The following is a 288,358-nucleotide window of genomic DNA, read 5'->3' as shown; positions in this document are numbered from 1 at the left end:
CTCCCAATCTCTGCCCCCCCCGGCCCTGCAGGGAACAGTGATTTGATTTAGTGATTTAGTGATGCAAATCATTGTCCTGAATTGATCTGGCCAAATCTGATTTGGAGATTCAACTGCTGCTCAATTGGCCAAATCTCAGAATCAAACAGGCCCCGTCCCCTGCCCACTCTCCCAGCCCTGTCAATGGCTGCCCTGCCTGGCCCCAGTGTCCCACCACTTAAAAAAAAAAAAAAGGACTACACTCACTGGTTCCTTCCAGGTGTGTGGGGGGGGGCGGGGATGATCCCTGCAGCCCCCACTGCCCTGCACTGGGCCACCGACAGCCGCTGCAGTAACTGGTGAGTGTGAGGCTTTTTTTTTTCAATGCCAGGATGCTGGGGCCAGGTGAGGCAACCGTTGTGGTCCGGGAACATTCCCCCAGCCACAGCTGACTGTTAGGGCTGTGCCTGTCACACCAGCCTCTAGGCAGCTGGCGCACCACAGTTATGTCCATGCTGGAGCAGGGGGCAAGTGGGAGGGGACTGTCCTGGGTTGGATGCAGCTCAAGAAAACTCCTCCCCACAGTAAGGGAGCCTGACCTTGTTACATGGACCAAATTAAGAGGCAGGGGAATGCCCAAATTAAGACACCAGAAAATGACCAGAATTAAGATATGTGCATGTGACAGGCTTGTTGGAACAAAGGAATATGCTGACAGGACAGAATGTGGACAGTATGACAACCATAGGGAAACCAGTCAATGATATCCAGAGATGATGAGTCATCCAGAGGAGAAAGAATACAAAAGGAGGGATTTCAGAGCAGCAAAGAGTCCCTGAGGAAGGCACACCACCAAGCCATATTACCAACCCCATGAGGGGTGGGTGCCTTGGCCCTTGACCTCCAGGTTGCTGACATTTGACATTCAAGAAACGACCACAGGGTGAAGCTCACATACTGACCAGATGTACCTTCCCCCTGTGACAGCCATAGGATTGGTAGATATAGAACCAGGGGAGTTATTTTGTTTGCCTTGTCTGCATTATTCTTATCCGCTATCACTGTATATCAATAAAATTTGCCTACTATTGAGTGGAAGAAGTCATGGTCAGTCCAAGGGTTTATCTGCCCAAAACAATGTAGCTGAGTTATAAATCCAGTGCAAACACTCTGTTCACCCACCCCAAGTTACACTAATATATTTATCCATAGAACAAGTACAGCACATGAAATATCAGTATTAAGTTCCAACTTACCTGGTATCACTATGTTTCAGATGGTTCTGGAGCAACCAGAAGAAAAGGGTCTGATTGCAACATTCAGGACTGAATAAGAATGATATAAAGGGTGATTGGTATTTTACCTTAAAAATGGACAGAAGATAATTTAAAGAAAAATTCATTATAATTTCAAACACAGCTACAATGAAGACATAGTTCCACTATTTACTAATAATTTATATAGATTTAATTTGAACTTTGGTAAAAGAGCTTAATCAATAAAAACATTAAAAAGAACATGCATCAGCATCAAGGCCATCTATTCAAAAACAGGCAGTGAGAGCCCTAGTATAATTTGGGGGATAGTGTTCCTTTAAGAGCAGGAAATTTTAGTAATGTTGTCCATAGGTGGAATTGTTGAGCATCATCTGACTGGGAGAGTTCAGTTGATTAGCCAAGACTATATAGGAAGCAGCCTATGAGTTAAGGGAGAAATACGTATGGAAGCAGGTGGGAGAGCTGGTATACTGGAGCCGGGAAGGGGTTTGTGAATTGCCTAGAGACAGGATGGGAAAACACTGTAGGAAGAAGAGCACTGCCAAAAGGAAATATTCTAGCCAGGGAAGAGTGAAGGAGTGTTTGAAAGAAGTTGACACAATTAGATATGGTTCCAGACTTGGACTTCTGGTGTGGGAAGGAGGAAATCACACACACCCCTCATCCCTGTCTCTCTCTCACACCAACAAGACACATGGGCTGCTGAGCCTTGTAGGGGATTATAATAAAAGCTCTTGCTCCATGACGGTGATAACACCGTGCACCTTTGAGGCTATACAGTAACAAAGGAAGAAGTGTGTTTTCTAAGGAAGGCAGGATAAATTGTTTGTTTGCATTATAATTATTTTCTTAGTATTGGAAAAGGGAAGCTTTTATGACTTTGGTGGAGGCTTATGTCATGCTGGTGATCCAACAGAGCTAGAACAGAGGCTGGAGGATGAGAAAGGAAGAGCTTGAGACAGGAAGCCAAGACAAGTACCAAGGAAACCTTTTCAATTAAGTAAGATTATTTTACAAGGTTTATTTAAAGAAAATTATAATGCTCAACCCTGTAAAGCAAAGCCATCGATTTAAATAATCAAAATGTGGTGTGTGAATTTAACAGGCCCAATCCCTACACAGAGTTCTCTGACTCGGGAGGGTGGAATTAGGTCACATGGCCATAACTTTGACTCGGCTTTGCCCCAGTTCAGCTCCTCAAGGCCATGTGTAATTGCTCCTTTTCCTTGTGCAAACTGCCCAACGCGGAGATAATGTATATTCTCTAACCCAGTTTTATAAGAGACACAGGCAAGAGTATTACAACTACATGCTACATAAAAGGTAGCTCGCTGACCATTGCTAATATCTGCAGTTATCTGAGCCAAGCTTGCAAGCTTCAGAAGGCATCTGTACCCCAGAGGTGATAGTCATCCACCCTGGTGATGTTCAGAAAGTGTCTCAATGCCCATCTTGCTTGGGATCATCTGATCCCAGAAGTCTTTCCTGCCCTAGTGCAGGGGGGCTGGACCCGATGATCTGTCAGGTCCCTTTCAGCCCCTAACAACTATGAAACTCCATACTATATCTGATGCCAGGAGAATCAAAGTTTGCTGGGGTATCCTTGAAGGACCCAATTTGTTTTTCCTTAAGGGAGTATGTCTTCTGGAATACTTTTTACCATTCCTTTAGTAACTGGGGTATTAGGGCATTTAGTCTAGTGCTCAATTTTTTAATCCATATGCTAATAAAAGGGTGCTAAATCCCTCACTAGATCTGCTGAGGTTTAACCCTCGTCCTGTGAAAGAGGTTTTGAAATGTTCTTTCTTGTGTAGGCTTGCCCATTTAGCTTCTAGCTACTGGCTTACTGATTTCCATTTTCAAAATCTGGCCTTTATGTACTGATGATCATAATTCTCTCTTATTCTAATCAGCTGGATGATCCATTTCAAACTTTCTAATGCAGAAGAATTCACTTCAACTGAGAATATTTTCAAATCAGTTTTCAGCCTGGGGTTTTCATATAATTTCTGTCCTCTGTTCACACAGTCTGTTTTCCTTTTTGTAGATTATAAGCACGGATGACTTTCCTGCTTTTTTTTAGATGAGCCTGTTTTGTTTCCTTCTGAAGTTCTTTTTAAACAACTCTGTAGGTTTTTCCTTTGTGATGTCTTTGAAATGTCTTATTTTATTCCTAAAAGTGGAAACTTTTAAGAATGATTTTTATAGTCTGTGTAATTATTCCTCCTGTATCATTCACCTGAGATGATGCAACTGAAACAAAAATTAAGGCAAAAAATTAAGGTAGTTTCCACTTTCAGAACACAAATGTCTGAAATCACACAGGAACATCACCAGCACCCAACCTCTCAATGCCACACCCAAGGAGACACAACTACAAATGTGGAATAAGAGCCTGAAAAAAAGTACCTGACAGTGAAAAAAAGGACATTCTAGTAACTGAGTCCTTGCCACCAGGGACTGATGAGCCATGGCAAAGGTGACAATGTCTTAACCACCTATGCACTGGAGGACCCTTCAAGGCACTAATGAAGAAGTGAAGCTATACCTTTGGTTCAACCACCTGTGACTGGCACAGAGCCTCAAACTATGCAACACCTGCTGTAGTGCCTGATCTTGCAAAGCACAATAAACAAGCACAAGCATGTATAACAAAATGACCAAATGTGGTGTAGGGACACAAGATGAAGAAGATGCAACTGAGACAAAAATTAAAGCACTGACCACTTTCAGTCCTTGCTAATTTGTATGGGATTTGGAGGCCAGTAGCAATTCAGGATCAGATAGTTGTAAAATACCACCCCTTCTCCCTCTATTGCACATATACAAAATGTGTAGCAAAGGTTTCTGTTAATGATGGTTACCATTAATGTAAGTACCTGGAGTAGTGGCATAGATGTAGTAAGTAAACTTTAAAATGTTCCCTTGCAGTAGTGTAACTGAGCAAAGGTGCCTGGAATAGCAGCTCCTTTGTAGGGAGAATGCCAAAATAATTGCAGCTCAAATGGTAGCTGATTGCGCAGCTGTAATCAGCACTGAGGTGGCTGGCGCTGCCTCCAGGGGTCCTGTGACTGTTTCAGATGTCAAGCTGCCAGATGACCCTCTATTGCTTTGGTAGTGCACAGGTTCCAATTTATAAAGCCCTTTCTTAGTAATCTTACTAGCTTCCTAAACACCTACAGTGCCTATACACAAGCCAGGAGGCTGTTCCAACCTGCTGTAATTACACTGCATAGGAGCAGACTCAATTAATCGAGTCTGCTGGAGCATGATAATTACCATGCCCTGGCCAGCCTCTGTGTCTCATGTATCAGTGTCCCCGTGCTTTAAAATGGCAGGGGTGGAACTTTAACTAAAGCTCAATCGATGAGCTTTAGATAAAGCACACCTACTGCCATTTTGAAGATTGGGGATGCTGATAAACAAGACACTCCAGGCGCTTTAATTAGAACATCTCTTGGAGCCACTCTAATTAAAGTGCCCTCCCCCCACTCCTGGAGCACGTGTAAAAACACCCCTAGCATTGGCAATGTGTAAGGGGTGCACGTGGATGCATGTGCACTCCCTGAGATTGGCCGTGCCCCCCTGAGAGAAGCAGGCTGCTTCAGCAGGAGGGAAGGGCACACCAGGCTCACAACCAGCCCAGCGCAGCAGGCAGGTAGATAAGGTTTCTTTCTTTAGTTTCTGGGCAAGGAGAAGGGGGAGATCAAGACCCCAAGTGGAGCACATGCTCCTCACCCCAGTCTTTGCACGGGGCAAGGGTGGGCTGCAGCTGCAAGGCAAGCTGGGCTCTGCCTGCTCCACACCTGGGAGGTGTGGGGCTGGGGTCAGACCAGGGCCGGTGCGGGGAGGCAGATGGGGCCCCACACCCCTTCCCTTGCAGACTTTTGTGTGGGGGGGGAATGTACACGTGCACACCCAGCCCTCCCCCCCAAATTTTCTCCCTCACCCCTGGCCCCCCAGTCAGCAATCAGCCACTGGGGACAACTTCTCCCCTGGTTAGCAATCAGCCACTGATGCCCCTCCAGTATTAGGTGGTACCAGTTGCCCATGACTCCTAGATATCATTAAAGAGAAAGAACAATCCTCATTTAAATGCTGAACATGAAGTTGAATCCTTATGCCTACATGTACAAAATATGCTTGGTAACTACCTTAACGGGAACAACATCTTCATATCCTTAATTTTCTAAAAATCACACCATTCTGTTGATAACACTGCTGAGGCATTGAAGTGTTTTAATCTATTCTATGTCTATTGTTCTCACTACAGGAGAACTACAGGAACCAGATCAGGGTATTCATTATCTTCAGTGGAATTGTGGAGGAACTTCAACTGATACAAAATATCAGCCTCAGTGGTCTAATTTAAATACAAAACATTAATAAATACAGTATGTACTCTTCATGGTTTCTTAACCTGAGTTGTCAACCATTTTTTATTAAGGGTAAAAAATATTTTGGGTATATTTTACAATAAAAATGTATATCCAAATAATTTAAGGGCTACAGTATCTTTTGCAGATTTAGATAATAAAATCATGTTCTCTATATTAAATATTTAATTACTGGATAATTGGATTGATGAAACCATAGTAGAAGCTGTAAGATAGACAGGATATTGGCTTTCTTGCCTCTTTACATGGATTTGAACTTTAAAGCTACAGTCACCACCTTTGCTGTCACCACCAGAACAGCATAGTGGGAAACATTGGTTATGAATTTGATTAGAGTATCCTTGGTATGTAATATTTAGTGAACCTCCTGACCTTAACAACTGGTAAATTTATAAGAGGAAAGTATCTTTTATATACAACAAAGTGAGATCAGCTGACATTTAATACCCTAAACATCAAGACTATAATTCAGAATGTGCTCACATGTAAATATTGATCTATCCATAGAAAGGCTATCGGCTTTTTCTGAAGAACTTGCTACAGCCACCTTGTTTCTTTCATAGAATTTCTCTTTGGCTAGTTCGTAAAATTAATTGACTTCTGTGTGGGTTCCTGCAGGGCAGCATATAAATTGAATGAATTAATGAATAAAACTTGTTCGCTGAAGTAAAAATGCACAAAATAATTGTGTGTGCTAGAAAACATGTGCCCAGACCTTGCAAATCCATGCTAATAACACTTAATGCTAATTCAATATTTATAGCCAAGTGTGTTTGAAAAACTAGATATCATCATGAATACAATGCTTAACTTAAGCCAGTCTAGAACAAGGTAGACCTGAAAGGGAAATTAGTCTCCATGTGTCTGTTAAACTATTTGACCTGGATCCTGTCATCATCTATACCAATCTACACACATCTTGTAGATGTTATATGCCTCTACTACCATAGTTACCCAAATCCCAGATGACTCTGAATTTAAGACAACCCTCCCATAATTAGATTCTGCACATAGAAAATATATATTTTTTAATAATTTTCCATTTATCAAATCTAATTATTGGAGAGTCATCTTATATTTGTCCTCCCTACCCCCACCCATCACTGCAGCAGGGCAAGAAGTGGTAAGAAGTGGTAGAGAGGCAGGGGTTGTGGGGAGTAGGCGGTACAGGAGGCAGTAAGGGATTCAAGTGGTCTGACTCCTGCCCCTTGCCCCTGCTGCCTATCCCAACACTTGCCCCCACTGCTGCTACCTGCCCCTAATCTGTGTCTGTCCCCCAGCACAATACCTACATCTGCTGGCACCTGACCCCACTCCTGTCTGATTATGCTGGTGCCTGCCCACCCCCTTGCTTGTACTCCTTCCCCACCATGATTTACTCTCCAGGTCTGCCCCAGCTCCAGCCCAGGGCATGAAACAGCCATGCAGCACCTGTTGCAATGGAGGCAGCTACAGCCCAGCCCCAGAGCCAAAACCAGAATCAGAACCGCAGCACCTGCCTGCCCTCCTCACCACCTTGTACTCAACTCCAAGACTGTCCCCCACCCCCACCTCATGTTATATGGAGCAAATATTGTCATCTTGGATTCAAGTAAATACTGTATGTAGAGCAATGCTAAAACATGGGGAGTGGGAGTATTTTTCTTCCTTCTTTGCAGGCTCTATAATACTTTTGGACAGATTACATATACATAAAATCGGACAGCATTAAAAATGGGGGAGTGACTCTGATTTGGCTCAGTTCCTGGACTCTCGCTTTTCTCACCCCTTGGATCAGTTTGCTCATTCCCAGGCCCTGCTTACCAGGACTCTTGGTTCTGGTAACTCAGTGCATCTTCCTGAACTCTGACTCAGTCTGTGCTTGGACTCTGCCTCTACATTGCCCAATGTATCTAGTAATTTAGTCCTTCATTCCTGCCCACAGATGTGGTTTGGTTCCTGGCCTTCTTGAGTGGCCTAACCACCAGGTCAGGTCAGGCCATCTATGTCCCAGTGCCTTGATTACAGAGTCAGACAGATGCATTTTTCTCACACCACAGACCAAAATTCATACTATCCCTTGAGTGTCTGCATATCCTGGTCATATAGAGGAGAGCACGCCAATTAAAACTGGGTTTTTTTGTTAATCAATTCATTGAAATGAGGGGCAAAGAAAGCAGACAAACTTACAATGAAACAGAATTGGGCAGAAAGCAGTGAAGAGACTAAAAGTTAATAGTCTACTATTAAAATTGTCAGATCTGGGATGCAAAGAGCCCTTTGCAGTTAACGGAGAGCTCAAAGACTACTCTTTAGTACCTGATCTCTAACTCCATTTGTAATGTATTATCCTAAAGTGCTCAATCTCAAAAACCATTCAAAAAGCAAACACTTCAGGAGTTTTCACTGCTAGTATATGTAGTCCAAGAAATTGGGTCAGTGTACTTTTTATTTTCTTTCCATTCTACTCACTCAATAGGATGCTGGCAAAGCTTCAAGCATGCTGGGTCCCATTCCTGACTTTATAGAAATTTTAAAAAATAACACCAACAAAAAAATGGACTGTAGATAGCTCAACTGACATAGCCACAGGCATATTAACCACAGACCTAGCTGGACTGTAGATTTTGTTGTTTTATAGTTCACACTGCCAACCAAGTCAATTGGTTGTTGCAATTAGTGCTTGTGCTACATGGTGAAAAAAAAATTACAAAGATGGAACAGCAGAAACACTGGCTGGTGTTATGAATTCACACAGAGCTCTAGTACAGTTATAATCTGCCATTGCCTAGATCAACTAATCATTCCTTGATACTTATTTCATCTTATTTGGTATGCCTAACAGATTTAAGCCACTAAAATTAGCAGAAGGGAAATCTCCGTGAAATGGATTAGCTCATGAAAGGTATCTCTGCAAAATGCATCTGGGTGTATCTGCAGGAAGGCTTTTTTATATGTTATAAAATGGGTCTGATGGTTCTTGAAATACTATAGTTTTAGTTCTCTGAAGATTTTTCAACGTTAGCTGCTCCCACAGTTGTCTTGGTGTGATCATAAAATCATATATTCTTTGATGGAAGAGGAAAAATTATGTACCTATTCATGATATAATGATTACATACATAGAGGGGGTTGGAAAATAAAGAACAAATTCACTTTATTATATTACTGCCAAATTAAAACAAATGCACCTTTGCATCCATACTACTTCAGAGCAATCTAGTAGTATTATATCTTTTTAAATCTTCCTTCTCTCCTAAATGAGCCTTATATTTTCCAAATATGGAAAAAGATGGTCAAGATGATGTCAGATTTAAGAGTATGTATAAATTGGTGACTGTCAAAGCTCAAAAGATTTAAAGGTTTGATTAGGCTACTTTCCAAAGAACTCAGATGCTCTGGTCTGTGCGTAACATAGCCTGAAATGCTACAGCCCAAGTTTCTGGAGTATAGAAGTTGTCTCTAAGGCTACCACAAGCACTGATCAACCTGGAATGGGAATATCTGGCTGAGTTGGAAGAGTGACCATCCCCAAATTTTGCTTCCCTTTCCTGCAGAGCAAAACACCAGAAAGTAAGCTGTAACTTTGTATACAAGGCATAATATTTCCAGATTTCTCTTAGTTATTTTGGGACCAGGTAAAAGAAATGCACCATGTAATTGAACCCTAAGTTGTTAAGTTTCTCAGTACCCTCTAAATCAGTGCTTCCCAAACTTTTCCTCAGCATCACCCCATTTATGGCCCCATTCCCTCAGCATGACCTCATTCCCTCACCATTGCTCCTCACTCCCAACCCCCTATTTCTTCCAAGGAGAAAAGAAAGTTGTATTTTTAATAGTGAAAAGAAAAGGAATCAGTTTTACAATCCGATCATCCTTTTAACAGCAATGAACCATAATCTTCACAAAAGGAACCAAAATAAAACCTACTGTGACACATAACAAATGGAAACAAAAGTGCAGAAGAGAGAAAACTTATGAGTGACAGCTAAACATAGTCTTATTCTAAAGTATAGACTCTTCCTTATCATAATACTACCTGAGAATCATTGTGTTCATGTAAAGCTGATCATAGAGCACCTGATAACTGCTACTGAATGGATCCTTACAACCTCCCAAAGATTCAAAATTGTAATTATCCATATTATACAGATCAGGAGATGAGGTATAAAGAGATTCCAAGAATTTCATCAAATAATATCTCACTCCAGGATTCAAACTGTTGATTTTCTTTACTCTGGATTACTCCCAGAGTAAAGATCTGCTCAGTGCAAATAAAGGTATCAATCACTGCCTAAATGATTACTCTAAGGTCACAAAATGTTTGAAAAAGCTTGGAATAAAACATAGATCTCCTGAGTCCCTGAGTTCTTTTATCAGTAAAGAATTACAATCAAGGCCTCAATGGCTGTAATCAAACAGAGGTGATTATAGTGAGGACAGAATACATGGAAAAGTAACAGAAAATTGGATAGGACTTAGGACAAGTAACAGATAAAGAGGTGTCATTGAATAAAACCTGTAGATAGAATTCCTGACCTATTTATGCCAATTTGATTAAGAAGGTCAGAAGTAACTAACAGAGCAGGAAGAAGATAGCTAACAGCTGATTATGGAAGGGCAACTGTCAACACTCATGTGCTTCTCAAGTGGGACATGGGCAGTAGGAGGGTGCTCTATTTTTAAAACACGGAGGGGGGTTGATTTTTTTCAGCTCTATCAAATAAGTGATCCCACCATCCTAGCTTGTGAAAGCGTTCACATTTGGAAGCAGGCCTGAGTGTTGAAAAAGAGCGTTTGGGAGCTTTCATCTCAGAATCTACTGCGTAAGGATCACAATACGAAGAGTGACACTGCTGGCATCACCCCAAATAAAGAATTCAATCTGCTAGAACCAAGTGACTTAGCCCAGGGTTTTCATGAAAAATGAACTGTTGTTCACTCCTAGCCACAGTAGTTCCTAGAATCCAGGGCTAAGGTCAAAGAAGGGGCAAAAAAAGAAAGCTAATACTCACAGGCTGACTGCACAACGGTTGACTTTGGAATTAATAGTGGTTTGAGGTTTTACTGAGTTACCAGAACCCATAGCCTTTATGAGCACAAACACTACCATTACAATGGAGAAAAGAAAAAAGCAAGTGAGCCATATTTACTGAACAGTTTACGAGGAATTTTACTGTATTTATCATCATCAGACAGAAATCTCCAAATCCATTCATTGTACAAAGTAGTAGGAAACTGCAGTTCATGCAGCTGTATCCAGAAAAAAATGAGGTTACTGAAGTCAAGCCATAAGTAAAACTTCAAGTTGCAAATTCCTCCATGTTTAACATTTGTTGAATAGTGCAATGTTCAAAACAGGGTTATCAATAAAGAAATCAACACAAAACCACAGAGTGGGCATGTCTACATGTGCCCCTATGGCGCCTGGTTACTGCACCATCATTTAGTACTTCTTTTTGGAAGTACTTAATGAGGGCAGAGTAACAGCCCATACTGCATTGTGCCAGTGGTGCACAGTTATTTTTAGCTGCTATGTCATCCTAGCAATGCGCTATGGTGAGGGAGCGTGTTGCTATGGCAATGTAGCTGCAGCGCCACAGTTTGTTCCCGCCAATGCTGTCACCATAGCATGTTACTATGGCAATGTAGTATCTCATGTAGACATGCCCAGTGTGATCTAAATATTAATTCTTAGCTGGAGTATGTCACAAATCATTTTAATTCTAAATGAATATAAAAATAATCACACTCAATTTTACATTTTCACAAAATTCAAAAATGCTACAAGGGATCAAAATGTTCAAGAGAAGCAGCTCCTCACATAGTGGGGGCATCTACGAGTGCAATTAATGCCCAGGATAGCAGAACATTGAGCCAGGGAGGAGCAGCCCTGGCTGGCAGGAGGCTCCTGGGGTCAGCCTGCCAGCTCCGACCTGGCTCAACATGCTGCGGGGAGGCTGGCTGAGGCATGAGGGTGCTCCATTGTGAGGCTAGCTGGCAGGTAGCCCCCACACTGAAGCACCCTTGTGCCCCAGCATATGTTGCTGCAAAGTAAGAAAACTCCACTCTAGGATAATACTTGTATTTAACCTATGGCAGAGTTAATAAGTTTATTCCATCCTAATAGCACAGCACATGTAGACGCTGAGACATTTACTGCGGAGATCTATTAGGCAATTTGGCAGTAAGCATCTCGTGTAGACGTGCCCACTATCAATTACACCTATAACTAAGAACTTCCATAAATAGTTATTCATAGGTCTTTTAAAATAGTCTTTTAGTAGTTAAGTGAAGTTATTTCTATTATATTTCTTGCTTTCTATGGGATAGAACTGTGTAAAATCTTGCAATGAATCTGAAAACACTCCAGTTTTTCCTCATTTTGAGCTTGCTGAGCTTCCATGCAAGCATGTTTTTTTGCAATATGTATCCCATTCATGTACATTTCAGCAGTAATAGGCACAATTTATTTCCCCCTGCCAGTGTGCCTCATTGTAGAGATCTGAATACAGGTTTTATGGTGTGTTTTTGAGTTGCAGCATGAACTAGCAAAAATCAGTCATATGACTGACTCTAGACCCCGATCCTACAAACAGGCTTCTACTTAATATTCTAGCATGTGAGTTCATCTACTGACTTCAGTGGTATTATTAGCAACTATAAAATTAAGCAGGGACATGAATATTTGTGCAATCAGGATTATAGTCTATTTAGGCTAGCACACCTTAGTTACAGAAATATTATGGAAATTATATTGCATTCTCAGCTGATTTCCAACCAGGCAGTTCTGAAGAATTCAAGATTGTGCTACTCAAAGCAGTAGCTATAATTCCTTTGTAACTAGATAATGTCATGCAGAAGGCAGGGTGCAGATGCACTTTATAGACTCATTGAATCAGACATGTGTAAGCAGCCCTGCCTTCTGCATGACTTCAGACTAACACAGCTAACTACCTCTCTCTTCTCAGAGACACTGTCGTGGGGATGTAAGCAATACTAGAGATGATGCAGATACCCTGGGGCCATATCCATATCTTTCATATCCATATCTTGATAGTACTTCTAGATAATGACAACAGTAGGTTGATGACATCATAGAAAAGAGGAGGGGCCTGTGTAGGAAAATACTGACCTTTAGGATGAGTACCTGAACATTTAAATATTCTTAACTCATCTCTCTTGCTGTTCTCTTAACTAGCTATTACCACTCAAGAAAAGGACCTTGAAATCATTGTAGGTAGTTCTTTAAAGGCATTGGCTCAATGTGCAGCAGTGACCCAAAAAGCAAATAAAATATTAGGTATCATTAAGAAGGGAACTGAAAACAAATCATTATGCTTCTGTATAAATCCACAGAATGCCAACACCTTGAATAGCGTGTGCAGTTCTGGTCTCTACATCTTCAAAAAGAGGTAGGGGAATTAGAAAACATACAGAGAAGGGCAACAAAAGTGATCAAGGATATGAAGCAGGAACTACACTAGGAGAACCTAAAAAGGCTAGGATTCTTCATTTTGGAAAGCAGATGACTGAAGATAGGAGATACCCATGCAAGAGGGGTCTATAAAATCACAAAAGGTATGGACAGCGTGAATATGGAACTGCTATTCACCAAGTCCCAGAATAACAGAATAAGGGAGCACTCACTGAAATCAGTAGAAGGCAGGTTTAAAACAACCAAGAGGAAGTACTTTTTAATGCACCACACAGTTGACTTGTGGAATTCATTGTGACAGTAGGCTACAGAAGCAGGTGGTATAATTAGGTTCAAAAAGGGATTAAGCAAGCAAGTACATGGACAACAGATCGATTGGGAGCTGTTAAATAGAATAATCAGGAAAATATCCTCCAACATCCCTAAATCAATGATGGTTAATTCCATGGAGGTGTGAGTAGGAAAGGACCACTTTAGACATGTCCCACTCATATACTCTCCTTGGAAAGCATCTACTATTTGACACCATCAGAGAAAGGATCCTGGGTTAAATGGACCATTGGTCTGACCTAGTGTGGCACTTCTTATGTTCTTATGTCTTCTCACTACAGCTATACCAAACCTCAAATTAATATCATTGGAAGCAGACTCTTATTCTACATTTGTAAAGTAACCTGTTAAGTATCCTATTCTGTGCTATTTGTAAAGTAGCACAGAATAGGAACATATAGCACAAGATGGTGACTGCTCATAGATGAATTCTATTTATTATATAGTCTTTGACACTACATTTCAAGGACTTTTATAGGCTAGGAGTATCAAATTGGCATATACATTTAATAGAGCATTTTATAAATGTAACAATATGTTTCTCACTTAAAGCCAAAGAAATCAGGGCATCTAGACATATGGCCTCAAAGCTAATTTAATTTGACCTTTTTGCACATATACCTTAAAATACAGCATAGGGTCTGTCATTATATGATCTCATGGGGTAGTGAGATTTACTATTTTGCAATGATTTACTTTACAAATGTAGATTAGCTATGGGGAGGAATAAAAAAATGGCAGTCTTTTTTGTCACAGGAATATCTACTTTTGAGGGTTGAAAATAGAAAAAAGCCAAATCTAAAAGAGATACTCTTCAACAGTTAAGCCTAAATTTGTGGTAAATACCAAGCAGGGGTATTCAATGGTTATCCAATGTATCTATATCATTTTTTTTCTTTAAAACATATACTTTTTGGTTCATTAACCCGTAAACAAGCTGACAGTGGTGTTAGCAGGTGTTATTAATTACATTTTACATGCTAGATCACAGCCTGTATTTTTTTTTGATTGGTCCAGTTTCAGCTCCTTTTTTCTCAGAGGCATCATGAATGAGTCGTTGCTGCTGTACAAGAAGAAAGCATTTTGCTGCTTTGCTGAAGCTAAAGTTGCATTTCACGTAGCTAAAAGCCTTGCCCACTCTTTCTGAATCATAAATCACAACCCCCCCAATTACATAGCATGCAGTTTCTTTATGAATAGGGTTTAATCCTCCCTGAAAGGTCCATAACTATTTTATTCATCAAACCTTTTTTCATCAATTATAACTGCTTAGAAGAGATACTGCATGTGCTTTTACTTTTACTTTCAGTTCAAAATTACTTTGGGAAAAGTTAAAAATGTCACAAATTCATTTCTAATGACCCCACAGCATTATATCAGAAAAGGCACAGTAACTCATGGCAGTAAAAGACCCTGCAACATATCTCCTCAGGAATAAGACACTAAAAGAAATATGAGAATAGTAGTTTACATTTACAACACCCCCAAATTTGGCTGAAGATACAAGAGCTTCAGGTATCATCCTGTACTTGCCAAGTTGCCGCTAAGTTTTAGGACACATTTTTTCTTTTTCTTTTTTTTAATGTATGAGACTAACCTCAATATTAGAAGACTGCCTATAGTTTGTCATATCCTACACAGAGAACCTGAACTATTTCCTACTGAACTCTGGATATGAAGAAGGGAAACAAGGTGAAAAAGGTATTAGGTGAAACTTGAAAATGGCAGCCTTCCACTTTTTCACAATATCAACTGCAGGCATTGGGCCTTCAGAATAAGAAAAATGATTAACAATTATAGTTATTTCATTGAATGGCATCAGTTCTAGTCCAATTTTGGCTTGCAGTGCATTTTCTGCTAGTAATACCTAATAATCTTGGCATGAAGGAACTGACTAAAATACAGCTTCCCAAATTCAGTAATGTGCATGTTTATAGATTACATCTCCCATTGGGTTTCATAGCCCACTGAAATGCATGCTAAAAGCAAATGCAGAGTATGGGCCAAATCCTCAAGTTCTAATTTAAGTTCCTCTCAGGAATTACTCAGGCACACCATGAAACAAAGTCAATGGCCCAGATGCTAATGTGCCTATTAGATATCTGTGTCTGTGAAGCCATCTAGCCAAAAAATACACCTCTTGCCTCAGGACAGCAATCCTATTCTACAGAGTTCTCCACTTCTCTCAGTGGGCATCTTAAGATAGACTTGGCCTTTGCAAGTTCACTACCTTGTGGAGACACACAGCTCTATCATTCTGGTAATGGCTTTATACATCACCAGGGCATGCAAGGAATTGCTTGCAGAGAGGATGAGGAATGGTTGTCTCTGTGTGTGTTCTGGGTCTGTACATCATTTCAGATCGCTATTTCACCCTAGGAAAATGTTTACCTGAATGTAGAAAGATGCCTTTTGCCTTGCAGCCTAGTGGTTGTGCCACCTGTTACAAAGAGTAGGAGGTTTTTAATGCTATCTCCAATTTCCTAGGAGACTGTCTTGATTAGGCCTTTCCCTTTAAATATTCACTGTATAAAATACATTAAATTGCATAAAATGCATTATAAAAAGGAAGAGAAAAAGCTAGGGCTGCTTCCCGGAAGTGTATCTTTCCTTCTGGATACAAGCAGGCTCTGTCTTCCTTGCCTACCTGTTAGCCCTATGATTGTCATATTCCTTTCCACACTGAGTTAAGAGGAACAGAAGGTGCTCTTAGCTTTGGCTATCCCAAGTTAGGGAACTTCCCTCGGGAGCAGGAAATGTGGATTTCAAAACCCTCTGGCTGAGTAGGGCTTACGGCATAGGTCTCCCACTTTTGAAGCAAGTGCCCTAACCACTATGCGCTTTGGCAAAAGGTGGTTGGGTTTTCTTCCTTCTCACTTTTCTTGAGTTAGATATCTTAGGGCTAAGATGAAGATGCATCACAAAAGTATCTTGTGCACAAGTCAACTGTGTGGTGCATTAAAAAGTACTTCCTCTTGGTTGTAAATTAGAGCACTTCCACCAGGGGCTTTTTGAACATCTTAGAAGCAGCATAGGATTTTGGCCAATAATTCCGGCATTCTTTTACACAATTCAGAAATTCAGCCACATTTGGGGGGGCACTAGCAATCAACCAGAGTCTGGCACTGTATGCAATACTTTGGAAAGTGAATATCAGTGACAGACAATGAAACCCCAATTGCCATAAAACATAACAAGAGAAGTGCTATACTATCCAACCAGAGAATACAAATTTTCTAAAAAGATTTCATCGGAAGAATCCCTTAAAAGCAATCTGCATGGCACTTAGTTTATCTGCCTAGAATAAAGAACTGAATTAGGCACCCTTGTATCAGAGACAGGTAGATTTTTTAAGCCGTCCAGGATTTGAAACTGTGGTTTCAGGGAATCCAGTTATTCCTCATGTCATTCACATATGGAACCACTGACGCCCTCCAGAATTTGATTCAGATCCTTTCTCTTTTTTACAGAATTATTGGAACTGTCCCAAGAGTGAGGAAATGGTATTTGCTAAAGAACACGTCTCATTAAAATATACAGCACTGTTACTACTTCCTTAGATACATTTGCTGCTTTTTCAGTAAAGGCAGACTCGATCTACTACTGGGAAAAAGCCTCTATTGCCAATTCTGTGGTAGAAGAATTGCATTCTAATTTTGAAAAAATCCTTTTCTATTGATCTGTCTTTATCACATAATACTTCACCGGTTTGTATTAAATAGCAGAGATACATTTCCATCCCTATGAAGGGAATTAAATGCCCAGTTCTTATTATTGTTAATAGTAATGTACCTAAAGCCCTGTGTGCCTTTCTGAAAACATACCGGCTTAATTGCCTAATGTGCTGTCATGACGAAGCAGATTATAATGCTTTATATTTTTGCATGTGTAAATATGCTATCAAAGCGGCAGTTGCAGCACAAAGAGCAGATTTGTCCATTTGTGTATTTTCAAAACAGGACAGTATAAGGACCTTGTTTCAGCAGCTCTTGACTGTTGTGTTACAAAATTGTAAAAACTGAAGTATTTTAACATATGGATTTGAATGTCAGGAGATGGTTATGCTTTGCTATTAAGACTCTTCCAAATAAACTAAATCGCCAATATGATCAATTTCAAATGCATATACATTTTACTTATGGATTTAGTTATCCTCACACTGATACTGAAAAGTGAACAAAAGACATGACTAGAATAGCAATATCACATTAACCCTTTAGAATATTTTCTGCCAGGGAATTAAAAGCAAATCTTACATTCCTTCAAAAATTTCCATTTCAGGAATTAAGAAAAAATAAGAGGGCTACCCATCAGTGAGAGAATGAATCCATTAAAAAAATTCCAGAAATATTAACTGACTTTAAAAACAAATTCATGAAATTTATAGCTCTGTTTCTGTATTTTTTCCTCAGATTGAAAAACTAATATACATCTTTATTTTTCTTTTCTATATAAAATGGCTACAAGTGACGAAAGCATAAGAAGTAAATTTTGGGCATGACTTGACTGACTGAAAACTTCACTGTGGCCACAGTCTATCATCCTGTTCATACTAAGTAGCAGTTAGTTCCACAAGTAGAATCATTGACTAAGTACAGATGTTCAAAAAGCCCCTGGTGGAAGTGCTCTAATTTATCATGCTTTACTCAAATTGCTCTATGTTAGAACAGGAGCCAACCAAAGAAATATTTGCTTTTTGGTGGAGGGGGGGAGGGGGGGTTGCAGCCCACCCACACTGGTGGCTGGGAGCACTCCTGCACACCTCCCAGGAAGCTGTGAAACTGGACCCTCTCCTCAACCCCAGCCCCTTGCCAGTTGGTTACTGTCAGCAGTGGCTGGGGAGGGGAAGGGGGCATGAACAGCTGGTGCCTCGTGAGACTGGGGGGGCTGCATTTGTAGTCAGTATTGAGCAGTGAGCAGCGACATTCCACAGATGCAAGTGGTGGTGTCAGTGGTGGTGAGCGGCAAGCAACGACCAACCACAGACACTAGTGGTGGTGTCAGTGGCCGGGGGGGTGGCAAGTGGGGAATGCCTGCAGATGCCAGCGGCAGCGGCGACCAATTTCAGGTGGGGCATGTGCTCCCCCATGCCCCCCTATGCATTGCCTATGGAATGGGGAAACAGAGACCCCCACCTTGAAGGCTTCCCCACAACTTGTTGGCTAGGGACTTGGGGGGGTGGGCCGGGTCCATGCAGCGGGGACTTCCTTCTTCCCCCACAGCCTCTTGATAGCTACAGCTAGCAACTACAGTGCAGCACTGCCTGGCCAGGACTGTTGCAGGGGCATAGACCACAGAGCCCTTCTTCTATAGCCCTCTCTCCTCCCCCCACCACCCATCCCCCATCACCCAAGCAGCAGTAAGCTGCTGCCTGGCCAGGGTGGCTGCTAGGAGAGAGACCCTAGACTCCTTCCCCTACAACACCCCACTCTCTCCCCCCTGGGCTGTGGTGTATCATGGGGCCGGGGCAGCTGGAGGGACAGAAACAGTTTCTCCCACCCTGCTCTCACTGCTAGGCTGCATGGGGGGTTGGGATCAGAGGCTGTTACTGACTCAAGTCAATGACAACCAGGGGAATGGTGCCAACCCAGTGCTTGGGCAGTGCAAACAAGCTCTGCCTATGGCTGGAGTGCAGCCCTGCACAACGCCACCTGGAATGGCAGAGATTGCACTCTAAGTTAACCCTCAGTGGGATCTGGCACAGACATTCAATAAAGCACTCTAACAGAAAGGGCACTTATATACATGATGGAGCACATGTTGAAGCAGACTGAACTGAGTCTGCTGCAAGTCCACTGAAGCGTGTTAATTAGCGCACTCCAGCAGCCTCCACGTCATGTGTATTCAGTGTCCCCATATTTCAAAATGTGTGCAGGGGTGCTTTAACTAAGACTTATTGAATGAGCTTTAGTTAAAGTGCCCCCACAGCCATTTTGAAGTGCAGGGTGCTCAATATATGTGACACTGTGGGCACTTTAATTAGAGTGGCTCTTAGAGCCACTCTACTTAAAGCGCGCCCCCTGCCACACCAGAGAACATTTATAGACACCCAAAGCACTTTAAGTTAGTACACATCCATCCAGTGTTAACTCAGAGAAGGATCTACCATTTTTAAAGTACTTTATGTGCCATGTTCTGTTACAGCTGCAAAGCACTTCCTACATGCTTAAAGCACATTAACTGTAACATCTGAAGCTTCTTCACTTGCACGAGCAACCTTATCATTGCAAAACTTCCTCATTTGCATTGACAAACTCTGTTTGACTCAAGAAGTCAACAAGAGGTAAGGCACTGTTGGATCTAGTACTGGCCAAAAGGAGTGATCTAGTCAGGGACCTGAGGATCGAAGGGAAGCTTGGTGACAGTGATCATGAGTTGATTACTCATCCATCTCTATCCATCACAAAGCTCATAAATCAGTCAGCAATGCAGAAATCTTGGACTGTAGGAATCTTGAGTTTCACAAGATCATGAGGTTGTTTTTTGAGCCCCTGAGAGACCATGATCTGGCAGGGAGGGAAGTCCACAATGTGTGGTCACTCCTTAAGGACGTGATCCTAAAAGAACAAAGGAAGTCCATTCTGGCCCATAGGGCTGGGAAACCCCTATGGCTCAATAGGGAACTCATGGACCTCCTGAATCTGAAAAGAAAAGCTTATAAGGGATAGAAGTTGTGAACTACCACTAAGAAGGATTATGCAGCACTGGCCTGCACCTGTGGGGAGCAGACCAGAAAAGCCAAGTTTGAAACCAAACTCAAGATGGCTATGGGAATCAAGGACAATAAAAAGTCCTTCTTCAAATATGTTGGAAGTTGAAAAAAAAATGAGGACAACATCAGACCCTTGCTGAACCAAATGGGGCAGCTAACAACTGACAGCCAAGTGAAAGCTAATGTCTTCAATGATTCTTTGAGTCAGTTTTCCACCAGCCCAAGGGGATCACCCTGCCTAACAGGATGCATGACTACCAAGGTAAGGGTGATCATATGCCTATAATTGGTGAAGATCTTATGGGGGAGCAGCTTGAGAGGCTAGACATCCACAAGTCAGCAGGCCCGGATTGAATGCACCCAAAAGTGCTAAAAGAGTTGGTTGACATCATAGCATGACCAATGGCAAGGGTATTTGAGAACTCGTGGCACTCAGGAGAGGTTCCTGAAGACTCGAAGAGGGCCAATGTGGTGCTTATCTTCAAGAAAGGAAGGAAGAGCCTATAAGTATGCCAATCAGCTTGACCTCAATCCCTAGAAAGATCTTGGAAAAAATCATTGAAGAAACCATCGACACCAGACTAACGGAAGGCAATATTCTGAGAGATAGCCAACATGGCTTCATTGTGAGTAGGTCTTGCTTAACCAACCTCATTTCCTTCTATGACCAAGTGACACATCACCTGGGCAAAGAAGAAGAGGTTGATGTCATATATTTAGATTTCAAAAAAGCCTTTGACTTGGTGTCCCATGATGTCCTCATGGTAAAATTAGGGAATTGTGACCTCAACAACCTTACAGTCTGATGGCTGGGGAAAAGGCTCCATGGCTGGACCCAGACAGTAATAGTCAATAGAACCAAATCAACATGGCACATGATGACCACTGGTGCCCCCCAGGGCTCAGTACTCAGACCAGTACTCTTTAATATATTCATAAATTATCATGATTCAGATATCGGAAGCAGACTGGCTAAGTTCAGAAATGACACCAAATTATGGAGAAGTGCAGTCACGCTAGAGGATAGGCTGGCAATTCAAGCAGACCTGGACAGCCTCACATGCTGACCTGATGACATTCAACATGGAGAAATGGAAGGTGCTCCATCTTGGGAGAAAAAACCCATATCATACTTATAGGCTCAGCAGTACACTCACTAGCACCATGACTGAAAGAGACTTGGGGGTCACGATTGACCACAAAATTAACATGAGCCCACTAATGCGATGCTGTAGCCAGCAAAGCAAATAATACTCTGGCTTGCTATGGCGTCTCTAGCAGACACTGTGAGTACCACACCGCCCCCTTGGTCGGGGTCCCCCAACTCACCTGCCACGACTTGTTGTCACTTGAAGAAAGGAGGGGTTCAGTGGTGTTCTTCCCAAGTGAACTGACCATGGGGGTACTCAGAGCAGTGCCACAGTGTTCCTCAGGGCTCCGCCTCCTCTACACCCTGTCCACTTGCCAACCACTCTGGTGTTCTGCTTGTGGTTCCACCATTCCCAGCAAGCCCCCGCTTAAAGGGGTCTGGTGTCAGCTTCAGTGCTGGTCAGTTGCCTGTATGTTAAGGCACCTGGAGCCTCAGACTCTGATCCCAGAGGGCTGAGCTCCCATTCTCTGGCATCCTTCTCCTACCAAGGGGAAGGGATGGTCCTGTGAGCTTTGAAATTAAGGTGGCTGGGCAAAGACTGTCTTCAGCCTGAAGCAAGATGCTGCTTCCCCCGCTTTGAATGCGGGGCAGTGCCTGCAATGCTGCTATTGCCAGCCTTCAGAGTGACTGCCTACCTGGTGAGCTCCCCACTTGCTCTCTCCTTCTACCCCCCAACAGTTTCTGGCAGGGTTTTTTAATTTTCCATGGTGGTGGTATCAGCTGCTGCAATTAGCCAGGTGCCACCCCACCTGGGAAGCAGCTGTTTGAAGAGCCAGCATAACGCCGGCTCTCACAGCTCTGGTTCCGGCTGCATCTCTGGCTCCACTCCTGGCGGTAAGTTTACTGAGGCACAGGGAGGCCTGCTTGATCACCCCAGGGATGCCTGGGGATGCCCCCAGAAACTTTAGTGCCTGTGAGGGCTTCTCGCTGCCACACTTGCATCTACCAATGCATCTCAAGCAAGACCCAAGAAGTCTTCCTCCCATTTTAGTTGGCCTTGGTGAGGCCACAGCTGGAGAATTGCATCAATTCTGGGCTCCACACTTTAGAAAGGACATGGAGAAGCTTGAGAGAGTCCAGAAGAGAGCCACCTGCTTGATTAGATGCATAGCAAGATGTAGAGGGGGCACAGGCAGGCATGTGCTCTCCCTGAGATTGGCCACCGTCAAAGCCACCACCAGCTTCTATGGGCAGCTGCCTTTCCCCCCATCACTGCCGATGCAGCCATCAATGGTTGCAGGTGATCCTCACTTGCTGCTCCCTGTCACTGACAGCACAGATGGCAGCTGCAGGCAGTCCCGCTTGCTACCCACCACTCACCACCCCCTGCCCTCTCATCCCTGACACTTCTGTGGCTGCCTGCAGGCAGTCCCTGCTCAGTCCACCCTCACCACTGACATCACCACGGCAGCCTGTAGGCGGGCCCCACTTACCACAGCCACGCTCCTATCACCAAGACTGCTGCCACCACTGCGGGTGGCTGCCATGACACCCGAGACTGAGGAAGCATGCATCATTCATAATTAGAGGTCATAAGAGCATGCCTTATGAGGAGAGGCTTAGAGACATGGGGCTTTTCAGCCTGGAGAAGTGAAGGCTTGGGGGTGACTTGGTGACAGCCTATAAGTATATAAGGGGTGTGTATCAGGAACTGGGAGAACACCTGTTCACCAGGGCACCCCAAGGGAAGACAAGGTCTAATGGTCACAAACTGCTGGAAGACCATTTTAGGCTGAATATAAGGAAAAACTTCTTTATCATTCGAATCTCCAGAGTCTGGAATAGACTCTCCCCATAAGTACTGCAGGCACCTATTTTGGATACCTTTAAGAAATGCTTTGGTGCTTATGTTGCTGGGGTGATCTGACCCCAGCTGACTTTCTGCTCCTTGGGCAGGGGGCTGGACCTAATGATCTCACGAGGTCCCTTCCAGCCCTAATGTCTATGATATCTATGAAATCTGTACCTAGCCATTGACTTTAATGGTACTAAACAACAACATCAGAATCTAGCTCTCTATGGTAAAACAATACTAAAAACTTTATACCTTTAAAATATATTTTTTGGGCAGACATAATTAAATATATGCTTGAAAATGATCTTGGTTGAATACCATAGGGCATGTGTCTATTTTAGAATCTTAAGTGTATTACTGCCTACAAATAGAATAACTTTTATATGAAAATGCCAACTTTTTTGCAGGACAGAAATCATTTTGTTTCCTCTAAGAAGCAAGTAGTTGTGTTCTCTGTAAAATCAAATGGTTGAAGATCTTTGCTTTTGCAAGATAATAAAGACATTTAAAATGAGTTTCTCAAAGAAGCTGTCAGTGAAATTAGTTTAGTGCTGATTAATTTGTCTGTATTATCTCTGTAAAATCCTAGCACCTCTTACAGGAAAAAGGGAAAGACACATTTTTTAAAAGTAAATGAAACTTTCTTTCTACTGAAACAAAGAGTATTTTCTGCCAGAAGAACCAACAAACATGGTGAGGAATAGGTGTTTAATAGAAGGATTGCACAGTGTGACACAACCTATCATTGTGTTGGGAGAGCTGATTTCTCAAACAGTTATTTTGAAATAATTTTATATCTTGAAAAAAAAGCAACTGTCTCTCACTTTTGGGAAGCTGTTTTTCACAAGCACCCCTCCCTCCCAATATGTCTCATCCCTTGAGGAGAGCTGTCTCTAGCTGTTCTTTGTAGGAAAGATAGTTCCTAGTTGCATTCTTTTCTGATTATCCCTCATGACTCTTCAGTCTTCAAAAGGGGAGCTAGTACTGTCATTCTGAGCATATTATATATATATATTCTTAAATTATGTAGACGGAAAGCCATCATTAGCTGCTTCACAAAGCCACTGCTGCAGAGGACTCAAGTGGCTTACTTCACTTCATATTTATCTTGTTTGGTTGGGCTTTTTTTCCCCCTCAGATGGGGCAATATTGTACTGAAGTATAAACCGCTTTACTCTATGATATCCCTATAAGTGAGATCTCCTCATTAGCAACAGCAAGAGGCAGTCAGTCAAAGTTTTCCCAAATGCTTCTTAGCATCGGTTAAGTCGTATAATATTAATACCACAGATGTCTGCTGTATGTCTTTGGGATTTTTGTAAAGAGAAAATGTTATTAAAAGAGATAGTGTGGCTTTTCCTGTATTTGTTCTGATACCATTCGTTAAATAAGAAGAAGTTCTTAGAGTCTTGTCAATCAAATATCTGTATCCAGAATCACATGTCCAAAGTACCACGTGAAGTTCCAGTGACTAAAAATGGGAATCGGATGGCTCCCTAGATTTGTACTGGTATATGGAGCCTTTCAAAATCATTAGTTCTAAACCAGCTCTGGCTGGCATGGAGCAAAAGTGGTGCAGTTGCCTTTTATGAAATCAGCTGGCACTCTCACTCCAGTGTCCACAGCAGAAAAAATCCTATCTCTGTTGGCACTAATTAGTTGGCCATAATTGAGGGCTAATATCCAGAAAGATCCACGGGCCTTATTGATTTATTGTATTCTGTCCGGCAACTACCCAGTTCATTGAAAGTACAGTTTGGAATAAAAATGGAGAATGAGAGCTGGAAAAGTGCAGGACCAGGAAATCCAGCCCTCCATAAAGAAGCAAGAATCCTACCACATGTGCAGAAGACAGCTAATTCATACTACATAGCAAAAAGTCTACATCCTGTAGGGCTCAAAATAATCAACAAAATAGAGCTGTCCAACAGGTGTAAGCAGGAATAGTTTTATTGGGCCTGGGCATCTATAGATCAAATTCTCATTTCATGATCAAGTGATTGTGAAGATAAGGAACTTTTATATAGCAACTTCTAAGGCCTTATCTATAGTTACTTCCCTTGAAAACAGCAGCTGCCACCACCAATTACACTAGCATACATGCTCCTGGTAGCTTCGTGCAGTTACTGAAAGGGCCACAGAAACTGGCAGTGTGTGCAGAAGTATCTCCACACACTTTCTTTTGGTTGCCAGGGGAAAAGTTGAAGCTTTAGTCCACTAGGCAGAGGTGGAGTAACTCTGCCTTGAGAAAGGAGGGTGCTGCCACTGCAGAGCTTTGCGTATGTACACTAATATTTTTCTTGCTAGTTTTGCCTGTAAAACCTGTCATGTAGACCATATTGATGAGTTGGCCTTCATAAGCTGATTGTTTCATGGGTGTCAGAGACATCACATTCTAAAGCACTACATTCACTCTTTAACAATATGGAGTTAGATAAGCAAGTTGATTTGCAAGCTCTGCCACAAAGATTTTGTTTTACAAGGTATACCGAAAAGGGTGAAAATCTCAACACAATTAGATTAGCAAAACACAAATGGGTGAAAAGTAGAAGAGTCTCTCCACTACCTTTACAAATCAGATCTACAAAGGAATTTTATATGCTCAGGGGCAATTCTAGCTATGCAACTCTGGGTGACTGAAAACCATGACTAATAAAAATTAGACTGGCCTAAAATTAATCATATGCACTAGGAATGATTTTATTCATCCAGATGAGTTGCTAAAATGCCTCCAGAGGGCTGGTTTAGCAGAAGATATCCCTTCTAGCTCAGGGACCAGTATTCTGCATAGGTAAATTAATAATATAATACAGTATAACCTCATAAATCCAGCATCCTTGGGACCTAGCACCTGCCGGAAACATGAAAATTCTGTATTTTTTAAACAGCATGCAGCCGCTACTTCAGGACTGGCCACCCCTTCCCTCCCCTTTCTCCCTCCCCCTTCCCCTCCTCCCCCCCTGCTCTGCAACCATCCACCACTACCTCCTTCCCCCAGATGCAGAGGGGGAAGCTTGCATGCAGTGGCTGCCACCACCATCCACCACCCCATGGTGCCGCTCCATGTGTGGACGCTGCTTTGGGACCAGCCGCCGTTACTCCCCGATGTACTGTATTTTTAAAAAAGTGCTGGATTTTTGAGAATTCCAGAATTTTGAAATATGGATTTATGAGGTTATACTGTACATTTGCTGGTCTTTTTTGGTGTTTGGAATGAAGGAAAAGGAATTGGGACCGTGGTAATTAATTGCTATATCTTCTCTTTCCCACCAAATTTAATACAACTAAAGTAGCTGTAGGTGTTTGGCTAGAATAGCCTGGAGATGCAGTAAACAAGGTACAATTCCAGGGTCACTTTCCTTCCTCCCGCCTCTCCACCCACGTTCTAAATACCTCTTACAGTAAGCACCCATGGGGCTTCCTATGGTCCCTTACATCTCCATAATGTTTTTTGCACATTAAGTGGGCATGGACCAGGACAGCAAGAGGGCTATACTATAACAAAATGAAAATAGTGTGACACTTCTCCCTTCGTTAATCATTGCAATAAGGTGCTTTGGTTTTGGGGCAATGCTAACAGTGGTGCATTTCAATTATATTTACTGTGTTAATTAAACTTCATTCAGACTCTTCGCATATATGGCATGTTGGTTCTTAGGTTTGGACCTGATACCAGACCAAAAGCAGCTGCTAACTATTTGCATTAGCAGAGCAGCAGAAGTTGAGAAATTCTCAGATGTTGTATTGACACAGGAGAATGTGTGCCACCCAACTACTGATATGTCAGAGGTGGGCTGAGGCTTAGAATGGACATGGATGGAACACCTCTCACTCTGGCAGTTCCTAGTGAGTAAAATCATCCCATTCCTACTGTTGTAACGTAGAGCAGGCCATAAGCCATGATCATTGAAAGGAAAAATGGCTTACATAACTTCTATACCCACTGAATCCAGCATCAAACATAGATTTCATAGATTTCATAGACATTAGGGCTGGAAGGGACCTCGGGAGATCATCGAGTCCAGCCCCCTGCCCAAAGGGCAGGAAGTCAGCTGGGGTCATAGGATCCCAGCAAGATAAGCATCCAATTTACTCTTGAAGGTCTTCAATGTAGGTGCTTGAACCACCTCCGCTGGCAGACTGTTCCAGACCTTGGGGGCTCAGACAGTAAAGAAATTCTTCCTTATGTCCAGCCTGAAATGGTCTTGCAGGAGTTTGTGACCGTTCGACCTCGTCATCCCTTGGGGCACTCTGGTGAACATATGTTCCCCCAGATCCTGGTGGTCACCCCTGATAAACTTATAGGTGGCCATCAGATCACCCCTGAGCCTACGCTTTTGCAGGTTAAAGAGTCCCATGGCTCTCAGCCTGTCATCATAAGATCTGTTTTCCTGACCTCTGATCATGCGCGTGGCTCTCCTCTGGACTCTCTCAAGCTTCTCCACATCCTTTTTGAATTGTGGAGCCCAAAACTGGACGCAGTACTCCAGCTGCGGCCTCACCAAGGCTGAGTACAAGGGGAGAATGATGTCACGGGATTTGCTCGAGAAGCTTTTGTAGCTTTTCATTCAATTCAGTGAGGCTTTATTGGTACAAGCTACACAAGTCTAACCAAAATGAGAAAAAACAACCCAGCTCCTTCAGCTACCTCTGAGTCAGATAAGACCAAGACAATTTAACTAGACATAGAGAACCTGCCCTGCCATATATTTCTATAACAATTCTTCTTTAAAAGGCGTTATTCATTCATTGGCAAAAATCCAAAAGTCCTGCTATATGTAGTCAATAAAGTTATAGCAAGAATGGATATGACCCATTGGGCAAAGTTTTAAACTTGGCAAGGATTTCAAGTGTCATGTGGCAAGTGCAGCATTGCTTATCTTTTCATCCGCTATTAAACAACTACAGAAATTACCAGCTTGCAAGAATATATTAGTGATTTCCTCACCAAAAAAAACTCTGTTGACCCAGAAAGCTTACATGTCTTGTACCCATTGGTCACTCAGCTGCTCCACTGAGCTAATGAGTAAAACCAGGAAAATGTCACAGTCATCTTAGGCTTGTGTCACCAAATTGAGATTGCTGCTATTAATAGGCAAAAATATGCATCTAGTTTCTTTTATCTGCCAGGACTGCTAGTTCTGATGCTGCTGCTGAAGAACTTTCATAGCATCTTACAGACTAAAACATCATGACCTTCCTAACCACTTTCTGAACTCTTTCAGTTCAAAACCTCCCATAACATTGATATCAACTCAGTACCCCTATGGCAGACACAAGTAATCCTTTTATTCTGTCTATACTGGAGCTCAAACAGAGGTCAGAAGCCAAAATTATGGCTTCAACTGCATGAGTTTATTGCACAGTTTGGCTGTGTTGCACAATGGCTGTTGATTGTGCTAAAACATGTTTATAAATACCATTTTAACATAGACTGACTGCATACATGCAAGATACAGGCAGGGTCTCTATTATTAGAACTCTGATTTACAGTAAATGGAAAGAATTTAGTCCTCTATTACATGTAACTCCATGAAGCTACCTATCCTGTATAAATTCACTCACTCATATCTTTTACAAACTTTGTCAGAGCTACTCTGTTGAAAGGTCTTCTTTTAAGGAGTATGCAAAGAAAAGAAAAAGAGATACATGAAGGAGTTTTTTAGGGGGAGAGAAAGAGCTTCCGTTTTAGAAATAAATATTACATTGTTGGGATGCATCTTCAATTAATTTCTCCAAAATAGAACTTGTCTTCTTTAAAAACATTTATAGTTTGCTTTGCCACATCTTTTGAACCACCTATTGCTGAAAAAGCCTAGAGTTTATTTGTTAATTATGTCTGAATGATACTTTTATTTTCCTAAGTCACAAACCAAAGTAAAAAACATTAATCCGAATGCAAGTCACATGAAAGCAGAATTCACATTGCATTCAGTAATTATGTTTTGTTTAATGATATTTCTGCACATATCAAAATATAGCCATGATCAGTATTATCCACCTTACCTTTATATAGGAATAGCTGGCTAAAGTATTATGTCCCAAGACATGTGACCATAAACATATTTGCAACAATGTCTTTAAAATATCACCCTCATCATCTTTAAAGATGCCCCAGCACTGTTCCACTACCTTAGCACTTTGTTCTTAACTTAATCCAGGCTGTAATTTATATATTCTTAATATTTTACCCTAATGTTCTAGCCAAGTCTAACTTAATCATATTGTAAAAACAAAATAGAAAATATATACAGAACATGACTTAAAAAACGATTCAGGATACCTATTTTTTTTGGTGACCAACAAAAACTGCTTAAAAGAGCTTGATTTTTCAGAGAGTAGCTACCATCTCCGATATGAACTGAATGATCAGCTCTCATTCAAACTGGGCCCTCAAAAATGGAAACACCTCAAACCCCTGGTCATTCTATAGAATCCTAGTGTGTCTAATGTATGTATACAATGATGTTCTCATTCTATGATATGCACCTCTTAAAATATTGAGTCAACATTGTGTAAATTAGTACTGTTCTTTTATTAGTGATAAGACTTTAAAATATGTGAAATTATAAGGGCCAGATCCCTGGGTGATTTAATTTAACATAGCTCAGTTAACATCAATGTAACTATACCAGTTTATGCCAGACGAGGATCTGGGCTTAAGTTTCTATTTTCAGCTCTGTTTTGCTTATGTAAGTGCAACAGTTCATTTGGAACATATGGAAGGTGCGTGGGTTTTTTTCCTGCTCATATAACTCAAACTGCTAGATTAATTTTGCTAAAACTTTTTAAAATAATTTCAGTTTGAGCCTGATATCATTTGCGACTGGCCGGTGTCCAGTCTGTCCAATGCAAATTATGTTATAGAAAAAAACTGGCAATGTTAATATGTAGTAATGTGGAAGTCGTACCACGCAACACTAAACCTGCCTGGGAATAGGGTTATTTCCATTTTGATGGTAATGGGACATTCTTTCCCAAGAGATACTGAAGAGAAATACAATAATGGGTTTTTATGTGAACACCTGGAGGTCCATCTTACACAGTGGAACTGGACCAGAAATTATTTGATTAAATGCAAATCACTACTGTTGTAAACAATGCAACTGCAACAACAAAAAAAGAACCCCAAATCTAACATCAAACAATTGGAGAAAATTGATTTTGTCTAAAGGATGTGTAAAGGATTCCAGAATGCACAAGTTAGGGCATAAAGCTCTTACAAAGGGGATCTGAAAGGGTAAATTTTACAGTAGAGACACTTGTTTTACAGTGAGGATAATTTGCATTTGAATAACAGGAAGAAAAGAGTTATAGTATATATAACTGGGTTTGGACTCTAAGAGCAGGTACAAACATTCTCAAGATCTGATCTAGATCATGCAGCTTACTTTAAGCCACATGATCATAGACTGGGTCCCAGTTGTGCAGATATTCATCAGTGCCATGAGCCACACTGGCAATAAGAGCTAAGTAAGCTGGGGTAAGGGGAGGGGTGGGTGTGACTAAGGGGCCTGGCAGGTCCAAGGGGGGGGGGGCGCGGGGGTTGTCCATCTATATATGGGGATCTGGGGTGAAGCTAAAAATAGCCCAGTTGAGGTAAGGGAGAGGGGCGGGGTGGGGAGGAAAAACATAGCCCTGAGGCTGGGACAAGCAGATTGACTTTCCTAACCCCAGGGCTGCACTCCAAACATGAACAGATGTTCATTAAATCATGCTAACCTGTTCCCAATCTAACTTTGTGTACCTCCTCAGGTGAACTAAAATAGACTGGACTGGCCATTTTTTGCCCAGTCCAATCTCCCTGAATGTCTGCACGGATCAGCACTTAGATTGACCTAACCCTAGTTACACCTATGACAGCAGAGCCCCTCCACTTCTGATGAAAGAGAAGTGTATAGATTGAGTGAATCATGACAAAAAAAGAGATGCATTACATTTTACAGTCTTTGTTCATGTGCGATACATACTAATGTCCAGAGAGAAGCAAAAATGTTTGGACAGACAACGTGGTAGGAGTTTGGGCGTTTCAGCTCCTTCCCCACCCAAGAGGATTTTAATGTGGATTTCTTTTTTGATCTTTCTTAAATACACTTTACTCTTAAACCAAAATATTGAGATCTGAGTTCCCAGATTTAGGCATCTGTTTATTCCCAAAGTTTGAGGGGAAGTGCACTTGAATTTCCCACCAATAACAGTAAGCAAATCACTCTATTTTTCAAAATTAGAATACTAATTTAGATCCTTAACTTTAAATATGAACTATGTTTTAAAATGTTGGGTTCTGTGCCCAGCTTGAATGCTTTTGCACTAATTTACTTAGCTGGATCAAATGTGCCTCTGAAGTAATTTGGTCTACTGTGGTTATACTCTGCTTAACTTTTATTTAGTGATTTCTGTTTTACCTTTGTTTTCTACCCAAATAAACGGTGATTTATTGACAAGAACTGGAATTGGATGTGAAGGCTTCTGTATGTTGCTTGCTGGTAGGTTGCTTGCTGGCTGGGAGCAAAATAAGTTACCTTCCTTTTTCTCCTTTTCCACCCTTCCAAGCCTTTCTCATGTTTACAACCACTCTTATTATGGCATAGGGGATTATCGTTATCCTGACGAGAGTCAGAGAAACAGCAAAGCAGACATTCTAACAGGCTGGAAAGATAATTTGGGAGGGGCTTGGATCCAATTTCTCTTTTATGGATCCTTCTCAGCCCCTTCCTGGGCTCTCACCAGCTGTTCTGTTCAAATGTTATTTTGAAGCAGCTCAAAATTCAGCGATCTTCTTTCTACCGTGAATCCTGGGACATTAGATTCATGGACAATAGCAAGCCAGATGCAAATGTATTTTGAGTTGGTTTCAGATTTGGCCAGAAGTCTGAACCAGCTCCTCCTTTATCCTTGATTTCTCATTTCCAGTTTTAGACTCTAGGTGTTTTACAAGTCTGACCTTTATCTGGAAATTTGACATGTTACCATAAATTCAGATATATAATCACTAGGAAATTAAGAAAGCAGAAAAATTCTTGTCTTACTATTATTTCCTTGAAACTGACCTGTTTATAAATTAAGATTAATTCACTATTTTTTTCAACTTTCCCCTTAGAGACACTAAACTAAAGCACTAAGATGTACTACAGATCACAGCCTGGGAAGAAAAATTCTTGTGAGAAAAATCCACTGATTTAGGGTTCATCTCCCAATATGTTTCCCATATATATTATTATATTTAATGTATCATAATACACACTTTTGCTTAAAACAGATCTGTAAACCCTATGATTCTTTATGTATAAAAAACTACGGAGAAATCACAAAAGTATTAAATGAACTGGTGACAATAATCAGTATAGTTCACACTCAGGCCCACCTCTTTCACCACATAACTCTATGCCCTACCAGCCATAGGCTCAAATAATAGAAAAGCCAATTATTAGAGACATCTTGCATCAAAAAAATAATAAAACGATCATGTGGTCAGCTTGCAGAGGAGAAGAAATATCAATGGGGAAAACCCTACCGTTTACTCTCAGGAATTCTGCCATCAAGGAGTATCCATTAAGAGCTAACGAGACTGGGGAGAAAACCCAATGTATGGTCATGTTTTTAGGCCTGTTTTGATCAGGTATTACTGTGTGGATAAGGCCATACAAAATAGTAGCACCAAAAGACACATGATTTACCTCTCTCCATCTTAACAGAATATCAGCTCTGAAGGCCAGTCATGACCACCCGAATACCAATATTATTAGTTTTCAATGCTGTTAGACAGCTTTTGAGTTTTAGCTGGTTCAGTGGAATTCTTCTGTAAACTCCAGCAATTAAATATAATACTGCATATGCAGAGGTTTACTATCCAAATAGCCCTACATCCTACTGCGTATTGGTAGTATGTGTGTAAATATGTATTGTACTAGAGTACTTCAGTGCTGGAATACATGTTCATGTTGTTGCAGATAAAAAGTGCCGAACCACAGAGTTTGCAAGGTTTTTTTTAAAGATGATAGTAATAACCCAAAAAGTCAAGATGAGGATTTAACATCTGTAGATTATCCTACGTATGTCTTAAAATTTAGTCATAGGGCCTTCATCCCTCTACAAACAAATTTCTGACTAGTGATGCAGCTAGGAGAATGCTATTTCCGGACCAAATTCCCTTTGAAAATAATTTTGCTTAGCTGCTAGTAGCAGAATTTTGTAGATGTACACTGTAATATGCATATATGTCATTCTTTTTTGACATTAATATTTGTTTTTAAATCTTAGGTTCTTTTCAGATTCAACATTAGTAATCCTAAAATACATCTGGCATTATGGAGGACAGTTGCTAACTCAAAGCTCAGAAATATAACAGTTGTTTAAGTAGTATTATCACATCTTACGGAAAGAAAAACTCTTCCCTTTTTAAAACTAGGCATTTCGTAGCCATCTGAGACTCAGTGGGTTAGTGGTGTGGTCATTTTTTGGCATCTTTTGAATGATGAGTAGTTTGTGAGGAGGGGGATTTGAATGATTACTCAAATCACTTCCATAAATTCAGATTTCATGCTTTTCCTCCATGTGACAGCTTGCATAATACTGAAACATAAAATTTCACGAATCAGGTCCTATGAGTAACAAGCAAGTATTAATCCTTCATTTTTCATGAGAAATTGCTTCAGTCCTCAGTTTTAAGAGGAAAAGCACAAAGCTTTCCAATTCAGTTCCTTAGGCTGAGGCTTTTTGCTCTGTGATATCAGCAAATAGTTTCCTAGCATGTCTGAGTGAAAAAACTCTTCATTCACCATGTCATTATGGAAAAAACTGTAGCAAATCCTATTGATGCTAAACTTAGAAAGGGTTAGCAGAAAAGTGGCACTTTTAGCATGTCTCTTCATTCTTGTCAGATGAAAAAACAAAGGCACTAAAAATGGTGGAGGGTCCAAGATCAGATTGCTGACCTTGGCAATTCCCTCTGGTCAATCCAATATAGCAATTAGGTTTTGTTGTTCCAAGGGTCATGATCCTGCTGTCTCCTAATCATGGAGCTCTCTTTGCAATTGGGAAAGGGAGAGTGCTGTGTTCAGGCAGGATGCCAGCTGGAGTTGGGTAAAGAAAGTGCAATTGTTTCTGTGTAAGCAATAACAGACTCCAGGATATGCACTTGTCAGCCACCCTATTACCCAGCTCGGAGGGGTGTGACATTCAAATAAAATTTTCAGACATTCATACAACTATAACTACAATAACATAGTTATACAGGTTCAAATCCCTAATGCTGATCTAAGTCTATGTAGAAGTAAAGAAAAGAAGGATGTAGTTATCTGTGTTATTTGGAAGGCAAGTAGAAGGCATAGTAGTTTTGCACCTTGTAGACTAACCAAAGTAGATGGCTCTTGGGCTTGCCAGGAGCTGTAGTCTGTAGGGTTGGGCAATGGAGCCACAGGGCAGGGGCAACACAGTGGCCAGACTTGGCTTCCTGGCAGCCCCCACACCCCCCAGGAGCAGGTGTGCGCCCTGCTGCTGCCACCACCAGACCTGGCCCCACTGCCCAGATATTCAGGACCTATCCACCCCTTACCCATCTCTGGGGGTGCCAAATGGAGGAGTTGGTGGGTAGGGTCTTCATGGAGACCGTCCTAGGACCTCTGTGGGCTGGGCCATATGCTACTCCCTGCCTGCATGCAGCCCCATCCCATCCATCTGGCTGAGCACACCCTGCTTGTGAGGGTCCTGAGCCAGTCTCCATGGAGACCCTGCCGGCCAGCCTACCCACCCGCTGCCCCTGGAAGTGGGTGCAGGGCAAATGGGCTGGAACTGGATGGGATCAGTTGATTTGCCCCACTGTACCAGGTCAGGTCTTCACGCCTTCTACACCAGGCTAGGTCAGCACCTGCCATCTCCCCCAGCCTGCAACAGTTCACCCAAACTTCTTAACTCACCATCCAGCCCAAATAATTGCCTATCCCTGGTATAGTCATTAGTCTAGTGCCCTCTCCCTTTCCCCACACTTAACACTACCACCTCTATTCCAGTTTATCTGAAGCTGCAACAGATCACATCCCACAGCAGATAGTAGTGTAGAGACACAAACTGTAACCACAGGAATTTCAGAGCCAGAGATATAGTTTCAGGTAATATGGTATCCATCTTATCTGTTACTTCAGATCAAAGCCATTCGACTAGAATGTTCCCCTGTGCCTGGATCAAATTTTTACAAAATACATTTTTAGAATACTTTCTATGAGAAAAATCATTAGCTGCTTGTACTTATGATGGATTTTAAGACACAACTTCTTGAAGTTGGGTGGAGTTTTCCCTTACCATTTGGTGACTATGTAAACCTCAGAAACAACAACCATTAGATGACTTGTAGCTAAAATATAGCTTGAACAGAGTACATTCTGTTGTTGTAACTGATTTAAGCAAACATCAGCAGTAATTACCTAGTGAGCAAAGTGATAATGGGTTGTATTTTTATGCTGCCATATTCCATAGTTGAAAGAACAGAAAAGATTCAGTGTTGTTTCAGTGACTTACTCCGACAATGTAATATAGCATGAATGAAAAAGGTTGTTACCAAGGAGATAATTGTACTTGAAAAGTGAAGTACATCAATTTGCCAGTTTTCAGCCGCAGTTTTTCTCATGCTGTAGCTGTGAATTGCAGTCAACCAACTTTATTGTATCAAATTTGTGTCTTCAACTCATTTTTGTGCAGCTGGTTTACAGTTTAATATTTTGGTTCCACGCAGATTTTTGCCAAGGCTTAAATTTTATATTTATATATTCATAATCATTTTTTTAAATAACTAAATTAGTTGGAACATCAGTGAACTAGAATAGGTTTCATAGATTTCATAGACATTAGGGCTGGAAGGGACCTCGGGAGATCATCGAGTCCAGCCCCCTGCCCAAAGGGCAGGAAGTCAGCTGGGGTCATAGGATCCCAGCAAGATAAGCATCCAATTTACTCTTGAAGGTCTTCAATGTAGGTGCTTGAACCACCTCCGCTGGCAGACTGTTCCAGACCTTGGGGGCTCAGACAGTAAAGAAATTCTTCCTTATGTCCAGCCTGAAACGGTCTTGCAGGAGTTTGTGACCGTTCGACCTCGTCATCCCTTGGGGCGCTCTGGTGAACAGACGTTCCCCCAGATCCTGGTGGTCACCCCTGATAAACTTATAGGTGGCCATCAGATCACCCCTGAGCCTACGCTTTTCCAGCCTAAAGAGTCCCATGGCTCTCAGCCTGTCATCGTAAGATCTGTTTTCCTGACCTCTGATCATGTGCGTGGCTCTCCTCTGGACTCTCTCAAGCTTCTCCACATCCTTTTTGAATTGTGGAGCCCAAAACTGGACGCAGTACTCCAGCTGCGGCCTCACCAAGGCCGAGTACAAGGGGAGAACGACGTCCCGGGATTTGCTCGAGAAGCATCTATGGATGCACGCCAGCATTTTGGTCGCTTTACTAGCCACAGCATCGCATTGCAGGCTCATGTTCATCTTGTGGTCAATGATGACCCCCAAGTCTTTTTCTTCTGTAGTGCTAACCAACGTAGCACTGCCGAGCCTATAAGGGTGCTGCAGGTTTTTCCTCCCAAGGTGGAGAACCTTGCATTTATCCGTGTTAAACACCATCAGGTTCTCGTCTGCCCATTTGCTGAGCTTGTCCAGGTCAGCCTGGATCACCCGCCTATCTTCTGGCGTGGATGCTTTGCCCCAAAGTTTGGTGTCATCGGCGAACTTGGCCAGTCCACTCCTGACTCCAATGTCCACATCATTAATGAAGATGTTGAACAGTATGGGTCCCAGGACAGAGCCTTGAGGGACCCCACTGGTTACAGGGCACCACGATGAGTGACTGCCATCAATCACAACCCTCTGGGTCCGACCACGAAGCCAATTTCCCAGCCAGCGGATCGTGGTGGAGCCAAGGCCACAACTGGGCAGTTTGGCCAAGAGGTGATCATGGGATACCAGATCAAAAGCTTTTTTGAAGTCAAGATATATGACATCAATCTCTTCTCCCTTGTCCAGGTGATAGGTCACCTGGTCATAGAAGGAAATGAGATTGGTCAAACAAGACCTACCCGCAACAAACCCGTGCTGGCTGTCCCTTAGAATGTTAGCTTGGGCCAGTCCCTCAAGGATGGCCTCCTTAATAAACTTTTCTAAGATCTTCCCCAGGATAGAAGTCAGGCTAATGGACCTGTAGTTAGCTGGATCCACTCTCCTCCCTTTCTTGAAGATCGGCACCACATTGGCCTTCTTCCAGTCTTCGGGCACTACACCAGAGCGCCAGGAGTTTTCAAAGATCCGTGCCAGGGGCTGGGCTATGACGCTCGCCAGCTCCTTGAGTACCCTGGGGTGCAGGTTGTCAGGGCCAGCTGACTTGAAGGTATCCAGCTTCTCAAGGTGTTCCTTCACGAGGTCAGCATTGATGGAGGGTAGGGGATTCCCCTCACCCAGATTTCCCTGTCCCATAGCAGGCATGGGCATCCCATGTGACGGATGAAAGACTGACGCAAAGTACCTATTTAATAGGTTGGCTTTTTCCTGGGCGTCAGTTGTCAGTTGCCCCATCTGGTTTAGCAGGGGTCCAACATTGCCCTTGCTTTTCCTCTGGCTCCCCACATACCTGAAAAAGAACTTTTTGTTGTCCTTGATGCCTGAAGCTTAAGGTTAAGGACATGGGCTAAGTACAGACAGTCAAAAAGCATGAGGATGAATTGATTCAGTCTTTGCAGGTTAGTCTAAACTGCAGAGATTAAACTGAGAAACAACTGGACATACATTTACTTTTGTTTCAGGAAATGCAGCCACATGCCAGCAGGGGCTCAAGCCAAAAGCCAGGGGGCACTACAGCATGGCTTTCTGGCACGTAGCCAGCACAGGCTGCATGCTTGCTTCTTCTTCCTGCTGCCCCCAAGGTCCCTGGGATTTGCAGTCCAGACTCACAACAACTGGGCTGTCCAGTGTTGCTCATCACTTCCTCTTCCTGCTTCCAGGTGCCTCTGGGATTTGTAGTCCCTAGCTGCAGTCAAGTAGTAAGTTTCAGTAAATTTTCAGCAGGGAAGCTCCGTACTCCGGGGAAGGTGGGTTTAACCCCACCTCCCTGATCCCAAACCCAAACCAGCTTTTGTTTGGGGGTAGTCCCTGCCTCCCCCCACAACCCTTCTCTGCTGGAGCAGACAGCCCAGTCCAGCCTAGGGCTGGAAAGCATACTGGGATGCTGAGGGACTGTGATTTTAACTTGAACAAGGAAGGGGTCTGGGACAGAAGTTTCATAAACCTGTTTGACCCAAATCAGTTAAATCTACATTCAACCAGGTTGATCTTAAACCAGTTTCAGCCATTTTGAAACTGGTTTATGTGCACTGTTTTGTTACAGATTTAAACCAGTTTCTGTGACTGAAACTGGTTTATGTATAACTTCTGTCCTTAGCCATGGTGAACAGGATAAGGACAACCTCAGCTATCACCAACCTGAAAGTTCAAAGAGTCTGTGGAATCCCAGTTCTACTTAGTCATGCCTCCTATCTGAAAGTCATCTTAAGGTCTTTTGTAGATTTCTCTAGCTAGGCTTCATCATGGTATTTGCTTTCAATCCTGTTGGCTCCTTTTAGATTTCTTTGACAGTAACTTTTATTATATTATCTATAGATAAAATCTCTTTTCTTTCTTTCAAAAAGAGTTTCAGAACAACAAACTAGCAAGCCAAACACATCCCACAAAGTGTAACAATTTGTTTAAAGAACAGCAAATGATTAAGGCTTCTTCTTGTTAGCCTACATCGAAGCATAAAATTTAGGTATACCTGACAAAAAATGTTAGTCTGCAGTTAATGCTCAATGTAGGGCAGCTCACAATTGGGAAAAATGTCCCCATTTGTCTTACTGTCTGGTTTGCTTGCAGATTTACGTGTGAAAGCATGGCAATGAAAATTCCATCAGTTTTTGAACTACATGATTAACTAGTTCTATAAAGAGTATCTTATGCTTCAGTGCCTTCCAGTATTTCAAAATTAATTAATCCCAAAGTTTGTTTACAAATATAGCATAGTCGTTGTAAAAAAAGATTACTAGAGATTTGTTTCTGATCACTTTTTCACCCACTTTCACAAGCAGTATGTTGCTAAACTGCAATGTTTGAGCTATAATTTAGTTGTCCTTAATCTCCTCATATCCTTCTCACTGGTCCAGAGTTTCTCCTCAAACTGCCTAGTATCTTGCCAGGTCTTTGAAGTGCAGTGCTTTTTTCCTAAAATTCTCCTGACAGATTTCCAGATGCAAAACTGAAGGGAAATATGTCAATTTCACTTTGAGGAGAGAGAATGAGATCTATACCTTTCTAGAAGGAAGCGTCTATTGCCATTTCAGGAAAATAAAGGTAGACATTTCTTCTTTTGATTGTTGCACATCCATTTTTCCACTTGCAATTTCATTCAGTAAAGCTTGTAAATAGGAGTCAAGTTATAGGACCGTATTCGGTACGCCCCCAGTATGAATGCAGTTGGATAGGTGATAATAAGCTCAACAGTTGTTATCACTTACTGATGAAAAGGCATTAAATTGTGGTCTGCATCTAGGATGCACTCTTTCCTTGAGGAAGAAAACTATAGAAATTCATGCAAACTTTAGTTTCAACATTAGCATGCCAAGTACTGTGATGGTGCAGAGATTTTTTACAGACAGAAATGTAGTATACTCCCATCCAAATGAAATGAAAGAAATAGTTTACTATAATACCTCAAATGTTGTACTCTTTCCCTGGTGGTTTCTCCCTTTCTCACTTTCATCCTTCCTAATCACTTGGTTTACAATCTCAGATGTAAGTAAGGCTTTATGGCTAAGTTTCTTTAAAAAGTAGCCTATATAGAAAAAATCAGGGAAAATTAGCTTCATAGAAACAGTTTCATGGGAAGGAAACCCCCATGAAATGTGTTTAGTCCAAAATGGCAATGGAAACAAAATTCAAGAGCTCACACAAAACAGAATTTGAGAACTTGGATTCAGGTAAAATCAAATGTTCCAATTATCAAGGATCATGTTTGTGGCAGCCCAGCAGGAAAAATAATGCTAAAGGGCAACCAGCATAGATTCATAGCAGGTAGATCCTTCCTGACTAACCTTGTTTCTTTTTAAGACCAGGTCATAAAATGCTTAAATGCAGGAATCAAGATAGTTGTCATCTACTTGGATTTTAAGAAGGCCTTCAATCCAGTATATCATCCTATTCTCATAAACAAACTGAGCAGCTGTGACATAGATGATTACACAGTCAGGTGGGTGGCAGATTGGTTTGGGGTTGCACCCAGAGAGTGGTAGTGGACGGGTTGGTATTGACCTAGAAACATGTGGGCAGTGGGGTCCCCCAAGCCTCAGTCCTTGGACCTGTACTATTTAATGTCTTCAGCAGTGACTTGGATGAGGGCATGGAGAGCACTCCGTCCAAATTCACGGAAGACACAAAATTATGGGGTAAAGTTAGCACACTAGTGGGAAGGTATCAAATCTAGGCAGACCCGGACAGGTTGGAAAAGTGGGCAGAAAAAAACAGGATGCAGTTCAACAAAGACAAGTGCAAAGTGCTGCATCTAGGGAGAAGGAAACACCAACATATAGGCTAGGAGATGACCTTCTCAGCTGCACAGCAACAGAAAGGGAATTTGGAGTCATAGTTGACTCCAAGATGAATATGAGTCATCAGTGTGATGAAGTAATCAGTAGAGCTAACCACGCTCTATCATGCATTAGCAGGTGCATCACGAACAGGTCCAGGGAGGTGATATTTCCCTTCTATGCGGCATTGGTCAGGCTGCAGTTGGAGTACTGCATCCAGTTCTGGGCACTGCACTTCAAGAGGGATGTGAATAACCTTGAGAGGGTCCAGAGGAGGGCCTCTTGTAGGGTTAGGGGCATGTAGGTAAGGCCATACAAAGAGAGATTGGAGGACTTGCAAGAGAAGGCTAAGAAGGGATCTTGTAACCATTTACAAATTCATCGGGGGGAGGGGGGCAGAAAGGGGACACCCCCTAGATGTCCCCCCTCCCCCCGAATAACCAGGAGGAATGGCCACAAACTGACAGAGAGCACATTTAGGTTGGACATCAGGAAGAACTTCTTTATAGTAAGGGTTGCCAGAATCTGGAACGGGCTTCCAAGGGAAGTGATGCTTTCCCCTATCTTGGGGGTCTTTAACAGGAGACTGGACAAGCACCTGGCTGGGGTAGCATGACCCAGCACTCTTTCCTTGTCCAGGGCAGGGGGTTGGACTCAATGATCTATTGAGGTTCCTTTCGACCCTAACAACTATGAAACTATGATTAAATCAAAATGTTTTATTCTGAATGTTGGCAAGAGTTTTAGTATAATATAATAGAATGTAAAGTGAAATAAATATCAAACTGAAGGGATTTGGATATGAAATTTCAAAATGTCTTGTTCTGGTAACCAGTGCTGACCTTGTCAAAATGTTTCAATTTAAATCTTGTTAAGAAATAAAATGTTGTCTTAACACATTCGTACAGAACCTTGAGACAAAAATAGAACTTTCCAATGGAAAAAAATATTTTGTTAGGAAAAGCTCAGCCAGCTTTCTATTAGACTAATACAGTCTGCCAAGGAGAGTCTAGGAGCTTGCCTACCTCTTCCCTTTTTTAAAAGATATGGTACCATTTCCATTGTTTGCAAAAGCACTTTGAAATTTGACAGGAGAAAGACATAATCTAGAAAAGCATCTTGTCACCTGAATGGAGTTTCAGGGGACTTAGTTGAGTTATAAACTGTTTAAAAACTCACCACTTCCTTTTTATTGTCAACATTTCTCAGGAAAATTTGGTGTGCCAATTGAAATAATGAAACACAAATATTATAAAGAGCTAGGCCCATTTTGCTACCAAAGCTGCAGCACGTGCTGTGTGGGAAAAAGCCTGTGATCTGCCTGCCAGGGTAACTGACAGAGTAGTGGTTGGAGAAGGGTGGAAGCCCAACCCCCAACCACATCTTCCCCATTTTAGGAAAACAATGAGAGAGAAGAGTTTCCCACAGAGTGGGGACACTGCTGGGCCAAGCAAATACTAGAGGATGGCGGGAGAAGACCTAAGAAGAGTATATAAGGGCTGATAATGATAGAGAAGTGTCAAACAAGAGAGGGCAGGTGTAAGTTCCCTTCAAAATCTGGCTCTGCAAGAATCATGTATTCCCATTGCTTTTGTTTATCTTTTCTTCTTCTAGACTTGAATAATTTTCATGATTTTATTCTTCTTTTCCTTTTTTTTTATACCCCACTTTTTTTTGTGGTTCTCCTAAACATGTTAATATACCTTTTTCTTCATATAGCACTGTTCTTTAAGTTTTGGGAGGGGGTTAACTGTTCGGTGAACAACTTCTGTAAAAGGTCTACAGATAGAGAGAGGTAGTTAGCCATGTTATTCTGAAGTTAGGCAGAAAGCAGAGTGATGCTTTTTATACACTAACTGAATCAGAAATGTGTCTTGATTATTGAGTATGAGACAACTGACTTAATTATCCAGTACCTCTGATTATCTGCTATTTCTGCCAGGTCCATTGAAGGGGATCAAAGTTTTCATCTGATTTCCTCTGGCCCCTATACTTTCAGCAGCTACCTCTTTTTCTGCTGAGCCCACTATTCCCTCTATTTTTCATATACATCACTCCCAGATTGGTAGCGATACTCTGTTGTTTAATCTTCCTCCCTTAGCTCATCTCTCAACTGATCTCTCTATACTAGAAAAAATCATAATGCTAAGGACTCCTAACATGCTTGTAAAATTCTTCACATCCATACACCAAAGTGCTCTAAATGGTTTGTATTCCTGCCAAAAACCACTTGGATTATTCTTGTTTTTAGCAAGATTAAATTTGGTTTAAAGCCAGTGTAGACAACACCAAAATAGTTCAGACAGCACAATCTTTCTATTACTGTTCTGCAGTGCATCAGTGTGTTTGTGACAACTCCCATAAGACATTGTTTGTGGAAGCTTATGTAGGGAAGGACTCCTCAGAGTGATTTACAACTAAAATATTTTAGAGCAGGGATGTCAAAAATGGTCTGCAGGCCAGATACAGCCCATGGAGCCCTATGATACAACCTGTGAGTCTTGGATGGCGCTTAGGCTGGACCCAACACTATGGATGCAGAAAGCAGTATAGGAGGTCAGTTCTAGATGCACACTGCATGAGACGCTTGTGCTGGGCCTGCACACTAGCTCTGGTGCCAGTCTGGACAAGCCCTGTGTGCTGGCTCTAATGTGTGCAGATGGCCTGGAGCCTGATCTAGACTGGCCCCAGATCCATCATGTGGGACCATTCCAGCAAAGCACCCCATGCAGCATATGTCCCATGCACCACAGGCAGACTGAGCCCTGGAATGGGACTGATGCATGCTGCATATAGTGTGTGGAGCTGGAACAGCCTTATGCACTGCATGGGACATCCCACTGGACCAACCCTGAGCGCTAACTCTGAAGCACAGACCAGCCCAGTGACCCACATCCAGCCCAGGGAGCCAGATGAGTTTACTACCTGTGTTTTAAATCAGTGCTACAGGGAACATGGGGGAAAATTGCAGTGGTTCAGAACACAAATCAGCCCAATTAGTGAGAATTATTTGCAGTGTAATAACATCAGTTCAATAATAATCAGCTCATTTATCTAGGCCAGCCATTCCCAGACTTTCTGTGCTAATGGACCACTGCTGGCCCTCAAAATTTCTCATAGACCACTATACCCCTTATACTCAAACTTTTAACTGAACACATTATAAAGAGCCTGGAAAATCCAGTTTTACAGACAAACAGTTTGGGAACCACAGTTTTAATTCCCTGTGAAGAAAACAAGCAAGGCAAAAGACACCTGTGGCAGAATACTGTAGCCTTGCTTATGCTCTCTGCTTCTCCTCTTCTCCCCACCATTACCTGCAGAGCATTGCATCTACTTCCCGCTGTCAGGATCCATGGAAGTAGGAAGCAAATGGAATATTAATTTTAAAATATAAGCAAAGATCTGTGCTACGAAGTGTGATTGAAAATATAACTGGAGAGACCAATGGATCGCACTTGTTGTTTAAATAATGAGGTTAGGGCTGAAAATTACAAAAGGAGATTGTTCAAAATGTTCATCATTATAGGTTGTTATTAAAGTTTAGAAAAATAAGAGAGAAGGTCTGTCTGGTCCTTTCCTTTGTCATGTCCTTGTGACAAACTATGTAGCAGAATTCACAGATGTGTTGGAATTTGACAGGGCGGCATAGTGAGTGCTTCTGCTATGGCCTTGAATTCTCAACCTCCGGGCTTCCAGCGGCACACTACCTGATTGGAGTACTTTGTCTGGTGCCCTGTCCCTTAAATTTGACAACCTTTATACTTGAAATACTATCCAAGCCGTTGTCATTTTCACAAAACAGGATTGTATATTTCTAGCCAGGCTTACCTGGCATCTCTGCCTCTGGGAAAAGATATTGTCACCTCTTTGAAAACTAGGATATAGTAGACATGCCAAATGGGTTTTTCCCTCCAACACTGCTGAGCAGTGCCTGCTGAGGTGGCAAGACAGCCATTAGGCCAAAAATGTATTCCTCAAGGAAAAGTTTAGTGAAAAACGCTTGGAGCATTCATCCCGCTTTTCTGTCCCTGTTCCCCAATGCCTATGCTTATATAAATTCCTTTTCCTCGGACACAGTCCCATGACTATACACATTTTTGTCCCCTCTGGGCAGCACTAAGCCCTGGAGCTCTCTGTGGGCAAGATGGCAGTAAGCACCTGTGAAGGGAACTCCTTTGAGTGTATTCCCCACTCACTTCCAAGCTTTCAGCACCCACCCTGAAATTCCCTTCAACGCTATTCCGAGCATTTGCAAGAATAGCCTGGTAAGGCACTAAGCACTGTATGTTGGGAATACGGGGCCACATGGGACTCAGTCCTGGAAATGAGAGTAAGACCAAACCTAAAATATTGACTGTGCTGCTTCTTGATAAAATACTGCTGGGGTCCTGTATCCAATGGGAAAGAACCCCCGCAAAAACTAGGGTGAGAAAATGGAACTATGATTGGAACAGATTTCTAAATAATATTCACTGAGCACCTTCCTTCTTAAATCACTCTCTTCATTAGAGCTAGGTGAGCTAATATCCAGGCATAACCCCTCTGTCTGTTGCGTGTGCTAATTGCATTGGAGTCTAAGTTCCAGGCAGGAACATCATTTTTAATGTATTTTTACTATAAAATGCCATTTATCTCAAATAAATAATAAAAAAACTAAAGCATTTACCCTAGAATGGGACAACTTGAAAACTTAAAGAAGATACAGTTAGCTTTTGAATAAGACTTTTACTTTCTACAATGGTCATAATGCTTTTATAATGTAAAATGAGAATAAAACAATCAGGAGATACAGTTTTGTTGTGAGCTTGCTAATAAGGTTGGCACTGCTGGAACTGATTTCTGAACAAAACAATATGAAACCACCACTCCTGAAAGACTGGCGGTGTAACCTTCTGAGTGCCTGTTGATTTGCCATTGTATGTGGTCATTGTTCATTGTGCCTTTCTGTCATGCTTCATACCCAGTCCATGTCCACATCTTGCTACTTTGTTCTCCACGGTCTCTCCGAGGTATGACCTTTTCTGTTTGCTCAGAAGGCAAAATATCTCATCTAGGCTCTCTTCTTTTAAGGTCTACTCTCTGTTCTCAACTAACACCCATATTGTCTTCCTTTCAACTGTTTAGGAAGTTACTATTAAAATTACATTTTCTGCCTATTGATTTAGCCATGTATCTTCTTTACTGCAATTATTACATACATCTGATCATCCCTACATATCCAGTTTTGTTTCTTAATGCATTGCTGCCTTTTCCTCTCCACTGATACCTTCAGCATCCCATTCATCCAATTCTCCCGTAATCATCTCCATGCTCTTTCCCATACTGCTCCAAATACTGATCCTCAAAGCAAGTAGATGCTATTCATTGAGATCCCTCATTAAGACTCTCTTCTTCTTCCATATATATAGAAAGAAGCACTGTGTGCTTGATAATGTCTATCAGTGGACTAACTACTACCAAACAAACCTGGTTTCTTGCATGTTCATTGAACCATCATGGCCAAAACACTACAGGCACATCTATATACATTTAGGGGCAGATTCTATTCTACCTGTTGGGTATCTAAGTAGACTTATGCACCCTGTTCAAGTCCCTGAAAATCCATTCATGCATCTACTTTTGTAATACATCATCATCTGACCCTTGAGAATGAGCCACAGAAAATCAGCAAAAGGGAGGACCCTCACCTTTTGGAGTAACAGTTTTTAAGGGACTCAAGCATGGTGGAACAGAATTGCAGTTAGGCACCTAAGTCTATTTACATACCTAATTGTCAAAATACAACCTGGCTCTTAGTCAACTAAAAACATTTCTCTACTCTGAATAAAATGTTAAAGTAAACAAAGTATAATAATCTCATCATGGTATGCACTAGCATTTACAGAACAACCATGCATGCTCAACAATTCTGCCTACTGGCTTGTTACTCCTTGATTACAACTTGTCTAATATTAGGCTGTAGACTCTCTAAAAGAAAGCTATCTTCTTTCTTTTTACTGAGAAGCACCATGTGTATCTTTGGCTGTCACACAATGATTATTAAATTTCACTAGTGTTAAGGCTATTTTTTGTCTTGCAGCTCTGGAAAGAGTTTGTTCTAATTTCAGAAAAAGAACCAAGAAGTAGGTTAGTGAACTTAACTGCAGTCAGGTACTGCACAAGGGCTGGTAAGGCTCAACCGAACAAGTAGTGAGAGGCATAAGTTGTTGATCTTTTCTATATATTTGGGGTCCAAAACCTTTTATGAAGACTACAACTAAGTAAGAGCTAGACTTGGTTGAATCTCCTTGAATCATTTCTTATCCTGTACACCAGTAGATTTACAAAATAGGATGTGATGTGTATAGGACAACTGGTAGTTAGAATAAACTTGCAATTCATGTTGTATTGTCAATAACAGCAATTATTGTATACTAAAAAGGGAAAAATTCAGGAGGATTGATTTGATTAAGTGAATATAAGGGGCCAGAATCTTTTATCTGTCTGAAACTGGCTAAATCTTTTCATCTAGAGTAGACAGAATACAACCAGCATCTACACTACCTGTCATCAGTCTTTGGTGTGGATGTATGGGTGGAATGAGAAGAGGGAAAAAACAGGGTGTACTATCTTCCAGCATTCCCTGAATGATAGATAACAGGCTGCAGGGCTTTAATAAACCAACATATAAGCTGCAAATCAGAGAGATGCAGTGTTTCCCTTGCGTCCCACTGGAGGCCACACTTACTGCACTTAATAGAAACTGGGCACAACACAAAATTTAGCCTAAATTTTTATATAAGAATTTACATTTACCATCATCGTGTAATCATGTTGTCTTAAATAACAGTACTGTACTTTCTAAAATTCAAAATAGAAATTCAGAATTAAAGCTGAAAACTCACCTTGTCATTGTGACAGGTTTTGTGAGTCTGGCACCCTGGTATCTGACGTCCTCTGGATTTGACCCATCTGCTGGCTCTCTCCAGCCACACCCCCAGCCTCATTCCTGCCATGCCTTTGATGTTCCTGTTTGTCTGTCTGTGAGGGAGTCCCGGGGGCCAGGAGTAGCACCCATGTTTCCGTCAGCTGCTGAGTCTATCCTTGCCACCCTCAAGCCTGGGTCTGGGTTTCCCTTGGTGTGATTTCCCTTTAAAGAAGCACTCCATCAGGCCTCTAAGCACCTGACAAGGTTTCAGCTATCCTGGCCTTTGCCCCTTTGCCCTCCTTTTTCTCTTGCTGAGCCCTCAGCCCTCGTCCAGTATATGAGACCTCAGCTGTCAGGTCTCAGCCTTCTCCACTAGTGTTTATTTTCAACCTCTGATAGCAGCTTGTGCCCCCACCCATGGCCTTCTCTTCCAATGTAGCCACAATTTGGTCCTCCAGTTTTAAACTTAAACATAGCAGAATGGGGTCATAGGAGGGGCAAGCTGAAGTGCTCTGTGTCAAGATACAAGGGGACCATGGGGAGAAGGATCTAACGGTGGGGGTCTACTACAGACCCCCCAACCAAGGGGAGGAGCTGGATCAGGAATTTTCGGGCCAGCTTGCAGAGGCACTTAAGGCAAGGGGTGTAGTTGGCATGGGTGATTTAAATTACCTGGACATCTGCTGGGAGGAACAGTCAGCCAGTTCGGACCATTCCAGGAGGTTCCTGGCTGAGATACAGGACCCCCACTTAATTCAGGAGGTGCACAGTCCTACCAGAGGAAATGTCCTGTTGGACCTGGTCCTGGTCCTGGTCCTGGCCACAGGCAACGACCTGGTAAAGGGCCTCCAGGTTCTTGACCACCTGGGTGATAGCGATCATCACTTGCTGGAATTCACCATGCAGCGCATGTTCTCAAGGGGCTGCAGCAAGGCGGTAGCCCTAGCCTTCAAGAGCGCCAACTTCAATGAGTTGGGGAGATTAGTGGGAGAGGCGCTGGGGTTCTTGAGAGCAGGGGAACTCAGTGCAGAAGATGAGTGGTTATTCCTTAAGGAGACAATACTCAGAGCCCAAGGGGTGACCATCCCAACAAGAAGCATGGGGGGCAAGAGTGCCCGAAACCCCCCTGGCTCACCAAGGGCATCCAGGAATGCCTGATTGCCAAAAAGGCGGCATACAACTGGTGGAAGGAGGGTGCTATCTCCAAAGAGGAATATATCTTCTCTGCTCGGGCCTGTAGTGGGGCTGTCAGGAAAGCTAAGGCTGACATACAGCTAGGACTAGCATCCGAGATCAAAGATAAAAAAAGTCCTTTTTCAAATATATAGGGAAGATGAAGAAAGCACTGGGAAATATGGGGCCCCTGCAAGATTCTCTGGGCAGTGTGGCAGTTGTGCCAGAGGAGAAAGCAGACCTCTTTAACCAATTCTTCACCTCCGTTTTCTTGTGCAGGGACCTGGACTTCCCCACTGTGATGCAAGATGGACTTGAGGGGAACACCTCCAGACCTCAGGTTGGGGAGCACTGGGTTAGAGAGCTTGTAGAGGGACTGGATGTGTTCAAATCAGCGGATCCAGATGCTCTCCACCCCAGGGTCTTGAGGGAGCTAGCAGGGGTTATTGCAGGGCCCTTGGCACGGCTTTACAAGCGCTCGTGGTGCTCGGGCCAGGTGCCAGATGATTGGAAGACAGCCAACATGGTCCCCATCTTTAAAAAAGGGAGGAGGGAGGACCCGGGCAACTATAGGGCCGTCAGTCTTACCTCAATCCTAGGGAAGCTCTTTGAAAAGATCACGAAGGAGCACATCTGCGATAGGCCAGCTTCAGGGATGATGCTCAAGGGCAACAAGCATGGTTTCATTAGGGGCAGGTCATTTCAGACCAACCTGATTGTCTTTTGTGATCAGGTCACAAAAGCATTGGATGCAGGTGTCACCGTGGACATAGTCTTTCTGGACTTCAGCAAGGCCTTTGACACCATCTCCCACCCCATCCTCATTAAAAAACTAGGCGACTGTGGCATTGATGCCTACACAGTCAGATGGATTGCAGATTGGCTGAAGGGTCGTACTCAGAAGGTGGTGGTGAACGGGTCATATTCGACCTCGGGAGAAGTGGGCAGTGGAGTCCTTGGCCCCGCGCTGTTCAATTTCTTTATCAGCGATTTGGACGACGGGATGAAAAGCACCCTGTTTAAATTTGCTGATGATACCAAAATTTGGGGTAAGGTGAGCACGCTAGTAGGTAGGGAAAGACTTCAGCAAGACCTGGATAGGTTACAGGGGTGGGCTAACAAAAACAGGATGTGTTTCAATACTGACAAGTGCAGGGTGCTGCACTTGGGCAGTAGTAACCAGCAGCACACTTATAAGATGGGAAACTCCCTTCTTGAGAGCACGGAGGCAGAAAGGGATCTTGGAGTCATTATTGACTCCGAGATGAACCTGGGCTGACAATGCAAGGTCACGGTTGGCAGGGCTAACCGGACCTTGTCATGCATCCACAGGTGCATCTCAAGTAGGGCCAAGGAGGTGATCCTCCCCCTCTACGTGACACCGGTCAGGCCACAACTGGAGTACTGTGTCCAGTTCTGTGCTCCCCACTTCAGGAGGTATGTGGTCAACATTGAGGGGGTCCAGAGGAGGGCCACCCACATGATTCGGGGACAACAGGGCAGACCCTACAATGAGAGACTGCGGGACCTGAACCTGTTCAGCTTTCACAAGAGAAGGCTGAGGGGGGACCTGGTGACCGTCTATAAACTCACTAGCGGGGACCAGGAGGGTTTGGGAGAGACCTTGTTTCCCCTAGCGCCCCCTGGCATAACAAGGAATAATGGCCACAAGTTGTTGGAAAGTAGGTTTAGATTAGACAGCCATAAGAACTACTTCACAGTCAGGGCAGCTGGGATCTGGAACCAACTTCCAAGGGAAGTGATGCTGGCTCCTACCCTGGAGGTCTTTAAGAAGAGTCTTGAAGCCTACCTGGCTGGAGTCATTTGAGCCTAGTTTTTCTCCTGCCCAGGCAGGGGGTCACACTTGAAGATTACAAGGTCCCTTCCGACCCTACTTCTATGATTCTATGATAGGTAGAAGCAAAACTGCTTTCACACTAAAATGCTTCCCCAGCCTGAGTCTGTGTCACCCCAATGGGAACGAGTGCACATATAACAAAAATAACTCAGCCCCAGTGCCTGGTGACACTGAGTTTCCTGTCCACCCCCTTTGGTCTGGCAGTCCTCCACCCTGGCAGACCAGAGACCATGCCACACCTCAGCTGTGGCTTGTAGCCATGCTGCCCTGGGTCTCCTGACCCAACACTTCCCTGCCAGGCCTGGCAAACATAGTCCTGATTGGCCTTCTCTGCATGTGGGGCAAACAGACATTTTTTTAAAGCTCTCTACTCCTACCAGTTCCTCCATGGCATGTTCCAAAACATTGCCCACTTCAACCTCTTGTCTCTAGTCTCTAGAAAAGATAATGAAGAATGTGAATGGATACATTGTTAGTTATCTTCTGGTGTTTTAGACATCAAATAGTTAGGAAATAGCATTAATTGCAATTGCTGCTGACCTTTTAGCAATAGATAGGGATGGCATATCTCTGACTTCCAAATTTTTTACTTGCAAGGTTCTATATTTTGGGGCTCTTAGCAAAGATGAAAAAATCCTTTTAGAATTATTCTTCCAGAATCTCAGAGGCTGATGTCACACAAATGTTTCTGGTGAATCAGTGCATTTGGTGATAAGTAGGACTCACTTATTGCATCTGTTTAGGTGATTTTCTCTTTTTCATTTCTCTGCCAGTTTCTCTATTCTCACTTCCATTCTGATTCTTCTTGGTGTCTTTAATTTTTGTTTTTTTGTCTCCAACTTTTTGTCCAATGTTTCTCCCTTACACAGGCGTATTCTTGATACCACTCTCCCACTGACAGTCTCCTGTTTCTTTTTTATTCAAGTGGTCCTGCTGAGGCAAATGTGATTTCAACAATTTCAACATTCATGGATCCTTCAAGTTCCAACATGCATTCTCTCTTCTCATTAAAAGGAGATCACCTAAATCATTCTGCTTGATTTTGGAATAGCTCAGAGTGGATAATAACACCATTACATGTGAAGTTCTGTATTTTACATATCCTTGATAATATACAAACTAAGTTTAGACCACCTGGAACTACCTAGGAAAAAAAAAATACATAAATGGTTCATGATCACAACTACCATAAGTCTGTAGTTTCTTGCTGATGTGGGTTTAAATGAAGTTAATGTTGAGTGCGGTGTTTTTATTGCATTGGGGGAATGGTTTTCTTAGGATAAGGGTTTGCAGTTAACATTCTATAAGGGATGAGGCTCCATTAGTATTTCTATCATGTCAGGGGAACTGTTAAAATTTAACTTTGGTCAGGAAAAATGACACCATAAAAATGACATCTATCATGTTCCACATTTATTTTCCCTCTGTGACTTCCAGATTAAATTTGGTCAGTTTACAAATCAAATGGAAACTTTATTTAACTGCTTTTTGCCTTAACAGCCTCTACTGCAAATTCAGTGTTAGTCCAAAGAACTCAAACTAGGTTCTTTTTATTTCACACATCATGTACTATCCATGGGACTCCCAGCCACTGGGTCCACATGCAGCTGGGACCACGAGACCTCACAGCTGATGGGGCTCTGGATCCTGGCTGTGCCTCACATCAATTGCAGTAGTCCTGATGCTGGGTCTCTTGATCCCCACTGTATGTGAGGTTATATATAGCTACATATACCATATTTACTCAAATCCAATAGGAGGTATTTTTTTCTCCAGTCATCATTGGCAGGGGGTGGGGGCAGGGGAAGCCTTGTTCTGGATTCAAGTACCAGCCCAGGGCAGGCAGTAGGTCAGCTCTACTTTTGGCTCTGGGTAGGGAGTAGGGAGGCAACCACAGGCACAGAGGGGGCCAGGGGTGAGGGGACTGGCTGCAGCGGGGAGAGTGGAGGCCAGGCACAAGTACAGGGGTACGGTGGTATACACAATTAAGGCTTCCAACCAATCTGAACTCTGCCCTGCCAAGGAATCAACAATAACCCTAAGAGTATGATTAAGACATTTATTTGTAGTTTGAGTTTAGGAAACTGATTTCTAGAGAAACATTAGTATTTGCATCTTCTTTATGATGCTATTCCTACCAAAGCAGTTTTTCTTCCCTATCCTTTCCCTTTGTTTCTTGCAACTCCCTACATTCCTCTATACATATTCATAGTTACACTATATTCCCTCCCTCCTCCACTCCCCAAATGCCTTCAGAGCTATGTTCAGTGCCAAGTGCAAAACTTCAGAACTCCTTGTTCAGAGATGATGCCTTTTATTAGACCAAGTAAGATGTCCTACACACCTAAACTTCTGCTATTGTCTGTGTTCACATCCACCTAAATCCTGACAGCTTAGAGCTATAGAGTGACTACCCCGCACCTAATACCTATACCAAATTGGTGACTACCCCGCACCTATACCTACATCTCATTTTAGGGCCTGATCTACTATATATATATATGTTCAAACCCTGTTTTATTTCACACAAGACCACAGTGGTGCTGCACTCCTCCTTTGCGTCAAATACCTCACAAGATCTAGGTCTAGGTTCAGATTCCTTCCTGACTGAAATTATGATATGGATGTAGCCATCAGACTGGACTTGTTTTTTGCATAAGTCTAATAAGACCTACAATGCAACTCAAGTTTGAAGATGATGGTTTTAGTATTCAATTAACATAAATTGCTGGCTTACACTGAAAGGAACTGGCCAATTCTGTACCACCTTATTTTCATTCAGAAATACTGGATGAAAATGCTTTCGTCTATTAGTATTATTAGTTTATCTACTTAAAAGATATTTGTCTAGCACATTATTTGTATGAAAAGTAATTATTCATACAACTTATCCTGCCCCATTGAACTCCAATGGTAAAATCACACTGAATTTAAAAGTTTGGGATCACGCTTCAAGAATGGCTTTAGGTTTCCTCCTACATTCTTGCTATTTGAGAAACTTAACCTGTTTCCTACCTCTTTCTAACTCCCAGAAGCAGTCAAGCACACATCCCTCTGGAGCGAGCTTCACTAGCTAGATGAAATAGTATGATGAGCTGCTGTAAGTGCTACTTGATCTAATCCTCTTGACCTAAGGCTGAGACCGTGTTTTTGCAGTGGAGTTGCCACTAGCTCAATAAAGCATGCTGTAGTAACACAATCTGCTTCTCCCAGACCAGAGATGGCAATAACTGGGCTACATGGAACTTACCAAATGCTTGAAAAGAAAGATGATGGTGTATGTAAGGGGTGAATGCATTTTAACTCATGTCTCTGATACCCCAGGAAAGTGCCCTAAGAACAAATTTATAGGATAAGCTGAAATAAAAGTAGCCTCTATCCCTCCTGCTAAAGTTGTGCCACTCTGCAGGAAAGTAAAGCAAAGTAATAGTCATGAGGCCAAAGAGAAACAAGAAGGGGCCTGGCTGACTGTAGCTCACGGACAAGGCCACTCAGCTACAAAGGAGGGAGCTCTGGATCCCAACAGCCATGGGGCATGGCTGTGATCTCCCAGGCTTGGGGGTGCATGGAGTCCCGCAGGGCCGCGATATGGCAACTGCTGTGATCTCCCAGCCACAGGGAGCTACATGTATCCCCAGGCCTGGGAGATTGCAGTTGCTGCATCTCCCAGCAACAGGGGTACATGGGGTGCTCCTGAAGCTGGGAAACCGTCAGCTGAAGGGGCTCCCAAATGCAGGAGCTTACTTCTTGCTGGTGCAGGGGAAGCCTGGGATCTCATCCTCCCTGCAGTGGCAATAATGTGAATTTCATCCTACAAAAGGGTCTAAAGTGCAGCTTGGCCTGTAACTATGACAGCATATTTGGATTTTCTATACCAAATAAATGATATCGCGTGGAGAGGATTGTGCCTTGCCCAGTAAGTCCAGAAAATTCAGTCACGCTATTTTATGCTTTTGGGGATTTCATCTGATATGCAGGATTTGACAATGTAGAATGTCAAGATATTAACACTTAAACAATGTAATAAGATGTAATGTTAATATCTCAGATTGTGCATACTTTATTTCACAATTTAAATGCATAAAGTTCTTCTAGAGTATCTTAACTAAATAAATAATATAGTAAATGTTATATATAATGTGTAACTTTTCAAAGGCTACTAACCACATACATGGGCAACAAAGGGAAAAAAATCCCAAAACCATTGTACATGCTTATTAAATCTTCAAAAACAAATAAATCTGGATTTTTTTCCCCCTCAAAGTAATAATGTGCCTTCAGAATCACTTTTTAAAAACTGCTTTTGTGAGTGGAAGGGAGTATGAAATACAAGTAAAGCAGACCCCCCACTGAGTGTTTTTGAAACAGAATGTATTTTATTCCAAATTGTGCCATGCTGCTGAATGGTCTGTGTTCTCACCAGGAGAAGATGAAATGATGGGGAAGTAGAAGAGTAGCACCACTGAAGCGAATAAAAGAATATCTTTAAACCTGAACTTCATGCACTTACTCATATTGGAGGTCACTGTTTTATTCACCCTTTCAACTCTTTAAGCGGGAAGGAATTTTTTGATTGTAGCTCTATAAAATGCGACGGTTTCATTATATGATTTTTTTAGAGGAGGCTATGAAGATAATTTTAGCAAGTGTTGAATAGCACATAAATGGATAGATAAAACAGAGATGCATATGCACAACAGAAATCACAGCAAAATACTTACTAAAATGATGGTGATAAAGAAAACTTTAAACAAATAAGTTATTTTATGCTCTATTGCCATTCAGTGAAAATATTACAGAATCATCTGGCAGAAATGTAAAATGTAAATGTACCACCAGGCAAGGAAAATCTCTAGATCCATCATTAGTCACTGAGAAAATGACCTTACTGCTGCTGCATTTTAATCATAATTCCTGAACCTACAGAGCAAACAGTACTTCAGGTTAATATATGTGTGTCACTCTACTAAACTACAAGGAAACAGAGAGGATTTTGGTAGCACCCAAGGGGCAGAGGGACACCGTTTACTTTTTAAGATCTTTTAGGGTACTTAATAGTATTCCTGTCCACCTCTATAGATTCTTGTAGGTAAAGCCAGAGTATCTGGTAATTAAAGATATCAGAAGCCACCCAGAGAACCTGGAATGTGATTTTGTTGTCCACAGATTAGAAGCTGAAGGCTTTATTAGTGCTGCTTAAACAATGGCAGCTCTTAGAAGGTATCCTCCTCATCAGAAGTGGTGACAATTCCTGTTAGCAGGTATCTCAGCTATTTCCAATTTTCTTTACTAACTAGGCAAGGGAAGAGTCAGAATTGCAAGTGTTGGCCCCTGATTGCTCTCAGTCCTCTCTCTACTATTTTTCTATGGTAAGTCAGATTCTTAGGAGAACATTGTGGATTTGACCCAATGCTTGGCTTGTTGTTAGTGATTGCTTGTTGATACCATTCTGAGCAATTGGATAATTCCTAACAACACCCGGGTCTGTGGTTCAGAGGTGGCAATCTACAGTTACTATCTGGAAAAGTTCTATACTTTTACAGCCTACACAACACACACATTCCTCGCATCCAAACTGATTCTTGGTCCATGTCCAAACCCTACCATGTTTTCTACATCACTGCTTGGGTTTTTCCCCTTCCCACTTCTTTCTGTCTTAGATCATTAAAAACCCATGACGACATGTGGAAGTTGTAGGGTGAGAGAGAATGATTTAGTTGAGTAGCTGTAATGATTTACTAGTTCTACTATTTCTTGGTCTCTTTATAGGTCAGAAGTTTTTATAAATGGGTTTTGGAATCTGGACAGGTTTAGAGCTTTCACTGGTGATTGATGAAGGTGAACGTCACTTGTTCTACCATTGCAGATGTTCTTTTCTTCCATGCGAGGAGGAACTGGGTGGGAGTTCTAACTGTAAGAAGAACAAAAGCCTAGATCATATAAATTGTTTGTAGATGAAGCTACAAATCCTAAATGCACTTGTATGGGGCAAAAGAAAGAGAAATTAAATATGATCCACTGTTTATATATATCTATGTAAAAGAAAGAGCTACGTTTTTCACATTCCCAAAGCATAGACTTTAAGGACAATGCCAAAAATCATGAGAGAGTTGGCAATACTGATGAACTTGCAGCCATCACCAGATTTTAAAAAGTTTTAAAACAATAGGATAATTAATGGAAATAATGGTAGAAGGGAATGGCACACAATTGTAGCAAAGCGTTTCAAGTTTCTATATGAAAGTTCTGCACTTATTTAAATATAACTACAGGGAAAAGAAAAATGCTTTTAAAAAGGGTCCTAGTTGTCATTTAAAAAAAATAAAACCTTTGGCAGTTTCAAGCTGTCTATTTTTGTAAAACTTTTGCAGAGTGTTCAAACAATAGTTGCAATATAGGTACTTATCAGTAAGGTAGCAGTGTGTCAATGTTTATTAAGTTTAAAGTATTATGAAATACCTTATTACTAAGAATCCGTTCTAATTCCTGTCCTTTTCTCATTCCAGAAAAAAGGGGTTTTTTGTTTTTAAATTTAAGGATGCCAAAAAAAAACCTTCTTAACTCACAAAGTCCCATTTTCTTTGTTAGATTAATGAGCCCATTAAGAGAAGGCACTTGCATGTAGCAGCTGTCTTACCAATAGGCCTGAGCTTTCTTCCTTCAGGTCTAGACAAGATAGAGACTACAGAACTTCTGAAGAGATTCATGTTCAGTACTAAGAATCAAAAGGTAAATGCAGGGCAAAGGTTAATTTTTGTTTTATATCTTTACAGTGGCTAAACATAATGAGGTCCTCAACTCAAAGGGAATTATTTAGATAATAACCAAAACAGGTATTTAGTAATAAGATTCAGTGGAGAGTTTGTTAATTCCATATGGGCTTATTTTCTTTATTTGAAAATTCTCAGTGGGTAAATAGTTATGGTCTTTTCTACTTCTGTGAAATAGTACCAGTTAAAACCAAGTAGTGGGAGGGGGGAAGGTTTGTTTTATCAAATGCAGAAATAGTTTGTGTTTAAATGTACTAAAATGTTACTGGGTAGTGCATGTTTGACTTGATTGTTCAACATGCTGCATAGGGAAAGAAGATGAGGGAGGTAACTATATGAGGAAGAAAGAACAGGAAAATTGGAGTGGGTAGAAATAAGTGCACAGAATACAAGAACCATCATCTTCTTTTAATTAGAACAATATCACCACTAACTATATTGCACCTGAGGACCCCAATCAGGCTCAGGACTCTATTGTGGTAAATTCTGTACAAACCAATAGTACAAGATAGCCCTTTCTCTGAAAAAAAGCCTAGTTAAAAGTGACCTTAGATCACAAGAGGACTTCAGCAAACCTGCCTTTTTTCCCTTCATGGGTAGTGCTAGAAAAATCTCTTAGGGGCATACATGAAGTAAAACCAGAAGTTGCATTAAAGCTTGTAGCTCTATTTCATGACCTAAGAGGCTAGGTTTAGGGCTGGAGGCCTGAAAAAGAAGATCTATAAAGCAGAGAAGGGTAGATGATTAAGGAAGTGAGGAAATAATGCTCTGTCTGCCTTGATATTCAAAATCTATAATATGAGAGAGAGGTGGTTGTCTATTGAACTGATCATATTCTTAAATGGTAAAAAAAAATCCTTATTTCCATATTTTAACTCTTCTTAACTAAAGGGATTTATTTTGCTATTTAGTGTTGAAATCCCAGCAGTGTATCATTTATTAATAATCATTGCCTGGTTGGGCAAGATGATCTCCTGAAAAGTCCTGGCAGGCAATTTGAAGATAGTTTTGGCAATGTATGTAATAGCCAAACTCTGAAAATATTTCAGCTGTGTTTTCATGTTACAAGATTATATGATCTGTTTTTAAAAATATAGAACTTACTATAATGATGACCAGGTAATGTAATACGCAGAGGGTTTTTCCTCTCTAAATACAATTCAGTGGGGTATGGTGGAACATAACTAATGCATAGAGTTCACAAATGTGCTGAAACCAAAGAAAGGCATAGCTGTGGAACAGTTTTAAAAAAAGAATGAGGGAAAAACATAAAATTAAGGATAAAATAAACAGTAATTAGTCAATGAGCCTATTTCTATTTCAGACTTGGAAAAAAATCAAACAACTTCCTTGTCGTTTTCCCAATATTACCACAAAAGATAAAAGGGGAGGCTTATATATCATGAAAAGGAGAGGCTTATATATCATGTTGCCATTAAAATATAGCAGGAAGAAGGGTTGGAGGGAAAAACAAAGGAATCATGTTGAGTGGGGAATAGTTTCTGCAGCCACAAACAGTGGTTCATTTTGACTGATTATACTAATAATGAAAAGTATTTTCATTATTAGTAAAATCTTAGTGGATCATTATAGATCAATGTTTCATGTGCATTTATTACATCCCCTTTGTGCAGGTATATAATATATCAATCATGGTTCTGTTGCTGTTGATCCACTGCATGTCTGTACCTCTGTTCTGAGAAAACACCTTTTCAAAGCATATTTTATTCATTTATATAATAATTAAAAGAGTTTAGAATTGTGTGAAATTAACAGCACCATAGCAAGGGCAGTACTGTGTGCCCTCACACTGCCCTTGGTGCTAACTTGGGGAGGACAGTAAAAAGTGGCTGCTGCCCACAGCCATGCAATCACAATTGTGATTGCAGTGTCAACTAGAAATCATAACTGTCCCTGTGTATTGGACACCCAGCAACATCCTATGCTCCTAGAAATTAATATTTTAATATTACTATTAAAATGTTCATATAATATAGAGTATAAAAATGCTAGGTGACTTTTTTTTCCCCCTCAAAGAAACAAAGAGGAGAAATATTGCATTGGCTTTGAATGATGATAATCACTACAAACATACCAACTTCCCAAAAGATCTTTTGATAATGTTTACTGAGTGAACATAGCACCAGCCTCTCTTGGGGCCTGATTAAACTGAAGGAATTATTAAAGTGGGGAGTTATTTCATTGGCTTCAGTGGCTATTGGATTAAGTCATGGTGCAAAACCCTGGTGTTTATCTTTTATTTCCAGTGGAGGGAGACTTTAAACATGAAGCAATTGCCCGTGTTTTCAAGAAAGATAAATTATCTATTTTCTTAGTTCAGTCAGGTTCTGGAAGCTTGCCACTTCAACTTTCTGGGCCTTTACAACATGCTTCATGATATTCAAATAACATCTTATTATTTGAGAGGTAAAGTACATTATCACTGATTAAAACTGAAACTTCCATTATACAAAGGTCAGATAATTTGGAATTGCTTTGCATAGCACCCTTAACTCTGCTCCAGTGTGTGTATTCCAAATGAATCACAGTGCAAAACATCATGATCTTGTGAAAAAGTATAAAAAACCAACAGACTAATAGGGGAGACCTCACTTTACAGAAAATCCTCTGTGGCTTTAAGAACACTGTTTATTTTTACAATTGAAGTAATAAAATTGTTTAACTGCTCCTTGTCCATCTTGTTTGACAGGCAAAGCAAACACAGCTTTCAAAAAAAAATCAACTCAGGGAAAATATGGGCCCACCGTACAAGATGCCTGTGAATTGCAATAAAATCAGTGGGAATCGTGCATCAAAACTCCAGAGAACTCTCTTAAAATGTACCCTGTAGCATTTCAGCTGTCAGTTTTAAAAGTAACTCTTCTGTTTGTTAAGTCTCCAAAGTCACTGGGATGCCTGCTGCCTTAATATTCCCAATGTTTTCCATAAAACCAAACTTCTTATTTTCTTTAAAGACAACAATAATCATGTCAGTGCCTTTGGACATAATGTCCAAGACTGAGCATGTTTTTAAAATTAATCTCATTATTCTATGTCAGACATCTCTTCTCTTTTATCAGTTGAAAAAATAGCCTCCTGTAGAGAATCAAATCTTTTATTTATCATTTCAGTGTTGGCTACAATTAAATTTGTTATTTTAAAGAAGTTATCCTCTCACTAAAGAGACATAAAGAAAAAAAAGGCTTCAGTTAAAAGGACACATACTGTCAACATTATTAGTCTTTGAAAGTTCCCTTATATTGTACGTTTTATCTCAAGGACTACAATACATAAATTATATAAGCATGTGGATATATGTATTGAATAATAATGTTAAAACTTATTGTATCTTCCCCTGGCAAATTGACATTATATTGGCTATCACCAACACAAAAAAGTGTATGTGCAGATTATAGCTTAGTGTGAAAAAAAGTTTTTGAACAAAAAATGTAACAGCCATACCTAAAAGTTTACTAAGCTTGACTTGTTCCGTAATGCAGTGTTCATATTCTTATTCAACAGACACACAGAATTTAGCAAACTACACCGATAGGCTCTTCCAGAATTTTAGGATTCTGTAGGAGTAGATCCTGCAGTGAAACTTGCTTTATCTGCATAAATTCTAAATATTGTTGCTCTGGGGTCTATCAAAGTATAGCATGGAAGACATAAGGACCTAATACCCACCCAGTCCCACATCAGCGTAGGCTAGGTTACTAATAGCTATATGGTACCTAAAAAGATGTGATGCAAAACTTGTTTGTATATCAGTGGACACTAGATCAGTCCCTGTTAGGGATAACCTACAGTTTAATCAATCCCTAAACATATGAACTGCTTTATTTATGTTAGACTTTAATATTATGTTAGCTACCACATTAGAACATCATATTCATTATGCTAGTTGAAACAAACCCTTCTTCGGGTGTGAATTTATAAGCTCATGTTTGAAAATTCTGACTTTATTTGCTTGGCTATCAGTGTCTGATTTTCCCATTCATGGAAACAGTAGTGTAACTAAGAGGAGAGGGTGGGGGCAGTGAACAGGCTGCTGGCACCTGGCTGCAGGAGATGCCCTCATGTGCCAGTGCTGCCCAAGGCACAAGTAGAACTACACAGTTATTCTTCTGCCTCCTATATTGGAATGTAGTGTGCATGTGTGTGTGTGTGTGTGTGTTTCCTTCTCTCCTCTCCCCCTTCCATAGCAGAAAATTACTGGGTAGGGATAAAATGAATAAAAAGGCAAAAACAACAAAAATCAGATGTAAGCCCCAATACAGAGAAGCACTGAAACATACACTTTTAGTATGAGAGTAGCTCAAATGCAAACACCGGTACTATTCAAGTGATTAAACTTAAAGACACTAAAAGGTTTAGCTTGGTCATTTGTAGCTTGTTTTCACTTAAAGCCTGTTTTGCTCAATAGAAAGTGGGTGGAAAAAATGTTTCCGCTCTTTTCCTGTAGAACAACATTAAAACTAGTCCTTGTAAGTATGGTTGTAATTAGGTCTGGACTTTAAGTTGTTTTGTTTTTTTTTTGTGGGGGGGTGGGGTTGGGGAGGGCGGGGGTTCCCCCTGACTAAGCATGCTGTGTCACAAAAAAAATCCCAAAACTTATTAATAAAGAAGCAGAACACCTTATTATTGTGAATTTGCTTTATATTTCAATTCTGGATCTAGATGAATCAGTGTCTGTGGAGACAGCCCTGTGGTAACACTATTATTTTTCCGTTTCCTCTTAGCTTGAAACAAACAAAACGTTTCATAGATATCTTATTCAACATGTGGGTGTCCCCCCCGCCCCAGCATGATACAAACAGAATTAGCATTGTCCTTCAGTTGATATTGGCAGAGTTAAACTTTTACTCAAATTTTACAAAGCATTCTTAATATGCTTTGGTATGATACTCTATTTGTCATAATTTCACATAGCAAGACTGCTTGAATGTTGACACACAATTTTACCTGATGGGATTTTGTATTGTAAGAATATTTATGAGGTTTAAATCAGGCTGAGGCTGAGTGTTGCACAAATGTTAATAAGGTGTATTAAGGTTAGTTTCAATATTTAATTCTGTTATTTTCATGTGTTTGTGGGTTTGTCAATGTCTTAAATAGTATAAAGAAAGTGTTAGGTGGGGTTTGGGAGAGGAAGGCTCATGATACTCAAACATACATATTTGGACTAGACTGTCCTTGGCACAGCTCTGGGTAAAGGGTTAAGTAATATGACCTGAAGCTTTCTGCCATACCTTTCTTAGTTAGGCCATGTCTACATGCAGATATTGCACCCAGTGAATTTGTTGTATGTTCGGTAATTTAATTATAATGTGTCCATTAGATTATGTTATGCTGATTTGATGTGGTGCCCTTGTCTTGCAGAGGCAGATTCAGGATTTGGCAAAGAGGGTACAGGAGCAGCCACCATGAGTGTGAACAGACAGCACCATAGGAGCCTCTGGAGACTTTTTTAATGCCCAAATCAGGTAAGAATCCCCTCGCTTCGCCTCCATGTTCAGAGGTATGTCTTCTCCTCCCTTCTCCCTTCCTCCCCACCCCTAGCTACTGCATGTGGAAACTTCAAAGCCCCTCAGGCCTGCTTCAGGTGGGCTGGGCTCAGTTGGGAACAATGACAACAGAAATAGCAGAGATTAGAAGGGAGTGGGACCCCCTTCCCATCATCTCTACTTCTGCCAGCATTCCCAGCTGAGCTTATCCCCGTGCACCCTAGCTGGAGTGAACAGGAGAGTGCTTTGAAGCTTCTGCATGCAGTAGCAAAGAGGGGAAGTGGCAGGGGGGGGCATGCCTCTGAGCAGAAGGGGAAGGAGGGGGATTCTTACATGCTTTGGGCATTTTAAGAAAGTCCCCAGAATTTTAAGAAAGTCCCCAGAAGCTTCTGTGGTATGATCCAATCCAAAGCAGGTGGTACAGCTGTGACACTGTACCCCGCTCTGGATCCACCCCTGTTCTTTTGCATCCATACAGGTAAGTGCTACTTCAAATTTCCTACCCAGAATGCTAGGGTGGTTATCCCAGAGCTGTAATTAGATGCCTGAGTGCTCTAGGTAGCAGTGGTACATGTAGCAACATCAGGGGCTGTGAATGACTATCCAGGGGTTGTGAGCAGCTGTGATGGCAGTAATACAGCGGGTGCATCTACATGTGAAATGAGTGTGGGTGAATAAACTCTGGCACAGTTCATGCTGGAGTTTATTGCTCCAGTGAGCAGCATTTATATGTGTGCCCAGAACCGTGTGTTAAGCCAGGACAGTGCAGCCCTGGCTGGCAGAGACCCGGAGGGTCATCCTGGCAGCCCAGACCTGCTCTGACCTGGCTCATCGTGCTGCAGAGGGGCAGTTGGCACACAGCAGGCACCCCTGCGCTGAAACATCCTTGTGCCCCAGCCAGCCCCAGCTGCCTTGTGCATTGTGGCAGAGTAAAAAACTGTGTACTATCTTACAGCGGAGTTAATTAGTTTACTTCTACCTAATAGCGCCCTATATGTAGATGGTGATGCAATACTGCACAGCTAATTAATCAGCTTGGCAGTAAAGTGCACATGTAGAAGCACCCAGCTTCTGCTCTTTTTGCACCACCCCCAAGGTCAGTGTCTGTGCCTGGTAGCCTGGTCATCTCCTCTCACTCCCGTAATTATGCTACTGAGTTATCCCGTGGTTTAGTGTCCTGTGGCCCACCTCTATACCCTGTTTTGTTTCTTATAGTACATTCTGTGATGTCTAATGGAAACTACCTGACTTTTAGAACTGGGGGGAAGGGAGGTCCAGACTTATAAATTTTCATGATTCTTCTTTTGGGGGCCATACATTTTGTCAGTGCCACCTTTTGGAAGGTTTCAGGCTGCATGGAAGACACGACCATGGAAGATATTAGTACAAACAGGATGATGTGCATGTACTTTCAATCATGTAGGCATATGGATTTGGTTCTGTAATCTAATGTGTCTTTTGAAATCCGGTGATCTGGCTAATGGAGGAAAAACAGCGGCAGCAACAGGATTAAATTAAGCAGTTATTTCTGCAGAATGTTTATCTGGTGTAGTTTTTCACTTCTGGGCTTAGCCAACTATCACTGGCTTAGTAGTGATGCATATATGAGATGACCAGCAGTGGGGACAGAACTTCCAGATGAGTACGGTCACTTTCCTCGAAATTTGTGTAAATTTTTCATGAATTTCGAATGAGTAGAAGGCTAATAGCAAGTTGCCCTTGATATGAAGAAGCATAATCATCTACAATTTTGCCACCCCTGCTAAACAGTTGGATGAATCAACTCTCTGGGCTGTCATAATGGAGATTTGGAATGTTATGAAAAGGGTGCTTTGTCATAAAGCTTAACAATATGGAGAAGGTTATTGTAGTGTAATGGTGGTGTTGTAGCTGTGATGGTCCAGAAATTATGCAAGAGGCAAAGATTTCTTAGGTTGATAATTATCTTTTATTGGACCAACTATGAAGGTTAGAGTTAGAAGGTCATTGATAGTCTTGCATGGACAAGGTTTCCAAACTGCTATTAACAAGACATATGTGACTATTTTTTGCTGCCCACACTGAACCAAATCTTTGTTTTCTTATCAAACACTGGATGTTAATAGAGAGATAGAAACTGAATTCCTGAAAGCATTGTCCATCTCCTGACAAATTAATTGTTGTGAAAGAGCTGTAATGAGGTTGATTAATATGGTGGTCCCAGTATGGTGCATTCTTATTTTTTTGCAGAAGATTGACGAGTTGTACTTGACCTTTCTAATAAAAGAGACTCAATTACATTGCCTCTGCATCATGTCCCTTCCTAGGGCCAAGTGCTGCATTTTGATCCTGTGAGAATGCTCTAGAAAACCGGCTCCTTCCCAACTGTGCCTTCATGGCCCTTTTGTTGGGAGAAATTCAATAACCTCTCTGGCTGCTTCCTCCTTCCCCCTCCCCCTCCCTCCTATTATTCAGAGGTTTGTTAGCTTCTCTGCGGGTGATAATTTCCCTGTTCATGCATGCTGTCATGTTACAGCAAAAGCACAAATACTTATCGCTCCCCTCCTTGTAATCTTAGTGCCAACAAAGATAAAACATTTCTTTTCCCGCAATTTTAGAACACCATTTTCGTCTTTTCCTGCTCTAGGAAAATGTTTTCCAAATAACTTCCCCCAAGATATGCCCCTTGTAACAAAGGCAGGATGTTAGCTGTCTCTTGCTGGCTTCTGATGTGTGGGTGAATTGAAGGGGTAGCCTTCTGCAGACGCGTAGTTGCATGCTGTAGCCCTGATGCTGTTCTTACAAGGAAAGGACCTTTTGAGGACTCCTTTCAGGGTACACAATGGTTTGGTTAAAAAAGATAGTAGGCAAACCAGAAAGATGGCATTGCTATTGGTTATGAAAATGATGTCCCTTCTAGCTGGTGCATGAACATAAAGGAAAAAGTGGCCCTACCTTCACTGCCTATGTGCTACCTTCAAGGCTCCTGTCAAAAGAGCCCCACTCATTTCCTTCCACTCCAGGCTCCAAACTGTGGACTGAAATCTGTTTCCGAAGATTTCAAAACTGGTGGTAGCAGGCATTCTCAGTGTCCTCACTGCTATATTTCTGGGTATGAAATTTATAAAACAGGTGGAAATAGCTTAGATTTTGGTGGTGGCCTTAATAGCAACATATAGTTTACACATATCCACTACCTCACAGGCCAGTCAGTCCCAAGAGAGTGATTTTTCCTTTCAATATGTGTACCAAAATAGAGAAGTATCTTTGCCTTACGTTCTCTTTTATTATATCTACAGATCAGCATAAAATCACTGCAATATTAATGCAATTCTGCAGTAACTTCCAAAGGCAAGTACCTTATAATGTCTTTAAATCTTTATGTATTTTTAAAGGTCTCTGTAGCCTAATTCTAGCCATTTATGTCCTGAAATTCCAACTTTACTAAAAACTGAATGCACTAATGCAGGCATGGGTGCCACAAGTAACACAAGTAGCCTCTCTCTGTGTGGCATGTGGCAGACTGAGGAGGGACCAGGCAGCACAGTGGTATATAGGGCACGGCACAGAAAGTGAAAAATCAGATCAAGCACGTAGCACAGGGCATAGAGCAGAAAGCAAAGCAACGGTTTGGGTAGGGGGAAAATTAAGAGAATGGTACTCGGAGAAAATGTGAGGCTAATTTGTGGCACATCTGCAAAAAAATATCCCAGGCTCTAAAGAAACTGTGAGCCAATACATCTTTTCTGATGGGTTTTCTTTTTCTGTATCTGTTACAACAAATAAAGTAAAAATTCACTTCCACAGCTGGCAACAAAGGCTAAAAATATATTTATAAGCTTTTTAAGAGACTCTGGCATGAAATATTTGAGCAGAGGCTGATCACTTAAGTCTGATTTATTTAGTCTCTTCAAGTGCATGCATATACTAAGTTGACTTAAAGTGACTATGTCAATTTAAGTCATGTCAGAACATACAGATGTACATCTCCTTGACATGGTGGCAACCATCTTGTGAGGTAAGTCAACTTAACTAATGCTACTTTAGGTTATATAACTCAGAGGTGTATTATCTTGCGCCATACTTAAGTTGGCTCTGCTCCACATGCATGTGTAAGCTCTGACAGTTAAGTCAACTTAAAAAAGTTAAGATGGCTTAACTGTCAGAAAGTTAATACATGTGTATGAAATTCTATGTCAGACTTCTTGGCTTTGAGTGATTACTGAACAAAGTAAGAAAGTACCCTTAGAAAAACAATGGAGTAGCTAAAAGTCTTAACATAACTGAAGCACTCTGGAATAGAAAGGGGCAATAGAATGCAGTTTACACAGTATTTCATCTCCACCTGCGAGCAATGGGTGACAGTATTAAATAAGACAGAAGATAGCCTTATTTCTGACAGTAACTGGTTCTGAAGCATTTAATGTTTTTTAATGCTGTGGTGTTAACTCAGGCAAAGGAGGTTAACTGTAAAATTGTATTATCACAAAAATGTGAGTACAGTGCTCTGTGTTAAAATGAAACATACATGAGATGATTTTTAAACTTAAATTTCAAGAAAGGTGGAAAGTAAATGTCTATTAAGCTTCAGATTAGTCAGAATCTTTGAATTTTAAGGACTGACTACCTAAGAGAGCAGGTTGGGATCTGAGACAAAATGCGATCACTAAGGGCCTCTTTATAAGTGCTCTAGGGTATGTGTCTGTGCGTGGGGGTGGGGGTGGGGACACTTTAATTACAGGGGGTCTTGGAGCTGCTCTGATTAAAACACCCACAGCATCATGTGTATTCAGCATCCCATGTTTGGCAATAGGAGTTGGGGTACTTTAAAGCCCATTCAAGAAGCTGTAGTTAAAGTGCCCCCATTGCCATTTTGAAGTGTAGGGACACTGAATACATGTGACATGGAGTTTGCTGGAGCATGCGCTCCAGCAGACTTGATTAATTGAGCCTGCTCCAATGTTTGCTAATTAGCATGCATCAGAACAGACATCCAGCACCTGTATAGGTGCCATAAGATTATTGGATAATCCAAACTAGCCCTTTAGAGGAAATAAGCTCACTGCAAAGTGGAGCTACCCTGGTCTGAAGAGAATTACTGAAACCTAACATGCCAAATAATTTGTTTTTAAAAAACTTGTGTGTAGTCAAAAAAAACCCACACTTTAAAGAAATCTAATTAATATAACATTGTACTATTTCCAAATAGTCAAAGCTTCAGACATCACTGCTTGCCATAATAAATCACAACCTATAATGTCCCTCACATAAATTCAGCTGTGCTGTCTGGTATATAAGAGGGACAAAGATGAGTGTAGCAAACGTTGTCTTTTCCTGCCAACTCACTCCCCACTTATAAGCAGTATATAATTGTACAAGATAGAATTATCTATGTGCATTGAAACTGGAGGTCCCTAGCAGCTCTTGGGGAAAGTGTGAGATGAGGGGGTTCTTACTCTACTCTGTTTGGATCTGAAGTTCAAGTCATTCTAGTCTTCGTATGTATTTTTACTAAATATCTTTTGCAGATAAGTCCTAGAGTGAGTTATCTTGAATCCTTGGTAAATGGGGCATACGTAAATGTTATGCTTTTAAATGTTGCCAGATGCAGAGTTGTACATTTAGGAGCAAAAATGTAGGTATGTAGGCATAGTTATAGCATGGGCAAGACTGTCCCAGAAAGCAGTGATTCTGAACTTAAATTTAGAAGTCTTTGTGGATAATTAGCTGAAGATATTTGCAATGCAAAGCTGTGGCTAAGGGCTAACATGTTCCTCAAGTAAAAATAGGAAACTATTGAGAAGGAATTAGAAAGTTACATTGCCTCTGTACTTGGCAATACTTCTGAAAGTGCGTCCAGACTGAAAAATTGGGGACAGTTCAGATAAGTCAGAAAAATAACAAAAAGATTAGGAAAAAGCACCTCCTGTTTATGTAAGATTCAAGAAGCACAATCCGTTTAGCCTGACAAAGAAAAGATTAGGAGACACTTGATCACAATTTTTAACCATCAACCTGGGAAACAGACATTTGAGGATAGAGGGCTCCTTCACTTGGACAAAAGCATAACAAGATTCAGGGGCTGGGAGTTGATGCTAAAAATAAGGTTTAAACTTTTAAAGAGGGTAACTGTCCATTCAGAACAATTTAGCAAGGGTTGTGGTGGATCCTCTATTACCGGCAGTATGTTCTAATTCAGAAAACAATGGCTGGGATGTACGGAAATCCTGTGACCTACTTGTGTATTCAAGGAGTCAGTTTAAAAGATCACAATATAGATCATCAGGTCAAAATGGACTAATCTATGAAGCACACCATCTTCAATATAATAACTGCAATGTAATTTATAAGCGCTGGTAAACAATGTCTCAAAACAACCCCAATTAAAGTATCTGAACCACGGTTACTACCATCATTTTTTTTCTGAAGACACTTCTCTTGACACAGAGTATGCTATACTGCAGTGTAGCATAGATGTTCTCAAGCTAGCTTTAAATTAGCTACTTTGGGTTTTATGACAATTGTACAATGAAAAACCAGTGTGACCTGAAACCTGCCCTAGAGACAGGGTAAATATTTGGGCAGTTAGTCCATGCTGGATTCCATACTACATCTGCTATGGCATGCCAACAAGCTAGTTTAAGCTAGCTCAGATAGCATCTGACTGAGATCTAAATATATCATTAGTTCAAAGTAGCATACAGGATTTGGTTGAATATGTGAGTGCAGTTGACTTGTAAAGTAACAATGACCACATACTTAACCAAAGTCAATATTCTGGAATGAAGCGTTCACTTAAAAATGTACTAATTTTTAACCATAAGAGTAACTGATGAGAATTGTGGTGGATTCTCTGTCGCTCTAAATCAAGCTTTGATGCCTGGCCTAGCTAGCTCTAGTGTAGTCACAAGTTGTTGTTCTTGATGAAAAAATAACGCAGTGAAACTCTCTGGCTTGAATTAAGTTGAGGTCAGGCAAGATGATCACAGTGATCCCTTATGGACTTAAAATATATGATTATTGGAAAACCTATCAATGTAATGCTTCAAAAATGGAATTTCTTTTTCAAATATGAAAGCTAATTAGAGATCATCTTAAATTAAAAGTTAAGGCCTTAAAATTCTTTGAATCATTTCAGAAGCTAGTTAAGCATGTCACATCGGAGTTGGAGAACTTAATCATGCTCTTAGAGAGCAAATAAAAAGGCAAGAAGCCACCAAGATTTTTAGCAGTGAAAGCTTAAACTTGGGCATCTAAAAAGCCAACCTCAAAAGAAGCAGACTGATTTTATTATTTATTTATTTATTCCCAAAAGTGCTCAGCACCCAGCAGCTCCCACTAATCCCAACATTAGGTAAGACTTCACAGTTTGGGTGCTGTGCACTTTTGCCAAGTGCTGTGCTCTTTTGCCCTATGGTACCATTGCTACTGCACCATCATTTAGTACTTCCCTTTGGAAGTATTAAATGACGTCACAGTAACAGCCTGTACTGTAGCGTTCTGGCAGCGCGTGGTTATTTTTAGATGATACGTCGCTGTAGCAATGTGCTATAACAAGGGAGTGTGTTGCTATGGCAAAATCATGTCACATGTAGATGCCCCCAGTTTGATAGAATAATAGTCTGAGCTATAGTTATATCCCTATTTGGGTGCATAGGCAGTTTACAATCTACCTTTGTGTTGCCTAGTTTTTTGTGGGAAATCTATATATGTATATATAGAGAGGATGAAAGCTTAGGGATTCAGGTTTCCATGTATGTGGTGTAACACAGGAAAGTATTCTTCCTTCCTAAATAATGTTTACAAACTTTATGAAATGCAGATTTCTGACTCAATTGTGTAAATACACACAGCATTTAGGAGTATTTTAAAACCTGTGTTTATTTGCAGAACAGCGAAAAAAAAGTCTCCAAAATGTCATTTTGGAGAACAAAGCCATTTTGAAGTTCTACAAGCATAAAAAGCAGTCAAAACCAAGAAATGCTTTTCTTAATCATCAAACAGAGTTTTCTGAAAGTGTGTAAAGTATAGCTACAGTGAAAATTTCTCGGTACATCCAATTTTTAACCTGGAGTGAATTCATACGGCCTAATTGTAAGCCTTTGAATAAGAGCACACTATAATTAACCTAGTTGTCAATAAAGGCAATTTTCAGGATCAAGACTCTTCAGCATACTACAATTCTAAATGCTTTAAACTTCTACCACTGCAAGAACAAACCTTTTATATAAAAACTTTTAAATCTGCAATTCTGGGAACTTTGCCTATGATCTAGAACTTATGTCTGGTAGCTGTTTTCTTCCTCTGAAATGTAAACAGGCTATCAATTATAATATAATTCTAGAAGGCTCTGTACTCTTTATCTCCAAGTTTCTTCCATATAAAACAAAATCCATTACTAAAAGATGATACCTGTAAAGTAAAATTATTGACAGTAGCTTTTTTTTACCTGAAGGACCGTATATGTTTCTGTCATTTTGTGACTGAGAAATATTGAAGCAATACAAATTTATTTTCAGAATTGCATCTAAAAGAACTACTGGTTTAGTCTTTCCCCTTTGCTTACTTGTCTGTATTCAAGTCAGGCTAGTTCCTCCTCTGTGCTGTCCGTGCACTTCTAGGGGAAGCACCTGCTGTCATTTCTGGTACGTGCAAACGGAGAAGTTGGTAACCAGTATGGACAATTGCTGGGAAATTTCTGGTCAGCCTCTGTAGTCCTGTGTTGAAGCATGCTCACTTGTTTTATAAGAATGGCTTGCATGAAGCAGGCCTGGCACATAGGAGTTGCTCATTACAGGCAGTATATTCAGAAAATGTAGTTGCCAATCACTAACTAATGCCACAATGAAGCATCAGGGTTACAGTTTTCAGATTTCTAACATGGTCAAATTTGGATCAAAGACAAGAATCATAGGAAAACAGGGCTGGAAAAGACCATTTAGTCCAGCTTCCTGCTCCAGGCAAGGATCTGGTATGCTTTGCAGACACCCCTGATACCTGCCTTTTTTGTTAACAGAGGGAGACCCTGGTACATGCCTATCTCGAATGCGCCAGGTAGAAGTTTCTCTTTCGTCTCCTCCAAACCCTTCTGCTGAAGTTCTGGCTGCCCTTCTCCCCACACCTATTCTTTTATGCACTCCCTGCCTGTGGCCCCACTAAGCCTTGTGACCTCCTGGTCAACCTCCTCCTGGCTCCAGCCAAGCTGGCCATCTGCAAGACCAGGAAGGTGGTCCCCTGCTCAGTCCCCGCTCCTGCTTCCCTTGTTTTGGACCTTGTAAACCTCACTCCCATTCCTGTTTTCTTTTTTGTCCCAAAAAATCTGTTGTTGTGTTCTTAGTGGCCTCCTGTTTTAAGGGGAGCTTATAGTTCTACATGGTGGGCCTAGGCCCACATTCCCCAGGTGCAACAAACAGACCTGCTCAAGGCAGGATCCTCTCTGACTCAACTATCCCAGGTAAGTGTCTGTCTAACCTAGTCTTGAAAATTTCCAGGTATAGAGATCCCACTACTTCTTTCAGTAGCATGCTCCAACACAGGACTACAGAGGCTGAACAGAAATTTAACTACCATCCTAGGCAGAAAAACTTCCGAATCACCAGACTAAATTTAGTCTGCTGCAGCTTGAAGCCATTGCTGCTAATCCTGTCTCCTAGAGCAGATGTATCAAAGATATGGCCCATAGACTGGATCCATGCCATGGTGCTGCCCCTGGGTCTTCAACTGGAGCTGCATACCACGTAGTATGTCCTGGATTGGCCTGTGTAGGGCCAGGGCTGGCATGCTGCATACAGTGCATGGTGCTGGGCCCAGCTAACATGGACAATCCAGACTGTAGACCTGCCCCACAGCCCCATGGGACCTGATGAGTTAGATACCCCTGCCTTAGAACCATAGGACAAGTCTACATCCATGCTCATTATAATGGGCCTGTCTGAAGACTCGTATCATATCTCCCCTCAGTCTTCTCTTCTCCAAGCTAAAGCTAAGTAATCCTAGTTGTTTTAGCCACTCTGAGTCATATTTCCCAGGTGTCTAACTCATGCTTTCCACAGGGCTCTTTCAAATCATTTCACATATTTCTTGAAAATGTAGGGGCCCAAAACTGGGCCTGGTGCTCCAAGTTGAGGCCAGCATTGAATACAGTGGAAGAACCATTTCCCTAGATTTGAAAGTAACACTGTTGTTAATACAAAATGGTAATAGTTGGGGTGCACACTTCAAATCCTTCTACACTTCAAACTTTGTCAAGGGTGCATACTTCATATCCTTTCTCCAGTACACCAGGGCCCTGGAAATTTTCAATGAAATCATGGCAAGAAATTTTTTTTCATGTTTTCCAAAATACATCTTCCCTTAATTTTGATTTCCCTTGGAAATCACTAGCTTTGTTCATAGATTCACAGACATCAGGGCTGGAAGGGACCTCGGGAGATCATCGAGTCCAGCTCCCCGCCCAAAGGGCAGGAAGTCAGCTGGGGTCATAGGATCCCAGCAAGATAAGCATCCAATTTGTTTTTGAAGGTCTTCAATGTAGGTGTTTGAACCACCTCCGATGGCAGGCTGTTCCAGACCTTGGGGGCTCAGACAGTAAAGAAATTCTTCCTTATGTCCAGCCTGAAATGGTCTTGCAGTAGCTTATGACAGTTCGACCTCGTCATCCCTTGGGGCACTCTGGTAAACAAACCCAGATCCTGGTGGTCATCCCTGATAAACTTATAGGTGGCCATCAGATCACCCCTGAGCCTGTGCTTTTCCAGGCTAAAGAGTCCCATGGCTCTCAGCCTGTCGTCATAAGGTCTGTTTTCCTGACCTCTGATCATGTACGTGGCTCTTCTCTGGACTCTCTCAAGCTTCTCCACATCCTTTTTGAATTGTGGAGCCCAAAACTGGATGCAGTACTCCAGCTGCGGCCTCACCAAGGCCAAATACAACAGGAGAATGACGTCCCGGGATTTGCTCGAGAAGCATCTATGGATGCAAGCCAGCGTTTTAGTCGCTTTACTAGCCGCAGCATCGCATTGCAGGCTCATGTTCATCTTGTGTTCAATGATGACCCCCAAGTCTTTCTTCTGTAGTGCTAGCCAGTGCAGCAGTGCTGAGCGTATAAGCATGCTGCAGGTTTTTCCTCCCAAGGTGGAGAACCTTGCATTTTTTGGTGTTAAACATCATCAGGTTCTCATCTGCCCAGTTTCTGAGCCTGTTAAAGTCAGCCTGGATCACCCTGCTGTTCTCAGTTGTGGGTGCTTTGCCCCAAAGTTTGGTGTCATCGGTGAACTTGGCCAGTCCGCTTCTGACTCCAATGTCCACATCATTAATGAAGATGTTGAACAATATGGGTCCAAGGACAGAGCCTTGGGGGATCCTACTGATCACAGGACACCATGATGAGTGATGTCATGGGGAGAGACAGAGGGGTAGACCCCGAGGAGCCAGGGGGGAACCCTGGGGCCAGGAACCCACCAAGGAAAGCAAAAGTAAAAGAAAAGAAACAAAAAACTTCTTACCTGCAGCAGGATCCACGGCAAAGCTGAAAATGGAGGCAGGACCCGAGCAGCTCGTTAGCCGCGTCTTTGTACAGCTACGGCCAGCGGATAACGCCAGCGGCAGGAGCCGGCCAGTGGATATAAAAGAAGCCGCTGGCGAGGAAGCAGGGGAGAGACCCTCAGGGACCTTAGCAGGGAGGATTCTCCCAGAGCCCCTATGTAGGGGAAAAGGATGGCAAGCTGCCTCTCCTAACACGGGTGAGCTCAGCAAAGCCCACCGTGGGAACAGCACTGCCGGCAGCAGCACAGAGAGCAAGGAAGCTGTTGGCATTCGCTCAGACTGAGGACCCGGCTCTGAGGACCGGGAAGAGCGGAAGGACCATGGCACTAGGGGCTACTACCGAGGAGCCGGAGGGAACAGCTGCCACCAAGATGCCAGACCAGGTGGGATCATCATGGGCTCCAGAGGGCTTGAGGAGGCGCCCCAGGTGGGGGACGAAGGGCATAAACAGTGCAAGGGGGCTGCAGAAGACGAGCCCCAGTGGCATAGAGCCCTCCCGATGAGGGATGTGGGGGAGGTACGTGGAGAAGGGCCACCGTGGGTCCAGCGAGCGCACAGGCAAGACAAAGAGTGAGGAGGAGAGCGCTGAAGCCTGCAGCCTAGCCCGGACCCAGTTTAGGGCTAACTAGGGATCTCGGGCATCTAAGGCCTGGCGTTGGTGGGCAGGCTGTTAGTGTAGATGGCAAGAGGGCAGAGGGCCCCCCCCACCCCCTTTTTGCATATCTTCATATTTTTTGTTGTTGTTAACTTCTCTTTTGTTTCCCACTTTTGAAGGGCTGGTGGTGCAAGGCATCTAAAGCCTAAGTGTTGTTTAGGCCTAGAAGGAGTTACTATCCCATGGGAGGCAAGGCAGTGGTTAGGCACTGTGGGCTGAGGTAGGGTTAGGCCCCGCAGGCTGATATCCGTTCCAGCAAGCATATGCAGAGCCCCAACAGTTGGCGAAACCAGCCAAAGAACATAGTGAACCCGTCAAGGCAGGGTGTAAGGGCGAGGTAGAGGGGAGGTGGAGCTTCACAGAAGACCACCATACAGTTGTCCCATAATCAAGAGACCCCAACAGTCAGACACCCACCACTAGAACAAGATCCAAAGTCGTGGTAGGCGAGATTGGGGAGAGACTACTCAGGAGAGAGACATCCACTTGGCGGGACAGCAGGGATGGACAGACGAATACCCCCGAACATCCAGGGCTGTGCAGCACATGACCGGATGTTCGAGACCAGACGGGCACAGTGACTTCCATCAATTACTACCCTCTGGGTCCAACCACGGAGTCAATTTTCCAGCCAGTGGATCGTGGTGGACCCAATTGGCCAGTTTCACCAAGAGGTGATCATAGGATACCAGATGGAAGGCTTTTTTGAAGTCAAGATATATGATATCAATCTCTTCTCCCTTGTCCAGGTGATAGGTCACCTGGTCGTAGAAGAAAATGAGGTTGTTGAAGTATTGCAAAATAATTCAGCCTTATAACCAGCTTAGAGAATGTCAACCTTATCAGTGAAAGTAGGGTAATACTATAAGTAACTGAAAACAGGATATGATAATAGAAAGTAAAACAACGTTAACTAGTAGCATCATTGCCAATTTTGCTTTTAGGAAAAGCAGCAACCAACATAGAAGCTGTCTTTTATAGCCATTCTAATTAAAGTGTTGCATTTTGTTTACCTTAAGCAATCAGCACTAAAAATCTCCACTGAAAATGAAGGTTTTTTCCAGCTAGAAAAACATGTATTGATCCTAAATGCTGTTACATATATAGTCTACTTCAAAAGTACAGTTTTGTATCCTGTTGTTTACTTTTTATTAGCTTGAAGTCAAGATTGGATATTATCAGATCAATGATTCTACACTGAAACTTCTAGAAATCTTCAGAACAGCCAACAAATAACCTGACTGTATAAAAAAAGTGGGGGGAATGGAATGGGATGTTGAAGAAGGGGAGTGAGACGCTAGACTGTGAGAGTGTGATGGGGGGAGGTGCAAGACTGAGATCACAAAACAGTTAAATGCAAATGATCAATTGGCAAAAGAATATTTTGCTATTTTCCAAACAAGTGTTTTGCCAGCAAATGGAAAAAAGCAGATTCACAGCCTGAAATTAGAACCTTTTGAGAATTTAAAATTTTTCCTACTGATGTACTGGATAACCAAATAGTCCCGTTGAACGGTGATACTTTCTTTATAGTTTATGACACACCAGATGGCATTGTTGCAGAGAGCTTTCTGAATTCATTTTTTAAAATTTACAAACATTTTTTTTGTCTCACAAGAAATGTTTGTTCGATTAGTTCTCCTCTGATATGAGCTTTTGAACAGAGAAGCTGCAGCATCAAGGGAGTTTGCTTTCTGCCTTGCTCTCTGATGGAAATTCTTCAGGCAGCATTGTTTAGAAACTGACAGTATCATCCCTGAGATTCCTGGTATGTTGTTTGACCATCTCTGTTCTAGGGCTGGTATATTTGTCTAAAGTATGGTTTTGTATCCTGTTGTTTACTTTTATTAACTTGAAATCAAGATTGCATATTCCCAGATCAATGATCCTGCACTACTGTTAGATTTGGCAACATTGATTTTTCTTTTTTGTTGTTTTCCCCCTTCTGCTGGTTGGCTGACTTGAGATGCACCAGCAGGCTCTGCTTTTCTGCTAAGGGGTCACAACATCACCAGAATGAGATACTGGTATAAGAAGAACAGACAATAGTCCTTTCCCAATATCTAATACTCTGTCTAATATGAAGATGTGAACCATAACAAGGAGTTGCAAACACAGGCTGGAGAGTACAAAAGTCTCTCAGGCAGCTTTCTCCCACCCTAACCAGATTAATATGTTCTGTCCCCGTTTTGTTTTTAAATAAGAAATCTGAGTAGGGCATGCTACTGATTTGCTGCACTTTCAGCACCCACTACTCCCCTCCCGCCCCATCTTCTCATAAATAGAAGAGATATGTGCACACTTTGTGTGTTTGGGGGGGTGGGAGCAGAGAGAGACAAAGTATGGATATACAATTCACAAGGACAGCTGAGAGGTGCCAGTGGGCGCTGCAGTCTACCTGACTCCTTAGTCTAACAGATTAAAAAACTCTACCTAGTGAAGATTACTAAATTCCCAACGTTCTTTCTCTTCCCTGCTGCATTTTTTTTTCCACAGGAGATGATGCTTGGGCAACAATTCTTATATTACATTCTGAAAAAAACAGCCAAATCAAAAAAGAGATCTATAAAGGGTCACTTTTCATGGTTGTGAAAAAACAGCAGTATTAACACTTATATTTTAATTAGACTGAACTCGGAAATTCTTGCAAATATCTCACAACTTTGTGGTGTTTTAATTTCTTCCCCAATGGATGCTATAATATCCATCTTCTTCCTCCTTGGCCATATTCTATTTCATGGTTCTTTATTCCTATTATAGGATAACCCACAGTGCCATAGCAAGGGGGGGCAAGTGGGGCAACCGCCCTGGGTGCTGAAGTGAAGGGGTGCCAACAGCTGCTGCCCAGCTGGGGTGGGGCACAGGATTGAGCGGTGAGCAGCTCATTTAGGAGGGGGTGGGGGGCAGCTCCCACTCCTGTGAGTACTCCCAGGCAAGCATGCGGTGGAGGAGTGGTGAGTGGCCTCCCAGCTCTGTGCGCAAGGCAAGGGTGGGCTGCTGGTATGGGCTTTGTCCTGGGCACTAAACTTTGCCACAGTACTCATAAGCCATGTAAACTTAATTAGTGACCATAGCTGTCTGGCCTACTCTAATCTCAGTGAAGAGCTACTGCTAAAATCTTTGTTTAGTGCTAAAGCTCAATAAAAGGGTTATATGCCTTCCAAGAAAGGGCAGGTGAAGAGTTAGGGAAATCTACTCTTTTAGTTAGGTAAATGCAAGTGATTTCTTGTAACCGATGAAGCAACAGTAAGATTTAGTCAACAAAAGCACACTAGATACTATTTTCATGGTTTTTTATTTGTTCGGGGGGAGGGTTATACTTAAAATGGAATGTGGCCTTATTTCTGCACACATTTATAAACATGGGTAATATGAAGGCAAATACTTTTATTGAATTTAGAACTATATTATTGGTTAAAGAAGTTTTGTGAATTTGCAGGATTGGACCCAAAACAGACAGCAAGAGATTCAATTCACATGTGAAACAAGGACAGCAGTAGTAAGAGGGCAGTGGGAAGGAGGGGTGCCTTGCAAGTGGAATGTAATGGTATCTTCAGCCACGAAAAGCATTTTTCAAAATTCCTGCAGCAAAATCAATCCAAAATTAAAATGATCACTTTGCTTAAACATTTACGAATTCCAGGGATAAAAGTCAACTTGGACATGTTTTTAATGGAATCCAAAGAGGCTTACTCCTTTAGAGGCAGGAAAATCGTCAAAACTCTCTCCAAACTTCAATCACGTAATCTTAACAGGGATTTTACTGAAGCCCTTGAGTTTTCTTAGCTATAACATATTTCTGTTTCCATTTACAGGTACAGGAGAACCTTTTGAACTCTTGGTCAACCAGTTTGGTCTAGACCAGATGTTGCCACTGTCTTCTAGCTATCGCATGTTCTACATGAAAAAGGTCAGTGGTCTTACTCCAGGTCCTATATCCATTTAACAAAAAACCAGGATGAAAAAGAACTCGCTGGTACTTTATTTCAGTTTTATCAAGAACAGTTGTGTTTTAGTAGCTCTTTTCTTGATAGAGGTGTCTACTCCAGATTATTGCTGAGGTAGATAGAGTGGTACAGGAAAACTTACTCTACTGTTGCCAATTCTGTGATGAAACAAGAGGACCAACTCTTTCAGGACTGGATATACAACAATATAAGACTGGAGAGACTATTTTATGTTACTGAGTCTTGTCCCACACTACTGCAGGTAACCATGTTCTATACTTTTATATGCATCTTTAGGTAATTTAGTACCTTTCTTATGTGTAACATTAACTTTCTAAAATAGCAAGAATAAAAGGTGAGCATGAGCAGTTATAGATGGTTGATTTGGAAAAATATGTTTGTATTGCCCTGTATGCCTCCTAATGGTAGTTTTACACTAGGGGGGAAAAGAGCCACAATCTGTTCTTGGTTAAAATCATGATGTAAATTTGACAGTAGCTCATTGAAGGCTAGAAGATTCAGTAGGAAGGTGTTGGGAAAGCAATTTTTATGTTAGTGTTACTATTTCTGTTAAGTAATTTAATGGAAGCAGCAGCACCATGAAAAGTGTCAGCCAGAGCTTAGATCTGGTAACCTTCCAGACAAGCTTTATAGCCTCTCTTTTCTAGACCTGAAGGGAAATGGACTGGCTCAGGGGCTGAGCCTAATTAGCTTCTGGGTAATAACTTGCATTGGACATTAAAAGAAAATTATACTGTATTTATGCATCTAGATTTCTTGGTATAGTCTGTCTTGCATTTTATAAAGCACATAGAGCTTTGGATGAAGGAAAGCAGACCGTTTCAGCATAATAAAAGAATTAAACACGTGTTAACAATCGTATCGATTTACAAGGTAAATATCTCTTGGCACTTGTAGGTTTAGGTTTATCCCGTCTGCATTCTTTAAAACGCATCAACTTCACACAGGGGTTGGGGTGAAAACGACTGTTTGAATTTACTGGATGAACAGAACATGTGAATTCAAGTGAAAATTAAAGGAGGCTTATCCTCCCCCCGACCTTCTGCAGCAGTGCAGTTGTAGCTTAGTGCCCAGAAATTCACTACCACCGCCCCCCTTCACTCATAGCTCCCCCAACTGTGCTCCTGGCCGCTGGCATAAATATGGAGCGAGGGCCAGCAGCAACCTTTTCAGCTGTACAGTTTTGCAACCCATGGGGGGTGGTTCTTCTTTTGTGACAGAAAGATGCTTTAAGGCTCCCCTGGGCTTGTGGCAGGGAGTGGGGGGGGAGATAACTCCCTTTTCGCCAAGTAACCGAGCACCCTTCTTGCAAAGGCGCAGCGGCAGAGCCTGGCCGAGCGGGCACGGCCCTTGGCACCGGGGGGCGCCCCGGGGTCCCGGGCAAGGGCTGCAGGGAGCGGCCGAGGCGGAGCGGGGAGCAGCAGCCGCCGCCTGGTCGCGGCCGTCCGTGCAATCAGCGCTGCACTAAGTAGGTGGATTCCTCCCCTCCCTGCGCCTCGCAGCCCCGCATCCCGCATGCTCGCCTCTCAACCAGCAACAGCAACAACAACAACACCAAACCCAGCCGGAGCCCGGCGTGTCTTCTTTTCTGCCCCCCGCCCCCCTTTGCAAATTCAAGTGTAAAACGAGACGTTGGCAAAAATCAACAATGCACCATTTTAAATCGGCAAACGCCGATGCCTGCGTGCGGGGTGGGGGGATGCCCACGCGCGTCCCCTCCCGCTGTCCCGGGCTGGGCGGGCGGACAACTTTGCTCTGTGACCTGCGTGGGGGGCGGGGGCACGGGGACCCTTCTCGCCAACCCTGAAAATGCCGCCTTATCCCCCCGCTCCTCGGCCCGCTCCGTCGTGCGGAGCAGCAGCAGCAGCGGGCCCCCCCCGCAGAGGCAATGGCGAGGCCCGGCTCCCTCCCCGCAGGTGGCTCCGCACACGATGCACCAGCGCGGGGCTCCGCTTGCAATGCCCGCGGTTGTGGCGGGGTTTGTCCCGCAGCACCAAAGCCCTGCACCCCACCCAGCTCCCCTCGGGCTGCAGCACAGCGCCCGGCCTGGCCCGCGGGTGGGCGGCTGCGTGGCCGGGCCGGGCCGGGCCGGGCCGGGCAGTGCGGGGCAGCCCGGCCATTGGCCGCGCGGCAGGAGGGAGGGGCGAGGGCGGGGCTGCGCAGAGCCGCGCACACACTCTCACACACGCACACGCAGTCAGGGCTGCTCGGCATTGTTGTCGCCGCGCTCCGTGCAAGGCGGGGAGGCGGCGGCGGAGGAGGGAGAGGAAAGGAGGAGGAGGAGGAGGAGGAGGAGGAGGCACCGGCCGCCAGCATGCAGCAGGGCTGGGGGCGCCGCGCCGGCACCTGGGCGGCTCCTTGCTGAGAGGAGCTGCCTGTCCCCGCGCAGCCCGGCGCCGGCTTCGCCTTTTGTCCGCGCAGAGCCGAGCCCGAGCCCGAGCCCGATCCGGCCGCGGGACCCGGGGGGCTTCCGCCGAGCGCAGCCCGGGACTCGCGCCGCCCTCCCGCCTCCATGTGCCGGCTCCTGCCGCCGCCGCCGCTGCTGCTGCTGCTCGCGGCCCTGCAGCAGGTAGGCAGGGGGACGGGGACGGGGGCTGCGGCTCTTTGTTCCCCGGCTCGCGGCAGGGGGAGCAGGTGCACGGGCAGCTCGTGTCCCGCCGCGGCCGGCGCAGGGCAGGGCAGGGCTGCGGAGTTGATCGCTTGGTGCCCCCCCCCCCCCCAGGAGCCGCTTGGTGCCCCCCTAAAGGGGCCGCTGCGTGGGGCGGGGTAGGACGGGCGGGCATCTCGCCGCGCGGGTCCCTGCTCGGGCTGGGGCAGGCGGTGATGCTGGCCTCCCGGGCTCCTGCAGGGCTGGTGCGGCAGCGGGAGCAGCAGAAGCAGAGTCACTGTCCATGGTGCAGAGCCTGGCTCCCATCTCCCCTCCCTGCTTGTGGCTTTGGCTGCCCACCCCTCCCTCCGGCTTCCCCTCTCTCCCCCTGCCCAGTCCCCGGCAGTTGTGTGTCCCCTCCCCGCCAGGGTTTGCTGGCCACAGCGGGCAAATGAGGTGCTGAAACATTGATCCCTAACAGCTGGGGGATTTTCTCTCTGGCTTAAGAGGAGCTGGGCTCATCTGCTCCCTGCGACTGGACAACAGTGCTCCTCCTCTGGCAAACCTGCCGCCCTCTGTGGAAACTTGTTTTCCTGTATGTCACTTCAAAACGCCGGGTTTTTTTCTGGGCTGGTGGGCAAGGGTTGTAGCAGGGGGGATTTTCTTAACTTGGCCCATCCCCACCTGCTGTTTCTTGAGGCGAGTCTTTGTGTGGCACTGGAGCAGACTTGCTTCCCTTTCTGCTTCTGCACCCAACAGCTTTAAAGCGGGGGTCTGTGTTATTCCACCATCTCTTTGCCCAGGGCTGGCTTTAAATGAAAGCCCAAACTCTATATGAATGAAGGACAGGAACTAGCGTTAATGCCTTTTTGTGTAGCCGTCCTTGTTAGTGGCACATTCTGATTGGGGAATCCAATTTCTCTCATGTTTGAGGATCAGTTGAATCAGGTTAGGATGCATTTTTGCTAGTGTCACAAAATTGGAGCTTTAGTATGAAATCAGTTTGATAAACCTGTGCCTGTATGCCAGCCTTTCATTTTTAACCGTGCTCTTCTTGTCATGTGCTGTGCTAACAAAACCTTACAAGTTAGATGCCTTATTAACTTTTTTTTTTCTATTATTGGATTTGATGTTCTTGGTTAAGAGAAGTTAATTTCTAAGAGAGAAGTCTGAAATGCTCAAGACTCACATTTACTCTTAACTTGCTTATTTTGCCATTACAAAACCTTGTCACAAAGACTACATGCATTATTTCTGCAAGTTATTGATGACTTCTTCCTTGGCGGGGTAGTGAAGCAGTTGTGATGGACTTGCTCAAAAAATAATCAGAACTGGGTAGGTGTTCACCCTCTTAGAGGTTTGGTTTATGATCGGAAAAGTGGGATTTGGGATAGAGTTTAAACTTATTTTTTCAGCCTTTGAGATTAGAAACTGGCCCTTTGTCTTTCCTGATTAATTGTTCTATAAGCTCTGTCAGTGGGTCTGGTTGTTATGCAAAAGCCTCACAGGAGACGAAAAAAGAATGAGGATAAAAGGGAGGTGGGGGGTGGAGTGCACCCTTGCTTTACTGTCAGAAACCTGAATTATTATTTTTTTCTGCTGAAATTGGTGATAAGCACAAGAGTAAAGTAGAAATTGAGAAATTTAAGGAATAACCAAGTGCACAGAATTCAAGCAATAAAGCAAGAGCAGTGCTGTTGACAAGACTGAAGCTAGTATTCAAATGTTCATGGGGAGAAATATAGCAATTTTATGTTCAGGAAACAGTAGGGTTTTTTTAATATGTTAAAGCTTATTATGACTGTGGCAATGACATGTGACCATCATGGTGATAGACATGGTAGAAATGAGGAGATAAGTAATAATGGGCTAAAGTTCCACTAAGGTCCAGGTCACCGGTTTGAATTCAGCTTTAGATGACGGAGAATGAAAGTTATTACTGCCTGAAGACTCTGTTGGTCTTGTTCCTAGTAAATTTATTCTTGAAAAACGGCTACAATAAGTAGCATTCCTATTAGCAGCCTCAGTAAAGAACCCAGTGATTGAATTCCTTTTGGATGGATCTACCCTGCTACGCCTACTTGTGGATTCTGTAGGTCAGTATTAACCAGGCACATGGTTGAGGTGGTGTTAAGCATACCCCAGCTTTTGGGTTTTTTGTTGTGAAGGTCTTCAGGCACCAGTACTTTGGTTTTATGGTACATATAAAACATGCTGCATTGAAAATAAATTGAATGTGATTGTGTAATCAAAGAAATCAGTTTTGAGGGCAGGTGTAACTTCAGTAATTACTATTCTTTTTTTTATTATTATTATTATTTAAGCTGGCGGTACGTGAATTGAATGGACTTGGTGGAACATAAGCTCAGAAACAGAATATGTAGGTGGACTTCCAAAATTTCTAGACTGGCTGATTACTTCATTATTAGTAACATATACATTTTAAATGTTATGTAGAAAACTGTTTGCCTGCTAGGAGCTCATTTAAAGATTTTATTTTCTGCAGCAGTTAGTGATGCTTCTAAAACCTATAATGCAACCTATACTTCTTGTTTAGTCTAGGTGACGGTGACATCATCAACCTCAATTCTGGTTTTGTAGATAAAAAAGAAAATGTTTTCTTTTTGAAATATTGCTCTTAGATGGCAAATTGGCAGAAAAAAATAAAGGCATATTTTTGCATGATAATTTAGAATCTTTAAAACTTTTTGTGTGTAGTTCTAGAAAACTATTATGTCAGATTTGGATCTGAAGTTGGCTCTTTACAGTTGAAATAATTGGGCTCATCAGAAATAGGGAAACCACTGTACCTCAGGACCCTCTTTTGTTTTGGTTTACTGTTACGATGATGTGGCTGTACTAGCAGTATATGTGCAGGAAGCTACAGATTTGCTTCTGTAGCTTATTTCTATATTTTCAATCTGCTAAAAACTTGATGTTGTTTATTAAGCCTCCTACTACCACTCCTACACACATGCAACTCAGCACGTTGCTATTTTAAAATAGAGCGAATAAACACAATTCAGTTTACAATGTCATCATAAAATAGAGGGCAAAGTAGAATTATATAAAATATGTACAAGAACCTAGTAAAGTGACCTCTTTTATGACTGCAATTAATTTTAAAATGGGGTGCATATCTCAAAGTGTAGTGCTCTCAGTTTTTTTCTCCTGCTCCCACTCAGATTGGTGGCAAACTCAGTAACATCACTGGGAGTCCCATTAGGCCCCATCTTAACACAGTTGATTTTTCAGAGCAAGTCAAACTTACAAAGCTTTTAAGTCATTAAAAAGCATATACAAATTGAAATGTAATTACCATAGAAATGTACAGTATAGTTGCAAGAGTAGCTTGGGGAAGTCGGGAGTAAAGTTATTTTTACCTGACAGACGATCATGCAGAAGTGACTCATGCTCCCTCTCTTTTCCTTATCTTGTGATTTCTATGCTCATTCCTAAGTATCTCATGTGGTAGCTATGAAAAAAAATTCAGTTTGTATATACAGAGAGGAGTGTGGTAGAATATCTACCTATTATGGTATTCTTGGAGAAATTACAAGTTTAAACTTGCCTACCAGTTTTGCTATTAATCTGCCAGTTAGCTTTTAAGGTACAGCATTGAAGGCTTGTATAAATGTTGCTGGAAACTTCTTATTTGTCTCATTTTTCATTATTTTTTTTTTTATGAGAAATGTAGAATGAATATCATTTTACTTTTGTTTCCATTCTCCTTTCGTATGCTGAACATTAAAGCATAGCTTGATAGAATACTTAAGATCCCAGTCTAGAAAAGGCTTATGTACATTTAACTCTGCCTATGAGTAGTTCCAGTGGGACTACTTCACATGTATAAAATTAAGACCGTGCATAATAAGTGTTTGTAGGACTGAGACCTCAAAGTGGTACTGTTAAATGACATTACTTCCAAAGCACTGCATATCGCTTGTTTCCTGTAAGGATAACTGGTCAGTCCAGATTTCATCCTTAGAATAATTTACTTTCCTCTTGTTTGTTTCCTTTTGGAGGAAATGTATTAAATGAGTGTACATATGTGATGGAAAAATAATTTTTTTAAAACAAAAGTATTTAATAAAAACAGTATTATAGGTGTCTCTGGAACTAATTATATTATTTTTAAGCACGCAGGGGATGCAGTGAAGATAGGCATTTTATTGGTCTGTGCAAGCACAAGCAAAACCATAGTCTTTTCCATAAAGCTGTTACAATCTCAGGTATCTCCAGGGTGAGCATATTTTAATTTAGGAGGAAAAAAACCTTGTCTTTCTACACATGGATAATCTTTCCAGATTCATTGGTACTAGTGCATAAGCTGTCATTCCAAGAAGACAAATGGCAGATGCAGGACAGTATGAGTGGAAGGGATACTTTGTTGTAAAAACTGTTATAATGATAATGGCTCTCTCCACCTGCTTCTCCATCTAGCCCCCCATTAATTGGCTGATTTAATATTGGAATATGTAGAACTGAGTCTCGAGGGACTGTTTGGAGGGAAAGGATAGTATCCTTACACATTGATGCACATCACCTCAAGGAGAGCTTATATTTGAACGCAACCAGGTACAGAAAAAAAATGGTGTGTTGTGGTCTGATTTATTTCATTTTGCACCTTCTGTATTTCTTCGTAAGAAAAAGTTGTGCCAATGATGCTTGATCTATATGATTAATAATTTGTTCTGATTCTGCATGTCTGACTGTGGATCATGGAAGTATATGTCCTGAATGAGAAGAGCAGTAGTCTTTTTATTGTTAAATGATTTATGGTGAAAGGTGTGGGCGCTGCAGTTTTCAAAATGGCAGGTATATCATTGCCAAATCTTTTAAGTATTTGTTTAACTTGTTTTGGTCAAATTTACTAAATATCGCCTGAAACAATAACGCTCCTAAAAAAGGATCGGTATGCTTTTCTCTAGACATTCCTTGTGTATTTTTAAAAATATGTTTATAAACAGCCTACTCTGGGGACTCCCTGTTTCACAATATTTATCATACAACAATAACCTCTCACCTGAAGAAATATTAAGATTTTATAATCTCCCAGTAGAGTCGCCACAGTCTTTCGTAGCTAGAAAAAACATATAGGCCTTATGTCCTGAAGGTCAATGAACAAGAAATCTTTCACTTTTATGTTAGCAGCTCTTCTTGTGATTAGGGGCATTATTCATAAGTAATCTGTACTAAATCGAATTTTAAAGTTTTATTTTTCTTGATAAAGAAATTTGGAAGCACAGTTCAACTTAATGGCTTCGGTTTTATGTTCTTTTTAGGAGCATAAAGGGAGCCTCAAATTTATTCCAAAATATTGTGATTTTTGGGTCGGGTTGTTTGTTTGTTTTTTATATTTTTACACATGCATATCAGGATCTTCATTGTCTTTGGCACCTTAGCATTGCTGGAGCATCATATGTTTCAGAAGGTTCATCATGCCCAGCTCTCCCATTTGTAGGAAAGAAGAGCTGCAACTTGGGTTACAGCCTCATGTTACATCAGATGCTTCAAGAAGACCAAAGGTGATCTAAAGAACTGAGGCCTTGATGTTGCTCATTTAAGAAAAGAAGGGGAAATAGTGTTTTGGGGTCAGGATAACTTGGGAAGCAGTGGCTAACGGCTAAAGAATATTTAAGAAAAGCTTAATTTTTGGTTTAAGAACTGACTTGTGTTTTGAAATACCTGGCTTAATGAAGCAGAACACTGGCTTAAAGTTGAGGAAATGTTAATCAAAACCAAGTTGGGGAGGATTTACGTGTGGCTAACTGAATGACTTCTGACAAGCTGTTCTGGACCTGAGTTTGGAAACCCCCAGCTTACAAAGCCAGAATTTGAACATGAATAATATTTATTTCACTAGTCTTAAGCTAGCTGTGGAAGTTATGTTTTCACTTCACTTTCTTTGCTGGAACGCTTTTGCAGCATAGTTTATTGTGCTAGGCGCTGTACAGATCCAGAACAAAAGGTAGTCTTTACTCCAAAGATTTTACAGTGAAACCAGAAACTGTAGCGGGTTGTCCTATTGAGTGAAATCTTGATTAATCTATTAACATTAGTAGGACGGCTTCCTTTCTTTGATGAACTGCCTATCTACTGTAGGTTGAAGTACATGCAAAAATTTTGGTAGGATTGGTACCTAGGTTTAATGTGATGTCTAGCCATGGTTGAAAATTTAATATGTGAGGTGCTAAGGAGAAAGGGTTGAAATATCCAGTTGTGTATATCATGGTTGTAGTGTTTCTTAATTCTAAACATTTGTTACTGTTTTCATGAACAAGTTTGACTATTTCAGTTTTAAAATCATTTGGGAATTGGATGTAAATATCCCTGCTTCCATACCCCACACAGAAATGATCGCCAAAACTGGAAAATATCCCTCGTATTGTGGGTAACATGGACACTGACTCTCTGGGTACTCCAGGGCTCAAGCACCCACTGGAAAAAATTAGCAGACGCTCTGCTCCCATGAGCCATGGCCATGTGCTTTCAAATGTTAAAAAGCAAAACAAAAGAAAACAAAACCATGCTTTACTGGAAAAAGCAGAGCATTACTTCAGCCTGGCTCTGCAGTGTCTGTAAAGATCAGGTGCTTCAGCAGGGCTTTTTGGCACTTTTAGGGAAAGCTGATTCAGTCTGCTATTAGATAAAAGCACCAAAACCCCCCCTGCTAAAACGCCCAATCTTTACAGATGCTGCTATGCTGGGTTGCCAGTTCTGGGCACGCACAAGGCTCAGCAAGGAATGCACTGAGTTCAAAGTAAAGTTGCCAGGTTTGGGGTTTTTTTGTTTTGTTGTTTTTTTACGTCTGCAGGCACCGACTGACAAAAACCAAAATGGTGCCTATGATGGGTATCGCTTTCATGTAAATGTCAATCACTTAAACTTATTTCACATCTTTTTTAATCATATGAATATCTATTTTTACCTGTTTATGGCATATTAGTGTTGCTATTTTAATAATAGTGACTTTATTTGAAGTTAATCAACACTAATAAAACCACCAAATGAGATTTTCTCAATAACAAGAAAAATTAAGGGTATATAGTACTGCATATGACTACTTGCCTGTTTCAGTTTGCTGCAATAGCATGACAACAGATATAACAAGGCCTCGCACTGCTCTCATTGAAATCCATAGCAAAATTTCCTGTGTGGCAGATTTACTTTTTGAGGGTCCAGTCTTGCTAACATGATGTGCTGAGTGAAATGCTCCTATAGTTTTGATTCCTCCTCCCAAGAAAACATTCCTGTGCAGTATTATGGACCTAAAGGCAGCAACATTGCATAATGCTTGGAAACTAAGAAGTGGGACTAATTAGAAAGCAATTATAAATAGTTAAATTATTGCCTTTTTATTATTACTAACTTGCACAAATTGCATGAGTGAACTTAAGTCTTAATGGTCTGTAAATTGAAATCCTTAATACAATTGTTTTGGGGACAATTCATAAACTAGAATCCTTTTAAAAAAGGGTATCAAATTGGGGTCTAGACGTATATCTTTAGAGGTAAGTGTTTAGGATATCAACTTCAAAGGAAATAATTATACAGGAAAAAATCTAGACAGAGAGCTAATGCATCAGTAGTTCAGGAAAATGGGTTTTGTAAACTGCTTGATCCCCTGGTGTCAGTGTATCAAATGTGGTAGTTGAATTCACATTAGCTTTGATAACATCCCTTTAATTTACATCATTGTGCTTCATGATTGCAGTTTGCCACTTCATACCCAATCTCAGTCCTGCAATACCTAACTCATTGGGCCTGATCTGCTGCTGCCATGAACCATGTATAGTTGTTAACACTTGTAAATGGTAGCATTTTGCATAGTTTTCCCAGTTGTGGATGACTAAGTAAGGTGCAAGGGAGCAGAAAAAACAGGCCTGTTTTGCTTAAATATTGCTAGATTTTCATCTGCTTTGGCAAAGTTTGTCAGACTGCTAGAGGCAGTTTTCACACTGCCTCCTTTCTTTCTGATAATAGCTCTGTAACTTCTATTAATACATTTGCAAAGGTAATTTTTTCAGTAGTCTTTTCTTGTAGATGAGTATACAACTAATTTAATGCCATGCTTAAAATGTGCTAGTCGCAGGAATACCCTGTAGGTTACAGCTATATATGCCCTATAGTTTTCCTTTTTTCTCCCTTATGCCCGAGTCAGGAAATTGAGAAAGGCCTGGGGGATGCTTTTCAATATCAGACAGCTTTATATTTCTACTTGAGATAATTTTGTTTATAGTTACAACATTTTAAATATGGCCACAATATTCAGAATGCCTCAACTGAACCTGATACAGCCCGCATCTTGCTATATATAGTTTTAAGGTACACTTATTTTATTTAGAGTGCCTAACATAGGATTTTTATGTAATATTAAAATTGGAATTCTGTCTTTCTTTTGGGTTTTATTTTTAAATAATCTTTATAATAGCCTGTTTTTGGGAAAAGACTACTGTCTTTTGTTTCTGGATTTAACCAAGGGGTTGCAAATAAAGGAACAAAGAAGTTTCTTTATTCATGGTCTGAAGTCTTTGTTTGAGGAGACATTGTTTCAGTTTATAAGAGTTGTTTAGTGCACATAGATTGTTGGAAAGGCTGAAGGATTCCCAGGCACATAAGCATAGGCTTGTTAAAACCCAGTTATCTACTCAGCTGTCCATCCTGGATTTGTTTGTTTCAAGGATACGATGAAAGGCTAGTTATCATGTTTGCTTTGAGGTTACTTCTTACAGTAGTTTAAACATTTTTTTTAATAACAGAATAAGCTATAACATGATTTGAGGTATAAAGCTGAGGAAGGAGACAGATGGGATCATAATTATTTTAGATTTACCCGATCTTCCAAGTTTTTAAAGAAACTAAATGTCATTGTTACTTATAAATCTTAACACATACTTGACTGTCCTTTCAGTGCAGCTCCCTCTGTTTCCAGTCTCCTATTACATATTTCTTTGTCTTCCACTTTTTGTTTTTAAGCCTATTTTTTTTCTATGAAATGCAAGATCATTTAAGTAATTGTACTTAGCTGAGGTGCCCTTTATGTTGCAATTAAATCCAGTCCACAGTAGAAAGTTAATTGGAGGCAAACACACTTGACAACTAGAAGCCCTCTTACAGGTGCTTCCCCTAATGAAAGGTTCTATCTCATAAATGGATAGTAGACTAATTAAAAAACCGTATTGGAGTATGCTGACAGGTGTACTGTTTTGGTACAGCTCTTGAAATGAACTGGGATTAAGTAGATGTCGGCTCAGTTGAGCACTTAAACAACTTTCTCAGTAAGTGGTAAAATGTACTGGAAGTTGAAATGTTAACACAGGTATACTCCAATGAAAAGGAGACCATGGTAAACATACTTCCCCGTTCAGAGAAAGGGCCTCCAACATGCTAATATGCGTGGGTATGGTTAGAGTCCTATAAAACCTTCTGAGTGAAGTCAGTATCTTATTCTTCTGTGGTTGCAGACATGGCTTCTTTCATTTTACGTGCACATACATATAACAAAGTGACCAGTAGGATCTAGACTCACAAAAGGACTTGGGCATTGGAACACTAAATATCACAATGCCTCTCTTTTCAGGTGCTTGACTTTGGTCTTCATGAGAATTTAGGTTTCTAATCCCATTGAAATTACTGGAATTAGATGATTTAATATTTTGAGGATTTGGGATCCCTAGATTAGCTGCTGATGGGATCCCTAGATCTGGTTATAGATGAAGGTAAATTGCTTGTATGATGCATGGGGCAGTGGCTGGGCAGGAGGTGTTGGGTATTTCAGAATTTGGTTATTTCAGTGATTCATAGTGGCCAACTTCTGATCCGCAAGATGTCTAGAGTAGCCGTGAGGAAGTGCAGAAGGCACAACTGTTTTGCATTTCACTTTTTTTGAGGGTTTACACACCTAACTGAGCTGCAAAGAAGTGGCTACAACAGTTGGGATTCACAGCCCCACTCCCTTCTTGAGTTAAGAACCTAAGTTTCTTTCACCAACTGAGGAGGGATCATTCCTTCCCCTGCCTATGTATTTCTCAGTAGTTAATACTTTCCCAGGAAGTGGGAGACATGGGTTCCTGTGCCTGAGTGGGGTTTGCATTCCTCTGGCCCAAATTGCAGCTGAATGCCCTAATCTCTAGGCTTTTCTGTGATATGGGGCATTTCCCCATTTTGTTTCGAAATTGTGCCACCTTATCTGATGACTGTTTAATGTTAAATATATGAGCAGCCTTGGGTCTGCAGAGCAAACTCTTGCCCCATCTCCCTTCTTATTCCTTGAGCTAGAGCAGGGGTAGCTAAGCTGTGGCATGCGGGTAGCATTTGTGTGGCACTTGTCCTATCAAAGAAGGGTCAAGCAACACAGCAGAAGATCAGAAAGGAAGTACAATGCAGAGCAGCAAATGGGGTAGGGAGCACAGATCGGGAAGGAGAAAGCACTGCAGCAGATCAGGCAGGGGAAGAAACTGGGAGTGGCACTCAGGGAAGGAACAGGACTAGTTTGTGGCACACATGCTGATAAGGTTGACTCCCACTGGGCTAGCATTATGCTTTTTCTTTTTTTTTTAATTTTGTTTGTTTTGGTCCCCCCTGTGGCCCAAGGAATCCCAAATTCTACTTTTGAAAAATGGTCGTCTGGCTTCAGCAGGAGGGGTGGAACTTGTTTTTCTCAGTTTGGAAGAGTCTATTGCTTGATGTTCTCTCTTAAGAAGTGGGAAATGTGTGTTTGAGCACCCTCAAGCAAAGGAAAGAAATTAAACCTGAGCCTCTCCATGGGTGAGTAGTTTAACTGCGGGGGTTGTGAGGAGAGGGGGCTCCTCCTTTCTTTTTCAGCTATCCTTTTGTGGTTGTAGTGGATGCATTTTTGTAGTATGCTTGTTTTAGTAGCTGAACTGAATCTACTCAGTGTGCTTACTTGACTAGACCCCTAAAGGGAGAAAAGGAGAGAAGCTCCTAATTTTAAGGATCCCTATTTGAGTTGACTGTGAGAGATGAATCCAAATACTAAGCCTTCCTAGGATGGATTAAGTTTTGGGCATGTGCATAAGCAGAAATGTACTGTCAAAAATGTAGGTGTCTAAAGTTAGCACAAGAGAATTGTGCTCTTGGTGTTAGGTGGAAGGTATATGTTCAAATGCTTGTGTGGATCTGGGCCTAAGAGTTTACAGAAAGTGTGAAAGCTTTCAGCTACACATGTTTAGTTTGTTCCATGTAAACTTGAGTAGTGCTTTTTGTATCACTAAAATAAAAAAAAAAAACCCAGCCAAATGAAAGCTTATGCTAGATGGAATGCTTTGTGGTGTCTGATGACTGTGCCACAAGTTAACTTTTAAAACTTGCTTGAAATCAAAGGAGACACCTATAGAATGTTTAGGAAATGAGGTGGTTTCCAGTGTTCATTTTAAATGACCGTACTTTCAAAAAAGTGCAATTCTGCTTAATTTGGGGGCAAGAATGTTGTTTATATTTCAAAGAGTAAACTTCTCTGATTCGGTTGCTAACCTGTTGCTTTACACCACTTTAATAAGAAGCTACTAGTTTAACATTTCTTCCACATAAGATGGTGTTGGAAGTATTTGGCTTAGTGTAATACCTGTTTCAGTTATTATACATAGGTTCTATTGTAAAAATGTTGCTTTTTCTATATATAAAAACATATATATTTACCCATTGAGCTAATGCAGACTTGTAGAAAAGTACCCACAGCCCAATACACTCATCAGTGGTTGCATCTTTCTTCTCAAATATATTTATCAAGTGTATTTATCTATGGAAAAAGTTTGTGATCAGTTTTATGCAAGACTTATTTCCAGCGGAAGGAATATTTTTTGTTCCCTCTCCGATTTGTCTTTGCAGTCAACGACTGTTTTATGAAATGTTCAGTTGTTAGAAGAATCAAGATGTGTATTATTTAGATCTTACTAGACAAGTGGGATTTGTTCCTTCCATGTCAGTTATCAAAAAGATTAACCCTTTGCGCTCTGAGTTCTCATTGTAGCCATTTAGAAACAAAGAGGTTGTTTGTATACGAAAGTGGCAAAATGGGGGTGTATGCCAAGTGGAATGTTTCTCCCCTGAATGGGTTTGCAAATATTACATAAATTTTGTCTTGCATTTCAGGCACCAATAAAAGCAACTTGTGAAGGCATCTTATGTAAGACTGGATTTTCTGAAGATGTTTACAATGCAGTCATATCAAGGAGTGTACGCGAAGGACAGTCTCTTCTCAATGGTATTTATAAAAAGATGTTCCTGGTGTTTCATTTCTTGGGGGTTGGTTTGTTTGTTTTTAATTTATTATGTTTTCTAGCACTGGTCTGGAGTGTGTGTTTTTTAAATGCTTTTTCTTTCATCTGTGTTGAATAATAGTTTGTTTCTTTGTTTATGCAAAATACTGCTGTGGGACTTCAAGGAAAATTTGTTGACTTTAAAAAACATGTAACCCTCCCACTGGCAAGAACTTGAAAATACTTGAGTTCTAGCAAATCTTCCCTTGAATCTCCCTCCCATGTGCTTCTCGGCATAGAATTCATGTTTGGCTGCGTTTCTTAATATATTATCTCTCAATAATTGCTTTATTAACATGTCACCAGCCTGTATTGAGCAGTCAGTGGGGAGTATGGAAAAAGATTACTTTATTTTCCACTTGGTGACCTATGTAAAGACTGCAGTTATACCTGTTGCTTAATGTTCAGGATGACACTGAAGACTTTTCCCTACTATTCCATGAGGCATGCAGTGTTCTCAATTTGGGTCAGAAAAGGTGCAGAAAAAGCCGAGCTGTGGACTCGCACTGTGTGCACTAATCAATGCAATTTGCAGTTGTGTGGATTTAAGGGGAGCATGATGTATCCCTTTAAGAGATGTAGTAGTGTGCATGTTCTTCCTGAGCACTGGGACATGTGGAAGGCACTCTCCTGGGTAGTGTGGCTCTGCTTTGCCCTAGTGCATATCGATGCCAAAATGGCAGGGTGCCCAGATTGAATCTAACAAAGTCCAGATCGAACAGTGAACTCTGAAAAACACGGATGCAGAGTTCTTCATCTACATGCAGAATCCAACTGAAGCCATTTGGGCTCTACATAAGCACAGGGATCCTCAGGATTGGAGACTCAATATCAAGTTCTTTGTGTTTCTCTTCCAGCTTGCTTTTTCTTTTTAGCATTCAAGCCAGTGTATTTGCTGAGACATTATTAGTATGCAGAATTACTCCCAAATAGATGCATTTTAGTGGAGTTGTAATTATCCCTAGAAATCTAATATTTAAGAAATGTGTTAATTTTGCTCTTTTTAAGTGAGTATCAAAGAAATTGCTTTCCAGCTAATTTTAGAAGTGGTGGAGCTGACCAAGAAAATTGGTTTCAGGCAGTTTCACATACATCTTAAATTAGGACTAATTTAATTTCATTCTTTGTTTCTCTTCCATATCAATATGGCTATGCAGATCAAACCATTTAAATAAAGAGACCTTTTAAATTAAGCTGCAAAACAAATGGATTCTTGGGACCAAAAGCTTTAGTTTTGATTTAACATACTGTATGTAATTATCTCCTTTTAATTTATATTTTTACAAACTTACTTTTAACACCACAAAGCATCATGGATACTTGAATGAAGAACTGATCACCTTTAGAGTATTAGAACTTGAGTTGTTATTCTTCTGTTTCACTTCAAGCAAGTATATGCTGTTCATTACAGATTTATGTATTGATTTATTAAAAAGTAGAAGCTTAGAAATTATTGAAATAATTGAAAAAATGTTTTGGTACTAGTCTGGCAATTGGCTAGCAGTAAGAAGGTTTTGTGTTTTGTCTTTTTTTGCTTTTCATTCTCCTTCTCTTCCTATGCATGAATTAATGTTTTACAGTAGTACCCAGAAACTCCAGAAATAGAAACTATGAAGTCTGCTCTGCCTGCGTCATTCTCATCCTGTGCTAGTCAGTCTCCATGGATAGACTTTTTTCCTTTTAACATTTCCAGCCAGGTTTTTGCTCTTTATGATGATATTTTTAATGACTTTGAAGTGAATACCTGTTTACTAAGACTTGAAGTTAGGTACCCAAGTAATTTTTGTGTAGGTCATCTGATTATAGTGACTCTATCATTACCCTAAACTGGTCTTGATCAGTAGTTCTCTGTTAGTTTGAACTCAGACAGTAGGCAGGATAGAGTTGTACCTTGCAAACTGACTAAATTGGAAATGCATAAGCTTTCATAAGGAATAGTGTGCTTTGTCAGATGCTAGGAATGGACTGTCTACATAGTATCATAGTCATAGGACTTTCCTACTCATTAGCTGTCCCCATAATATTTCATTACTTTTTAACTGAATATAATATGTGAAGTAATATAGCTGATCTTCTCTTGAAAGATATTACAAATACAATATACAGTAATATTATTGTAGCCATGATGGTTGTTGAATCATCTGTATACTTGGGAGAGATTTCCATTTCAGTTATTAATTTTTTGCTCCCAAGCCAGTCTTCTAAAGGTTTTGTGCAGGTTTCCCTGAAGGACAAGGAATGTGAGGTTAGAGATGGAACACCTTTTCTGTAGAAAGTATTCTTCCACTAGGAGATGGTTTTTTTCCTGTCCTTTACCATTTTTCTGCAAGAGTCATTCTGGAGCATAGCTTACTAGGTTAGTTTCCATGAGGCTACTGGTACACAAAATGAGACATAATACATTTGGTGATAAGCACTGTAGGATGTATATATTCTGATAGTTTTGCTGTATGGAGTTTTGTTTGAAGTGATGGTGGAAGTATGTTGCCCGGCTTGGCATTTGCTGTTTGGGCAGGTTCCTATTCTGGTTGGTGCTTGTTGATTAGCATAGAGTTTGCTTCTGATGGGTTTGGCTATGTTGAGGGTTATATGAAAACTATGGGGTGTTGAGGGTTGTGAATATTTCCTTCAAGTTGTGATTCCTGTCAAGTATATTTAGTTATTGTGCAATGATCTTCCTTATAGGTTGCTGTGTGGTGTCATGCGACAACCAGGAGTGTGAGGTATTATATGTTTGTAAAAAAAATATTTGGGTGGCTTGTTCAAAGAGATGGTCTGTTTCTCTGGTAGAGTGTCTTTGTTCAGTAAAGTAAGGTAGGGCTGGAATAATGGTGTAGCTATGGTAGTCTAGAGAACATGTGAGCAACAAGAGGGGTTTTTTTTTAAATATTTTCTATTGGGATAACTATATAGTAGGGGGTAGAGGTACACTAATACATTGGTCTGATATTGGATTGGCACCTGATATAAAGAAAATTGTCTGGATCAGAAATCAGCCTGATGGGCCAATAATTTCGCCAATAAATGTCCCGTGATTTCAGCTTGAAGAGCTGTCCAGTTGGTAAGTCTGGTGCAGTAGAAGGGGCAGGGACCGGGCAGATCAAGGCCCCCGTGGTGAGGGAGGAGTGGGGCTGGAGCAGGGGCTGGGACAAGCACTGCCCGGGCAGGAGGGGTACAGAATGGAGCCATCATTTGGGGGCATGGGAATGGGGGGCAGCTCTCACCACTGTGCACTGCTCGTCCTGGAGCTGCTGGTCTGGTGGCTCCCACCGCTGCTTCCTCTGCTCGTCTCTGAGGGCATGGGGCACCAGTTTGTGCCCTCAGATCTGCGTGGGGTGAGCTGGGGATGCACCAAGCTCTACCTGGCAGGTTGGGGCTGGGCCTTGCTGTGCTCAAGGTGGGTGGTGGTAGTGCTGGGAGATGGACTGGAGGGAGCTACGGTGAATTTTGGGATGGCTGCAGCCCTACCGCTGTAGCCCCCTCCCAGTCCCACCCGCCCTGAGGGCAGCCCAGCCCAGCCCCTGCTGAGAAGAGCCTGCCCCACCCCACTCTGCATAGATCCAGGGCACATGCCTCCTCCTCCCTTCCCCCTATGCTCTCCCAGATGAGCGGTGGAAGCCACCAAATGAGTGGGTGACTGTTGGATGAGTGGCTCCTGGACAAGTGGTGCACAGTGGCAGGAGCCACCCCACCATCCCTGCATCCCCCGGATGAGCTACGTCTCTGTCCCAGCCCCACTCCTCCCTCACCACGGGGGCCTTGATCTGTCCTCCCTCCCCATGCCCCTTTCCTCCCCCTTCTCCTTCCACCCCACCAGACTTACCAGCTGGAGAGCTCTTCCAGCTGCCGGGCTGGTATTGAAAATAGGATTGGTATTGGCCTTAAAAATTGGCTATTGGTATTGGCCCCAAAAATCTCTATTGGTGCATTCCTAGTAGGGGGAGATGTTAGACAAGCGGTTGGGCCCAAATGCCTTTCCTCAGGTCTTGTCGTTTGCTTGCTATACATTACAACTTTCTTGATATGTATGGGCAGTTTATTAGTTTTGTGGAAAGAAGTACGTTGACCCATGATCTTTTCTTTTTTTTTTTTGGGTATATGGCTGTTTATAGGGTGATGTACTTACCTGTGTTAGTTTGTAAGGTGGTAATCTAGCCTGCCTTCTGCATGAGTTCAGACTAAGTAAATCAGAAAGAGGTGGCATAAGCTTTTGGAAGTAGAGGGTTTGCTTCATCAAATGCTTTCTGTTTATAGGGCCATCTGGATGTAGATTATGGCTTCTAGATAGTTGATATTAGTATTTCAGAGATAATTTGATAGAAGGATGGTAGATGAAATTAGAAAGAAGTAGGTATATCCAGATGTTCAGTTTAGATGATGAAAAAGGTATATAGGTATAGTGAAGGTTTTATGGTGCATTCTAAAAAGCCTTTTTTTTTTTTTCCAAGATGACTCACGGAGGGCTTGGTATATTGGGGAAAGCTATCTTTGTGTGGAGGCTGTACCCATGGTTTAGAGGCAGTGTTGGCTTATGAAGATAAATTTGTTGTGGGTGAAGCTAAAATGGATGAGCCACCTTTGAAGAGATTTTAGGCTGTATCTCCATATTTTCCAGATGTGAGGAAAGGTGTTTTTGCTCCCCAAATTGTCTTAACATTTCTTCCAACTATTCAGTCGTTCCAATAAATTATATGAATTTTAATGAAGCAGATATTTTGATGATGATGTTTTAGGGAAGAAGGAATAGAAAAAAGTACAAAGCATACAATATGTTTAATATTATGTGAGGAGCAGAATGAACTAGATTAAAAAAAGACTTGAGGAATTAATTACTGTAATCGTTATTCTTTTTAAAAATTCCATCATGCATACAACTTGTTGGCTACATGTAAACATGCAGTCCATCATTGTATAGCTTTGACATATATTTAGTTTTGCTGTCATTTTGAAATGCTGTTCTCAAAAGATTACTACCTGAGCTAGGTAATTTCTTGAAATATGCTTGCCTCTTGTTCAGAATAGTTCCCTCTTTATTTCCACAACATCTCCTAATGTATTTTTTCCCCATGGGGGTACAGAGGTATCACTGGGAACTGTTCGTCTGTATAAGCAATCTCAGGTAGCAGTCCAGTGTCCCACGCATATTTTCTTTATTCCCACTTCATTCATCTTACTGCAGTGTACTTGCAGCCCAGCTGCATAGAGCAAATTCATGGAATTCCACCCTGGCACACTCAGAAAAACTCGGTTTCTGGTGAATGGGGAAAAATGGAAAGGGGCACTGGGGAACAGGGAGGAGGAGGTTGTTAAAAAAAGGAAGAGTGAAATAATGAGATTTATTACATTAGAGGGAGGGAAAAAGGGGGAGAGAAGCAAAGAAATTCACGACATCGGTCATTGTGCTAGAGCACAGTGAGAGAGCAGGAGGAACCAATTGAGTATGCTACGGGGAAAAAAACACAGCAAGTTGCCAAGTCCAACAAAAAATCGGGCAGTGATTGGAATGAGTGGGACGTAGCTCTAAATTACGGGAAAGGCATTATTGCCTGCTTCTTTGGCATCTTGCCACTGATGTGCTGTTGCTCCCACGCTTCAGAAACATTTTAGGGTTACAGCATTTGCTGATTTGTGGCTTTTAGGGACTTTCAAAGAGTTATGTCTTGCATATCATGCCTCAGTCTTGCACATCCTTTTCAAGGTTTCAAGTGGTACAAACGTGGTGTTGGTGTTGGGTGCTTTTATCGCTTGCTAGTTAAAGTTTACTGCAGGTCTACATAGCTAATTCTGCTAAGTCCTAAGTATAAACACAAACTACTGCACCATGATTTTGGGCTCCCTTTTCAGTGGTGATGCACTTCTTTTACATAGATGTGATGTAGGAACCAGAATACTTCTGTAAACAATTAGTAAAATCTGTGATAATGAAACAGTATAAAGAGTCAGTCCCTTACATCAGTGGTGCTTAACCATTTTCTGTCACAAGCTGGGTGGGCAATGCCTGGTTGGTCTGTGGGCTGGTGTGGCCAGTGGTCCTGATCTAGTGCCCGGGGGAACATGACAGGCACCATCCGGCCATACAGAAGGGTGCAGGGGACAGCCTGGTTTTACAATTGTAGGGGATATGGCCCTGTGGGAGGAAGGAGAAGTGGCTTGGCCCCATTATGGGGAGGGGTCATGGCTGGGCCCCACCTAGCCCTGCAAGAGAAATTGTGGCCCAGTTCCTACCAGCTAAGTGGGGCTTGGGGTTTGTGAGTTTGGCTATGGAGGAGGGTGGCAGTGGAAGGAAGTTGGGTGCATGTGCCAGGGGATAGAATCTGGGTCTGGTATATGGAGCATGTATACTGCTTGCTTCTGATTTGGTGTATAGCTGTGGTTTTCAACCTGTGGTCCACAGAGGGTATACATATTGGTCAAGTAAGTCCCGTTGTGTGCATCAGTGCTGCTGGTTGTCACTGGATGTAAAATTTGTATCAGCATAAGCACCCACATTTTCAGGGGGAGTTGTCATCTACGTGGCTTTATTATGTGTAAAATTTTAGCCAATTGGAGCTAAATGAAAATACTGAATATTTAACTTTTTAAAGCTCCGGGTTACATTTTGTTTTACGTTTCACTGTGAAGTAAATGCTGAAAATGGAGGGTATGAAGAGAAGACATATTAGGTTCAGTGAGTTATACAAATATTGCATCAATTGAAGCTTATTTCTCTAGTGGAATACATGAATTTTAAATATTTCTGTCTCAAAAAAATCCTGAAAATAATATGCTGTTCCTGGTTTTAGCACAGTGGCTTATAGTAAATTTTGATATGGTGAAAATCTGTTTACAGAGAAATTGAATTTAATACAAATCCAGTAATGTTACAGTTTATTGTAGTTTGTTCATGCTGCATTTATCTGGGGGTTTTGCAGGTGGGAACTAATTTGCTTGCTGTATTCCAGTTTCCCTTTAACAGTATGAAGAGTGGCTCATAAGGATGTGAAATGGAGTGTCCTTGAGGGCTGAATTCTCTGTTGTGTCTAGTAAGCCCCAGGTGCAGCTCAACAGGGGACTGCAAAGTTTGTCGGTCTGTAAAGTCAGTCCCAGTTTTACTTTCCTAATATGATTTGGTGCAGTCATGGGGCTGCTTAAACTCTGCCAGCTAGTAATGATGCTTGAGGGGTTGCTATGACTTAGGATCACTGCAACAGATTCTCCAGGCCTGATCCCTTTGCTAGGGAAGGTTGGAAGGAATGGCTAGAGCAGAATTACGTGGAAGGGCAGGATAGAGAAGGCTGATGATCTAGCCATTTTAAGTGGGAAATGAGTGACAGAGAACAAGTGAGAGGGGAATCTTAAAAAAAGAAAAAAGGGTACTGGAACGAACAGAACGTGAATTCAAGTAAGCCAAACCGTGTTCACAGAATTCCTAAGTGAAACCCTGTTGAGTTCCACATTGTGTGTGTCATTATATATTCTGTTCTATCATTTAGGACTACAATGCATCTTTTGTTGACTTGTCATCTCTGTAGAAACCCAGAAGACAAAATTACTAAAGCATCATATTGAACTGATATTATAGGAAAAAACCTTGTATTACAGAAAATATTACCATACTAAATGTAAATGAATTCCAGTAGTAGCTAAATACTTACTGACTACATTAAATGCAATCATACTGTGCTACAGGTGCCAATCAACAAAACCAAATATATTTTGAGCTGCTTTTTAGTTCACCTCAGTTCAGTGAACCGGATTCATTCTTGGTGGCCAGGTTTTGTTCAGTCTTACGGCATTTGGCTGCCTGTGAGATGATAACTTTTTGAAAGCTATACGTGATTGATTCCAAAATTTCAGGAAATGTTCTAGGTACAACCTTATTGATTTTGATGGAATGTAGGTGTATAAAAAGAAGAGATGGGGTTACATGGAGCCCCTGTCAATTGTTTGTTGTGGTCTGCTAAACACCTCTTCACTATCTGTATCTGTGAAGTAGTGAAAGAATACTTTCCAGCATGGCAGTACTCAGCTGTCAGCTCTCCATCCATGCAGTTGCGTTTAGCATACTAGAACACCAAAGGATTTATATCCTAGAGGGCAGGAAGAACAGTGTGTGTTATGGGGAGAGTGTTTACAGCCCCTGGCAAGGGAAGGATGGAAGCATAAGCAGACGAACTTCTATGGCAGGAAATGAGAGTGATGGTGCAGGGTAGAGGCTGACAAATCCCTTGGCATGGGAGGGAATGGGTATCCCACTGTCGGGTGAGAGGGAGAACTGCAGTTGTATAGGGCACTGGAATGGATGGAGTTGAGGGGGAGGGTTGGAGGATCCTGTTGTGGAGTATGGGTGAGAGTACACAGCCCCCTGTCTTGGTAGGGAGAATAAAAGACCATAGAAAAGGAATATGGGAGTATTAAGAGCTCCTAGATTGGGCTGGATTGGTGGGAGTGTGGGTATTCCTGGGCTTCTCCCCAGGATTCAATACGGGCAGTTGCATATCGGTGTTATGCATCTGAAAGGAAATGGCAGGGGTCTAGGGAAACTCAGAAAAATGATTTGAATGTTTTTTGGAAATGGGTAATGTGAATGTAGTCATGAGAAACTGATCTTCTAGTCCTGACTGATGGAAGAACCCCTCAAGGCTATCCCTCTTCCCAATTTTATCTAATATTGCATGCATCTACTAGGAGACAGTATAGATTCAAATGGCAGCAGTACTCGTATATCTGTCCCATCTTTGCAGCCAGCAATAACATCAAGATGTCACATTTGGTAGAGGCTACCTTCCATGTTACCAGTACAAAAAACCCTCCTGTTTCATTAGTATGACTAGGAAATCTAGGGAACTCGCTATTTGGTCAAGATTGGAGCATGCACAAGGAAGAACTGCATGAAGATCAACTCTAGCAGAATGGAAGCTACTCTTCTAGACAAAGGAAAAAGAGCTTGAAGGCAGTGTAGTCATGATTTGGCTTTCGCTGATCAAGGATATATATTCTCACTAATTGTTGTAAGTTTGCAATTTTGGATTCTGAACTAAACTGAAAATCTTACACAGCAGTCAGAATTATATAGGAAAGTGTTGATTGTCCTTACTAATGATGACTTAGCTTCAGTAACACAGGTTTTTACCTCAGTTCTTGCTTTGTTTATTTATACAGTTATCTGATGGGAAGGAATCTCAAGAGCCAGCCCCTTCCACAAATGCAGGGTCATTGCCAAAGTGCAGGGATGCAGTCAGGAAGGCCAACCATACAGAAGCGCTACTTCACTGTCATGGCGGCTAGGATCTGGAACCAACTTCTAAGTGAAGTGATGCAGGGGTCTTTAAGAGGAGGCTAGATGTACACCTTGCTGCGGTCGTTTGACCCCAGTACTCTTTCCTGCCATGGCAGGGGGTCAGACTTGATGATCTGCTCAGGTCCCTTCCGACCCTAGAAACTATGAAACTATGAAATGCTTATCCAGCCTCTTTTTGCAAACCTCCATTGAAAGATTACAACTTCTCTAGGCAGCTCATTCCATTTCCATACTGTTCAAATAGTAAGGAAGGTTTACTTGTTTTGTTCTGTCTTTTTTTCTAAGATCAAATGTAAATAGACTTTGCTTCAGAATAAACCCACTGCTCTGTGCCTTACCCCCTGCAGTTGTTTTCCGTTTTTATAGCAGCCTTTCAAATATCTGAAAACTGTTATCATGTTTTCCACCTTAATCTCTTTTTCTTCAAACTAAACATGCCTAGTTCTCTCAACTTTTTCTTGTACTTCTTACACTATATCCCTTTACCATCTTCCTTACTTTCCTCTAGATCCTCTTCAGTTTCACTACATGCTTCTTAAAATGCAAAGCTCAGAAAATAATACATTACTCCAACTGAGTCTTAACCAGTGTTTTGTAGTGGTATTATCTCTTCGTGCATCTTATATATATACTGCTCATCCAGATCACTTGCTTTTTTTTGTGACTTGGTGTTGTGTCTGTGATTCAACAAAATAGGGCTGTCCAGCATCTGAGTGGCTGGGGGCTGCATGCTATGCCTTGAGCCCTGTCCCTACCCTTGCTGCATTGCACTATATGCTCCCTCTCTGTGAACTATGTGTGCCCTGCCCCACCCTCTACATCATGCACTCGTTGAGCTCCCAGCACCTACCTTGGCCCTGGGGTGGGGGAGCAGGCAACAGAAGCAGGAGGAGGGAGAGAGAGCCTGGAGACTGGTAGCAGTATGTAGAAAGCAGTTGGAGGAGTGGTGCCTGGATCAGGAGTTTGAGCGCTGCAGATTAACCCCATCAGGGGTCAAATGTAGCCCATAGGCCTCTAGTTAGACAACCCTACAGCAAAACACCCAGATCCTTGGCAGTGTTGCTGGTTAGTCAGTCAACTCCCACTCTATTTGTGAATTTAGTCTTTCTTCCCTTGGTGCGTGCAGCATGTCTTTGAATTTCATTTAATTCTCTCTAGTCCAAGTCTCCAGTTAATCAAGTTCTTTCGGAATTCTATAATCTAAACCTCCGAAGTGTTTGCAAGCCGTCTTAATTTTCTGTCATCTGCAAACTTGGTTAGGAAGTGCTTTAATCCACGTAATTAATAAAAATGCTAACAGCACTGGACCTCAGAACAGACTCCTGTGGAACGCTACTTGAAACCTTCTGCAATTCTAACATTGATCCATTTATAGTTACTCTTTGCTTGTGGTTAACCTGTCAATTATATATATATCCACCTAATGATAGTAATTCTGTGTAGCCCACACTTCCTTAGTTTACTTATAAAGTATCAAATGAGACTGTATCAAAAGTATTTTTAAAATCCAGGTGTATTAAGTTCATTGCATTCGCTCCATTCACCAAGCCCCTGTCAAAGAAGGCTGTCAGCTTGGCTTGGTTTGGCATAACGTAGGTCTAGCAAATCCTGTTGGTTGCTACTGATCATCCCCTTCTCCTCTACCTGTTTAAAAATTGATGGTTTAATGATTTTGCTCCAATAACTTCCCAGGTATTGCAGTCACCCTGGCTAGTCTATAATTTTCTATATTTTGAGTTCCCCACCCCATCTTTTGTTTAAAAAAAAAAAAAAAAAAAAAAGATTGGCACTATGTTAGCCCTCCTTTAGTCTTTTGGAACATGACCTGTTTTTCACAACTTCACAAATTATTGCCGAGGACTCAGATTTCAGATCTTTTAGCCTGCTCCTTTTTAATCCTCAGATGAATTTTGCCAGGCTTGCTTATTTCACATTCTTACAGATTTTTCAACAGTTTTGTGACAGACTATTTTGAGATTATGTTCTTCCACTTGTCAGCTTCTTTGTGTATATTAATTTTGTTAACTGTTTGGTTACAATTTGGTGAGATCTTGTAAAGACTGGGGCAAAGTAGTCTGTGAGCAGTCCTGCCTTCTGTATCTTTTGTTAATACATTCACACTTGCTATTGAGTAATGGATCCAAAGTTTTTTGTTCTGCATTTTTGTTTCTGGCGTATTTATAGAACCCCTTCTTATTGCTTTTAGCATCTCTTGCCAGTTGCATCTCATTTTTGGTTGTACTTTTCTGATTTAGTCACCCCATCTTCTTGTTATTCCTTGGTATATATGTACTTAATGATACACCCTTCCTTTCATTGACTATGTTTTTCTCTCGATTTTTTTTGAGGCAGCTAGGAAGCTCTGTGTGTAGTCACATTGATCTTTTTATCTTTCCACCATGTTGGAATAGCTTCTTATTGAATTTCTGATATACCGTGTCCTTTATCAGCCCTCCTGGACCTCTTTATCCTTCAATCTTGTGTACCTATGGGATCTTACCTACTCTTTCTCTGAATCTGCCAAAGACTGCCCTTTTGAAGTTCTGCTAATCTCTTGTTTTCCTGTTCTAAGGATTGTGAATGCTATCATACTATGATCACTGCCTCCCAAGTTTTCTCTTCTCCCTTGCTGAGTAGAACAAAATCCAAGATAGATGACCCCCTACTTCTATCCTGAACTTTCTGAAAGAGATTTGTCCTCTAAACATGTCTTATGTTTTGCTGTATTATTCATCCAGCAGGTATCAGGGAAGTTAAATCCTTCATTAGACATACAGACTTAGTTTTTTATAATATTAGAATATGTAGAAGTCTGTCTGTCTGTCTGTCGCACTTTGCTCTCACTCTCACTCTGGCTGACGGAAACAGCCAATCAGAGTGCTCCAAGCATGGGTGAGCACTGCCATGATTCTGAAGTTGCACTGAGGACCAGACAGGGTGTGGGAGCCAAGTCCAGGGCTGGGCTCGGCTCCCACACCCTGCTCCCTGCAAGAGGCAGAACAGCAGCAGCATGGGGCATTAGGTGGTAGCACTCCATCCCAGCCCTCTCCTTCCCCCACCCCTCCATACTTGATGGACAGTTGGCTAGTGTGCGCGTAAAGGGGCTTAGTCTGTCCGTCTGTCTGTAACGCTCTTGGGGGGCATGGCTCCAGCCAGTGCTGTGCGTGGGGCAAATTGCCCGTCAAGAATGACGGTGGGGCAGGGGGGTGGTGTGGGGCCAGATGTGGAGCTGGAGGGCGGGGGGAAATGATGGCAGGGGCAGAGTGCCACCATGACGGAGGGGATGGAGCGGGGGTGGGGAGCGTGAGGCCAGCAGCACTGGCCTTGCACCCCTGCTCAGCCCCAGTTCTTGGAGGCAGCAGTTGCTTGGGAAGATGGCTGAAGGGGATGGTGGGGACAAAGTGTGACAGTGGAGTGGTGCCATGACAGAGGGGATAGAGGTGCGGGCAAGGCCAGCACCACTGGCCTTCACCTCTTCTCCCCTCCCGCCCCTTTCTGTTGTCATTCTTGATTGTCAATTCGTTAGTCATTCAAAAGTTCTTTTTATTTGAAGAATGTCCCATCCTTCTCTCCTTACTGACTTGACAGCCTACAGCAGACTTCCCCTCCCCCCATGACATCACTCTTGTTCTTTTCCCTCTTCTTTTTCACCAACATGCCCTGGGAAACAAACAGAGATATTCTTGACTTCTCTAATCTGTTGCCACCTTTTTCCTCCAATGCTATCCTTCCCAACTGTGTGAGTGAGTGTGCATGCATGCACTCACTGCTGTTATCCACCAAGCTTCTATAATGCCATTTATTTGGGCGTGAAGACATCAGTCATGAATAAGTTGCAGCTCGTATAACATGAAACCGCCATTCCACTGGAACTTGAGAAGCTACACTAGTTGCCACTGATATGGCAGTCTTGCTGCAAGCTAAGTGAATCAGTAATAGACCATCCCTCCCAAATGATTCCTGGACTATTATGCTGCAACTGATTTTCCAAAGGGAAATTTGAGAGACAGCTTTTTATCAGTCAGTTATACAGCTGCTACTTTTTTTGGATTTGGACCGTTTCCAAGCATCCTGTCCCTTCTTACCTGCCCCAAACCTGGAAATATGCCTATGACATCTCTTCAGGGCATCTTGCCTGCCACTGCTCTCAAGACCTTGGTCTCTAGCGTGCTTGTGAGTAATGGTTGGAGATCACTCTGAAGCAGCTTCACAAGCATATTTTCAAGTTTTGTATACATGAGTAGGCAAGGGCATGCTCTGGAATGCCACTCTCAGGATGTAGCCATGCCCTTTGGCCTCTGATAGTGAGGTGAGATCAAAGTTAGTGAAGGCCTCTGTCCTTGACATCTCTGCAGAGAAATTCATGTTTTAGTATTGGGATCTGTTGTAAAAGGCATCCTAACCTACATGAAGAAAACCAAAGGTTTGATTAATGTTACTAGTATATTACTGACAAGGGCTTGATTTGTCTCTTGGTCCTTTGTGGTGCAAATTGAAATTACACCAGCCAGAAATTTTCCATGGTGAACTTCCTCTGTGAATAAAGCATTTCTAACTTAGCTATCTCTACCAAAAATAGGTCTCTCTCACCCACATTACTTCCCCTCTGTCAAAAATCAGCCTCCTAGCCTACAGGGAAGAGGGCTTGTTGATGGAAAAGGGTGCAGGAAAGGGTAAAAGGAGTGTGTCAAGAGCAGAAAAGGAAGTTGTGGCAGAGTGAAGCTTCACTATAAATATGCCTGTCCAGTATTAGATAATATCACTCTGAAACAAGAAATATTATAGCTTTTGTAACTGAGGTGGTATAGCCAGAGACAGTCAGTGTATCACTGTACTCTAGAAAATGTGGGTATGCTGTTTTTGTTCCAGGGGTACTATATACTTGGGTATCTGCTGCCTTGTTCTGTATACGTGATATCCTATGTTTTTATTTATTTATTTTTAAGTTCAAGGTCTTCTGCCATTGGCTGCACCTCCTTCCTCACCAACTGTTTTTTTTTTTTATGCCAGGGCCATACAATTGAGGATTTGAAAGCCATGAATGACTCCTTTTCGATAGTGTGTGCCTCACTGCTTGGATGTGTTGGAGACCTGAATATAGATTTCATATTGGTTGCAAATAACAGTAGTCAATGTAGTTCGTTTATAAGCCTGGCTGCAGATCGTCTCTGAGAGCCAGGGCACCTAGTTCCATCGTTTAATTTGGCTCGCTCCCCCTGTTGGCATGGCTCTGGGCAAAATGAAGATGGAGAGGAGCAGCTGAATGGAGATGACCTGATTCTTGTCATTTTCAAAGTCGCCTACAGGGTTCTGAAATCAAAGCAGAAAAATTCAGAAAAGTCACTTATGATTTGCTATAGTTTGGCAAAACTGTGACCAGTAATAGAAATTATGGCCATCTCTGCCTGAAGACAAAGTCTTCTAGGAGGAAGCTTGTTCTTGCAGTGTATGATCATTGTAACTATGAAGTCTAGATTTCATTCTGGTTTTAAAAGTAAGTGTAAATTCTAAAGACATTGATCTGAATTATTCCTGCTTGTTGTAGGCAGGCAGTTTTCTTAAGCCTTATGTGCAAGTTTTCAGCTTAATGGATTTTTAAAGGGGCAAGTTATGAGTCCTTAAAATGCATCATTTGTAATCTATAAGATGACAGAGTAGCAATACAATCTGTTAAAGTGTTTTAAAATTTTGATTCTATGCTGTTTAAAATGTGAAGTAAATATACACTAATTGTTTTGAGTGGAGATGAAGATAGCATTTGAAGGCTGTTTATAAAGGATTTGGTTACTTTCTATAATGGGCTCAGTGATGTTCTCTAATTAGCTTGAAAATTGATACACAAATACAAGTAAACTGGCAATTGGATGCAAAGAAAACATCCATGTAAACAGACTATTGGTTTCTGCACTTAACAGACCCATGTCAAAAATTAAATATATATAAGCTTTGGTCATTCCCGGTGAGGGATTGTTTTTAAGAATGGTATAGGGGATAAGTAAATATACTTGTCCAGTGCTAGATATCACACTGAAATAGGAAGTATTATAGCTGTGTTAACCAAAGTGTTATAGCCAGCGATGGTTAGCATGTCAGTGTACTCTGGAAAATGTGACTAAGCTGTAGAGAGCAAGGCAGCAGATTCCCAAGTATACAGTATCTCTGGAACTAGTGGAAAGTCTTGTTTGTTTTGTTTTCCCCTTCCACTTTCTTGGGGAAAACTATCCTTATCACAAAATCTACCATCTATTGCATAGGAGAGCTGATGCTCATTCAATTGTTTCACTGTATTTAGTGGGCAGCCAAAGTACATGCATGAGTAAGGGTCACTTATAGCAAAGTATCCAGAATTGAATAAGGGCTGTGACACTTCAGTTATCTAGAATAAGAAAAGACTGAAAGGAAATGGAATGTAACTATTTTCCTTGAAAGGAATATAAAGCTGTGTCAAAAGTTGAGGTCCTTTGAGGCAGCAATGTGGGGAAGCGGGAAAGTATATCTGGAATATTCGGTCCTGAATCTGCATGTGGTTATTAGGTTTATTTTAAATGAAAAGCAAGCTTATTGAGTAGGAGGATAGAAATTCTTGCCCTGCTTAAATACAAATTAAGCTAACCAAGCTCAATATGTTTAAAGTCCTAAACTTTCAGGTATTACAGCAGCAGTTTGAATTCTGGCTCTGCTACCCTGTATTAATGCTATATGCTGCCTGCTTGTAGGTTAATCATGTAACTTCTTTTATGGGCTGTAAGAGAACTGATATTTTGGTTGACTAAAAGGAAAAAGTGTTGTGTTGCTCTCTTGATTTGCAGAACTGCATATCATGGTTTGGCAACAGTTAGGGGTTTAGCTGGAACTGATCAATAAATTCAGAACCCTTTGTTTAGTAAGATCGATATTCTGTAATGAAGTCTGTGCTCCAATTCCCTGCTAGGGACACTGCAGGGGATAGTAAGGTGTCTGTTTTTCTGTTATAAAGCACAATGAAAATGATGATTGAAGTTTTTTCCTATTATACAAGGATTGAACTACACTTCTTATTTTCCTCCATACAAATGCCCTAAATCCTCTAATGCAAACTCTAAATAGCTTGTGAAATGAACTCCACATATTTTTGTTGTTGTTCAGAATGAATGTGTCGTGACAAACTGATAACCATCCTAGTGTGGTGTCTGCTTTTTTTCTTTTTCTGTCTTTAAGTTAAAACCCAATGGAATCCATATGGAGTTTGATTTTTGGTTCCTTCATGTTTTTGTCAGGGTTAGAGTGGATAACATTTAATTTTTCCAAATAAAAATGAATGGTAATAGGCATAGGAAATAAGTATTGCCTGGGGAGGATTTAATATAGTTCCTTACTTTTTAGCTATGGCCTCTCAACTGATCAGGGCACGCTTTTGCTTAAAAAAAAACCTTAGGAATGCGGATGATGTGAGGACTTTGTATGAGCCTGATAGCACCCTCAGCCATATGTCTATTGTGTACATGTCTACATTGAATTGGATTGTCCTAGATGCTCTGCAGTGATACCATTCCTTACCCACTTGTTCTTGCCCTGCAGGCACCTAATTCCAAAACCGTAATGTAGTTTGTCTCATAAGTATGCCAGACATTAAGTTCCTGTGGAAGGATTGGAGCATGTCTTGGGCTTCACCAAATACTTACATTATAGTTTGTGGCTGCTGTGCATAGAATGGGAATGAATAGTCAAGTGGTGCTCCCCTACCAGACAGCCCAGTACAACATAAACACCCCAGGTGTGAAATGGGAAATATATAGTCCCTAACATAAAATGCTGACATTCCATTGAAGGAGAACATTGCTTTGTTTGATTTGGTTTGCTTTTTCATTTTCTCTGAAGGTAAACTTTTCAAGGTTTGATTTGTTATATCTACCAAAACCAGAATGGGGTAGTCTTTTTCTTTAGTGATGCATTTGCTGGCCAAGTCTAAGTGTACCTTAAAGCAAATGGCATGTAAAGATTGTAGCGGTTTAACGCAGCAATTTAGAGGGGAAAAAAATGATACTTTATGAAATGAAAATTTTAAACTATCACAATAACATAAATGTAAAGCATACAAAATGCTCAACTTGGTTTATTTTACCAGCAAAAAAACCCAAATTGTTTTAACCTGATTCCATTGTACAAGCTGCTGCCAGAAGCTGGAGTTGCTAATTGACACACACAAGATAGTTAAGGCTTGTGGCAGCTGAGAAGCCTCACAGATGTGGTTGCGTATTGTTGAATAATTACATTAACTGAATATTTTCTCTCAAATGATCTGTGGTAACCTAGTTCAGAACATGCATATATCAAAGAAATCATGCCAGAGAGCAATACTGAGGGCAGCGTTTGGATTGAGGTTCAAACTTGGGGTCCTGGAGCTATAGCAAGGTGCCTTAACTGCTCTGCTGCACCCAACAAATGCTCAAATAGCTTGCCGGTTGCTATTCAGACTTAGTCCGCTTTCCCATGGATGTGGTGGTTTTTTGCTTTTGAGCTCTTCTTCAAAGCTGGTTGCACAATCAGAAAGTTGGCTGAGATTTACTCGTATATTTTTCGTATTTTGCAGGTGTTTTGCAGTGATAGGGAGAGAGAGTGCAACATCTGAAACATTGTTGTGCAGTAGGGCGTGGAATTTCCAGGAGTTCCATGTCTCGGGCCTGCTCTTTAGCTCCCAGAGTGAATGAGTGGCTCATGAGAACACATTCCAAGTGTTTGAGACATCTTTAAAATGGACATCAGACATGGACCGATCTATGACAAAAAGATTTATAAGATAATAACTTAATTACCGCGTCTTGCCCAAGAATGTTGATTTGTTGCCATTTTAGTTGCAATACATCTGCAAAACCATAGAAGATGACTTGGGCACCTAATATGCAAATGAAATGACCTTTTCACTACTGTTACTTTTTAATGAATGTATAAATCACAGCTATTGGACAGCTAGTGAATTCCCTTATGTAAAGAATGAGGGTGAAGTACTGTATTCCATTTTAATCTGTTCTGTTTCTTTCTTTCTTTCTTTTTTTTTTTTCCTGAACGTGTGGGTCTGTTTTGCACATCCAGGCGAACTACATTCTGTTCAGAGGCAAAAATCTGTGCCATGCCTGTGAAAGGGGCAAGACAGAATTTACAGCTCAGTAGGGGTGTAGGAGAGGGTGACCAAGGTACCAGGCTGCCTGTCCTGTGGATCTCAGTTGTGTATGCAGCGGTCCCTTTTCCTCCCTCAACACTCCTTCCTACTTTGGGGCTTTTGCAAATGTTCTTATAGGCAGCTGTACAGCCTTCTTCCACAGGTCTTATAGTAGCTTTTGGGGCAAAAAGTGACCAAATCGGGAATTAGAACTTTGTTTAAGGTGTTTTGTCCAGTGACTGAGATGAAAAAATGAGTGGTTGAAGAAACTGCTGCAGTGCTGTCTAACCAAGTCTTTATATGTAGGGATGCTGACAGACATGGTGGGGAATGGGGAGTAGCATTTTACTGGAGAAGGAATTGTATCAGTTTGACCCAGCTCCCCAACATCTGTATAGCTTCTGCACTTCTGTGGAGATTTTTAGTGCTTTTATCTAATAGCTGATTCAATTGGCTATTAGATAGAAGTGCCAAAAAGCCCCGCTGAAGTGCTCGAGCTATACAGGCACCAGGGAGCCATGTCAAACTGATGCGATTCCTCTTCTGGGCTTGTGCTGCACTTGGTGTGGGGCCATATACCAAGCTGAAGGTAAAGCACTGGGATATTTTGTTTTTTTATCTGTAAGCACCCTAGGTGATCTGCATTAGTTTTTGCATGCGTGGAGTTTACAACTAGAACTCGTCAGCTAATGCAAACAATTAAAAAATATCTTTGTTGCCTCTAAGGTATCAGAGTATCTCTTGTCTAAGGGTTTAAATAGATGTCACCAAATGAAGCAGATTGGCTGTGCTGGGATGAATTTCAGCACAGCTGATCTGCATTTTTGGGTACAACACGGGTTGCTTGTTGTTGCACAGGATCAATGGATGGGCCAGCAGGAAACATGTTCCCCACTTGCATAATGTGTGCCCTAGGGAGTCTCTGGGATCTGTCTCTGTAACTGGGGAAAGCCTGGGTTCCCTGTTTTCGGAGGTGTGTCCTGGAGATATCCTGAGGTGTGTTTCTATAAGAGGGTGAAAGTGCTTCTAGCCAATCCTGCATGGGAATTATGGGGGGTGCAGGATTGGGCCCAGGATTGGGCCCCTCAAGCCCTGAGTGTGCCTGCCCTGGGACAGTTAGAAAGCGCAAGCAGCTCTGGGCTGCCTGCAGTCTCTTGCTGTAAAGCTAACAGACGCCTTCCATAATAAAGTGGCAGAAATTATTACCAGCTTTTGTTGGGCCACAAATTTCAGCATTTATGGTGCAACAAATGGCAAATGGTGTGTGGGGCAAGGGAGTCCCTAAGCAGCCCCTTGCAGGCTGGAACTCTGCAAGGGAAAAGCTACAGTGGGAGCATCTACATGTCACCGCTCCCTTCTCCCCCTCCACCATGCAATTGTTACTGTGCTGTCATTTAGCATTGCAACTCCTAAAGCAAGTACTATAGCAAAGTAGCAATGTGATATATCGAAATAGCTCATTGCTACTGCGAGGTAGCATCAGCATCGCAGTTTGTGCCCACTGATACTATGTGACTGTAGCGATAAAGTATGCCATTGCAGCATGTCACTATGGCGATGTAGCATCATGTGTAGATGCACCCAGTTTCCCACATTTTCTTCCTTAAAGGAGAATCCATTTTTAAAGCCTATTTGCAACCCTTTCGTATATTCTTGCAATGCACAGGTTGAGAAATGTTGGTATAGACATCTGTTTGCTTTCCCTTAGTGCTGCTGTAAAAATTATTATGGTAGCCTAAGGGCAACATCTGTTTGCACCCCCAGTGGTCATCCTATTCAGTCTTGCCCCACAAAGTAGGTAAAATTTCATAATGGTTCCTAGATTCCTTGTAGGCTTCCATCCATTTTATGCAATGGCTATTTAATGCAAGATTGGAAGTAAGGATAATAACCTAGGACTCCCTCTGTTCTAGGGCAGTGCCCTCCTTGCTAAACTGCAGAGCGGTGGCTCCTTGCGATATATGGTGCCTTTCGAAGCCTTTACACTTAACTTTAGGATGAGTGACATTTAAGCCTTAGTTGCCTTTTAAAAATACTTGCAAATACCTGATGTCATTAAACTCCCCCTCTCTCCCCCCCAACCCCTCCACATTTGAACTATTCACTGTATATACTTTTACACAGTGCTGTCTGATTCTTCTCTTGTATTAGTGGTATATCTAAGGTAATTTTTTTTAAATGGATTTTGTTGTAAAACTGATATACATGAGTAGAATTAGAACTGTCATCTTCAAGAATACTATAATAGTTCAAAGTGAACTTGATTATTGAACTAAGACCAGCTATGAGTTGTGAGATTGTGCATGTGTGTTTTGGGGGAGGGGAGCTGGAGCTCAGGGTTTTCTTTATTTACCCAGAGGATTTCCCTTAAAATAAAAGGAATTTGAATGGAAAAAAGATTCTGTTATGCTTGAAAAGATCATATCAACAGTGTTACCATCTCAGTTGAACCATATGCTGCGTGTGAAGTGTTACATGTGTAAAAAAGATGTTGATGCTGCTTTTCTACATTTTCAAGGATGAACTGCCTTCATTGTCTGCCTGTAGAACTCCTGTGATTATTGTACTTTTCTTTGTGCTTTTATATTTAGAATAGAGTACATGTATATCTGATTCTGTACACGTTTCCTGATCCAAGCAAACAGATGTATTTTTATGTATTTAATCGACCTTTACCCCAATAGTCAGGAGTCTGTTGTTTTCTGGTCTTTATAATCTATATACGACTGTTGTTGTTGGGTTTTTTTTTTTTAAATGTAGTTTTCAAGTTAGCTTAAAGCTACATGTTTAATGAAATTGCATTGTTTATATTAGAGTGGTGTAGTGAATATGGTAAATAATATTAGGGTTACGTTCTCATTTCCATGGAGTTTTTTAATTTGTCCTTGACTTCTAATGAGCCGGTTAGTTACCAGCTACCTCAGCACCCATGGGTAGATCGTGATTCCAAAAGTAAAAATGACAGCTGTGGCCAGAGGGCCCTTTCTGCAAAATACAGCACAGCTTTTGCCAATAATTTTAATTTCCTAAGTAGACTTTTGAAAAATGATTTTCAGTGGTTGAGCCAAAAGTAATGAGTGAGGCACTTTGTTTTAACTCTTTTTCTTTTTATTAACATTGCTCTATCATTAAAACAACAAAGAAATAATCAATATTTACTTTTATGTATTAAAGATTGATTTCTTGTGAGTTCAACAACTTAACTTTGGAGAAGTCAGAAGGGGCCAAATTTTTGAAAATGCACTTTGATTTAAGACATTCAGAACCTTTTGAAATCGGGAATAAATGACTAAATTTTGTCACTAATCAGGTAGTGAAAATTAGAAGCTAATTAAAATGGCCCTATGCATCTGTTTTCTGCATCCGTAAAAAGAGGAGGTAAGTATACCTCCCCACACATGGTGGTTGATATATCTGAAAATGCACTGTTTGAGGAAGGGAGTTACTAAAGAAACTGTTTACATCAAAATGCCATCTTTTGGCAAGGGAAGGAAGGATGCCATTAGAAAGAACTAACAAAATGTTGTGATTTTTCACAAAGTGATCTTAGTCACTTGGATGGCTTTACTCTAGAGTTTATATATACATTTTTGTTGATAAAAACTGATTTTTTTTAAAAAATAATTTTAAATAAATAGAAAAGTTTCTAATTTCCCAGTTATCTTTTGTTATAACATGATAGGACTCTGGTTACAAACCAGCTTAAAATTTTGCAGTCTTTTTTTTTTTTTTTTTTTTTTTTTGCAAGAATAAGCAAGACTGATTTTGTTACATAATCATGCAATATATCAATACCTATTAGGTTATATAGGCTCAGCTTTCATTAGGTGCACGGTTTTGGTTCTGTTCTTAAAATCCTTGACACAGCAGAAAAAGCAAAAGCTCATTACTGACTACAACCCTCAGTCAGCACAAAAATTGTAATCAAAGCTTAAAAAGCAGTTTATTGTGTAAAAAATCATATTTAACACTGAAGGTAAATTATTCCCAATATAATGTTTGGCTCCCTTTTCTAGAGCTGTAATCATCTTCCATATTAATACGTTGTTTTATGTCCATCCCTGTGGCTTTAAATAAGTCTGATTTTTTTTTTTCCTTCTCCAATTTGCAGTTTTTAGTGAAGAAATATTTCCCAAATCATTGTCACCAGATGCTTTACCTAATTTTCATATTGAATATAATAAATGCATCTATACAGATTTTTAAGGCTGGTTAAATATTATGCATCTTTCTTTGGTCCTTACTGTAGATCAGGGTTCAGCGGTGCTTTTGGGCAGAGTGCCCAAAATACCTGCAACCTCAACTTAGAAGATGTTGGGGTGCCAGGGACAGATGGTAGGGGAGCTGTGAGGGGCCTGATCCTTTTGGCAGCACAGCCCAAACCCCTTCCTTACCATCTGCCTCAGTGTGCGTGCCAAGCAAAATGCCTTTGCATGCTGCACTCTGGCACGTGTGCCAGGGGTCACCAGCCCCTACTGTAAGATCTTGTCTTCCATCTTTTTGCAAAGTTTTGCTGTTAGAAGTCTTTGCCTATTCATTTTTTATGCTTGTTGCTTATATGTTTTTACTGTAGTGATTGATTAGTATATTTTACCCAAGCACTTTCCAGCAGCTTACTGAGCACTGGGATCCACATCTGCCACGTGCTTGTTTTTTTTCCTCTTCTCTGAAAGGGAAAGTGTGTACAGCAGGTATATTGTTTGACAGGGTGACTCTGTTTTTGTTGTGAGGCATGTACTTAATATGAGTGTTGCTATGCATTTGTTAAAGGAGGGCAGAAAGAAATGTTTCATTTTCTTGATGGAGGGGACCACAGGAAAGTAGGGTTGGAAAGGACCCCATGTGGGCATCGAGTTCAGTCCCTTGCTCAAAGCAGGATCATTCCTTACTTAACATTCCCAGTCAAGCGTCTAACATGCTCCTGAAATTTTTCCAGGGATGGAGGTTTCATAACCAACTTAGGGAGCCTGTTCCAATTCTTAATCACCCTCATAATAAGGAAGTTCTTCCTAATCTCTAACCTAAATTTCCCCTGCTGCATTTTGAAGCCATTTTCCTACTCTTGTTCTCTACAGCTACAGGGTAATCTCCATGTTTTTAATCTCGCTTCTGGTATTTGAAGACTGTTACAAATACCCCCTTCAGTCTTCTCTTCTCCAGACTAAATAATGCTAGTTTCTTCTGCCTTATGTCATAAATCAGGTTTTCTAGGTCTTACATTTTTTCACCTTTCACTGTAATCTTTGCAATCTGTCCACATCTTTCTTGAAGTATGGGGTCCAAAACTGGACACAGTACTCCAGGTGAGACCTTGCCAGTGCCACACAGAGTAGGAAAATTGCTTCCCCTTGACTTGCAAGTAATACTCCTGTTAATACAACCTAGTATTCTGTTGGCTTTTTTTTTTTTAACACGAGAACACTGGTGTGTTTGCTCATATTCACTTTGTGCTTCCGCTGTAACCCCCAGGTCTTTCTCTATGGTATTACAGCCTAACGAATCATTTCCCAGTCTGTACTTGTCTGTGCACTTATTCCTTTCTAATTCAGGACTTGGCCCTTGTCTTTGTTGAATTTTATCTGTTTGATTTTTGAACAGCTTCTCCAATCTACCTAGATCATTCTGAATCCTGCTCATATTCTCGAGAGTATCTGCTATTCTACCCGAGTTGGTGTCTGCAAATCTGCTAAGTGTGCACTTGCTTTTACCGTCCAAATCATTAATGAAAATAGTAAACTATACCAGACCCAGGACAGACCCCTTGGGAATTCCTTTTGATTTTTTTTCTCCCCAGTAGACACTGAGCCATTGATAACTACTTATTGAGCACAATAATCCAACCAGTTATGTATCCACCTTAGAGTATTCTCATGTAGTCTGTATTTTCTTGTTAACGTGACCTGTAGTTGGACACATTTTTGATAGGTAGACTTATCACCTGGACGAGGGAGAAGAGATTGATGTCATATATCTTGACTTCAAAAAAAGCTTTTGATCTGGTATCCCATGATCACCTCTTGGCCAAACTGGCCAGTTGCGGCCTTGGCTCCACCACGATCCGCTGGCTGGGAAATTGGCTCCGTGCTCAGACCCAGAGGGTTGTAATTGATGCTAGTCACTCATCATGGTGCCCTGTGACCAGTGGGGTCCCTCAAGGCTCTGTGCTTGGACCCATACTGTTCAACATCTTCATTAATGATGTGGACATTGGAATCAGGAGCGGACTGGCCAAGTTCGCCGATGACACCAAACTTTGGGGCAAAGCATCCACGCCAGAAGATAGGCGGGTGATCCAGGCTGACCTGGACAAGCTCAGCAAATGGGCAGATGAGAACCTCATGGTGTTTAACACTGAAAAATGCAAGGTTCTCCACCTTGGGAGGAAAAACCTGCAGCACCCTTATAGGCTCGGCAGTGCTACGTTGGAAAGCACTACAGAAGAAAGAGACTTGGGGGTCAGGATTGACCACAAGATGAACATGAGCCTGCAATGTGATGCTGCGGCTAATAAAGCGACCAAAACGCTGGCCTGCATCCATAGATGCTTCTCGAGCAAATCCTGGGATGTCATTCTCCCCTTGTACTCGGCCTTGGTGAGGCCGCAGCTGGAGTACTGCGTCCAGTTCTGAGCTCCACAATTCAAAAAGGATGTGGAGAAGCTTGAGAGAGTCCAGAGGAGAGCCACGCGCATGATCAGAGGTCAGGAAAACAGACCTTACGATGACAGGCTGAGAGCCATGGGACTCTTTAGCCTGGAAAAGCATAGGCTCAGGGGTGATCTGATGGCCACCTATAAGTTTATCAGGGGTGACCACCAGGATCTGGGGGAGCGTTTGTTCACCAGAGCGCCTCAAGGGATGACGAGGTCGAACGGTCACAAACTCCTGCAAGACCGTTTCAGGCTGGACATAAGGAAGAATTTCTTTACTGTCCGAGCCCCCAAGGTCTGGAACAGTCTGCCAGCGGAGGTGGTTCAAGCACCTACATTGAAGACCTTCAAGAGTAACTTGGATGCTTATCTTGCTGAGATCCTATGACCCCAGCTGACTTCCTGCCCTTTGGGCAGGGGGCTGGACTTGATGATCTCCCGAGGTCCCTTCCAGCCCTGATGTCTATGAAATCTATGAAAGTTGCTCAAGTGTAACAGGGAGCTAGGGACTTCTGGTACTTAGAGAAAAGCCGAAGTAGAGATTTCCTCAGGTTTGGGTAAGATGACTGATTTTGGGCTAGTTGCAAGGGAATAGGCACCCAGGGCTCACAAGCTACAAGTGCCTGTTGCAATGCTAGCTGCTTAATAGGTCAATAGGGCAGTGCCCTGGTCAGGTAGCAAGGGCAGTCTCCCTTTTATTACCTTTTAACATCAAGGCATTGCAGGTAAGGAAGCAGGGTACTTAAGATCCTGAGAGGCTGAAGTGGGAGCTGGGCAGAATGAAGGTGGCTACTAGGAGGCATCGTGATGGCATATGGGCACCATCCTGTTACAGTCAGGCATGACTTGCTCTTGGTGAATTTGTGCTGACTGTTCCTGATCATCTTGTTCTACTGTTGGTGCATCACACAATAAGTTTCTTGAGGACCTGTTCCACGATCTTTCTAGATCTCAAGGGCAGTCTGACTGGACTGTAGTTCCTTAGAGTCTCTTTTTTTTTCTTTCTTAAAGATAGACACTATATTTATCCTTTTCCAATCACCTGGGACCTCACCTAACTTCTGTGAACTCTCAAATGAGGAGTTTTTGGTGGTAGTACATTAAATATTTTGTCTCTCAGTCTCAGAACAGATCCTGAGGACCGTGTATCCCCACCAAGAATTAGCTTTACCCTTCCTGTAGGATAAACCATGACCTTCCCATTCTATCTACCTTACAAGTATTGTTGTCACTCGAGAAGAAGTAGAGCATATTGAGCAGAATAGATCTAGGTATGGCTCCCTTCCAAGAAGAGAGTAAAGAACCACATGAAACCCTCCTTTCCAGAAACCAGCATCAGGTAGAATTAATTCCTTATTGTAATCTTCTCCATAGAGACAGGTGCCAATTTATCCCTTTCTGCCTTTTTGGAGAATGTCAATGGTGTGCTTGCTGTCTGGAGGGCTGGTTCGGGTTTGTTTTGTTTTAATTTGTGCTGAAGGTATATGGTGGGGACTGATGGTGTCTTTCAAGGAGAGTGTTCTCAGTGGCTCTCTGCAACCTGGAAGAATGAAGGCCCATAAAGTGTCTGCTTTTTTCTTGAATCTGATTATGTTCTGCATAGTTGAATGAGAGAGCATGCCTACAGACTTCAGGGATGCTGAGGAAATGGGTGACAACTTTTTTGAATTCTCATGCAAAATACAATGGAAAAGAAAATGTTGTAGGCTGAACAAAACGTTTATGCAGGCTTGATAGACTTTTTTTTTCCCTTTTAGAGATCATTTGACTGTCAAGTAAGCTTAATTTATAATTGCATAACAGAAAAATTAAATTAGCAAAAACATTTACACTTTTTTCCATTCTTTGAATTCAGCATGGTTATTAATAGTGATATCGTTCTTGAAATTGTTGTGTGGGTTTAAATTATACCTTATCTAAATTTTGAAAGCATTGGCATATAGAATTTTGGGTCTGTTTCTTTTTTAAAATAATAGGGCTGTTTGGCTACTGAATTAGCAGAAAGAATACACTAAATAGCAAATATAAATTCATGCTGATGTATTGTTTTAGGTGTCCAGTTTCAGCTTCCTTGACCTTGATTCCCCTTCCCTTCCTCCCCTTCCCCCCCCCCTTTTTTTTTTGACGGTCCTGAGGAGGACCTCCAATTTAAACAGTGTTTGTGGATGCTCAGAATTTAGAAAAATCAGGATTCCTTAAGCTGTGGGATCCAGTCTGAAAATACTTGTGGTGGTTCAGTGGTTTGTGGGGAGGGTGATTCTTCCTTTAAATAAACTTACTTTAAAATTTAGTGAGTGAGTGCCCCCTTCTGTTCCCCCCTCCCCATCTTCCTTTTAAAAGATCAATACTGTGTAGGTACAATAGGTACTAATATGTAAAGGGTTCTTGGATATTTAAACAACAATTATTGCAGAATCACAGAGAAGTAGGGCTGGAAGTGACCTCCATAGGCCATCTTGTCTAAACCCCTGTCTGAGGAAGGATCATTTCTGTCCAAACCATCCTACACAAATCAATTGTCTAACCTCTTATCAAAACTACACAGTCAGCCTTGACACAGAAGAAGAGAGAACACTCTAATCTGCTACAAGTTAAAGCAGGGTGACTGTAGTGGTCAAGCTCATGCTGCTGTAAAGGTTGTTAATATATGCTCAAGATATCCGAGGAAGATCGCGTGCCCGCTGCAACAGAGGAAGGCAGCCCCCGCCCCCCCCCAGTCCATACCACTCTGACAATGGGGTAAAATTCCTTCCTGATCCCACGTATCTGTCTGATTGTGCAGAAGGGCAAGAGCCTCTAGCCAAGAATCTCTGGGTTTAAGTCCTAGCAGGAACATTGTCACACCCTAGTTGAAATCCACAGCCCTGGCTGCAGCCAACACCCAGTGCCTCTGAAGAAGTCTTAAAAAATCCTGAAACATGTAGCACCAGGGGGACGGGGAAATTCCTTTCCAGCACCATATGGCAACCAGCAAAGCCCAGAAGTATGAGAAAAACCCACAGTAGAATATAGGTATAACTGTGCCCAGGTCATCCCTGACCAGTAGATCTCCAACCTTTTTCCGCACTCCCAGTGATGGAGAAATCACAACTTCCCTAGGCAGTCTATTCCACTGTCTCCCTGCTTTAACAGTGAAGAAATTTTTGCAGATATGCAATCTAAATTTACTTTGCTGCAACTTCAAGCCGTAGGTCTTCAATTTCTTCTGCAGCAAGAGAGAAAGGGGATGTTTTCCCTCTTCTTTATGATAGCCCTTCAAGTATTTGTTATCATGTCCCCTCTTAAGCACCTTTTCTGCAAGCTGAACATGCCTAGCTCTTTACTCTCTGTTCATACGATTTATCTTCAAGACCTTTACCATTTTTGTTGCCTTCTTTTGGATCCTAAATCCTCCACATCTATTTAAAATTGCATAGCCCAAAAGTGTACTCTAGATGAGGCCTAACCAGTGCTGTGTAGAGGCACTATCACCTCCCAGGTCTTGTACCTAATGCTTCTGTTAATGCATCCCAAAGCTGTATTTGCCTTTTGTGTGGCTGCATCACACTGCAGACTCATTTTGCGTTTGTGATATACCAGGACTCCCATATCGTTTCTCATAGTACTTCCATGCAACCAGCTCTTGCTCATATTCTGCGTATGTTATGCAGTACTATATATGTAACAGCATTCTCCATAAAGTAGTTTGATGCATTAGAGATGTTTTTCTGTATGTAGATCATCTACATATTCTTTATGCCTTTTACAAGGATGTCACAATAGTCAGAGGAGGTCAGTATATGTAGAAAAGCAGCTAGCTCAGACTTGCGATAAGCAAAAGTAATATGCTGACTGGAAAAGTAACTTTTTTAGGAATTTGTTTAGGAATTTATTTGGTGGAATTCTTTTCTCCCTCCATAAATGTCATCTGCGCTCCCATAATTCATTTCTCAGACTTGAGCAGTGTCCCCATGCTCTTCAATTTATAATTGAATGTAATCCTTAGGTAGTATTGGTGGCAAAAAAAAAAAGCACTTTCACTGATGGAGAACTCTTCTGGTTTGATGTGGATCAGTTGGCCAGATCCTTACATCTGTCACTTTTAGACTAGGACTGCTGTAATCCATGGAAATTGGGAATATGGAAGCAGTGAGAGACTAAATTAGTCCTACAGGAACTTGGTTCCACAGCCAGATCCTGCTGGACACTACCGTCCATTCTCATGAATTTTGTCCTGACTTGTATGTGCTATGTGGACTGTCCCCAAGAGACAGAGCTGACTTGGGTTGCTCAAGCAGCAAGGCTGAAGTTGGTTGGTATGTATGTAAAATAAAATTTGACAGCAAACACAAGGTTTAGAGTTCATTGCTAGCTATTACATTGGGAGTAATGCTGGTGACTTTTTATTTAGATTTCCAATATAAAATATATAAATAAAAAAAAAATTAAGCTGAGGGAAACCCCCTCCACCCTGCCCCCAATTTTACCTTGGATTTTTATTTTCTGTAGCTTTAAATGAGAGTTTGTGACATTCTCTGTTCAAACGCACAGATTTGAGTAAGATGTATGGTTATGTTCTTTAGTAAAGTTTGCTTTTCTTTTTTTTAATAAATATAAATTTTATTTTGTAGTTGCTAAGAATTGTAGATATGAAACAGTGTAACTGAATGAAGTTAGGATAAATGAGAATGGAAACTGAAAAATATATAAAAATGATCTTTGAATATTATAAACACTAGTGCTGTTTGAAGCAGCTTATCTAAGAGGAGCTGTAACCGAATGGTCTTTATCTCTAGCCATCACGCTGATGTCACTACAAGAGGCATTCTTTTCTGCATGTGTAAAGCATTTCCAACAATCATTCTGCTTCAGCTATGCTGAGGTCAGTATTTGAATGAGCTTCTGTTAATTTGGCTTACCTTGTGGAATTCTGCAGGCAAATATCACTAACCAGCTTCTAAGATGATAAAGACAGAAAGCGTTTGTGGTTTATTTTCGTCCAGTGACTTGTCTATGGATACATAGCAGAGATATGGAATAAACAGTGCTACATGCTTCAAGGAACTTGTAGTACGTGCAATTTAAAAACTTATCTTTAGATGACAAGGCTTCCCCCCCCCCCCCCAAAAAAAAAAAAAAAAGGGGTATGGGTACAGAATATCTCTTTGTGTTGGATCTATTGCTAGCTGCTAGTAGTTAATAGTTTTATGTTTGCTGTAGCATCAGCTAAGTTAGTGTGTCAAGGCATGAAACATCCAATCTCATGCATTTGTTATTAAGCAAAAATGAAGACTCATAGCAGATACATCTTTAAGTAAATCCTTAAATACTTGACTCTAATTTTTGGGAATGTCACATTTGTAAATATAACTGAAGGATCAGTAATTAGGGCCAAGTTCTTCCATGAACTTGGGGGATGTGATAGCAGTCTTCAAGTACTCGTAAGGGCTGCCATAAGGGGAAAACTTTTTCTTTCTTGCTGCAGAGAGGAGGAGGTGTCTAAGAAATGGTTTGGCAGTCACTGGTTGGGGATGGTCTAGACCCACAGTTTTGAAACTTTGAGCCGAGCCTCTCTATGTTACAGTTTTGTTTGGCTCCCCTTCCTCCCTCACCCCAGAGAAGCAGTGCATCCAGGCAGAGGGCACCCCTTATCCTAGCAGTGTGTGCTGAGCCCCCACAATGTTCCTTCATGTCCTCCCCCCCCCCCCAAGGACGTGCCCCATAACTTGAAAACAGCTCATTTAGGTGTAGCTATGCCTATGTTCTACTAAGGGTATTTCTCATGCTTCTTGGCTTTGCTGGTTGCCCTCACTTCTCCTTCCATCCAGTACATATATCAGGGTGTTTTTGAGTCTCCCTCAGAGGCATTGAGTGTTGGCTACAGATGTGGCTGGGACCAAAGCCGGAGGTTCCTGGCTAGGAAGTCACTCCCTTTTGCCCAGGGTCAGAACAATCTCCATATTTGGGTTCAGGAATGAGTTTTACCGCATGGTCAGACTGTGAGGATTTTTGCCTTTGACTGTAGCAGGATGCATGGCGCTCTACCTGGGATCTCTGGGGCATATATTAAAAATATTTCATAGAAGCAGGACTTCAGCTGCCATGGTTCCCCTGCTTTACCTGTGACAGGCTAGGGAGTTAGATCTGTGTTGTCAGGGTTGACAGTAGTTTTGTGTAGAGTTTAGATTATGGACTATATAAAATAGTTTGCATAGGGATGATCTTGCTTCAGGCAAGGAGCTGGACTAGATGAGCTCTAGAAGTCCTTTCCAGCCTTACTTCTCTATGATGCTAAGATTATATGAGTTGAGTTCTTACTGACTTCGCTCTAATCCAGGAGTCATCACCATCTTTGGTCACAGTGCCAAAAGCACCTGCAACTCCTACTTGGAAGGTGTTGGCATGCCCAGGGCAGATGGCTGGGGAGTTGTGAGGGGCCTGATCCTTATTGTGGCAGTGCAGCCAAGGCCCATTCCCCACCATTCACCCTGAGATGTGCATGCACTTGTTGCTGGCAACGAGCCAGGGCTGGGCTCTGCCCGTCCTGGTGCAGCTGCTTGTGAACAGCCCGGACTCTCTGTTGGGCGGCAGGAGCCTGCCGGGACTGGCTGTGGCAGGCACCCAGGAGGTTACAAGCGGCTGCACGAGGTTCCATGGAGCACCAGCTCTGCTCATGGCCAGCAGCAGCTACACATGTGCCTCAGTGGTTGGTGGGGAAGGGGCCGGTGCTGGGCTGCCACAAAAAGGACGGGACCCCACATGACTCCCTTACTATCTGCCCAAGCTGTGCATGCACTGGCTGCCAACCACAAACTGGGTCGGGACTCTGTGGACCCCAGTGCAGCTGCTTGTAGCTTCCCAGCTGCCTACTACAGCCAGCCCAGGCTCTGGGCAGGCCATATATCTCGTGCTGCTTCCTGCAGGTGGCGGGGAGGCTGCAAGCAGCTGCACCAAGGTCTGCAGAGCCCCACCCTGCCTTGATGGTGGTGGGGGAGCCATGAGGGGCTGGATCCTTGTTGTGGAAGCTCAGCCCTGGCTCCTTCCCTGAGGCACATGTGCCAAGGAAATGCCTTCATGTGCCACACTCTGGCCTGCATGCCAGGGGTTGTTGACCCCTATTTTAATCCCATTGGAAGAACAGGATTTTTGCACTATTCAACAAAAGATTGACATAGTCTGACTCTTACAAGCATAAAATGCAGTTAAAGAAAAGGTCCTACACCCAGTGGCATGGGATCAGTCTGCAGGCTGGATGAGAGGTATAGGGCAGGTTTGAGGGGCCACATGATCTGATCCATGGGGCTTTCCCATGAGTCTTGAAATCTGGCAGATTATCAGCGGTGGCTCTGGGAGTCATGGCAGTTAACACTGCTTTCACTTCTTCACTGCTAAGTTTCTTGACTTGAGCCCTGTGGGCCACATGACATGGCTCTGGGTTGGCTCCTGATACTCCCTGTGTAGGGCCGTCCCCAGGATATGGCAGATTGGGGTGACTGCATTGGCCCTGTGCTTTGGGGGGCCCCGCAGAGCTGGGCAGAGCAGCTGTGGCCCCTCCCGCAGCACCTGCCTGGTGCTGGTTGTTCTGCCCCATGTCACGGAAGAAGTGCAGAGACACCCCTCAGTCTGGGTATGGGGGAAACCCCAGCCCATGCCCTGCCTTTGCGGGGGTCCCATGGGCTCTGCATGGTGTTAAGGGGGCCCTGCACAAGCTGATTTTCCCTGGGCCTTGCACCCCTCTAGGGTCAGCCCTGCCAATGTCCTAAATTATAGAAAGTTTTCTATCAGAAGAGCGTACATCCAGTATACTTTTTCATTTGTTAGGCTGTATCTCTATGAAGTCAGTAAGTGACTAGAATAGTAACGTTATTTTGAAAGATTCCCAAGACTTGCTTTATATTAGGTGTTAAGCTATGGCATGTAATTCAGCCATTGATGTCCATTGACTGCTAAATGAACCTTGCCATTAAAATGCACAAAAATATTTAAGGAAAAGGAGAATATTATAGCGTGGTTCAGTACATTATTGTTCAGCATTTAAAAATCTAAACCCCAAAATTCAATAATGTATTTTCTTTTAAGAAATGAAATCGACTGTGTTGTTCATTTTAAAAAAAATGTTTTCTCTTCTAAAGATTAACACTGGCTCAAGCAGAAGTTTAAAAGTAAAAATAAGAATGGCTTTGCTTGGTTCATTTGCTGATTCTGAATCTTTAGTTTTATCTTTTAAATGAGTTTAGCCATTGTGAAAGCTGCTGGATTAGTATATGGAAGCTGATCTCTCTGTAGCTCACAACAGATGCTCTGTGAGCAGAGACGCTGCAAGCTCCCTCCTCCAGTTCTGTCTGGAACTTGGAAAAACCATCCTGGCAGTGTTATGGCAGGTCATCCTTCATGTCCTTTAAACCCTTGATCTTTCTACCAGGACAGGGTAATAGCATTCGCAAAGACATGTTTGTGTACATGTGTTGTTTTTCCCCCCCGACTTTCCTAATAGTTGAAATGAGACCATAAATCGCTTTCAGGCATGCCATTTAGCAGTTGGTAACTTTACCTCACTGCTCACCCAGGTTGGAGCTGAACTACTGATTTGAGATTTTGGACCCAGATTGCCCTTTGCTTGTTCACAGCAGTGCAGCTTTGTAGAGGCTTGCTTTGGTGTAAGTGACAGGATAATCAAACTTTCAGTTTCCTATTACCATAATGGAATTATGTAGTTCTATAAAATGGAATTATATAGAATATTGGTAATCTTTCAACTTAATTTATTTGCTACAGGAGAGAGCAGTTTCACAGATTTCATTTAGTACAGAAGTAAAGTTTGAGGGGGAGGGGAAATGAAGCTGCCTAGGGCAGGAAGGTTGGTGAGAAGCTGTTGGAGACTAATGGAATTTAACAGATCTTTCTGGGAAAATATCCAGGCAAATTTTGTGGGGATGAATTTTGTTTTCACAGCACCACTGAAGATGAAAACCATAGTATATAATGCTGAGCACAGTTATTTCTATCTGTGTTCTGACTTACGCACTTCATATCTTGTGATGTCTTACCTTTTGGCCAGGTAGTGCTGGTGAAATGACGCAAAGAAGTTCAACATGCCCATTTCCTTAAGTCAGCCTGATTCTCTCAAAGAGCTGGAGTACATTCCTGAAAAATGATGGGAGATATTCTCTACAGGCATGGGCAGTCTAGATGAATTTTGATTAAATTATTTTATTGTCATCTACCCCAGACTCCCCACCCCAAATTGAAGTCTTTCTATAAGCCTCTGCACAATAGCTACATTTGGGGTGGATTGATCCATTAAGCTCAGTCCTGAGGATAGGGCACCCCATAAATATTCTTCCCTAGAAGGAGCTCTGGAAAGCAGTTGACTCAGCCACAGTTCTTGCATTTTTCACACATCCTGAAGGTTTAGAGCAGGCTTGTCCAACATATGGCCCGCAGGATGCCATGCGGCCTGCCAAGGCATTTTCTGTGGCCTGCGGTGCTGCTGAAGCTGGCTTCCCATATCCAGCTGGGGACAGGGAGAGCCCAGCCAGGTCTGCACTGGGCAGCAGAAGTGGCAGTGGAGCCGTGTGCCACTCGGAATGGGACAAGCCCAGCCAGAGTAGCAGGGGCTGGGCAGCATTTTCCCCTACCTGCTCTGGTCAGTCCTGAGTGGCACACGGCTCTGCCGCTGCTTCTGCTGGCCGGTGCCGACCCAGTCGGGCTCCTTCCATCCCCAGTAGCATGTGGGAAGCCAGCTTCAGCTGCATGCTGCCCCGGATGGGACAGATCCGCCCGGGTCAGCACCAGCCGCAGAAGTGGCGGTGGAGCCATGTGCTGCTCGGGACTCACCAGCACAGGTAGGGGGAAAAGTGCAGCTGAGTCCCTGCTGCTCTGGCTGGGTTTGTCCTGAGGTTCATTTTATGTTTGTAAAATACTTGGAGAGCCCCACATAGATGCACTGAATAGAAATGCAGAATATATTTTGACTTATTTGGTTGGCACCTTGGGCTGAGATTTTCAAAGCTAAGTCAAAAGACCAACTTCCACTAAAATGAATGGCATTTAGAGGGCTCCAAATCTTTTATGATAACTTTGTAACATGCCTATCTACCCTTTTTTGCAAATCTCAGTGATAGTTTGGAAGCTCAGCCAAAGAACATAAGAGCTTGTGAACATAAGAGCATAACAAGTGCCATGCTTGGTCAGCCCCATGGTCCATCTAGCTCAGTATCCTGTCCCGAACAGTGGCAGAGGTGGAAACTATAGAGGAAGAGTTTTGAACTGGTTAGACCCATTTCATTGTCACTTCCTGCAACTTCATTGGTGTCAAAGGTCACGTGACATCACTTCCTGATGTGATACCACTTCCTTTGAGGTCTTTGAATATGGCTTGTCTGTCCACTGGGTGATAAAATGTTTGTGATCTGGCCCCACACTCAAAAAGGTTGGACACCCTTGGTTTAGAGGGAGTAATATGGTACTGTCATCTCTTTGTAGGGTGCAGTTTAATTTACCTGTAGTGCCTCACCAGATTTTTGGGGGGCAGCAGTGAAGCCATGGCATCTCTGCTTTCCCTCTACTTGTTTACTTTCCTGGTGGAGCAACTCCCCAGCCCAAACCCCAAACCTAGCATGCCCAAGACCCAGTGTAAGCAGATCTAATGGGATTATTCACAGGTTGCAGGTGGGCGTTCACTGTCTTGCACAGCCACATTAGGATTAGTCAAAATCAAGCCCGGTGAAGTCATAAATTACAGCTTTCTGTTCTTGGGTTGGATCTCTGTACAAGGATCAATTTGTAAGAATTATGAATGTATAAACTGGAACAGGGACTATCTTACTATGTTATGTAAAGAGCTGTGTAAATTCTGTAATGTTAATAAAGTAGTTTAATTAAAATAAAGTACCGCTTAACAAGATACAAAGTGAATGTTTTCATACAAATGTCCCAAATGACACAAGGAGGGAAGAAAAATGCTGAGACTGCATAACAGAGAGGCAGAAATAGTTCTGAAAGGAATTATACAAAAAGCAGATGTCATTTGCTCTCAGAGGATCTGGTGCAGGATTCTTGTTGCTTATTTTGTCGTATAAACCCCATAATTTGTCAAGTTACTTAAATGTTTGTGGTATAATTTTAGTCTTTCCACAAGATGTGTAACTCAGGGCTATATTCATCCTCAAAGCAAGATTGCTGGGTGGAGGGGAGGTATTATCAGCTTTTAAAAAAATCGTTCATGATTTCGCAGTGGTAATGTTGAGATTAGACTTTATTCAAATTACCCCACGTTTTACCATCTAGATACATTGTTTTGGGTCAAGTTGAGAAAGGAAAGCATAACTATTTTTAGGTAGACTTTTGGAAGTGCTTTGGAGATTACAAACTTTGGATGGGTATACTTTAATTGAATCTAAAGAAATATATGTACACTGACTAGGTTTAGTTTTTCTTTTTACTGATTTTGAAGAATGAAAAGATGCATGGTATAAGCTACTGTTCAGAACTGTGGTGAACGCTCCCTCTTCCCCTGCTATACTTCCTAAATATATAGCACTTATGTTCATATCAGTGCTTTTGAGTTTGGTTCTGTTGTGGCCAGGCATTGCAGTGCAATCTAAATTTAGATGGTGGCAGGACAACAATCCTGTCTGTATCCTCTATTTACTTGGAATGTGGGATGTACCACTTGAAAGCACAAGTCATTTGGTTTGCAGTACAACTCTCCCCTGCCATCTCCACCCCCTCCATTATTTTTTCCTTACATCTCCGCTTTTGATGTTTTAGATTAGAAACTCGACTCCTCTCTCGAAGTCTAATCTACTGACCTGTTAATATAGTGCTGTTACATGTTGGTCCTTTATATAAAGAAATAATACAAGACCTATAAAGGAAAAAATGAATTTAGCTAAATGAGATCCCTGCAAGTCCAGATATGTTTTCCAAAATCCTAATGGAAGAATTAGGTCTCTTAGAAATGACATCCGGAAATCTGCAAGGGAGAAAGGGATTGGGAAGTCTGTTTTTATCGGAATGTATTGTCCTTCACAGATACACCAATGTACTGTTCTTGTTGAAATGTAGCCATGCAATGCACACACAGGTTTTGTGTTTTATGAATTGTAAGATGCCCTTAATGTTAAAATTACCGTACATTTGGCTTTACTGCTGAAGTTGACTCTTATAATGGTCTCAAAAGAGTCCTGTAGCAGCTGTGTGATTAAGAACTGAGCCCCAGCCTTTCAGGATGTGTTAGAATTGGCAAAGTCCCAACTGCGTGCGACTGCATTTCATCTGTTTTCTATCTCAACAGCTGGCCCTGTTTAGGAGGATACTTGCAGTTTGTCCTTCATCAGTGGCTGAAAATTACAATGACTTATATTACAATTAGGAGGAAAAAGTTGATAAGGGCCTATGCTAGGAATGAGTAAATGTTCTAAAGAAGTATATATTTACAAAATCATTGAATGACCCTAGTAGTTTGCAGTATTTTATTTAATTGCTGGAAAGGATTTTTTGGTCAAATACCAAAACTAAAATATTAGAAATGAACCCATTTACCTTTATCATGCTCTCTGACTACCAATACTTTCAATTAGTCGACTTGCAAAAAAGGTGAGTAGTTATCTGTTCTAAACATCTACAGCCTTTCTGACAATGGAGAAAACACAAGCTATAGGTTCCTGCTTTTTCTTAATTATTAGGAAATTGTTCTCTGATTTAATCGGTTTGAATTTGTAACAGGATACTATTACTTGTATTATAAACAAGCAGTTCTCTTAAGATAAATTCAGGAAGGATGCTAAAAAAAGCAGTGTCTTTTAGGACCAAGAGTAGGAGCGGATTTTTTTTTTCTTTTGGTATAAAGTGTAAGCTACAGAAGGTGTCAGTTGGTAGTCTTCACCTGTCTCCTCCTTGCAAGCTAGCTAATTAAAATGTAAGAAAAATTTCACTTATCCTTTTCAAGGGGAAATATTTTTGGGATGAGGCACTTGTAGGGTGTTTTTACCTATTTTAAGCTAGAAAACAAATTGTGGCTGGCATGCAACTTTTGGACCCCGTAATAAATCACTGTGCACATATACATATTTATAGTACTGTTTCCCTCTATCTGCTTGATTTTTGTATGCAGCCACTAAACAGAAATTTACAAGAACCTGCTTCTTGATTAATTCAAATAGCAGTTGAGGCTCTTAAATTGAATTTCTCTTGTACATTTACAACACATGCAAATGAAAAAAAACCAGCATAGCTACTTCTCTCAGGCAGTTCTCTCATTTAGTTTACAGTCTCTCTTTCAGTGGTCGTTACCATCTGAAAAAAAAACAATAGTACTAGTATTTTGTTTTGTTTTTTGCTATCTGTGTTTTACCTAAATTTGTTCAAATTTAAAACCTTTCCAAGTCCAAGAACCATTTTTAATTATTTCTAATAGAGGTGCACTGATACGTGGGTCCATATTGTATCTGCACTGATAAAGGAAAATTGACATTATCAACCGTTGGCTTTTTGTGGCTGATTTAATGTCACAGGTAAATGCTGCATGCATGTGCATAGTTGCAGCATGCACACAACCAGGAGTACAGACTGGCAGCTTGGAGAGCAACGTCTGGCAGGTAAGTGGGGGGGGTGTGGGGTGGGAAGGAAGAGGTATAATGGAGGGAGGGGGCATGGGGGTAGCAGATCGAGGCCCCTGCGGTGAGGAAGGGAATGGGGCTGGAGCAGGCACTGCCCGGGTTGGGCGGGGTGGGGTGGGGTGGGGTGTGAGACAGAGCCATGGGCAGTTTGTCTTGGGGGGGGGGGTGAGGGGGGCAGGAAGAAGGGTGGCTTCTGCTGTTGGGTGCAGCCCCAGGGGAGGCATGGGGGGGCATTTGTCCCCTGGATTTGTGTGTAGGATGAGGGTGGGCTGTCCACTTTGTGGTTAGGGCTGAGAGCTGTGCTGGCCTTTTCCTGGTGTGAGGGCTGGGCCAGGGTTGCACTCGGGGCAGGTGGGGTAGCCAGTGGCGGTGCTTGGAGGAAGCTTTTGGGGTGGCTGTAGCCCACCCCATAACCCCCTGCTCCCAGCACCACTGCCGCCTGCCCCAGCCCCTCTCCCCCTAGTTGGGAAGAGGCCTCGCCCCGTGCACAAATCCAGGGGGCACATGCCCCACCTTGCCTGCCTCAGGATATGTGCAGTGTGTGTAGCTGCCCCCCCCCCTCCCCCACACACACTTCTCCCATGTCCCCCAGATGAGCCGCCTGCAGTTCCATCCCAACCTGGCTGGGCAGTGCCTGCCTTTGCCCCAGCCCCACTCCCTCACCATGGGGGCTTCAATCTACTCCCCTGTGCCCCTTCCCTTCCCTCCCACAGACTTGCTGGCTGGCTGGTACTCTCCAAGCTGCCAGGCTGCATAGTGCCAATTGGATCAGTATTGGTCAATATGGCTGGTTAATAATTGGCCATTGGTACTGGCAAAAAAATCTTTATCAGTGCACCCCTAATTTCTAATTGTTAAATAGTTTATATCAGTGAAAAATATGCTGCTTTGACACAATTTTTTAACAAAAATGTCTTGATATTTTAACCTTGGAGGTCATTTTGAATGGAAAAAATGAAGTGTGGAAAAATATGAAACATCTTCTCGTATTCCTTTATTCCCATTTTGAGAAAAGTAACTTGGAAAAAAATGTTGTGTTGGTATTATTTTTTAATGTAAGCCTTTGTTTCGGAGATCTTGGGTGTTTTTTTCTTACTGTCCCCTCAAAATAGCCAAGAAAGGAGACTCATCTTTCTATCTTGTCCTCTTTCATTTTGTTCCATATCAAATCTTTAAAAACCTGAATTGAATAAATTCTGTATTGTTCAGCGTTGAAGTACATGTACTACATTTTTCTTTCTATGATGACAGTAAAATTTTGATTTTGTCCAGTGAATTATTTGTGGGGAAGGAGGGAGAATCCCAAGGTTGATGGTTAGACATTCTAGGTAGGACTACCCAATAGCTGCAGGAAGTAAGTGCAGATAGAAGTTGACAAAGGCTATAGACTAAGCACAGTTCCTGTGAGTTGAGTGAATAGGAATTTGGGTTAGTAGTTATCATTGGCAGCCATTGGTCTCAGGAGATCATGGAGAATTGTGCTTTTTGTGGGTTACCGTGTACCACTACAGCTTCTTGAGTGGCTGAGTCCAATGCGTGAGTCCCAGTGGATTACTTGTAGTAGTGATTAATTCTCCTGTTGATGATACAAGTTTACTGTTGAGTGGTTGTCAAGTGCTGGAAGGCTTTAGAAACAAAATCAAAATAGTGGTCGCTAGATGAGAAAATACCAGCCAGTTAGCAAATTCTAGGCTGAAGGAACTAAAAGCTGTAAGATTCACAACTACAAAAATAATAGTGAAAAAATGCAATTTGGATTTTCTTTTAATTTTGAATGGATATTGTAGGAAAGGGGATGAAGTGTTGGCCATGAAACTGAAGGCTTTGTTACTTACTTTACTTGAGTGGCATTCATTGTCACAGCTGAAATCTGAGAAATGTAATTAAATAAGTAGTTTGTTTCCTTTAATAAATCCAACCCCCACAACCCCAATTTCATAATATAGCCTTTTAAGGAATGAGCAATTTATCCATTTAAAGGATAAATCAGAAAATCAGAACAAATAGATGGCTTCTTTCAGAACATGATTAAAAAACAACTGAATGTGTTGAGGGAAAGGAAACTCTACAGAGCTTGAACAATTGTAAAGTACCAAGATAGGCCTATGGAATCCCTTAACCAGGGTGGAGGAAGGGACCTGACTAAAATGAATAAAACTTCAAGAAGGGGAACACAGATACTTCAAAGTGACTGAGAACCCTTAAGAAACTGAAGGTGAGGTGCCTACAGGGCCTTGCATTACGTAAAAGGAGTACACAATATGACTGCACATTTCTTTCTTTGTTTCCCCTAAATTTAAATGGCTTTAGGACAAAGTCTATCTATAGTCAGGAATATCATGTATAGATTTGATTAGTGAGGGCCATTATGTATGTGTATACACCTATATTAACTAATATAGTTTTTATTTAAAGGAAATTGCTACAATGAAAATTTATTATTGAGAAAATAAATATGTATTTAAGCAAGGGGCATCAATGGTTAAAGTCTGAGTGCTTCAAGAAAACTTTTCAGATGTTGTCATTATTTATTTCCAATTACTAACAATAGAGTCTACTTATAACAGTAATGTGAGTTTTTTAAAATGTAAAACAATAAAAAAAGAGCGCCCAGGCAACAGATTTTGCTGACTGACACAACTTTTTAGCTAACATTTAAAGCTGTCCAAAATAAAAATACTTGATACAATAATGCTTTTTCTAGAAAATAAATGGAAAGAATCATCAAAATAAAAGGATTCAAACAATGGGTCTTTAGAAAAACAAGGAGTGTGCACTTTATTTTTGTTCCTTTAAAATGTACTTTTTCTGGACAGTTCCGTAGAAATAGTGTTGTACTTTTCTGTTCGTTATTTCTCAATAATATCAAATGGGCTTGGCTTACAAGTGAAGCAATATTTTCTCTAATTGCCAGTCCCCTTGTATATTCAACCTTGGCCCCTGGCAGACATTGCACTTATGATGCAATTAACCACTTAATCACATCTTAAGTAGTAACCTAGCCAAATGTTCATGCAGTTAATGACACAATAAAACATGGAATAAGCCACAAACTTAGAATCATAGAATCAATGAGTCGGAAGGGACCTAGACAGATCATCAAGGGCAATCCCCAGCCACGGGCAGGAATGAGCACTGGGGTGGGAGGGGCCATAAGACCCCAGCCAGGTGCCTGTCCAGTCTCCTCTTGAAGATTTCCAGGGAAGGTGAGAGCACCACCTCTCTGGGAAGCCTATTCCAGGCTCTGGCCACCCTTACAGTGAAGTAGTTCTTCCTAATATCTAACCTAAACCTACCCTCCCTCAGCTTGTGGCCACTGTTCCTAGTGACTCCAAGGGGAGCCCTAGCAAACAGACTTTCCCCGAGTCCCTGGTGGTGGCCCCTGATAAGGTTGTAGGCAGCCACAAGATCCCCCCTCAGTCTCCTCTTGCGGAGACTGAAGAGATTCAGGTCCGTCAGCCTCTCCTCATAGGGCTGGCCACGGAGGCCCCCAACCATACAAGTGGCCTCCTCTGGACCCTCTCCAGATTCTTCACATCCCTACAACAAATTGTAGTAACTCTATGGCTGGTTCCTGTTGCACCTTAAATTGAATGTCAGGATCAGTCAATTGGCACTCCAAGCCTCCGGAGCGCACTAGAGCCCTTTGCGGACTCTGGTGAGCTTCTGAGTCAGCTGATTGGTGCTCCCAGCCATGAGACTGTATTGGAGCCCTTCACTCCCACCCAATCTGGTGACCAGAAGTGCCAGTCAGCTGATTGGTACCTCTGCATCTGGGAGATCTGATTCCCAATCCCAGAATTGGTGTCTTTTGCCATGTACCTGTGGCATGACAGGAGGAGTGAGTGATGAGGTCACAGTTCAGATACCATTGCTCTTTTAAATTAAACGTCTGTCAATGGACCTGAAATCTGAGATTGGAGTTGCTTATCATCTTCACTGTTAAAATTTCATAGGGTTGGTTTTGTTTGCACCACCTGTAGTTACTCTTTGGTCTAAATGTGCCTCTCCAACTAAGGAAAAATCTCTTTCTGAGGTGTGCATTAGTACCAATCTCTGGCTCTTTTGGTGCCCAAGTATATAATAAGTTCCTTCTGCATCCCTATCCATTGCCTTAAATTCGTTTCAGTCATTGTTTCTTCTTCTTTTTATTCTGAGACAACACTTCACTTGGTTCATATTGAGAATCTTTACCTTTTGCAGCTGTCTTCTCCAGTTTAGCATGGATACCTAACATAAAGCAATGGAATTTTCCAAAAATAATTGAACAGATTCATTTAGGTTTGTTGGGGGTTTTTTTTGTTTTTTTTTTGTTTTTGTTTTTTTTTATAAGTCCTGTAGTTGGATCCTGAACTCTTAGTCGGAGTTTACAGCTTGGGCTTACTGAGTCACTTGGACCTTCTCTTCAGTGAGGTCCTAGGTAAAAACATTATTTCAGGAGTGGAGGAAAAAAGAATCCCCAACTGCTAGGATTTCTCTACTGAGGTTGAAATTATTCTTTGTGGGAAGTAATAAAGTTTTTAGTTCAAAGGTTATTGGTAGTTTGAGAAGGATTCTCAGTAGGCTTTATTGTTTTGAACTACAGTTGCATTTCTTCCCTTTATTTGTAGTGAATGCTTTTTTTGGTGGAGGTTGCATTTGTAGATTATTATGTTAGCATCTCTGTGTGGTTTGTGTGCTTCCTGCCTATGTAGAATTTCTACTTCTGGAGCCCAAATAAGATTCACTAAAATTATAGGTAAGAAAAGTAATTTTACAGGTGACTGGCACAATAATTGCCACCACTGTGACTTGCGAGGTCTGTAAGGAGAAACTTCGACTGCAATAAAAGTCTACTCTCTCTCCAGGCATGGTACGGAATTAGTGAAATTAGAGCTGGGGAAAAGACTTTCAGTCTGCTTTCTCCATGGTGGTTAGTGTAGAATGCAGATATTCTGTAGTTTTAAGAGTTTTCATGCAGTGTGGTGTCTCCCTCCTTTTTTTCTTTTTTTAACACAACCATATCAGGTCATTTAGTTTCAAGAATTTTTCCTCATAGTCTATTTGAACTTTCCTCATCTTTACAGCCTATTGCCCTAGGTATGCCATCTTGGGTTATACTGCCTTAAATAATTATTTTCTCTCCTTGTCTTTATGACCTTCAAATACTTTGCAGATAATTAACATGTCTCCCTCATTTTATTGCTTAACCAAGATATACAACTTATTCAGCTATTTTATTCTCCCATCATAAATTAACCTCTTCTTCCTCCTCTTCTTTTTTTGCTTAGCTTCTTCCCATTTATCGTCTCTTCTCTAAGACCTACAAGAAATGAAGACTAGAGAATTGTTAAAACAAGGCAAGGCCAGAATGGGTTAACATGCTATCTGTCCTCAAATGATGCTTCCAGTAAATTGGAGAAAGTGTCTGGTTGTCTTCTGCCAGTCTTCAGTGACCAGTACACTTTGCATATCCCTATCATTGGTTCAAAGTTAGTTGCAGAGCTCATTATTAAGAAGTCAGTCTTGGCTAACAAAAATCACAGTTATTACACCTATTTCATGTTTTAAATACTGGCAAGGATAATCCAATATTGTTTGTTAGCTACTAGAAAACAGTTTTATGTTAATAACTCCTGCAAATACTGCTTTACAAAGAATAATTAAGACACCAGGGGAAATATTTATAAAGTTCTAATATGCTGACTGCCCAGAAATGTTTTCATGGGGAAATTGAGACTAAAGTATTCTCCCTGCCACCCTACCCCATTTTGGCTGGTTTACTTAAATTGAAGTTAAAACCTTCAGTCTTTTCTTGACTTCTGTCAATAGAATGACCACAAACCACATAGTATGACTCTTAAACCTGATGGTGTTTAACACCGAAAAATACAACGTTCTCCACCTTGGGAGGAAAAACCTGCAGCATCCTTATAGGCTCGGCAGTGCTACGTTGGATAGCACTACAGAAGAAACAGACTTGGGGGTCATCATTGACCACAAAATGAACATGAGCCTGCAATGCGATGCTGTGGCTAATAAAGCGACCAAAACGCTGGCTTGCATCCATAGATGCTTCTCAAGCAAATCCCGGGACGTCATTCTCCCCTTGTACTCAGCCTTGGTGAGGCCGCAGCTGGAGTACTGCGTCCAGTTTTGGGCTCCACAATTCAAAAAGGATGTGGAGAAGCTTGAGAGAGTCCAGAGGAGAGCCACGCGCGTGATCAGAGGTCAGGAAAACAGATCTTACAATGATAGGCTTAGAGCCATGGGACTCTTTAGCCTGCAAAAGCGCAGGCTCAGGGGTGATCTGATGGCCACCTATAAGTTTATCAGGGGTGACCACCAGGATCTGGGGGAACGTTTGTTCACCAGAGCGCCCCAAGGGATGACTAGGTCGAACAGTCACAAACTCCTGCAAGACCGTTTCAGGCTGGACATAAGGAAGAATTTCTCTACTGTCTGAGCCCCCAAGGTCTGGAACAGTCTGCCATTGGAGGTGGTTCAAGCACCTACATTGAACACCTTCAAGAGTAAATTGGATGCTTATCTTGCTGGGATCCTATGACCCCAGCTGACTTCCTGCCCTTTGGGCAGGGGGCTGGACCCGATGATCTCCCAAGGTCCCTTCCAGCCCTGATGTCTATGATGTCTATGAAATCTTAACCTACTGGAAGTAATCAGCTCTGACATCACTGACATGGTACTCTACATAGGGAATTGAGAAAGTGCGAAGAGCTACACCTTGCAGTGGAATCCCAGAGTATTTATACACATACCTTTGTCTGCCCCAATGTGCTGGAAATCCAGTGCATCGGAGTATGCGAGCTGACACACCCAGCACTGCATCATATGCATTTATATAAATGACGAAGTGTGTGTTAGCATGCAGAAAATGGTGGCGCCCCTTCGTTGCGTTTTAGTTCAAAAGCATGCCGCCACTATTTTCTGTGTGCTGATGCACATTTCACTGGTTATACAAATGCACGTGCCACAACACCAGATGCTTTTCAAAGCATCCAGTGTTGTTGTGCATACATGTGTACAAATACCTCCAGAGACCATTCTCTACATTTCAAAGACCCAACTAGGTGCTAGGTAGCAAGGCAAAAGCCAACTTAGTAGATCAAGGGTGTCAAACTCATTCAGCTTCATGGTTTAAATGAGTAGCATGGGCTGATGTGCAGGTCAGATTGGGTCTATTTACCCCTCCTCCCAACATAGCTGATCCAGTAGCTGCTCCAGCCAGTCTGGGACCCATGCTGCATGTGGCACAGATCCTGAAACGTCCAGAACGGTTGCCATGTGTGTTAGTTCAGCGCGAGCAGGGTGGCAACATAACTCCTATCTGGACTGTGCCACATGCAGTGCCTGCTCTGGCGAATCCAGGACCTATACTGCACATTAGCTTCTGTGAATGCAGCACAGATCTCAGGCTGGCTGCAGCAGCCACCAGATCAGGTATGCTGGGATAAGGGGAAAGGGAAGGGAACCATGGGCCTGATCCCGGAGACTGGCTCCACCCAACAGGTGCTTTCTTTGCCCCATGGGGTTCTTGAGCATATCCAGGGGCAGTATGGAGGGCTGCATGGTGGGGCTGTTTGGGTTGGATCTGGCCTGCAGGCTTATGTTTGATACCCCTGCACTAGATGCTATGAGTTCATCTGAGAAAGTAGCTATAAAAGCTTGTGCATTCTTGAATATGCTCATCTGTAAGGTATGGTGGCGGTGTGCTTCACTTCAGACTTGAGAAAATCATAGAATCGAGAGAATACCAGTACTGGCTATGGACAGGTGTTACACTTGTGCCAGAACAAGGACCTTTCTTCCAACACAAAGAGAGCATACCTGTTCAAGGGGGTTTTCATGGAAGAGAACTGGCTCTTCCACAAAAAATGAGTGCACTTCCCACCAGGAAGATCTCACTTCTCTCAGGCCAGTTTGAAGAGCTGTATGTTTCTCTGATGAGGACATCCAGTATTCCACAGTCCTTTGTTCGCCCTTGCTTTCACCCCACTTGGTTCTGTGATAGCCCTCCCTGGAGATATAGGGAAGGGGGTTAGGATCATTCTCCTAGACTGGAATCCTCCTGGGGCTCAGGGGTGTATCCAGCTGTGCTGTCTCCCACCCTTCTGTACAGATTGGAGTGGACAAGTGAAGGAGCACTTCCCCAGCAGAGGGACAGGTCCAGCTACATTGTTTCCCATCCTCTGACCAGGTCCAGGTCACCCTGGGCCTGGGTGCAATGTGGGTTGATTCTTCCGTGACTAGAACCACATCACAGCTGTGGGTAGATTTCAGCTGTGCATTTCCCTACAACTACATGTAGAGCTACAGGTAACCCTAGAGTTGTGCACAGTGGGGATGATGGGGGGGGAGGGGTGTTGTCCTGCAGTTGGCCCTTCCCAGATCATGACGGATCCAGCTGTGCTGCCTGTAGCTCCTGTCCCTTGTACAGACTGAAGTGACACTGACGTTTTGCAAGGTGCAGAGGGAAATTCACTGTGGCTCATATTGTCCCAAGTTATCAATCATTGATCTCTCCTAAGAGTAGTGGGGACGGGTGGTGACCCAGGAACAGCCTTCTAGTGTCCCCTGGCTGAAGAGCTTGTCTGGATAGCTCTCCAGGCTGGGAACTGGGATCCTAGTATGACTGAAGTCCCAGCCCGGTTTTCCAGTGCCAGGACATTCACAGAAAGTCCTAGTGCCAGAAATGACCACCTGCCCATACCCTTTGTTTTTACAATTAATTGGATAATATAATGTCAGATTATAAGAAGCCATCTTGTGCATCTCTGTTTGCCTGATTAGATGAAGGTGGGAAGTGAATAAATATGCAGTTCCTTCTACTCAACTCCTACTGAATAGTTCAGGACAAAATATCCTGAAATATTACGCCTTCAGACTCCTCTGTATCTTACTGTGTTTCAAATGTTTTTTTCTTTCTGATTCTAAGTTTGAGTCTTATCCACAGTCGGACATTAATAGACTTCTAACCTTCTTCGTTCTTGTGTAGAGAATGAACCATTAAAGTCAGTATTGTCAAGAATACTACTTGAACTAATTGTTAAAATACAACCTGTGTAGATGAATTTATTGTGATTTTCTTAACGTTAATTAATATTTAATTGTATTAATATGTTATTAGTCCTGATTCTGGATTACTGCACTCAGTGGAGGTATCTCTATCAACCACTGACATGCTGGGTTATAATTTAATGTATAGGGTCTTCATGAGTTGAGGTATTTTATACATCATACAGCAGGAACAGTCCAGCATATTATTTTTCCCAGTGATGAAACAAGTTAATTGAAATGTAATTCTGCTAATTGAGAATATTAAGCACATTCCATGCTAATATTAGGAGGTCTTCTGCTGAAATATGACAAATGGAGATAAACTAATTCAACAGAAAACTAGATAGTCTAAAGTACAGTGATTCTAAAGTAATCTGACCAAAATAAATACTACATAATCCAGTTGTTTCTTAAGTTCTTGGGAACATCTTCACATGGGATCTGTGCAAGGGTAGGACACCACTAAATGCTGTGCAAAAGCAAAGGACCTGGGTTAGGTTCATTGATGTAAAAGTGGTGGGCACATTTTAAATTCATATAGAGCAGGGTTGTCCAGTTGGTGGCCCATGAGGGTTTAATATAGTTTCATAGTTTCTAAGGTTGGAAGGGACCTGAGTAGATCATCTAGTCCCACCCCCTGCCATGGCAGGAAAGAGTACTGGGGTCAAATGACCCCAGCAAGGTGTTTATCTAGCCTCCTCTTAAAGACCCCCAGGGTAGGAGCCAGCACCACTTCTCTTGGAAGTTGGTTCCAGATCCTAGCCGCCCTGACTGTGAAGTAGCGCCTCTTGATATCTAGCCTAAATCTATCCTCTGCCAGCTTGTGACCGTTTATTCCTGGTCGCTCCTGGTAGTGCTTGGGAGAACAGGGACTTCTCCAGTGCCTGCTGGTCCCCTCTGACTAGTTTGTAACAGGCCACAAGATCCCTCCCCTCAGCCATCTCTTGTAGAGGCTGAACAGGTTCAGGTTTCATAGCCTCTCCTCATAAGGTCTGCCCTGCTGCCCCCTGATCATGTGAGTGGCCCTCCTCTGGACCCTCTCCATGTTGTCCACATCCCTCTTGAAGTGCGGCGCCCAGAACTGGATGCAGTACTCCAGCTGCGGCCTGACCAGTGCTGCATAGAGGGGGAGTATCACCTCCTTTAACCTGTTCGAGAGGCATCTGTGGATGCATGACAAGGTACGGTTGGCCTTCCTGACTGCATCCCCGCACTGCCAGCCCATGTTCATCTTGGAGCCAATGATGACTCCAAGATCCTTTTCCACCTCTGTACTAACAAGAAGGGAGTTCCCCAACCTGTAGGTACGGTGCCGGTTGTTCCTCCCCAGGTGCATCACTTTGCACTTGTCAGTGTTGAATCCGCCCACCCTTGTAACTTGTCTAGGTCCCATTGCAGCCTATTCCTCCCTTCTAGCATGCCCACATCCCCCTACATCTTAGTGTCATCAGCAAATTTGAACAGGGTACTATTTACCCCCTCGTCCAAGTCACTGATGAAGATGTTGAACAGTGCGGGCCCAAGGACTGAGCCCTGCGGAACCCCACTGCCCACATCCCTCCAAGTCGAAAATGACCCATCCACCACCAATATCTCTGCCTTCTCTCTGCCACTGTGACACAGTGGGTACTGGGCAAGATGGTCTGGCTCAGTATATAGTAATTCTTATGTTCTTAAGTTCTTCCATTAACATGCGGCCCATACGCTCCTGCCCAGCTGCCTCTGTCCCTATTGCTCTGGCTACAGCAGCTCCCTAACCTCCCCCAGCTTCTGCTGCATGCCCCCACCCCCAGGGTGGTGGGGCAGTGTAGTGCATCATAGCCTGAAGTGCAGAGGGAGCCAGCAGTGGAGCACCCATGCAACATGGTGCGAGAGGGGAACCTGCAAGGAGACGAGGTGAGTCAGGGTACCATGCCACATGGGAGTAGTGGGTGATGGCATGGTGGAGTGAGGCAGGGGGGCATCTGCCATCATGCACGCATGGGTGGGACATGCAGCTTGGGAGACTGATGGCCCCCCCACTAGTGCTGCCCCTGTAGTGTGCAGCCCCTACTTGTGCGGCCCCTGAGGCACGTGATGTCTGCCTGGCCACTGTGAAGTTGGATAGCCCTGATGTAGAACATTATTTTCATTAGAAGGCTGCATAAGTGTAGTTACATCTATGGCAAGCCCTAAAACTAGTGTCCTTTCAGGATTCAGAAGGTTCAAAAAACTGTTAGAAAAGACCATTTATACACGAGCAAGGAATTGAAATTCTTATGAGGTTGGACTAAGGATTTTAGAAACTGGTATTAGACAGATCCATTGGAACAAGATTTATTAATAGGCAGGTTTAGATGAGTAGGGTTTTTTTTATTATTATTATTATTTTCATGTAATTCTCCCTATGTGACGTCCTTCCTAGATTATTTTCCCTCCCCTTCCTCTGCTCACATTTATTAGCAACATTCTCTTTTCTGCCCAAGAGCTCCTTACAATATCCTGGCAAAGAAATGAGAAACAGTGGTACAAAGGGATTGGCTGGGATGCAAAAGTGAAGGTTTATAAGCAGAAGTTGTGTGTATTTTTTTTAACTTCATTTTAAAATTAGGTTTTCTAAATTTGCAAAAAATTATTTTGGTGGCAGCTTATTTTAAATACAGCATTGATATTTTGCAACCTAGTTCACTGTTTGTTTTTTGTTTTGTGTGTTTTTAGAATTTGTTGAAACAAATGTCCCTAAATTACAACCCGAAAGCCTGTTTTAATGCTAACATTTTTGCTTATAAAAATGTTAAACTTTAGGAGCAAATACGGACAATATTTACTTATACTGTATTTGAATTTGGGCCTTAACCTCTGTGCACTGGCTGCAGACACAGTGGGGGCAGAGAGTAAGATGTTGTGGGGTTGAAGTAATTATTATTTGATCAGGAAGAGTATTTATGTGACCTGATTTTCAAGGTAACAAAACTTAAGTGCTCTGTGTTCTTCTCTTTATTTATTAAACTAAGGTATATATTTTTAAAAAGAAAGATGTACACAGCTCTAAGAAATAGAAACTTTTTGTTTTTATTCTGATACAGAAAACGATAAAATCGGAAATGTATTTTAGTACATTGAATTTTGCTTTATAAATCACTGAGAGAAACATTTTACATATTTTTTTTTAAATAGCTCTTCTAGACTACTGTAGTCTGTATAGTTTTGAATACTTTACAGTTTGAATATAATGCAGTTAACAGAACAAAATGGTTTCTTCAGTGAATTAACATTTCCATGCTTTAGATATCTACTGAATTAACTTTCTGAAAAAGATGGACCAGATATTTAATATTTGGTATGTGTTTTAATACCATTTCTACTTCCACACTTCCCTTCCCACCTACTTTCAAAGCAAGCTACAACCAAGTTTAATTTAAGTATAGATTTTGCAAATTAGCCATTACATCCATCTTACATTTGAAAGCAATATATCTGGGCTGCCAGTCAGGGTGAGCTATTGTTGTCCAGAGGTGGTCAGATTTTGACCTGTACAGCCATGTCATCTGGTAGGAATGCGAAAAGTTAAGTGATTAATTGTTTAACTGATAAGCCCAGCAATAACCAGTTAGCTTACAGGTTTTTGCTTAGCTTGGGGATGGAGCACACTCTAGCAGGGAAGGTGGGGGAGGGAAGCCGTGTAGTACCCCAGCATGAACTAGGAGGGAACAGGTGGGGAGGGGGGAAAGAGTGAGAAGGGGAGAGGGGACTAGTTCCTATAGCCTATGAGGTTAAAGATAAAACAGCAGGTGGCTTAATGATTTGTCAGGTAAGCAATTAGCTACTTGTTCACAGGTGCTCCCTCCCTCTCAGTTGGTGGCTTCACATGGGCTGTGGTATTTGGTGGGACTTGCCACTGCCTCTCGCCCCAGCCTGGTCAAAGCCCCTGAGGATCTGCTCCCAGGAGGAGCTGTTTTTGAGCTGGTATGTTACTGGTTAACTGTTTATCCAGTATGATTCAGGGGAAGGTTAAATGGGTAATTATTTAAACAATATGTACATTCCTGTCATCTGGCCCACCCAGCTTCCAACAGGTCTGGAAATTTGGTGGTGGCATCTTTAATTGGCTCTTCCCTGCCACCAAATAGACCCATGGGGAGCCTGGTGGGTCAGAGAGTATGGCCCTGCATATTAGGGCTGTGTGAAATTTCATTGAGTATTTCATTTTGAAGTTGTTTTGATGTAGGTCAAAATAGCAAAATTGAAACAAGAAGCTTTAGAACAGCTTTGAAACGAAATGGGGGAACTCTAAATGTTTTGAAAGTTACAAAATGTTTTGAGTTTCGAAGCAACCTGGTGGTGGGAGGCAGGGGAGAGCCAGGGCTGTGCTCTGAGCAGCTCTGCCAGCCCCACAGAGCTCAGTTCGGCGGCAGGAGGCAGAGTGCAACCCTGGCTCTCCTCCACCTCCTGCCACTGGGCTAAGCTTCATGGGGCTGGTGGAGCTGCTCTGAGCACAGCCTGGTGGCGGGAGGTAGAGAGAGCCAAAGCTGTGCTCCAGCCAGTTCTGCCAGCCCCCCTCTGCCTGCAGCACCAAAAGGTACCACTAGCCTAATCCATGATGTATTGTCACGTGCTATACATTTTATTTTTTTTGTGGTAAGATGACTATTTAAAAGAAGAAAATACTCAACATGGTAAATGATGCGCAACCAAAGTCCCTTGATCTCAGTATTTCAGTTTACAGTTTAAAGATAATTTTCCTCATTTCTAGGGTGCTCTTTTTTTGGCTGATGACTCCACAAACAGTTGCTTTGAAAAACAGATGTATTTTATAATATATTTTTTTAGAATATCTCAATATCAGTATTCAAAAATGAGAACCAGTTTCTATACAGCTTGTTAAGTGTGATTTGTTTTCTTTCTGCTTTGTTTCTATGGGAAAAGCTTTTAATAAACCATTGTGATCATAGAGCAAAAGAAAGAAAGTATGCATGAACTGAGAAAGCTCTTGAGACATACAATTTGTATGCTGTGTCTTTTCTCTTAAAATGTCTATAATATTAAATTGTACTTTTAATGCAATCATTTTTAAATAATGTTTTCCACCAATGGAGAATAATTAGGGGTTTATTTTTACAAGTACTTAAAATTTTATTTGAGGTCAATTCATTTAGTATGATAGAACATCTATTATTTTGACAACTCTAAAACATAGCTCTAGAAATGTCTTCATATGTCATTTAGACAGCCTTTCCTTACCAAGCAAAACCAAAGTTGGTTCACCTGCTCATTCTCTGTTCATATCATAGCTTGGCATTTGTCATTCCCCCTTTCCAGTGCTTTTTGAATACATAGTTGTTGTATGAATCAACTGTTACTTGGTGGAAAATGTTGGGCTTGGATACATATAGCAGTATAGAAATATAAAGACTAAAATAATGTGATCTTCTTTATTATGATCCCGATATTTATATCTTAAGGCTGAGACTTAAAAAGTGGCCAGTGAATGGGCAGCTACCTGAATACACATCACTTGACATTAAACAAGTTATTTAAACATTTTAGAATGATGTTTTCAGTTTAAAATGAAACGTCTGTAGAATTATGGTTTAACTTACTGTTAAAACTTAACAATATAAGATGCAACTAATGTCCAAGATTATAACTAAAAAACAATATATCCCATTTTATTTTTTTGCATTTTAGAGTATTTTGAGCATTTGCTTACCAGTTTTTATTTAAGTATTAGTTTTTCGATAAAATGCAAAGCCACCTCTTTATTAAAGCCCCATTTTGCTCATCTGAAGTGCTATCAATGTAAAGAATGCAGACAAGGTTTCATCCTTATAGTTAGTTAGCCTTTTGGTATCAGGGCCCTATTCAGTTTTCAGACGTGCCTTTTTGTGGTGCTGTAGTAGTGTTGCATAACAGAAGAAAGAAAAATGTGTTTTAAAAATAGCGAAAAATGGAATTGATGTACCGTGAAAATTGTGTTGTCTTTAGGAATAGATGTAATATTTGAAGCTGCTGCAAACTTCCTTGTTCTCTCTCTCTCTCTGTGTCTCTCTCTCTCTCTCTCTTTCTGACAGTGTACCTTTTAACTTCTAATAATTCTACTTGCAGTTCATCGTAGGTATACAGAGGTCCAGGCTGGGTGGACTCTAACTGAATATCTGCTCTTATGCATGCTTCTTAATTTGTCATTGGCAAAAATACATGTTTTTTAAAGTATAGGGTCTGAAAGTTTATTATCTTAAATAGTTTTAAATTTTTTCATTCATTTTGTATTAGCTGTAATATGCACTGAATCAGTAATATGTTCATTTTTGGAATTTGAAGTTCAATTACTTTTCCATTTGAAATACTTTGTGTGCCCATACTAATGGTTTTTATTTTTAATTTGGCAGCCTTGTGTTTACATCATTGCATCTTTGTTGTTCCTCACAGATCAGTGGTAGAACTGCTTTATCATGCTTTTCTTTACACAGATGCACAGTCTTTTGTGTGCTTTGCTTCTAACTTTCATCCTGCCTTTTGTCTCTTTTTGCATGGAAATTGATCTTTCATAAAGAAAGCTGTCAAATCCAGCAACTGGTGAAAAGATACCGTTTCAAAGGTAGAGGGAAAATTGACAGATTCTGAAGGATAAGACGGTGAGCTTGCTTGGTTCAACATGGCTGCTTAGCTAAAATATTAAAGCTGGTGGCATGCTGCTAAATCCCTTTGTGCATACCATCTTAAGAATTTTTCAATGTGGATAACCTCTAGCCCTCTGACTGTATGCAAAGCAGGAAGCCTGAATAAGAGCATTGTGTTGCAAAAACTTAACATGAAACAAGAGTAAAAGCCCAATCTTAGTAGTTATTTTGGACATTTAACATTCAAATCATGCCTAAAAGAAAGGAGCTCATTATGACTCAGTTCCGTTAATTAGACGTAAATTACCATCTTTAGTGCCTTAACACAAAAGAAGGTAACGGGAATTCTGCAAGACCAGAGGATACAGAAATTCTAATGAGATGAGAGCATAGGCTAGGAAACTGTAACTGAACACAAGGCCCCATTGAACTTGAGCAAAACCCCTGCCACATATAAATGTGTGTGTGCAAATGCTACTAGAATAATTATTATTTAAACTTTTCCATTTTTCAGTTGTGCCCTTATATTTGCATTGACTTCGAAAGGCATGATGGATCAATAAAATTCACCCAATAAAGGATCGTGCATGTTACTTAAGGCCAATAAACTACCCATAAGAACTGTTTGAAGAAATGCAGACCTCTCAATTTCATTATTTTGGGATGATAAAAACAGGGAATACACCTGTTTCATAAGCACTTGTGGCTTTAGAGCCAAAACGTATTATCCTGTAGATAATATAGATACAGAATCTCACATACACTGATCTTATGAGTGTTTGAACAAAAAAGAAATTAATATAAGAAAGTGAATTCAAATGTATATGTTAACTTTTTTGTACTGTATGTGATGCATTGTTATATACTGTTTCTTAAATATGTCAATTATGAAACATTTGTTTCATACCTTTCTTGAAAACTAATATTAAAATAATTCTTTGTTAAGAAAAACTTGCACAAATTAGAGCCGTCCTAAAGTAGACTTTTTTTAAGTACGCAAGTTTTGCCAATTGCTTCAAATTCTAAGCTTAAAGAATGAGTTTCTTTAGTACACCATGGGAATGTTCCCTTTTCTTGGTGGTAAGGCAGTTGTAAGTTTGATCAATTTTCTGTTGGCCTTTTTTGAAGAAGTAGTTTCTGTTGAAACGCTACTTTCTGGAAGGTGGTAGTGGGGGAAGTCTTCATCAGTTTGTCCCTCAAATTATCCCTCCATTAGTTTGTCCCTCCCCCTTTCAAATTAATCCTGAAGTAAAAAAATGTAGCATCAACATTACATTGAATGATAATAACAATTTCAGTTGATAAGACGGTATTTAATAAGAGTAAAAGGAATAGAAAGAATTTACTTTTCCATTTCTTCTTCTTTTTTTAACATTTAATAAGAAATAATCTAGTAATGAAGAAATAACAAGGTAGGGGCAAATTTCTGTAAAAAATTTTCGTGATGTTCACTTTTGTCTCTCTCTGTCTCTCTTTGCTATGCTGTTAGTTCAATTAAAGTTTAACACTTTACTTGCCTCACTGTTCAATAAATACTTTTTGCAAAGACAAAGCCAAAATCACTTTTGTACCACAGTCTAGTATGGTATATTGTAAGCTATGATTTCTGTTTGTTGGTACAATGTCCTCTACTGTCAAGACCTGACTATCTCCTGTGTGCTTGTGCATACAGTGGATCATTTCTTTGCTTTGTCAGTTTTACTTCACTTAGTAAGAAATAAGGTTGCTAACCCAAGAATTTTTTTCTTCTTGGCAGTTTGAAACTATTTTACTGACCCATATTTTTATTGTCAAAAAAACAAAAAAGTCTTGGATTGGCAATCCTGTGCGATTACAGCAATGGTTTTACACCCAGTTGTCCCCACCACAGGGATACCCCCTGACTACACCTTGCATCATCACCCCCATCCAGAGGCATGGCAAGATATTTTTCAGCCCCCAGGACTGAGATTTGTCTGCTGGTGCAGATGCCCCTGGGCCATTCCTGGTGCCCTGTTCTCTCCCTTGCTTCCTTCTCCCTCCTCCTCAGTTTTTGTTGCAGGATTGAGCCTTCCCTGGCAAAGTCTGGGGGATGGGGAGGGGCACATGTTCCTCTGACCCGGCTCACACCCGTCCTGCACAAATGCACTACAGGGCATGGGGCTACACCTGCTTCATAAGAGAGAAGAAGCTATAGATGTAATTCACTGAAGGGGTCTGAGCAATGTTTCCACTTAGACACCAGGTTGATGCTTTCCTCATTGGTATCTTCATTCTGACACTGATCCTGAAACAAGTTCAGGATTTCTGCTTCTTATGGATGACTTGATTTTTTTTTTCTTGCAGACATTACAGACAGATATTTTTAAGCTGCATGTTTACGAACTGTCCATAAATTTATGGACAGCTGGCAAGCTTGGTAGGAAAGCATACAGGCTTCATTATGAAAATCAAATTATTAAGAACAGGCACTGCACATTATCATGCTAATGATTTCCATCCTGTATCTAGTAGGATAATATTGCTTTTTTCCATTCAGGTATAGGATTTTAATGGTATAATTTAAAGCACTGCATAACAAAAAAATTATTCGCTATGAACTATATTTACATATCTCATGTTTAATGCATTCAGGATGTACCTATGCATACTTCCTAGACACGCATGCCAAATTTCTTTTCATTATAGTTGTGTAAATCTTGAAGTAACTGAGAAGCAAATTCCACCCAAGGATTCCTCTAGTCAGACAGTTTTTGTTAGACCATTTGTGAATAATAATAATTTAGCACTATGGGCCCTAGAGGCCCTTGGATGCCTCTACTACCTTCACTGATGTAAATAACATTTAAAATATGCAGACAAGGTTCTTTGTGTAAGTCCTGTTATCTTCTATAAGAACAACTCAAATAGTTGAAAAAATTCATCTTAGCAAGCTTTCGGGTATAAAGACCCTTCATCAGGTTGAGGAAGCTTCTGTAGTTGGTGTGTGCTCATTCTGGCTGGAGTAAATAGTAAAGAAGCCAGAGGCTGGTATGCATGCAAGAAAGCCAATCAGTGAAGATGTAAATTGAGGAGCCAGTGGGTGAAATTCTGCCTATATCCTTAGACCAAGATGGCTACAACCTATTCCCATTTAAAATATTAATTTAACCGCCTCTAATTATACTGGTCACACTTCCTTCCCCCTGCCCCCTCCTCCCTCCCTTCGTTCCCTGCCAGACTGCACCTGCCTGGAGCTAAAGAATATCCAGTAATCTAAACAGTTATCGCTGCACTTTCACATCCCTTGTTCCTTGGTCCTCTAGTTATCTATGTTTAATTTCTGTAGACCTGATACTACATCATCTAGTCATCTTCATCTTGGTCATCCAAGTGGTCTTCTCCTCTCTAGTACTCTGACAAACTCTTTCGTGTCTGCATTGCTTCCATACTTTTGACATGGTCAGCTACTGTAATTGTCGGGCTCTGATTTTCTGTCAGGACTCAGACTCTATAGTTGGTGTAACTCATTATTGGTTCTTATGCATCATTCTTGTGTCTTGGAATAATACTGTTTGCCAGAGATTTTCTGTAAAAATCTTCCTTTCAAAATGATCTAGTACTATCTCATTTGACTGTGAGAGAAACCAGGTTTGACTGCCATAGGTTACATGTGGCCTGATTATGGTTTTATAGAGTTGAAATAAGTTTTCCTTGGGATGCACTGGAATGACATGAGCTTGTCCAATGCAAGTAGGCTCCGTTTCCTGCTTCTGTTTTTCCTTTATTTTTTTCTTGCAGTCCTGTGCTGTGATGGAACCTAAATACTTGAATTGAGTCACTTGCTTAAAATTGATGTAGTTTATTTTTACCTGAGGTCCCTGATTTACTTCTGTCCTATTTACCAGCGAAGGCATGTTTTGTCCAGGTTTGCTTGTAGTGTGATTTATTTTTCTTTCCTTCATTTGTTAATTGGGTATACAGAGTTTCTATATAATTTATATTTTCACTTATGGGAGCTATATCATCAGCATATGTGAGGACTTTGTGTTCTCCATTCAGTTGAACTCCTCTCCTCATCTTATTTATGTTCCTGATTCATTTTTTCAGTGCCAGGTTGAATAGGATCAGAGATGGACCCTGTCTTAATTTCATTCTAATTTTGTGAAGTGTTTATTAAATAACAATCATCATATGAGACTGTATCAAATAATGCCCTTTTTCTGCCCTCCCTATCAATATGAGGCAGCAAAATGCATCATAGAAGAGTCTAGCTAGACAGTCATCAGGCTTGTGTTGATAAGTAGGATCAGTATGTTGCTTTCTCCAAAGTCCTGTGATATGTGTTCTTTCCTATCTCTTAGTCAGCAGAAAAAAGAATTTGAAGTAAATTCTTTGAGGCCATTCACTAGGAAACAAACAAAAGCTATTAGGAAGCATTTATAAATATATTTTATTTATAAAATATTTATGCTTCTTTTATTTTATTTATGCTTCTAAAATGGCTAGGGTACCTAAACCCCTGAAGCATTTCTCGTTTTCCATTAGTGTCTTTGCAGGGGGCTGTGTGGGGTTTTTTTAATATGTATATATGTTAGTTGCTACTTCTGTAATGTAGATTTATCGAAGGTTTTAACCCAGCACTGATTTATTGTATTTCCTGTACACTAATTCAAGTCTTTCGGAGTCTAAGAGGAAATAAAACCATCTTTATTTAAGAAGGAAATTATCTTTCCATACGACTGCACTGGCTTCATCAGTTTAAGATGCAGGTATTTGTGCGTTGAAGCACACCTGTTCTTTGGGCCAAAAACGCTTGGGTCTCTTAACTATCAATTAGATTCAGATGCGACTAGTATTATATCTGTAGGTTCTGATTGGTCAACCCTTTTCTCAGTTGCCTAAAGCTATGTTCCAGTTGGTCAATTAAGCTTTTTATGTGAAGTAGAGTCCTGCAATAATTGAAAAAGTGCATAACTGGAGCCTTATTGAGACATAAGAAATCTAGATAGCCTGGATGTAAGTAATTGTTAACTTGTGTCTTCCTAGATGTCCCATTTTTTTTTTTGCAGGTAAACCTTACCCAGCAGTTTCCAAAATAGGGTCGCAACATCAGTGGATGGGGTCATGATAAATGTGTCCCCCTGAGATTTCTTTTGTGGGACACAGTGGGGTGTGGGGCTGCAGCAGCACTGACCCAGCTCTGGGCAGGAGCTGCCTCTGCAGCCCAGCGGGTGGGACCCACTGTGAGAAGAAGTGCCACAGCACCATGACTACCAAGGTAAGGCACGGCATGGCAGTGGCGGTGGTGCACAGTTGTGCCTACCCTGCTGCTGGGTGAGCAGGGGGTGCTTCAGCTTAGCAGCCGTGGCGATGCAGTGTATTCTTCTCTCCCACGTTGGGTCCTGCCAACTGGGTCTCAGAGAGGGGAGGGCAACAGGGTGGGAAGCCCCAAGCCTGCAGTGTGCAGCCCACTGAGTCCTCCCTCCCCCCCCCCCCCCCGGTCCCTGCCATCTCTTCCCCCGCTGTTGGTTCTACTCTGGCAGTGCTGCCTGCAGGGAAAAGGATGGGGTTGGGGGGCGGGGGGGAAGCCGACTTCTGCACTCAGGGGCAGGAAGCTGACCTCTGCACTCTGCTCTGGGTGCCGCAGCTGCCACCTTCTACAGGTGGCACCCAGGACTTTGGGGGGCGGGGGGGGGGGGGGCGCTGCGGGCCCTGGAACACCTGGGGGGATATGGGGCTCTGAGTGAGGAATGAGGAGCATCTGGTGGTGTTAGGGGCTGCAAGTTGGGGGCTGCAAGTTGGGAGTAAGGGGCTATTCTGAGGAAATGGGGCCATGCTGAGGAAAAGCTTGAAAAGCACTGTTACATCCTACAGAACTGAATTTGGGAACCTCAGACCACTTTTCTGTTCATGTTTGTTTAGAAAGCTTGAACAGTATGTTTCTTCAAAGCTACATAATGCCGAGCACCACAAAGCAGGCTGAAAGCAAACCAGGATGCTCCTTTGAAGTACGCTGGAAGGTCTCTCTTTCCGGAGGTGTTTTAGAAGGGAAGGTTGCATCTCAACATACCTGCAGTACTTAACAGTGTTACAGAGGCAGCAGGGCAGGCTTTAAAGGGCAGACTTGAAAGCTTACATTTCAGTTTTTGCTGTGAATTTTACAGGGTAGAGAAAGCGGGAAAATTTAGCTGTTTTCACTTGCTAGCTTTGCATGAATCCTGCTGCATGTTAGAGCAGCAACTGGTTGGTGATGGAATATCCAGCCCCAGAGCTGTGAGCTAACGCATCTGTCTTGGCGATTTGTCGTCCCGTCCTCCCCTCCCCCCCGCCCCCCCCCCCACTTCCTAGCTAGCAGTACCTGTTGTGATCTGCACTGATTCACTTTCACTTTATCGGAGTCAATGTCAATAAACAGACTCCTTTTTTTGCTTTGGTAGTTTTGTTAAGAACAAAATATCTTAGTGCTGGGACTCTCCTGTAAAAATATTCATTACACTTTGAAGAAGTGTATTAATTGAGTTTGTGAAGTACTTCTGTACAGGTGCAGGGTGGGGGTTGTCTGTGTTTTGTATTTTTTTTTTTCTTATTGGTCTGCTGTAATATATCTAGCTTATCTAGCCTGGCTCATAACCAAGCACTTCCAGTCGATACTTAAATTTTAACCTACAAAACAGCATTTTACACATATGTAGATGTTGGTTATGAGTTATGACACACCAATATGTGATGGACAGAGAAACACATTTTAGGTAGATTTAATTTCAAGGTCTATATTTCTGTGTATAGTTTAACTTCAGCATCCTGGAAGTGAAGTGGCACTATGATCTTAGAAGACTAAATCCAGAAATGTGCTTCCTGAACTCTAATTTTAGCTTTGCTCTCAACATACACTGTGGCCTCAGGCAAGTCTTCTAACCCCATTGTCTTTCTCTGTGTGTTAAATCAAAATACTTAACCACCTAAGAATCTTACCGTAAAGGGTTATAAAATATCAAGGGCTACTTATACATTCTCTACATTATCTGTCTAGTTCTTGCAGTCTTAAAACATGTATTCACTTAAATGAACATCTGCTATAACAGTAAGACTACAATGGTTTGTGCATTCTGGAAGTTTACTTCTTAGCTAATCAGCTGGAGTTGATTTCAGTTCCCTCTCGATTCTCAGTGTACATGGAAAAGTTCACTTGCATACCATTTGTTTTGTGGGACACACAGCTTGTCTCCACCATTATATAACTACATTCATGAATGAAGCTAGTTAAACTTTGGGGTATCATCTTGTTTTTAAGTCTGGGCTTCTCTATCTTTGTTTCCATGCTACACAGAGAAGGTTGTTATTCAGTGGGCATGTCTACATGTGCTATTAATGTGAGGCAGTTAACTCTGGCACAGTTTGCGCCTCAATTTGTTTCTGGGTGCTGTGTTTCCACGTGCATCTGGACTGCAGCATGTTGAGCTGGGTTGGAGCAGCCATGGCCGGCAGGGAACCCAGGGAGTCAGCCTACCAGCCCGGGGCTGCTCTGACCCAACTCAGTGTGCTACACAGGGGCTGGTTGGGGCACGAGTGTGCTCCAGTACAGGACTAGCCAGCAGGCAGCCTCTGCACTGAAGTACCCTCATGCCCTGGCCAATCCTGTCAGAGTCTACATGTGTACTGCTGCCGAATAAATAAGCCCACCATAGGCTAGTACTTGTGTTTACAAGTATAGTGCTACAGTGGCATTAATTAGTTTACTCCCACCTAATAGCACCACAGATGTAGATGGCAATGACTTACTGCATAGCTAATTAGGCAGCTCTGCAGTAAGCATATCATGTAGATGTGCCCAGTGACAGCCAAAGATATCTTCTGAATTGGAAATTCAGTCTCCTAATGTCTTTTTTTTTTTTCCTTTGACACTAACCATACAGAGTAGCATGAGAACCAAAGGGGTGTGTGTGTGTGTGTGTGTGTGTGTGTGTGTGTACTGGCATGACTAGACAAGGTTGCTCCAGAGAGTTGATGCAAATAAAGCTGTGGATAACTTACCCTGCATATTAAACCTGAGTGTGCCCACTCTTATTCAGAATTAAATTGGGCTCAATTCAATTTCACTTACTTCACATAAATCAAATTAAAGCCTCCTTTAATTCTCAATGAGTGTGTCAACACTGTGGATTAAAGCATCTTAAACTAATCTACTTTAAATTTTAAATTCAGATTAATTTTCTTGGGAGTGTCTATGCAGACAGACATAAGATCATTCTTATAGCATTCTGTCCTCCAGAGGCGTGTTATTGTTTTAAATTTTTTTAAGTTTTGTTTTGAAATAATCACCATTTCTGTTTGCTTTTGGTTTTCTTTTATACCACTGCTTTAAGCCTGCCAAAGGAGGCGAGTTTATAAATGTTCCTGAACTTTGGGTGATGTTAGTCCCCCTCCGCCTCTGTTTAAGTATAAATTCCATGTGTGTGCCAACATGGCACATATGTGACTATGTAACCACAGCTTTGGGTGCTTTGAATCCAGTTTCCTCCTGTGGCAAAATAGGATCATTTTGTTGTATCTGCATGCTGGAAGTGGAAGGAGGGGAACTCTGACATTTTAGCTCAGTAATTTGGACTCTTGCTGAGTTAGCAGGAAACCCAGGTGCTAGGCTTCCTTCTAGGCATGTGGTTTGAATGGGTGTGAACCAACAGAGAATGTTATGGACTATGCATTGGGGGCAGTCTTTCTGGCAGCTGCGCCACAAGTTAGTCTTGCATCCTCCCCAAGTGCCATTTTAATCCACTTCCCATGCCCAATCTGTTGCCCTGCTTTGTACTTCCAACCCTGTGCTCCTTCCCTAATCTGCTGTTCTACTTTTTCTGCTTCTTTCCCTGTGTTCCCTAACAGATCTGCTATTTTGCTTGCTTTTTCCTGTGCTATCTGATGTTGTGCTCCCTACTCCCTCCCCAATATCCCATCTGCCACACAGAGGCTTCCTGTGCCACTTGTGGTACCTGTGCTACAGGTTTAGCCATCCCTCGCCTAGCCCATTATCTGTTGATTTGAGTAATTCCCCTGCAGGGAAACAGGTTCCAGCCTCCTCTAAGTGAGAGGAGCCTAGAACCTCAGAGCAGTTTTAGATGCGTGTGCAATGCAGTGCCAGGCACTTTTGAAAGATATAGAAATATATGCAATTCGGTGCTGGATGCATCAGCTCATGTGTGGAGCAGACTCAATTAATTAATCAATTAATTGAGTCTGCTCCAATGCGCTGCATCTCTAGCACGTTTGAGCATGAAAAGGTATGTGTATAAATGCCCCGAGTGTCTTGCTCCTTTGGCATGTGTGGTAACCACCATACTGTTGAGCTGAAAGGCAAAAGGGCTCCTCTTCTTTTCCTTGTCTTCTGGTGTCTTGAGATGTACTCATGGATTTTTTGGGACTAAAGCCCAGTGTGTCTGGGTAACTCTTTAATTCAGCTTTTAGGAATGATTTTTCTGATCGTCTGCTCCTTCTCTATACTTATCAAAGACAAAGGGAGAACCAAGGTGTTACATAACTGGTGAATGCTGGTTGTGATCTATCTTACCCTTATGGCTACAAGCTGAATTTCATAATCCTGGCTGTTCCTTATCACTGTGTATAAAAGGTTTATTTGAAGAGGTGCATTATGTCTTACTTGAAGAGATGTCATATGCCCTAAATTTCAGCCCCAAAATAAGAGCTGGGAAAGGAGGGAGTGACAAAAATTTCAGTATCTGGATAACTTTTAACACTAGGGAAATTATCATGCACAGAAACCCATCTTACTGAGTGCATGCTGTCTGTCCTTAAATACACAGCTCCCTAGCACATATAAACAAACGGGAATTAAGTTATCTAAGTAGCTGTTGGCATATCACTGTGCTTGTGTGAAGTTTTACTCTTTACTGTGAAACTAACTGTATTGAAATGTTAAAAAGATTGCAAATGCATGCTTTGAAAAACAAGTAACTTGTATCCCATATGTATTTGCATTTTTTAAATACCACAGATGTTTATTTGTGGAGGCAGTGATATGTTTTTGAGCCTATGAAGAGTACTTGATAGCCTATAAAGGCCAAGAAATGAAAACAAACCAAATTCTTTGGTTAGGTTATCAGGAAAAAACACATGAAATATACTTTTCTGATTTTTTCTTCTCCTCACTCCCTCTACCACTGTTCCCCCCTTACCTCCCAAGAGGGAAATTGCAGTTTTTTGGTTGCTGGTTTTTGGGAGTTCTGAGGATGTTCTAGATCTGCTTGTCTTCATAAAAGGGAAATTGAGAAAGTTACACTTTTCCAGTATGAAAATCTACCTCCATTACTTTTAGAATCAATACTTGGACACATGTTTTCCTCTTGTATATTTACATTTATTTCATGAAACACTGAAATGCTTTATAGGTTTGCTTTATACAAAGATTCAATATATAACATGCTTTGTTTAATTTGTTTTATGTTTTATTTGATGAATTAGCTATGTATATATTTACCTTCTAAATGTGCATGAAAGCAAACTTAATCAACCGGATTGTGTTATAAATCTTTGTATTATGCATTTTAGTTGTATTCACATATTTGGTTGTACCATAGGAGTTAATGCTTGCACATGCTGAGGAGAAAATGAACATGAACAGAAGAATATTAGCCATCATTTTGTTCTTTTAATAACAACTCCATTATTATTTAACATGTTGATCCTGCAGCAGTTCCCAAAGGTGTCCATCAAGATTGTAGAATAATAGGTACCACCCATCTTCTGTAAACAATTGCAGAGCTCAATCATAGTTTCTATCCAAGATAGGGATCCACTCAGGTTCCAGTCCTAAAAATATATTCACTTAACGAATAGTCATGAGTAGTTGTGTTGAGCCTGTATAGAACTTCTCATATATAAAGTTAAGTATATGCATAACTTTTTGTAGAATCAGCAGCAAAGAAAACATGTTAAATAATTAGACTCTCTATCAATTTTCCAGTTTTCCACTCTTCCCCAAAATGAAAATTAAACCTCCAGTCAAATACAAATGTAATTTTCTATAAATCTTCAGAATGTGTAACTGATGAGTCCGATGGTCTTGGCTGGTTGTTTTACGGATGTTTTCCCAATTTGGAAAGATCAGGTTGAAGTAGACTAGAAAATAAAAGTCTCTTTTCTCTGTTTGAAGCTTACATTGATGCTGCTGTGAGAGCTTAAGCTGTTATGGGTCCCAATATATGTGCTTGGGGGGGCAGGGGAGGGAGAGGGATGCTTTAATTAGAACGGTTTCCAGAGAAACGCTCTAATTAAAACACCACAGTGTCATGTATAGTAAGCACCCCCCTGTGCATTTAAAAATGGCTCTGAGGCACTTTTAACTAAATCTTGTCAAATGAGCTTTAGTTAAGCACCCCCGTGGCCATTTTTTAACTCATAGGGGCTCATACACAGGATGCTGTGGTGATCGAGTCTGCTTATTGGAGCACATGTATAGGCACTGTATGTGTCTATTTAATAACATTGGTGGCAACCAGATATCTTCACAAATTATGTTTAGCTCTGTATCTAAACTGAAAGAAACTCACTGACATTGATGTGAAAATACTATATGGGGGAAAAATATTTAATTGTAGCTTTATTTGGTTATGTTTAGTCTGTAGCTTATAAAAATAGCATAAGAAAATGTATCCCAATTACATGTGTATAATTTAATCTCTTGGTTATAGAAACGGCTTCCTGTTATTTGTTATGTGAATATGTGGTTTAACTAAGTTTTGCACAGAACAATGAAAATAATAACATTTATTATGCATGAGAACACACAAGGTATTGACTATCACCGCCTCATTTCTAAGTGCTTTTCTAATATACTGTTATACAGGAATTTATACAACAACCTATTTGCCTTGTACCCTTTCTACACTATTGTCCCTCAAACATGGTCTAGAAATCTCTAAACTTGTTTAGAGAAAAATTGCAGCAGTTCTCTGTGCTATTGCAAAGTCTTTCCTTCTGCATAGTAAGGCCATCCTAGTGCTGTCAGTAGGAGTAAAGTAAAGCTGACACTGAGTGATCCTCTGCTTCTGCTGATACAGAATCCTAGAGTAGGAGTCCAGGCTTATTTGCATGCTCTGGGCATTTTCTCCTTATGCACAGTGGAAATGGGGTTTGTCTGAAGAAGGGGGAACAGGATAGAACACAAAGTTAGGAAGGAAAGGAGAGAAATGAGTGCGGTGTTTGTGGGTTCAGCACAGGAGCTATAATCAGGTTGCAGAAGAGATTAGACTTTTATAAATAAAAAAATTAAGGGGAGGGATGAACCAGGAGACAGCTCTATCATGCTGGAGTATTCCAGATCTTGACCAGCTCATTCCTTCTACAAGCCTCTTAAAAGGCCAGTCTCCTTGCAACAAGGAAGTGCTTGGTGAAATTGAGGTATATTTATACTAGAAAGTGGACTGCATGCTCTGCTGCTTTTATCTTGGAATGCTTCTTCCATCTTAAATTAAGTTTGAAGATGTGGATGTGCTGACTGAAGTCGGACACTAAAACCACTTCCTTTTCAGCTCCCATCATCCCCTCATCTTCTGGGTTTTTAGCTTCTCTTCCGGATGACAGCCAATTATGTTGGTTCACGATGGTGAATTTTTGGATGCCTCTACACTAAGGTAAAAAGTAGATGTTTCATTTAGCACGCACGCACACACTCCATCTACACGTGCGCTTTACTGCACAGTAGACTAATTTGCTGTGGTGGAAAGTATCACAGTCTACATATGTGACACTATTAGACCAGAGCAAACTAAGTTTAACCACAGTAAGATAATATTATCTTATAGCAGCTTAAATAACTGTGCCTAAAAACATGTGTAAACACTGACCTAAGCATAAATTGTTCCCTGTCAGCCTTGGCAGGAGGGAGCCAGATTCCTGCCTGCTGTCTAGCCACATGGGTCTGCTCTTTGGGCACTCTTATGCTCCAGCCAGCTCCTCAGATGCCAAGACCTGGAGATGGAGGATGAACCCCCAAGCCTGGGGCTGCTCTTCCCCAGCTTAAACTGCTCTGGGTCCAGGTGCACGTGTAGATGTTGTGTCCAGGAACTGTTAAGTCCATTGTAAACTCTGCCAGAGTTTATCACACCACACTAATTCAACGTGTAAATTTACCCACAGATATCTAACTTAAAGCAGGTTAGGAATCCTCTTGATTTCACTGGGAATACTCATATGCTTAAAGTTAGGACATGCTTCAGCATATTGCTGAATCATGAGCAGACATGATGGTTAGCTTTGTTAGTCTGAAGTCAGGTAGAAGAATTTGCACCTTACATACTGACTAAATGAGAGATGTATAGCATGAGCTTTTGGACACTGTCGGTATGTGATGGAGTCAGTCTATTACTTGCTGAATCATGTCCTTTAATGTTGTGGCCCTTTAAATATGCAAGTAATTTCATAATCTTAATGACTATACAACCAGGCCATTAACATTAATTGACAGTACAAAGTTAACCTTATTTCTTCTCTGTTATTTTCTCTTTCCCTTCATTCCTCTATTCAGTTGCCATCTCAATTTTTTTAGACCATTCACATGATTGACTAGTCTGAGAAATTGAAATAGCATGAAAACGGGGAGAGATGAACACTGAAGCTTGGACTCCCAAGAAAGGAAGCTTCCTGGATTTGGAAATTTATCCATAAAACATACCGAGCCTAATATAGCAAACTGATTAGGGATTGGAATTCCTATAAAATATTTTAATGGAAGGAAGTGCCTTCTGCTGGGAGGACCTGTTCCACTTAAAGTAGCAAAGGCTATAAGTCAAGCTTCCAAACACTTATTTTGCTTGTTAGTTTTGTGACGATTCTGTAAATTTGCTATCTGGTTACTGCCGTCACAGAAATTATGAAGTCTTGTAATCCAAAAGTTAATAGGCTCATAAAGTTTCATTCTGTTTTGTGAGAAGAAAAAAAAGAGGGTGAGCCTTTCCAGTTTCTGTTGTTACAATTTTGTCCTTTTTTGTTGCCCTGCTCCCCACACAGACTTGGAATTCACTTGTTTTGTTTTACCAAAGCCTAGTCATTGCTAAGTTTAGAGTTGGGCATTCCACGTGACTGTGGCAGACTATGCAGCAAAGTCTTTTGCAACTGAAAGCTATTGGAAATTGAACATTCCTGTAAGTGCTATGACATTATTATAATTATTATATAGATTTCAAAATGGGAGGGCAGGTGGGGAGTAATTGGATATTTGAGTAACAAGAAGGATCTCTATTTTGCAGCTGCGCTGTGGTGAAATTATTTTCATAGACTCCTTGATACAACATGAGCGTTATGGAGCCTGATAGGAAGGGAATATCAGTGTATTAATGATACCTAATTCTAAATAGCCAAAGAAGAATATTCTAATTGAAGATTTCTATCCTTCACAGATTATATGAAAACATGGTATTAGAACTACAGGCTTTGAGGGTAGAAAGGAAAGAGTAGATGCTTGGTGGTAGTAATATTTCTAGAGTGGGAGGAGAGAAAGATGTTTGAAATTGTCTTTACCTCCTTCAAGGAAACTTGCACAGAAAGCAAATATTGATAATCACTACTTAATTATTTTGCCAAATTATTATAGTCCTGACATTACAGATGGGCCTTTATATAGTCTGATTCTGAGCAACTACTTGAAGGTATTTTTTTGAAAGTAGAGAACAACCATGAATGGGTATTGCATATTTTTTAAAATAATTTTGATCTGAAAGCATGTTAATACATCTGTGGTTCTAGTCATCTAACTGATGCTTCTGCACATTATCTGCATTTTACACAGGATCTGAGAAAGTATGTTAAAAAACAAAAGGCCTGTAAATTGAACAAAGTGCTGTCCAGATGTACTTCAAATATTTCTTTAGTGTATTGACAGAGCATATTTTTACTTGTACAAACTCAGAACAACTTCTTATACAGTAAAGCTGTATCCATTCTTTGTTGTTGGGATCGATGCATAAAATGGGCGCACAGCTTGTTTACCATATTTACTGTATTAGAAGATGAGATGTTCCCCCCATCCCCCCATTTAACATGGGGGCAGGGGGCATGCCTTCCAGTCAAGCATGAGGTGTCAGGAGGCAGGGGTTAGGGCTGGAGACAGAGCTGCTGCCACCTGCTCCCCATTGCCTCTGCATGCCCACCCATTGCTCCATCGCAGTCCCCAGTCCCCCTTCCTACTGCTCCACGTCTGCTACCTTTCCTCCTCTGCCTCACTCCTCCTTACTGTTGCTCTGTGCTGGCAAGCCCCATCCTCGCTGCAGCCTGGAGCATAAAATCCATGCTCCAGCCCAGCCCTGTAGTAGCAGTGCTGGCTTCACACTGCTGCTACAGGGCTGGGGTTTGAGTCATGCTCTGCCCTGGGCCAGGCTGCAGCAGGAGCAGAGCCTGCCGGCATGGAGCAAATGTAAGGGAATTAAGATGGGAGGAAGGAGGGTTGGGGACTCAATCCTGTGGGGGGCAGAAGTGATGTGGAGGGGGAAAGAGGTGAGGGACATGGGAAAGGGTATCAGAGCAGCCTGAGGCTGCTGGGGTGGGGGTGGGGGACAGGCATAACTTGGCATATGTGCAGTGGGACAGGCAATGGGGCAAGCTGCCTGCTTCTCTCACTGCCTGCACATTACCTCCTAGATTGCCTGCCCTCTACCACCTGCCCCCTGCTGCCTGTTTCCCACTTCTCCTTCCACTGCCCGTCCCTTTACAGCCCCTCCACTTGCCCTTCGATGCGCCCCCCCCTTACTACCTGTCCCTCACCAGTCCCCACTACCTGCTCTACCACATGCCTCCCTATAGTCTTCCTCACTGTCTGTCCCCCTACATCCTGCCCCATTACTGCTCCCTCCATCTCTCCGTCCTATTGGCTGCAATAGTGATGGGACAAATTTAAGATGGCCCTCCAATAATTAGATTCCATACATGGAAAATTATAGTACACATAAATTGTTTGTGTATAGAATCCAACTAATGGGGGCTCATCTGAAATTCAGGGTTGTCTTGTATTTATGCGAACTTCACAACAAAAGTCTTGATGCAGTGGCAGTTTTTGTGAAATGTATCTAAATTTATCTCAGAAAGCCGTCCATGGGAGGCAAGCATCAGTCATTCTGTTACTGATGTCCCCTTTACAAGCCAAGATGGTTGGGTCTATAAACTATCAAACAGAGAGCGACAGAGAGATGGTTGGGTTTTAAACTTTATCTGCAAGAGAGAGAGAGAGTTGGGTGGTGGGGGCAGGGATGGAAGACGGGGATCATGGGCTACCAGCCATAGACAGATTTTATTTCTGGGTGCTATGAGCAGGAAAAATGGAGTGATGTCTTGTTCATACTTTCAGACTTCATCAATTCACTCATCACCAAATAAATTTAAAAAGTACTGTGTCCAGCAATAATACTTTTTACAGAAAGATGATATGCTCAGATATTTACATCCGGTACCAGGGATGTTTCCCATCATGATCTGTCTTGCACTTGCCTGCTCACAGTGCTCTTGGCTGGGCTGGCAGTAGGGCTGTGTGTTTTATATAAAATGCAAGAGCTGTACAGCTAGTGACTCACAAAGCATGCATATGCGGTGACCATACATCCTGGTTTAGCCAGGACAGTCCTGGATTTCAGAAACCAGTCCCAGCTGGCTGGTGAAAATTAAAATGAGTGTCCAGGAAGTGCAGGGGCATAGGGTCCAGCAGGGAGGTGAACTGGCACGGCACACCAGGCAGGCCTGCCTGCTTGGTACCCCACCCCACCACTGCTGCTGCCTGCAGCAGCACCCCGGACTTGGGAGAGCAGTGGAGGGGGGTTGGGAGGGTGGGGCAGTGCTCCAGGTGTCACGGGTTTCCTTTTGGTTAGCCTAGGCATGCAGTGCAGTGGCAAAAAGGGAGGACACGATGCAGTACCATGAGGCCTGCATGGTATGCAGACTGGGAGGCATTAAGGCCTGTGCGGCATGTGGCTAGGGGGGTTCCTGAATGCCCAGCTACTCCAAAGTTAGATAGCCCTGCTTTATTTATTCCAATTGGAAAACATAGCCTCCATTCCTTATCGAGACTGCTAATGGATTAAGAACTACATTTTGGGAAGAATCCAAGCACCTGTATGAGTCACCACTAGGTTGCTGAATCCATTATTGTTCATTGTAAAGTCCCTGGTTTCTTAACTTGGCCTCAGAGACCATTTAAATACTGGTAGAACTGTCTTGTCTCAAGACCAGGCTCATGAGATTGTAGACTTAGCAAGTAGGATTTGTCAGAATCAATGAGTTAAGTAAGGATCATACTGTGGATGTCAGGCTCTATGCCCACAGTAATATTCATCACTTATGGCATGTCTCCACAAAAAGACACCCCTGGGGATTTTGAGAATTTGGGATTTTGAGATGTGTGAGCAGTGAAAAAAGCACAAAGAAATGTTTCCTGGAGCTGGGCAGTAACTTCCTTGGCTTGGTGACAGTCTAAGGTATGCTTTACCCATGATGAAACAATTTCTCTTTTTTGGAATACGGTAGTAATTGCAGGTGCATCAACTCTGGATGGGGAGCCTATGCAGAATTATGCTGTGTTTTGTAGCATTTGGTCCAAGACCTTAAAATACAGATTTCTGAATTAAGGTTCTGAAATCCAGATATATAGGGCTGCTTAGTAGTTTGATTTTTAAAAGATTGGATACTCAGCCATGAATGATTATTTCAAGGACACAATATAACTTTTTTTCTCTATTCCATTTGGTACAAAAATCCTAACTACCCTTTAGAGAGACAAAAAGCTTCTGGTCTTAATAGCTACTGTATTTACTGCAAATTCTTACACCTGTAAGGGCTAGAAGTGAGTCAATCAATTTTGCTGTCTTACATCAACTAATTACACCATGGTATATTTATACAACCTCAGTTCTGTCAGTGCCTGAGAAAGTAGGGACCAGCTGGCTGTAAGCATATCACTTTAAAACATGGGAGTCAAACATACAGCTTGTGAAGCCTCTTTATCCAGCCAACTGAGCTACTGGTGGGCTACAAGAAGTTGTGGGCATGGCCTGCCACCATCTGGTTTTTTTGCTGCCAGGCTCCTTTCTGCTGTGGTGGCTGCAGCAGCCACTCACATCTCCTAGGCTACTGAACAACTCAGCTAATTTCTATTGAGCTCCTGAGCAGGCCTGGAGGTCAGATCCCTCCCTGGCCCCCAGATGAACGTGACACAACCCCTGCTTTAAATGTGAATATTGAGAGATCATCTCGTGTTTTCCTGATTTTACTGAAATTCCTTTGTTACTCTTCTTTCTGTGTCCTACAGTCAATCAGAAGCATACATGAAAACAGGGAGTAAGGAGACAAAAGGAGTCATTAAAGTATTCGTATGTAGCTAGACTCCTCTGTTTTCTTTGCAGTCAAGAAACACTTTGCCATGGTGTACAGTAAAAAGAGGGGAGTACCATGAAGGGGAGGGAGGTATGATGTGAAAAATTATCAGTTTCTCCCTGTTAAATCATTTCACTTTCTTCTGTCCTTTAGTCTAGACCTGAATGTGGATGTATCGAGAGTATTTTCTAGTGTATTTGCACAATTCCAAAATAGGAGTACAAAGTCAGTAGTCCTTAAAATAGGAAGTTTACAAATATATGTACATTCAAAAGCAAAGTATCCAAGGCAGGAGAGAACTTGGATCTCTGCTGTTAGAAATGAATACAACCCTAACAGCCCATCTTTATGACTCAAGGTAACCTGCTCTAATCCAGGTTCAGATAACAAGGTAGTTGGTAAACAGCATCCTTGTGACTGTGTTGTCTAGCCTTTGTTAAGTATTAATCACCATTAAATATTAGCACTGATATGAGTACTACATGCAGGCCTGACAAAAGTGTACCAAAAAGGACTGTGATACTACTATACACTGCAGTTGTCATTGTGGAACAGGGATTTTAATTGTTTTTTTTAAGACAAATTAAACATGGAGAATGATAGCTGCTTAGTTTAATGCTGCTTTTAAGTATAAGGTTGGCATATGCACAGTGAGATTTGTAATTTGCTTGAATTATAAGACAAAATATTAAATAGTGAAATGATCATCCTATACTATGTGTTTAGTAAAACTTCACAGGAGGGTTCCAGTCAAATTGTATGCTGTTTTATTGCTGTAGTGTCTCCTTGCTGTCGATAGGTGCACAGTAATTGCATGTGGCATGACCCTTCACAAAACCTGGATCTGATACTTACAGTTTTAACTGGGGAGCTGTATTAGCAATTTGGTAGTTAGAATGGAATAGCTTCTGGATCATCCTGACTTTGCATACGTTTTATAACTCAAAAAACCAAACTCCTGAAGAGAAAGTGTGTATGTTGGGGGGAAGTAGCTTTATGCAAAGGTGTGGGAGGAGAGGTTCTCTGCTTTTAGTTCGGCTATTTTTACTTTTTTCTTTTACCTCATTTATTATGTGCAGTCACTAATACTAAAGCTGCTAAAAGTAGTTGCCATTTGCTAAGAGTTTTATTGTAGAAAGACCAGAGGGTTTTTTTGTGGGGTGGGGAGGAGACCGGGAGAAACTGTGCTCTTTGCAGTAGCAAAATGATCTGCCTGTTGGCAGACTCTCACTGTCGTGGCAGCCACTGTACCAGGCATAGTTCCTGAGAGGATCAATGTCCAGAGGTCAGGTATTTAAGAGCGGGTGCGCAGGTGTCTGAATTGGTTTTGGCTGCTTGGAAGGAGTAGTTCACAAGAGGATACCATTTTAAATGGAAACAGTTCACAACTGACTTCCAAAAGGCTGGCGTGGATTTCTTTACAACAGTTGCTGGAAACTGCTTTCTTTACTTGTCTGTCAGGGGTGCAGACCATTTCCTAAAAGTACATTTGGCAGTTACTTTAGTTGTTAACAATCAAATTTAAAAATGGACTGATATCGTCACAGTTACTAATCATCAAAATTCACGAAAGGATAATTGCAATTAAAACCAGCCATTCACAATCAAACAAAATAAACCCTTGTTTCATGGCATAGCAATCTGAACCCTTTTCAAATCTGACCACACTTCTTTCTGAGCCACTTCATATCTCTGAACTATGTGGAAGGTTTAACACTTCCTGCAGCGTTAAACTCTCGAAAAGGGCAATCTTCAGTCTCATTCAGTTGAACCACCATATACTACATTTTCTCTCTGAAGACAGATAGGGAAGTGCTCTGAACCCGTGCCAAATACCATCTAAAGCAAATGCTCTTGCTTAGACTTCTACCTTAATCAGTTAGTCATCCTGCTGGCATTCTTTGCATACTCATCCCAATGAGGCCCTTCTCCACAAACTCAACTTGAAAAGGAGCGGACTAAAGGCCTTAGAAAGTCCGCCCAGCCTTTTGTTTCCTTTGTCATCAATGCAGTAGATTCTGGTGTCTCCAAGACAACCATGTTTAAGAGGCTGTCTGACTGCATCTCTTATTGCTGCTCCTTAATAGGCTTGCTGATGTCTGCTGCTAAAGCTAGCTTCCAATCAGTTTTTATCCAGGAGAGTTTCAGGACAGCTCCTGAATACAACACCTAGGCTTAAAGGAACTGTATTGCTTGGATTCAGTATTAAAGGAAGAAATGCATTTTGGTTTATCAGTGTAAAATAAATAATTCCTGGGCGTTCCAGCTCTCTTTGTTTCCTGACCATTTGATTTTACGACTTTCTATTATTCCAATATACTTTGTTCCCCTCGTGGCCTAACCCATCCCCGCCTCCACCCCCACAGGCTTTTTTGAATTTAAAATTGGCTATCCTCCTGCCTGTTCTTGGCTACCTGTAAGATTGCATTTGTGTTTTTCTTAAATGTTGCTGGTTGCGAATATAGACTTGTATTTTCAAAACATAGATGTACTCTTTCATGCCCAATTCAAATATTTGAGCCAAGAGTGATAACCTATCACAAAATGTATCTTTGGGGGGAAAAAGAGATAACTGTAAGAGTTGTCAGAGCTTTACTTGCATGTTCACTTGTCCTCAGAATAGGGTTCTGTAGCTGTTAAATTATTTTACCATTTACGCAGAAACCTCCAATGACTGATCATACTGAGGGGTAGTGCAAAGCGAGGGACCTTTTGTCCTTACTTCAGGAAAGCTTTTCCACGTGCCCACAGAAATCAGTGGGTGTAGAATTTGACCCATTTACTTGAGGTGCACGTAAGGAATCAGGGCTAGTGATCCTCATAGCTACAACTACAGATAGATAATTATCTCTGTATTTCTGCATAGTCTTGTGAATTGCCATACAAAATATAGGAAGTATGTTATGTTCACAAATTTTGAGATTGGCTTAAAACAGTGATTCTCAACCAAGGTGCTGAGGTACTCAGGGTGCCACAAGATCCTTTCGAGGGTGCTGCAGGATGTGTGAGGCAATTTAAGCAGATAAGGGCAGGCGATGGCCCCCCCTGCTTAACTGTTCCCCCTACCCTGTGCCTGCCCCTTCTGCACAGAGGTAAGCCCTGTAACAAATAAATTTTGTTTTTGAAATGGAGTGCTCAATTCACAAAGGTTATGTGGGGGTGCCTTTTAGTCTCACAAGGGGTGCCTTGAGTAAAAAGCTTGAGAACCCTTAGTTTAGACTCCAGAAAATGCTTACAAATTGAACAGTTAAATATAGAACTATATGTCATGTTTTTTAATGGCTCTGGAGACCTGTCACAACTGCCTTCCTGCTGAGCTTGGCATTGTCAACATAAACCAGCCCCTGTTTACTCATTCCTGCTGTGTGCAGGTCCAAAACCCAGCCATTAGGCAGTGTGTACAGTTTAGCAGGGTTGAGTATGAGCCCTAGTACTTCTTCTCAGGTTCTCCTGAGATAGAAAACCTAAGAATTAGTGCTTCACTTAAGTCTCAGGTCCTGCATAATTGCTAGGGTTTGGCACATATGGAGTTAGAGCAAGTGGATGTGGCTTGTTTTTTGTGACAATCCTAGGCTTGGCAGGAATGCAGGGCCTTGGTGCAGCAGATGAGTGCTTTACAAATATTAACAAACTTTACCTTCACTCGCATCTTAACTTGTATGAATCAGCCAGTTGTACAAATTGGAAGCTAAGATCCAGAGAGATGAGCACCCCAACTTTGGTTTGAGAATTTTGGTTCTCATCTTAAGAGGCCTAAATTATGACTTTATAGCCCTTTGAGTTGAGCAGAACTATCCGCTTGACTTTGCTGTTGTTCCAGTGCTTACACCTTTTTAAATCCTAGGTCTTAACTTGAGCTTTTAGAATATGAGGAACTCGCAGAAGCTATCTGCTGAAATTCAGGAGACTTAATTTTCCCAGCATCACACAGGGACTTTCTGGCAGAAGTAAAGATAGAATTTAGCTATCCAGGGTATTGTTTGTATGCTTATTCACTATACCCTTCAACTTCTGCAGCAAATCAGTCAGAGGTCTTAGTCAACAGCTTCATATACTATACAAACCTAAGCATGAATTGAAGCAGAGCATGAACTGAAGCAGAGTTCACATGGCCAGGGAACAATGGCGTATGATTGTGTTTGTAATTGTATATGTTATCGTACGGTCTTTAATTACAATGCAAGTGAATTATGGTTGTGCATGCAACCTTAATCTGACATTTCCTAACATTGCAAATCCTTTATCACTTGTGCTAATGAAATATCACTGGTAGCACTTGTAAACTGTTGTGTGGGCTATCAGTCAGATGGGTAGAAAAACATTTTTTCAGTGAATTTCACAGGAGGAACTCAGGAGTTTTGGGTTCTAGCGATATTTTAAGAAGGGTGTGTTGTGGTGGTTTACCAGTCTTTCTATTCCCATTTTAACACTCTTCCCTCTTTGCCTCCAATTCCATAGTGCAGCTTTCCATTCTGCCCTGTTCTATCTATCCTGCTCCTGTCCTGCCACTACTTCTGTCCCTGTGCCCTAATTTACCACATGCTCTCTGTACTTTTGCCCCTTTTTTCCCTTCTCTTATTCCTTCTCTTCTCAGATTCTCAACCTTTTCCAGTCAGATTAGGCTGCTCGCTTCCCCTCCTGACTGCCTTTGTTCCAACTGGTATAGAATTGGAAGGACATGTAAGGCAGACTCCCTGCCTTCAGTTCTGATCCTAGTGACACAGCAGCCCCCACTTGCCATGAAAAGCAATTGCAGGAAAATGATGCCCATCCTTATAATGGAGCATGAACAGAATCTTTGGCATGAAACTCTGTAGGCCTAGCACATTCTTGGTAGAGATAGAAAGTTCAGGAAATTATGTTTTCGGCTGCTAATGAGTGGGGCATATGCCTATTTTAATAAGTCAACCAAATGTGGCTAGATTTTCCACTAAAGCAAAATATTCCTCTCCGGCACCAGGGAGATCAGTCAGCCAGATTACAAGTTTCCAACTGCTGAACATGCAGAGAGAAGAGGTTGACTCAAGAAGTGTAAGATTTTTTTTTTTTTTTTTAACTTTCTCTTTCAAGGTAGATTTGAAAGAGCTGGCAACATTATTTGAGGTCACTAAGTTTGTTCCACCCTGTTGTAGAACTTAATTATGTTCAGATGCTGAGTGTGAAATCTGGAAGCTACATCGCTTCTTTCAGATTTTGGATTTGCATGTAGGCAGAAGAGACTGTGCATTTGGGAAGCTTTATTAGAATATTAAATGTACTATTTTCTACAATGGCTTGGAGCCCTTGTGCTTATTTCTGGATGTGATCACTGCATTGATAGCTAACTTGGCAAAATGGTGTATTTTTCTTTGCTTACAATTAAAGGGACTACCTCTTGTACTCGCTGCCTCGGCTTAGTATACATTATATACTTTTCCTAAGAAGGCTAGATGGGCGATCACTTTGACCCACCATGACCCTGGATTTAGTCAAGTAAACCTGTGCCGCGTACTCTTGGGGTGTTTTAACATATTCAGGGGTATCCTTCAGTTCCAAACCACTCCCTACTGCCTGCCGCTTGTTCACTGAGAACAAGCTGAGATGTGCTTTCACCTGTGGCACTTCAGCTGTACTGGTTTTAACAGAGGAGATTTTGCCAACAAAAAGAATTGCACACTCTTGTCTGGTCACCCTTAGGTGATTAGAAATTAAAGGCCCTCCCCTCTTCTGGAGTAGAGAGAGAGCGAGATAGAGAGAGAGGGGTGTGTGTGTGTGTGCGCACACACACACACACACACACACACACACATCAATTGAACACAATGTTTTATTGATATATGTACAATTTTAAAGCAATTTGGAAGCCTACCAGTTCCTCAATTACTGTAATAAAATAAATTTTAAGTACATATACATTTTGTTTTTTGATTTTGGGATTTTTATAATGGAAAATCAGAGTGCCCCCTACCCCTTTCGCTCACTAGTATGCAGGTTGAGGCCCCTCACTCTCCATCTACAGCCCCCTACCCCTTCTCAGCCCTGCTGGAGGGGCCCCTCCAGCTGCCAGGGCTAGGGGACCAAGGACCCGGGTCCGCAGCACCTGAGCCTTGGCTGCCGCCCCTGGGAGGTGATGTCTATTGCAGCAAAGCAGAGTGCAGCTCCCCCTTCCCCACAGGCAAGCCCATGGAGGGGAGGGCGATGTGGGCTCAGGCTCCCTGCCCTGCTGCCCTCACCTGGAGCCTCCATGGCCCAGCAGATGGGACCCAGTGTGGCAGGGCAAAACAAGTCCGGGCAGGGAAGCTCCTTGTTTCTGAGAACCCCGTGTGCCCTTGTGAAGCGCCCCTGCCCACCTGGCAGCACCAGGGGCAGCAGCGCAGAGTTGTGCCCCACACTGCTGCCAGGAAAGGGGTGCTTCACCAGGGCAGCTCAGAGCTCACAGCAGCAAGGAGCTTTCCCAGCTTGTGCTGCTCTGCCCTGCCATGCTGGGCTGTAGAGGCCCCAAGGGAGAGCAGTAGATCTGGGAGCCCCAAGCCCATAGCAGGCAGTTTGCCCCCACCCCATGTACAGATCTGAGGGGATGTGTGCCCCCCATGCCTCCCCTGGGATTATGTGCAGTGGCAGGGAGCCAGCCTTTTGCTTGCCCCCCCCCCCCCCCCCCCGACAAGCTGCCTGGGCCGTCTGGCTGCACGTGGCCTCAGGCCCCACACACCACCCGGTCTGAGTAGCAGTCCGAGCTCCAGCCCTGCCCAACTCACGCCTCATGGGGAGCCTCAGTCTTCCCTCCCCCACCAGACTTACCTGTGGAAGCGGCTCTCCAAGCTGTCTGGCAGCCGTGTGCATGTGTGAGCACACACATGTGCAAGATGCCTCCTGCCTGACCGCCCTCCTCCTGCTCCCCCATCCCCTTGCAGGTTTGAACTCTGCCAGCCAGCAGAGAGCCGTTTGCAAAAGTGGAAAATCCATGTGTTTCTCTTTTAAAATAAAAATCTGTGTTTTTCTTGTGTAAAAGGGAAAATCTGGATCCCTGGTTGTAAGCAGGAGAATATTTATGCAGAGATTGCTAATTCAGTATCCTTGAATATCATTTATGCTGGTGGGTGATTACTTTTACTGCTTCTGCCAACTGTGAGCAATAACCTTATTTCAATAGCCTATCCTAGATGACATTCTTCCTAACACCTTTCCTTTTTAAATGATAGATTCATCTTTGTCTGGAATGGCTTGGCTCACGTGCATCTAAGTGTGTCTCCTCCAAGAGCCTATTTGACTGATGATTAAATATACCTATGCAAGATGCTGATCTTGGTGATTGCTTTTCTCAGCCATTTAGGTTGTCCCAGGTGTAAAAATCCATTGATTAGAAAGTAACACCTAAAAACCATCATATTATGCAGTCTTGGTTCTACTGTAAAACTACATTCACATCAAATACTGCAGTGCATACAGACATAAAAGTGAGGCTAAATACAGCTTAATACTGCCTAGTCATAGGCATCACACATCAATAAACCGAATTCAAGGAAACATGCGAGACGTTCCACGAACACCTCAAAACATTGTGGGTTTTGTGACACTTAAATCACAGGTGTTTTTGTTTGATGCTGTAGCCATACCAATGTTCCCACCTTGTGCTGTGAGCAGTGAAAATTTTTAGGAAGGCAAATCCCAAGGCGAGATCCTGAGCTTGTACTAATAATCATAGTTCTGTTTGACTTCAACTCAGGTCTCCTCCTTGTACAGGCACATAAGGTTCTACTTTGGTAATCTTCATTTGAAATCAGTTGGAGTTTTTGTAGAGTGAACTGAGTGTTTTAATTATGTTCTCCTGCATTCCTTTATCATTTTTGCAGATCAAGTGATTTTTATTTCCAAATAGCAAAAAATATTATCTGGTAACCTCTCTGTTGGTGATTGGCATTTTATTTAGATTTAAACCACAAAGTTGTGTTTTGTGATTAATATCACATTTATATCCGTCTTACATACTTTTCAAAATCAAATCACAAATGAAATCAGTCTGTCAGCAGTCTGTTTTCTGTTTGTTTTTTCCCCCTCTCTCACGTAGCAGTTTTAGCAAGTATAATCTAATTAATCCTTAAAGTATCAGGTTTTGGATTTGGGGAAATTTAGTTGAATTAAATAGCAAGGAGACACTGTTCACCAATTTTATGGAGTGATGCACTGAACAGTGCCTGGAGGTCTAGTTTGCTTAATGTAAGCTTTTAGGAATGTTCAGAATTTTACAAAGATTTGTCAACGTTTTAAGGGTTTTTAAAAAATTTTGTTCGGACTCATTCTAACAGACACAGTTTATTCTGTTTAGAAAAAAGAATTGGTATTCACACAATTTCACACTAATATGTGACTGTCTTTAAATGAGTTGTTCAGTTGAGCAATAATATGTGTACACCATGTGGGCACGTGAGTACAGAGGTACATAATTAGGAAGACCCTGAAACTCTTAGTTTTACCTACTGTGCACTATCAGAATAATAAAAAAGGCAAAACTAAGGCTTTTTCTCAGAGAGATCATTGGTATTTGAGTTTAATAATTTATCAAATTATGAATTGAGATTAATCATTTCTGTGTGCTGCATTAAAAATGTTTTCATTTTGAAAAGTTGATTGCTCCTCTTTGTAAATGGACAGTAGATCAATATATATCAAAGTCACCTTCTAAGTCTTCAAAGAACTGAATGCTTTACCTTTTTTCTTTTCCTACAGTAATTTTAGTACTTTTGATAAAAATAGCTCTTGTCTAGATAAGGTTTGAGGAAAAGAGGAAACTGATTTATCAAAGTTATTATTGAAGTTATTTCTTGCATCAGCTGTAATGATTTTTTTCATTTAAAATATGAAAACAATATCATTGGAAAGTAAGTATATGGTCAATAAATGACACAGAAATCCATCTTGTTATCATTATTGATATTAAATCAGTCCCTGATAGCGCAGTTATTACAATTCTGACAGGTTACTAGTAAAAAAAAATTTCAGCAATTTATAAATTGCCATGCAAGATTAGGAGAGAGATTTTGGTGTGAAATCTGTCTGTTGTTATACTGAACTCTTAAGAATAGGGCAAATAGATTTGTTAATGAAGAAAACATTTGAAAAGGGAAATTTGTTGAACACTTGCTGCTTTTTTGAGACTGTTGGTTTTAGTCATATTTGTTCATATTACTTAAAATAGTGAGAGCTAAATTAAAAATATAAAAACTCTTGTATGTAGTGGAGTTGTAGGGTAGTTTTATAAAGAAACAAATCTAGAACTCTCCATATCTGATTCCTGCAGCTATTGAGTCACGCACAAATGCCTATAATGCTTTTATAGTGTTTACTGCTCGTTTTCAGCAAACTGAAAAGATTACTATCCCTCCTAGTCAAAAATCACTTGCACAGTAAACAAAATACTGTAGTCACTAAACAGTTTGTTGCCACTGGTGTTTTGTTGACTTGTCTGACCTCCCGTTCTGCCTATATGCTTTGGGCCTGCAGCAGCTTAACGATAGGAAACTCACTGGATGAACCCTTTCTGTGGCATTTATATTTTCCTCTTGAATTGTTATCTACTAATGTATGTACAGGCAAATATGAATCCATATTTTTGAGAGCACCTGAGCTTGCATCTTTATTGGAAAAAGTGAGAAGAGTGCTTGAAATTTACAGGGAATGCATAGATAACTTACCGTTCTACTAGAATGAGCCAGCTTCTTTATTGGGATCAGAACTGGGTTATTACTAGGTTCTGTAAAACTTTGCTAGAATAATAATAATTCATATTCATATTACTTTGCATGTGTTGATCTCCAGATTTTTCCTCAATTTGTATGAATGTGGAAAAGCATGGGGGAAGGTTAAAGATTACTCGTGTGGTGAGCTTGAGAACCCACACTGGAAGCCACACGGTGAGTCGATGACCTATTCAGAGGTCCAGTTCTGTCTGGCTTGCTAGAGAGTTATTTTTATTTATTTACATGCCTCGCGCTAGGTCTTCTCTGGACAAGGAGGAAGTCTGTGCTCTGAGAGTTCAAGTCAAAAACAGGCTAATGAGTAGGGTTAGTGGAAAGAGAGCAAGCCTAGGCAAATTATATTTTCTTCATATGGAAATCTGTATTATATTTTCTTTATATGGAGATCTGTATCATTCACTGGGTAATGGCTTATTGGATGGAGTTTGAAAATCTTAATAAGTCAGCAGTAATATTTGAGACTATTTGTTTTAAATCATTATCAAAACTCTTCAGTTTTGGTGTGCCTGCACTGATTTGAAATCAAAGGCACTGCTTTCCAGAACCCTCCAAACTGTTCATCAGACTTGTGGAAAGAGAGTTGACGCATATTAAGGAGACAAAAAATGAAATGACTCCCTGGTGCAATCAACTGGTCAGATCTTGATACTTTGTCCAGTTTTTGACTATTAAGTATCAGCTGAAGAAATTATTCAGGATTCTGGGGGGTTTTTGTGGCATGTACTGTACGGAATAAAAATACTGCCTGAAAAATCATTTGGAGCAGTTTCATAGTTTCCTTTTATTATCTGGTGACAGACTGGTGTGAAAGAGTACTTTACTTAAATGCCCAGTTTTCTCTCCCAGGGAATGACTGCCAAATGCATCACAACTTTTGATCTGCTGAGTCGTACATATTCTATCTATAATATTTCTGGATTTTAGTAGACCTATTACTAATAGATTTCAAAGTGTGACCGGCGGGGGAACAAGGAAGAAGATGTTTAACTCAACCCGTGGAAGAGGCATCCAGGGAGATGTTCCTTACTTAGGTCTGATCTTGACAAAAATGGGTACCTGTATATTGGTAGGGTTGAAAGAGAGATTTTTTTTAATATTAAAGCTCCCATCATGGATGCAATAGCATATTCTCCTTTAAATTTTGTTGTATGTGTGTAGTATATTACAACAAGCATTTTATACTGCTTTGACAGTGGCAATGCAAGTGGTATGGACTGGTAAAGCAATACAATTTAAACTAAAAATAAGAGTTAATTGGATGGCAGCATAAAGCTCACTTAATCTTTTCTTCAGTTGGAAGGCTCCTCTACATTTCATTGTGCCACCAGCTGGTTGGATTAGGATCAGAGAGGTTGTTACAAGATCCACTGTTCATGAGGATTAATGCTCACTTTAGCACTATTTTCTGATTTATGAAAGGGTTTTGAATTCAGTTTGCCCCATTTCTGGTCAGATTCTGGAGTTGCTTCCTGAAGTCGTTGTATGGATACTATGAGCTGAGGTGGCTTATCATCCCAAGTTGTATGGGAATTGCTCTATTTTAGGGTGTTTTGCTGATTTTTATTGTACCTTTTCCAAAAAGAATTAACATGCAGTCCTTGGTGAGGAAGAGCTAACTGCTTTCCAAAGCACTGCTGTCTGCCAGTGTCTTATCTCTCCTCCAATGTGGTTTTGGGAAGACCCTTTCATTCTTTTACACTCTCCCTAGAAGCTGCATGGAGGGCGCTAGACTTTGAAATTTGAACCAGTCCTTTAACTGAGGAAGAATAGTGAGGGAGCACAGCTAAGGAAAGCTTATGGCTGGCAGAGAGTAGCAGAGCAGCAGCATATTGGATTTCTTAGGGTAAGGGCAGTGCTGGTTTTCAGGCTAATTAAATATAGTTTGACAGACTGTAGAGAAGTTGGGAAGTGTCATATTGAAAAGGCAGAAGAAAAGGCGTGGGATCATACTGGGGAAGAAGGAAAGCTGGAGCTGCCAAAGTCACCTAAATTAGTAGGGCTGAGCAAGAGCCAGGGGTACCCGGGAACTAGAAACAAACTGTGCCTGAGAGGGATCCTGTGCACTGTCTTGAAAATGAGGGTTTTGGGGGGTGCCACAGACAGAAGATTTATTATATTTATCCTGATTTCTTAACATATTCTATTTTGTTGCTTTATTGGTACAAATTAAAGTGCGGTACCTGAAAAAAAAAATGGGACAAACAAATGAGCCAAAATAATAATCCACTTACAGGTTATAACTTGACATGAAAAATACATTGAAAATTGATTAGTTACATTCATAAAGGGTAAATGCCAATAGTCAGGCATTAAAAGGCACATCTATACAGCTGATTAAAAATGCTATCCCAGACTTGATTAAAACATGGGTTCTGACGAGACACTATGTGATATACTTGTGGATTAGGAAACTTGTAAGAATTTTGCTGGCTAACTGACCCAAATATTTTGCAACGGTCTGGGTATAGTTCCAGCACCCACTGAATACCTACTTCAGTAATTTTTTTTAGGCTGCAATGCACCATGTATAGATGAAAGGATGCCAAAGAAGAACTTTTTTCAAATTTGTGGTTAAACTATTGGGGCTTTAACATTTATTTTATGGTGTTCTGTTCCATTGTCTTCTCAAGTTTCCAGCATAAGTATAAAAAACAAAATAAGACACGTATAGTTTTAAAATGGAAGCTTTGTTTCTAAACACTGTTTAGTTTTCAGTGGGTCCATGCTCTCCCTTTGCAGCTTATCAAAGTAAATGATCAGTGTCTTGGTGTCAGTAGTTCCAGTGCTTAGTGTTCTGTCATAGCTGGTAAGTTTAATTTTTTAGGTCTGTCTTTTTCTCTTATTATCAGAAAAAAGGTGAGTTTTAGAGAATATTTTGAGCTACAACAGGGGAATCTGAGCACCTGATCAATCTTTACCCAGCTATTGCATGCTTCAAATATGCAAATTACAAGGACACACAATGTAGACTCAGAATCTGAAGTTGTTTTGGCTGCACCGCTGATTATTCAATATGTGTTATTTTCTTACACCCTCTCATACACAACCAGCCCATAGAGCTAGATTCTTAAAGGGCCTGCAGTATCAAACACTGTTACAACACCTAACTTTTCAGGGATCTGCCTTTCAGTGTAAGGGGCAAGTTAAGCACCTCAGAAGGGAATCCACAGTATCCAGCACACAGAGTAAAGTCTCTGAAGTCAGCTAATAGAGAACAAGAAAGATAGGGTGTGCCTTAAAATCTGTCCATTTGGAGTGATTAGGTGCTTTCCTACAGCCCTCAGTTAAGCATTTCATGAGGCTCCCTCTGAACATGTACGCAAAGGCATGTGATTCACACAATTGCACCTCCTGCCATGCCACATATGCATGGCAGGAAGCATAATTGTGGTATCGTGCATTAGATCCTTTCATGGCTTTACTGGTGGTGCAGGTGAAATTCAATCCTGAAATCTCCCTGTACGGGCAAGAAGCAAGCTCCCAGGCTTAAGGGGCTCACAGCCATGGGGGTGCCCCAAGGACTCCCAGGCCTGGGGCACTGGCAACTGTAGTCTCCCAGGCTCAGGGAGGAGGTGCATGAAATCCCTCAGTCTGGGGCATTACGGCAGCAACGTTCCACACTGACCTGTGAAACCAGCCTCAGGTTTCACACTGAGCATGGTACAACCTGTGACTGGGAGTCCTGGCAGCTGTCCCTGCAGCTAGGAATTGCTGCTACCCAAGCAAATTAAAGCTCAATAGCTACCAGTTATAAAATTAGTACACATTTTTAGGTCTAACTCTGTAGCTGGTTGTAGCTTTAGCTTTTTTTTTATTATGTGATAGCTACTTTGCACTTCGATTGTGCAAGTAACCAGGTAATTGCTGGATACTTGTAACAGGTGCCCGAGTTTCAGGTGAGGATTCACAGTTTGAAGCCCTCTCCTGGACTTAGGACACCTAAGACAATCCTTTAAAAAAGAGAATAGGGTTTACCCTCCCTCAACTAATGCATGTGAACACACACACACACACACACACACACACGCACACAAAAAATGTAGGTATTGGTGTGTCTCTTGTATGGTAGCTCAGAGGTTAGAGCACTCTTCTAATCACAAAGTGGATGACCTAAGTTCATAGTACTTCTCAGCCTGAGGGGATCCAAATCCACAGCTTCTCAGGAGAGTGCTGTAGCCAACAGACAGTGGGTTTTTCTGGGGTGTGGGAGCACTCTCCACTCTCAAGCTGTCACTTTGCCAAACAAACCCTAAAAAGGGAAGGGTCAGCTGGCCTGAGAAGGGGAGGAACCGTGTAATGTGGCTTTAGCCTGGAGGCTAGGATGCTTACCTGGAGTGAGGGGAGAAGTGTTCCACTCCCTGGTGCAAGCACTGCCTAGACGTTTTATCCAGTGACTTTAACATAAAAGGGACTGTGGTGGAGAGCCTCTGCATTGAACAGTATAATTGAAACAGAAGAAAGATTTTTTTTTTTTTTTTTATTTGCCTGTCCCGGACGAAGGAGGAACTCTTAGGTTTAGAGAGTGAAATAGATCCTAAATAGCAATAGAATTTGAATGTAGTCCTCAAATGCAGTAATAGATTGGCAAGGCTTGCACTCTTACTGCCGTGCAGATGGTATTGTCAATTTGCTGAGACATAGGTGGGTGGGGAGGGTTGTTTTAGCTGCCATGGATGAACATCAGGCTCCCAGTGTCTGGTGACAGGTTGCTATTTCACGCTTTGCAGTTCTGTTTCAACAGAAATTCAGCAGTATGTTGTTTCACTGAAAGACTTTGTCTATTGTAGGTAGGTAAAACTGTTGTATTTATGGATCAAAAGTATTTTCATGTGCATATAAAAACACATTGCACTTACAGTAAGTGTCTGGGATTAGAGAGGAACCACACTTCATTCAACAGGGAAAAAAGAAGTCTTCCATGAATAACTTGACCAATAATCTAGCTAGATCATGAATCTGCTGACATTAGCTATCAGGATGCAACATTTAGGTGATTTTGCACAAGATGTTCATAATAATGCCTTACATATGGGAGAAAAGCACCCCGACAGAGAGAAAACATGCTCATTAGTAGGCAATCCAGTAAACTATGACCAGTATTTTCTCAAGTGCATATTAAATATAGTAAAGCTGTTATAGGCATAAATTCCATTTCAAAACTTCACAATCTTTTGTTGAAAGAAAAGAGCCAAGAGACGCCTGTGCTTTTTTCCTAATGATTTTAAATACTTGAGAAAAATCAAGCAAGTAGCATCTATTATAATAGTTGCCTCATTAGAACGTGGTTTTTATATCAGATTATTTTTGGAAAACATTGTCTGAACTGGCATCAAGACTGGTATCTAGAAGCAAAACTTTGTATTTATTATCTTTTCTGATTTTTTATTTTCTTTGAGTTGCCAAAAGTTGTTTCCCTCATTCAGGTGTTAGTATGTGCTTGAGACACTGTACATTTTTAAAAAAATATTTGCTTTGTTAGGACCTAGGAATTCCAATTGAATCTCAGTAATTGAGTCCAGTAGCCCCAGGCAGTTTATAATTTGCATATTAAGAAGCAAACAGGTTTCTGATGCATTTGGAGAAAAATGTTACCAAGTAACTTCTACTGAGATGCTTGTAGTGTCATGAGCAATAAACCTCTGAATTAGGATTTCACAAATTTAAAATTTGTTGCTTCTTATTAAAAAGAGTTACTGAAAGAGCTCTTTAATTAAAAGCTGTTTATGAATATATAAATGGAATTCCTTTATGAGCATCAACAAATATAAGATAGCCGTGGCACAAGTGCTGTAATAAGTAATCTCCTGACTGCTCCCATGTGACTGTTCATATCTAAATCTGCTATCTCACAGTTTGTGGCCATTGTTTCTAGTAACTCTATGAAGTGCCCTGGTAAATAGAGCATCTCCTATTTCTTGCTGCCCCCTTCCCCCCCAGTGAATTAGTAGATGGCTGCTAGTTCCCCTCTGTCTTCTCTTGTAGAGGCTGAAGAGATCTAGGTCCCTCAATCTCTCCTTTGTAGGACCTTACCTAGAGGCCCCTAACCACCCAAGTAGCCCTCCTCTGGACCCTCGAGGTTTTTCATGTCCCTCTTGAAGTATGGCGCCCAAACTGAACACAGTACTCCTTACCAGTACCACATAGAAGGGAAGTATAACCTCCGTAGACTAGTTTGTGATGCACCTGCTAATGCACGATAAACTGTGGTTAGCTTTACTGATCACTTCGTCACATTGACTCATGTTCATCTTGGAGTTGACTGTGACTACAAGATCCCTTTCTGCTGCTTTGGAAGGCATCTCCCAGTCTTAAGTGTGTTGGAGTTTCCTTCTCCGTAGGTGCAGTACCTTTCACTTATCTTTTGTTAAACTGCATCCTATTCTGCTCTGCTCACTTTTCTAACCTGTCCAAATCCACCTGAATCCATGCCTTGCCCTCCAGTGTGTTTACTTTGCCCCAGCATTTGGTGTCATTAGAGAATTTGGATACACCCACACCCTCGCCCAGGTCACTGATAAAGATATTGATCAGCACTGGTCCAAGGACTGAACCTTGGAGGACCCCACTACTCACACCTTTCCAAGTCAATACCAACCTGTCCACCATCACTCTCTGGTCATCCCTTAAGCCAATTTGCCACCCACCTGACCATGTAATTATCTATGTCACAGCTACTTAGTTTATTAATGAGAACGGGATAAGACCCAGTATCAAAGGCCTTTTTAAAATCCAAGTAAATGACATCAACCTCAACTCCTGCATCTAAGCATTTTGTGACCTGGTCATAAAAAGATGCAAGATTAGTCAGGCAGGATCTACCTGCTATGAACCCATGCTGGTTGCCCTTCAGCATTATTCTTCCTAATGGATCATTTTTAAAAGGTTTTCCCAAGGATAGAGGTAAGAATAACCAGCCTACAGTTATCCAGATCCTCTTTCTTCCCCTTCTTGAAAATGGGGACCACACTGGCCCTTCTCCAGTCCTCTGGGACCTGTCCTGAGCGCCATAAGTGTGCAGTTGTGCCAGTGGTTCTGCTATGACACTGGCCAATTTCTTCAGTACCCTTAGATGAAGATCATGTAGGCTGCCTGACTTAAGCACATCCAGCCCCTCCAAATGTCCCTTCACTAGGTCGGTGCTAACTGTTGGTGGGTTGGTGTCCCTTCTGTGCCTGCCTATAGTCCAAATGGGAGATTTCAGAAAGGTAGTATTTTACTCCTGCCATAGGACTTTTAAAGTAGAACTAAAATTCTACTTTTGGATCAATCAGACCTCTTGTATTTTGAGGCATTATCTCAATTTTGCACAATTTGAATGTCATACCTTGTGTTTTGTGCTTAATAAAGACCACAAGAAAGTCCAAACAAAAATCTGCTTAATTTATAATTAGAAGAACACTAGCCAATTGCCCATCAAGAATGAATGGGGGGAGGGCACAGGGAACAAAGGCCTGCATCTGACCCTGCCCCCTCCCCACCTTTGGGGCCATGACCACTCCCACTCCCCCTCCCCCTCTGCCCCCCCCACCACTTCAGGGCCAGGCTCCCCACCTCCATCTGCTGGCCCTGCCCTCTCCATCTGCTCTGTCACCACCTCCTGCAGTGCCAGGGAGCTGGGGCCAGTGCTGGGGGGGCAGAGCCAGAACTGCTGGCCCATCTGCTCCAACATCACTGCCACTTGCTGGGGGCATAGGCAGGGACAGAGGCCTGGGGGCAAGCTCACTCCCCCGTGCTTGCCCCCACCACTTTGGGGCTGGGACCACTCCCCTGCACCCCCACCTGGGGGGCCAGCAGGGACAGGGCCCAGTGCCTGGCCCTGCTCCCTTTGTCTGGTCCCAGCCCCCCCCATTTGGGCCTGACCGTGTTCTCCCCCACTCCTGTAACTTCGGGCTCGATCCCGTTCCCCTTTGGCAGTTTGTGTTCAAGGCCATTTCCCCTGCCCCGCCCCTCTTCATGGCAACCTCAACCCCATTCCTGCCCCCCCCCCCAAGCTGCTGCCACCACCTCCACAGAACTGGGTGGGGGGCAAGCCAGCTGTGCTATCTGTGTATCTATCAGGATTTCTGTTTGTAGCCTTTCCTGTTCTTCAGTGACTGGACTGACTCATGGTGGTTAAATAAAATCATATTCAGCCAGGTCTGTTACAGTCTGTTCCCTGAGAAGGCTGTTACCTGGAATATATTGCATAAAATTGCACCGCATTGTCTTGGTACTGTGTTTTAAAGTATGTCTTAATTTGGGCTGACTTTGTAACATAAGCTGCTGCTTAAATGATTGCCATAACATTTGCATCCCTTTTCATTTATCTTCATTTCACATCCACGGATATTTCTCCCCTCTTGCATGTATTCATGTTGCCTAGCTGTTGTATTCATCTGCATTTCAACAAGAAAACAATTTTGTCAGTTATTTTCATTACCATTACACTTTTTAGAGTAGGTTACTGCCTGTTTAGCTGCAATCAGGAGGTCTGTATGCATTCATAATTTTGTCATCTTATAGATGGGTATGTAAGAGATGATAAAATGGACTTGCAACTAAGTAATGTTGCTTGACATTTGACTTGGAGTTGCAAAAACTCAGTTAACCACCTTGTTGCCTTTTTTAATGAAAGAGTGGCTAATGTGGTTAGCTATTGTGAAAAAAGATGCAATTTATTTTTCTATTGAATTTTTCTATCTTTTCTCACACTGTAAAAGAATTCTGTAATATAACATGTTTGCAGAAAAAGATTACAAGTGGACATTAGGGCCTTCAAGGAACTTTAATTAACACAAGAGAACTGGTCTAGAAACCTAGGGCATTTATAGATGTGCTGGGAGGGGGGCACTTTAATTAGAGCAGCTCTGAAAACCATTCTAACTAAAGCACTCAGAGCATCTCATGTATCATGTCGAGCATCTCATGTATCCTGTCCCTATGCTTAATGGTGGTGAGGTGCTTTATCTGAAGCTTGTCAAATAAGCTTTAGATAAAGCGCCCCTCACCACCCTTCTTAAGCACAGGGAGCCTGATGCATGAGATGCAGGAGGCTGCTGGAGCTCAGTAATTACCATGCTCCAGCAGACTCAATCGAGTCTGCTCCGACACTCTGTAATTATAGCAAACAAGTGTTCATCAAAGAACAAAGGTTTCCCCCCCGCCCTTCCTTTCTACTTACTGGGCCAATACAAACTGAGTGTGTTGGAAGGTTGATACAGTCTTGATCCATATGACATTCTTTTTTTTAATTTTATAAGCCTGGCTAGTTAATCAACCCTCTGTGGTACCACTGTAGACTATTTAGGCTCTAGATCTTTGCTGATAATTACTTGCACTTGTTATTCACTGTTTTACTTCAGAGTAAAGTTCAGATGAAAAAGCACATGTTCAGAATTGCCTAACTCTAAATTGAATTTAAGGCAAAATTCTTCAAAGAAATTCTACTGGATTATATAAAACATAGAGGTGAGCTTTCATGGTTTTTGATGTTAAAAGAGTTCTTCCAGTTCTTTTATTAATTTGAGTGTAATGTCTAATATTAAACTGTTTTTGTTTCTCTCTTAAGATAATTAAACTCATGTAAACAACTTAATGTCCAGGAGATGAGAATGTGTACAAGCAGAAGCAGCAAACTTGTCACAAAAATAAACTGATACACTGTAGCTAAGTGCAGACATTCGGGATGGTGGGGGGGGTTAGATCCATTAAAAATGGCCACCAAATCTAAGGCAAATCAGGATCAGGAGGTCTGGCAGGGTCCACAAGGGAGCTTTGTGGATAATGACCAAGGAGCTCTTTTTGAACCCCCGCCCCCACCCCCCCCCCCCGGGCAAACCTACACTGCCATGCTGTCCACCTCTCCCCCACTAAAATTTACTTGCTCAGATCCTGGCAGCAGCAAAGGCTGATAAATCCAGCAGCTGGAGTGGCTTGCAGATTGTGGGGGTATGGAGGGGGGTTGCTGGCTGGTCTGTGGGGAGGGAGGTGGGAAGGGGCCAAGGGAAGCTAAAAATAGCCCAGTGCCAGTGGGGTAGCTAGGAAAACCACAATCCCAGGACTTCCCCAAGACTGCTCAAGTAACTGTGCAGACGCTGCATGCACCAGCCTAACTTAAATCAATTAAGTTTGGGTGTACATCAGTCTAGGTCTACCTTAGATGAGGTTCCTCAAGTTTCAGACTGGTCTGTGTGCACAGAACTTCAGTAGTATTACAGGTTTACATTTGATTTCTGATCACTGAGACCAGGTCTAAATGTAAGATCCGTACCTGGGAGAACCAAGTTAAGTCAGGTTGCCATTTTAAACCAGATTTAAACTCCTCCTAACTCTTCCCCCACACTGGATGTCTGCACTGAGCCTATCAGAGCTTGTATGGGTGATGTATGTTTGCCCATCAATGCCTTTAATATCTTAATTATAAATAAAGCCTCTCTTTGTCTCTGTAGCTTGGAGGCATTGATGGAACACACACACATTAATTATTACATTGCAGATGCACTTTCTTATTAATGTACAATTTAAAATAGATATTGCTTTACATTCAAAGAATATGTTCAGAGAACTATGAAGGTATAATTGATGCTCTTGAATAAAATACAGGCAAGTTAGTATGTCTCTGTTAGCCCTCTTCCCTTCAATTTAGTTTTTTAGTGTACCCTGCAGTACCAGAGGAATAATTTGTTTGAAACTTGGCAGCTGTTTTAGGGATAGTTTATGTAAAATGTTGTACCAATTTCTACCAATTTAGTGACTTTTTATTTTAAGAGTAGATAGGTGTGCAAGTGTTTTAATATAAATAAAAAAATATTGAGGGTAGTGTAGATAACATTACGCTGGCACTGCTACTAGTTTTTTGCATGAGGGCCTATTGGCTGATAGTATAATCCTTAGGATTTATGACTTTTTTTAAAGCTATCTTTCTAACATATCAGTGTAAATATTGCTAGTCTCTTGCTGCTTTTCTTCCATACTATGTGATACTTAGATTTTTTTTTAGTATAAAATCATCATACGGAAATTAATAGGTTCAACATATGTAGTTAAGTGTTTTGTTTATTGTAATGCATGTGTGTGCATATACACAAATATATATGCCAAACTTGAATCTATTGATCTGCATTTTACTTAAATTTAGTTCAATGCTGAGTTTGACCAGAAGCATTTAATGCATAATGCTAATATATAAGAAACAGCTGTGTGGCTTAGTTAGACTTACCAAGATGTTCACTAGCTTCTCGGAAGAGCTAGCATATTGTTTATAAAATAAAAATATTATGCAGGATATTTTATAGAACACTTCTTCTCCATAGGAAAGATTAATAGAGACCCCTGTATATAACTACATACTTCAAGTTTTTAAAATGTTGATAATGAGTTTCAAACGTTCTCAGGCAGGTCTAGTCGGACAGAAGGAACAGGCAGGAGGGGTAGAAGAAGCAGCATGACCTCTGTCTGGTTCATTGCCTTCTTCATTCTAAATATGCACCTGTCTTCTAGGTTAAAATATATAACTTGTGAAGAACTGCCTGTTAATTCCTTCCTGGTTCTCCAGCAACTAGTGAGTCCAAATGACTGCTGTATCTTGAGTCGTTCAGGGAGGGATTGTTTTTCCAGCCCAAACTGTGCTAAAAAATGATGAATTAGAGGCTGATATTGTGGAAACTGCACTAGAATTTAGGCATAATTAAGGCTCACGTGGCTTTGTGTTAGAACCTGTTTTATTTGTAGCAGAAATGTCAGCTGGAGCAGTTGATCTGTATTGACTAATTCAGAAAGTTCTGTGCACCCACTAGTCACAAAAGAAAAGGTCTACAATTTAGCGTTGGTGAATTTGAGGATATTTTGTGGAGTTGTAGGGGCCAGTGGCAACTGTACTATCACCCATGCCATTCTTTTAAAGATGTATCTTTTTTTTCTATTTTATTACCTTATTGTCTTGGGGAAATCTGATATGAGACAGCTTGTTTGAGAGCCATGCGCACGCACACTGCTCGACTTTGGGCAATCGCTCTTCATCTTTTTCTCTTCTATAATGAAGCTAGTGACACCTGCTCTCCTATGACAGTTGGTTTGTGATCTATGAATTAAAAGTACTATACAAATGCAAAGTTCAGTTATGATGATTAGTTTTGAGGCAGTCCAGAAACTATGGATAAATCCTTAAATTAGGTTTTGATAGGTACTCTGTGTTTTTAATAAGGTGACCAGATGATCCTGAAAAGCAAGTATATCCAATGTCCTGTCTCTTTCAGTGCCCCTGTCAGGTTCACCCAATCTTACTTACTTTATTTATGGTTTTCAAAACTCCCACAGACTGGCCACCTGAAGAGCTGTTAATGCAGCAGAGTTAGCAAAGTAGTTATGTAACTGAAAACACATGAACCTCAGAGACCACTATACCAGGCCTGTTTCGTGTTTTCAGCCTACCCTTTTTCCTTGCAAAGATTGCCAAGAGCCCTTCTTCTCAAGCCACCTCTACCCCATTTATAGGCAGAGATGACAAAGATGAAGCTCAAATCTTGTATACTGAAAAATGAGGTGAAAGAAAAAGAGGTGGAAAAGAAAGTTATGAGAAAAAAAGTTTTTTAAAGAAAGGTTCATGCGAAAAAGGAGGAGGATTTTGAGAGAGAGAGAAAAGTAAGAAATTAAATTAGAACTGGGAACCTGGCTATGTAGAGTATGTGCCAAAAATACAGAACTGAGTCTGGAGCAGCATAGCAAAGAGCATACAGGATGGTAATTAATTTTACTCTTCCTTTTATTATCAGAAAAAACAAACCAAGGCTACCTCTTCAGTTGTTCAGAAAGATCATAGAACTAACAGGTAATGTGAAATTGTAAAAAACCAAAAACATAAGAAATGTTTAAATGATTTTTATTGTAGTTAACTGCTTTTTAGCTTCTATAATATGATGACAGAATAATTTCTTTAAACCATAAAAAATTATTTAAAACGTATTAAAGACAGGCACACTACACAGACAAGTCTGAACTCTGAAGTTGATCTGTTTTCATAGGCTAATAGAAAAATAGTGTTGGTAGGGACCTCAAAAGGTCATTTAGGTCCAATACCTTCTCAGTGCAAAGGCATCCCTGTATTAGACCATCCCAGCCAAGTGTTTGTTTTAATCTGCATTTAAAAACTTCCAATGATGGAAATCCCACAACCTCCCTAGGTAATCTGTTCTAGTGCTTAACCATCCCTATAGTTAGAAAGCCCTTCATAATATCCAGTCTAAATCTCTCTTGTTGCTGTTTAAGCCCATTACTACTTGTCTTGTCTCCTGTGGGACACAGAGCACGTTTTTGCTAGCTGTCTATAAAGGCTCTATCTTCTAGCCTGATGGTCCTTAGGTATTCTTTAATTATCAAATTGGATTTTATCAGGTATAGCCAGTTGATACATTGTGGGTATACGAGATTAGTCTTTAATCCTGCTTTTTATTACTCTCTAGCACTGTATGCTTGAGAAAGTATTGCAGGTGTATTGCGTACTCCAGAGTATAAAAATGATATTTATTGCTGAATTTTCTTGCAGCTAGCAACACTTAGAAAAAACATTCCAACAGAGCTTTGCAGGAGAATATTTATTTGCCAGTGGTGAATGAAATAATATACGATGGAGAGAGGGGGACAGAAACCCCTATGGTGTGTGTGTGAGGGTACACAAAAAACCAAAAGTAGTTGCCTCAATGTAAACATGTTTTTTTCCATAAGATATTTACCCTCTTCTTGCGTTTTTATTTACTAAATAGATGACAAAAGGACTCTCAGAACTCAGAAGTTTTTGTTAGTTTGCAGTAGGGGCAAGAACTGAAAGGGATCAGTGAATCGAATGTAATTTGGGCTCTGTTTGAGATACCAAATCTGTGTTTTGCTGACAGCCGGTATTCCTCTTTGAAAAGCTGCATAGGCATTTCTATCAAATAGAAAGAACTTTATCCCTGTTTTCATTCTGGCATGCCTATTATGACTTTTGTTCAATATGGAAAGAGGATTATGGGAAGTGGAAACTAGGTGACATGTTTTATTAAAGTACTATGCAAGTCTTTCACTGTGAATTTTAAGGATTGAACAGTCCTGTCGTAGTATCTTCTTTCACAGGTAAATTTAAAAATAGGTCCTGCTCTTGGTTTTAGGGTAGGAAGACAGTAGCACTGAATGAAAATTTGCTTCTCAAAATGATTGCAAGGTATGCTTTAGCTCTAGAAGTTTTTGCAACACAATTATTAAGTAGCATTCAAACTTCCTTTCCCCTCCTCCAAATAAATAAAACCATTGAAAATAAGAAAACTAAGACCAAGATTTCCCTTTTCTCTCACACTATCTGTAGACACCCAGATTGCTTTGCAATTATGCTATTTTAGGACTCTGTCTATATTCTTCTGAATAGAATGCAAAATTGGAACTGAAATTGCTTTTGCACTGAGTTTAAAAAAAAAAAGCAGTAATTGGCACAATCTCTTTATCAAGACATTGTCCTTCTAATTTTACAGTGTAAAACTCTTAGTGTATTTCTTAATTTTCACATATAAGAATTGTATGCTAGCAGTGTTTTTAATCTGATATAAGTACGTAGCTATTTTTGCCATATTAGTAGCTATATCAACTAATAAGAAAAAGTGAACCATATGAGTTGTCAAGTTCTGTAAATCAGCTTTTTATTAGTTATGATGTTCATATTAAATGCTTGGTTGGCTGTTTAGGGAAACCTTACAAGATAGAAATATGGCAAGCTCTGTGGTCAATTTCTGAAACTGAAAACCGATATAAGTACCTTGGACTACTCATATTGAAGAAGTGATCAGCATGGTGATGCTGATCTTTATGCATGCATAATTTTGCAGGGCTTTAAGAATTGCAAGCTTGGGAATAAAAAGCTACCCTTGATAATCAGCTGAAAATTAATATGTATTGTATCAATCTTTAAAAGGGAGGTACTAATCAGCATGCACAAGAAAGTTAGAATATAGCAGAAAGAGTATAGGACAGTGTTTTTCAGAGCAGTTAGTAAATTAGTATGCCTGCTTTTCAGAAAGAACTAAGCAGCTGGCCTCTTACAGTTAGGCCTCTTTAAGTTGTCTATAGTTGGGTGCCCAGAAGACAGGAGCCCTCCAAGTAATTATTCATTCTTCAAATTTGCCTGTAGTGCATGGAATAATTATAAAACATGGTAAGTGACGGCAATTACAAAAGAAAAAGAAGAAGAAAGAACAAAAGTAACAGTTTTCTGACCTATTTATTCTCCATTAATCATTTCCATATCAAATTTGTTCGTTGTACAAATGAAGACGGGATATCTTTATAGCTGTTATCACTGTATCTACTCCAGGTGTCAAACAAAAGGTACATGCTGACATTACACTTAAATTGAGTGATCTCGGGTTAAGTTGATCTTAGTGCTGCTCTAAACATATCATGTTTACTTAAATATATGATGCAGTGTTTTCTCCCAGTCAGCATGGTGGTGGGGGGAGCCCCTCATCTTATACATAGAAAATGTATAAGAACAAGAAAATCTCATTAAATATGTTGTTTATCATTAAACGGTTGCCAAAAGCAGCATGTGCTCAGTAATGGAAATCAACTATGAAGCTGATTAAATGCAGCAGACATTGAGCATGACTAAAGCACAGGCCCATATTTGAAACCTACCACAAGCACAGGATAGTGTAGTCCATTTGAGTTAAGCTATATGGTAGTACAAATTCTGCACAGTCTGCTTCAATGATGACTCAAGTCATGGTGAGCCACTGCATTGAATGCATTTTTACTGCCTCTACACTGCTACAGCTGAACTTTGCCTCTTTCCCATTTCCAATGATTCCTGTTTCTTCACCAGCCTTAAATGTCTGGCAAACATCACCAAACAGGACCCTAAACAGTTCAGGTAGAATTCCTGTGTTGCCCCCTCTCTCAGCCTGGGAGCCGGACCAGGTTGCCCTGAACTTTATCTGCATATATACATTTTTTGAAGATCCGCGGCTTTGTGGCGAGAACACCTGGTTTCAGTTATGAGTGGGGATGCTAATTTATGCATGGATCCTTGTGGCTGTGTATCTGGAATACACTTAGTGAGCAGTGCAGAGCTGTGGGGTTTGAAATGCTGTTGACTCTTCTGGGGCTCTGCCCAAATGCCCAGATGGCCTTTTGGCTTTGGATTGTTATCATGCATAGTTTGTATTCTATGTATAAGCAGGTACAAAAGTTCTGCTTAAAAGTGTGCTTGTGTGGTACCTGTGCTAAAACTTGCAGCAGTTTAAAAAAAAGGTAAAATGCATCTATTCTGGAAGAACTAAGTCTATGGATATCCATATCATTTGCTAATATGCAGCTCACTACAGGTACGTTTATTTCAAGGTCACTGCTTTCAGATTTGCCCCTCACTTCCATGTGCTCAGGGAGAGCAGGGTCTGACAGTAAGGATGGCAGAAAAGATGACAAGGGTATGAAGTTGAGGGGGGCAGAGGGCAAGGAGCTAACTGACTCCCCAGATTTATTTTTCCTATTGTAACAGTGAGTGAGGGACAAAATCAAGGCAAACCTGCAATAATTAGATTCTGTACCTGGAAATTATAGTACATTTTTAAATAGAATCTAATTATTGGTGCATCCTCTTATATTTGAATAAATATAGTATGTTTGGGGAGTTAGATGGAGCAAAAAATGGGCAGCTCAATCTAACTTAACTTGTATAAGAAAATGCATTGCATAGATTGGGCTAAACCATGACTGTTGTAACTGAACATGTATACATATTCACAGTTCAACCCCAGGGCTGGGGAAGCCCAGCTCCTTACCCCAGCCCCAGTTCTGCACTTTTCCTACTCCACTGCATACCCTGACCAAGCTATGTTTAGCCCTCCAACCTGCACTCTCCCCCATGCATCTGCTTGGTGTCCCCCCAGTCGTGTCTGCCCCTTCCCTTCCCCATTACTGACTTAAATTGTATTTCTGGTATGTTTCCCATCACTGGCAAACATGTACAAGCAGGAACCTAATGTACAAACATGTACTTTAAAGTAAGCTCTGTGATTTGTAAATTGGGTCCTGTGAATGTGTGCATGTACCCAAACTTATGTTATACAGGTTGGTATGTTCTTTACCTACAGTAGAGATTCTCAAAACAGAACTTCCTGTCAATGCATGGCTTAAGCCACAAGGCAGTTCAGCTATGCAAAGCTATAATGAGTCTGCAGTGATATTTAAAAAAAATCCGAGTTTATATATAAACTTAAAGGTTACCTATATTGGTACTAAGGATATCTCCTGGGTATTTCATGTATCACTCTGGAGAACCAGAAAACTTGAAATGTGAGCAGTCTTATTCCTGTGTTTAGAGTGGGACTAAGATTTCTATACAGATAAAGAAGTAACCAGCCCAAGTGAACTGGTCATTAACAAAGTAGTGAATATTTTTATTCAAAATATATATTTCCCCTTTGCCTTCACTATCCAAAATGGTAGGGGGCCCTGCTAAACAGCCATTTCTTCATGGAAAAGTCCCAGTGTTCAAAGATTAAATGCCTTAAGTGTCAGGCAGTCTCAGTAGATCAAGCCATCTGGTTGGCTAGAAAAAACATTGTTGGCTTTAATAGCCAATTGACCAGGATCTGTTAGTTGTTTGATTCAGTCCACTGGTAGCATCACTAGTTTCACCAATGGTTCAGCTACTTGCAGGAGGTGCAATGAGGACACTAATGCTTTGTGTGCCTTAAGATGGCTGAAACAATATGCTAAAACTATATACACTGAATAGGTAGATCAGGGGTGGCTAACCTGTTACATGGTCAGCTGCTGTGTGACATGGGAGCCCCAGATAAAGGAAGGTATCGGAATGGAGCCTTAGGGGTGGGGGAGAGGGTGCTAGTCTCCATCTGAGGCTGCATATGCACATTTGGATAATCTGGGAGAATTCTCCCAAGTTTGTTCTCTTGGTAGAAAGATTCGCCCAGAGATGCATGTACAGACATTCAAATTCTGAGTCCCTGAAGAGTGGAGAGCTTGCAGTGCTGACTGCAGTGAGGGAGGAGGTCCCCTGCACATACATCTTGGTGTACTGTGCAGGCTTCCTTGTTCTTCCTTCACAGGCAAAGATGACCACATTCAGCAGGAGGAGGGGAGGGAAGAAGAGAGGAAAGAAGTGAGAAAGAAAAGGGGAAAGAAGGAAAAGGAGGAAAAAAAGGAAAGAGAAGAGAACAAAGAGGGTTGGGGCCAGATCATGTGAGTACATAGGTAACTTAAGTCCGATCTTTGCTTTGAACAATCTGCTGCAGCAGGGTCAGGAGAGCGATGAGGAGTGGATACGGGAGGTTTTTGTTTTCCTGGCCGCACGTTTCTTCATTGCTTCTGCCATGTGTTTGCTGTTCAAAGACCAATGCTGTGTTCTTCAGTTTGACCTTTTGGGCAAGCTCCCTTAATCTGCCTGAAAACGGAAGGCAACAGTGCATAGGACCACCCAGAATGTCCATAGTGAGTCTGTGTTGTCATTATATACATATTTGCTCTCCCAAGAGAAATCCTCCTAGAAATGAGTTAATCCTGCTTGTTCCCAGGTTATTTTTATTCTGGAGCAGCCATATTTACTCTGTGAGAAAAAGCCTGAACATGCATGCATTGCAACTCTCCCAGGAGAAACTAAATGTCAGTATGAGGTCTGAATGGAGTAGAACAGAGCAGACACTTGACAGCTGGGAGCAATGTCAAGTGTCCCTATCAAGACCCAGGTTAATCTTCCCTGGCCTTGGTGGAGCCACCACTAAATTCAGGGCTTTGGATCTTGCTTTTAATTAAAAACTGCAGTATTTGTGTAGCCAGGGAACAGTTAACTTGGCATATTTGGATATTTATGATAACATGAGTATATTTTGTATTTTATAGTTGGGCACAGAATTTTTATTAGTGTGCAGAATTTTTAAGATTTCTAAAACATATGAGAATTTATATATGAAACATGAAATACATCTGAGGTATATGATACTGATAACAAAAATTGCTTAGTGGTTAGGTAAAACTTCATTGATTTCAGTAGGAGTTACACCTGAGAGAAGAGTGCAAGAGCTGGTTGTCAGACTGCAAACCTACTTGTTAATGGGGTAGATAAAAGTCTGTTTTAATTGTATGAATAATGATAGTGATTAATTGAAGATTGCTAGTAAGGTACATGAGATTAGAGATGTATTATACAGATATTACGAATAATTCATATTGCTAGACATGAGAGTGAATGGTGTCATTCCCTACCATTCTCTAAAGGTAATTGCATGTTAGAACTTAAGGTTTTGTATACTACGCATTAATACGTGGTTTCATTAATTGCATACAGGAGTATGAATTAATAAACTGTCTTTAATGTCAAAGTCACAAAGTTATAATATTTCCCTTGGCACCTTCATTTGGGCAGCAAATATATATTTGCTTTGGCTTCAGTATAGTAAGAGTAATCTTAAATTTACTGATTAAATTCAACACCATCAAATGGATTAATATTTAATAGCAGAACAATGACAATAATAGATAAAAATAATAACACTATAAATTTTGCTTCTGGATGAAGTCCTTGACCCTGCAAATGCTTGATCAGAAGCAGAAAAAAAGCGTACAAGTATCTTGTGTTGCTTACATGCTTAAAATTAAGTAAGTGTGTATATGCTGGAGGCCAGGATTGTTGCAGGTGATGTTTTTTATTGGACTAGCTGCGTGATTGGGAAAGATTTAAGCCAGCTTTCAAATGCAGTGTACTCTTTTTCTTGGCTGTGGCCTAAGACATTTTTAAATCTCATTTTCAGTCTATGGTTGAATTTCAATACCTTCACGTAATGCATTTGGAATGAAAACAATCATAGGTTGAACCATAACAAAATATTTAGAAAACCACAAGAGAGGTTTCTTAAAAAATGAAATCCTTGAAAATGAGCTCTTCTCAATAAAATGCAGAATTTTACGTTTGATTATTTACGTGGATACTATTAATGAAAAATAGTAAAACATACAGAAAATATACAGAAGCATTTATTATTTTTGTTGGCACTAAAATAGCAATGTGCTATAATTATAAAAGTGATAAATCATTTAAAAAAGTGAAGAATATTCACTGTAATTGATCTTTTGAAGGTCACTTTGTATTCAGAAGCATGAATGCCCTCCAATATGATTAGAACATGATTAGTACCACTAGCATCCATTCTGAGTGAAAAATGTTTCCTTAATATTTCTGTAAAATCACACTGCTAATTGTCATTGAAAACCTATAGTCCAGGTTCCCTTTTTATAGATACCAGTTGAAGACTGAAAAATGAAGCAAACTAAACTGAATTAAATTTATAAGACTAATAGTCATGCAGTTGGGGAAAAACTAGCTACTGCACAACCTGTACTATTCCAAGGTAATTTAATTATGGATAGTTATACTTCAGTGTAATTTGTTAATGTGTGCTCCTTGCAGAAAGAGAATAATTCTGCTAAGGCATTGACAATTTTATACATTTTTAGCAGGATACTGTCAAAAGAGAGAGGTTTTCATTGAATTTTATAATGTACAGTTGCCTGGAGGAAGAATATCAATGAAGTAGGTAGCAGCTTAAATTTTTTTTGAGTTATGAGAATTTATATGACAATACTGGGAGAGGGAGGGAAGAATTCCATTCATCATCAAGTTTAATATTATAAAATTAGATGCATCAAATTACTAAATGATACTTTTAAAAAAAATTCCTTGTGGTTACGATGTCATAAAAGTGTGTTTGAACCACAATCACTGAAGTGCTCATTTAAGTTTTACCTTTTAACAAAAGAAATCAGGAGTTCAAATTTAAATCTTCCTGAACACTCAACCTTCTACTCAGTTTTGAGATCTACAGATCAATCCTGTGGTTCCCTTACTCATGCAGTAGAGACCCATACATACTTGGGGCGATCTGCATAGCTGACTTCTTGCTGAGCCTTTCACATTATTATTATTTATTTTATTTTATTTACTTTTGTTTGTGAATACAAGTACGCATTTTTGCTTTATGTATCTAGGTTGTGGGTGCTGCTACACAATGAGAAAGGAAACTATCCTAGCTCCTTAAGGCAGAACTGCTGTCTACTGTGTCCTCAGAGCTTACCTCCTCCCCTTTAAAATGATTTTTACAAAAGCTCACTGAGAAGACTGTAACAGTTTTTCTCTATAGAGCCGTAGAAATAAGAATCAGAATTACCCTTGATAGTATTGTCTAACACATGTGGAATATTCTTTTAATTTTTATTAATGCTATTTTGAGGTTACTTGAATATTAGATTACAGGATAATTAAGAGAACCTGTTCTGGACATTTGTTATTCTATGGCTAATAATATCTAATCTTGCATTTTTCAGATTAGACTGTCAGACCACAGAATTATTGTTTAGTACTTCTGTACATTATGGTTAATGGTGCAGTTTCTATAACCAGTTATTTTACTTGATATAGAATCATATTTCCTTAGTCAGCTGTTGCATTTCAAATATGATGTTAGTAAATTTGTTTACTCATGCAGTAATAAAGGAAGAGGAGGTTATTCCATTGCCAAGCTCCATGAAGAGGATCTCCATGTGGATCTCCCTCTTCCCACACTGAATTGGGGTTTTGTTTCACCTTTTTTTCTTAGTCCAAGCAGAGCCTTCTCCAGAGGGTCTGTGAAAGCTTGTAGATTTTGGTGATGAAATGGGTTAGTTTTATTTTATGAAGTAGTAATTAGGGTAGGGAGATGCAGCCAGATTAATTGCCCTGGACAAAATAAGGAGAGGGTCAGAATGGATTAGCTTTTCAGTGGATCACTCATGAATAGTATGGGATTCCTGAGGTAGCATTCTCCAGGAGCCAGGAAGGAGGAGCAGGACCTAGATCTAGTGCAGTTCAGGACCTAAGCACAGACGGTTGCCTTGTTCCACAGGTTTTGTGGCGTCTTCAAGGCTTGGTGGCAAGCTAGTGTCATTTTCTTTGCTGGAAGTAACCTTGCTGGAATGGATATAATGCACATTTTAATGAAAGGATCCTCACAAATTTACTCCCCTCTCCCTGAACGCGCCCCCCCTCTCCCCCATCCAACCTCTCAAGCAGAGATCACTTGAAAGAGTAACTTAGGTCTGCATTCCAGTATAGCCAACTGCTGGTTTTTGTTTAAAATTTCCTTTGTAAAATTAGCTTTCTAACATATTTATGTAGGTTTTCTAAAGGAGCGGTTTTCACAGTATTTTTGTGATGAGTTTGAAAGGATGGATATAGAAGACCTGAATATTTGGAGAATATCATTAATGAAACTAATTTTATCTGTAATTTGAATGTTAGAACCAGTTCTTAAAGTTCAAGTAGCAAAAATCATAATCTTCCTTCTCAGTACCTTCCTCTAACTGCTGTGTTTCAAAGAAAAAATATATGATGGGTGGCATTTAGCAGTGATTTCTCTAAGTTTTTGGTGCTTAACAGTTTGTGCATGGCTCACTGCAGTGTAAAAAGTCCAATAACTGAAACGAAGCAGAAGGGTAAGATTCATATTCACTATCTGCATTTCAGCACAACCTTCATAATAATGCATTGTACCCCTATTGCCCATAAAATCAAAACATCCCAGAATGGTTTGGAAACATTAAAGGATGATCATCAGTTTAGAAGCCACAATTCCATTTTACCTAACGTTGTTATAAGTAATACTGAAGATAACTAGAAGTGAAGGTAATTCGGGAAAAAAAATCGTTGTTTTCAGCTTAACTTTGTGCATATAACAGCACTGTGCATATAGTTGCTTTTGTCATTTTTCCCATTTTGTTGTGGATCTTTTAAACAGTAAAGAGGGGAGCAGAGCAATAGGAAAATGTGTTTGTTAAATGGGATTCATGTAGTGTATTTTAGACCTGTTTTTTAAATTTTGTGAAAGATTGAACACGATGTGAATTAACCCTAGCAGGATCAGCGTATATTATCATGCCCATTTTGTAGGTGGGGAGACTGAGACACAGAATGCTTAAGTAACTTGTCCAAGATATTATGGTAAGTCAGTGGCAGACTCGGGAATAGAAGTTAGGACTCCCAACTGACCTTTGGGGATACCCATTCTTTCCCATTATCAGTGGAGAAGCTGAACTCTAAGGCGTATTTGTTATTTATAATTTGTTTCCTTAAATTCCTGGGTGTTTTTCAGGTCAGATTAGCATTTTAACTAGTTTAAGGGAATCTTTTTCCGTAGTTTTGGGGGTTTATAATGGGATTAAGTTGGGTCTTAAATAGAAAATGCGTGTTCTTTTGTGCACTTACTCATCCTTCTCTGCCTTAGGGTTGCACAGAATCTGAAAACCATCCTTTAAAAAAATTAATAATTTTAAATTCTCTTTGACTGAAAATTTTCCCTGTTAATTCAAAAGTCCTTAGCTTTTCATTTTATTGCCCTACCACCTTTGATACCACTTGAGTGCTCTTCCTCCATGATCCCTAACCTTTGCTGATGCATAGGCTATGATACAGAGCAAGTTGTTACTCAGTAACTACACTGCAGTCAACATTGTACTTTGCTTTCTCTGTCGAACCTAGTTTTAATTCCGCAATTTCCTGTTGTCCTGAGCAGTGTCAGAGCACATGATGCCTGCGAGCTATGGGTTTGGGACCACTGAGCTATCACAAATAGTTATATTAATGATAATAGTTCTAGCAAAGACCAAACAGGATGGGTTGCATTTAGAATCAGTGAGTTATCGCCCTTTAATTTGCAGTAGGGTTGATTATTTAGGAGTACGTTTCTTCATTAATGGGAAACAAAAAATTGAACCAGGGCTTCCTGCTATATGGGCTGACCCTGATTTTTAGTTCTTAAATATGGGTATGCAAAATTGCTAAAATAACCTTTTTGTTTTGTCTCCACAGAATGTTTTGAAGATTTTTTTGTTTTGTTTTTGAACTAATGCCAGATAGTTGAGTTCAAGCAGTCTCCATCTTTTCAGTTTTCATTCGTGATATTGTTTTGTTTTGTTTTACAGCAAGATTTAGAAATTGTGGTGAAAATAGAAAAGTACAGTTTGAAAGCAGTAAGCCAGAAGATTTTGCAGCAGGTGAAGATGGTGTGATATATGCAGCAAGAAGTCTTCAACTTTCTACAGAGCCCACTGAGTTCATAGTATATGCTAAAGACAAAGAAACCCAGGAAGAATGGCACATGACAGTGAAGCTGACCCTCGAGTCTGCATTTACAGAGGATTCAGTTAAGGTAAAATAGGCTTATGCATCCAAGGAAACATATCTGAAAATAGGTTTTACGTTGCGTCCGGTATACACCTCCATATTGAACATCTCACTAATGGGTAAGTAATGTATAAATCAGTTTAAAGCCTTGATCCTATAAACAACATTACACAATTTTGTAGCTCTGTTTAAGTACCCAGAAATCATTTGTATGTGAGCTTTCTATTTGTGCAGCTTGAGATTTATACCTGAATTTAAATTGGAAGTGGTCATTTCTTTATTTTAAATTGCTTGAAAGCATTGCAGTATTTATTCAAGCAGTTAAATATAACCACAAAATAAACAATTCTGTACTAGAATCCATCAATCAAGTTTATTAGATGGAATCTGTAGATTTACAGTGCTAGCAGGAAAGCCTTTCTGGCATAGAGGATTGGTTTTGTCTTGTCCCTTCATAATCAAATTGGGGAATGTAAATTATTCATAATTCCAGAGATTCTCCCTCTGGTGCAAACTGTCATAAACCAAACCAAGTAATACAAATGGACTCTACCCCTGTATAAATAATCTAGTAAACTCATTTTAGTATAATTTTATATTCAAGTTTATACTACTCTCACCTGTTAAGCTACTTTCTTTCCTGTTGTTTTTATTTTCATCTTAAATTTTAGAGAAGTTCATTCCATCCATTGTGGTTGAAATAGCCATATAAAATAATAGTCATAAAGACCCAAGCATCCATTTTAAAACTGATTGCATTTAGTTATTCAGGTTTATTATTTCTGAGAGTAGTCACAGATACAAATTGGCTTAGTTCTAAATAGTTTTGTTGTTTGGGGTTATTTTTGTTTTTGTTTTTTAAATGTTTGATTCATCTAGGGCCAAGTTTTGGTGAAGAAAGCAGGTAGTCATGCCTGTTAGGAAAGCCTAATATGTAAACAACTAGTTGGATTTTCAAGGAGATGCACTGTTTCTTTATAAAGGCCCAGTTGCTCCATTCACAGTGTGCAAGAGAAACAGGTCTTCAGTTTATAGGGAATGGTTTAAAGACTTAGATGCGTTTAATTGGATAAAATATTTCCCCCCACAATAATAGGAAGAGGATCAGTATTGGTTTTGTTTGTTTTATCCTTAAGGAAAATAATTTGCTGTTATTGCAGACTTGGGCTACAGTGACTGCAGATGTACAGAGGAATAGAAAGGAAAAGTTGACACCCTGCAGAGATTAATGCCCACTGTGCAAAGTGGGTCATCTACAGCATCCATCATGGCTGACATAGGTTTAAAATAATTACAGCATTAATTCTATGGGATTTAATAGGGTCATAAATATTTGAGACATTCCGTACCAGCATCTATTAAACTTCTCTAGGAACTCATATTATATTTTAGCACATCCAGATCTAAATTTAATGTACAGTAGCACACACATTACCTGAACTGTAGTTCCAACTAATGAGAAATATAAAAGGCATACTATTAAATTCTTCCCAGTATTAACTAATATCCAGAAAGTGCAAAGTAGTTTACACAGCAGTGTCATGCAATAAATTGCTTACATTTCTATTTTCTTTCCAACTGGCATGCTGGAAAAAAAGCGTTTGTCATATTTTGTAGGAAAAACGTAAATAATATTGCTCATTTTGCTATTGTCCTGTGAACCTAATGGACATCTTTATAAACATGGAGTAAAGGGCATCTTTCAGACAGTCACAAGACAGTATTAAACCCATTTTTCAATGTATACTACTAATTCTCCTGCTATATCTATTTAATTTCAATATTTCCTTTGAACAGGACCAGAAGAAAATTGAAGAAATTGTATTTCCGTGGCAAGAAAATAAGCACAGTAGTCATCTGAAGAGACAGAAGAGAGACTGGGTCATCCCTCCAATCAATTTACCAGAAAACTCCAGAGGGCCTTTTCCTCAGGAATTAGTTAGGGTAAGGCTATTAGGAAGCAAGAAGATAGAAATGTGATTACAGCATTCTTTGGAAGAAAAACTTCTGGCATCATTTGATAATTCACCTGCTTGTTAAACACTTAAGGGCCGAATTCCATTATTACAGCTATCCAGAAGATGTTTTGCTAGCTTCTTTGGTCGGGCAAGTTCTTTTTGTGTTCCTTACTCTGCACAAAGTGATTTAAAATGAGATGGTGGTTGCCTTGGTGATTTTCTTCCTGTGTAGAAGGAACCTCTACCAGGACAAAACTGGCAGTGGTAGCTCTACTGGCTATTCAGCTACATACTCTAAACTTCCTCACTTGCTCTTTGTGAGTGTTGGAAGGGGGGAGGTGTATGTGCATGCATGTGACCCTGCAAGCAGAGCAGGGAGGAAGGAATAAGGGACAGTACTAAGCTTATTGGGAGTGGTTCAAAGACTGCCTTTTGTTGAGAAATGTATGGCAAGGGGCATATTCATTACCAAGCATTGTTGTATGAAGTATAGAGTCTGTTAATTCTGCCAGCAGCACTCAGTTTCCCCAGAGGTTGTGGTGAGGGGTATACTGGGAGCAGATATGGGCTTGGCTGTGTCTTGCCTGAAGACTTGCAAGTGACTTACCTAAAGCGGTAGCAAGAGGTACAGTTTCCTCTTAACTTGTTAGCCAAGACTGACATGTATCATTCTGTTTTTCTTCTGCAATAGTTATGAGAGCACAGGCAGTTAAAAGGTTGCAAATTATTACTGTATTCACTAGAATCAAAGATGGGGTTCCTCCCCTCCCACCAGTCAACATGGGGGGAGCAGCCTTGTCTTGTATTTAAGTTTTGGCCTGGGGTGCAGAAAATGGTTGGGGTGGGGTGAACAGGCAAAAGGAGAGTAGGTGGCAGGGGGAGCAGGCAGTAGGGGCAGTTAGCAAGGGCACATGAAGCATGGGATGGAAGACAAGTGGCAGACGCAGCCAGGTACAGGAGGGTAAGGGACAGGTGGCAGAGAGGCAGGCTTGGATGGGGCAATGATTGCAGAAGTCAGGCAGGGAGGGCAAGGGACAAGGGTCCTCCTCTCTCCCTTTTGTGGAGAAAGCAGCAATGGTGAGGGGAACACATTTTAAATTGCTGTTCAATAATTAGATTCTGTACATAGAAAATGAAAACCAATAAACCAGTTATCAAGTATTGAATCTAATTTTGGGATTGTCATCTTAAATTTGAGGTAGACTTGGATTTGGGTAAATACAGTATCAAGCATTAAGAGAGCAATGTACTATCCTTAACATTGGCCCAGGAATGTAAATGAGAGTGGTTTCTTGTTTTCCCCCTCCACACATTATTTTACAGTATATTTTAGTATTAATACAAGTTCTGCATACCTCTTTGTTTTCTGCAGTAGCATGTACCATATTTCACAGTGTAGAAGTCAAGGTGTGAAGCTCAAATATTGACCCTTAAATTTCCACCTCGGCTCATACATCATATCCAGGGCCTGGCCTGGCCAGTACTTAACTTCCAGGGTATGGAAACTGCAGCCACTGGGGTACCTAGTTTCCCTGGCATCCAGGAGCTCCTTGTCTCCCTGCTGCAGTGCTTGGGGCATCAGGTAGGGAAGCAATGGGGATGGATGAGCTAGAGTGCAGAGCATAGGGCTGAGGCTGGTGGGAGCATAAAGCCCGTGCTCAGAGGGGCGGCAGAAGCATAGAGCTCAGGTGCTCAGGGTGTGGGAGAGGGTGTGTGGGGTGTGAGGGAACATAGGGGGTTGTGGGGACCCCCCACAGACTCCACACTATGGTGCACAACAGGTTGTAGTCCTACCAGTACTCGTGCATCGCCAGGGGAAGCTGTGCATGCTGGAGTCGGCTGCGTTCCCCCGTCCCGTCTGTGCGTTGTGGTCAGGAGAGTAGTCTGCCCCGTCCCCCCCAGTCACACCACTCAGAGACCAGGACCTGTCTTGGTGCTTGGCTGGTGCACCACAGCCAGTACCAGCCCCGGCCCCTGCAAGCAGTGCTGCCTGGGCCGCACCAGCCAAACACTGATCCTGGCTCTGGCCCCTCTGAGTTGCATGATACAGGAAGGCCAGGCAGCCTGCACTCTTTGCCACTACAGCAGGTAGGGGGCAGGGAAGGCAGCTGACTCCAGTGCTGGCTTGCAGGGGACCAGGCTAGGCTTGGCGCTCATCAGTGCTGCTTGCAGGGGACTGGGACTGGGACTGGGACAGGGACAGGGCTGGGCTTGCTGCTTGGCTAGCGTGGCCCAGGCAGCACCGCTAGCAGGGGATGGGGCCATGCCAGTCAAGCATAGAGCCCAGTCCTGACATATATATGCTATGCCTATCCTAATCTTAACTTTTTGTACCAGAAAACCTGGGTCGACCTTTACATCGTGAAATGTGGTACTATTTTATTTTCAGTAATAAATCCTGAAAAGCTAGCTATTTATAAGAAAGGCCACTTGCATCTTAGAATATCTGTCTGCTTTTTTTCTTTTTTTTTCTCCTGGAGAATTTATTGTAAAATAAAAAGGCCCACATTGTTTGTGTTAGTGTTAATACTACTTCCGATGGACTTTTTTACTTGTAAAAGAGGTTTCAGCCTAATGATATTGTTGAAAGTGAAATCCATTAAAAACTAACATTAATTTTGCCCTTCATAAGCAATTACAATATTGTGTTGTGTTCAACTAATATGAGCATTGTCATCTTGACACTTAGATTAGGTCTGATCGAGATAAAAGTCTGTCGCTGCGGTACAGTGTTACAGGACCAGGAGCAGACCAACCTCCAACAGGAATCTTTATCATCAACCCCATCTCAGGTCAACTATCTGTGACTAAACCTTTAGATCGGGAGCAAATAGCTTCTTTTCATGTAAGTTTTTAATTTACTATAGACAAGATTATCAGATCAAAGATTAACATCTGTTTCAAATTTGACTTATGCATCTGGCATAGTTTTCTCCAAGCAGTGATTTAAAGAGTTGTACTGAATTTGTATTTATTGTACTTATTATACATAATAAAAAGACCTCCTGGCATGTTGAAACAGCTTAACAAATGTGACTTGTAATATTTAAAGATGACTGAGATGTGGATGCCATAATTTATATTTCTGATTTATACTATTGATTACGAATTCTAGCATATTGTATGTTTGACAGAAGCCTATTTTTAATATAACAACTTCACTTGGTCATAATTACTACTGGAATTACAGCAATTGAAATCATAGAAATGGATGGGAAAAAAAACTACCGATTTTCATTTTCAGGGCAATTCGAAGCATTTTAATGGAATTAGAATAGTAAATTAGGCCTGACAGTTCATGATGATTCTTTGCTGTAGAGAAATTGGCACAGCAGACCAAATACTTCTACAACATTAGAAGAAAACAGTATTTTGGTGAGAAGCTGAAGACCATGCTTTGATTGGAAGTTGTCTTCTGCTTGAGAGGCCACCAGAACAATGGCATGGAAGCAAATCAATTCCTGGAGAGTTTTTAGGGTAGAATGGGCTTAGAGCATCCCTTTTTGGCTCATCCAAAAAGCAGCTTTGATTCTCTACTGTACTGAGGATTTGGCAGTTTCCATTCATGGATGAGGCCTGGTTCTTGTTTTAGTGCATCTTAGGGAGGCATCATTAGAACTTTGGGATTCTGAGCAAGTTTTCATAGAGTTTATAGACATTTGGGCTGGAAGGGACCTTGGAAGATCGAGTCGTCCAAGGGCAGGAAATCAGCTAGGGTCAAAGGGTCACAGCAAGATAAGCGACCAAATGTTTCTTAAGAGTCCAGAATAGGTGTTTGTACCACTTCTGGAGGGAGTCTCTTCCAGGCCTTGGGGGCTCAGACAGTAAAGAAGTATTTCCTTATGTCCAGCCTAAAACAGTCTTGGAGGAGTTTGTGACCACTGGACCTTGTCATCCCTTGGGGCACTCTGGTGAACAGGTGTTCCCCAGGTCCTGATGCACACCTCTTATAGGCTGCCACCAGGTCCTCCCTGAGCTTGCACTTTTCCAGGCTGAAGAGTCCCATGGCTCTCAGCCTCTCGTCATAAGCCTGTTCTCTTGCCCTCTGATCATGCACATGGCTGTCCTCTGGACTCTCTCAAGCTTCTCGACATCCTTCTTGAATTGTGGAGCCCAGAATTGTATGCAGTACTCCAGCTGCAGCCTCACCAAGGGTGAGTATAAGGGGAGAATGACGTCCTGCGATTTGCTTGAGAAGCATCTATGGATGCAAGCCAGGGGGTTTTTTTGCTTTACCAGCTGCAACATCACATTGGTGGCTCTTGTTCACCTTTTGGTCAGTCATGACCCCCATCTCTTTTTCGGCCGTGGTGCTAGCGAGCGTAGCACTGCCATAGCTATAAGTGTGCTGTGGGTTTTTTCCCCTGAGGTGGAGTACCTTGCATTTTTCGGTATTGAATGACATCAGTTTTATATCTGCCCACTTTCTAAGCCTATTCAGGTCAGCCTAAATTACCATCCTGTCCTCAGGTGTGGATGCTCTACTCCAAAGTTTAGTGTCATAGGCAAACTTGGCCAGTGCAACTGCTAACGCCAGTGTCCACATGGTTAATAAAAATGTTAAAGAGAACAGGTCCAAGGACAGAACCTTGGGGGACACCACTGGTAACGGAGCGCCATGATGATTCACTCCCGTCGATTACCACTCTCTGGGTCAGACCTCAGAGCCAATTCCCCAGCCATCGGACTATGACGTAGCCAAGGCCACAGTTGGCCAGTTTTTCTAAGAGGAGATCGTGGGACACCAGATCAAAGGCTTTTTTAAAGTCCAGATATATGATGTCAATCTCTTCTCCCTTGTCCAGGTGAGATGTCACTTGGTCCTAGAAGGAGATGACATTGGTCAGGCAAGACCTACCCACAGCAAATCCGTGCTGGCTGTCCCTCAGGATATTGGCATCAGCCAGCTTGTCAAGGATGGTTTCTTTTATTCACTCCCCCCCCCCCCCCCCCCGAATCTTTCCAGGGATTGAGGTCAAGCGGATTGGCCTGTAGTTCCCTGGATCTACTTTCCTCCCTTTTTTTGAAGATGGGCACCACGCTGGCCTTCTTCCAATCTTCAGGTACTTCACTTGAACGCCGTAAGTTTTTTGAATACCTTTGCCAGTGGCGGGGCTATGATGCCTGCCAGCTCCGTAAGTACTCTGAGGTGCAGTCTGTCAGGTGCACAGCTTCCCCTGGTGACTTGAAGGTGTCCAGCCTCTCAAAGTGTTCCTTTACAAGGTCTACGCTGATGCTGGGTATAAATTCACCTTCACCCTGGCCGTCCCACATCATGCTAGTCAAGGCAGTCCCTTTGGGCTGATGAAAAACTAATGCAAAGTACCTGTTAAGCAGGTTGGTTTTTTCCTCGATGTTTTTTTGTCAGTTGTCCCATTTGGTTTAGCAGGGGTCCACTGTTACCCTTGCTTTTCTTCTGACTCCCCACATATCTGAAAAAGGACTTTTTATTGTCCTTGATATGTGTAACCATTTGGAGTTCAGTTGCAACCTTGGCTTTCCTGGTTCGCTCCCTACAGGTATGAACCAGTGCAGAATACTCCTTCTTAGTTGTGATGCCCGTCTTCCATCCTTTATAAGACTCTTTTTTTAGGCATAGGAGGTCCACAAGTTCCCTGCTGAGCCAAGGGGTTTGTTGTACCCTTTTCCTACCTTTCCTCCGAGATGGGATGGACGTCCCTTGTGCTTTCAGGATTGCTCCCTTAAGGAGCAACCACTCCTCTTGGGCTTCCTCCCTGTCAAGTCATGGCCCCTTAGGGCCTCGACGACAAGCCTCCTGAGTTTATCAAAGTCAGCTTTCCTGAAGTCGAGGACTTCTGCATTGCTGACTGACTTGCCAGCTTTTCAATGGATAGTAAAAGTGATCAGCTCATGCTCACCATCTCCCAACTTTCCTTCGATTCTTAGGTTGTTGACTAGATCATCCCCTTTAGCCAGTACCAGGTCCAGCAGTGCTTTACCTCTTGTTGGTTCGTAGACTTCTTGAGTCAGGTAGAGCTCATCCATGGATGTGAGGAAGCTTTGTGACAGTTCAGATTTGGCCAAGTGCTCTTCCCATGAGATGTATGAGTAGTTGAAGTCTTCCATGACAGTCAGGCACCAAGAGCATGCAGCCTCGGCCAGTTCCGTGGCAATTTCCTGGTCAAGCTCTTGTTCCTGGTTAGGAAGTCTTTAGTAGACTCCTACTATTGTGTCCCCTGTGCCATGTTCCCCACATATTTATAGCTTTTAAGTCTTTACCTTCTAGTTCTCTAACTTAGTGACAAAAAATTACTGCAGCATGGTAATTGCAGCCTCAGTTTACAAGACAGAAAAAGCAGTATGTTAATATGCATATATAAAAAACAAAACCAGTTATACACCAAGAAATATGCTTTATGGACTTCAGTGGAGCCTACTTCTGAATAAAGTGCCTAAAGATGTAAAAGAATTGCCTGTAAAGACATAGGCCTAAATTTTCTGTTTTTGAGAGATTGTTCCATTTTTGAGAGAGTTTAGATCTGTCCAACTTGAGACAAATTAGGAGAGGCTTGACTGCCTGAAGATGTTGAGTATTTTCAGAAAATCATGGTCCTTTAAGATGCTTCCTGTTGGTCACCTAAAATCACTTAGAAAAAATGTAGTGTTTAGAATTTTGGGTTGCTTAGTAAAAACAAGTTTTGCTACACCCTGCCTTTGGATCTCTTCAAGCAGTATAAAGCACTTATTCATGCTTTTTTGAGACTTTAAACATTTAGTGTGCTTTTGAAATGATTTTGCAATAGTGTTTCCAAAATATTGTTTCCAAATATATTAAAATGAAGAAATATTTGTTCCAAATGGATTAGTAATGAGGTCTTCTGCCTTTTCATCAATTAGTTGAGCGAAGTGTAGGTTTGCATGTTCTGGAGTCATTCCACTGGTAATTAGTGTTAAGAAATATATGTCTATAAAACATTAGGCAATAATATTATTCTATAAGTAATTTTTAGTATGTCAATTAGGCTGTGATAAGCCTCAAACCCACCCTACAGCAACCTGTCCGTTTTGAGTAAACCTTTCAAAAATGAATTAGTCTCTTTTTGCTTGGACCAAGCAAGTTTTTAGAAAGGAAAAAAATAATAAAAAGAATACCAAAATGTGAAAAGAGAGAGAGAATTGATACCCATGCCCACATTCACACGAGTGATTTGTGTTTAACACCATCTACAAAGACTCCCTGAGTATACTGAAAATGTTGGTGATCACAATAGTGAAGCAAGTAAAGATTCTGAAACACAAAGGGCTTAAAATAGTATTCTTTATTCTGTGTTAATCTCATTTGCGTTCAGATGTTTTGCAAATCCTTATAATTCCTAATGGTTTTTGCAGCTGAGAGCACATGCAGTGGATGTAAATGGAAATCAGGTGGAGAATCCTATTGACATTGTCATTAATGTCATTGATATGAATGACAATAGGCCTGAATTCTTACACCAGGTTTGGAATGGGACAGTTGCTGAAGGATCAAAGCCAGGTAAAATATAGTAGTACAGGGGGGAGGTGGGGTATAAATATATCTTTGATAATTTTGGAGGAAAAAGTAGAGTTAGATCTAAAAAAAAAAAAATTCAGGGAGAATTCTGAGTACAACCAAAAAAAAAAAGCCCAGATAATATTTAGGCATTTTCTTATTTTAATGTAACATTTTGCATCCTAAAATTAATATCAACAAAAAAATATCATTCTACAAGCTAGTAAATGACAAGGCTGGGAGAATGGGGAGGGACTGCTTTCTTTGTACAAACAGATAATAAATATTTACTTTTGCTAGCACTCCAAGGCCCCATTCAGAATTGCAACCATGAGAAAAATATTTTAAGGGATACCAAGCTGTGGGATTGTTTTGTAGCTCACTGAAGATTAGCTTATTGTATATCATTGAGTAGTGACCTTGTAATACTCCCATTTTTTGTAAAATAACTTTCCCCTTATGACTAAACAAGTAGACTAAGCCATCAGGAGATTAAAAATAATAATAAAAGCTAAAAAAGATAATTATACAGTATCTGCATGATACATTGTTGAGAAAAAAAGGTCTCTGTTTATCCCATGGTGACTGGATTTTTATATATGCTGAAGATTCTTGAGTGCTAATGAAGTAGCATATTAAAGCAGGATACCAGTGACCCTAAATCTGTCCCTTTTTTAAAAAAATGTCAAGACTGTAAAACCAATTTTGTCAATACCTTCCTTAGTACACAGGAAATTCTATGTGGAGTATTTGAATAATTAAATACGTTATATTTTGTGTATAAATTAAATACACACAATATTTAATGTTTGTGTGATGTCCATGTATGTGATAGTTAAAAGTAACAGACAGAATCCTGAGTAAGTGGTGTGATTTTTCAAAAGTGTTAACCTTCTGTATGCTCATTACTTTTGAAAATCAGTCCATCTATTTATGGGCCCAAATACTGACTAAAATCTAAACTTTAAACGCCATTTTTTTTTATTACACTTTGATTATATTAAATGGCTTTGGCCCCAGTTACGCTGTCAACAGAACAAAGATGTAAATGGATACACACATGCCATCAGTTACAGGAGATCCAAGTCTCTATAATGTGTCAAATGGGGTTGCATCTGAAATAAATACAAGAGGAGGTTGGTATGCAAACTTTCCTCTTGTCCTGTCAGGTGGTTGGCAGGGACAGAGGGACATTCACCTGTGGCAGAAACCTTCCTGGAGCCCCAAGAAAACTTTCCATTACAAAGGGAGACTCCCCACCCAGTTCGTGCCTCTGGTTCTCCCAGGAGGTGATTAAAATGGGGGACTTCCTATTGACAGACTGCCCCCTTCCCAGTCAGCGGAGAGGGCAGACTGTTGAGTAATGGGCTCCCCCTAGGAGCAGCCCTCTAGTCTCCCCTGGCTGGAGAGCTTGCCTGAATAGCTCTTCAGCAAGGGGGCTGAATGCATGTTCACCCCAGCTCCCAGCCTGATTTTTCTACTGGTAAGAAATCCTTGTTGTTAGAAATGTATGCTGTCTATGTGACTGAAACCACTTTCCAACAGTAGCAGTACAACATGAAATTTTTAAGAAGGTTAACATAAAAGATACAATGCCATTTTGCAGAGCTAAGTTGGCACTTGAAAGGAGTAGAACTTATCTAGGAAAAGGTTTTTGTTTGTTTGTTTGGTTGGTTTTTTTATTTCCTTACCCCTCCCTGCCCTACACACACCCACACACTCGCATTTGAAAATTAAAGTTGGGTTACAGAACGTTTCTTTTGGCCCAACCATGGAAACTAAAGCTGAGAGACTGCATTAATTACACGTGCTTACGGAAGAACTGCAGATTTTGATTGCTTATGGAGCTTTTTCAGTAATAAGCAACTTGGATATTTTATAAACACAAGTATTTTTATCTTGTATTCCATATCTTAATTACTTTATTAATAGTCAGTCTCACAGCTAATCCATTTGTTTTAGTAAGCCAAGGAATGTTCAGTGTTTATCCAAAGTAGTACATGTTTGGACCAATTTTGTGCTTTTAAGTGACCTTGTGTAATCTGAGTGCTGTTTATATAACACTAATTATTTACTCTGCCGATAGGAACCTATGTGATGACTGTTACTGCCATTGACGCTGATGATCCCAATGCACTAAATGGGATGCTGAGATACAGAATCTTATCACAGGCCCCAAGCAGCCCCTCACCAAATATGTTTACTATCAACAATGAGACTGGTGATATTATCACTGTAGCAGCCGGGCTTGACAGAGAGGTAAGGCAGGATTTAACTTTGTAGGTTCTGTGGCATTGTATATTACAAATGTTCAGACGCATGTAAAATATTTTGTCCATTATTTACAAATGTTGCTCTCTGACTTCACTCCAGAAATAGAAATGCCCTTTTTTTCCTCCCCCTGATACATCACTGCCCACCAGTACTCCTTGTCAGTGTGTCTCAGTGTGTAAAAACCTGGAACTTGCTAATTCAGTATATGTTTTGAGTAGAATGTGAAGTCTCTGGTCTCACTTAATTAGTAGTATAATTTGACTCACTTTTGCCAAGTTAAGGAAGAGTCATCTTAGAGAAAAAGTTGAGAGGGGGACATGTGGGGCTTCTGATCTGCATGTGAATTATAGGGAAAAGGAAAGGCACTGGAAAGGAGTTTACTTGGTTCCTGTTCCTCAGTCTAAAAACCACAAAATTCATAGGTTCCTCCAGGTTTCTAGCACATGTCCTTAACAGTCACAGCAAAGTTTTCGTGTTTTTTGTGTTAGTTTATGCTAGCGGGAATGACAGTGCACTTACCTCCTTGATAAACATGCTTACCTCCTTACATCTGGTAAGTTACAAATCTTACACAGGGAGTGCTGTGGCAGAAAAAGTGTTAGCAAGAGCAGCAGGAGTTTCTCCAGAGAGGAGTTCCTACCTCAGCCTCTCACCAACCTCCACAAGAGGAGAAAAGAGAAGCCCCACAAAAATAAGAGGAAGAAACTACCTTTGCTTTCTATCTGTACCACTTCCAACCCTGCCATTGCAGCATGCAAGTAGGATAAATTTTCTGGATGATTTGTTGAGTGTTTCTAATGCTCTTGGGTAGTAAAGCTTACAAAAGGCATCTAATACCAACTTTTGCAGACAACAGTAATTTTTTCCCTGTTTTTTTTTTCACATTTTGAAAAACCTAATTAAAGCAAATATTCTAATCAGTGGAGTAACAGAATAAATAGAACAATGACCTGAGTGATTTGTGGGGTGTAGGTTGTAGCCATGTTGGTCTAAGGACATAAGCAGGCAGGGTTCTTTGGATAAATCCAATATCTTTCAATAGACCAACTCAAATAGTTGGAAAAATTCTTCTCAGGCCTCTTTCGGGCACAAACATCGTTTGGACATGTAAAGAAATGTAAAACCTGCCAACATATCTCCACCACCCCCACAATTAGTACATCCCACAACAGAACCATCAGCATTCCTGGCTCTTACAGCCGCACCTCCAGAAATGTTATATATCCCACCCGATGCACCAAATGCCGTAATGGAAAATGTGTAGGAGAAACCAAACAATGACTGTGCACCAAGAATGAACATGCACTGAAACTGTATCGGAGACGAGAATACCTGGCAGCACATTTCTCACAAGACGGCCACTCTCTTTCCAATCTCTTGGTTCTAATCCTCAAAGGGAATTCACAAAATACCTTTCACAGACAAGTCTATGAACTTCATCGATCTACTGGATACAAAAAATCAAGGACTAAATGTAGACCTTGGATTTATGACACATTATAACCTGCCTAACATCTGACTCCCCAGGTAAACTCTCTACTTTTTACCATATATTCTTATGCGTTTTCCCAGCACCCTCCTGTCTGTCATCCTTTGGCTACAGCTACATTCATTTCCCCTTCCCCACCTCCCATCTCTCTCTCACCTACTGACCACCTCATTTTACATTTTAACTGACTAGCTTTCTTGCATCTATACTGGCCTCTGGCTGCTTTACTACTCCATCCAGGAAGAGCACAAACCGTCTGCAGGTGCTTCCTCCTCCTGCCAAAGGGTGTTTGTGCCCAAAAGCTTGCTAAGAATTATTTTTCCAACTATTTGAGTCGATCTAATGAAAGATATTGGATTTACCCAAAGAACCTTGTCTGCCTGAGTGTTTTGTGGCCTTTTAGAACTTCTGAACTCTATGTACCCTGACCTGTATCTCACCTGTATTTTTATACCACAGTAGGCACTTGTAGAATTAGCAGCTCTATTACGTAGGCTGAAATTGTTACTGAAAGCTGTAAAAATCAATATGAAACCTGTTGATTATTGCAGTTATTTTTTCAGTTTTCATGAAGTCTGTGGAAAGACTAAACATTTGCTTTGAAGAAGAACATTTTGAATTAAACCAAATGACATATGGCCCCTTTTAATTAAAAGCAAGGCTGGTATTCGTCTACCTCTGGTTTTGGAACCCTCAGGTCCTCTTTGACATGTATTTTTAAAAAGACTTGGAGTCTATGTAAATGATACCTCGGTGTTTTATTGCTTAGCAACCAGCTGTACCCAAATGATTTACCACAGATGGGACCAGCTGCCATACTAGAACTTCCCTGTAGGCCTTCAGATTAACAATCAAGGATGCATTCCACCTCAGTAATTTGCCATTAGTTCTAATGACTGATCACTTCTCTGACATCCAGAAGAATAATTGTTTATTGAAGTTGTTGAAAGCTACTTACATATCTATGTGGTATTAATTATTGTTTTAAAGTTTTTAACATGAATTTGATTTGTTTTTGATTATAATGATTTCAGTCTTTTTTGTGTTGTGACCTAGATGTTCAAGATGCACCTTATTTTTAGACTGTTTCTGGGGTGGGATATGTGGCATGGGGTTGGAATGTATCTTATACATCAGATAAGGTAGATGGAAAAAAGTGACTGAATGGGCCTACCTTTTCTCTGTAGCTGATGGGTCATTTTCAGAGGGGTTGCTGTAAGGATAATTCATCTGCTCCCCAGCTGTCAGTAAAATGGGAAGAACCAACCCCTCTAACCACCTGATGCTGGAATGTAAGGGATACTGAATAATTCCCAGATCCTATCCTTAGATGTTCAGCATTTTATGTGAATGCTGAAAAAACAAAATATTCGGATATCATATGGCACTGTGTGTTAAACGTGGCCCAAGGCAAGCCAACACAATGCTTAATTTTACAAAATCTTAGTATTATTTATTTTTAAAGAGAGAAGTTGGGTAGCCATGGAGCCAAACAACCTTCATCATACAGTTACCTTGAGGCAGTTACTTTCAGACCCTATGACTTCATAGCCCAGATAAATGGGCTTCTGCCACAGAATTTTATGGCCGTAAGATTGCCCTGAGATTGTTATATGTTATGTTTGTTTTTTTGCACTAAATAATGAACATTTGCTTCGTTATATCAGTAGTTGTTTTCCTTCGATTCTTTTATCTCTGTGTCCTAGTCTCATTTAGTGAAGGAAACCTTTAAAAAGGGGTGTCTAGGTTTTTTAAATGCCACTGTTTAAACATTTTCTGAAAACATAATCAGTTTTTTTTATATAAAGTGTCCTGTAGCCTCTTAGTGTAGTAATGTGTCATGATGCCCATAAAGGAGATGTGCATACCAGGCCGGGTTCTATTCCACTTCTTGGGCATCTACGTGGACCTATGTACCTAAGTTCTGATTCACTGTGTTCAAGTTCTTGAAAATCCATTAATACATTTATTTTGGAACATGCCATCCATCATCTGGGCTTTGACACTATATGAGCTGCAAAAGAGCAGTGAAGAGGAGGAGGAGGCTGTAAAACTTTTGTGGGGGGAAAGGTGTGGCCTTGCCTCTAGCTGGCTGTGTCAGGGTGGATGGGGAGAGGACATGGCCCAGCTCCAACCCATTGTGGGGGGCTTGAGAATTTAGAAGCAAGGAAGGTGATGTTACCACTGCTCCTCTGCTATCAAATTCCTTACCTGTGGAGATTCCCAGGGACCAGATGTCATTACTCCACATGCCAGACAGTGAGAATCCCTGATATAAAGTGTACCACCTCTTCCATTCACTCCCTCTCAGAGCCATTGGCAATGGTTGCCATGTCATGCCCAATTATTTAACACTTGCACAGGAAATTGCAAGTCCTGGGTTCCATGCTTGCACCTCTAGTCTTGAGATGGATTGTGAGCAGTTCAGTAAAAATAGTATTGAACTGTGCTGCCAGAATATCCCTGGACATGCTCTGATCTTGCATAAGGAACTGGGGACTCTAGCTGAATTTTAGGCTTCTTCCAGTTCTTAAGTGGGAACTAAATGTCAAGTGTCTAGTTTGGATCATTTCTGCACATGCATAGCAGCCCAAGGTTAGATGCCCAGGGTTCATTTCAGGTCAGAATAGAGCCATCTAAAAAATCTAGGTATCTAAGGCTGGAGTAGGCAACCTATGGACCTTGGGCCAGACCCTGACCTTGAAGGTGGTGGATCCAACCCAGGAAGGTCTGACCCTTGTACTCAGCCTTGGTGAGGCTGCAGCTGGAGTACTGTGTCCAGTTTTGGACTCCACAATTCAAAAAGGATGTGGAGAAGCTTGAGAGACTCCAGAGAAGAGCCACGTGCATGATCAGAGGTCAGAAAAACAGAGTTTATGACGACAGGCTGAGAGCCATGGGGCTTTTTAGCCTGGAAAGGCGCAGGCTCAGGGGTGATCTATAAGTTTATCAGGGGTGACCACCAGGATCTGGGGAAACGTTTGTTCACCAGAGCGCCCCGAGGGATGACGAGGTTGAATGGTGATAAACTACTACAAGACCATTTCAGGGTGGACGTAAGGAAGAATTTCTTTACTGTCCGAGCCCCCAAGGTCTGGAACAGCCTGCCATCGGAGGTGTTTCAAGCACCTACACTGAACACCTTCAAGAGCAAATTGGATGCTTATCTTGCTGGGAACCTATGACCCCAGCTGACTTCCTGCCCCTGGGGCAGGGGGCTGGACTCTGATCTTCCAAGGTCCCTTCCAGCCCTAATGTCTATGAAATCTATGAGCCACCACAGACTGGCATAGATTGCAGCTATACTGAGCTGCCTATCTTATCTACAGCACTGCAGATCTCCCTGCTGGTCTCATACCTGTGCTTACCCTTACCGCAAAGGGGTTGGGTATCTGCAGCAAGGGTAAGCACAGATGGCTTGTTCTCTGGGGGATGGAGTTACAACTTTCTCTTCTCCTACTGGGGCTTAAATTGCTCTTTGAGGCTCACAAGCCTACATTTTTCCTAAGTCTGTTTAGGCACCTGGAAGCTTGACTTGGATCTTGCCTATAAACCTGTGAGATTTCAGCAAATGTGTATCTTCTATAAACAGGAATATTTGCTGAATTAGGCCTTGGATATTTTGTATTTAAATCTTAGGATGCACATGCTTGTTTGTATACATACTTTAAAAATGCAGCCCCTTGTATCTGAAGAAGTATAAACTTGTGGTGTGGAAGAAAAGAAAATTTTAAGTGAGTGGAATCTGTCTACATTACTTAAAAATATCTTGTGTAGAAGTCATTCAGTTTTCCACTTCTTAAGTTATTATTAGGTAAAATAATCAATTGCATACCTCTAGGTTTTCAAGTAATCTCAAAAGGACTGTGGCTTCTTAGGGGAAAAATGTTATGCTAGTCTCTGAGTATTTATATTTGACAGAATTTTTTTCTTTAGCTGTTTCAATAAACCATTCATGAAAGTAATAAATTCTCATTTTGCCAGTTTTCTTCTGGGAAGAGGAACTGAATTTGAGGCAATAATATCCTCTCACTGAGCTAGCTTTAAAGCTGGAACTGAATTGGTGAATGAAGCAAAGTATAACTTAAGTTTGATTGTGAAATGTAAATAAACAGAGAATAATAAAGACTGTTTTAAGCTGTATTCAAAAATACCTTTGTAACTGTTTAAAAAAGATGACTTTACAAATTTTAGTAGGATAGATCTAGTTGGGTTTGAGGTCAAGCCTTAATCGCACATATTTTGTTCATAGCTATAAGGCTGAGGCTCAGCAAGTCCTGGCATAATTCCAGCAATGACTTAAGAATAAAGATTCTCGGGTCTTTGGGTTGTTTTTAGCAACGTTCAAAGCAACTGACATTGGCAAAGTTAGGGGAGGGAAGGGGGTATCATCTCTGGAATGTTTAACTTTTATGGAAATAATCAGGTTTGGAATTTTTTTCCTCCAGTGTCTTTATGAGTTACTTTGTTAGCTTTGATGGCTCCAGTTTCCATAGTGATATCAAGACATTGCAGCTAAACTGTTATGCTTAGACTTTGCTACAGCAGAGCTTTGGCAGTTGTGGTCATTTGGCCAACAGCATGCGTTGGCTCAAATCTCCTAAGCTCTTCAGGATTTAACTAATTCATGGTCAACCCCAATTTTTTCCCATTTGTTAAAAAAAACATATATTTATGTCAAATTTTAAATCTGGAGAAATAAATGTAACTTTATAAAGTTCTTTCAGTATTCAGACCATGCATACAGCCCTCCCTAATCAGAATTAAAAGTGCGAGCAGTTTAAATATATTTGGATGCAAGCTGGTGCTGGACTTCTGGTGATGTAAACTCTGATTCGGCCATAAGTAATGTAACTAGAAGGAAGAGTATGATGGGCTCCATGCCTAGTAAAACAGTTTAGGGAACACTTTCTGTCCTGCTAGAATGTCAGTTTTGTCTATAACTTACGTTGGCTTTATTTTATGTTTTAGAAAGTACAGCAGTACACTTTAATAATTCAAGCTACAGACATGGAAGGAAACCCGACATATGGTCTTTCAAACACTGCAACTGCTATCATAACTGTGACAGATGTCAATGATAATCCTCCAGAGTTCACTGCTATGACTGTAAGTACAGTATAGGCTTTATTAAAGGAATTGAATGCTTATGGCTATTACTGAAGAATTTTTCTTATTGTACTTATGAATTGAAAATATTTTTACTTTATTCAGTTTCCTGCTGGGCTGCTTATGTCTAACAAAGGGCATAAATTATCTCTTAGAATATACTACACTTAGTACAAATCAAAGGTTTATTTTTAAAGTACCAAATCTGTACCAGGTTTTTAGTTTGCTAGATTGTTATCATCTGATAGTGGTAGACAGCCAGGTTGTACTCTCCTTTATTAAAGTGCTTGTTTGGGGTGGGGTGGGGGTTTCTTCCCCTACGAGCATATTGGAGATTATTTTGGTCAAATTGAATAAAGCTAGACAGTAGGAATATTCAGTGTAGGATCCAGAGCTGGTAGAAATTGTCAGAGTAGAAGTCTGGGTAGATTTCTACCTTATAAACTAACCAAAGTAGATATACATATATAGTATAAGCTTCTGTGAGCCAAAGCTCACTTTATCAGATGCTGTGAAATGATATGCACAATGCTGTGTCTAAGAGGAGAGAAATTTGAATACAAAAGCAGAAGGGAGAGGAGGCAGTGTTGGGAAAGGCAAGCACGCAGGCAATAAACCCATAGGAACAAAGGAGTCAAAAGCCAATCCAGTTAATGAGATAAGAATCCTTACCCCCTGTTTAAACCATGCTTAATACAATCTAGTCTGTGGATGATTTCTTGTACCTCAGTTTCCCATTCAAATAGGCTTTAAAGATTTGTTGCCTGGCAATACACTAGATGAGATTTTTCTCATGATGTCTCAAGTCTGGGCTGAATACCCACCTGTATGATCATGATTATTGCACACTGCTCCTCTACACCAGTGTTAAAAGGGAGCTCCTCTTGTTGTAGTTCTACGGTGAAGTACCTGAAAACAGAGTGGATGTAATAGTAGCTAATCTAACTGTTACCGATAAAGACCAACCACACACCCCTGCCTGGAATGCAGTGTACCGAATGACTGGTGGAGATCCTACAGGACGATTTACTATCCTTACTGATCCAAATAGTAATGATGGGCTGGTAACTGTAGTGAAGGTAAGTGATTGTTTAATTAAGAAGATTCAGATTAAATGGAAGAGCATAAATAAGTGAGAATATGCACATAAATATGTCCCTTTGGTTAAACTTTGAGGTCATGGCGATACCTGAAATTTAAAGAAATGTACACATCTTCCTTCTAAGAGTAAGCCCATTTGTCTTCTGGAATGCTTCCATACGTGACTGTCTCTGCATTCTTAACTTTCGCTATTTAAAATTTGGTTAGATAATTTTTAAATGACATTATACACTATTGCCAAAAATATAATTAGTTGCAGCCATTTGTTTAAGGTATTGTATGTAGTCAAAGCTGATATTACCTACTATTTGTTGCAGTGGTAAATAAAACTGCTTGCTACCTTTTGGTCAACATCTGACCTCCATTAGTCAGGACACTTATCACCTACTGTTATTATTCCAATATGTTCCCATTAAGTAGTTAACACAAAATAAACAGTCAAGGCAATATTGGAGAGGAAGAGAAGTGGTTACAGTAGTAGGAGGCTACTCTTCAAAAGGCTTTTAAAGAATGTTGTTTCTAAAAACCTAATTTAAACACCTTTCATGGAATAACCTCTTTATCCTTTTTACTAGTCAAGGTACTCCTGGATTAAGGGGTGACTTGTTTTTAAGCAATAATAAAAAAAAAAAAATCAGTATTATGATTTAAATCTGTCAAGGAATAGTCTCTTTTCTTGTCTGTCTGATAAGGGTTCCAAGTCTTAGTTTATCTATTCTGGGCCATCTGCTTAAGAAGGTAGTGTGTTATGAAATCTGGCACTTTGGCTGAAAATGTTAACATTTCAGCTTGAGATGCAGCTTTTTAAAAATCATTTCAGCACTTTTTGAAAAATAAATCTGTATCTTTATACAGCTGTTTAGTTTACACAGCATGCATTTCCATGTATAATTTAACCTCTCCAAAGGTACGGGTTGTAATAGATGATTCTGCCAACAAAACATTTGACTGTGGTTGTTACAGGTGTTACATTTCTGTTGGGAGTATCTCTGCTCTCCTGCAAGCGTACTTGTTTGTCAGGTTTCTCCCACAGGAAAGAATGTCTTTATGCTTCCATACCACTTGAGTGCACCCAGGGACTGTTGGAGAGTGGGAGCAAAGTAGAGATCGCTACTTTCGCCAATTCCAGTGTGGGAAGATGTGAGGAGCCTTTACCCACTTTTCCACTCCTAGGGAATAAAACAGCCACAGTTTACCACACCTTCCCCACACTCGGATTACCCTAGTCTAGTTAAGGTGCCGAGAGCAGGGGAAAGGGGGCAACTACTAGCTGAATGCCTGTAGTGCTCCGTCTCCTGGAAAGACTTCCAGTAACAGAAATTTCCCAGAATTTTCTACGACTGAAATGACTGCCTGTTTTTGGCCTATGTGCTTTGCATTTAGACTACTCCAGCTCTGTGGACACTTACAAACTTATCTTCTGGAAGAGCTAACAAAAAAAAAAAAGAAAGAAAGAGACTGAAATAAAACCAAACCAGTGTAAATAAGAAGCAATTAAAACCCCAAGTGTGAAATTTGTTTCAAATATTTCAGATTACTTTAAATTGCTTTCTGTACTTTAAATGTACAGAATAGAGTAAAAAAAGTAAATCTAGGCAAATAAAAATATATTTTTTAGGAAAACCAGGGAAGGTTTAAGCTTGTATTGGGTTTAAGGATAACCAGCCACTAGAAAAGGAATGCACTCATAAAGATGAAAATAGTCACTCGGCCTCCTTGTCAGGGTCACCTGTGCCATCAGTGGCCCTCAACTTCTTAGCTGTGAGAAGTTCCTAGTTATACTTTGTGCCAAAAGAGCCACTGCAGAAATTTAAAAATTCTAAAATCCCTAAAGGCCTTTAAGGATATTTTTTCTAAACTAAAAAAAAATGCAAGCTGTATACGTATTGTGGTATCAAAGGTCATGCATACATACATAATTCACGTGCATTTGTTTAAGGTGTGTTAAGGCTATTTAGGAGCGCATCTACACATGGACGCACTAATGCGAATTAAGGCACATTAAATTTAAATGCAAATACCTAAGTTGCATTAGCGCATGTGCAGACATGCTAATGCACATTAACATGGTGCCTGTCCACTGACGCATACTGTATTCATGCCCATTAGCACATTTACACGTACGCTAATGTGACTTAGCTGTTTGCACCCAAGTTTGATACCTGCTTTATGCAAGTATCAGATTTAGGCTCATATAACCTTAAATTGCCATTTTTAAGGTTCATGAAGGGCACACACATGTAGACACATTTCCTCAATGTGGCTTAAAAATGGTGATTTTAGGCTAAGCCCACTTAAGAGGCATATGTACATGGACCCAGAGGGATTTAAATTTTGTTTAGGCACTGTTTTTATGTCTCAATATAAGTATTATAAATAAAATATGAAAAATATATTTGAAATGTTATTTGTATCCCTGTCACAGCTGTGAGTAACTACAAACCTTTCTCCCTTTCCCTTTTGCCAGCCCATAGACTTTGAGACAAATAGGATGTTTGTACTAACTGTAGCTGCGGAAAATCAAGTGCCTTTGGCCAAAGGAATTCAGCATCCTCCTCAGTCAACAGCAACTGTATCCATCACAGTAATTGATGTAAATGAGAGTCCGTATTTTGTGCCAAATCCTAAGCTTATACGTCAAGAGGAAGGGCTACTTGCTGGTAACCTGTTAACAAGTTTCACAGCTCAGGACCCAGATCGCTACATGCAGCAAACTACTTTAAGGTATAGTGTAAACTATATTGCTGTTGTCAGAGAGAAGTAGGGCTGGAAGGGACCTCTGAAGTTCTCTAAGTCCAACCCCCTGGCTGAGGCAGGATCATCCTTATACGAACAAGTATATCCTTGCTTTAACATGTTACTAAAACTATAGAGTCAGTCCTTTGCACTACAAGGCATAGCACCCTGCCACAGGTAAAGCAAGGACTCAGTGGCAGCCAGTATCCTGCTGCTGCAAGGGTTGTTAAAATATGCTTGAGATCCAAGGAAGAGGATTGTCATATTCCACAGTGGTAATGTGAAAACCTGGAACAAATCCTCCAGCCCCCCATTTCTCCCATGCGTGATGTGAAGACTTGAAACAAAGCAGAAATGCTGCCTTTCTGTTTTCAGGGGGCTAGAGATTTAAACGGCCATGCATAAGGAATTATTCAATTTGCCACAGAATACCACTAAGCCAACCTCTGCCACTCCTCCAGTGTGGAATTATGCTGGAAGACATCTAGCCAGGAAGTCATATACACCATACAAATCCATACAGAGGCTTGTAGCATCATCTTCTGTTTATTGGGTCCAGGTCATCAAGATAATATAAGTGTATGCATAATGTTCAAGAGTATGGATAGTCATAGAGAATACAGTTTGGTTGCTTAAGGTTATATTTAAATTCCTAAAACTTGCTGAATATATGATATATTCTAGTAGTGGTGGCCCAGCTGTATGTCTGCCCTGCCTTAGAACAAGATTTATTATCACCATTTCCAAAACTTGTAGCGAAAAACTCATTTCATTCATGCTTTCCTTGCAAAAAGAGGGGGTTTTTTACTTTTATTTTTATGTATTAGTTATTGCTCAAATCCTGCTTTTGGCTGAGAGTCACTGTGGGTTTTTTTAGGGCTTTAATGATTATTATTTAAAATCACATTAGCAAAGATGGTTTGAAGTTTTAGACTAATTATTAATACAATAGCAAGGTGCTTTTTGTAACGAAAGATCGTTTTGAAAGGATACTGTTCTTACAAACCAGGATCAGAGAAGTATAGTACAGTAAGTTGACAATGCTTCTAGCCTCCATAAAATAGCAGTCATTTGACATCAGGTGGTGCTGAGTAGGTAGAATAGGTAGAATAATAGAACCAGTAGAATAGTTGGTCTGTACTCCCTCTCTGCATGTATACACATAGAAATTAAGAGACTAGAAACAGCCTTTGTGCTAGAAGCAAACTATGGGAATATCTTGAAATATTTCAATCATAAGAGAGTTACAACCTCTGTACCCCTGTAATAATAAGTCAGAAATAACTTAAGAAAAATATGTATCATAGTAATCTATGGAAGGTATATTCACTTCTCAGTCAGTGATGTACAACTTTCATAGAATTGAGGTATATGACAAATTAAATGGTGAAGCTTTTGAAAAACAGTATCAACATTAAAACAGTACCTGCATACCTAGATTTTTGGATATAACTTAATAAACTGAATCTTTTAAAGTATAGAAATGGTATCAAACACAGGGATCTTCAGAATTAAACTATTTACAAGATATTGTTCTGTTTCATTTTTTAAAGCATGTTATAAGATGAATAAAAAATCTTATGGTCAACTCTGCAGGTACTCCAAACTTTCAGATCCTGCAAACTGGCTAAAAATAGACCCAGTTAATGGACAGATAACTACAACTGCTGTTTTGGACAGAGAGTCACTATACGTGCAAAACAACATGTATAATGCTACTTTCCTTGCATCTGACAATGGTGGGTGTTCACATGTAGATATTTGCAAAAGGTTTTCCTTTGTACATTTAAATGGCATAATATTGTACTAAGAAAGAGCAATGAAGGAATAACTATCAATGTTTTGTCACAGTGAAAACCAATAAATGGATACAACAGGATTCTGTGGTAAAACTAAAGTTGATGCATTTTTTTAGCTATGTAGAAAGCCGATAGGCGGGAAGGTAGCAAATTCTGCAGATGACACAACGTTACTTAGGTGACTCAACTGCACAGAAATCTGAAGAACCTCAGGAGGCCTAATTCAAGCTTGGTAAATGTCCAGCTGGATGGCAGATGAAATTCACTGTTTAATCAATGCAGAATAATATGCAGCAGGGGGAAAATGCCCTATCTGAAGTTCTAATATAACTGTACCACCTCAGGGAAGGGATTTGGACATAGTTGTAGATTTCTCACTGAAAATCTTTGCTCACAGTTGAAATAAAAAAAGCAAAGAGATGTTTAGGATGCCTAAGGAATGGGATATAGGAAAAAGAATGAAAATATAAGTGTATTAATTGATGGTTACCCTCACCTGGAATACTGTTTTATTTACGTGTCACATCACCTCAGGAAAAAAAAGTACCCAGAGTATAATATTTTATACTCTGTAAATGTGCTCATATGACCTGAAAAAAAAAAGTTGGATTGTTTACCTGCAACAGGAGAATAAGCAGAAACATAACACATCAAAATGCTATGTGATAGCAAAGGTAGGTCAGACACTTGCATTTTTGCTTCAGAACATATGAACAAGGGAAAGAAGCAAGTTAAAATCAGCTGCTGTAAATTATCTCCAAGGACAACATTTAATAACGTTTAAAAAACAGTTGGATACCCTGTACAGATAACAATAGTATCCAGATTTACAATAATCAGTACAAAAATAATGGGTTTTTGGAAGGGCTCTAAAGCCTTTTGGCTAAAGTGAGTCTACCTGTTCAGAGTTGGGAAGAGACTTCTCTGGGGGGTGGATTATACCACATCGGCCCACTACACTGTTATTTGCATCTTTCTCTGGGTGTGGACACGTTCACTTGGAACCCTTTCAAGAAGGCCTCAGCTGTTTATGTTCTGATTATTATGTGTGAACAAGCTCAGAATGATTCAGACATAGCAAAACTGTTCCAACTTTAACAGTGTTAGAGTTGGAGTGGTTTTGCTTCATTTCCCTTTGAAAGGGTCCCAAATATACACGTGTCCACCTCCTCTGAAGCATCTGCTGATCTCTACTGTTGCAGATAGCTTGCTGGTGTAGAAAAACTACTACTGAGAACCAATCTGGCAATTTCTTTGTTCCTGTATTTGGAAACTGAGGCTCTGATGTGTGAATTTCATGCTCACTTGCTTTTATGAAGTGGAAGAGTTAAACATTTAAATATTTTCATGATCCTATCCTAATGTGAGATTGGATCGTAATGCCAAAATCCCAAAGTAGATTTGTATATTTCTTTAGCCTGTGGCAGTGGAACCAGTTTGTCTGAAATATTGTAACTGTGTGTAATAAGAAGCAGGCTCAAGTCTGTCTGTCTTTCTTTTAAGGAATTCCTCCTATGAGTGGGACTGGCACACTTCAAATATACTTGCTTGACATTAATGATAATGCACCCCAAGTGAATCCTAAAGAAGCTACCACCTGTGAAACACCACAACCCAATGCAATTAACATCACAGCAACAGACCCTGACATCGATCCAAATGCAGGGCCGTTTGCCTTTGAGCTACCAGATTCGCCAGCTAGTATTAAGAGGAATTGGACCATCATTCGTATCAGTGGTAAAATAATTTACATTACAAAATTTGATCATTTTAAAGAAACTACTCTTCGCACATTGTGCGTTGTTTCATTTTGTTTGAGGATTATTTGCCTAGAAGCTTGAATTTTTAAGTTAATGTCAATAAAATTTTACCAAATGGCAGTACTATGGGCTCCCCTGAGAATGAAAGGTTTTAGAAACTAAAAAAGTTTATAGTGATAAAAGAGTTTGATCTTGTATGACATGCAGCACATTCAGTAGTAAAAGGTTAACAAAGAGTTCAAATGCTGTAAGTTTTTGATTCTTATTTGAAATCCATATCAGCAATACATCATATTTTTTATGCACACTTTATTTTCTCATTCAGGTGATCATGCCCAACTTTCTTTAAGGCTCCGATTCCTTGAGGCTGGTATCTACGATGTCCCAGTAATAATCACAGATTCTGGAAATCCTCATGCATCCAGCACTTCTGTTCTGAAGGTGAAATTTTGCCAATGCGACATAAATGGAGACTGTACTGATATAGATCGGATTGTTGGTGCAGGGCTTGGCACAGGTGCCATCATTGCAATTCTGCTTTGTATCATCATCTTGCTCAGTAAGTACTTATGTTTCTTAAAAACTTGTTCTCTACTTCTTCTAGTATTGCACAAGAGTAACTTAAAAGGGAATGTGAATCTTTTTTGTATAAGATTTCAGTGTGTGTAGTAAGAGCCTCCAAGTGTTGGTTTTCTGTTGTGATCAGGACCAGAAGGGCTGAAGGCTCACTAGCCAGAGAAGTTATTAGATTTGGTGCTAAGATTTCCTAGGGCTTCCTAAAATAATTACTAATAGTGTCAGAAGTTTGTGAGCCAGGCTGCAACTGGCCCTAAATTTTAGGGATTAGAGTATAAGAAGCGGGTGTTCCTATGCATGCTGCACAGAGCCCAAAGGAGTGCAGGTTCTGCTCCTTCTGCACATATGTATGGGTTCAGGTTGCCCAAAAATGAATGGGCAAGAGAAGGAGCCAGGGCTGTCAGTGATCCAGTCTTATTCCAGGATGCAGCTGGGGTTTGCTTCTACCCCTACTTTACAGAGAATCAGTGTCTCAACGGAGATGTTGCTGATATGATAATCTCAAACACAGCAGAAATAAGTAGTGTTTCATGATTTGGGAAAGTAGTACTTTACAGTTGTCTATGCAAGCTCTGACAAGCAGCCAGTCATGCAAAAACACAGGTGTATGTTTTTCTCAGTGCTGCCTGAAGCCATAAATTATATTTTATTTTTTTTGTCCAATACATTTGATAAGGAAGATGACTAAACATCACGACTAAGTGTCTGTCCCATGTAGTAAATTAGACACTATAACTCTCCTACATACTGTGGTTAACTGATTTCTGATTGCAAGAAAGAGATTAACCTGTTGAAGAGCATTCTGTGCATCAATTTTGAACATTCGGGCTGATGGAAAGGAGTCATAAAAAAATAAACTTTTCATGCTTGGTAAAGTCTTCATCTGTATATGGAACTGACACAACATTTAATGATGATACACAAGGCATTTTTTAAAAGTTAGCCAGTAATTTAATCAATTACTGTCAAAATTACCAAATCATTTAACCTTTCTGTCAAATAATGTCAGATGAACTGGAATTTCTTTCCATCAAGAGGCTTTTGGTTACAGCTTGAAACACCCATTAGACCAAGAATCCAGTTACTTGTGACCTGTTGAATTGACTTTTTTGCCATTGATTTTTTTTAACAACTTAAAATAGCATAATGATTTGATAGAGATCAAGATTTTAAATGAGAAGAAATTTGAGTTACCCATACAATCTTAAAACTATAAACATATCTGTCCTTTTTCTCAGTGCATCCCTTTTTCTTTTGATTAAACAACTGTCTAAGCATAGGTCACAATCACATAGTCTGATCCATTCAGGTGGACTGTTGTACCATGGATCAGACTGCTAGATCGTAAGCAAAGCCTGGGAGTCCTCAGGGCATGTGTGATACCAGCCACTTATAGCACTATATATGTAAAAGTAAATGACACATTATTCTAGAACTCAGTTTTACTATGGGAGACATTCCTGATAAATCATCTGATCACTTGCAAAACTCTAAATCTTTCTTCCCTGAAATACACATCTTATGTGGCAGATCTAGCTTAGGGACAGGTTTACGACCTTCATTTCTTGAAAAAATGATTGATGTACAGGTCATTGCATATCTGAGGTGGTTTCAGCATTTCTGAATTCAAAGCAACTTTTTCTGGGGGTAAAAGAATCATCTGTTAACATTGCTAGAACCAACTGAAATTAAGAACCTGTTAAGCAATCTAAAATTCATACTACAATGAATTATTAAGGTCCAAAAATAACACAAGGGGGTAGTGAGGTTTGGCAGATAAGAAACATGATTAGGAATCAGAAAACCCTGGTTGTGTTCCCAGTTCATCTATTTTGTGACCTTGGGAAATTGTGTTTTTCAGTCTCCTCACCTTTTATGGAAATACTTGGTGATTTTACAGATAAAAAGCATAATGTACATTTCATCTACTCTATTTACTTGAATCTAGTTGACCCTGAATATAAGATGACCCCCCCCCCACATGCACACAATAATTGACTCTATATATGGAAAATTTATAAATGTGTTCTAATTCTCTGGGTATAGTATCTAATTGTCACAAGGTTGTGTTAAATTCATGTGGCCATCTCTATCCCCCCTCCCCTTCTGCAACAGGGAAAACAGTGACTGGGTGGGGGAAGGGGTCAAGTGGCCCCATTGCCCTTTGCCTTCCCACCCACTTTGTCCCTTTGCAGCCTTCCTACCCTACCCCAGCTCCCCACAGCCTTTACTCTTCCCCTCCCACTCCCTACAATCTCTGCCCCTTACCCCTGCTCCCCAGTCTGCTTCTTCCCCTCTCCTTCTCCACCTTACTGTCAGACTCTGCTTGGGCTCTGTTCCTTCCCAGACTACTGCACATGGAAGCGCAGCCCGTCAGCCATGCACTAGTGTCGGCATTGCTGATGGATTGGCTAGGTAGGGGACAGAACTTCTGTGTACTCCATACCTGGGAGGGAATTGAGTGCCAGCTACAGCTAAGCTGCACATGACAGTAAGGGGGAGGGGGTGACCAGAATCTGAGGAAGACAGGTGTAGGAGGGGAGGAGACTTCTGGGGTCTGATTCTGGCCCCAACCTGAGCTTAGGGCCAGAGTCAGAGTTGCAGCACCTGCCAATCCCCCCCCCCATTGCCTGTTTTGTCAGAGTAAGATGAGGGGCTCCCCCACCCATTGATTTGGAGTGGGGGGGTGGTGGAGAAGCCTCATCTTACATTGAGTCCAGCCCCACCCTCCACAGATCTGGCCCAGTTCCCTCACCACAGGGGTCTTGATCTGCCCCCCACCCCCATTTCTTTCCTTCCCCTCCACTACAACATACTTACAAGATGGATGCAGCTCTCCAAGCTGCCGGGCTGTGCGTGTACAGGGCATTTATTGGCCACATTATCGTCCGCATCAGGCAAAAAAAGCCAATTTCTGATATAGTCAATTCTGTGTGTGTGTGTTTGTTTGTGCATATATACTGTGGGTGTATGTGTGTACACATGCACCCACACTATCAATAAAGGGCTTAGTCCATCTGTCTGTCTGTCCGTAACGCTCTTGCGGAGTGTGGCTACAGCCAGTGCTGCGTGTGGTGCAAATTGCCTATCAAGCATGATGGCGGGGACAGAGGGAACAGAGTGGTGGGGAGAAGTTGACGCGGGGCTGGACGTAGAATGGGGGTGTTGGGGAGAATGATGGCGGGGACAGAGTGCTGCCATGACAGAGGTGATGGAGTGGTGGGGCAAAGCCAGCACTCCTGGCCTCACTCTCCACCCCCAGCCCTGCTCCTTGGAGGTGGCAGCAGCATGGGGTGATGGTGGAGTGGGACAGTGGAGCACTGCTATGATGGAGGGGACAGAGGAGAGGGGACATTGGCGTCCCCCCCTGCCCCCCCAGCCCTGCTCCTTGGAGGTGGCAATGGCAGCACAGGTGGTGGCAGCGCGCACTGGCTTGGCCCCCCCTTCTATCCCCACCATCATTCTTGATGGGCAGTTCGCTAGTTTTCTTTATATCAAAAACATTTCTCAGCATAGGAAAACAAAACCACACAATACCTTTCTAAAGATTAGGAAAGTAAATCTTCCCATCTTCCCTTAAATGTCCTAAATTTTGAACACTTAACATGGTAACCTGACACATTCTTTTGACAGTTTCTTAGCATGATAATATACTTTGAGTATCGCAACTCTGCATACTGCCACAACCTGCCTAAAAAAACCATGAAGTTGGCTTACACAAATCCCAGGAAATGCCCCTGGTTCAATGAGTTTCCTAGATCACACACAGCTAGTCTCTAACTGGCCTGAGAAGGAGTGTTCTTGCAGGAGGCCTGCTAAAGAGAAGAAGAATGATGATAGTACTCTAACTTCCCTGATTTGGCAGATGGACCCAATAGATACATTCAAAGACACCTCAAGTTAGAACAGTCTCTAGATTAAAGCTGCATTTCTCCCATTTTCTTTGGGTGCACTGCCTGAAGAAGGCATCTTGAAATCAGGCCATTATCTGTGCCTCAGATTTTGGATAAATGCTACATGAGATGGAAGAAAATCTAAGGGATCCCATTTGAGGTGTTTTATAATTCTGTTAAACTTCTTCCATGAAATCCTCCTTCAAAACATAATTTTGTCTTAATGTTCAAGATGCTAATTTTATCTGCTTTTAAAGCTGTTTATAAATCTCTTCTACCAGGGAGAGAGTAGTAATGTTTCTTAATTTTTTTCCCTTCCTTTTTTGCATCTAGTTCTCGTTTTGATGTTTGTTGTATGGATGAAACGCCGTGATAAGGAACGTCAGGCCAAACAGCTCTTGATTGATCCAGAAGATGATGTAAGGGACAATATTCTGAAATACGATGAAGAAGGCGGTGGAGAAGAAGACCAGGTGAGAAATGTGTGGTGCTTCCAAAATGTAGGTGAAAACCTGACAGAGTAGTAAACCATCTTTTCCATTTCCTGATTATATAGCATGGCTGTGTTCTTGCATTCTTGCTCTTGCAACAAATAGTGCACATACTGAGAAACCTGAAAATGGATACTGCTTTCTAGTGAGCTCTCTTCAGTTTAGAGATGTCAAATTCCAGCCTTTTGGGATGAAATAATAAACCAGTGTCTTGACCACTTATAGGCATTATAGTTCCCATAGCATCCTGGCCAAATTCCAACTTGAGGATAATTGCGTTTACAAGAAAATGTAAATCCTCTTTCAATTTTTGAAAATTATTCTTCACTACCTCTCTAAAATACTGTTGTGTAGAGCTGCTGAGAGAGAATGGTTAATGCCTTCCACTTTGAATGAGGCTGTATTTTAGTGAGGAGCAAGTGCTTCCTATGTATAAAGTCTGTAAATCTCTTTGGGCTTCCTCTGAATAAAAGTGCTATGTAAATAGAGATTGGCCAGTTCTGGAATTTGAGACTAAAAACCCTTTAAATTTCAAGGAGGCTATGTATGTAGACAAATCCCCAAAAGAAATGTTACCTTTTGATATGTCCTCAAGTTGGCACTGCATGCCTCTTCCTCTGGAAACATCACTATTAGCTTAGCAGGGGCTGGATGCATTTTGGCTGGCATTATCTTCCCTTCCTCCTTAACTTGGGTAGGATCAAACTAGAGGAGGTGATGGGGGCTAGTGACTTACCCTAGAAGAGCTGGTGTGCAGTAGCTGTTTGTGCACCTTTGGGTAAATGAAGCTAAATTGGGACAATTTAATTTAGAGGTAAACTGCCCCAGTTAAGCTTTCACTTACCATGGAATAAGGGCAGGCACATGGACAGTTACCATGTCACCTGTTCTAATGATTAGCACTCTTAATTTGCTTTAATATGTATAGAATTTAGGGCCATGAGAAATGGCTATGTCTTGTTTCAGTTTTGGATTTGGCCATTTCATTTTGGTGTTTTGAATCACTGCTCTGTTTCGATTCAGCCAAATCTGTCACGGAGTTTTGACGCCATTTTGTTGCTTCAGATTGGTTGAGAGACGCAGGCACAGCCGGGTGGCTGCAGGTTCTCCCGTGCTTCCTTTGGCTGTGCCTGCCTCTTCCTAGCCAGGGGGAGCTGTGGAAGAAGCCCCAATGGCTGCCCTGCCTGGCCCCATCCTGCACCCGGTTGGCCCCAGCCTAGTCCTGGCACTCAAGAAGAGGAAAAAAAGCCCCGCATTCATGAGCTGCAGCAGCAGCGATTTGAGGCCTCTGGGTGCTTGTGGCAGACCCCTCCATCCCCCCCAATGCAGCGTGGGGCGGTGGGGGGGTAGTGGGGATTGCCCCCTGGTTGGCACTCATGTGGCAGCTGCCCCATGGCACAGATGCAGCATAGCTTGGTAGGGTGCCCCACGCAGTCGCTGGCCAACTTCAGAACAGTCCTTGCACCCCTCTTCCCCCTCCCTCTTCTTAGTTTCTGTTTCCCTGCAAGCCCCGCTATGAAACGTCCGAAACGTTTCGGATGGTTTCGTTTCATTTTGCAGATGTTTAGGATTTGGGCGCCAAAACGGGACAAAACACCTCCGAAACAAAACTACCGAAATTTCACACAGCCATAGTGGAATTATTTCCTCTAGTCCCCACCCCAAAAGCTAATGAGTTGGTATGGTACAGAGCAAGGGAAAGAGAACTTGGTAAGGAAGTAAGATCTAGCTTTTCCCCTAGTATATTCCTGGAACCCCTTGTGACTACAGCTTATTGTAACCACAGAAATTAGAGTGTTGTAAGATTTCTGGGCAACACTTTTCCGTGCAACATGAAGTTAGAAACTACCTTTCAGGGAAGGTGCATGAAGAAATTCTGAGGGGGAAGTTTCATGAAGTTTTCAAGTAGACTTTTTACCACTACTTTGTGATAAAAAGACCACACATGAGGAGATGATTGATCCTTCTGAACCCGGTAAGATGCACTGCTTCTTCAACCGAAGTTTGTAAAATGTAACGATAGTAAAGTACTTCTCAATCACTGAGTAAAAGCAGTAGAGTTTGTGAAAATTATTATTATATTTTGAAGTAATAGCAATAGTTTCAAAATGAACAGTGAAGAGTGCCAATTTGGTTTTCTTCTAAAAAGCCTTCAGGAAAAGAAAAGTTCTCTACGCACCCCACTCTTGTCCACCAGTGACTCAGCTTAGTGATTCAGATTAGTAGTTATGTATATCTTCTCCCTTGTGCTCACCTCAGCAAGTTTTCCTGCATCCTGGAGCTCTCTTCCCAAACACCCTCTTTGTCCCTTGGTGTCATTCCCGTCATTGTTCAGACATTTTTGAGCAGTTTCTCAAGATAAGTAGTCTGCAGTCTTGGGTGTTTCCTATGGTCAGACTTATTATGGGACATATTAAGAACTACACTTGTATTCACATGTCCCTTTGTAGCTTGATTTGGCAGTGCAGCGTAACCATATTTAGGACAGAATTCTGTTTCCTTCTACATGCTATATTTATTGTGCAATTTCTTTATTAGTTGCACAGTAAATTTAGACTGGCCACATGTGCAAATTAACTATTCCACTTTAAAAGGTTCCAATCAGCTATAAAGTTATTGCTTGAAAAATGTGTATTAAGCTTATAGCCAGTTTCTACCTTGGTTTAATTTGCACATGTAGGCAGTCCTGCAGCTGGGAGATTTCAGCCAGTGCAGTTGCCCAGTCACAGAGGTGTAGGGAGCACTCCAGGCAGTGGCTGGGAGATCACAGCTGTTGCAATCTCTTAGCCATGGGGCGCTCCACTCACCCTACAGGTGGGAGACCACAGCAGCACTCCATGGCTGTGGGGGCTGAGTCCCACAGCTGACAGGGATTCGTGGTCCCAGCTGTGCCTTGCATATGGCACAGCTGAGACCAAGAGCCACCTCAGGTATAGGGATTCTTAGTCCAGGCTGCACATATGGTGCTACTGGGAGCAAGAGCCCCATCAGGTGTGGGACTTTGTCACAACCTTGCAGCGCCCTTCATGAGAGCATGTTTTTTGCCAGTGCAGGGGAAGTGCATGATCAGGCTCCCCCTACGCTGGCAGTAAGGTACAAGTGGATCTAACGTACGATCCCACAATCACATCTCCTGCCATAGATGAGTGGCATGGCAGGAGGCATGATTGTGTTGATTGCACATTAGATCTAATCCCAGCTGTCTGTGCACTTGTAGTGGGGCATAAATTAGCATTTTTAGCCACATACCTGGGTGTTTTTTACCTTGATTCTGCACTGTGGACATATAAGCATTTGTACGTAGACTAAGTGTGTTCAGTAGGCTACATGCTGGCCAAGCATTTGTGCATGTACCTGAGTGTAAGTCTTAAAAATGCATGTACCTGAGTGTAAGTCTTAAAAAATATATATATATATATAGAGAGAGAGAGAGAGAGATAGTGAGGAAGGAAGAGGTGGGCCTTTGTTTTATCCCCAATAGCTGAGTGGTTAGGGGTCTTACCCAGACTTGAGTTCTGGGCCCTTGTTATGCAGAGGGAGTTTGAACCTGAATATTTCTGACTTCTAGGACAGCACTCTTAACTACCGTGCCATAGATTAGGTAGGTATTATTTAATTCCCTCTCTACCACTCCATTAAAGCTGAGTCACTGGCTCTTGTAATTAATAGCTATTGCATAGAATGGATGGAGAGCAGTGCAGTGGAAAGGCCCTGTTGGGAACAAAGGTTGACCTGCTCTTTTCCATGTCAGCATCCATCTCGTTGAGCTGAACATACTTTAGCTTGTTCTCTTCTTCCCAGTTTGAAGAAGAGCACACTGGAGAAGACATTGGCTAATGCCTCATCTGTGTCCTGGTGATTAGAGTACTGTCCTAGGAAGTCAGCGAGGATCAGATTCAGTCTCCCCCTGGATGATGGGAGGGCCTAGAGTTCAAGTCTCTCACTTCCTGAGTAAAGCCCCTAACTGCTCAACTTTTGTGGCTAAAACTAAAGGGCCCTCTTCCTCCTCCTCCTCTTTTGCCTTCTGTCATTAGTTGTAGATTTCTGGCAAGCTGTGTTTTTGTTACTTAGATGCACGTACAAGTCTCCAGTGGGTACACATACCTAGTCATTTATCTACCCAGCTAGAGGATAGCCTATTGCTCGTGTTCAGTCTATATGTGCATGCATACACCTCCATAGCAGAGAGGGAATGTGCTACCTGTGTGTAAGTGCCAAACATCCTACTTGCAAGGCTAGAAAGCAGCTATTTTGGTAAACCTGCCTTCCCTCCCCTTCTCTTTCGTTGAGTCAAGAAAGATGCATGAAAACAAGGCCACATTGTGGCTTTTTGTGGGTTTGGTGGGGGGGAGGTTTAATAAAAATTGAAGGATTTTGACCATGACCTCTTGGATATCTCAGGAAATACGGTCTTAGTATTATAGTCAAGAACTAGGCCCCTAGGTAATTCCTCATGTGGCTCAGATAAAATAATCCACTGAGTTGGAGGCTGTAATATGGGATCAGATTCTTAAGCTCAACATATGTTCAGAGCCTGGGATTTTTATGTCTTTTTTTTTTTTCCTTGTGAGATATTTTACCATGTAAAATCTAAAGTCCCATCTGTACTTAACTGGGTAGTAAGCATTCTTAATTCTTTTTATGCAGTGTAATGTGAAATTTAGGAAATGCTGAGTACTTGAAATGTTCCAAAAAGTTCCCTACAAGTAGCAATCATGTTTCCCCAGACATTTAGCTTAGAGAAGTAAGATACAGAGTTGTGTACAAAACGTTATAAGCAGCAGACATTAGTCATTGACAGCATTTTTTGAATGATTGTACCTTTGTCACAAATCATAGCAGAAAGCCTTATTCTGCCAGCTCCCATTTTTCCAGCATTTCCAGAAAAGCATTTGAAATTACATTACTAGTCTATTTTCAGAATAAGGCTTTCACAGAACAAAACTGCCACTCTTCTATTAAAATCAAGTTGGGGGAAGGGTATTCTGTTACCCTGTATCCATAAGTCATCAGTGAACGACAGAAAAACATGCTTTTTTTTTTTTTTATCAATATTAACATTTGCTCGTGTGTTCTTGGAAAAATGTCAGATTTGACTGAGGAAGAAAGGTGGAAGGCAATGCTTTTGGTAGAAGGCGATGCATAATGTGACTCCAGTGCACTGAACAATCAAACAAAGCCTCTGTCTTCAATGGCAGAATAAGATGTTCAAAGCTTCCATTGCATCTCAGTGAAAGCGCAGCGTATTTTAACAAAGTTAGATGTTTTCATAATGCATAGCTTTTGAAATGTTTATATATTTATATATGTTTATTTATGTTAGCAGCCAGGTCTGCCAAAGCCTGCTGTAAATGTCTGCTTATTTCTGAGTAGATATTTAAAGAGTCATCCAAAATGATGTTGTATTTCTTTGTTGTTCTTATTTATGGTTCCTTGGGGTACTTGGATACATGTGGTTCATCATGGCATTCAGGTATGGTGTTCATGCCATCTAAAATCAAATTTCTAGGGGATGATTTCCCTTTTTATTGAGGAGACATTTTTGTTTGAGCCGTCATTGTAGACTTGAAAAACTCCTACAAGAAGGTTTATTATCATCTCGCTTATGGCCTTTTACATGAGGAATCAAAGTGGAGTTTTCAAGAACAAGCTGTCTGAATGGTTGCCTTTGAACACTGCTTACCAGTTACAGATCTCTTAGTTCTCAAACCCTGTGAATAAATGCAACAGCAATTGGAAAACATTAGGCCATTTGGTGCTAGAGATTTTAAATATGATATTTGACTGTGGCAGTATTTGAATACAGACCAAATGTTGAGTCTGTCTGTAGATCATAGTAAGCTCTTAGATTAATTTTTGAGGACAGCAGCATGTAATTTTCAGGATTTGCATCTTGTTGATAATAGAGATGTTTCTGGGGAATATTTGTCCATTCTGATTTTTAAAATGGAAGCAGCCCCAACCTGTATTCTGAGCTGTTTTCAGCCTCTGCTAATTACTTATATAACACTTAATCCTTATGTTTACAACATTGGTGAGGGCTCATGACTTTCTCCCAACCCTGCTTTGGCCTGTGTGTTTTATCCTGCAACAGGGTGAAGATCACAGATTTATAATAGTCAGCACATTAGCCTTCTCTTGCTGATTTATGAATGTCCAATAAACTTTTTCAATCCAAAATGGTATCCTGCCATCATGGTTTTTCCTTTTCCGAAATGGAGAGTCTCCCTCCCCTCCCCTCCTCTCTCCTGGTACATGGTGTTATCACAGTTAACACTTCAGCATGTTGCATACTAGTTAAGGTGGTGTGGAGCCATAAGTTTGAGCCATCCTCTAGACTTTTGAATGCTGTTCCTAGTTGACCCAGGGTTCAGGCTAGGGAGTCTAAAGCATCTGAATGTCATGCTGGCCTCAGAAATTCACAGGTCTTAAGCAGGATAGTCTGATTGGTGACTTGCCGTGGGCTCACTTTGACTTGGCTTAATTTAATGTTTAAGTATTGAGGCTGGCACTTGATTCTCTACCAGCCTGTTGCTAGTCCAGGGGGTTCATTTTTGTGAACTGTTGGTTGAAGTGGCCCCACCTATATGTCCAGCAATCCGGACTAATATAGAGCATGTTTTTATTCTAGCTGTAGCAACTGGAGGTGGATTAGTGCTTTCAGTCCTGCCCATCACCATGGCTACCTCAACTGCAAGATTGCAGTCTGAGGCCTTGCCCCTCCAAAACATTTCTTCTGTTTTGTCTCTGCTCCCCCATTTTCTTTGATTTCCTGTTGTTGCACCTGTTAGCAAGCATTGACTCTCCCCTTACTTATCTTTCTGACTCCTGATAGAAGGGTTACCCCAAAGTTATAGGTAATTCCACTTACTTTACTCAAAAAATTCACACTAGTTCATCTCCTTGGCCCATTTGTCTTGCATAATCATTTTGGCAGCTTGTAATTGTTTACTGAAAAGCTCTTTTGGATAATGAAACCTTCTATTGCACACTCAAAAGATGCGTCTTGCAGCATCTTCCCTGAAGATGCATTTTAAGAGTGCCTGCAGTTTTCCTCAAGGTCTGCCACCTGCAGCATCACCACTAAGAGTTTTGATTGCCTCCAGGCTTGGCAGGTTTAAGTTGGGTAGAGAAAAAAAGTCCTTACTACTGCAGAGTCTTCCATAAAGAGTCTTTCTTAAGAGACTTGAAAGTAAATTGCCAGTTATGCAAAATAAAAAAGTAGGTTCCCCTTTGTTCCAAATTGACCACACAAGGTTTCAGTTCTTGTAGTTCCTCAAATTAAAATGATTCCAGCTTTCTACTAGTGCAGCTTTTGGGAAGGGGGAACCAGAGTAATAGAATAAAAAAATTAGGGTTGGAAGGGACCCTACTGGTTCGTGGTGGAGGTGATCATTTCAGACCATGTAGAGGTGATTAATTCAAATCATCCCATGTTTCCATTCATCCGGGACCTCTCCTGATGCCTATGAGTTTTCAAAGATGATGGCCAGCAGCTCTTCAGTCTTATCAGCCAACTCGCTCAGCACCCTCAGTTGTATCTCATCTGGTCCCATGGATTTGTATATGTCTAGCTTTTCTAAGTAGTCCCTGACTTGTTCTTTCAGCACTGAGGGCTGCTAACCTCTTCCTCAAACTGTGCTGCCCAGTGCAGTAGTCTAGAAGCTGACCTTACCTGTGAAGACTGAGGCAAAAAAAGCCATTGAGCACTTTGGCCTTTTCTGCACCGTCTAGCACAAAGTTGCCTCCCCCATTTAGTAAGGGACTTGCATGTTCCCTGATCCTCCTCTTGCTACCAGCATACTTGTAGAAATCCTTCTTGTTACCTGTCATATCGCTTGCTAGCTGCAACTCCCAGTTGCGCTTTGGCCACGGGCAGCTGGTGCCTCCTGATCCTGGAGGGGCACCGGTGGCCGTACCCACCCTACACATCGCCTATGACTTTGGCCTTCCTGATTTCATCCCTGCATGCTCAAGCAATGGTCTTGTACACCTCCCTAGATATTTGTCCAAGTTTCCACTTCTATAAGCTTCCTTTTTGTGATTTAGTTTACTGAAGAGTTCCCTGCTGAGCCAACTGGTCTTCTGCCATACTTGCTAGTCTTCCTGTGGATCAGGATGGTTTTGTTCCTGCACTCTCAGTAAAGCTTCTTTAGAGTACAGCCAGCTCTCCAGGGCTGCTCTCCCCCTCAGTTGGGCTTCCCAGGAGATCCTGCCCCATAAGTTCCCGAAGTGAGTCAGAGATTGCTTTTCTGAAGTCCACGGTCCTTACTCTGCTGCTATCTATCCTGAACTCAATCATCTCATGTTCACTGCTGCCCAAGTTGCCATCTCCTTCTACATTCACGGCCATTTCTTTCCTGTTTGTGACCAGAGCCCTTCCCACTAGGTTAGTGAGCCTGTCTTCAAAGATTATCTTCCAGTGATTCCCATCTCTTCCCAGTAATCATTAGCCTGCTTACCATGTTTGCAGCCCCTGTTTGCTGGCTCCAATTAGAATCCCTAACCCCCAAGCCCCTAACATCCATCTATTTTTATAAATCTCATTTATGGTAAGGTGTTTCTGTAGTTGCTCAGAGGTGTGGCTAAAGTCGCATCAAATCAATGGGTACTGCAGTTTACTCAAGAAAATATTGTTGGTTTCTAGCAACATCTACATGGCAGCTTTGTGTTCCTTCATTCCTGGTGGTTTCTTCTAGATTGAGGCAATTCAAGTATTTCCCAAGTAAGGGAAGGTTTTACTAATGTACATTCTTTCTCCTGTTGTTACGTAGCAGAGTAGCAGTTATTTTGTCCTTCTCGTATCTGAACAAACATTTCAATTCTTTTAAATTCAGGTTGGCACATCTTTGCCAATCTGTCTCCGAGAGACTTCTACTCATTCATCTTCATGGATGCTTTACTTCAAGGTGTCAAAGACCTGGCCCACAGAGCCCTGGCATCTGGCCAGTGGTACTGCCTTGGGGTCTCAGACTGGACCCACATGTCGCAAGGAGCGTGCAAAAGTGCCAACACAAGAAACATTGTTCCACCCGAAGTTCCATGGCCTGGAAAGGCAACCAGCAAAAATGGCACTGAGGATGGGCCATCAGCTCCCAGTCAGATGTAATGTCAGACAGTCTATCTTATATAAACTTAAATACGCAAAAGAGATGGCATTGCACAAGGAGCTGATGCTCCCTTTCAGCTGTGTAGAGTTCCCTACAGGCAGTAGCTTCAGCATCAGTTTTGTTTTTGTTTGTTTTTTCCAGTGTTGTTAATATGTTTATCTGAATACAGAACAAGAAATCAAATCATCAGTGGCATAGCACTGTTGACCTCAGTAGAACTATATTGATTTACCACATCTGAGGATCTCATCCATATTTCCATAGGAAGAAATATTGTCATAGTCTGAGTATTCTGATATGTCTGTCCCCTGAAACATACATAATCCAGTGTCGGCATCAGACAAGTTCTGTAGTTACCAGTGACAGTACTTATCAACAGACTACATGATCTTTAGGCTGCAGCAGTAGTCAGGGGAAGTTTAATGGACAAATGACAGACACTATAGTGCTCTCCCTTGACATGATGTGCACTCAATTTGTAATCACTGCAGTCAGCTCTAAATATTAGAACCTGGTGTTGACTAAGTGTTAATGTACTTAGCACATGTATCCACTGTGTTCCAGACATACAAGTTACAACCAGTGAACATCACTAATTCATTTTGTGATATAGTTCTGGACATTGATGTGATTAACACAGAGTCATTGTGGTATTTGACTTAGTTGTGACAAAGATTAAATGTTGACCCACTAACATACACATTGTAGTTGTCCTTGTATTACAAATATTCAATATTACCTTTTTTTCTTGAATAAGTCACAGTGGTTACTTTGCACATCTCTACGTATTGCCTCAGTTCTACAGCCCTTACATATGTTGAAGAACACGTATGTAAGTGATCTTCTTTGAAGTTAATAGTACTGCCCAAATGAATGCTATTAATCATCAGTATTGTAGGATTTGAACATACTGTATTGGGCTTATCGCTCCATCTAGCCTGCTAATCTTTTTTTGCAAGTTTCTAACTCAAAATGTTTTTAATATTATTTTGAGTCTGTTTTCTGTTAAGAACTTTCTTTCCTTGACACTTATTCAAAAGCTATTAAAAATAGCCTATAGCTCACATTTTTGTCATTTTGATTGTAAGACTTTATGTATGGTGCTCATTAGCATTATAATACTCAGTAACATTTAGATTAGAGGCAATAATCAGAAAATTAAAACAAAATGGAGTACTTTCTTGTACAAGAATGCATCTAACTTCTAAAAAAAAATTACTGTTAGAATTTGGTATGTTCCCAAATAATCAGGCTTTATTTGTAATGCCTGGTGATTATTCTCTTACTTTGTCCATCTTTTTATTTTTTGCTCTTCACCAGAAGAAAAAATATATAAAGATATTTTAATATAATTTTTTTCTTAATTGTCTTAATTCTTATCTAAATATGTATTTGCTGTTGACACTTTCCCTGTACATGAGAAACTTATTTGCTTTTACTTTATCAAAGTGGAAATCCCTACCAACATACCTAATTTTGCCCTCCTTTTAGGGGTTTTTCACTTCTTTCTCTCATTTAGCATTTTCGTTGCATAAAATTGCCACAAACTTTATATTAAGATCTTAATGAAAAAAATAACTGATGGTTATAAGATACCCTTAGGCATCTATATTTATTGTCATTAAAAAGAAATTAGTGGGATTATTTTTTCATATTAGGAAATTAACTTTATTTTCTGAATGACTACATGTAATGCTCATAGGGAGAAATTATGTTCGTTCCTTGGTGAATCTTTACCTCACCACAGAAAAGGTAAGGTTTTCATAATTCCATTACAAAACTGTTCAAATATCTTTTATCCTATCTAGGACTTGTGGCTTTTATACTACTTTATCTGCAGCTGGAGTTTAACTTTCAGTTTTATTATTATTAACCAGAAAGCCAGCTTATCTTTTTTATCGTAGGAAATGATTAAGCAGCAATACTCTAGGTATATCTATAGTAAAAAAAATAAATGGGAATAAGGTAGCAAAAAGGAACTGAAATATGAATTGGCTAATATAAAACAGCTATTGGTACAAACATGGCTTTTCTTAAGTAGCTCCAGCCTTATACCCTAATGTCCCCATGCCCCCATATTAAGCCTCTTAAATTCAGCAGCTTGGGGGTTCTGCCTCTTTTGGAATACAGGAGGGTCAGGGCCAGTGTGCATGTTGCAAACTCTTCATAGCTTTGCGTTTGAGGTTGCTTTTTATTATTTTCTTAGAAGAGAAATTTTTGATACAATACCAGCTAAAGACTGTTTAAATGCTTCTTCCGATCGGTAGGACTGAGCATTAGTGGTTGGTTCTGTCAAATAACATAATCAACCATTGGGGTAAATCCTCTTAGAGGTAGTCCAAAATGCATTCAAAACACAAAGCAGTTGTAATCGCGCACACAGTTAACTTGGTTGTGTGTGCATATCAATCCTCCGAGGTTGAGTTACAAAATTAATTGGATTAGATGGGGTGGAGGGGAAGCAAGTAGTGTATGGAGTTATGTTGTACTTTTTCTTGTGTGTGCCTAGCATATTCAGTTTTACTGAGGTTGCTGTTCAGTTCATTCAATTAAGATTCCAGTTTATTTGGTTACAAAAGGAAGGTTGCACTCTCAGGTAGGACAGATCCAGCTGCTCTAATTATAGTCAATGCAATTAACTAATATACAACAAAGTATTTGTTTTAAAAAAAAAAGTATTAAGCTCTGGCTAACATTCAATACAGTCAGAACAGCCAGTCCAGAACAAGATGCTAGTGGTCTGCATGGATTTTCAGTCCAGATAAAGCTAAGGAAGAAATATTACGTGCCCTGGAGAAACCAACCATTTTCATCTGTCTATAGCCACAGCTGAAGAGAGAGCAGGCATTGCCCATCAGCAATTTTTCTTTTCTAAAAAAATAAAAATAAAAAAATAAAAATGCTATTTTGAAGTCAAACAGTTTCAGAGCCATACACTTGCCACCTATCAAGGAAAAAACAAGGTGTACACATCCTGTTTTGAGCTCTGGAAGATCAGAATTGCTCCAGCATGTTGTTGTGTGTTTGCTTTAATTAGTTATAGGTTTAGGAACCATGAAATCATGTGTCAAGGGAGGTACCCTGTTCTCTGGGGCAGCTTAGGAAAGCTGCTGGAGGTGGTGATGCTTCAAGCAAGGGTCCAGCCACGTAACTGCCACTGTTAAGACTTGTGCACAGTTTGTTAGCACCCATGTGCAGTGATGGATTACTTAAGTTGTCTGCACAGCTACTGAGCATGTGTGGTAAGATGCAAGTTGGTCAGGCAGGCATGCTGTTCTGTATCCCCATACGCTGAGCAGGTATTACACAGAATCCCGTAAGTATTTCAGTCACAATAGCTGAGTGGTTAAAGCACTTGGCCAGGAAGCAAGAGACCACGATTCTAGGCACTACAATTTCAGGACTTAATCTCAGGTGTGATTATACAGAACCACATGCCTGCCTTGTTAGTATAGAGTCTATTTAGCATGCTTAGTAGCTGTGTGGATGCTTACACCCTCTATATGGCACATGAAATAGGATCACAAGCTGCATTTAATGCAAAAAATAGCAGTTACATGGTTGGAATACTGCTCTGTCGGTGCATAAAGTGACCCCAAAAGTGACAGTGGATTTTCCCTATAGTATCTCTTAGTATACATACAAAAAAACATGCAGCATAGCCACAGACATACACATCCCTGTAGATGTGTGCAGTTATCAGCAAGCAGACAAAGCAATAAATCCTTTATGGTGAGTGAGTGTAACCTTTTCAGCTGCTAGTTTTCTATTATTTCATCCTCTGTGCCTATCTGCTTTCAACCTACAATTTGTCCCACTTCAAAGCTTCATTCTTCAGAAGTCCTAATAGTTTATAAGGTCTAAGTGTACCGTGTATGTGTACATGCAGATAAGGCGTTCACCATTTTGTGGGTATATGTATTGTATACCCCAGATTTATTCTGTCAGTTTTCATACATTAAATATGCCTGAATACCCTAGAATATAATTATATAGGGTTTGTTATGGTACATCAAACATGCACATCCATATAATTTATATATACTTGAGAGTATTTTAATATTTAAGCTTTTGTTCAGAAATAATATATGTTAATTGGATTCTTTGCAAATATATGTATTTTTTCTTTTATTAATACTCAGATAAGGGTTTTTTCCATTGTAAATCATTTTAAGATGCTTAGCATAAAGGACCTTACATAAAAATAATTTGTATTGCACTCAGGAGCACTTACTGAAACCCAGATTCTAGTTACGTATCCTTTGTATAATTAGTTTTTTCTACTTGCAGCAGTGTCACATGCTCATTAGAAGGTCAGTCATTGTTCTTTGAATTACTTAAGAGATTATTCTTGATTATATTCATCCTAAAATGCACAATATGTTTAAATGAAACAAATATTTTATTTTCTTTGGAGAGATCAGTGTAGGTACATTTTTTGTTCATTGTAGATTTCTTTTTTTTCCCCTCCCCTCTTCCTAATGATTGGATCAAAGAGTTTAGTATCTATCATATGAGTTTTTAGATGTATGCATTTAATTAAAATTACCATATTTGCTGTTTTAATGTCCTAGTAATATAATAGGTAGCCTTCTGAGACCATGTGGCTATGGTACAGCACTGTGCATAGACTTCCTTGCTGTGTAAAGCAAATACAAATGAAAAGGGCTAGACGCTGGTAAGCAGTGTTCCTATGCCACCACTTCCAATTTGTAGCGTCTTCTCATTTTCTGATGGGATTGTACAGGTTGAGAGGTTAGAAACGGGAGATGGGAGAGGTTTTGCTCTTAAAACACCTTTCCTGCCCCCCAGTTAGTGATAATGACCTCTTCCTAGATTCCAGCTGCAAGGAAGGAAGCTTCACTTGCTTGGAGTGAGTGCTTATGTGTGGACAATTGCCTTTTTGTGTCAGGAGGAAAGTATTTAGGAGCAGGTTGAAGGGATATTAAATGGACCTCTCTAGCTAAGTTTTGATTGTGTCTGAATGATTTCATTGGACTTTAAATTAGCCATTATATCTTATATCTTATTGTGTGTGTGTTATGTGAGAAATTTGATCTGTGCTCCCAACTGCTACAGAATTGGACATCCAGATTTATTTTTTTTTTAATTTTAACCCCTTTCAACTACCTTCTAGTTAGGAACTGGTTAATTTCTAGGGCTTGGACAGTTAGTTCACATTTAATATACGTCACAGCTGGGGTCTCATTTCAGAAACACAAGACAGGATCTAACAGTGACCCAAATCTTTGCTCAAAGATGTTGAGTGCACAGTCGGAAGCTAATAAAGTCACTACTATCCATGATTTAAAAGGACACCATAAACTTGCTTATTTTTTAATTATCTCAGTTTAAAAAGGCTATTTTTTCTGATAGTTTCTTTTTAATATATCCTTATTTTCTTTTTTTTAATCCTTTCTTATTACAAAAATGCTTAGGGTAAAGTTGTGGGGGGTTTTTTGCTTTGTTGTTGGGTTCTTTTGCTGGGCGTGAGCCACAATACTAAAGATGCTATTCCATGAGACCGGAGCCTCTGTGAACAAAACAGTAAGACTGTCAGTGCACAAAGGGGTGTCAGGTGCACTACATGGACAAACCTGAAAAAATCTGCCTTTAGCTAACTTATTTCAGTATTTAATAGTGATGAAAGGTAAAATATTTCAAGTTGATGGTATCCGGTATTCTCTTACCTATGAAGATCTGGATTGAGAATTTTGTTGGCATGATACCAGTACTACTACTTTCATGGGTTCTTTCTATTGAGCCTAATCTGAAGGCGTATTGGGAAATGAGATGCCAAGTCCCCAAATAAATCTGTTTGATTTAAATGGTGTCCAAGCACTAAGGGGTGGTGGGGAGGAGGGTGTTAATTTAGGAATTGTATCAGCTCAGGCTACATAAAAGTTAGAAAAGATGATGGCAAGCAAAACAAAACTCACAAAACATTTGGCAGGCATCATATGCTGCTTCTGTTGATCAAGTAATCCAGCCTCTAGTCAGAAATATTCACTGAATAGGACCAAACTGCTTTACTTCACTCCCTGATTACCCCCTTGACTTCAGAGGATCTGAGAGCAAACTGAAGTTTCTAGAAGTTTTTTTCTGCAATCCTAGAATTGTAGAAAGTGTAGAGACTTTTATCTACCCCTGCTTGTGTCCTTTTTCTCATATATTCCACAATTTTCCATTAATTTGTCACCCCTGAGGTTAACTGTATTGACTGTCTCTGCTTGAGACTATCCTTGAAGATTGATCAGAGGTTTTTGCTAACACAGATGTCTTGTCTGTTTCATGACACAGGCAAGTTGAGTACAAATCTCTTGCGTCCCATGTCTTATGCTGGCTTCATGTTTGTGATTTTCAGGATTTTATTTTTAAACTATAAAGTCTTAAATAACATGGGGTGTTTTAAGCCATTTTCTTTTTCCCTGTTTGTTCTTGCAATTAAATACAATTGAGCAGAATTAGCTTCAGATAACTTATTCTTGATGTAAGGTTCTCCATTCTGCAATTAACATCTTTTGTTCAGATCCCTGTTCAGGAAGGATGTAAAGAACAGTTATTCTGAGGGCTGCTGTGTTCTTGTGTTTGTGCAGAAATTCTGAATTATTTGAAGCGGTGTGGACCTCTATCATAGGGTAGCCCCCAAAATTTTGAAATTACCCCGCTCTGCTCTCAGACCCTGTCTAAGCCCAGCCCTCATTCAGTCGGGTGATCCACTTGATCAGACCAGGCCTCACCTGCTGGCCCCTGGGTCAGCTGACTTTCCAATTAGGCCTTGAACCCCACCTGCCTGCGGCTCAACAGGCTGCCTAACTTCTTAAAGCACCAAGGCAACAGCCTTACACAGTTAACATGTAATTGGCATTAATTTAAATGAGATCCTAGAACCTAGAGTAATAGGCAAAATGTATGCATTTGGTGAATGTTATGTGCCTGCTTTGATAGTGTCATTCCAAAGATATATGAGTTTTCAGAGGAGGAAAGCAGGCAAGGAAGTATTACTAACCCTGCGAAGGCAGGGTCAGGTATGTGTGGAAGAAGTGGTGTGGCATTCGTATTGCCCGCTGAAGATTAGTAATAACCTTTTTAACTGTAGCGCTCAGGGCTGCTTGGAAACTTAACAGGGAAAAAAATGAAAATATTATGTTTGGTTGTTTGATATTGCATTGCTGGTATGGTTTCTATTTAAAAAGAACTGTTTGGTTTTTTGTTGGTTTTTTTTTACTTTATAATAATAAATTAAAATGTAGAGGGTCTCAGAGTTGCATCATAAAGGGTCTCAGAGTTGCATCAAAGCAACATTAATTATTCTTGTTTGAATTCTGCTCTGTGGAAATGTTTAGTATAAAAATCAGGGAATTTGTCTGTCCTTCCCCATTAATGTTTTTCCCCATATGTCTTCTCTACAGGTATGAGAAGCATATTTATATTCCATGTTTAATTTTTCCAAAATTTAAATTTTCCTCTCATTCTTAAAGTAGTTTACTTAACCCCCTCCTCCCAAAAAGGGGAGCGGGGGGAGAGTATTAGGAGCTCTTTCTTCATTTTTTCTTACTTCTTATCAGTTTTAACTATTCAGTACAAATTACCTTATTATTCTATTTGACATGTTAAGGGTTGTAGAGAAGAAGACACAGTCACTGCCCCAAGGAGCTAACAATCTAATTAGAAAACAGATGACAAATTTCAAGCATATGCAACTCCATTCCCAGAACTGCTTCACTTGTTTGACTACATATTTGTTGCTATAAAAGCTGTCATCCCCTGAACAGCAAAGTAAGGGAGGTAGTATATACAGTACTCTAACACAGTTCTCCCTAACAAACCAGCCTTGACCTGTCTGTCTGCCTACTTAATAGCATGAGTCTTTTCCAGAGGAGTCATTTGATAGCATTGTCAAAAGCACTTGTGCTGCATTAAAAACCAGTGGAACTTAGGTGCCAAAATCACTGAGAAACTTTTAAAAATATAACCCTCTATACAAGGAGGAACCTGTGTCCAGAAAGATAAGATTTACAAGTTAATAATCTTTAAATACTGACTTCTTCTGTTGAAAAGTAGAGTTGTTAAATGATATTATGGGATGTTTAACACTTTTAAGAAATACACTAGGCACATTTTAACTTACTACATACCATTTCTGGAAGTATAACTAGGGCTGTCATTTTAAAGAATTATATCTTTGTTTAATTAGAATGAAAGAGAGATGGAGCACGTTGCTCTGCAAAAGATGACTTAAATTCCAGTTCCCAAACCAGTGAAGCAAAAGAGCCAATGGATCCTGGTACATGAGGATTTCCCAAAATAGCCTCAGTGTCATAGCGCTATTTCCACACCTCTCAGCACCTAATTCCCACTATGGGGAAGAAGATGGGATCTGACTAAGAACTTGGGAATTTGGCTTCAGGGACACCTGACTGCTGGAAATGGATCATGGGTCAGTGGTCAGCTGGCATGAAACAGAGCAGTAAGGTTGCTTTGACTGTTTGTACACAAGGGACAGGTTTGGCGTACATTTTATGAGCTTAGCTTTGATTTGTAAATTCGAGAGGCAGGGGTTGGCTTTTTGCCGTATGTACAGTGCCCAATGCAATGGAGTGAATGACTATGGCTCCTAGGCACTAATATAATACAAACAATAATAGCAGCAGCTCAAATACAGCCTCAGTCAGTCTTCTCTAGTTGAACGTTTATGGATTTAAGATAGTTAAAGGGTTCCTTGCTTCCACAGACATAGAATTTTAATGCTCTGCTAGTGTTACCAGTCAGCTAGATTTTGAAACTGCAGAATCAAGTAGTTAATGATCAGATCCAAGAGTAATCTTCAGAAAGTGATTAGAATTAAGGCCAAATCTGGGAAGCTTTGTACTTTGCGTGACATTTTCCCCCTTTGGCTTTCATATTAAGGAAGCCACATGAAATCAGCAAGCAGTCTTAAACTCATTCTCTGAATGAATTATAAAACTGTGCAGAGCTCTGCACTTGTTTTTGTCACAGAATAAGTGTGCCTGACATTTATTTGTTCTAAAAAATATGAGTCAGTTTTGTCAGCTTCGCTTTATGCAGCAAATCAACGTATACTGTACTAGGAAAGCTGCTTAGTCACTTAAGAATACTATTCCAAATTCTTGTTTCTTGATGGGAAATTGATGATCTGCTTTACAAACTGATGGGATACAGATAGCTGGAATAATATTGCAAAGGTAGATAAAAAAAAGAGTATGAAAGAAATGATAGAAAGATTGATAGAATATTGTGTAACTGGTGAATTTCTATTGGGATGTGAATGTGGAAGTACTTTCCATAAATGTTCCTCTAAAGGTATCTGTCTTTTGCAGAAAATGTCCTTATTATTTTATTTTCCTTCTGGTTTTTCCTCTTATTTTAAATTATCCTGACTCATTGTCTTTGTTTCACATTTTATAGGATTATGATTTAAGCCAGCTTCAGCAGCCTGACACAGTAGAACCAGATGCCATCAAACCTGTTGGAATCAGACGGCTTGATGAAAGACCAATCCATGCAGAACCTCAGTACCCAGTCAGATCAGCTGCTCCTCATCCTGGGGACATCGGAGATTTCATTAATGAGGTAAAAAAGAAAAAAACGGTGTCCTTGCAAGATTTGATCGGCTTTTTATATGTTGATAATTGCACTCTGCATGAATAGCTATTACATTTAGAACATAATAACTTTTTAAAACTTGCTTATACAATTAAAATTATCTTGCTAGATAGAAGTAAATATGTCCCTTCTAAGTGCAGACAAATTTAATTAACTCATTCAAACAGAAAGGAAAGATATACCAATTAACTTTTGTACATTTGTATTAATTACATTCATAATATGTTATCAGCCGTAACCACAATATCTCCAAGAGGGATTATTCCATGGGTTCCAAGTAATAAATTGACTAACAAAATTATACTTTAGCCTAAATTCACGTATTAATTCAGATTAATTTAATAATGGAAGAAGTTCATCTTGCTTTTCCTTACACGTTGCCCTTTGAATCCAGATAATAGTTGAAATTCAATACGTTCAAAAAGACCGAAAGGGTTTCATCGAATAAGATTAGTCAACAGGGCAGCTAAATTAAATGTTATGTAAGTGTTTTAAGTACTTGCCTTGTCAGTGAGCTTTACGAGTTTCTCTGCTTTCTCAGATTCATTCAGAGTAACAAAAGACAGATCTGAGTAAACTAAGATTCAGAATATACCATATATTGTTAGGTTTTCAAAGAAAAATTTCTTCATAATATTTTTTCATCACTTGTAAACAGACCTTGTCTCTGTAGAACTTAAAAGACCGTTCAGTGTGTTCTTTATGCTTTCTATTTGGTACAGAAACAATAGTAAATAATCATCAGCATAAGAAGAAAAATAAACTGGGGTATGAAAATGTGGCATGCTTGTAAATGACATTCTCTGATTTTGGTTGAATATATGGATTAAGGTGACTGACTTGAGCAGGGCAGATACTGCAAAAATGCTCATATGATCATTGATTTGACTTCTGAAGCAAAATCACTCTATACAGTGATTCACTCCTCTTTCAGTTCTGTATCCTACAAATGTTTTTGTACACAGCAACTGCTGTTTTGAAAAAACTATTGAGGTAATATTAGCAGAGAGTAGACTTCTTAGTCCGCCTTGTGCTATGAAGGAGGGATGGGTAAGCTACTGCACTCTGTTCACCGTTTCCATGCATGCCTGACCAGCTAGAGCAGGGATGTTGAACTCTCCTGGCCCCCACAAGCCATATCTGAAATCCAGGGTTCCTTGGGAACCAGACCTGAACCTAGCAGTAGCAGAGCAAGCAGCATCAGGGAACTACAAGAGGTGTTGTGACTATCCCTCAACCCCCTGCTGCCAACACACGTCCCCAGTGGGGTTGCTATACCATGGATTTTGACAGCAAGCCCTGCCCCTGAATTAGCAGCTCATCTACTAGCGCCATAGGCTAAATGACACGTTTAACATTCCTGAGCTCGTGAGCAGACAGAACCAAGTCTCCTCCTCTTTTTATATCAATCCTACTCAGAAGATTGAGTTTTTGTACAAATAGCGCTTGCTTTCCCTCCCGTCCCATTGTCTGAGCATTCCTGAATCAGCCCAGTAGAAATACAGCAGGGGAAGGGCTGGGGAGTTTAACACTTCTAGTCAACTTAAAAACCTAGAGATAATCTAACCTCTTATAAATTATTTATGAACTGATCATTCAGTTCTTCTTGTGACATAGTTCCTGTGTGTTTATACTGTCATGCCCTGATGTCTTGTAGTGATGTATTGTGCCTATGTGCATTCTTAACTGAAATAATAGATGGCCCCTCGCTTTAACCTCACATATCCATGCTATAGTACAGATACAGAAGCACTAATTTCATTAACAGCTCTCATTATATGTGAGCAATATCTCACTGTTGCACCCTTTTTTATTTTGCAAAGTAGAGGAATATTCCAGCTACCTTTCATTTGCATGAGTAAACTTTTAGTAATGTAAGTATTGTCATGGGTACTACTGCAAGTACAAGTTAGTTACCTTTGAATATGCAAAAAATTAAATAAAAACATGTTTATGTTTAAGTCTTTATAACAGTCTATAATCCTTTTTAAGCTCTTTAGGCTGAGGTTTTCAACACACCTTCCTTTTTAAAACTGACTCCAGTGCATTATTCTAGCACGTCATATCTCCATCTTCCCCCTTTTCTTTCTTGAACTCAGGCTATTCAGCATTGTTGCTTAGGCTTCAGGACCAAGTCCTGCTCTTGATTTTCAACTACCAGAAGTTTTGCCAGTTAAACAAGTTGGAGGTTGGACTTCTCCTAAACCATTTGTTCCATCATTTCAATTAGTTTTTCACCAGTAGTGACGCCATTTTGGTTCCAGCCTTCTGTCCTCAGTAGCAGAATCCCTAGATTGAAGTTCCAGCTGTCCAGATCTTCCAGTACAAGACCTCTGTACATGATCCCTTTACCCTGTTCCAGAACAGCAAAATAAGTGCAAGGCAGCAATTTTAGGAGCTTCAAAGGATTATACTCATTTGTGGCTATATTCATTTCTGGCTAGCAGGGATGGGGCTTGGAGATAGAGGGGAGGCTACACATATCAGTCTCTCCACTCTATGTAGTTATATATCTGCTATAGGAAGTAGCGCCAGGATTTCCCTGGGAAGGAATCCCAATAAAGGAGGGTCCTAGGCTGCATATTAAATAGGTGTGAGGAAACATCAGTGGCTCTGCTGCCCTTCCTTCAATTAGAAGCTTATGCTTCAGGCTTTCCAAACCTAAGCCTGCTCTACATATGTGTATTCTGATGAATCTTTGACTCTAGTATCAAAAATACAAATATTTTAACTATCTGGCTATTTTAACTAACTTAACCCCCTTGCTCCCCATCCCTCCCCCCCACTCCCCCCCACACACACTCTGTGCAGGGAAGGAATGGGAAGAAAATGGATCCCTGCCATTGAACTCTGCCTCAAAGTTCAAGGATGGTCTTTGCATTGAATGTCTTCTGGGCAACTACACACCACCATTTGTTACTGGAGGCATAAGGAAAAAATGTCTTGTGGTTTAAACAAAACAAAAATCAAGATTTTATTTTAGAATAAGGTCCCTAATACTTCCTCAAGTATTTCCTTAAGTATGCAAAAAGAGAGTTAATCTGTTTGGGAAACTGGCAGACATCTTTTCAAATTCCTGGTAATCTCTTAAGTTTATAATCAGGATATCAGATGAAAAGTAAAGGGGTGCTAGTTCCCTTCTAAAAACACTAGGGGAAGCATTAATACCAAAAACCAAAGCTGCACCCCAGTTTGGCCCAGACCTCAGTCATTTATGAGAAACATAAGACAGAGTTCCTGTCTCTCTACGTGGTTCCTTTCCAGCAACGTTCTGTACCTCCCAACTGAATGCAGAAGCTGTACATTCGGGTTCTTTCCCTGGTTCCTTTAATACCAATGAACAGCAAAACACCAGTAACCCCAAAAGGACTTCTCCCCAAAAGGCCATAGGTTTCAAGAAAAAGGACAGCCTGTGGGAAGTCTTTGTGTTGCCTCGTTACTGACCATGCAGATATTATTACCATTGCAGGATCAGCGGCTTAACACATGAGAATCTAAACAGCAAAGGAGGTCTTGTCTTCAGACAAGAGTATCTGCTTTGTGGACACTACAGGAGATTGTTGGTCTGAGAGCATGATCCTGACTTTTGATGTGAAAAGCACTGGGTTCAAAGTTTAGGCAAGCTCTCTCAGTAGTTGTATAAGTTACTCATCCTTGACTTCAATGCAATTTGCTGTAAAAGCAAGAACCCAAACTTAGTGGCTGCAAGGAAATTGTATTTACAAGTCAGTTATCCCAAGTGAAGACTCTGACCATCCAAAAGAGATGAAAAGTTGCTTGCACAAGCCCTAAATAAAGTAACAGTGAAGAATGGAGAGAGACTTAAATTCTTGATCCCATAACTGGTAAAACTGGCCCCTTGGTCCACAGCTCTAGAATTCCTGTACAAGAATTTTTCACCAATCTATTTTCTGCATGAAGAATCTTATTAAAATGTTGGTAGTGATGATGGCAAGGATTATGTTGTGCAAGTAAGACTGCTATCTAAATTGAAGACACTCTAATCAGTTCTGATCCAAGCAGGTATTGTAGATGTGGAGTCTAGCTGCAAAAAAGTTCACTGGATTTTTTTTCTTTTTAAACACTGTGGCATCCAGTCAGAGATCCCCAGTGCCACAATGTTATGCTTGACCAACCAGCAAATGAGCCAGTTATCTTCAGTTGCAAAAGAACTCTTTTAAGGGCTAGAAATTGGAGATGGCTTAATCTTATAAAGCTTCTCCAAAAATAAATAAAAATGAAGAAAACCTGAATCCTTCCTGAATTCCAGAGAAAAGTAATATAGCTAATTTATTTTGGATTGAGAAAGATTGTTATTTTTAGAAAGAAATTATGTGATTTTCCCCCCCCCATTCTTGCTACCAAATCCCAAAATATAACAGAAAGAGAATACCTACCAAATCAACTTTTGCCCTCTTTCCCTTGACACCATAGATTGTTTATTTCTTGCGTAATATATTACCACCTAATTGTCATCAGTTGCATTAAATTTACCTAACCTGATCAGATGTTGTCAGTGAGTCTGGTGTACTGTTCTAATGGCTTGTCAGCTGAAAACAGCTGTTACAAATATGAAATGCTATTAAAATATTTTGGAAATGTTTATAAAGTTACAGTTAACAACGTAGCCTGTTTCTAAATTAAAACAATTTCAGTCATGATTTATCATCATAATGTGCTTTGCAGGCAAATAACCAAAATTACCTTGGGGACTTCTTATTTTCTTTGTTTCAATGGGCAGATGAATGTCTAATTTAAAGGATGGGGGGGTTGAATCTTTTCTTCCAGACCAGTGTACAAACAAGTCAATTGAAGTAAGTCATGTGGTATTAAGAAACCTCTGTAGATATGATTTTTTTTTAAAAGCATGACCTACAGAATGTGAAATATAATATTAACACTTAGTCCTTTAAGATTTGCTTGATAGCACAAATTAAACATACCTTGCAGTGGTTTTGTTTAGTCAGTATTGAACTGGAGTTGCTACTTCCCCCCCCCCAACAAATCTTCTCCATGTCTGTAGTAGAAATATTAGACAAATTGTAGTGTGGTAAAGTGCTTATGGCTAAAGATACATTTCTAATCAACAGAAGATCCAACCAGAAGGAAAGTAAATTTACATCAATAACTAATACCTTGTCCCATAAGGTGGTGGGGATCCTCAATTCGTTTTAAAGTCTGTTGCTGTTAACAGCTGATACTAGATATTGTTGCAGGATCAGGTCCTTCAGTGTATTCTCTTGTCAAAAAACCTCCCGTTTTTAGGTAGGTTGATTCGATCTTTTTTTTATTTTTCCTTTCTTCTTTCTCTCCTTACCAGAAGTTTATGCAATCTGATTAAAAATTGGAATTAATGAAAATAGAAGCTCAAAACCATTCTCAGTTTCCATTCAGTACTCTGTCATTTACAGATGTCTTTCACTTGTTAATAAATAAAATAAGAACATTATAGCTATTTAATATAGATAATTTTAAGGTCACTGAAACTCCTCTGTCATGTGGCCTTTGGGTAAAAACTCTGTCCTTTCTCCTTTGTCTTCTGTTAACAGTAGACGTAGTAACTAACGAGGACAGACAGAAACGTTTCAACTTGGCATATCTTTGTAAAGTTTGTAACTCTGCAGTTCAGGCAGTTTATCCATCCATTGAACATCTTTTGATTCTTCAGAAGGGAAATCCAAGTCCATATGACCCTATTGGCTCCATTGAACTGTGACTCCTTGCGGTAATGAACACATTTTAAAAAAATAATTAAAAAAAAAAAAAGGCTAGTTAGTCATGGAGCATATGAACGGATTACAAAAGTATCTGGTAGGTGGGATCAATTTGATGAAAGTTTAGCAACAGAGGGGCAAAAATAGCTCATTGTTAAATGTGTGCTCTGCAAAAATATTTTGCCAAACTGAAGGGAAAAAGTCTGTTGTCTTTGAAGAGCTGCTGTATTAAATATATGCTACCTCTAGGTTCCTTTTCTCAAGGCAGTAGTTTGCACATTAAGTGCAGCCTCTGGAACAATGAATCTTCCCTGGCAGTACTATATTATAAACTCAGTGGAGCCAACAGTTCTGTTTTATCCACTACTAGCTGTAGATTCTAAACCAGGAAAAGCCAACTTTCAGTTTGAGAAAAGGTTATTGAGTTTGTAATGTGGGCTTCACGTTGGACATGTCTGACAGAGTCTTTCCACAGTTGGGTAGGAAAGTTGTTTTTGTCTATGGATGTCTGCTGAGCGATCCTGGGTCAGATTCACAAGCTGGGCATCCAGAGGCAGGATCATAAAATCAGGGAAAATTAGGATTTGACGGGACTTCAAGAGATCATCTAGTTCAACCCCCCTTCTCAAAGCATGATCATCCCCAGCTGTATCATCCCAGCCAAGGCTTTGTCTAACCAGGTCTTAAAAACCTCCAAGAATGGAGATTCAGCAATCTCTCTGTGTAGCCTGTTCCAGTGCATTACTACCCTCCTTGTGAGAGATTTTTTCCCTAATACCTAACCTAAACTTCCCCTGCTGCAACTTGAAACCATTGCTCCTTATTTTGCTGTTTTCCATGTAACTACTCTTCAGGTATTATATTCCCGCTCAGTCATCTCTTCTCCAGACTAAATAAACCCAGTTCCTTTATCCTCTCCTCACAAGTCATGTGCAACTGGACACAGTGCTCCAGATGTGGCCTCACCAATGCCAAATAGAGGGGAAGAATCACTTGCTTCAGTCTGCTGGAAATGCTCCTATTTAATGCAGGCCAGTATGCTGTTAGTCGTCTTTGCAGCAAGGGCATGCTGTTGGCTTATATTCCGTTTATTGTCCACTTTAACCCCCAGGTCCTTTTTTCTGCAGAGCTGCAGCTTAGCCAGTCAGTCTGTACCAGTGCATGGGATTGTGCTGTCCTAAGTGCAGGACTTTGCACTTTCCCTTACTGAACTTCATGATATTTCATTTGATCCAATCCTCCAATTTGTATAGGTCTCTCAGAATCCTAGCCCTATCCTTCAGCATATCTGCTGTTCTCCCCAGCTTGGTGTCATATGCAAACTTCCTGTGGTTGCACTCTGCCCTATCTTCCAGATCACTGATGAAGACATTGAATAAAACCGGCCCCAGGGCCAACCCCTGGGGCATTCCACTTGATACCGGCTACCAAATAGACATTGAGCCATTGATTACTACCCTCTGAGGCCAAGGATCCAGCCAGTTTTCTAACCACCTTATATTCCATTAATCTAACCTGTACTTCCTTAGCTTGCTTGCAAGAACATCATGGGAGTGTACTTTGCTAAAGTCAAGGTATATCATGTCCACTGCTCTCCTCATATCCATAGAGCCAATCGTCTTGTTGTAGAAGGCAGTCATGTTGATCAGGCACAACTTGCCCCTGGTGAATCCATGCTGACTGTTCCTAATCACCTTCTTCTCCAAGTGCTTAGAAATTGATTCCTTGAAGACCTGTTCCATGACTTTTCTGGAGACTGAGGTGAGGCTGACTGGTCTATAGTTCCCTGAATCCTTCCTCCCTTTCTTAAAGATGGGCACTATATTTGCTCTTTTCCAATTGTATGGGACCACTCCCTATCACCACAAGTTTTCAAAGATAATGGCCAGCGGCTCTGCAATCACATCAGCCAACTCTGAGAGTCTCAGCACCCTCAAGTGCATCACATCGAGCCCCCTGGGCTTGTGCACAATCAGCTCTGAAAACTACAGCAAAGTCTGTTCTGCTCCAGGCCAGCTTTGTGAATACCTTTTACAAGATATCTCTGATTCTAGTATTTTTGCACAACTTCATAGGCTGAAATAGCCTTTTTTCTTCCTCCTTGGTCATCCACATCCTGTTGCCTTGAGCAAGCTTAAGGGGTCTGGCTGAAAAGGAAAATATTTAGCGGTATAGTTGTAGTCTAGTAAATAAAATTCTGTTTCTACTTCAAGAGATTCTTTAAGTCATTGACAGGTCAAATGAGACCTACACCAATTACAGCCTTTTTACAATTTCCCCTTACTTCTGTGTCCTTATTAGGGCTGCTTGAATGAAAAACTGAGAGCATGAAAAAAATTACAGTTATTCTGATCAGATAATTCACAAACCATTAATAACTTGCTCAGTTGCAAGTTTTACCATCTGAAAATCAAAGCATTTCTTGGTTGAGTTTATCCCAAAACTAGATGGCTTGAACCAGCGACTAGACTACAGGCATAGAAATGGGATAACCAGTGGCATGTCAAACTGTGTCATATTTTTAAAAAGTATGAATGCATGACAGCCCCTAAAAACAATTTGTACCTGTCCCAGCATTGGCAGATCTGTTTCTGGATGAATCTGGGCTAAATTTGCCACACCTTCAAATGCCTGCTTTTTTAATGTACCATCTGGTTGCTTCTGTACTTTCAGATGTACAGCTGCTACCATACAGTTTGCTTTAGGTTTATACCTTAAGCCTCATCTCTCCATGAATGTGTCCAGGAGTTTAGCTATATAGGCTGTTTCTAGAAAATCAGTGCCTGTACAGTAGTCAGTTATGTGATTAAACCTACAATATTCAGTTTAGATTAAGATCTCTTATACTATATCAGACAAATTCTACTGTAAAAGGATAACCTCCAGTGAGGTACTCGATCCTTCAGATAATCGTTTCTGTCGGGAGGAGAATTTTGTCAGTACATAAAGCATAGTTAAAACTAATTTAAGAGTGAGAGGCTTGACAGGGGCCTCACATTCAACTCAAACTCTTCACTAAGTCCTAGTGAATTTTGGCAGACATATTATTTCTCGTCAATGCCTGCTGAAATAGATCCTTCAGTTGATAGCCTTACAGAAAACACTGCCAATCTAGTGGAAGGAATTTCAGGGCTGAAAAGACTGGTGAGCTCTATTTACTGTGCCCTCTACATTTCAGTCCTCTATGTGGCCATTTCCCTGATAAGCTTCTCAGAGTTTATAGCGTAGGGTATTTGTTCAATATTCTAAAAACTCAAGGAGTAGATTGAGCCTTTAAGCTTGGAGCTACATGAGGAAGTGGTTCAGAAGCAGTAAAAAAGAATTGCGTCTCGGGGGGATTTCCTTCTCTGTCTTCCATCTATTTCAGTTGAGGACTATCTTGCTTTGTAGCCTTGCTCAACAATGTGTCTGACCACTGGTTTCTGTGGGAAAGTATTGAGCATTTAGTTCAGGGGTAGTCAACACTTTTGGCTGTCATGCCAAAAAAAGGGTAATGTCTACCTTGTGAGATGTCAGAGTGCCGGCATGCGAGAGAGACAAAACCAGGATGGCACTGTACATGGGAGGACGCACTGCATATTTATATAGTTAATAATCATAAAAGTTGCTCTTTTTTTAAAAAAGGAAATACCAGGTTTTCTAAAAATTTGAAACCTGGTAACAATATAAAACCTGGTGACAGAATGTTTCATAGATTTTATAGACATTAGGGCTGGAAGGGACCTTGGGAGATCGAGTCCAGCCCTCTGCCCAGTCAGCTGGGGTCACAGGATCCCAGCAAGATAAATGTCTCTTAAAGGAGTCCAGAGTAGGTGCTTAAACCACCTCTGGCGGCAGTCTGTTCCAGGCCTTGGGGGATCAGACAGTAAAGTTCTTCCTTATGTCCAGCCTGAAATGGTCTTGGAGGAGTTTGTGACTGTTCGACCTTGTCACCCCTTCGGGCGCTCTGGTAAATGAGCGTTCCCCCAGATCCTGATGTACACCCCTTATATGTATAGGCAGTCACCAGGTCCCCCTTGAATCTGCACTTTTGCAGGCTGAAGAGTCCCATAGCTCTCAGCCTGTCATCATAAGGCCTGTTTTCATGCACATGGCTCTCCTCTGGACTCTCTCAAGCTTCTCCACATCCTTTTTAAATTGCGGAGCCCAGAATTGGATGCAGTACTCCAGCTGTGGCCTCACCAAGGCCGAGTACAGTGGGAAGATGACATCCCGGGATTTGCTTGAGAAGCATCTATGGATGCAAGCCAGAGTTTTGCTCGCTTTTACCAGCTGCAACATCACATTGGTGGCTCATATTCATCTTGTGGTCAATCATAACCCCCAAGTCCCTTTCAGCCATGGTGCTTGTCCCGGGGCAAGGGGAAGATATGAGCCCCGAAGGGCTAAGGGGAGGCCTGGGGGACAATACACCCCAGGGAGAATGAAAAGAAAGGGGGAATGAGCAAAAACATCCTACCGGCTGCAGGAACCGCGGCAGAGCTGGAAGCAGCGGTGGGACCTGCGCGGCTCGTTAGCTGCGGTTTTTTTAAAGTGGAACGCTGCTCACAGGACAGAAAAGGGTCTGGAGCTGCTCCCATGTAGAGACGCTGCTGCCAGACTGAGAAGGACGCAGGTATCCAGGCTGTATATAACCCTCGGGCCACGAAGAGAGCCTACAGGAGGGACCTCATCAATGGAGACTGGGGCCGGCGGATCATCTGGAAAGGAGGTAGCCAATCAACCAGTTAAGACCCTCACGCCCGGGACAGGACCCAGGAGGGAGCCCATCGAGGGAAGGTTCCTTTGCTGAGGGACGTCGAGGGCGGACACGCATTTGAATACACCACGGGCTAAGGGAGGTAGCACTAGGGGGGTAGTTGGTGAAGGGGAGCACGCCACTACTAGGCGCTCCAGGGTAGTGACCAAGGGAGTATTGAGAAGGGGCAAACAATCGTGGTGCCAGTCTCTTTTCCTTTTGTTGCGTTAATTGTTATTTTACCCTGGACACCGGAGTGGAAGTGAGACAGGGCTACTAAGGGCTCAAGAGTTAGGGGGCCTAGGGTTACTTAGCCCTCATCCTGATTCCAGTGGGAACCAGGAAGACCCCACATATAGAGAGGGTTGGCCGCCAACAACAACAGAAGCACGCCGTTGGGGTTGGGTATAGGGCAAGGTACAGGGGAGGTTGGAGCCTCACAAAGAACATCACGCCTCGGCCGGGGGTAGCCGGAATTGGACGGTCAGAGCCCTCCACCACTGATGCATCATCAAAGTTGTGGCAGGCAGGATTAGGAGGGGAGAAGACCACCCAAGGTAGGAGACAGTGGCCCCATACCTTTGAGGGACAGAGCGAATGGTTACCATCAAAATCCAGGGCTGGGCGGTGAGGGACCGTGTGATCGAGGCCCGATGGGTGCAGTGCTATTAAGCGTAATACTGCTGAGCCTATAAGCATGCTGCGAGTTTTTCTTCCCATGGTGAAGTACCTTGCATTTTTCAGTATTAAACACCATCAGGTTTTTGTCCATTTTCTGAGGCTGTCATGCTGTCCTCAGACATGGAAGCTTTACCCCAAAGTTTGGTGTCATCAGCGAACTTGGCCAGTCCACTTCTGATACCAATGTCCATATCATTAATGAAGATATTAAAGAGTATAGGCCTAAGGACAGAATGTTGGGGGACTCCCCTGGTCATGGCATACCACAACGATTGACTTCTGTCAACTACCACTCTCTGGGTTTGACCTTGGAATCAATTCCCCAGCCATCAGACTGATGTAGCCGAGGCCACAGTTGGCCAGTTTTTCCATGAGATGATCATGAGATACCAGATTGAAGACTTTTTTAAAATCAAGATATGTGACGTCAATTTCTTCTCCCTTGTCCAGGTGATATGTCACCTAGTCATTGAAGGAGATGAGATTTGGTCAGGCAAGACCTACCTGCAACAAACCTGTGCTGGCTATCCCTCAGGATGTTTCCATCAGCCAGTTTGTCAAGAATGGTCTCTTTTTGATAATTTTTTCTGACAGCTTCCCTGGGATAGAGGTCAGGCTGATGGGCCTGTAGTTCTTTGGATCTACTTTTCTCTCTTTCTTGACAATAGGCATCACATTGGCCTTCTTCCAATCTTTGGGCACTTCATCTGAGCACCACAGGTTCTCAAAGATCCATGCCAGTGGCTAAGCTATGCTGCTTGCAAGCTCCTTAAGTACCTTGGGGTGTAAACTGGCTGGGCTGGCTGACTTGGTGTCCAGCCTCTCAAAGTGTTCCTTCACATGTCCACATTGATGATGGGTAACGATTCTTCCTTACCCTGGCTGTCCTGTGCCATATTGATCAGGGCCGTCCCTTGAGGCTGGTGAAAAACCAACGCAAAAAAATCCATTAAGCAGGTTGTCTTTTTCCTGAGTGTCAGTTGTCAGCTGCCCCATACGGTTTATCAGGGGTCCAGTGTTACCCTTGCTTTTCCTCTGGCTCCCCACGTATCTAAAAAAAAGGACTTTTTGTTGTGCTTGATACGTGTAGCCAGTTGGAGTTCAGTTACATAGGTAGTAGGGTCAGAAGGGACCTGAGCAGATCATCAAGTCCACCCCCCTGCCATGGCAAGAAAGAGTACTGGTGACAAATGACCCCGGCAAGGTGTCTATCCTCCTCTTAAAGACCCCAAGGGTAGGACCTAGCACCACTTTGCTTGGAAGTTGGTTCCAGATCCTAGCCGCCCTGACAGTGAAGTAGCGCCTCCTGATGTCTAGTCTGAATCTACTCTCTGCCAGCTTGTGACTGTTATTTCTAGTCACTCCCTGGTAGTCACTTCTCTTGTGGAGGCTGAACAGGTTTAGGTTCCTTAGCCTCTCCTCGTAGGGCCTGCCCTGCTGCCCCCTGATTATGCGAGGTGGCCCTCCTCTGGACCCTCTCCATGTTGTCTACATCCCTCCTGAAGTGCGGCACCTAGAACTGGACGCAGTACTGCAGCTGCGGCCTGACCAGTGTCACATAGAGGGGGAGGATCACCTCTTTGGACCTGCTCGAGATGCATCTGTGGATGCATGCCAAGGTATGGTTGGCCTTCCTGACTGCATCCCCACACTGCTGGCCCATGTTCATCTTGGTATCAATGATGACTCCAAGATCCTTTTCTGCCTCTGAGAAGGGAGTTCCCCAGCCTGTAGGTATGGTGCTGGTTCTTCCTTCCCTGGTGCAGTACCTTGCACTTGCCAATGTTGAATCCCATCCTGTTCTCATCCGCCCACCCCGGTAACCTGTCTAGGTCTGATTGCAGCCTATTCCTCCCTTCTAGCATGCCTACGTCCTCCCGCTTCTTAGTGTCATCAGCAAATTGTAGCCTTGGTTTTCCTGGCTTGCTCCCTACAGTACAGAATACTCCTCCTTTGAGGTGGATCCAGCCTTCCATCCTTTATAGCTCTTTCTTTTTAGATGCAGGAGGTCCACTAGTTCCTTGCGAGCCAAGGGGGCTGCTGTGCCCTTTTGTTCGCTTTCCTCCGAGACAGGATAGACATTTCTTGTGCTTCCAGGATCGCTCCCTTGAGGAGCAACCATTCATCTTGAACTCCCCTTCCCTTTAGGTCATGGTCTCTTAGGGCCTCACCAACAAGCCTCCTGAGCTTGTCCAGTTCAGCTTCCCTGAAATCGAGGACATCTGCATTGCTGACTGACTTGCCAGCTTTATGGTGGATGGTGAGAGGTGATCAGCTCATGGTCACCGTCTCCCAGCTTCCTTTTGATCATTAGGTCACTGATATAAGTTGTCCCCAGTTGCCAGTACCAGGTTGAGCAGCGCTTTGCCTCTCATCAACCCATAGACTTCTTGAGTCTGAGCTCATCCACGCACATGAAGATTTGACTGAGTGCTCTTCCCGTGAGATGTCTGGGTAATTGAAGTCTCCCGTTTCAGCCATGCACCAGGAGCATGCAGCCTCACTCAACCAGTTCCCTGGCAAATTCCTGGTCGAGCTCTTGATCCTGACTCAGAGTCTATAGTAGACTCCCACCATTGTGTCCCCTGTGCCATGTTCATTATGGATTTTAACCCAGAGAGATTCCAGTCATCCACCCTTGTGCCAGTGTTGGCTTGCAGGGATGTGTAGCTTTCCTTGACATAGAGAGCTACATCCCTGCACCTTCTGTCCACACGATCCCTCCTGTACAGGGTATAGCCATCTATACCTGTGGCCCAGTGATAGGTGGAGTCCCACCAGGTCTTAATTATCCCTATGAGATCATAGTCATTCTTGTTTAGCAGTAGGACCAGTTCTTCCTGTTTATTCCCCAAGCTCCTGGCACTGCTGTACAGGCATGTATGTGTCTCCTTGGGGGCTCTTGCCTTGCCCACAGATTGTTCCAGAGCTGGGGTAGGGGTAGGTTCCCTTAAGTGTCTTAGCCTGCTGGATTTGCAAAAGTTGCCCAGTGGGCATATAGTGGTGGTAGTCCCCATATCCCCCAGTGGGCTTAGCTAAAAGCTTGGCCGACCAGGTCGGCCAGTCTGGCCGCGAAGAGCCTCCTCCCCAGCAGAGTGAGGTGAAGGCCATCTCTTCCCAGCAGACCACTGCCTCTCTCACCAAAGAGTAGACTGTGATCATGGAAACCAATGCCTTCACAATGACACCAGCGCTGCAGTCTTTGGTTGACTGCCTCGATCCTCCTCTCCCTCTTCAGCCCATAGCCCGAAACTGGGGGGATGGAGGAATGAAACTGAGAGGATGTTACCTTTGTATACCTTCTAACTAAAATTTCCTAAAGTTTATGCAACCAAAGGCAGGCCAAGCAATGTAAACAAGCAAACAGAAAGCAGAAAATCAGAAAGAACTAAATGATTTGAAGTATGTATAAATCTGGGTAAGTATTTCCAAGAAGACTGAGAGCAGAAAAACGCACAAAAAATTTAACAATATGAAATGTTTAAATCTAGGAATGCAAAGTAGAGAGATTAAAATAAACTGAATAAGAGCTGTTTTTAAAAAGTAAAAAAACTGAATAATATGAACTGGTTTGAGAGACGGCAACAACTGGGTATGAATCGATTTAACAGAGCAAAATAAACTGAATGATACGCAACATTAAACTCTCAGTTTGCAAAGCACAGAAATCAGCACCAGCACCAACAGACTACTGAGATCTGCCACCTTCAGCCACGTGCTTCCTTCATATATGCAGAGGGAAATACAGACTTCTGTGGTGGTGTTGAGCGCTTTACAAAGCTTCATAAAAGCTCCCAGCACCACGGCAGGCTTTGGGGGCAGAGTTAAGACAATGCAGGCAGGGATGCAGTGTGCATTCTCCTGACCCTGCTCCCAGTATCTGCCGCAGTGTTTGGAGCTGTGGCTGCTCTGGAGAGCCCGTAGCAGCAACTTAAAAAAATATGTATTTTTTTAAACGTTTTACCTCAGCACACCTCCTAGTGTGCTGAGGAGAATCTCTTCATGTTCCACTAGTTGGCATGCATACTGGGGGTTGCCTATCCCTGGTTTAGTTATAGTCTCCTAGAGCTGTGGCCTGAGGTAGTCCCAGTGAAGCCACACAAGGGAGCAGGGCGACTTTACCACTTTTTTGAAGACACGTGATTAGGTTCACAGCTGAACCTTCACTTTACAGTGACACTGCTAGACCTCTAGAGCAGGTATTTTTTTAAATTTTGCTTTGGTAGGGACTTCTAACACATTCTAGCATTTTTTTACTATATCCCTTCAGTCCTAATGCCCTTTACAGCCATGCAGCATTCAAAGCATGAAATTACAGATGGGGCTGGGGCAGGGGGAGGATTCTGGAGCTATTGTGTGAATTGTTGGCATGGGAGCTGCTCCGATCTCACCAGTGCTGTTAAGAGACAGTGGATAAGGCCCGCCGTTTCTATAAAGTACTGCTTTCCTTCCTAGAGCTGAGTACTGCTTCATAGGACAGCAGGAGAGGGTCAGGGTTAGGGTGGTGTTGGGGGTAAGGGGGATAGAGAGGAAAAGCAACAGATTCTTCTCTCCACCTGCCTGTTTATACTTTCACTGGGTTCTAGCCAAAATGGGATTTTACAAGGGATTTCTTTTTCCTCTCAGGGGACTCAAACTCACCTTGAACCCCTGGCCGTATCTGAACCAAAGAGCGCCTGTTGGCATACAGTGGTAGCAGCTCTGGCTTTGACCTTGGATACATGGCACAGCTTCAGCTCCTACTGCATGTTCAGTACTGGAGTTGGAGCTGTCACCAGTGACACAGCTCTAGCTCAGTTTTAGGACATACAGCAGTACCAAGGGGCTGGGACAATGGCAGATAGCGATGGGCAAAGTGTTCAGAGGGTGAGTGGAGCTGTATCAGCCCTTGCTCACCCTCCTGCCACCAATTGTCTTGTTCACCAAGGCCCAAGTGCCCCGTATTGTGTGTCAGGCCATGCCTCAACTTCTGGTGGCCCACAAGATGTATGTTTCATGCCCCTAAATAATGCCAGTGGCTAGCAGAGGAGCCCTTTCAGATTATTTGCTTGGGTTGAGAAGTACCGTGTAGACTGTGGAACATTCTCACTCTCCTTATGTTGGGCACGTGCAGGTGGCCTTAGCATCTGAAAGAATCTGTCACTTACTTTTGTTGACACCAGAGTGGAAATCCTTGTTAATCAAATCCTGGGATGCGCTCCACACTCCTTGGTACCTTGTCCCAAAAATCCATGTTACTATTTAAGCCAAACGAGTCTTCATAATGCAGGCAAATGAAACATTTTGCCCAGGCAGGGAACCAGGATACGTTTCTAGCTGTATATTTGTTGCAAAATGACATCTTCTAGGGGAAAAAAATGTCCCTCCCAAACGAGATTTGGCAACAGCTCTACCTATAATTCCAACTCTGAAAATAAGCTTCACCAACAAAGCAATTCTAGCCTGCTGAATTTGTCAGACATCTTTCACTCGCTCTACCACCCAGCCTTTCAAACCTAGAGATAATTAAATAATTAAAATAAACTCAGAGTGCTAAGGCTTTGGAGGTTTTTTGTTTTAGGGAGGAGGAAAGAGAGAGTTGGTATTATTTTAATCTGGGTTGCTGAGCTGTAGAGGCAGGATTTTAAAATTGTTACAACCTCAGTTTGGTGGTCTCATAGATTGAGTACTTAGTAACAGAAGAAGTTATAATCTTGGAACCCAAGTATGAGAGGAAAAAACCCTTAAAGCACATATCCAGACTTTCATCATGTGCTGCTTCTTGGCCTTCTGGCTAAGATCGAGTGTTGATCTTGTAAAATTTATTTTTGCTTGTAAAAACCATGTGATAACTTCTGTATGATGGTGGTAAACTCATCAAGCCTATGTCATTAAGTGGTATCACTTCTTTCAATGAGTAACAAAAGGGCTGAATAAGGCACTATATAATATCTCTTAGGGTGTTTATACACATGCTCTGGGAGTTGCAGGGCACTTTAATTAGAGTGGCTCAGAGTGACTCTAAAGTGCCCAGAGCATCTCATGTATCAGTGTCCCTCCGCTTCAAAATGGTAGTGGGGGTGCTTTATCTAAAGCTCATCAACTGAACTTTAGATAAAGCACCCCCACTGCCATTTTGAAGCATGTAGGTGCTGATACAGGAGACAGTCGAGGCTGCTGGAGCACAGTAATTGCCAGCTCCAGCAGACTCAATTAATCAAGTCTGGTCTGATGCACTGGAATTACTCCAGGCTCGTGTATAGGCACCCTTAATGATTTGACTAACCTAATCCTGCCCGTGGAATGTACAGATGGACCAATAACTAGCTGTATTTCAGTGGTAGGGCTAGTACTATTCACAAGGGTTATTGGAACTAGTTTATGCTCATGCACCTACATCTTTTAATGTTTCTTTCTGTCTCTACCATCTGATCTTCTATCATATCTTGTTTATATTTTAGGTTGTGAGATGTATGGATCATGGTCTCTGTGTGTGTCTGTATCTGTAATATGTATATGAATATGTGTGTGTATGTATGTATGAATAATATATGAATCTGTCTGTGCCCAGATGGACAGACAGACTACTGTACTTACATGAATACAAGGTGAAATTTTTTTTTTTCTTCCCCCTAGTCGGCATGGGTGGTCACACATAAAGGTGTTCACCACACTTCTAATTTGCAGCATGGGTTGGGGGAGGGATGGCAGTTCACACTGGCAGATGCTGGTGTCAGAAAAACCAATGCCTGAAAACAATGGAGTGGCGCACGCTGCTGGTACTTGCTTCGGCCAGAACCAGAGCCCAGCCAGCAGGAGCCACACTCTGGCTACCAGCCAGGTTCCCTGCTGCTGGATCACTGCTGCTGGAGTCCTGGGAGGTTCCCAGCACCCCAGGAAAGGTTGCTGGGGCTAGCCCAGGTGCTGGCCCAAACCTCCCCTACCCCACCTGAGGCAGCTTGCCACATGCCAGAGCGCATGTGCATGGGCATTCCCTGGAGACAAGTAACAGTAGCACATATTGTATGTCTTCTATTTGTCCCTGGGAAAAAGCATGTGTGCACTCATCTGGACATACCCACATACTGAATAGTGCTGAGCTAGGGGGTCACCAGGGCTTGAAACACAGTTGACTCTGCTGGGGCCCAGCCTAATCAACAATATGGTAAATCATGAGCCTTTTGGCTTTGGACTAATAACATGCTTAGTTTGCACTATATAGAAGTAGGTACAAAAGTGCTGCCTAAAAGTGTAGCTGTGCTAAAATTTCAGTAGATTTATTAAAGGGAAAATGCATCAGTTCTGGATGACCTAAGTCTAGGGATACTCATTTTAATTTACCTATATGCAACTTACTACAGGCATGTTTATTTCAAGGTTAGCGTGTTCAAGTTTGCCCCTCACTTCCATGTGCTCAGGGAGAGCGGGGTCTGACAGTAATAGGGAGGGAAGGGGCTTCAGGGGGGAGAAATTGTCCTGATCTAAAATGTTTCTCATAAGTACCTAAAATAGAAAGGAGGTGAAGTAGAATTGAGGTATGTATGGGTACCACTAAATGAGGTATGTATGGGTACCTCTGTATTCCACAGCAGTCTAAGGAGGAGGTGCTCTCAAGCATGCCAGAACTTGCAAACAAAGTGGGTGACTGTGTTCTGGCAGTGACTCCAATGTGCTACTTCTAAGTAGCACATTCTGTTTCCAGCACATCTGAGAATGGAGATGAGAACACCTTCAGAGCAGCTTCCCCACAATATTTCCAGGGTTAGCACACACGTGGAGGAACAGGTAGGTGAGGTTCTTTCTGGGAGTACCAGGGATATAGCTTAGATGGTATCCTAAAGCACAAAAAAGCAATCCAGATCTGCCCTGCTCTAGCACCTACAAAGCCTTGGCTGAGCAGGGGAAAACACAAGATACATGTAGCCAGAAGGAGCATAAGCAAGAGAGTGACCAACCCTGCAAACCATGAGGGGGAAGAAACCAGGTTTCTAGTCTGTGCTTCGGGATGGTGTGTTCATTTCTGTAGTAGATGGTCTTTGGTCCAAAAACAGAAATACCCAGGGAACAGGTTGTAGACCTTGAAATCCACTCTTTTAGAGGAGTGTATTCCTTGCTTTATACAAAAGGGCTTTGGATTGCCATTTGGAGACAGTTATGTCCATATCATGGTGTAGCCTCCCGTGCCTTTCCCCTGAACATCACGTGTGTGTTCTTCTTGAACCTTACCATGGCTCCTTGGGCAGGATAGCCTGGATATTGGGGTGACTTTGGGTCGGTCCACCAGGTGCCTCGCCTGCCAAGTCTTTGATTATGTTTGTATCAGGAGGCGGATGTTTGGTCCCACCTCCTCTGGAGCTTTCCCTTGGTCATTCCCATTGTTCCTTCTTCTTGGGGCTCTACCTCCCCTACACCCCACATGCCACCAACCACGATGTTGTCACCTGTGTTGTCGAGGTTGATGTTCTGAACCTTCTTGGCGCTTGGTCTCTCAGAGTATTTGGCCACAGGCTAATGGTGATGCTTCTAAGCCGAGCATCTCCTACAGCCCCACTTCTCCTTGTCCCCATGGTGTCTGGTCTTGGCAGCATTCCATCCCCGGGCATGTCGACTCCTCCCTGGGTTTGGTACCTACCATCCATCAGCTGTGTCCAGGTCCTGGCCCTGCTGGGTCAGCTGTACTCCAGTCGTTGCTGCTGCTTTCCTCGGTCCGTGTTGACCCTGCAAGTAGATTCTTGGGGCCTTTCTGGCCCTGCATCCCCACTGTGACCCCTTTCCAGGGTACCCAGCAGGTCCCCTCACTGGAAACATTCAAGTGCTCTGGCTGGTTGAGGGCTCGCTCTACTTGCAGTCCCCCGAGCTTCTCTTCTGCCGGGTCTTTTAGCCCGGTGTTGGGCGTCTGGCCGACCAATCTGCCCCGGAATGCTCTTATAAAGTGGCCCCAGGTTGACACGGGAGCTGCTTCCAGCTCCTCCTGATTCTGCTCCTTTTTTTCCTTTTGATCTTTTGCCACGGCGACTCTGACCGCCACGGTTTCACTTGTGGCACGATCGGCTCCCAGCGCGGTGTCCCACCGCCTCCCTGTCTCTTCAGGTAAGTCTTTTCCACACATGATCTTATGTGAAATTTTTGACATTGCAGTGCCTGTAAGAACAATTGGGATTAGGCCTTAAATGTCCAGTAACTGAGCACCAGCGACCGGACCATTGGAATGGAAGTGTAATTATTTATATTTTTGTTCAGGTATTAAAAATATTACTGCCATTATATTAGGTGAAATTTGAGGAAATTCATAAGAGTAAGAAGGAGGTTTTCTCAGACAGTAGTTAGTATAATTGAATCTAGAGATTCTTACATTTCTGCTCTCTGTATTGCATATAAACCTTTCTCTTTTTTCCCTATTTATTTCAGGGACTTAAAGCAGCTGACAATGACCCTACAGCCCCACCGTATGACTCCCTCTTAGTCTTTGACTATGAAGGTAGTGGTTCTACTGCTGGATCTTTGAGCTCTCTCAACTCTTCAAGTAGTGGTGGTGAGCAAGACTACGACTACCTAAATGACTGGGGCCCACGTTTCAAGAAACTTGCTGATATGTATGGTGGAGGTGATGACTGAACTTCAAAGTGAACTTTGTTTTTTGGACAAGTACAAACATTTCAGCTGATATTCCCCAAAAGCATACAGAAGCTAGGCTTTAACTTTGTAGTCTACTAGCACAAGTGCTTGCTGAAGGCTTTGGCATAGGCTGCAAAACAATTTGGGCTCAGTGGGAATATCAGTAATCCAATGCTGTTTGGAAAAGAAATATTGAGCTCAGTTACACTTGAATTTTACAGTACAGAAGCACTGGGATTTTATGTGCCTTTTTGTACCTTTTTCAGATCGGAATTAGTTTTATGTTTAAGGCTTTAATGGTACTGATTTCTGAAATAATGCATTAAAGAGATGAAATATGTTGGGGTAGGGAGGAGTAAGTTAAACCATGATATGCTTCAAACATGCTTTTGTTACATTGCATTGCTTTTATTAAAATAAGGAAATGGGGGGGGGGGGGGAAGACCTCATGGAACAATTTTATTACCTAGGGAAGAAGACCATGAGATTGAAAAATGTACATTACTTCTAGTTTTAGATGCTAGGGGATTTTTTTTTTCACTAAAATTCTAAAACTTATGCAGCTGGTTGCAAATAAAGGGAGTTTTCATATCACCAGTTTGTAGCAGAACTGATTTTTTTTTTTCTTACACTAGAATGTTAGACACATTTTGGTCTTAATCCATGTACACTTTTTCTTTTCCTTTTTTTAAATTTCTGGTATTTTTTTTCCCACTTCACTGTAAAAATGGTATGTGTACATAATGTTTTATTGGCATAGTCTATGGAGAAGTGCAGAAACTTCAGAACATGTGTATGTATTATTTGGACTATGGATTCAGGTTTTTGCATGTTTATATCTTTCGTTATGGATAAAGTATTTACAATACAGGTTGCAAACAAGTGACATTGATTCAATTGTTGAACTGTAGTTAGAGTACTCAATTTTTTTCTTTTGTTTTTCTTTTTTTGGTTTGGGGAGGGAGAAAAGTTCTTAGCACAAACGTTTTACATAATTTGTACCAAAAAAAAGAAAGGGGTGGCCTGAAACTGGTGGCACGAGTAAATATACAGTATGTTGGAAAGAAAGGAGCTTTTAAACTGGGGAGACTTCTGAGAACAGCTTTGCCTCTGTATTGTGTACCAGAATATAAATGATACACCTCTGACCCTGACGTTCTGAATAAAATGCTAATTTTGGATCTGGTGGCTGGTTTGACATTTTTTTTCTACTTTACCAGTTCTGTTTATATAATAAAAAAAGTAAGATCATAAATGTTAATTGAATAATAGTGAAAAGTGTGTACAGCTCTTTGCCATTTGGTATACTTGAACTGTGAATAAATTACTTATAAGCTAAGGAAGTTACCAAAGGAAAACATGAATGAGTAGTCTTCCTAATAAGTCAAATACATAATTCTGAATAAATGGCGGGCTTTTAAGTTTAATGTACTTTCTCCTGAGAATTAGAGCAGTTCAGTTTCGAAATATTGTTTTTAATATGAGCACGATACTGCTTGATATAAACCCAGGAGGTTGCAAATACTGTCAAAGCACCTGCTGCTTGTATCTGGTTATACTGAAGTCAGTGGCAGGTACCTGGTAGCCTCAGTGCAAATCAGATCAAGCCCGTTATAGTGTTCCTTTTGATTTAACTTGAACAAAAGAGCAGTTATTTATAAAAAATAAAGTAAAAGGTGATTAATGGTTCCTAGCTTAATCTCTTAACTGAGATAGTGATTGATTTCCAAACAAAACAAATGTATTAGGCACAGCAATTCTGCTTTTCCCTTATAGCAGGCTGCCTATTTTTAGTGATTCTTCTTCCTATTATTTAAGGGCAAAATCTGAACAGCATGTGGTTCAACTAAAACAATGGGTGCCTACACACGAGTACGAAGGCTGCTCTGATGTGCTGGAATTAATTAAGTCTGCTAGAGTGTGGCAATTGCAACTTCCTGCATCTCATGTATCAACATCCCCATGCTTGAAAGTGGTGGTGGTGGGGGTGTTTGAACTAGAGCTCGTTGAACAAGCTTTAGTTCAAGCACCCCCGCCACCATTTTCAAGTGCAAGGATGCTGATACACAAGATACCACAGTGCTTTAAATAGAGCAGCTCTCAAAGTACTGCCCATGCCCAGAGCACATGTAAAACTGCCCTGTTTCCTCTGTTTGCTAGGGAAGCCAAGCAACAGGGTTTCTCCAGGCCTCTTGCCAAATGCAGCAGCTCTCTGCATTAGCATCTATTTTGGCAACCATCGATCCTCTGGATCATGGAGTACGCGCAATAAGTCAATGCAACCACCACACCAAGACCTTCAGCACATATACCTAGGCAAGAGTATGGAGGAGTGGAGGCTGTCCTAAACATCAAGACAGTCTAAAAGACATACCGAGCCCAGATGTTTAGTGCCTCAATGATTGTAGTTCTGCGAGACAGCAAAAGAATAGAGCTGCTGCTGACTGATTAATGCAAGAGTGGGCAAAATGCAGCCCGGGGGCTGGATGCGGCCCAACAGGCCATTCTATCCAGCCCATGGGGCCCCTAAAAAATTGTTAAAAATTAATATGCATCTGCCTTGGGCTGCCTGTCATGCAGCCCTTGATGGCTTGCCAAAACTCAGTAAGCCTAAAATAATTGCCCGCCCCTGGCCTAATGCCTCAGCAAGGGTACATTTCTGTCAGGGAGATGTCCCTTAACCTTTTCGCAATCAAGGAGTACCCACAAGACAGTGAGAGCTAGGATTTTGAGGCACCCTATACTCATCTTACTCTGAAAGTTGTAACATTGTGATATTTTATAGGCGCTACCTCACCATGTTGCCACCAAGTCATCCAGTTAGATGCAGTTTACTGTCATTAGCATGCATTGATGGCTAGAAACATAGGCTTAGGTATCCTCTGGGTTCTACTTCAGCCTTTTGCCCTTTATGTACATTACTTAAGAGCACAAGCTATAGGATGGCTTTCAGAATTTGAGTCCAGGTTCCAGACCTGTTTTCTGTAATCTGTGTAGCTGAGCTTTAACTTTAGCATGTCTCATATCCGCTGGCTGCTTGTACACGCCACAGGAGTTTAATTCAGTTTAGTTCTCCCTAAATTGAAATGGTTGGTTTTTACAAACACTGTTTCAATATAGGGAGAATTAAATTGAAATCAACCCCTGTGGCATGTAGACAAGGGTGGTGGCCCAATCTTTACCTGCCTCTTCGATGAAGTGGGGGAGCTGCCAGCGGGTCAAGCGGTCCCTGAGCTGTGGAGGGGCCCCCCAGGTGGTACCTGGCCCAGGTGGTCCCGGGTGGCGCCACATCCATGAAGTCACCCTGTAGCCACAGAGGGAAGCACTGGGCCCCCGCACAGCTTAGGCAGACTTGGGGAAGATCAGGCTCAGTGCTTTTGTTATTTTGTCTTCAGTGCAGCCTGCCTACATGAACTGCCACTGGGTCCCATGGCCCCTGAGCTGCTCAGGGCTTGGCAGGCCAGTGGCTTTCAGCTCCATGTGCACTGTTGCAATTTGTTATGTAGCAAACTAAAACACCTCAGGGGTGTTTTATCTTGCTATATACCAAAGTCATTTAAAGCAGAATATGCTGCTGAGCATGCAAACAACGCCATTAAAGTGCAATACGATGCTGAGCATGCAAACAGCAACACCATTAAAGCAGTGCAAAAAGCCATTTAAGCCACTTTTTAAAGACCAATTTTGTGGTGTGTACAAAGGCCCAGTAAGTAGGGGTGCACCAATAGAGAATTTTGAGGCCGATACCGATATTCAGTTTTTATGGAGGCATATTGGCTGATACCAGCTGTGTAGCTTTCCATTCTGTATTGGAAATCATATTGGTAAATCTGCTGAAGGGGGAGGGAAGGAGTATAGGGGGCAGTTCAAGGCCCCCACTCAGAGAGAGAGAGAGAGAGAGAGAGGTGGGATAGGAACTGGGGCAGGTGCTACCCAGTTGGCACGAGGTGTGGGATGAAGCTATGGCTTGTGGTTGGGGATGGCTCCCACTGCTGCCCACACCCTGGGAGGGCACAGAGGGGAGGTGTGCCCCACAAATCTGCGCATGGTGAACTGCTACTGTGGGCTGGGGCCAGGGCTGCGCCAGGCTCTTCCCAGTGGGGGCTGGGCTGGGTTGTGCTCAGAGCGGGTGGTGGCAGAGCTGAGAGGGCAGCCACCCCAAAATTTCCCATAGGCCCTCCCAACCTCTGGTCCCAGCACCACTGCCCAAGCGCAGCCTGGCCTAGGCCCACCACTGGGAAGAGCCCAGTGCAGCCTCAATCCCAACCCACAGTGGCATCCCACCCCACCGTGCACAGATCTGGGGGCACATGCCTCCCCACCATGCCCTCCCAAGGTGCATGCAGCAGTGGGAGCTGCCCCTGAGGCAATCTGCAGCTTCATCTCACACCCTGCCCCACCTGGGCAGCCCCAGCCCCACTCCCTCCCTCACTGCCAGAGCCATGATCTGCCCCATGCCTCTTACCTCCCATTCCAACGTGACAGACTTGCACACAACTCTCCAAGCTGCCGGGCTGCATTCCTCACCACCTATATGCTACGCTGCAGCTGCACGCATGCACAGGCCATTTATCAGCCATATTGTCAGCCACATCAGGCCAATTTCTGATGCAGACAATTTTCTTTATATTGTTGCCAATCTGATATTGGACTGATGTATCAGTGAACCTCTACCACTAAGATTTGCAAAATTGACACTGCATTTTCTTTAAGGAGCTATTTGTGAATTTGTCTGTTTTCACAGTCCAGTCCTGCTCCTTTAAAGTCAGTGGGAGTTCTGTCTTGGACATCTCTGGGAACCAGACAGATTCCTAGTGTCCTCATATGTCATTCTATTTTATTCAGATACTTTGTATGGTACAAATAAATTGTAACTGACTTTGTCTAGTACAAAACTTTAAGTTTTAACTTAAGCATTATAGCGATGAGCTTTCTTACGTATTTAGAGAGGGATGAGAGATAAGGAAAGGTCTAGGCATAGTTAAAAATGAGCAAATGAAGACGTGTGTGTACATAGGTGAGCAAAGTAGTTAAGAGTCGTACAGCAAGATTTATGTATGCAAATTATACAGACAAGCAAAAGGCCCCCTTTAACACACAGCACTATTCACTGTCTTCTCAGCAGCTGTGGCTTATGCAAAAATTTATCTAGTAAAAATAATAATAGCCAATTTCTTAGCTGCTGTCTCAAGAAGCAACAAAATGGAAATGTCAGATGAACTCCACCTTACTGAAACAATACAAAAAAGAAGGGGGGAAAATACTGCTAAAAAATTCCTGGCTTCCATACCACATTCCTGCTGTATTACATTGTTCTACTGAAATACAATGGATGTATTTTCTATGTAAACACACAGCTCTTACAAAAAGCAATGATGATCACATGCATTGAGTGAGGGGATACCTATTTACTTTCATTAGAATAATCTCAAAGATTGGCAAATTAGAGCCATCAGCCCTGTATTTGTGAGGCTAACACACATGCCCAATGTTTGGTGAAGATTCCTAGCAGAAAGTAAGGCTATATAACCTTCCCCTTCTCCATATTTTTACAGTTAATATTCCTCTTTTTAAAGTAATGTCTTATAACACAGTACTATTAGAGGCCTGCTGCCACAGAATGGTGAGGAGGGAAAATGCTTGGGGGAAAAAGCACTAGCATGGATGACTGGGGTGGGATCTTCTGGACTCCCCACAGTTGAGGATTGGACTCTGCTATTCACACTCTAGGGACAAACAAACAACTCCAACACTCCCGCCAACAGAACTTACACCTACTGGCTGGCATTGCACCACCTGATATCAAAAGAAAAAGGTAGCAAGCAAAAATGAAAGATCATGGCATATGACCAGGCATGCACTCTTATGGTCACACAGAAGTAATAAAATAGCTTAAAGTGCAAAAGAGTTTTGTGACCAGTGGCTGACAGGGCACAACTGAGGTTACGGAAGGAAAGATTATGTGCAATCCAATGCTCTGAAATGGACTTGGAGCCCCGGGAGGACCTTCCCAGAAGGGCTGATATAGATTGGCCAACATAGTGATGCCTGAATCACCTGCACATGCAAACTGGAGGATCAAAACCAAACGTGATCAAATGGGGTTACTCTAATATATGAGAGTGTGGTGTGTAGACTATGGAGCACCTGTTCATTTGCCAACTCCTTCATGAGACATTTGAAGGAGGACCTCACTGCGGGAACAGAAATAGCCATCAATTGTTTGTGATGCTGGAAAAACATCTAGTTTATGACAAGGATGTGAGAGGAAGCAGCAGCCAGCAGAAAGACATGGCAATAGTATCACCATATGGTGATCTCTTAGCAGGCACTGGCTGGTTGTTCCCCTGTATGTGCAGTAATCCAACCCATTGTGTATAGTGTTGTTATCATAGGCATACTTGCAAGTGATGCAATGGCTGTAAAATGCTTCCATAGCCTTCTGAATTGCAAGCTCCATATAAATACCTTATTTCCACAGGTAAACACTAAACCCTTAAAGTGTTGTTCCCCCCATTCTTTCATCTTGCATTTGTTTGGATCTGCTTTTTAAAACGTTCATAATGTCATTTACATTTTAAATGAAAGGAAATGTTTAATTTCATGCTCTGGTTGTATCTGTTTGTGAAGAGATGCTCTTCCATTAATTGTGGACAAAAACACTTTAGACAGCAGGTTATTTCCATAGTTTATATTTTTCAATTCCAATGGAGCAGTGTTGATTTGGTGCTGAGAGCCATTTCAGATCTAGTATGCTGTTGCTCAGAAGTTTTGTGAGTTTTTTATATATGTATATGTATGTTTGTTCTGTCTCTCTCACACAGTCTAAAGAACATTTTTATATGTGGTCTCCCTTGTTCGCATCCATCTTGCAGCATTCTTCAGACTGAGAATTGCATGAACGCTGCATGCCCCTGGAGGCTGGGTGGGGGATGGCAAGGGCATGGCTGTGGCAAGTGGGGAGCTCCTGCAGGCGGCCAAGGCAGTGTCAGTGGTGGGGTGGGGGGCGAGGGCCAACCGGCGATCGGCAACCACCCACAGATGCCACTGGCAGCATCGACAGTGGCCAGCAGCAATTGGGGACCACCCACAGACATGGTCAGCAGTGTCGGCGGCACAGGGGGGAGGGTGGTGAGCGACAACTGCCTGCAGGCACCACTGGCAGTGTTGGTGGCACTTTTTGCAAGGGGTGCACCACCAAGCCTGGGGGGTACACGTGCTCCTGTGTGCACCCCCAAAGCATCGCCAGTGGAGAATTGGATATAAACTTCAGATACTCTCAGATCGCTCTGCAGGTATTCAGGAGACTGTTGGTCTTACATCAAGGAACAAGAGATGGGTACTACTTTGGGTAGGAGTAGAATTGTTACCAAATTACTTCCATGTGTCTGCCCTTTGAAGGGGATTGAAAATGTGGGAACTTAACTGACCATCTTTTTTCTTGAATACTGAACTGAGCTATCATACCTAAAATCATTGGAATTATTTTGTCAAGTAAAATTTAGCAAGCCATTCTGAAATCCTTCACCACAGTGGTATTTCCTGCATTTGCTAATCTTGTAAGTCTGTCAGAGATGATCAGGTTTGGTATACCTTCTAGTCTTTATTGTTCTTGATCCTGTTTGTTTGCAGAATGGAGGATCTGGGGCTGTGCCAAGAGTTATTTAATAATGTACTACAGTTATCAATTGGTAGTTGTCACTTGGTAATAATAACTGCACATCTGTACAGTTATCAATCTTTAAAAATCAGTATATTGTGCATTTTGTAACCTATGAGTTTATGCAGCCACCTATTTGTATCATTGGTATCCTCCTCCTTTTAATCACTCACATCTCCTATTTTTTAAATATGCCTTTTACATAGTGATTTCTTAATATAAACTCTCTAAGAACAGTGCCTGCCTTTCAGTTTGTATAGGTTCTGAACAAAGGGCATACTGCAGAGAAAATAGGGTTTGGAAAGAAAGGTGCATGAGAAAAGATTGAAGGAATTAAGTATGTTTAGTTCAGAGGAAAGGAAATAAACTGGAGGACACAATAGCAGTTTTCAAATGTTGAAAGACTTCCAGAAGCAAGAAGAAACACTCCCCCCCAATCCCCCCACACACACACACCATAGAGGGTGGGATACAAAGCAATAGGTTTAAATGCAGCAAAGCAAATAAGTATCATATCTCAAAAAAAAAAATCCAACATTGTAGCTATAAGAATAGTTAAATTAAATAAGCAACTTCCTAGTTTAGAAGTAGTGGTGAATCCTACATTTGTACAGGGAGTCAGACTATATAACCTTCAAGGTTCCTTCTAACCTTATGATTCTATTGTTCTGACTGGGTCATCTTGGCACTAAGAATATCATAATAAGAAAAATATTAAGAATATAATAAAAGGGGGCAGGCAATCTTGCATGTGTACATAAAGGACCCTTAGGGAAGGAGGTGGGGAAATTAGAAGCAAATGTAATGTATTTTAGACTACTTGCACACTGCCCCCCTCCCCCCCCCCAGTATGTGGGCTAGAATGATGACTTGCTCATCTGCACTTAAATCTACTGTATTTACTTGAATTTTAAATGACCCCTCCCCCCCATAATTATATTCTATACATGGAAAACTTATAAATTTGTTATAATTTTCCATGTATAGAATATAATTATTGGCATTAAGCACTGCCTTAGCACAGTCCCTGTAGCAGTTGTGGGGGTTGTGCACCACTGCTATGAAGCCAAGTTGGGGCCATGCTCAGTGCCCCGGGCTGTAGTGTGCACAGAGCCTGCCCGCATGAAGCGAGATCGGGGGTGAGAGGGGCAGGCACAAAAAAGATGCAGGGGGTGTACAGGCAGTGAGGGCAGGGGCAGGCAGAAGCTGTGGCTATGGCCCTAACCCCAGGTAGGAGTGGGAGTCCAAGCCACAGCAGCTGCCTGGCCCCTCCCCCATGCAGTTCTAAGACCAGCCCCCGCCCTTTATTAAACACAGAAAATAAACCTCATCTCATAATCAAGTAAATATGGTATTTTAGTCCATTTGATCTGGTCAGACCAGAGGCATCAATTGGCCTGCCTCTTCTGGCCTGGTGCCCTCTCTCAATGTAAAAAGGCTCTTGTGAAAAGGTGTAGTGTAGAGCTGCTAGGAGCAGAAGGACCTTTCACCCTGAGATGAATTCCCATTTTGTCTCTGGCTTCTACAGAATGTGTTGAACTTTTGAATGCCTGCATAATCCAGAGGAGAAGCTTCCTGCCTGTGTCTTACTAAATCAAGGCCTTCATCCTGTATTTTCCCAGGTATTTTGCTACAGACTAAGGAGGGGCTCACCAGATGGTTACCAGAATAACTGGCTTCCTTTTTTGAAGATTATTGTCACAAATACCGTTTTTCCTATACCCTGTGACCCCTGGAGATCGCTGTGCTTTTTTTTCCAGGTGTACAGCACTTGGTTATAAATCAATAAAGAAACTACATGACTTCTTTGAAAGCTGCAGTCCTATTCAGACACTATGCATTTTGATTTTGCCACAAAAGGGGCGCACTGATTTTCCAATAACAGAATGAATACAAGTTCTTACTCTCAACTAGTCACAGCCTCCTGTTGAGCCCCCCTGCAAGGATTAATCTGGATGAGATGCTGGACATATGCACTGCCCTCACACCCTGGAATGCACTTGTGTAACTCGAGCTGTAGACTGAATGCCTGTGGTTTGGGGAGAGCCCAGAGTAGTGTGCTTCAGGTCTTTGGCCCTTTTTTCCTTAGCGCACAGATGTCACCTGTATTTGACTCTGGGAACACACAGTGTTTGGACTTACTAACACTTACATATTCAGTTCCTCCAAAGTTATTCCCCTATTGGCTTTTAGCCAACAGCTACACGGACAATTTCTTAATTACTATCTTACTGCCTAGATCCTTTTTCTTTCCTTTTTGTTTTTTTTCCCCTTGTTAAAAGCATCAGCATTTGTTTCAAAAGCATTTTAGGATCACTACTGATTTATCTTTCTTCACCTTTTAATACATGATATTTGCCTGTATTTTTAATTATCCTGGTAATTATTCAGTTATATTTATAAAGCCCTTTCAATCTGCCATTAACTTATTTAACCTTTTGCTTCTCTCTTTTTCAGCAAGTTTGATAGCATGTTTCTATTTCCCCCCTCCTTTCTTATTACATGTCCTTATAGGTTCTGTAATTAAATCAAATTGTCCACAGCTTGCTTGTAACTGGGTATTTTTCTTACTTGAAATAACGAAATGATGTTTTTTAGAATTTAATGTTCATTCTTGTCAGTATTTTCTCTTGTTGCACCATGTTTTAAAAATAGTTTCAGTTCTCACTAGGGTTTTCATCATTTTTAATTCTTAAATTCTGTTCTTCTTGTAATGCTGTGTTTGTGTAAACCAATAGTTGTAGAAGCGTAAGTTTATATAATTTAACGAATCTCCCTTCAAATTGTTCATTCGCTTATGCAGAGCCTAAATATCAATACTGAAAAAGCAATTCTGTTCTGAGTATGAATAATGAATACTAGCATTGTGCAAATTATTTTTATATCCCTGCCTGTGAAGATAAATTTCTTTGATGTGGTGTGTGTCTATATAGATAGACAGATCTATAGGCACACCCCTTCTGTGTTCCATATTACAGAAGTTTGATTATTGTATTACATTTGTTATCTGCAATACTGCAGGGTGAGCTTATAAAAATCCATCTGTGTCTGTGCTCCATAAATCAAAAGCAATGGCCAGATAATCAAAATTAGGTTTCAATTCTAGAACATTTCATTAGTGGTGGTGTTGCATAAAAGAGATATGAAAACAAGCATAGTTTTCTGCTGAGTTGATTAGAAAGAATTACACTAAAGACACACATACTCATTGCTGGTATATTTTTGACACAGTTAATGAAAGTCTGTTTGCTCAGGAAGATTATTTTGACTGAATTCACAAATAAGCAAGAAAAGAGCCTTTTTAACCTGAACCAAGCAGGCCATGATGTTTGTGTCACAAAACTGTTTGAACATTTTTAAAAATTCCCCTTCTGCATTGGAATGAAAGCAACACCTTTTGAAAGCTGAGAGCAAGAGCAAGACCCACTGAAGAACATCTGGGTAGTTGAAGCACTGATGTGGAAGCCCCATGTTCAGATCTCTCTCCTATCATTCTCCCCATCCTAAGAGAGTGGCTTAGTCACCAGTCCCTAGACTATTCTGGGGTAGAGCTGTTGAAAGTCTAATTCTCTGCATGGATCATATGATATTAACTGCAACATGGATTTGGAAGTGGAAGTCTCGCATCCCAGACAAGTGACCACAGCACTGTTCTGTAGGGTCAGTCTCTCACCCACTTGGGATGTGGAAGACCACATCCTGATTTGAATCAGGCAAAGCAGGGACATGAACCTGCTGTGCCTCTCCCAGCCCAGATGAGTTCTCTAAATTCTACGTTATTGCTATTCTGGGGGTAATCCTAAAAAATTTCACCAATGGAGGTTTTACAAGTCATGGGTGAAATTTCTGGTCAGAGAGAGGGACCCTACAACCCAGAATGACTTCATGAATAGGTACCCACTCATTTGTGATGCAAGTGCCCCAGAATCAGTTCCCTCTTCTTACTCATCTCTCCTCGTTGGAGTGCTTCCATTTCAAATAAATAAGTATTGGAGTAGAGACAGCAAGAGAGAAATCAATAACCAGGGACTCTCCTAGGATGCAGAAGATCTCGGTTCAAGGCCTTATTCAGAATGATGAATAGTGGGGTGTTGAAACTGGGCCTTCTACATCCCAGCTGAGTGCCCCAACCACTGCATTACTGACTGCTCTGGGGTTAGTTTCTCATTTTGGAAAGTTCCCATTTTTGTCTCAGTGCAAAATGAGAACAAATTGTGAAGCTTCAACATTTGTCATGAAATGGCATTCTTGTTTTCTGACTGCCTGGCCAGAATCCTTTCAGGACAATCCTCTTTTCCCTGCAGATTCTTGGAGGCAAAATGGAAATTTAGGATGATAAAGTTTTAAAAAATTAAAGGACTTTTACTTTTCAGAGGTGCAAATACTCCCAGATCATTGTTGCTTATTAAATTTCTGTTGGAAATAATGTGATAATCATGCCCAAAAGAATAAGATGCCATAGGCTCATCAGATTTGTGGTGCCATAAAATGGTAAACCAGCCATGGAGATGCTCCTGAAAAAATCTGTATAATCTTCATGGCTTATTTGTATGGTGCTATAAACTGAACCTGTAGGCTTCCTCATCCTCATGACAATAATCAACTGATCATCAGCATCAGGACCTGGGCAGCCCCCAGTCTGGAACCTGGCTAGGGACTACCCTGATCCTAATGCTAACAACTGATGATAACCTGCATTAGGATTCAGGCTTGCTGGAGCCTAGGACCTTAAAGATCCTTGCCCTGCAGCCCTTCTCTTTTGGGCTTTTTATGGTGTCAAGTCCCAGTGAGCCTCAGGGCATGGGGCAGCTCCAGCATCGGAGAGACAGACTTCCCAGCCTGATCCTCAGGATTGGACAGGGGACGACCCAAGGTCTCAAGTGGAATGTAGCTGCCTAGTGCTGAATCCCAGTGCTCAGCTGAGCATTCACTTCTGGCACCACGCAGCCCCAAAGCTGACCCCTAACCAAGTGACAGAATCGGGCTGGAGGCAGCTCCAGGTCCTGAATCCAGCTGAATCCTGCTCTACCCCTGCTGGGCTTGCAGCTAGGGATGGGGGAGCTTCTCGCATACCCATCTGCATGCTCTGGTTTAAAGTAGTGTCCCACATGAACAATGGAGGTTAAGGGAGCTCCTCCATCCCCAGCTGCACCATGGGGAGCACCATAAGCCCAGCACTGGGAAGCCTCTCCTCCATGTCAGGCACTCCCAGCTGCGTGTATTCCTTTTAAAGGTCATGGCACTGTTATTCCAGCGTCAGGGAAAAGCTCCTCAGTCTTGTGCTCATGGTACCCCAAACCTTTAAAAATCAGGCATGTATTGGGAGCTGTAGCTTCATGCCAGCTTTTTTATATTCCCAGGCACCTGTGGAAGTGGTAGCTAGGGAACTGGGAGTTCGCAGCTTCCCAGGTGCCACTGCCAGGTGCATGGGAGGGCAACTGAGGACAGAGAGATTGACCTCCCAGCTGCAGATGCTATTCTTCCCCTCTCCTTGCCCCCCTATGCTGATAGCTGGTAATCACATAATTTGGGATCTGAGGAATTTTCATGCCTTATTCCCATAATTGCATTATCTGCCATGCACATCTGGCATGGCAGGTGTGATTTGAGGAATGAGGCATAAAATTCCTCAAACCCCATTCACGTGACTGCCTTAACATCTGCCAGCGGCCAGACTGGAATCAACATGGCTACTTATGGAGTCATGTCCTGCTGAATGGAGATAAGGGTGACAGAACCATTGTATTTGGGGCCTGATCCACAACCCAATGAAGTCAATTAGAAGCCTCCTGTCAACTTGGGTAATTGAGATCAGATGCACAATGCAAAAGTCATGCTAATGAGCACATTCATCATTATAAAATTTCTACAGCCATACATGATGCCATATGGAGTAATTCTTTCACTGAATAGGCAGCAGTATTAGCCAAATGCACATTTTCATCAACAAATATGGATCAATATAATCATTCCAAGTTGCTTTAACTCAGGTGTTGTCTTTATTTGCAAAATGGCTCGCTAATGACTTGTTAATTGTATTAAAACTAATTTTATTCATGAATGCACTTTAGTTGTGTATCCCTGATGCCAACCATAACTCTAGATGACACTGTGTAGACTGAGCTTTGACATAATTTAATTCTGGGCAGAATATTTGGAACAAAATTCAGAGTATGACTTTATTGGTTGACTGTGTCACAGTCTCAAAGAATTTTAGACATTATGACCTTTAGTAGCTGTCACAAGAAAATCAGGTTTTAACCATGGTCTAAAAGGGGACAAAGACCACTGTTGAAATTATATTTCAATGTTGTGTCAGTTATTAATTTACTGCAGCATGTATATATGATAAAACGGTGCTAGCATGCAAGATATATATTTCATATACGTTATGAGAAGATAATCTGTAATTATTATGACTGTATTTTTATATGTAATATATGAAATTCAAAATGACTACTGCATAAGTAAAAATAATAGGCCTTCCCAATGGCATCATGTTTTTGAAGAACACTATCACAGTGTATGAGCTTCCTATTTCATATGAATAACTAATATTAGCATTTATGGCATGTACACACAAATACACATACACACATTCAAAAAGTGAGGTTTTCTTTTAATCCATATTATTGAAAATCAATTGTAAAAGAGTCCACAGTCTATTGTTTATGCTATTTATTTACTCTTACCAAATGTCCCCCTGACATAAAGCATTTGTCAGTGATCATGTGCAAAAGAATATAGAGAAATTAGAATTACAAATGTTAAGGATTTATAATGCTACTCTGTGTTTTGAATACTTTAACCTATCTATTGCATTGTGTACAGACTTAAAGGCAGGTTTGTAAATTCTGATATGGGTGTTACAACCATTCAAAATATAAAGGTAAAGCTAGTGTTTCTTTTTTTGTTCTTGAGGATTTGGGAAATGTGATTGTTAATGTCAACCTGTTCCCTGGTGGACAACATCTAGCATTGATTTTTATACATAATTCAACACAATTGACAGCTTTTTGAAGACAAGTTGGAGACTGATATGTTATGGAGGCTAAATTGCCTCTCCTTCTGGAAAAGATAGTCCCTTGAGGCCAAGATTTATGTTTAGTGGTGGGACAGTTGTGGCTGTGAGGAAGCCTGCAATGAAGCCTGACTATATTATAACTGATTCAATGGTACATATAATACTCTAGCAACACAATCAGGAAGAGCTGCCATTGAAATTGCTATTGTCATAAGACATTCAACAAAATCTTTCTCTCTTGCCACAAACTGTAATAAAAGAAATTACAGTGCTTTAACCATATTGAATATTGCATATGCTGTAGCAGATGTATTGTCTGCATTATTGGCTGGCATGCAGCCCACACAAACTCTAATAAACAGTCAAAAAAAAAAAAACAAAAAACCCTGACTGTTAGAACATTACGTTTTTTCTTTCTTATAAATGTTTTCCCGCATTTGTCACTGTTTGTTTGTGGGTCCAAGTCTGCTACTACATATATAGGCAGAACTGGGACTGCAGCTTTAGGCCTGTAATTTCTGCTCAGTGGCAACAGCAGGAAAGCAATAAAAGGCTGCCAATTCCCTTCTCATGTCATTTAAATTCTTAGGATATTTAATTGCCATGCTGGATCAAACCATTGGTGAGGGAGCACTTGAATGTCTTCAAGTCGGCAGGACTGGATGGACTACACCCGAGACTGCTGAGGGAATTGGCTGGAGACAGTGCAGGACTGCTGGCAAAGATATTTAAAGACTTATGGTGCTCAGGAGGGGTCCCAGAAGACTGAAAAAGGGCCAATGTGGTGCCATTCTTTAAGAAGGGGAGGAGGGAGGATGCAGGAAACTCTAATCCAATCAGTTTGCCCTTGATACTGGGTAAAATTTTGGAAAAAATTATCAAGAAGTCCATTTGTGAGAGACTGGCAGAAGGCATGATGCTGAAGGATAGTCAACACGGTTTTGTTGCAGGCAGGTTGTGTCTGACCAACCTTGTCTCTTTCTATGATCAAGTGATGACCTGCTTGGATGCGGGAGACATAGTTGAAGTCATATACTTGGATATTTTAAAAGTCTTTTGTATGGTCTTCCATGATGCTGTTAGAAAAAAAACTAGGGGATTGTGAGCTGACAGAGTCCACAGTCAGATAGGTTGGGAACTGGCTCAGGGGTCAAATCCAGAGAGTGTTAGTGAGTGGGTCTGTATCATCTTGGCTGGAGTTTGCCAGTGGTGTCTCACAGGGTTTGTTTCTTGGTCCCATGCTGTTAAACATCTTTATCAATCATTTAGATGAGGATGTGGAAAGCACGCTGGCCATGTCTGTGGATGATACTAAGTTATGGGGAAAGAGGTCACGCTGGGCACAGAGGAACCAGATGCAGTTCAGTAAGGATAAATGCAGAGTGCTTCATCTGAGGAGAAGTAACCAGTGACATGAATATGGGTTAGGTGATGTCCTGGCCAGCACAATGGCTGAAAGGGAGCTTAGGGTTATGGTTGATCACAGGGTGAACATGAGCCACCAGTGTGACACTGTAGTCAACAGAGCTAATAGCATACTGAGATGTATTAGCCAATGCATCCCGAGCAGGGATAAGGAAGTGATACTTCCTCTCTACTCTGCATTGGTGAGACTCCAGCTAGAGTACTGTGCCCAGTTCTGGGCGCTGCACTTCAAAAAAGATGTGAAGAATCTTGAAAGGATCCAGAGAAGGGCCACAAAAATGATTAATGGCCTGGAGGACGAACCTTATGAGGAAAGACTAAGGGATCTCAGAAGACCGGGGTGGGAGGGGTCGGGGAGAGGAGACACTTGGTGGCCATCTCTAAATATATAAAGGGTGAATATCAGAAGCTCGGGAAAAAACTGTTCACTAGGGTGCCTCAGGGGGAGGACAAGGAGCAATGGCCATAAACTGTTAGAGGATGGTTTCTGGTTGGATGTAAGGAAGAACTTCTTTATGGGTGACCAGAATCTGGAATAGACTTCCCAAAGAGGTGCTGTAGTCCCCTACCTTGGGAGTCTTCAAGAGGAGACTGGACAGACACTTTGCTGGGAGCATTTGAGCTCAGCAGTATTCCTGCCCAGAGCAGGGGGGGTGGACTTGATGATCTTTCAAGGTCCCTTCAGCCCTTGATTTCTATGATTTCTGTAATCAAGGGGGTATGGACTAGATGACCCTCCAGCTTTCATAGATTCGTAGATGTTAGGATCACTAGGGACCTCCATAGATCATTGAGTCCGACCCCCCTGCATAGGCAGGAAAGAGTGCTGGGTTCAGATGACCCCAGCCAGATGCCCATCCAATCTTCTCTTGAAGACCCCCAGAGTAGCAGACAGCACCACCTCCCTTGGGACCCCATTCCAGATTTTGGCCACTCTAACTGTGAAGAAGTTCCTCCTAACTTCCAGTCTAAATCTGCTCTCTGCTAGCTTATGGCCATTATTTCTTGTGACTCCCAGGGGTGCCTTGGTGTGTACAGCCTCACCAATTCCCTTCTGTGCCCACATGATGAATTTATAGGCAGTCACAAGGTCGCCTCTCAACCTTCTCCTTCGGAGGCTGAAGAGGTTCAGGTGCCCTAGTCTCTCCTCGGAGGGCTTGGCCTGCAAGCTCTTAACCATACAAGTGGTCCTTCTCTAGACCCTCTCCAGGTTATCCACATCTCAAAGTGCAGCATCCAAAACTGGATGCAGTATTCCAACTGCGGTCTGACCAGCGCCCAATAGAGGGGAAGTATCACCTCATACATCTGCTGCTGCATAAAGTGCAGTTAGCTTTTCTAATGACATCATCATACTGACAACTCATGTTCATTGTGGAGTCCACTAGGACTCCAAGATCCCTTTCTGCTTCCGTGTTACCAAGCAGGTCATTTCCTAGGCAGTAGGTTTGCTGGACATTTTTCCTCCCTAGGTACACCACTTTGCATTTCTTCTTCTTAAATCACTTTCTATTGTTTTCTGCCCATTTGTCCAACCTGTCCAGGTCTGCCTGTAGTTGTTCCCTGCCCTCTGGTGTGTCCACTTCTCCCCACAGTTTTGTATCATCTGCAAACTTGGACAGAGTATAATTCACTCCCTCATCCAAGTCACTGATGAAGACATTGAAAAGTATCAGTCC

The 288,358-nt window shown here is 41.5% G+C and overlaps 1 protein-coding gene across 1 annotated transcript; it reads left to right on the top strand.

Moving 5' to 3' along the window:
- The first annotated feature begins 81,205 nt into the window (after nt 1-81,205).
- Nucleotides 81,206-271,751, top strand: CDH2 (cadherin 2). Its single transcript, XM_090039866.1, has 16 exons — nt 81,206-81,583; nt 93,716-93,827; nt 200,227-200,453; nt 202,226-202,372; nt 205,076-205,231; nt 209,737-209,881; nt 211,965-212,137; nt 218,613-218,750; nt 219,644-219,829; nt 222,319-222,575; nt 224,184-224,326; nt 225,890-226,123; nt 226,472-226,705; nt 230,949-231,088; nt 249,646-249,810; nt 270,364-271,751. Exons 1-16 carry the CDS (start codon nt 81,527-81,529, stop codon nt 270,568-270,570), a joined length of 2,721 nt encoding a protein of 906 aa, XP_089895992.1. The 5' UTR covers nt 81,206-81,526; the 3' UTR covers nt 270,571-271,751.
- Nucleotides 271,752-288,358: the final 16,607 nt, after the last annotated feature.

Source organism: Crocodylus siamensis, chromosome 3, assembly GCF_052110815.1.
Source record: "Crocodylus siamensis isolate JL-2025a chromosome 3, ASM5211081v1, whole genome shotgun sequence".
Taxonomy (NCBI): domain Eukaryota; kingdom Metazoa; phylum Chordata; order Crocodylia; family Crocodylidae; genus Crocodylus; species Crocodylus siamensis.
Note: the sequence above shows the minus strand (reverse complement) of the source record. Positions and strands in the feature narration are given on the sequence as shown.

Coding starts and splice junctions, on each gene's coding strand:
- CDH2 (XM_090039866.1), top strand. CDS start 81,527: ATGTGCCGGCTCCTGCCGCCGCCGCCGCTGCTGCTGCTGCTCGCGGCC. Junction 81,584..93,715: donor TGCTCGCGGCCCTGCAGCAG/GTAGGCAGGGGG, acceptor CTTGCATTTCAG/GCACCAATAAAAGCAACTTG. Junction 209,882..211,964: donor TGCTGAAGGATCAAAGCCAG/GTAAAATATAGT, acceptor CTCTGCCGATAG/GAACCTATGTGATGACTGTT.